The 288,358-nt window shown below is 40.5% G+C and overlaps 4 protein-coding genes and 2 pseudogenes across 9 annotated transcripts; 4 read left to right on the top strand and 2 right to left on the bottom strand.

Moving 5' to 3' along the window:
• Nucleotides 1-20,128: 20,128 nt before the first annotated feature.
• Nucleotides 20,129-49,463, top strand: CUNH1orf100 (chromosome unknown C1orf100 homolog). 3 transcript variants are annotated; one of them, XM_032862890.1, is made up of 6 exons: nucleotides 20,132-20,212; nucleotides 21,384-21,456; nucleotides 29,507-29,575; nucleotides 35,003-35,098; nucleotides 41,559-41,731; nucleotides 49,295-49,463. In XM_032862890.1, the coding sequence occupies exons 3-6, from the start codon at nucleotides 29,520-29,522 to the stop codon at nucleotides 49,384-49,386; spliced, it is 417 nt and encodes a 138-aa protein (XP_032718781.1). In that variant the 5' UTR covers nucleotides 20,132-20,212; nucleotides 21,384-21,456; nucleotides 29,507-29,519; the 3' UTR covers nucleotides 49,387-49,463. The 3 variants fall into 3 exon arrangements, with proteins under 3 accessions (XP_032718783.1, XP_032718781.1, XP_032718782.1); XM_032862891.1 differs by having other exon boundaries at nucleotides 20,171-20,212; nucleotides 21,387-21,456; XM_032862892.1 differs by lacking the exon at nucleotides 21,384-21,456 and having other exon boundaries at nucleotides 20,129-20,212.
• A 5,477-nt stretch (nucleotides 49,464-54,940) lies between these two features.
• ADSS2 (adenylosuccinate synthase 2) lies at nucleotides 54,941-89,952 on the bottom strand. 2 transcript variants are annotated; one of them, XM_032862888.1, is made up of 13 exons: nucleotides 89,514-89,949; nucleotides 77,849-77,951; nucleotides 77,004-77,072; nucleotides 75,124-75,174; nucleotides 67,868-67,934; nucleotides 67,492-67,599; nucleotides 66,229-66,310; nucleotides 64,036-64,162; nucleotides 62,621-62,775; nucleotides 60,623-60,747; nucleotides 59,510-59,607; nucleotides 57,031-57,180; nucleotides 54,941-55,733 (listed from the first exon to the last, which is right to left on the bottom strand). In XM_032862888.1, exons 1-13 carry the CDS (start codon nucleotides 89,694-89,696, stop codon nucleotides 55,681-55,683), a joined length of 1,371 nt encoding a protein of 456 aa, XP_032718779.1. In that variant the 5' UTR covers nucleotides 89,697-89,949; the 3' UTR covers nucleotides 54,941-55,680. The 2 variants fall into 2 exon arrangements, with proteins under 2 accessions (XP_032718779.1, XP_032718778.1); XM_032862887.1 differs by lacking the exon at nucleotides 54,941-55,733 and adding an exon at nucleotides 56,178-56,738 and having other exon boundaries at nucleotides 89,514-89,952.
• Nucleotides 89,953-91,492: 1,540 nt separating this feature from the next.
• CATSPERE (catsper channel auxiliary subunit epsilon) lies at nucleotides 91,493-236,730 on the top strand. Of its 2 annotated transcripts, XM_032862885.1 has the most exons (22): nucleotides 91,493-91,565; nucleotides 93,330-93,378; nucleotides 111,248-111,321; nucleotides 111,619-111,688; nucleotides 114,060-114,130; nucleotides 127,138-127,162; nucleotides 135,934-136,011; nucleotides 168,029-168,135; nucleotides 173,683-174,175; nucleotides 182,001-182,475; nucleotides 189,350-189,792; nucleotides 203,743-203,801; nucleotides 206,288-206,363; nucleotides 208,042-208,094; nucleotides 210,354-210,404; nucleotides 210,791-210,824; nucleotides 210,893-210,972; nucleotides 218,720-218,819; nucleotides 225,304-225,390; nucleotides 226,707-226,864; nucleotides 230,843-230,896; nucleotides 236,564-236,730. In XM_032862885.1, the coding sequence occupies exons 1-22, from the start codon at nucleotides 91,501-91,503 to the stop codon at nucleotides 236,715-236,717; spliced, it is 2,856 nt and encodes a 951-aa protein (XP_032718776.1). In that variant the 5' UTR covers nucleotides 91,493-91,500; the 3' UTR covers nucleotides 236,718-236,730. The 2 variants fall into 2 exon arrangements, with proteins under 2 accessions (XP_032718776.1, XP_032718777.1); XM_032862886.1 differs by lacking the exons at nucleotides 226,707-226,864; nucleotides 230,843-230,896; nucleotides 236,564-236,730 and adding an exon at nucleotides 225,644-225,709.
• On the bottom strand, nucleotides 153,783-161,133 carry LOC116870637 (annotated as a pseudogene).
• On the top strand, nucleotides 165,966-166,088 carry LOC116870896 (annotated as a pseudogene).
• Nucleotides 236,731-247,221: 10,491 nt separating the features above from the next.
• DESI2 (desumoylating isopeptidase 2) lies at nucleotides 247,222-287,204 on the top strand. Of its 2 annotated transcripts, none has more exons than XM_032862883.1 (5): nucleotides 247,222-247,446; nucleotides 275,601-275,673; nucleotides 278,178-278,271; nucleotides 280,268-280,409; nucleotides 286,407-287,204. In XM_032862883.1, the coding sequence occupies exons 1-5, from the start codon at nucleotides 247,405-247,407 to the stop codon at nucleotides 286,638-286,640; spliced, it is 585 nt and encodes a 194-aa protein (XP_032718774.1). In that variant the 5' UTR covers nucleotides 247,222-247,404; the 3' UTR covers nucleotides 286,641-287,204. The 2 variants fall into 2 exon arrangements, with proteins under 2 accessions (XP_032718774.1, XP_032718775.1); XM_032862884.1 differs by lacking the exon at nucleotides 247,222-247,446 and adding an exon at nucleotides 247,966-248,055.
• The last annotated feature ends 1,154 nt before the right edge of the window (nucleotides 287,205-288,358 follow it).

Here is a 288,358-nt window from a genome sequence, read left to right as displayed (position 1 = left end):
CCCTCTCTATGCACCCCTGTTTCCTGCAAACAGTGACCCTGGGCAAGTCATTCCTACAGTAGGGTTTCCTGGATTCCACATCTGAAGCTGAGAATTGTTTATAAAATGAAACTCTTTTCAAAATGTATGTATTTGAGAGACAGAGAGAGGGAGAGCATGAGCAAGAGGGGTAGAGAGGAGAAGGATAGAGAATGTCAAGCAGACTCCATGCTGAGTGTGAAGCCTGACATAGGGCTTGATCTCACGGCTCTGAGATCATGACCTGAGCCAAAACCAAGGTCAGATGCTTAACTCACTGCACCAGCCAGGTGCCCCTAAAATAAAACTCTTAATGGGGAGCCTGAGTGGTGCAGACGGTTAAGTGTCTGACCCTGGTTTTGGCTCAGGTCATAAGATTGAGCTCTGCGTTGGGCTCCACACTCAGCACAGAGTCAGCTTGAAAGATTTTCTCTCTTCCTCCCTCTTCCTTTGCCTCTCACCCCACTTGTTTTCTCTCTCTCTCTCTCTCTCTTTCAATCTCTCAAATAAATAAATAAAGTCTTAAAAAATAAACTTTCAACATTCCAAGTGAAGGATGGATTAACTTTTTGCAAATATGGAAAACCTGTGATAGCCTGGCCAGGCCCAGTTTTTCTGCTTGACGGATGAGGGTCACACCAGTTTCCAAGCATCCCCTCTCCCAGGGCACAACCCTCCACGGCACCCCAGCCCCGGAGGCCTGGTGTAGTGGGGAGTGCCGGTCCCCAGAGGCAGGGAGAGACCTCTGAGTCAGCGAAGTCCCCTTGCCTCTGGAAAGGGTAGCGTTTCCTTGGACACTTTCTCATAGCCCAAGAAGCAACGTGGAGCCGGGAGACAAGCACCGGAAAGGACAAGACTGCTCTCGTGAGCACTAGCCTTGGCCAGGTGGGTTTTCCTTGGCATTTCTGGACTCAGACCTTCAGCAGCTGAAGGCCTCCAGGACGTACCCCTGGAACAGCTTCCGGCAGCGGAGCTCTACCACTACATTAAAATGTTCTGTTACATCGCTATGAATAATTAACTGGGGGACCTTTCTGCAAGCACAGCATGTGACACTGCAGGATAAGGCAGAGCGGGATTAAAGGAGAGGAGAGGTGACAATCTGTGTTGCTGGATGCCTCTAAGTCATTCTTCAATTTTGAAATTCACAGGGGTGGAATCAGATGGCTGATAGGATAACGTCAGCCGCCTGCCTCATTCAGCCGGCTCGGTGAGCTACGAGTCAGGAGAGTTCCCACTAAAAATCTGTTTTCTCTCCAGAAATCGGAAGCCCTGGCATCACTGGACCCATTGTCCCATGACAGCTCAGCTGTTTAAAGCTGATGGCAGCTGCCCCCTCGTGGGGCTTGAACACCCTCCGGTCCCTGCCGCACGTCCCCGTCGCCGGCCCGTCACCACGCCGCTCACGTGAGTACACCCACCTGACTCCTCGCTGCAAGGCAGCTAAGCTTTCCGACCCCTGGGTCGAAGATTCCTTAGCTCTTACAATGTTTTAAATTATTTTTCTGAAGAGTAAATAAATCTATTCTCATTTTTATTTTTTTATTTTAATCCCAGTATACGATGGGATATTATTCAGCCATTAAAAAGAACGAAATCCTTCGCTCTTTGTAAACTTGCTTCTCTTTCCAGCCTCTTCCCTCATAATGGGCAAAGGTGGTTTTCCTGTCCTGAGAATCTCATAAATTATTTTTATGAGACACCATACATAGAACCCGGACAAGGCTCACCAACCTTCCTATGAGGTGTGAAAAAGTAAAAGACCAAGCGTCCAGAGAAATGATATTTGGTTCTAGGTCTTCCTGCTGCTTATTTTGTGACGACTGTATGCGTGGCCATCAGCCCCATGCCTCCACGGGAAGGTGCTTGGTTACGGGCTCTGAATGGATGAACACACCTTACCAAGGTCTCGGGCAGTGTCCGCACGTAACCCGATGGTTTCCAAGCTTCCTCCAGCTCTGCTCTCTGTGACTCTGTAAGGGCAAGAGTGGTTTTCTGGTGACTTTATGTGCTGGAATGACAGGGTGACAGGCAAAGACTGGAAAGCCTGCCTGACGTTCATTCCAGTTGCCTAGAGCCTGTAAACACTCGTTGCTTCTGTGCTAAGTCTGGATACACAGAGTAACAAGGTTCAGGGTCCGTTCTGGGCAATCTCCTGGGGTTGGGGAATAAGAAAACCGGTGATTAACACAACCCCCAAGCCCATACCTCTTGCGTACTTGTGCCAACATCACTGTGTGTTTGTGTTTGTTTGTTTGTTTTGTCTTCTGCCCTTCCCTCTGGGAAACTACTAGCATCTCTGAGACAGAGCATTGCCGTCCCCTGGCTGAGAGCTTCTGCTTGCGGTTCAGAGAATGGAGCCTCTATAATGATGTTAGTTACAAACCAGAGAAGCTAAAATGCTCATCCCTCTGGGAGAGGCAACCCGGACCTCAGATTGCATTAGGAGCTGAATGCTTAACAGCAGCTCATTTCCTGGAAGCTGACTTCACTTGGGGGAGTGGAGAGGAGGCAGGGGAAACGGCACAGCTCAAAAGCCCAGGCAGGCCAGGAAAGGGAGACTCCTGTCTATAATGCACGGGTTATCAGGCAAATCTCAGGTGGTGGTCAGCTCTTGTCAAAGAACTCAACAGGCATCAACCTTACTTTTCCGTAATTTTATCCCTAAGCTGATCTACTGCATTGAAAAGAGATCACCATTTAATGAGAAGGCAGAAGATGGTCCGGAATGAACCAACCTGGGGGGTGGAGCGGCGTGGGGGGAGGAGTCGGGCACGCCCTCGCTCGGCAATCGCTTTGGGGCTGTCCTAACCTCTCTGCTCACGCACTGGGCGCAGACTGAAATGTAGGGGTCTTGCCCAAAGCCTAGCCCCAGGGCCATGCAGCTGGTCTTCTGATATCCACCAGCTCCTGCTCTGCCCCACAGCTCAGCAGCCCTATAGCTATGCCATTTATGTCCCGCACAAACCCTGGGACTCATTCTGATCTGAATGAAGCGTGAGGGCTTTAACATTCTTGAACACAGCTCTCTGGGACTCAAGGTGAAGTGTATGGTACTTGTGGTCTGGTCCCTGGCAACGTTAACTGGGTATTGCTTTGTTCTAAGACTAAATCTCCAGGGGCGCCTGGGTGGCTCAGTGGATTAAGCTGCTGCCTTCAGCTCAGGTCATGATCCCAGAGTCCTGGGATCGAGCCCCACATCGGGTTCTCTGCTCTGTGAGGAGCCTGCTTCCTCCTCTCTCTCTGCCTGCCTCTTGCCAACTTGTGATCTCTGTCTGTCAAATAAATAAATAAAATAAATCTTAAAAAAAAAAAAAAAAAGACTGAATTTCCATTCTCAACCGACGGTCCCTTTCTCATTATGGGCCCCTGGGTTTTTCCATTTTCCGGTAACACCCCAGAAACCCCTTCCCTCCACCCCTATCCATGCCTCTGGGATCCAGGCCCTCCCACCAGACTCCTTCTCCTTCTTTTTTTCTTTTTAAGATTTATTTATTTATTTGAGAGAGAGAGAGAGAGAGAGCGCACACAGATTGGGGGAGGGGCAGAGGGAGTGGGAGAAGCAGACTCCCTGCTGAGTATAGAACCCGATGTGGGGGTCAATCCTACAACCCTAAGATCATGACCTGAGCTGAAATCAAGTCAGATGCCCAACCGACGGAGCCCCCCGGCGCCCCCTCCCAGCCACCTCCTGCTGAAGAGCCGGGATGGCTGGCATTTGCTGAGTGGCTTCCACGCGCTCCCAGTGGGGCTGACCCTTTGGCATGTTGGCCCTCTATGTCCCCACAGCGCGTGTGTGAGGCAGATCCAGGCCCCAGTGCGGAGAGGAAGAACAGGGAGGATACTGAGGCTCAGAGGCAAGAGGCCATTTCCCGAGACCACCCAGCCGGGAAGCGGAGGAGCAGAGGTCTGGAGCATGGTCAGCTCGGTTTAAGGGCTTCTTGTTCTTATCTCTCCACCCTGGGGACTGTCAGGGACCGAAGCACAGCTCCAAACAGCTGAATCTGGCCCCCCCACCTGCCCGCCACCCTCCTGGAGCCCAGCAACTTCCAAGCGCTGCTCAGCCTAGATCTGCCGCAGCTCAGTCCTGTCCTCTTATTAGGGGTCCCTCGCTATGAAGACTTGACCCCATGTTGCCAACAGGCTTTGGGGGAGAAAAAAACAAACAAACAAACTCTGGAGCCCCTTCGGCGTCAAGTGGACTCGTTCACTTCATAGCTTGCTGTGTGACCCTGAGCAAGTTTCTGAGCTTCTCTGAGCCTCACTTTCTTAGAATAAAGGGTGATGACAAAGCCTCACCCCAGAGGGGGTTGTACAGATGCACATCTGGCTACCTTTAAAACCTGGAATTGAAAAGCTATTTCTCTGTCCAAGCATCCGAACTCCTTATTTAAAACTTTGTTTTAAAGCTGAATGTAGGGGCGCCTGGGTGGCTCAGTCGGTTAAGCATCTGCCTTCAGCTCAAGTCATGATCCCAGGGACCTGGGATTGAACCCCACATCGGGCTCCCTGCTCCACGGGGAGTCTGCTTCTCCCTCTCCCTCTGCTCTTCTCCCCTGCCCCACCCCCGCTCATGGGCGCATGTGCACATGTGCTCTCTCTCTCTCAAATAAATAAATAAAATCTTAAAAAATAAAATAAAGCTGAGCATAAAAAACAAAACAGAACTGAGATGACACTTGAAATATCCCAGATGCTGTTGCAACTGAAATCAGGACACTGCGTGGCCCACAGAAGAGGGTGTAACAATGTCACTTGGGCATTTGTTAAGAACGTCGCCAACAGGCAACAAAGGCAGAGGAAAATCACGGGTTCCAGGCACACGTCTAGTAGCAACGCCTCTTTCCAGGAGGGGCCTCAGCAACCACTGCTGACAGTTTTCTTCAGGCTCCATCAATGTTTGCCGTTGTTTAAAGACACACATTAATTTGAAGTCTCCTCCCATTCTCTCTGTAAATTACAGCATTCAGATGAAGTGGCAGCTGCTGTAATTAAGACACAGTTAATTGCCTATCTCCTTAATTGCAATGATAGGATTTTGACAGTTTGGTAAATAAGAATTGTTTGGTTTCCTCTGGCAACTTCAGCCTTGGCTTCCCTCACAAACGCTGAGTCACCCAATTCCGGGACAAAGGGCTGTGGCTGCAGGAGAAGGGCGGGGAGGAAGCAGGTTCACCTGCGTCCCGGTCACCTGAGGCGGGAAACCACAAAAGCAGGAAGCGTGGATCATGGTGGCACAGGAGGAAACACACACAGGTCAGGAGCTACCGAGCGCCAACCCTGCTTCTGAGTCCACGTCTTCCCCCAGGGCACAAAGGATGCTTCAGAGTGGCCAAGAGGGACGGTGGGTCAAAGCCAGATCTTTGGGGTCACGTGGCCTGGGGCTCAGAGCCTCCTGTACCTTTTCCGCATGTTCTCGAATGCTTCCTGGTCTCGTTGGCTTCTGCCAAATGGATTTCGCAGTCGCTGCTTCATAACATTTCGAGAATTAAGAAAAATTGTCTTGTCAAGAGCCTCAGCAACACATCAGGCTCGTGATGAGTGGCCAGCAAATGCAGCCACACAGCAGGCGTGACGCTGGCTCCAAAGCAGACGTCAAGGAATGTGCTTGCAGTTTTTCTTTTCCGTAAGCTAAATCTGGACCAGAGTCTACCTTTCAGGTTCCCATCCCTGGCATTCCTCTCGGGTCTTGCCACCTTCCAAAAACACTGATTCAAGTAGCCGGAGTCCAAGCGATTAGCATCAGAAAAACTGGACCTAATTTTCAAAGCCTCTAGGAGGCAAGGGGATGCCGTGTTCTATGGCGCTGCAGAGACACAGGAGAGAAAGAAAACAGGTTTCCACGATGAAACCCTACAAACGCTCATATCCCACCCTGATCATTAGTAGCACTCAAAGCGTGACTGTTAGCTCTGATCGCACTGTGACAACTCTATTATTGGTCAGTCCTTGCTGCCTAGAGGCCACACTAAAAAGGGTCTTAGTGACAATGACATCTGGCTCTTTCTTGGGGCCACTGGTTTTGTACTCAAGCTCCTGTCCTCCCAGAAGCATGAAGAGAAGGAAACATTGGTATACGAGACGTAACACTGTTTCAACGAACAAATGGATGGAAGGAAGTGAATGGGGGGAAGATCTCCATTTAATAATAAGTGCGGGGCACCTGGGCGCTCAGTTGGGTAGGCAGCTGCCTTTGGCTCAGGTCATGATCCCAGAGTCCTAGGATCGAGTCCCGCATCCGGCTCCCTGCTCAGCAGGGAGCCTTATTCTCCTCTCCCTCTGCCGGCTGCTCTGCTACTTGTGCTCTCTATCTTTCTGTCAAATAAATTAAAATCTTTGATTTAAAAAAAAACTATAAAAGTAAGAGTGACTGTAAGAAAGGTGCCTCTTGTCGTGCTCAGCACAAATACGGCTTCAGCTCTGGAGAGGGGGGCTTAAACAAGATCGGAGCTCCCAGTGCTTTCATCTAAACAAAGTCCAAAGGAAGGCAGTCAGGGGTGTTCTGGGGGCTTCCCCATCCTGAGGAAGCCAGCCTTCTTCAAGCTTACTCTTCCATCCTCCTAAATGCATGGCTTCCATTGCATGGTCGCAAGCTGCTCCAGTCCCAGCGTCTTAGCTGCATTCTTAGGTCAAGAGAAGCCCTGAGTTAGGAACCAGAGCTCAGCTATCTAGTGAGTGAGTGATTTTTTTATAGGTGCCGGGACAGAAACAACTGTTATAGCCACTGATGCCCGATGAGATGTTACCACGTGCCAGGCACCGTGCTACATGTTTTATATGGTTTGGTTCTCTCTTCTCCACAGCAAAACCTGTGCTCTAGATAATAATAATGTTATTATTGCCACACGTCAACCAATGGAGACATTAGAGACTAGAGATTAAGAAATAACAAATGGGGGCACCTGGGTGGCTCAGTGGGTTAAAGCCTCTGCCTTCGGCTCAGGTCATGATCCCAGGGTCCTGGGACCAAGCCCCGAATTGGGCTCTCTGCTCAGCAGGGAGCCTGCTTCCTCCTCTGTCTCTCTGCCTGCCTATCTGCCTACTTGTGATCTCTGTCAAATAAATAAATAAAATCTTTTTTAAAAAAAAGAAAGAAAGAAAGAACAAATGGAGGGGCACCTATGTGGCTCAGTCAGTTAGGCATCTGGCTCTTGGTTTTGGCCCAGATCATGATCTCAGGGTTGTGAGATCAAGCCCGGTGTTGGGCTCTACACAGCATGGAGTCTGCCTGGGATTCTTTCCCTCTTCCTCTCCCTCCCCCTGCTCGCATGCTCCCCCTCTCTCCCTCAAATAAATAAATAAATAAAATCTTTTAAAAAGAAAGAAAGAACCAATGGAACTGGGAAAGCAGCAGAGAGAGAATTTGACCCCAGGTCTTAGCGAGAGCAAATTTCTTGCTCTTAACTAACTTACTAACTTAAGCTGTTTCTCACAAAGAAGGGATGATACACACGGGTCCTAAAACATCAGGTGTAATGGGCGGACACACAGGTAAACAGGACATAGTGACCAGGTATGTGCAAGTCAGGTGGGTGAGGCAGGCTGTCTAGATGAGGACTGAATGGAGATCAGCTAGTCCTGCAAAGGGAGAAGGACGTGTTCTAGATCCAGAAAACTAGATCCAGCACACAGAATGGCATAGCCATCGCGGATTGCGAAGTGGAAGCTGGGCTCCAGATGTTATCTTCTCAGTCAGGAGGAAATGAAGGGATCAGTGAGGAAAGTGCTTCGTTTATCATGAAGAAGATAGCCTTCTATGACCGCCCCCACAGCAGATGTTTTACTGTGTGTCATTGGCCAGAACCAAGTCAAGACCACTGAGAGACACAAGGAAGGACAGAAAAGCCACAGGTGGCTGAGATCGGCCATGAATCGTCCACTGGGGCTGGACCCTTGCAACTGGAACCAAACTGGGGTTGTGTCAGCAAAAGGAGGGGCAGGGGTATGGTGGTGGGAGGCAACCAATAGGCTCAGCCCAACACTTTAGCACCAAAGCAGAGGGTGAAGTGAGAGCAGCCCCATGAGACTAACGAGGGAAGGACAGAAATTACTTAGTGAGGTGTTAGGATTGAAGCCTGAGGGAGAAGGCTTTTTAGGTAATTCCCAAACATATGGCTAGGCTGACTGAAATGTCGGCGATTTAATTAATCACTGGAAGGCACTGAGATGCATTGTCTCAGTTCTGGCTGCCCTAACACAGTTCCACAGGTGAGGGGGCTTCGACAACAGAAATTTATTTCTCACACTACTGGAGGCTGGGAAGTCCAAGATCAAGGTGCTGTCTGATTCAGTTCCTGGCCAGAGACTTTTTCTTGGTTTGAGGTGGCTGCCTTTTCACTGCGTCCCCATATGTGGAGAGAGAGGGAGCTCTCTCGCTTTCTTATTCTCCTTTAAGGGCACTAAATCCATCATGGGGACCCCACCTTCATGACCAATCTAACCCTAATTTCCTCCCAAAGTCCCCATCTTCAAACACCATCACACTGGGCATTGGGGCTTCAATACATGAACTTTAGGGTGACAAAAACTCCATCCACAACATGCAAAAAATGATTTTGTGACCTAGAAGAGATTCAATTGCTTTGGGATTCTTCAGGGACTTTCTTACCTCTTGGTTCATTGGGAGGGACAAACAAAGCAAGTAAAACTGTTTTACATCAGCCTCCCTATAATAGTCTATTGTCATAATCACTTAAATAGAAAGCATTTGGAGGGGCGCCTGGGTGGCTCAGTCGCTAAGCGTCTGCCTTCTGCTCATGTCATGATCCTAGGGACCTGGGATCAAACCCCGCATCTGGCTCCCTGCTCGGTGGGAAGCCTGTTTCTCCCTCTTCCACTTCCCCTGCTTGTATTGTATTCTCTCTCTCGATGTCTCTGTCTCTCTGTCTCTCTGTCAAATAAATAAATAAAATCTTTTAAAAAGAAAGAAAGCAGTTGGAGTGGCTACCTGATCCTATTTCCCCAGTAGCTACATTATTGATATGTGACCCCAAGCCTTGATGGACAGGCTGTGTCATTTTCATATCAGTTTCAATGCCACAGGGCACCAGGACATCCTGTGTCTCTAGAATCCCAGGACCTGCCCTGGAACCTGCTTCCTGAGGTTTGGTGATTCTCATCATTCCTCCACTCTAACAGCCTTCCAAGAAATTAATTCTTTTCATCAAGTTAATAGTAATCACGTATTACTTAACATATATTACTTAACTTCTAACAATAGAACTTAAAACCAAAAGAATTTTATCCACCTTGGTCAGGTTTTTTTTAATCGCTTTATAACGTGTGATTGACATACACCTTGGTTAAGTCATTCAAAGCATATTAATATGCCACAATCTCTCATATGTGGTATTCTTGCCAAAAATGTCTACTTAGCATCTAATCATGAAGAAATGAGGAGAAAAAATGAAATTAACACATAGACTGTGAGACATGTTATATGTCAGCTAGTGGGGACTCATAAAGCAAGTCATTATCATTGGAATACCAACCAAGTCACTGTTAGGGATTAGAAGGGGCCAACGTAATTACCAGACTTTGATTGGCTCCTGGATCATTTAAAATAATCAACTTTACAAAAACACTTTGGGCTCAATTTGGACTGTGTATGAACGGTGTTATATAGCATTAGTGTTACTTCTGTTCAGTGGGACAATATGCTGGGGTTGGGTGACAAATATTCCAATTCTCCAGAGACAAGCTAAAATATCTAGGGTTAGATGTCATGATGTCTACCTTCAGATGATTCAGAAAAAAGTATATAGATAACATGACAACATATGGAAACCCGCAAAACATGGTGGAAGGTACATGGATGTTCTCTGCATTATTCCTGCAACTTTTCTGTGAGTTTGAAAATGTTCTAAATGAAAGAGGGGAAGTTCCCAATGTGCAAAGTGTCTTACAGGACAGATTTATGTCAATGAGGCAGAGTGACACACCTATTCTACCTAGTTCTTGATGCTGGTCCTGACCTATATAATTATAATTAACTTTTGCTAACTATCGGAGGGCTGCCACAGGCATAATCTCAAAATCCTGATGGGAATGAGCCTCACGTGGTAGCTTTTAGTGTCCTACTTTATAGCCAGAGTACAGAGTCGACCGGCAGAGCGCCGTCCTGGTCTGTGTCTGACCTTGCGCCACCTTGGTTTTCCTCCTTCGCTCGGGGCCAGCGCAGGAAGGAGTACCTGGAAGGTCCAGCTGAAACATTATGGAGCATTTGGCTGACAAGGGAAACTTTAATTTTAATTTAATTTTAATTATTTTAATTTTAATTTTAATTTCGTTATTTTTAAATATTGAAGTCCAGGTGCTATACATTGTTACATCAGTTTCTTGTGTACAACATAGCGACTGGACAATTCCATACATGACCCTATCCTCACCACAATCATTGTAGTCACCATCTGTCGCTATACAACATTATTATGATATTATCGGCTATATGCTGTATGTGGTACTTTTCATCTCTGTGACTCATTTGTTTTATAACTGAGAGTGTATAACCCTTAATCCTTTTTTTAACTCATGAAAATTGTTAGAGGCATATTGTGTTAGAGAGCTCTGAAATTTTTCGATTTTTTTTTAATCTGTGTATAGTTGACACACAATGTTACATTAGTTTCAGGTGTATGACACAGTGATCTGATGAGTGTCTACCTTACATTGCCAAGTGTAGCTGCCATCTGTCACAACAGAATGCTATTACAAGACCATTGACTACATTCCCTATGTTGTACCCTTCATACCCATGACTTGTTTACTCCCTGACTAAAAGCCTGTATCTCCCTCGCCCCTTCATCCATTTTGCCCATCCCCCACCTCCTTCCCTTCTGACAACCAACAATTTGTTCTCCATATTTATAGGTCTGATTCTGCTTTTTGTTTGTTTATTTGTTTCTTTTGTCTTTTAGAATCCACATATGAATGAAATCATATGGTATTTCTCTTTCTCTGTCTGACTTATTTCATTTGATATCAGACTCTCCAGGTCCATCCATGTTGTTACAAATGGCCAGAACTCATTCTTTTTTATGGCTGAGTGCTATTCCATTGTAGATATATACCACATCTTCTTTATCCATTCATGTGTAGATGGACACTTGGGTTGCTTCCATATCTTAGCTATTGTAAATAATACTGCCATAAACATTGGGATGCATATGTCTTTTCAAATTAGTGTCTTCATTTTCTCTGGGTAAATATCCACTAGTAGAATTACTGGACCATATGGAGATACTATTTGTAATTTTTAAAAAGATTTTATTTATTTATTTATTTATTTATTTATTTGAGAGAAAGAACAGAGCAGGGGAAGGGACAAGCAGACTCCAAGCTGAGAGCAGTGTCTGACACCGGGCTCAATTCCATGACCTGAGATCATGACCTGAGCCAAAATCAAGAGTCAGAGTGCCCCTCTATTTTTAATTTTTTGAGGAACCTCCAATACTGTTTTCCCCAATAGCTACACCAGTTTGTATTCCCACCAACAGTGCACAAGGGCTTCTTTTTTTCCACATCCTCTCCCACACTTACTTCTTATCTTTTCTCTTCTAGATATTCTCACAGGTATGAGGTGATGTCTCATTGTGCTTCAGGTTGATATTTCCCTGATGATTAGTGTGGAATTTTGAATTTTTAAAGAAGATTTCAGGACACCAGAAACTTGAGAATAATTTCTGAATCACTGCAAAGAAACATTTTCTTTGTCCTGCATCTTCTTTTAAGCCCTCTTCTACCGGAAGAGTATCTAATGGTCATGCCTCATCCCTTCCCCAGCGTTTGACTGGAGGCAAAAGGAGCATAGAGAGCTTGTGGTTCTTCTAAAGGGAGAGGAATTTTGCCTTTGGGTGCATTCCTTAGACAGAGCTTTCCGGGCAACACTCTCTGAGGCAGAAATTGCCTGAGGAAGTTTGTTACTGTGTGCTCAAGGAGCAATACTTACAGGATCTGACAAGTGGACAAGCTGAATGCTGAACGGTGACCTAGTTGCCACAGAGGCCCCAGCCAATGCTTTAAGGCTAGAATGGAACTTCAGAAATGTCCCAAACTGGGGCCAGGAGGCTAGACTTCCAAACCCCATATTAACCACTCACTGGACATGGGTTGCCCCAGAAAGGGTGTGGTAATCTTCACAGAGGCCACTCTTTTTAGTTGAAAGACATTCTTAGGGGAGGAACTGACCTATGACCTTTCAGAAAGCAATAGTTTCAGTTGGGACACTAGAACCTCAACCCTAAATGGGGATCCAGGAGATGTAATCTGCCTCAACTGAGCTAAGATCCAGCCAGACCAGTGTTATTGTCATGTCTACTCTTCTTGATCTAAAAGAGTTTCTCATCCTTTCTTTATCTTTCTTAAACTTCATCATTTTTAAAAAGAGTTCAGGCCAGTTATTTTGGAGAATACATAAGCTTGTCTCTCTTACCTTATGATTAGGGTTCAGGTCATATGCTTTTGACTCACTGTCTTTCCTCTCAACAGATTCTGCACTTCCCCACATGTGATGTTGTTACCTGGTCTCATTAATCTCATGGCCAGAAGGGGAGAAGAGGGTAGGTTCTGATGGCAAGGGGCGGGGGAGCTCTGCATTTTCTCCTCACCATCAAGGAAAGGAGGAACAACAACCCTTAATAGAGAGGAGTGGGCCACCTCCACGGGCCCAGAGAATTTAAACAAGTCTTGAGTTTTCAAGGTCCTGAAGTGTAATGACCTCTTTTTCCTTATCCCAAAACTTAGGTTGCCACTCCTTTTTCAACCATGACCTTGACATTTTCATAGCAAAGTTTTGGGATTGCTCTCTGGGACCCTGCTACCCTTAGATTTCAGAACTGATCCTGAGTCTCACCTGTTTCTACCCTCCTGCTAGAGCAAATCAGTCTCTCCATAAGCTGTGAAGGGGGTATTCTGCTTTCACATTTTGCCTAATTCATGGTTAATCACCCCGAGACGTTCACTGTCTTACTGCAAAATATATAGGTACTCATCAAGAGCCATCCAATTTCATTGCCTTATAATTACTTATAATTACTCTGACCTCTCAAATGCCTAAGAGACTGCACCTGCCAGAGTGTTCTATCCTACTCAAATCCTATCCTTTTGTACAGTAAGGAAAGTCTTTTCTTTTTTTAAAGATTTTATTTATTTATTTGACAGAGAGAGAGATCACAAGTAGGCAGAGAGGCAGGCAGAGAGAGAGAGAGGGAAGCAGGATCCCCACTGAGCAGAAATCCCGATGTGGGGCTCAATCCCAGGGCCCTGAGATCATGACCTGAGACAAAGGCAGAGGCTTAACCCCCTAAGCCACCCAGGTGCCCCAATAAGGAAAGTCTTAACAACTGCTCCACCACAGAAAGCCTGGGGCCATCCTTGTTCTACTTACCACCAGTGTAGAGGTCCTCACCCATAGCCTGCCAGTGGGCAATGCAATTTCGATACTCAGTTCAAGGTCAGCTTTCTTGAGCTAACTCTTTCAAATCAGGTTCACTGGCGGGGGGTGGTGGGCGGGGGAGACCTCTGAGACAGAGAATTTCATGGAAGTGACTTATTGGGGAATAGTCTCAGGAACTATCCCTGTAATAGAGCAAAAGGAACAGGATTAGGTAGAGGGAGAAAATGAGAAAATGAACTCAGACACTACAGTATGACCTCAGCCAGCTGATTCCACAGGGACCATTGGAGCTGGGACAGCCCTACAGAATTGTCCAAACTGAGGCCAGGGGACTGGGCCTTTGTGTCCTCCTGCTGACCGGTCCTTGGAGGCAGGCTGCCTACAAGTGGGAGCCTTAAGCACAGAAGACAGTTTCCTTTGGCCAAAGGCAATCCTTGGAGAAGGATTTAACTTGAGTTATCAAGAGGCAACACACACTCTAAGCAGGTATGGAAACGCTTCAGTCTTGAAGGAGAGAATGTGGATGGGACACCACATTCTCCACCACACGGATCATTACCCTTTTTGTAGTTAAAGAGCTCATCACCCATCTGAAAGTCACCTTCAGACCAGAGAAGTAGAGGAGGCCAGCAAAGTCAGCAGAGGAATGGCCAGGAAACCTGTCATGTAGGGCTGGCTCTGTGTTCAAAAGGAGGGAGGAGAGGGGATGTTTCAGGAAAATAGGTGAGGAATACTCAGCTCACCGTCTCTGTCCTAGAACATAGTGTGGGTCACTCAAAGCCAAGATTTCTTTTGTACCTATCTTCCTGGGAGTCTAAGCGTACCATGGCACCATGTCCCACAATAATTGTAATATAATTAATGAGATCAAATATTAACAGTAGTGTCCCCAGATTGAAGGATTTCAGATTATTCTAATGTTCTTAGCCACATTTTTCTATGCCATCTGAATTATGAGAAATGTATTATTTTAAGAAAATATTTAGATATTCTATGCAGTTGAGGAAGATCTCAGAGCTCTCTGATGTCACCACAGGGAGAAACTTGAGCCTAAGTGGGGAGAGGATGATGCCCAAACAGTGAGCTAACAGTGATCCTGGGAAAGAGTTCCTTAAAGAATATGCTTCTAAATTTGAAAATAAGATTTGGGTATAATAAGAAATGTGATGATTGCTTCCCTGGATAGTAGTCAGAATAACCTTGAAAATTTGACCTTTTGAGACAATCAAATGACAATATGATGTGGTGGAATGATAAATAGCTTTATGACCAAATTTTAGAGGAGGATCCCACTAATCCTCTTCTAACCAGAAGAAATAGTTTGATATTTACAAAACCCAGGGGGGAAATGGAGGACATTTAAAAGCTGAAGAGAGAATAAAGGATTATATACTAGAGGTCACTGAGCTTGGCATGAGCTTGAAGAAATTCATATCAATTAGCATCTTCATGCACAAAAAGTCCTTATTTTTAGAGGGATTTACAGTGACCTAAAATCCATGCAACCTCTTCTACTGTGTAGATTACTCATATTTTTTAGTCAAATGTTTGTAAACTTACTTGATTTGTATATATATATATATATATATATATATATATATATATGTCATAAAACTACTTATTATTTCCTTCCTTCTGCTGGTTTGGGATTTTTGCCCTTTTTCTAGCTCCTTTAGGTGTAAGATTAGGTTGTGTATTTGGGATTTTTCTTGCTTCCTGAGATTAGCCTGTATTGCTATAAACTTCCCTCTTAGAACAGCTTTTGCTCCTTCCCAAAGATTTTGGAGCATTGGGTTTTCATTTTTATTTGTCTCCATGAATTTTTTTTATTTCTTCTTGGATTTCTTGGTTGACCCATTCATTGTTTACTAACATATTATTTAACCTTTGTGTATTTATGCTCTTTCAAGATTTTTTCTTGTGGTCCATTTCTAGTTTCATAGCATGGTGGTCAGAAAAGATGTATGATATGACTGCGATCTTTTTGAATTTGTTAAGACTGGTTTTTGTGGCCCAATATGTGATCTATTCTGGTAAAGGTACCATGTGCCTTTGAAAAGAATGTGCATTCTGCTGCTTTAGGATGGAACATTATGAATATATGTGTTAAGTCAATCTGGTCCAGTGTGTCATTCAAAGGCACTGTTTCCTTGTGGATTTTCTGTTCTGATTATCTGTCCACTGATGCACGTGTAGTGTTCAAGTCCCCTACTATTATTGTATTACTATCAATTAATTTCTTTATATTTGCTATCAGCTGTTTTATGTATTTGGGTGCTACTGTGTTGGGTGCATAAATATTTACAATTGTTATGTCTTCTTGTAGGATTTTCTCCTTAATGATTATATAGTGTCCTTCCTTGTCTCTTACTGTAGTCTTAAATTTAAAGTCTACTTTGTCTGTTACCCTGGCTTTCATTTCATTTCCATTTACCTGATAAATACTTGTCCATCCTTTCTTTCAATCTTTAGGTCTAAAATGAGTCTCTTGTAGACAGCATATAGACGGGTCTTGTTTTTTATCCATTCTGTCTCCCTACATCTTTTGATTGGAGTATTTAGTCTGTTTACATTCAAAGTAATTATTGATAGGTATGTACCTATTATAATTTTGTTACTTGTTTTATCGTTGTTTCTATTGATTTTTTTTTTTTATCCTTTCATGTCTTTCTCTTTTTCCTGGCTTTGTGGCTTTCTTTAGTGATATATGTGGATTTCTTTCTCTTCATACTTTGCATATCTATTACTGGTTTTTGATTTGTGGTTACCGTAAGATTTGTATATAATGAATATATAGCAGTCTTCTGTATATAGCAGTCTATATTAAGTTGATGAATACTTAAGTTTGAACCCATCCTTTACTCCTCTCCCCTCACCCCACATTTTATGTATTAGTGTCATACTTTACGTCCTCTTATTTTATGAATCCCTTGACTGATTATTATAGATTATTTATTTTTACTGCTTTTGTGCTTCCTACTATTCTTACTCTTAATTATGGTATTTCCTTTCCACTCAGAGAGTCCCCTTTAACTTTTTTTTTTTTTAGATTTTATTTATTTATTTGACAGAGAAAGACACAAAGAGAGAGGGGGAACACAGCAGAGAGAGTGACAGAGGGAGAAGCAGGCTTCTCGCCAAGCAGGGAACCTGATGCAGTGCTCAATCTCAGGACCCTGGGATCATGACCTGAGTTCAAGGCAGATGCTTAAGAACTGAGCCACCCAGGCACCCCCCATTTAACTGTTTTTATAGGGTTGGTTTAGTGGTATGAATTCCTCTAACTTTTGTTTGTCTGGGAGGCTCATCATCACTCCTTCTATTCTATCCTTGCTGGATAGAATATTCTTGGCTACAAGTTATACATTTAATATATCATGCTACTCTTTTTGGCCTGCAAAGTTGAAAAATCCACTGATAGCCTTATGGGTTTTCCCCTGTATGTAACTGTTTTCTCTGGGCACTTTAAAAATTCTTTCTTTATCACTACTTTTTGCTATTTTAATTACTGTGTGTCTTGGTGTGGATCTCCTTTTGTTGATTTTGTTAAGGGATCTCTATGCCTCCTGTATCTGAATTTCTATTTCCTTCCCCAGATTAGAGAAATTTTCAGGTATTATTTCTTCAAATAAATATTCTGTCCCCTTTCTCTTCTTCTTCTGAAATCCCTATCATGCGAATATTATTACCATGGATAGAGTTACTGAGTTTCCTAAGTCTATTCTCATTTTGCATAATTACTTTTTCTCTCACCTGCTCAGCTTAATTATTTTCCATTACTCTGTCCTCTAGGTTGCTGATTTGTTCTTCTGTTTCTAGTCTGCCATTTATTCTGCCTAGTATACTTTAATTTCCATTACTGTGTTCTTCATCTCTGGTTATTGGTTTGTCTTTTTTTTAAATCTCTTTGTTGAGGGTCTCACTGATGTTCTCCAGTGTTTTCTCAAATCCAATATCCTAATGACCAGTGCTATAAATTCTCTATCGGGCATGTTATTTATCTCAGTTTTGTTCAGATCTCTTGCTGTGATTTTTGTCCTGTTCTTTCATTTGGGACATATTTCTCTGTCTCCTCATTTTGTCTAACTCTCTGTGTCTGTTTCTATGTGTGAGGAAAGTCAGCTCTTGAAAGTAGTGGGCCGAGTGAGCAACTTTAACAAGGTGGAGCTGGTCCTTTGCCAGAAGGAATGTGTCTCCTGTGCCAAGGTGGGTCCAGCTGGTACAATCTGGAAAGTGTGCATAGGTGCAGCACACAGTTTTAACAAGGTGTGTGCATAGCCATGGGAGATGACAGGTCACTGCCACAGAGATCAAGGCCCTGCAAAGTGTGTGATCAGGAAAAGTACTGAAAGGTTTGCATGGGTCTTCTGGGGGAGGGGAGCTACAGTTAAGGGACTAAGACAAACCCAGGGGGAGGCAGTGAGGCACAGTGTAAGCAAATTAGGTAGTGAATGCCGGCTCCCCACTGGTTCCTGCAGGTGGAATTGCTCTGTGATTAATAAATAAGTCTTCCTCCCCTATGCACCAGGCAATTTTCAAACTGTTGCTGTTTCTAAGCTGTGACTTTAGGGGCTGTTTGTCATGCTGTCTCTTTAAGGGTAGGGACTGTTTCCAACCACCCTCCAGGCTCTCCCAGACCAGAACCTACTGATTTTTAAAGTTCCAGGATTTAAGTCCCTCTAGGTGAAAGAACTCCAGAAATTTGGTCCTTTTAGTTTTCAAAGCCAACTGCTGTGGGGATTTGTCTCCACCATGTGGGCTCCAGGCTGCAAAGGTCAGTTTCTCTTCCCTGTCTGAGACTGCAGCTCCCTCCCTCCTGCTGAGGACCATGGTCTATTTAGCTCCCTGCTGGGACTCTACCCTTCCTACCCTCTTCAATGTGGCCTCTTCTCTCCATTTAGTTGTTGACTTTGTTCCACTAATCTTCAGGTCATTTTCTGGGTTATTTACACTGATGTGATTGTTATCTAGTTGTATCCATGGAACAAGGTAAACTTAGGGTCCTATTACTCCACCATTTTCCCTAACTCAGCTATCTCTTTTTTTTTTTTTTAAGATTTTATTTATTTATTTGAGAGAGAGAGAGAGCAAGAGCAAGAGAGCAAGAGAGAATGAGTGGGAGGAAGAGCAGAGGGAGAAGCAGACTCCCCGCTTAGCAAGGAGCCTGATGTGGGACTCAATCGCAGGACCCTGGGATTAGGACATGGGCTGAAGACAGACACTTAACCGACTGAGCCATCCAGGAGTCCCTCAGCTATCTAACTCTTAATGTCAATCTGTTCATATATTCAGAATGATGTCTAAACTGACATTCACTAATCTTGGACACCAATAATTTTTGACTTGGGAGATCTCTGTTCATTTTTTAACTTTTTCTTTGCATTTTTTTTTGTATTGCCAGATATATTTCCATGAATAACATGAGGACATTTTGTTTGTTTGTTTGTTTCCTTCATGGAGTACATGGATTATTATTCTTAGAATTAAAAATTAACATATTTTAATGAAAATATAATTCAACTTGGGCTTCAGTGTCAGACAAGGCTAAATTCAAATCCTGGATTTATTACAGCCTGGCTGTGTGACTTCAAGCAAGTCCCCTAGCCTCTCTTAGCCTTCATGGAAAATGGAGATATTTACCTTTAACAGCCATGATTGGGGTTTGAGATGGTCTCAAACAGTTAACACAGTGCCTGGCAATAGAAGGTGCTTACCCAACAAATGAGAACCATGTATCATTTCTATTAGTGTAATCCCAGTGTGTTGCTTCTGTTTGTATCTTTAAATTTTCCCTACTTGTCTACTTTCAACAAAGCGCTTTGTCACCAAGAATTTGGTATTAAACAACTATCGTGTCTGTTCCATGTGAGCGAGGCTGCCAGTGGGAGCCCCAGTCTAGTCCCTAGGCTAGGGTACATATGCTCTCTCCTATGTACATTCTAAAATTGTATGGGCTAGTTGCAAACACTATTTCCTAGTTGCAAACACTATTCAACTGAGAGGTGTTTCTGTATCCAGGCCAGCCTACTGCAGAGAACACTGGGGTTTTATGTTGTTTCATGTGTTTTTATTTTTGGTAAAGATTGGTTTGAATGAGCACACTTGTCATTCTGTTCTTCTGAGGTTATGACTTGCTGTTAGTAGTGTTACAATTATGACTTGCACGTAGTAGTGTTACTGTGACGTTCCATGGATTGTAAACAATTACATTCCATGGATTGTAAATAATTGTAAACTGTATTTGTAAACAATTAAAATCTTCCTCTGGCGGCTTCCTTCCTGGATGGAGCTTAGTCTAGTCTCAGACTCATTTGTCCCCTGTGTGCCCTACTTCCTCAATTCTAGCTTGCAGAGGGCGTTACTTCCCAATACAACACCACCCAGATCTTTAACCTTATGTTGTCCTTGGAATAATCTTTACAGAAAAGAAAGTTCTAGTGCTTAAACAGTCTGGGTTATATACCCACATGGTTTTCTTTTCCATACTGATTTTTCACCCTTTCTTCCTTGTGCAGCTAGGCTCTCATGGAGACCAAAGCATCCCTACTTTTTATAGGGCTGAGACCTGAAAAGCATCACCTAGTAAAATTTTCGGTCCCACAGTGCATCACAATACCGTTTGAATTTTCTATCCCACAGTGCATCACAATAACCTTTGAATGATGTAAAGGGATCAAGTCCTATAACTCTGCAGTGTGCCTTTGCAGGATATCCAATACAAGGAGGCAGCTGAAATAACCACTGTCCTCAGAAGACTGTCTTTAAGAACAAAGAGGGTTCTACACACTGCAGCCCAAGCAGGTAACAACAGTCTGGTCATTACCACCCAAACGTCTCTCCTCTCACTTAGTGGTTGCATTACTAAATAGCTGGTTGAATTTTGGATGTTCTGGAGATAACAGCTCACAATTAAAGAAACTCTGTGGCAAAGCATTTTGAAAAGCCAAGAAATCTTTCAGAAAGGGAATATGCATACCTCTCAGCTTCAAATTATTGAGCAGATTTAGCTCAACATTTTTTTTCTTAGAAATGAGGTCTTTAACTCATGTTATAAACTGTTTATCCTCAGGGGTAAGTGGGTGGCTCAGTCAGTTAAGCATCCAACTCTTAATTTCAGCTCAGGTCATGATCTCGGGGTCCTGGGATTAAACACTGTGTTGGGCTCTGCTCAGCAGGGTGTTTCTTTCTCTCTCTACCCCTCCCCATGCCTGCTTTTTCTCTCTCAAATAAATAAAATCTTTTTTTAATAAAATCTTTTGAAAAAAAAAAAGAAATGAGGTCTTTAGGGGTACCTGGGTGGCTCAGTCGGTTAAGCATCTGACCACTCTGGAACCCAGAGAAGAGGGCTTCTAGGCGATGGCACTAGGGGATGGATATCCCCAGGGGGCCAACTCCCCCCAATACCTTGCTTACCTGTATCACACCTCCAAGGTAAGGAGGCCCCCAGGACTCTGGGGTTATGAAGTACATCTAGAAAACCAATTGTTGTGGCTTATATACCAGTTTAAATGCCTCTCCCTATTTCTTGTCTTTTCCCCAAATTACCAATAAATAACAGAATCTTGGGACCCTGTCCAATAGCCTGCCTCTTCCCCTTCTTTGGACAGATTAATTAAATGATAAAACTTGCTAGTTATTTAATTGAGGTTCACAAGCTGACTAACCTTACCAGGCAGTTACTACTGGTTCCATTCACTACCATACTGGGAGGACCTAACCTCTGACGTAACAAATAATATTTTTAGCTCTTTTCTACCATAAAAATTGATGCCAACTTAAAATTTTAAACCTCAGAAAGCCGATCTCCATGAGGAAAGCGTATCACATGCTTCATATCAGGGAAAATGTTCAGGTGAGACATCTGTTCTTGGAGCCTTTTCCTTTAAAATTATGAAAGAGGGGGTTGGGAGTGGGGGTGGGGACACGGCCATTCAACTTCTGGAAAGGTAACTTGTCAAGGATTCTGTTTCAGCAGCTATGAGCTTTGATTGCGTATCAACTTGTGCAACACTGTGATTAATATCTGACTTCAATTCTTCCACCAGGTAAGTAACATAAGAGCAGGACCACATGTCTCTTGCTAAATGCTTTTTCCCTTACGCCTGGTGCAGTGCCAAGCAAAGGTAGTTGATCAATCAGTATCTGTTGAGTGAATCAATGAATCAGTGGCACTGTAGCAGAAGGTGAAGGGTATTGGAGTCAGACAGATTTGTGGGTTTTTGCTTGTTTACTGGCTGTGTAACCTTCAACATGAAATTTAACTTCTTCTGGATATTCAGGACTCCTGTGAGGACTGAGTGAAGTAGTGTGCGTGCCAACAGTTGGGGGGATAACGAGCATTCCCTCAGAATGAGGTCTCTTCCATCCCTTTTCAACAGAGGGTGGTTGATCTTTTTCAAAATTGTTTTGGCTACTTTAGTTCCCTTGCATTTCCAAATAAACTTTATAATAAACTGGTCTATATCTACAAAAACTCCTGCTGGCAAGTTTGACCAGATAAACCAGATCAGTGTGGAGAGATTGTCATCTTTGTGCTGTCAAGTCTCCCAAACCATGACCATAGTGTATCTCTCAGATCATCTTTGATTTCTTCCATCAACATTTTTTAGCCTTCAGCATCCGGCAGCTGTACACGTCTTGTTAGACTGGTGAATAATGTTTCTCTCTTTTTTAGCTACTGTAAATATTTGTGTTTTTTTTTTTAATTTTAGTTATTTATGTGAGAGAGAGAAGTTGGGGTGAGGGCGAGGAGCAGAAGGAAAGGGACAAGCAGACTCTGTGTTATGTGAGGAGCCCCATGTGGGGTTCAGTCTCATGACCCTGAGATCATGACCTGAGCCTAAACCAAAAGTAGAACATTCAACTAACTGAGCCACCCAGGTGCCCCAATAATTGCGTTTTAAATTTTGGTTCCAATCCTTTATTTACAGTATAGAAATGTAAGGCAGCGGGGTGGCTCAGTTGGTTAAGGGTCTTTGGCTCAGATCATGATCCCAGGGTCCTGGGTTCGAGCCCCTCTTCAGGCTCCCTGCTCAGCAGGAAGCCCGCTTCTCCCTCTCCCTGCCCTCAACTCATGCTCTCTCTCTCTCTCTCTCAAATAAATAAATAAAATCTTTTTAAAAAGTAAAGTATAGAAATGCAATTATATGTGTTGATCTTGTATCCTATGATCTTGTTAAAAACAGTTATTTGTTTTAAGAGTTTGTTTGTAGGCTCCTTGGGATTTTCTAAGAGTTTGTAGGCTTCTTGGGATTTTCTACATAGACAATTATATCATTTGTAAATAGGGACAATTTTCTTCCTTTCCATCTATATGCCTTATATTTCCCACTCCAGACTTATTGCTCTGTGTAGGAATGGTGAGAGAGACATTCTTGCTTTGTTGCTGATTTTTAGGAAGAAATCAGTCTTTCACTGTTAAGTATGATGTTAGCTATACATTTCTATAGATATTTCTTACTAGGTTGAAAACATTCCCTCATGGCTGGCTGAGAAATTTTACCATAAATTTTTATCACGGGTTTTTAATCAGATTTTTGACTGTTATTCTATTTTACAGAATTCTGATGTAATCCAGGAAATATTCTATAATTTCCAAAAGTTGCTGAGAAAGTTGACAAGATAAATCTTTTTTTAAATTTTTTTTTATTTATTTGACACAAAGAGAGAGAGACAGATCATGTAGGCAAAGAGGCAGGCAGAGAGATAGGGGGAAGCAGGCTCAATCCCAGGACCCTGAGATCATGACCTGAGCCGAAGGCAGAGACTTAACCCACTGAGTCACCCAAGTTCCCTGACAAGATAAATCTTATATCTTTGTTTCTGAAGTCAGTATCTTGACTATTAAGGCTGAGGAAGTTTCTTGCAATGTATATCTCATACTCGTTTACCTTAGTTTAATTGCTTCTTTTCAGTTGGACTTTTGGCTAAGATCAAGTGCGTTACCTTAGTTCACCTCCTGAACTTCAGCATAATAAAAAATTCAATTGTTAAACTTTAATTTCTGTGTCCTGGGAGTCTAACCATAATGGTTTATGGGCCAGTGTTAATTAATTGGAAGTGGTTAAAATTCTCCTAAATAGGAGCTATGCCCAAATTTTATCTCATTCTTACAAATGTATCTTAAGAAATAAATTCCATAGAATCAAATACAGTTATGCTAGCATGACCAAAATATCCAACATTACAGCTGGGTTTCATAAATTATGGTATATTCAGTTACTCAATAAACATTTATGAAATGCCCACCATATGTCAGTTATTATCTTTGGCCCCTAGGGATACAGCTATGAGAACAAAAGACACTTTCCTGCCTTCTTGGAGCTTACTTTCCAGTGGGGGGACAGACATAAATAAGGTACATAAATAAACATGCAATATGGCAGATACTGATGAGTGTTTTGGAAACAAAGCATAGAGCATGGATAAGAAGTTCGGGCATGGGAGTGGAATAGGGTACTAGTTTAAATAAAGTGAAAGGTGGACCTCACCAACCAATATAAAGGAACATTAAATATTAGAATTAAGTACACTCTGTAGCAACGTGGTAAACTTTTCATATCTTATCAAAAAAAGGATATTAAATAGGATGTCTGCTGGGGTCAAGAATTTAAGTATTTGCATATATATGTAATATAAAAAATGAAAACAGTTGTTTGTGGATAATTTTAATATTATTTTACAGCATTGTTTACTCTGAGCATAATTATGTTTTCAATTTAAAACAAGAAAAACATTTGGGTGCTTGGGTGGCTCAGTTGGTTAAGCATCTGACTCTTGGTTTCTGCTTGGGTCATGATTTCAGGGTCATGAGGCTGAGCCCTGGGTCGGGCTTCACGGGAAGCAGGGAGTCTTCCTAAGAGTCACTCTTGCTGCCCCTCCCCCTCTCTCAAATAAATAAATCTTAAAAAAAAAAATGAGAAAAGTCTGTAAGGTTCCCTAAGGCTAATTTGAAGTTGAATGAAATGTGTGAGGAGGATACAGAGAGAACTCACGTTTGCTCTGGAAAAATTTGATTTGGGGTACAGCTGAGAAAGAAGCTTCTACTGAAGCGACTAATTAAAATTACATAGATTTTTTTCGTTACGTTGTTCAGGGTGCCGAGAACAGTGGTTGTGCAGGGTTGGCTGTGAGCATGGAAATGATGGCAAGTTTAACATGTGTTCATAATTATCTCATTCAGCTTTGGCATGCAAACCTATTTTTTAAGATTGACTAAAATAAAATGTACTGACATGTCTTCCTGCAGACGACATTTTCCTCTGCGTTCAAGAGATGACAACTAATCACACAAGATGTGACTTGGTATCTATGTGGTAGCCCAGTTTCCTAAAGATGCAGAAAGACAGGTTACAACCATTGCCAGACAACGTCTTCCGAAGATTCCGGGAGCTTATGCTTAGACTCCATGCGGGCTGTTCATGTGTTCTTCTGAAAATGTTTTTGTGGCATGGCCAAAGCATGGCAGCCCGGGCCTGGCTTATTCCCTCTGGTGTTGATTCAGAATTTCTAGGCACTGAGCAATCACTCTATCGTGAATGGCAGGCGCAGTGTTGTCTTCATGAGGCACAAATGTCCTGAATATCTTGCATTCTTCTCTCCAGCATGTCACTTCTCATGAAGGAAAAGCCCAGCAGTCACAAAGCTTTCCGAGTTTAGGCAAGAGCTCGATGGTATTTACTCAAATTTTCTCTTCTGTTCTTTCTTCCCTTTTTATTTTTTTCCTAATAATCACACAAGGGCTAAAAGAAAAAAAAAAAAAACATTATCTAATGAACAGTTTCCATTGGATAGCCAAATAGTCTGTGACAATGTAATCTGGCTTGAAAATGTTCTAGTTGCTTGAAAAACACACTCAGAGGTGACAGAACGCAGCTAGCTGGCCTGTGGGCAATGCGTTGACTGGTGTTGACTAGAGTAGGGGAGAGGGAGGCCCCATACACTGTTTTCTCTCCCAGGGAAACCTGTCTCCCTCCCGGTTACTGCCTCCTGGGGGCTGTCCCGGTTTTGTTTTCGCTGGTGGTCGGGGTGTCCTGGGGTTGTTCAATATAGCTTAAGAATACTCTCAAGATAACTGTCTCTGGAACCAAATGGGTTCCCATCCTGATTCCTCAGTGACCTTGTACAAGTTACTCTACTTCTCAAGCCTTCAGGTTTCTTGTCAGTAATGTAGTGGGACCACTTCACAGGGTTTCTGGAAGGCTCAGAGAAGTTAGTTAATTCATATCACCTGACACATAATATATGCCCGTAGGTAGAAACTCAAATTTCTGTTTTCTCAAAGTTGCTGTTTTGGTTACAGAACATACACACGCATTATTGCTCACTTGACCCTCCAGAGAGGTATTGTAATCAACAGTGTACAGAGCGAGGGGCCTTCGTCTGTTCCAGCTGCCATAACAAATTACTGTAGAATGAGTGGTTTCTAAACATCAGAAATTTATTTCTCACAATTCTGGAGGCTGGAAGTCCAAGTTCAAAGCGCCCCTGTGGTCAGGTTCTGGTGAGAGCCCTCTGCTGGACTGCAGGCTGCCAACTTCCTGTGGGCTCCCCACGTGACAGGAAGAGGGCGGAGCTCTCTGGGGTCTCTTTCCTAAGAGCACTAGCTCTGTTCATGGGGGATCCACCCCCAATACTTTCCAAGAGCTCCGCCCTCAAGTACCACGGCTTTGGGTTCAGGGTATAACATGTGAATGTGAGGGGCCCAGAGGTAGGGTGTGAGACTCCTTTCAGTGTTCTCCTGCTACACTGTTCTTCGCCATGTTTATGCAAATAGAGGCCCAGCTGTCTCTATACACATATAATATGAACACAGTACAAAATTTATAAGATGCACAAAAGGTAAACCATAAAAGAGTAAGGCTTTGTCCCTCCTCTGTCCACCAGGCATTCCCTTTGTTTCCCCAGTCTTGACTTTTTCTCAAGTGAATATTTATTTTTTTAATGAATTAATTAATTTTTTTATTATGTTAGTCATCATACAGTACATCCTTAGTTTTTTTTGTTTGTTTGTTTTTTGGTTTTTTTGTGTGTTTTTTTTTAAGATTTTTAATTTATTTGTTGGACAGACAGAGATCACAACTAGGCAGAGAGGAGGAAGCAGGTTCCCCACTGAGCAGAGAGCCCGATGCAGGGCTCAATCCCAGGACCCCGGGATCATGACCTGAGCCAAAGGCAGAGGCTTTAAACCACTGAGCCACCCAGGCGCCCCACATCCTTAGTTTTTGATGTAGTGTTTCATGATTCATTGTGTGTAACACCTGGTGCTCCATGCAATCTCCTCCTCTGATTCCCCCCCTTCATTTTCCCCTTCCTTCTCCTAACGTCCTCCATGTTATTCCTTATGTTCCACAAGTAAGTGAAACCATATGATAATTGACTTTCTCTGCTTGACTTTATTCACTTAGCATAACTCCTCCAGTTTCATCCCTGTTGATAAAAATGTTGGTTATCATCCTTTCTGATAGCTGAGTAATATTCCATTGTATATATGGACCACATCTTCTGTATCCATTCATCTATTGAAGGGCATCTCGGCTCCTTCCACAGTTTGGCTATTGTGAACATTGCTGCTATGAACATGGGGTGCATATGGCCCTTGTTTTCAATACATCTGTATCTTTGGGTTAAATGCCCAGTAGTGTAATTGCTGGTTCATAGTGTAGCTCTATTTTCAACTTTTTGAGGAACCTCTGCACTGTTTTCCAAAGTGGCTGTATCAACTTGCATTCCCACCAACAGTGTAAGAGGGTTCCTCTTCCCCCACAACCTCCCCAACATTTATTGTTTCTCGCCTTGTCAATTTTTGCTATTCTAACTGGTGTAAAGTGGTATCTCAGTGTGGTTTTGATTTGAGTCTCCCTGATGGCTAATGATGATGAACATTTTTTCATATGTCTGTTAGCCATTTGTACATCTTCTCTGGAGAAGTGTCTATTCATGTCTTCGCCTATTTTTTTTTACTTATTTGTTTTTTGGGTGTTGAGTTTGAGAAGTTCTTTATAGGTCTTGGATATCAGCCCTTTATCTGTAGTGTCATTTGCAAATATCTTCTCCCATTCTGTGTGTTGCCTCTTTGTTTTGTTGACTGTTTCCTTTGCTGTGCAGAAGCTTTTTATTTTGATTAAGTCCCTGAAGTTCATTTGCATTTTTGTTTCCCTTGCCTTTGGAGACATGTCTTGAAAGAATTTGCTATGGCTGGGGTTGAAGATGTTACTGCCTATGATCTCCTCTAGGATTTTTATGTATTTTTGTCTCACATTGAGGTCTTTCATCCATTTAGAGTTTATCTTTGTGAATGGTGTAAGAGAATGGTCAAGTTTCAGTCTTCTGTATATAGCTGTCCAATTTTCCCAGCACCATTTGTTGAAGAGACTATGTTTTTTCCATTGGATATTTTTTCCTGCTTTATCAAAGACTACTTGACCATAGAGTTGAAGGTCCATATATGGGCTCTCTACTCTATTCCATTGGTCTATGTGTCTGTTTTTGTGCCAGTACCATGCTGCCTTGGTGATCACAGCTTTGTAATATAGCTTGAAATCAGGCAACGCGATGCCCCCAGCTTTGTTTTTCTTTTTCAACATTTCCTTGGTGATTTGGGGTCTTTTCTGGTTCCATACAAATTTTAGGATTGTTTGTTCCAGAACTTTGAAAAATGCCATTGGTATTTTGTTTGGAATGGCGTTGGAAGTATAGATTGTTCTGGGCAGCATAGACATTTTAACGATGTTTATTCTTCTGATCCATGAGCATGGAATGTTTCCATATTTTTGTCTCTCCTTAAATTTCTTTTGTAAGTGTTCTGTAGTTTTTAGAGTATAGATCCTTCACCTCTTTGTTTAGCTTTATTCCAAGGTATCTTATGGTTTTTGGTGCTATTGTAAATGGAATCGATTCTCTAATTTCTCCTTCTACAGTTAAACATTGTTAGTGTATAGGAAAGTACCTGATTTCTGTGCATTGATTCTGTAACCTGTCACATTTCAAATGAATATTTAGATGGAGTAGTCTTCTGTGGCAAGTCTTCTTCTCCAGTAGGTGACCAATGCAATATGAATTTGAGCCTAGAAACAATATGTATTGTATGTTCACATCTGGGAAACACAAAAAGTTTGATGTAGAGGATGAGCCACTTACAAAACCACTGAAGGGACAATGAGAAGCAAACTCTGGGGAAGGCCTTCGAGAAGCTTCTAGAACACCTCCACAAAACTGACCCATCGTGGAAGCAGCTACCTGGGCCCTACTCAGGAAGCTGCTTCCAGAACCTCCTCCCAAAGCCGCCACCACTGCAGCACCCGCTCCACACTCCCAAAGATGGACAGCAGGGTTCAGCCACTGCCTTCAATACACTTGCCTCTTGACACCCAATGCTGGAGAAACTCACCATACCACAGCTTCCCAGCCTTGCCTGCCAGTAGAAAAGTTCCAAGCAGCAGTTAGTGGCCTTGGTCTTGTTTCCACCTACTGAGTCTCAGTCCAGTCTGTGGGGTGGGAGGAGTCTAATTCCTACCCAGAGCTCTAGGTGCCAGGGATTCTGGGTGTGAAACACAGAGCCTGCAAGCTTATGTAGTAGGAAGGCACCCTAATCAGGGTGAGAACCAGCTCAGTGGTTTCTGGTTTTATTTTACATTTTTTAAAAGATTTATTTACTTATTTTAAAGAGAGAGCAAGGGGAGGGGCAGAGGGAGAGGGAGACAAGCAGACTTCCTGCTGGGTGAGGAGCCTGATGTGGGGCTCTGTCTCATGACCCTGAGAACATGACCTGAGACAAAATCAAGTGTCGGACCTTTAACCATCTGAGCCACCCAGGTGCCCCAGTAGTTTCTATTTAAAAAAAAAAAAAAAAAAAACTGTATGTATTGGCTTATGTTTTTCACCTTTTTTTTTTTTGTCCTTTTTTTGCAAAAGCCATGGTTAGTCTATCCACTCCTCAGTTTTCTTACTGTTATTTCTTTCAAGACAGACTTGGTGGCACTAGACAGCTCCTGCGTGGAAATGGATGGTGTGTAGAGTGTGTTCACATAATATGATATGTAGTATGTAGTGTGTATGGATTTGCAATATCGACCTTCACTCTGTAATATTTTTTAGATTCCCATCCATCATGGCTGCCATCCGGCTTCGAGAATTTATTGACCGCCGCCCAGTGATCCCACCCAGGTAATGTCCTTGCAGACAGAGATGCCATCCAGAGCTGCCCTGGGGCAGTCGGACACCTGGGGAGCCAACTTGCTCACCTGCTGCTCTCTGATTGACAGCTGCTCCCAGAGGTTCCAGTGACATTTCTTTGGGCTTGGGGAAAGTTAAAAAAAAAAAAATCCCACACTCATGGTAAAATCCAAGCAAACAGGCAACTTCGAACTCCCCGAAGAGGGAAGGATATTGGTTTTTGCTTGGAAAGCCCACATTTTAGTGGGGGGCCCTTTACTCTGCTTGGAATCAAACAGACTCCTTCATCCTTCTGCCATATGGGGGGGGGGTTGCACAGATTGAAACTAAGTAGGATTTTTATGCCTTCTCCCGATTCATAGATGGGCCAAGACTAACAAGTCCTAGATGTGTTTTACTGTGCTAAATTCATTGCTGAGAGATAGTGGATAATAATCTATAGATCCTAACCTCGCCTTCCCTTCACCACTGGCCATGGGGTCTGCAAAGGGTTAGAAGCTATGAAATTCAGGCAGGAACTCTCCCATAGCAAGTGACTTCGGGGTCAGCCTCTTTGGCTTCGTGGTTTCAAGTAAGCCTCATGTTTGTTTTCGTATCTAGTTATTTTTAACAATGTTTAGTCAACAAAGATAAGTCCTTCTGCTTCCAGAAATTACTGAAGTAGGGGCAGCGAAAGGATGCTTTGTTCCTAGATACTATGAGTCCTCTTCGGAGAAGCTCCAGACTACCCTTAACCTACATGAGGAAGAACTGGAGGGAGACAGGGATGGGTTCCCGTATTTCCCAGTTTCTGCCTCCCCACAAGCCCTTGGTCTTTCTGAGTGTGTTTGAGGCCTGTCTTGTCCACTGTCGGGTTATTTAACTGTGGGTCATCCTGGGCAAAATGGAAACAAACCTCCACCAGGTACTGCTGCCCGGAGTTCTGTGGAACTAAGTCAGAGTCACTGGGCCTGGCCTAAGCCAACCTGTGGGGAGTCTGGGGGACGCAGTGCAGGAGGCAGGGGGTCCATGAAGTCCTAAGCGGGGGCTGGATTCTGTTCTCTGTGCTCATCCATCAGAGCCCCACAAGGAGGCAGGCTGCTTGAACTAGGCTGGGGTCCCAGCCTCCCCACCGTACTCATGGTGGAGCTGGTCCTCCTGGACTTGACGCCATTGATCTCTGCAACAGTAGGGGGGGGTCCAACCCTACTGTTCCTCAGGTACCACTGAGGAACCCTTCATGAGGTTCCTCAGTGGTACCTCTGGAATGTTCTCTCCCACACTCAGCTGCCTCTCCCCATCACCCACAGCCAACTGCCCACTCCTGTCCTCCTCCCTCCCCGTCCTCCAGAGGGCGCGCCATGAAATGTAATTTGGATCAAAGCCCTCCGTTGCAGGCAACCCTCCAGGCACTGCATGTGGCATAAAATCTAAACTCTGCTGGGGCCTATAGGGCCCTCCATGAACTGGCCCTGCCCCCACTTCAGCCTCCTCCCTCCTACTGTCTTTCCTTTGTTCCCCCAAGAGGCCCGCCTTGCTCACACCCAGCGCATATTCGCTCATTTCATCTTCACAACGACTGTGAGGTATAGAGGAGAAACTGAGGCATGGAGTACTTAAGTGACTGTCCCAATCCTTGAGATAGGATTTGAAGCCACGGGTCTGGCCCCAACATCTGTGCTCTTGATGCCTGCACTTGGCTGCATGTCCAGGGAGGTGGCTGGGGTGGGCTCATTTGCCCCCCTCCGCCCACCACTGTCACCTCTGCGGAGCCGACGGCCACAAGCAGTAGTTCCTCAGTGCGCATTTGTTGAAAAAAAAAAAATGAACATGAATCAGTGAGTATCTTGTCACAGATTTGTGGCTTGGCATCCTGCTGACTGGCAGACGCTGTGGAAGGCACGGACCTCCTCCTTCCTCTCAGACAACATCGGGTCCCTCCCTACATGCCCAAACCTTGGCTCCTCGTGAGGGAAAATGGAATCACACACTGGCAGGGGCACCTGATAAAATTAAATATTCAAGGGCTCACACAGCTCCCTTAAGAATTGTATCAGATGCAAATGTGACTTGCTGTCACCCCCAGGCGACAGGCCCCCCTCAGGCAGGGCTGAGGGCCAGGTTGGTCTACAAAGCACAGGATGCTCCCAAAACGATTGCTTCGTGTGGAGGAAGCACAGTGCAGTGTGGAAGAGAAAAGATAGCAAATTTCTGTCAAACATAAGATGGATTTTTAAAACACCACCTGAAGTGGTGTCTGGGAGACCCAGAGGCAGCTGTTCCTTCCCAGAGCCATGACAGCACCTACCACAGATCACCAAGGATGTTCACATTGTCTGGTTGACTCATGGAGTCATTCCAAAGGGGTGATGGTGCCCCACACTTTACTGACAGGGAACCTGAGGGTCCCCTCTTCCTTGAGGGGATAACGAGTCTGGGAGATGGCAGAGCGGGCATGGTGTTGTCCCATCCTCTGTGCTGACTTGCTCATGTCCTCTCTAAGTGACTCATTCCCCTGAGCCTGTTCCTGGCCCAGCGCTTACTCATTGTGTGTGATGAGTTAGTGCCTGAGTGTGGTTTCCCTACCAGATCGTGAACTCTTGGGTAGAAGACAGTATTTATCATCACTGTGTCCCTAGCACCTGGCCCATGGCGGCCACAGTAGGGCCTTCAATGGGGAATTGTCTCACTGAATGGAAGGCCGCGTCCATCAGGGCCACACTATTCCTTCTCCTCTTCCTGTGGTGCACGACCTCTACTTCCTGTCTGCCCGTGAGAGAACCCCAGAGTTCCTATAGAAATAGCACTGAACTCTTCTGGAAAAAAAGCCATCCTGTGTACACGGAGATGACTCTGGATGCCCCATGGAATTCAGCGAATGGGGTTTGATCCATGGCTCTGACGTTTACCAGGCAGGTGGTGTTCGGAGAGCCCATTTGACCTTTCTGAGCCTCAATCTTCTGTTCTGTAACAGGGTGTTCATAATATTTACCTGGCAACGTGACTGGGAATTAGATGAGATCCCCTTCCTAAAGCCTGAGGCTCAACACAGATATAACAGAGGACAGCAGAGTCACTTAGGAGCATGGGCCACCTCAGGCCTTGGGGCCAGGTTCTTGAGGGATGAACACTCTTGGCTTCTCCTGTACGTACTGAATTTTGTCCATGGATAAGCCCAGATTTCTGCTCTGGCCACATGCACCCGCCCAGGGGACAGGTTGGCTCTTGCCTAGACGGAACATGTCCCCTGAAAGAGCCAAGCTGTCAGACTGCTGAACAATGTGTGGGGGAATCAGACAAAGCAGGACTCCTGCTCCCACACGAGAAGGAAAGACCTTCCTACAACTTGTTCAGGAATCTTGAGAGCCAAGTTAACGGATGGGCCTAAGCAGAGCCCGGCACGTCCCTCAGCCAGGTCCTCTCCCAAGCCTCTCAGGAGAGGCCAGCTACGGTGAGGCCTCTGGGAACACGGGCTGGCAGGCCAGGGTGGGCATTGCCCCTCATTAACCTCCTGCCAGGGAGCTTTCTCCTGTTGGAGCTGAAGTTAGTCACACGGGGTGCTTGGAAAGTCTACCCAAAGAGTTGGAGGCAAAAGCCGCCCTTTATTCCCCAAACCATTCTGCTTCTCCACCCAGCCCTACTTCCCTCCGGCACCCGCTCACACACTTTCCCTTCCTTTCTCGACTCCTGGGCCAAAACCCACCAAGAGAGATTCCGAGGGACGGTGAGCAGGGCTTATTACTCAGTGCTGGCAAAGAAAGGCTTCTCCATTCTCAAAACAGCTTTGGCAGACTACGTTCAAGGAGCAGGGCTTAGGTGACTCACCTGTATACAGCAGGCATTGGTTATATGCATGCTAGGGAAGAACCCATGGTCAAGACTCAGCCTACTGGAAATGGCACAGCAACTGTGAGAAACCAGTGTGGCTTTGGAACCCCACCTGGGTTCTTAACAAACCATAACACGGCTCTAGGGTCATCTCTCCAAGGTAGTGCTTCAGAAATGGGATGGTGCCCAAGAAAGTCCCTCTCCCAGGCGCTCAGAAATGTCATTTTTTCCGTGTTATTGTGCCAGTTCCTCCCGCTCTGTATGACTAAATCCCTGCTGTTATGTACTCTTCGGGGCTCAGTCACATCATCCCAGCCACGGGGCAGGTCCGGACAGCCTGTGATTTTCTGAAAATCAGAGCTCCCCGAGGTCCTGTTTGCCGAGACAGACAGACCCACCCTGTTCACAGTGCTTGCCTTTCATACTTTCTAGACAGCGAGGTTCCCACCGGCCCCCACACACTCCACACGGATCCCAACCCTGGCCACGTCTTGGCTTCTAAAATTCACCTCACCTAGAATCTCTTCTCCATCCTATTTGCCTACCCCCACTTCCCTCCACACAGCTCAGGTTTTCTCCGGTAGTCAGTGACTACCATTGCCTCTTGGCCAGTCTCTATACCTCTCGTCCGAGGGTCCTCCACTTTGTGGTCCACGCTGCCACTGGAAAAGATCTTTCTAGAATAAAAATGTCCCTAAGCCTTTCATCTTCTTAAAAATGCTACCAAGATTCCATGTCACCTACAAGAGTGGTTCTCAACCTCTCAAGACACAAATCTCCCTCTATTTATAACAAATATCTTGTAATGTTCCTCCTGCTCTTCTGAAATAAAATCTGCAAATAACATAATCCAACTACATGCAATTCTTAAATAACTACATAATGCAGGGACTATAATCTATGAGGAAAAGTAATTGTTTATAAAATAAGATGTCCTTCAAAAGGTGAGGTCTGGGTACCACCGCACCCTCACCGCGCCTCACCGCACCTCATCTCGCCTTGTCTGCCCCCAGTTCTGGGGGTTCAGCTATCCGCCCTGTCTCACCTTCACGCCCAGAAATACTTCCTACCCCCTTTTGTGCCTCAAAACTTCCTCAAAACCCAACCCTCCCCAGCAGGGCTAGGCTTCCTCCTCCAGCCCAAAGCGCCCTATGCATTAAGCCTGTTCATTTCTTGCATCATACACTTAATCATCACAGTTTAAAAAACAAAAACAAAACACTCGTGAAAGTTTGTAAATCTACACAAAGTAGAAAAAAAATCAGCATAAGGAACACCCATTTATCCATTTTCACATTGCAACAATTATCAGCATTTGCCCCCCTGGTTTTATATGGCTTCTTGTTTCTTTTTCTCATATTTTGAAACTAATACCTGACAAGACAAATATTTCCTTATGAAACTTGAGAACCAAATCCTGAAAAATGGGTAACAGAAGATACTCCCATCAAGAAAGAAATTCCATGGGTTTCAAGAGCTCCTTGCCAGGAACCAGGGGCAAAGTGCATGGAATTTTTTATCAGACCACAAGTGGCATTCTTCTGTAAAGAACTAATGGTAGTAACTTCTTTTTTATTATTTTTTTAATCCCCCTCTTACTTTCTCTACTAGTATATTCATCACTCATCAGGGAAAGGACGTCCAAGGATATTACCCCGGGCAGCTGGCTAGAGTCCATTTTGACTCTAGTATGAAGAGACACCCCAGGTGAGACACCTTCCCAAATCTTAGTTCTCAAAAGTTTCACTAAACCAAGAAGAATAAATGAAAAAAAAAAATGGGAGTCACAAATTGTAGTCATAATAGTAATAAGAACAGATAATAATAATTGTTATTTAATGGATTCAAAAAATGTGGGGGGGACCTGGGTGGCTCAGTGGGTTAAAGCCTCTGCCTTCAGCTCAGGTCGTGATCCCGGGGTCCTGGGATTGAGCCCCACATCGGGCTCTCTGCTCGGCAGGGAGCCTGCTTCCCCCTCTCTCTGTCTCTGCCTACCTCTCTGCCTACTTGTGATCTCTGTCTGTGAAATAAATAAATAAAATCTTAAAAAAAAAAATGTGGAAGGAGCTACACCCAACTGTTAACAATGGCTTTTTCTGAATGGTAAGAGGGCAGTATTTGATTTTATTTTTTATCTTTTTCTCCATTTTCCAGATTTTCTCTAATGAACATGTGTTACTTTATAATCAGCAATAAATATAGAATGTTATGAAATCATCAAAGAAATTTAAGAAACATCATGAGTTCAGAGTTTCACTTTGTTCAAAAAACTTACCCTTCCTGAGACTCAGTTTCTCTCTCAGTAAAATTGTGAATTTGGCCTAAATGGTTTCTGCCTTTCCAGATGCAATTTTTAACAAGAAGAAAAGGAAAAAATAAAAAACAGTCACTTCGATATTATTTTCTAGTTTGGAGAGGCTAGAAACCATAGTAGTTAGGAGCCACAATTTGAGTTAACTTTTGAAATGGTTGATCGTGGGCAACCTTCTCTCTAAATCCTTCTCTGGAGTCAGTTACCTTATCTGTTAGGTAAAATAATTGGTGTAAAATTCCAGAACACAGTAAGCATTCGAAATATGATTGCTATAATTTTGAGTTCATTGTCTAATATATTTTACAAATTTCTTCTCTTAATCGCCTTTACTATAGTCAACTCTAGATTAGCCTCCATGTAAGGAAAAGGGAGCCATGCCATCTATTAAGCAGCACAGAGTCTTAACTTAATAGAAGATCAAACTAGAAGTAGCATTAGAGGTCATTCTGATCCAGTTAAGTGAATAAGATTTAGCCCAGAGAAGTGCCATGTCTTGTACCCGAGGTACAGTTGGTTGGTATGAAAGCTGGTACTTGGAACTATGCACGTTTTCTGATTTTCAGTTCAGGGCTTTGTGTTCTAATTTAAATACACAATAGACTAAACTCTTGTCGAGGGTGGCCCCACCACCAGGGCACTCTCCCCATGGGTTCTGTGGGCTGTGATGACACCCCTGACTCCAATACCCAGTACCTGAATGTCAGTCCTCACCATAGGATGGCTCAGGCAAAGGGAACCTTGACTCTACTTCTACTTGACTCTGACGAGACTAGTGCCCGCCCAAGACCAGCCTTAAGGGGGAAACTGAGTGCACATACCACTCAGTGACTTTAGTAAGCTTCTAGTTAAAAAGAAGGAAAAGACAAGCCCCTAAGCAATTTCCACTCCTCCCATCAAAACAAAACAAAGCAATAAAACAAACAAACAAACAAAAAAAAAAAACGGGAAATAATGCAGTTCTTGGGACAAGTCCTATCTTCAGTTTTTGTGGTTGTAGTTTAATTTGATAGGCGTCTCGTGGCTTACCTTCCCCAGATATATTCCTCTACCAACTTAGTGTTTCCAGTATTAGAATCGCATCCTTTGAATGAAAGTCTTATCTTCAGGACACTGATGTATTACTTGAAAATGGCGACTCTTCTGGTTCCATAGAAACACCCAAGGTGAAGGCAGAGTGGGCTGCCAGTCCAGCAGGACAATCACCAAGATGTGGTTCCGAAGCCAGGCACAGAAGTGACCAGACATCCAGGATGGTTACACAGAACCCAACCTCACAAAGGACTGACCTGTTGGTCAGGCAACTGATGTTTGATCGTTGCGGGGGTGTGGGGCATGCCTTTGTAGGGAAAGGAGTGTTCCTGTCCACCATTTAGGGTAGCCACTTTACAAGCCCCAGTGCCTGTTAAGCATAAAATAAGAGCAAGTAGAGGTGGGCAGGAATTCTCGATGTTTCTCCAAGGTGATGAACCATGGAGCCCCTTCCACCCACCAGATACCCCTCCACCCCCACTCCCCACCCCCAAGCAGTACCACACCCAAACCGTAACATTCTCGCCCTTGCTTTTCCTGAACTTTGGACAGAACCTATCCATTTCTGCTAACCACTCATTGAAGAAGGCCCATTATAATCAAGTTTTTAACCCAAATATGGAATCACAATACATTATGATTATATAGTTTCAGTCACCTGGTTTAAATGTGATTAATCGGGGCGCCTGGGGGGTGCAGTGGGTTAAGCCTCTGCCTTCAGCTTAGGTCATGGTCTCAGGGTCCTGGGATTGAGCCCCATATTGGGCTCCCTGCTCAGCAGGGAGCCTGCTTCCTTCTCTCTCTCTGCCTGCCTCTCTGCCTACTTGTGATCTCTGTCAAATAAATAAATAAAATCTTTAAAAAAATTAAAAAAAATAAATGTGATTAATCATGGTGATCCCATCAAGTAAGACTACATCCTACTAATAGATGATTGGGTTTAGATGTTCCTAAATCTCACCCAACATCTGATATTTTTCACACCTAGAGCTGCTCATTTCATATAATTTATAGTTCAAAAATAATTTATAGTTCAAAAATACCCATGTTGGGGTAACTGGCTGGCTCAGTGGGTAGAACGTGTGACTCTCAGTCTCTGGGTCGTGAGTTCAAGCCCCACATTAGGAGTAGAAATTACTAAAAAAAAAAAAAAAAAGGAAAATAAAAGAAAATTTAAAGATATGCATGTTTATTACAACATTCAGAAAACATTAATAAAAAAAAGAATTGAAATTACCCTTAGTGTCACACTCAGAGATAATCATGCAGAATATTCCAGCTCTACATAAAATGGAATGAGTAGTATTTTTTCAAAGATTTTATTTATTTGAAACTCTTTTTATTTATTATGAACTTTTAAGACCTACTGTCTTAGCACCTCCCAAATATACGATACAGTATTATTAATTATAATCACCATACAGTACATTATATTTCCAGAACTTACTTTCTGGAAGTTTATCCCTTTGACCTCCTTCACCCTTTTTACCCCATCCCCCAGCTCTGCCTCTGGCAACCACCATTCTGTTCTCTTTTTCTATGCATTTGTTTTTTTTTATATTCCACATTTAAGTGAGATCATATAGTACTTGTCTTTCTCTATTTGACATTTCACTTGGCACAATGTCCTCGAGGTCCATCCCTGTTGCAGCAAATGGTAGGTTTTCCTTCTTTTCGTGGCTGAACAGTATTCCGTTTTATGCGCATACACAACATCTCCATCCATTCGTCAGTGACCACTTCGATTGTTTCTGTGTCTTGGCCTTTGCAAATAACACCACAATGAACGTGGGGGTGCAGCTATCTCTTTGAGACAGGAATTTCATTTTTTTTCTGATAAACATCCAGAAGTGGAATTGCTGGATCATATGATAGTCCTATTTTTCATGTTTTGAGGGACCCACATACTGTTTTCCACAGGGCTGCATCAGTTTGCATTCCTGCCAACAGTGCACAAGGGTTCCTTTTCTTTTTTTTTTTGCCAACACTTCTTATCTCTTGCCATTTTGATAACAGCTATTCTAACAGTTGTGAGCTGATAGCTCGCTGTGGTTTCCATTTGCATTTCCCTGATAATTAGTGACTTGGAGCCCTCTTCATGAACCTGTTTGCCCTCTGTACATCCTCTTTGGAAAAACAATGTCTATTCAGATTCTCTGCCCATTTTTTAATCATTTTGTATTTTTGCTATTGAGTTGAAGGAGTTATTGAGGTATTTGGATATAAAGTCCTTATCAGATCTATGATTGGCAAATATTTTCTGCCATTCTGCAGGTTGCCTTTTTATTTTGTTGGCTTCCTTTACTGTGCAATAAAAGCTTTTTAATTTGATGTAGTCCCATTTGTTTTTGTTTTTGTTGCCTTTCCTTTTGGTGTCAAATCCAAAAAAAAAAAAAAAAATCCTTGCCAAGATTGATGTTAAGGAATTTACTCCCTATGTTTTCTTCTAAGAGTTTTGTGGTTTTAGGTCTTACCTTCATGTCTTTAACCTATTTTGAGTTGATTTTCGTGTATGTTATAAAATAGCTTTATGTGTTGCATGTGGCTTTCCAGTTTCACAACACTACTTATTGAAGAAACTATCCTTTCCCCATTGTATACTTTTGGTTCCCTTGTCATAAATTAATTGGCTACATAGATGGGGGTTTATTTCTGTGTTCACTGTTTTGTTCTGCTGATCTACGTGTCTATTTTTATTCCAATAGTATACTGTTTTGATTACTGTAGTTCATAATACGAAATCAGGAAGGATGATATCTCCTCTATGTTCTTCTTTCTCAAGATTGCTTTGGCTATTTTGGTCTTTTATGGGTCAAATTTTAGGATTCTTTGTTCTAGTTCTATGAAAAATGTCCAGAATTTTGATGGGGGTTGCATTGAAAATGTAGGTTGCTTTGATAGTATGACCACTTTAGCAATATTAATTCTTCCAATTCATGAGATAAGATAGTCTTATCTTCCCATTTATTTGTGCTTTCTCCCATTTCTTTTATCAATGCCTTACAGTTTTCAGATTACAGTTCTTTCACCTGGTTAAATTTACTCCTAAGTATTTTATTGTTTTGATGCAATTGTAAATGGGATTGTTGCCTTAATTTCTGTCTGATAGTTCCTTGTTAGTGCATAGAAATGCAATAAATTTTTGTATATTGATTTTGTATCCTGCAACTTTGCTGAATTCCTTTATTTTTTTTTTTTTTGAGATTTTATTTATTTATTTGACAGAGACACAGTGAGAGAGGGAACACAAACAGGGGGAATGGGAGGAGAAGCAGGCTTCCCACAGAGCAGGGAGCCCAACACAGGGCTTGATCCCAGGACCCTGGGTTCATGACCTGAGCTGAAGGCAGATGCTGAACAACTGAGCCACTCAGGAGTCATTACTGAATTCCTTTATTAGTTCTAACAGGTTTTTTTTTGTGGAGTCTGTAGGGTTTTCTGCATACAATGATGTTATTTGCAAATAGAGACAATTTACTTCTTTTTTTCCTATTTGGATACCTTTTATTTCTTTTCCTTGCCTAACTGCTCTGGATGGGACTTCCAAAACTATGTCAAATAAAAGTGGTGAGGGTGAGCATCCTTGTCTTATTTCTGATCTTAGAGGAAAAGCTTACAGCTTTCTACCTTTGAGTATGATGTTAGCTGTGAGCTTTGTCAGATAGGGCCTTTATTACACTGAAATATGTTCCCTTGATACCCACATTGTTGACAGTTTTTTTTAAATCATAAATAGATGTTGAATTTTGTCAAATGTTTTTTTGCATCTATTGAGATGATTGTATAGTTTTTATCCTTCAATTTGTTAATGTGGCGTATTTTGTTGATTGAATTACAGATGCTGAACCATCCTTACAGCCCAGGAATAAATCCCACTTGATCATGGTGTATGATCCTTTTAATGTATTGTTGAATTCAGATTGATAACATTTTGTTGATTGAAACCTTGTTCTTTATAATACTTTTAAGATCATTCACATCCCATATAACTCATCCATTTAAAGTGTTCATTTCAACTGAAACCTTTGTTTAGACCTAATTCTGCATTGCAGACTCTTTCCCATCTCAAAAATTATAATTCTATAGCACCACTTTTAGCGGTGGTAGGGTACTCTTATATATATTGGTATCATTTTCTAAATAATCCCCCTTTTTTTCACATGAAGATTATATCCATTCCTTTATGATCATAAAATACTTTGGTGAGCATTCTAGGAGCTAAGTCTTTGCTGACATTCCTACTTTCTGGAGTTGCTGCGACAAGGTATATGCACATTTTAAGGATATCAATACTCATCACCAAAGTATTCTCCGGGCGCCTGGGTGGCTCAGTTGGTTAACCAAAGTATTCTCCCACAAGTTGCCCGGTGAATGTGTACTCCCAGAAGTGCATGAAGCTATTCCCCCATTATATACTGATTCTTCTTTATTTTTACCTTCAGAGGGTAGTTATCTGAGTGGAGGTACAGGAAAGTTATAACTGATTTCAGTTATACTGAAAAATTACAATGGGAAAGGGCATTGGGGAGATCTGGAGTACAAGAAGTAGCCACGCATGAGCAGACCCTACAGAAGTTTTCATGCAGGCCACCTTCTGTAACGTGTGATTGGGCAGGAGGAAGGATGTTAAAGCAGGGGAGCAGGGAACCAGGATCCCTGAGCCACCCACTGAAAACTGCTGGGCTGACCCTGGAGCTATGGAGTCTTGCCAATGGCATCTTGGTAGCCTCCTGGCCACTTCCAGAGAGTGGATCTCGGCTGATGAGAACATGGAATGCTTTTCTTCTACTGGGTGGTCAGTAAGCTCTTTCTATTTTCATTTAGACCTCTCATAGACTTGACAATCCCACCCCAGAGAAAAAGTCCGATTCAGCCTCAACTAGACCAACAAACTCTCATTCGTTATATTTGTTTCCGAAGATATTCAAAGCCTGCTGAACCATGGTATAAAGAAACCACCTACCAAAGAGACTATTCTCTGCCATTTTACAAGATCGGTAAGTCAGGTCAACTGCTCTTACTCTCTGAGATCAACCTCTCCTCAGATGAGCCTTTCTCGTGGGTTCGCTGCCATCAGCAACCAGTCAAATTGGGGGAAAGCATTCGTGTGTGCCTAGTGCAGGAAGAATTTTGAGACTGAACCAAGGCTGCTTCCTCCTCTCCTCTTTTTTCTAGCTCCCTATGGAATCAAGGATAAAAATGTACAAATGTTCTTGGTAGGAAGCATACTCAAGTGTGACTACGTCTCACTGAGCCCCTTGTTACTCAACAGATTCCTTATTGTGCCCAAACGTATTATTAAGGGAAATTTTTTTCTTTCTTATTCTCCCATTTTAAATGGCTTTATAACAATTATTTGACATTTGAAGACATATTTCAAAAATTTCAAAAATTTCTGTCTATGTTGCAACATGTGTGAGTATGAACAGCCAAGCCCCCACACCACGGGACCCTGGGGTTACACACATGGACACCGATGTAGACATTACCTGTATCCCTGTTGTCATTGATGCTTTGAATTTTAGCAAGTGGGAGGAGTTGCTGCATTGACAGACTTTCTAAATGAGCAAACCTCACAATTTCTGGGGGCTCTTACACTGTGGCAGACACATATTTTGTTCTCCTAAGAGCTTTTAAGGTAAGTGTCATTACTTACCCCATTTTACAATAAAGGAGATCAAGTTGCAGAAACAATTAATTAAGCAGCCCCAGATCACAGCACAGTAGGTGGGAGAAGCAGAATTCATACCAAAGCCATTTGAGATACAGAATTCTGTGCTTGACCCTTAAGCAATACTACCTTTGTCACAGCTGAGAGTCATTTGCATTGCTATTTATTTAATAATTTTCTTTCTTTTTGCTTGAACAAGAACAAGGAAACGCATAGAAGGACAGCAGGGGTGGTGGCTGGGGTGAGAAGGATAGCCCCTTCCTTCTGCTCTCTCCTTTGAAGGGCGGCGGCCTAGATGGAGTGCTAGGCCAGAGATGGGGCTCAGGTCCCAAGGGAACCAGGAATCACAGCAACCAGGAAGACGGGAAGCAGATGGAACCAGGCATTCTCCAGACAGTGGAGCCACGGAGAGGGGGCAGTAGAGGAAGCCGGATGGGGCGGAAATGGGCAGGAGGCATCTGGCATGAGAGGTTACCAGCAGTGAAAAGCTGGGGTCTGGGAGGGGAGAGGATTGGAGGCTGAGAAAGGAGCTGAGAGGAGAGGGAGCTGGTAGCTAAGATAAGCTCATTTAGGGAAGGAGGTGCCAGGAGGGAGTGAGGGATGGTGGAAGTGAGGATTCCCCAGGAGGCCCCGGGAGGGCTGTATTAAAGACTGTTGGGGTGGGTGGGAATGCATGTTAGGGGCTGAAGGGTGAGGCCTGGGGGGAACAGAAGCCTCCAGGAACTGAGCAGCTGGAAAGAATTGGTGGTCAGGAGGTGTCAGTGGGGCTCCTGTCCCCACAGAACTGGCTAAGCAGCTTGCCCTTTCAAGACTGACTGAGTAGGAAATCGTCTTCCCTCCCACGTGGGAATTTGGGTGGGCCTTGAGTTACCAAAACGATAGTAAACAGGACCTTCTTTACAACTGCTCTGCTATGAGGGACTCCAGTTAGACGGACATAGAAGGTTTTCTCCCGTGCTTGTTTTAGACAATTCCTAATTCTTTCCAAACCTACAGCCCCAGGTGAGTGTTTAGCAAAGGGGTTTGATATTTACCATCTCCTGTGTCCCTAGCACCATGCTGGGTGCCTGGGGAGGAGGTGAACACAAGTCCACGCTCCGACCTCAGAGACGGGAAGTTCCCAGTCTGATCGGGAAGATGAAGAAACCATCAGCCTATCACTGAATGATTGAGAAGCAGCTAGCAGAGTAGGAAGATGGGTCTAGAACATGAGGCCATGGGGACACAAGCTGGGCCCTGCTGGAAGAGGTCTGAGGCAGAGAAGTGGTACTGCAGACAGGGACCCTGCAGCTAGAGGGGTGAGCCTTGTGGAGGGTGGGGGAGCAGGGAGCATGCCAGGCGTGAGGACGCTGGCCGGTCTGGGCCAGGCAGGAGGAAGTGGGGGATCCCATGCGGTTGGCAGATTAGGACAGAATGGCTGGAACTGAAGAGGAGTTCAAGGAGGGAGTCTGGAAAGTTTCATCTGAACAATCAGAGCCATCTTGGGACCTGTCAAGGGAGAGCCCAGGTGGCCTCAGAGGCTGTTGGTGGGTCGGCCTGCTCAGGATGGGTTGGAGAAGGCACGACTACGTTGGCAGTCAGGCAGGATGGAGCTGTGGAAGCGTGGGCAGGACTCGGGCCTTAGGGGCCGCTGGCCTGCACATTCTAGCTCTGCAGTGTTGAGCAAGACACTCAGCTCCTCTGAACTTGCCTGTGCCTGTGTAGAGTGGAGATTCAATGTCTAAATTTTAGGATAAATTGTTACTATTTAAAGTATCTGTCCTGTGCCCAGAACTGTACTAAGTGGGATACACACGTGTGTCCACACTCGTGGTTGCCATGAGTCCTAACAGCCACTGTGAAAGGAGGTATTATTATTTACTGCCTGTAGCAGAAGAGAAAACTGAGTCTTAGAGACTTCAGGAAACTTCCTCAAGCTGGTAAGTCGTCAATCCAGGTCATCCAGATTTGTTGCACTCCCAACCCTTGCTCTTGAATTGAACTGAGGAGGCTTCGTGGGAAATGGGAAGAAGACTCATGTGGTGTAGGAGCTGGAGTGGGAAAGGTGGTATTAAGAGAGAATTCATGAGAGAGGAGAGAGAAATTAAAGCTCATTGCTTTCCACGTCTGGCAGAATTGTCGGTGCCTCTGATGGAAAGAACCGTTTTTGGCAGAAGTGTCAAGTTGGCATCCATAGACAACTGGAATAAGGCGCTGGAAAGCATAGGCAGAAAACTTAAGATAGGAACAGGGTCAAACAGTCCCCTCCCCTGGGAGGTCTGAGGCCTAACCCATTCAAGAGGTAATTTATGTTGAAATATTCATGGCTCCAGTCACTGAACTACGGATTGAGTGCACATTAGTCATCTTTCCTGGAGTAATGTAGCATTCCAAGGCCTAGTGACTTAGAAGATGAATGATGATGATTTCTATCTTTTAGCTGGGCAGTTCGGGCTCAGGTTTCTCAAGGGGTCAGCCAGAGGTCAGTGAGCCCTCGATCATCTGAAGGCTTGACTGGGGCCGGAGGATCCGTGTCCAGGGTGGCTCATTCACATGGCCATCACTCATACGCTGGCTGGCGATGGGGTTCTCGGTGCCTTTCCGAGTGGGGTCCCCACAGGGGTGCCATGGGTCCTGCCCTGGAACAGCCAGTGAAGGGGGAAATTGCAATGCCTTTTATGACCTAGGCTCAGAAGTCACACACTATCACTTCTGAGGTGTCCTACCAGTCGCACACAGCCAGCCCTAAGGCAGTGTGCAAGGAGATGATATAAGGCACGGATGCCAGGGGGTGAGAATTCCTGGGATCCATCTTGGAAGCCAGCAACCGTAAGATGATTCGCTCATTGGCACCCATTATGAAGTAGCCACTGTATGTCTGGTGGGGGTTGATGAGATACCTGCTCCCAAGCAGCTGACATTCTTTGGAGAGGGGGTGAGGTACAGAGCATAACCAAGGACATTTTTTAAAAATTATAGACTGGGGGCGCCTGGGTGGCTCAGTCGTCAAGCATCTGCCTTTGGCTCAGGTCATGATCCCAGGGTCCTGAGATCAAGCCCCACATTGGGCTCCCTGCTTTGCAGGGGCCTGCTTCTCCTTCTCCCACTCCCTCTGCTTTGTCCCTTCTCTAGCTGTGTCTCTCTCTGTCAAATAAATAAATAAAAATCTTTAAAAAAAATTATAGACTGTAGTAGGGCTGTAAGGGAAATAAGCAGGGTGATAAGTGCGGCTAAGGGAAGTTACTTTTAATAGTGCAGTCAGGGAAAAAAAAACCTCTATACGGTTTTAGCTGAGCCCTGGAAAATAGCAATGAGTCACATGAAGAGCATTTAAAGGAGCAGTAAGCGTGAAAGCTTGAAAGCAGGAAAGGCCTCAATGTGTTTGAGGAACAGAAAGGAGACAGCAGAGCTGGCGTGTAGTCAGTGAGGGTATTCATGGTAAGATGCCCAGGTTCCAGTCCAAGCCCAAAGGGAAGATCTGAACGGGTTTCGAAGAGAGGAGGGCCCTGTCGTTTGTATTTTTAAAAGATCACCCTGGCTGCTGCTAAGACCCTGTTTGGAGATGAACAGGAGGCAGGGCAGGCAGACCAGTGAGGGAACCGTTTACTAGTTTAGAACAGAGATGATGGCAGCTTGGAGCAGCAGGGAAGATGAAAAAGAATGAATGGATTCCAGAGATATTTTGGAGGTGACATCAGTGGGGCTTGGTGATAGATCTGCTGTCGAGAGCACTTTGATTCATTCATCTGTGTTCTTTCAGTAAATAATTTGAGAGCCTACTTGGATGCCAGGCATTGTGCAAGGTTTTGGCAATACCACATCAAGCAAAAATAGACACAAAGTTTCTATGTTCAGGAAGCTTCAGTGGGAACGAGGAGAGAAATAAGCATACAATTTCACCTGCCATACATGCTAGGAAGCAGAGTTTAGGTGATGGCGTAGGAGCACTTAACAAGTCAGAAAGGGACAACAAGAAGTCTCTGAGGAAATGATGAGCTAGAAGTTCACCAGGCAAGGAGTCTGGGAAGAGCTTCCCGGCGAGCAGGGCATGTGCAAAAGCCCTGTGGTAGGGGCGTGACATGTTTGAGGAACTAAAAAAAAAGTACCAAAGAAATAGACGAAAGCACAGAAGTCAGGAAGGGTGGAGCCGGCTGAGGCTCGAACAAGGAGAGGTTTACAGGTCATTTTCAGCTGTGACACCTCTAGGCTAAGATTAATGGGAAACCAGCAAAAAGTTTGGAAGGAGGACAGAGGTGACATGATTAAAAACACATTTTGAGAAGATGGCTCTAACTGTGGAGAAGGAAAAGGAGGCAGGCTGGGGAGTCGGGTGAGTCAGGAGGCCATGGCAACGGTTAGGCTAAATGTTTTTAACCTCAGTGACATCACTTTTCGCAATCCCAACCCCCAGGACAGAACCAGACCGTTCAAACCTGGATCTCCCACTGGGAGAGGGCGGCATCAATACCTTAAAATCTTGCCAGATTAATCCCACCATGCAGCCAAGTTTAGGAAGCAGTGGTTTGGCGGCTGATGATAGCTGGGAACAGTGGAGAATTGGATGGATTTGCCAGATACTTGGTTGGCCATTGTTTTGTAAACAACAGTCAGGCAGGCAAGACCCGGGAGAGAGGAGTCATAAATCTGAGCGCTGAGAGCGAACACAGCACGGGCTCAGTCAAGCATTTGTTCGAATCAAGAGGCTGACTCCTTGAAGGAGTCTTTTGGGGGAAGGGCTCCTCACAGAGTAAGATGGATGGTAAGTTGTGTATCAGGATGGTGGGTTTTTTCCTCTTGACCATCTGACCAGTCCTTGTGATCAGATTTTAAAGGCAGGGCTTAGGACTGATTCGCATTTCATGGTCAGTTATTTCTTTTTGGGAATTGGTGAGAAACAGATTAAATAGAGATCGTGATAGATCACAGTTATTACGCAAGAAGTTCTTCTTCAGTAAAAAATTCCTCCTCAGGGCATAGGGGCTCATTCATTTCTTTAGGGAATATTTAGGCAACACAGACTATGGGCAAGACACAGTGTAAGAAATGAAGACTTTGTCCTCAGAGAACTTGAGCTTGGGAGGATTAGGATGGCCCCTCAGACAAAAATTGCCCTTGTATTCCTCACCCTGGCACCAAATACTTAAAAGAACTCATTCTGCAAAAATAAAATATATGTTCTCAATAGCAGTGTGACCCTTAGATTCTCTGAACTTCCGTTCTCTCATCCGCAAAAGGATAAAAATAGTATCTACCTAAGAGAACTGAGATATCCATGTGAAGACTTTAGCGTTCTGCATGTAACATTTATAACCCTTCACAAAAAAGTTAGCCATTATATTATTACTGACCAAAGAATCAGCACGTGCCAAAAAACAAAAACAAAAACAAAAAACCCAAGGCAATGGAATTGTCTCTTATATAGGGATTAAGTTCTAAAACCAAAGCCTAAGGTAATAATCACATAGAATCAAAGTTATCCTTGAAAATCTCTTAAATTGTTCAAAGTGAAAATATTAAATGATATTAAATTATTAAAGTAGCTGGAGTAAATGGGATTCAGTAAGTTGGTTAAATTTTCTCTATAGTTCTCAATTAATTATTCATTTTGTTTTTCGATGATGACTTTCAAAGACGTCACCCCCACAATTCCACATGAACAATAATTTCACTTTATCAAATGGTAAGGAAATCCCAAAAATCATTTCACACATCCTTTCCATAGTATTCCCCACCCCAAATTTGCATAGCATTTTTCAGGCTTGATAGCATCTACTGTCTGTGGGCATGGAGATTTAGAAGGAATTCCCCACAAAAGTCTGTTGAATTTACCTCGTTAAATGAATGGGTCATTCGGCTCCATGGCAACTCTGACCAAGGATCACTGAGGCTGGTGAATGGGATTCCTCACACTCCTAAGCCACTTAGATATATTTCCCTGAAACACAGTGAAACCCTCCAGAAGGTCAGAGTTGCTATGTTAACCCCACCGTAAGCCTCGGGAAGTCACATGGTTACTTACTACAGACAGGTACACACTTTACTAACTTCGATTTAAGAAATCCTTCCAGGGATGGCATTTCTGGTCATACTCCAGGGTTCAATGAAATGTTATCTATTCTTAATATCACATGTGATCTATTCTTAATATCAAGAATGTTTGGGTCTTTCCATGCTATTGACATACTGTGGCCGGTGGAAGAGAGCAGGGAAAAGATCAGGGACTTTGGGGCCAGATAATCCTGGGTTGGGTCCCCTCACAATCCTGTGAACTTGGCCAAGTTCATTAATCTTTCTTAGATGGTGAAACTATGGGCGGGTCTGTGAGGATTACTGTGGATATTAACGTAAGTAAAACACCGAACACAGTGACAGCACTACACATAATATATTTGGTATGGTATGATTGAAACGCTCTGCTTTTTGGTTCATCAAGACGATTGACGTATTTAACCCCAGCCCTCCTTGAAAGCTCACCTTTGGACAGCAGAACTGTCTGTGACTGTAGATAAGAAGTTATAAAGTACAAGGGAACTCCAGTGGGTATGACTTTAGGGATGGTAACAACTGAAGTTTGACACAAAAATCATACAAAATGATCCGTTATTAATGTAGGGCTTAAAGGATGTGGGGGTCTAAAATTAGGATGTCCAATGCCAATTTATATGGCTGATTTAATTTTATTTACATTTGGGCTTAATTCAACGGTCTACCTATTGATCAGAGATTAAAACACAGAATTAATCTTTTTTTGAGTTTTAAGTGCTTTTCTCCCCCATCTTTTACGTATTATATTCATTTGTCTTAAATCCACCAAATTATTTTGTTATTGCACAGAATTGTTGTTGACCATATGTTAAAATTTAGGAGTGAATGGTCTTAAAATAAATCATTAATTTGTTTTAAATTTCAGATTGGGACCAGAAATTAGCCACAATTTCATCTAATCCTAGACCACTAAATTCACTGCCAGAGTTCTACTGTTGTGAAGACAGGCTGCTTTGAAAGAAAACCTTTTAAATTAACATAACAATGGCATTTGGACAAAACAACATTCGGAGTTCCTAGTTGACCCCTTTTAGATTAAAGTAATAACAGAACGACTTTTGACTTAAGTGTGTATCCAGATGGCTACAATCCTGAAATATTTACCTGTTGCAAATTCTTTTCAGAATTAGGTGATCAGCCTAGGGCAGGGAATCAAGAGTCAAGTGTAAGAGAACTTGCCATCTGTTCGCACATCAGCCCCAACACCAGTCTCATTGCTGGTGCTGACAAACCATCTTACATATAATCCAGCAGTTATACGGGGGACCGGGTAAGAATATTATTGGCTCAATAACTGCATCACTGACTGTTGGAAAAATAAAAGTAAAAGAAGAACTTGGGGATGTAGCCAAGAAGGAAGACTGCCAACACCACAGACCCTAAAGTTGCTGTGGATGTAGTGACCTATGAGACTGGTAAAAAACAGAAGAATTAATTAAAATTCTTAATTAAAAACAAAAGAATTAAAGTCTATATACAGAGAGTGAATACGCCTATCTGAACAATTGGGCATCAATTCCTCAGGCAAAAAACTAGAGGTTCTTTTCTAAAGAAATGAAGGATCCTGAAGAAAAGAACCCTATATTCTGGCCCCTAGTAACCCCCCAACATACAAGTTGGTTCCCCACTCAACACCCCAAAATGAAGCCTACCAGTTGATAAACTTCCCCCAGGAACACAATTTCTGGTTGTGTTCCATTGCCATGGTCTCAGATGTGAAGAGCTAACCATCACCTGAGAGTTGGAAAAACAACGTAACATGAAAGACAAAGACCAAAATAAAGAGAAGAAATGATGCCGGAGGAAACAATTCAGGGAACGCCAAGGAGCCTAAACAAAGCTAACAGAGTAACATTGTCATCTGACAAAGGATGCCTCAAAATAATGACATCCACTAACATTAACAATCTTTCCAAAGCTCTTGGAAATGAAAAATATGATTGCTAAAATTAAAAATCTGACAGCACTGGAAGAAAAATCTGAATAACTCTTTATGGAATAGAAAGGCAAAGAAGATTTTTGTTGTAAGAGACACAGAAGGGTACCTGGGTGGCTCAGTCTGTTAAGTGTCTGACTCTTGGTTTCCGCTCAGATCATGAGATCAAGCTCCACATCAGGGTCCACACCCAGAGGGAAGTCGGCTTGAGATTCTGACCCCCTTCTCCCTCCCCTCTGCTGCTCCCCCCCTACTCAAGTGCTCTCTCTCTCTTGCTCCCTCTCTCACACAATAAATAATCTTTTTTAAAATAAAAATAAAAAAAATAAGAGACCTAGAACAATAAATTAGGGGGTCCATCATCTGACTAATAAGCATCCTAGAGACAAAACAGAAAAAATAAGAGAAAATCATCAAGGGACCAGAAACTTCTCATATGCAGGGGTTTATGCTGTGGCCTCACACATGAAAACACAGAAAATTAAAATAACCAACTTTCAGTTTCACTGATTTTCTCTGTTGTTTTCTAGTCTCTATTTTGTTTCTCTTCACTCTCATCTTTACTATTTCCTTCCTTTTACTGGTTTTGGGTTTATGTTGCTTTCTTTTTTTGGCACCTTAAGGTGTAAAGTTAGGTTGTTGATGTGAGACCTTTAACTGTCTTCAGTTTCCTGAACTGAACTGCCCATGCTTACAACATCCCATGGTTTTACTGTGTTGTGCCTTCGTTGTCATTCACCTTTTAAGTGTTTCCTGATGCCCTTTGTGATTTCTTCCTTGACTCACTGGTTAAAAGTGTGTTTTTAAATTTCCATTGTTGGGTGTCTGGGTGGCTCAGTGGATTAAAGCCTCTGCCTTCGGCTCAGGTCATGATCCCAGGGTCCCGTGATCGGACCCCGCATTGGGCGCTCTGCTCAGCGGGGAGCCTGCTTCCACCTCTCTCTCTCTGCCTGCCTCTCTGCCTACTTGTGATTTCTGCCTGTCAAATAAATAAATAAAAGCTTAAAAAAAAAAGAATACAGTGTGGTGATTTAGTAAATTTAAACAACTGTGCAACCATCACCATAATCCAATTTTAGAACATTTCCATCACCTCATAAAAATTCTTTGTGCCAGGGGTGCCTGGGTGGCTCAGTCAGTTGTATCTGAATTCAGCTCAGGTCATGATTTCAGAGTCCTGGGACCCAGCCCTCCATTGGGCTCCCTGCTCCGTGGAGTCTGCTTGTTCTTCTGCCCCTCCCCCAGCTTGTGATCTTGCTTTCTCTCTCTCTCTCTCTGTCTCAAATAAAATCTTAAAAAATTCTTTGTGCCCATTTGCAGTCGCTCCCCATTCCCGCCCCCAACCTCACAAATCTACTCTGTCTCAATTAAATTGCCTTTCCTGGACATTTCATGCAAGTGAAATCATGGGATATGCAGTCTTCTGTATCTGGCTGTTTTCATTTAATGTAATGTTATGAAGTCATACCAGGGACTTCATCCCTTTTTTTGCCCATTATATAGATATACTCCCTTTTCTTCATTCATTTGTGCAGCATTTGTAAGTCTGTGTGGACATATCTTTTCATTTCTCTTGGCTAGACACCTAGGAGTGGAGTTTCTAGATCATATTTTACATTTATAATTACTTTTTAGAATAACCTTCTAAAATGCACCAGTTTACACTCCTACCAGCAATGTACAAAGGGTTCCTATTTCTCCATATCCTCATCAATACATGTAAGTGTGTCTTTTTGATTGTAGCCATTCTAATTGTTGTGAAGGGATGTGTTGTTTTAGTTTGCATTTTCCTAATGTGATTAATGATGTTGCTACTTCTTTTCTTGGTCATTTGTATATCTTTGGTGAAGTGTCTATTCAAATATTTTGACCATTTTTGAATTAGGTTATTTTCTTTTTAATTATACCAGATCATTATATATCATTATATATCCTGGATACAAGTTCTTTATAGATACATAGTTTGCAAATATTTTCTCCTTATCTGTGGCTTGCCATTTCATTTTCGTAGAGGTTATCTTTTGAAATATGAAAGTTCTAAATTTTGATCAAGTCCAATTGATTGAGTTTTTCACTTACAGATTGCATTTTCACTATCATCTTTAAGAAGTCTTCTGCCTAACCCAAGGTCATGTATGCTGTCTACAGGTCACTCACTCTATTTATTTATTTATTTAGGTTACTCACTTTAGATAAAAAATTCAAGTAGGTTGAAAATGAAAGAATGGAAAAGATATTCTAATATCATACAAAATAGACTAAGGCAAAAACTGTCACAACAAAGGACTTATGTATTGATAAAGGAGTCATCAAGAGATATTAATAATTATAAATACATATTCACCAAACAATAGGGGCCCCAAATATATGAAGCAAACATTGATGGATTTGAGGGGAGAAATATTTCTGCAATAATAATAGTCTTCTGCTATCATTTTTTAATGTACTTTCCAATGACATGAAATGCCATTTTAAGCCTCTATTATCAAGCTCCCATGTATGTTGCAGCTACCTCTGAAATGCCCAGTCCATTCCCCTTGTGCATTCATTCATTCCCATGACAACATCACTTACTCTGACTACAGGAGCTTAACAGTGTTTTAACACCTGGTGGGGAACAACCTCTTGACACATAACTTTTTTCAAAAATTCTCTTAGGAATTCTTGCACATTCATTTTTCCACCAAAGTTTCAATATAATTTTGTCCAGTTAGACAATCCCCTGGCAATTCGGACTGGAATGGCATTCAACTCACATACTCATTTGTGAAGGACATTCAGCTCTATCAATCCATTAATATATAAAAAATAAATATATTAAAAAGGGCATCTCCCCACTGAAATACCTTGTTCTGCCATTTAGTTCCCTCCTACTGCACTTTAAAATTTCAGTTTTTGTGTGTCCCTGTTATGCCCCCATAATCATATCTATGACATCTTGGCCTTGACCTTTTATCAGGGGAAACATATTTTAGTTATTTGGCAGAGTCCTCCTCCAACTTTTTGCCAACTTTACCTGCCTCACCAGCCCCTCATTCATTTTTTTTTTAGTTGCTCCAACTTTCCAAAATGTTTTCAGCCTCTGGGTCTTTGCCCTTGTTCCTCTGACTACTCACCCTCTTGATCTGTTTGAATCCTGTTTCTGCTAAAGGCCATTTCTGACTCTTTCTGAACTGAGGTTAAGTTCTCCTTCCTAACACCCTGCACTTTCCTATTATGGCGCAGATCGCTTACAAATACATTTGTCTGGCTGCTGCCTTACAATACACCACCGCACCCCCAACACCTAGCAGATTCTAGCAAATACTCTTGTTCAGTAGAGATTACTGTAATACAGTTACCTAGGATTTCAAAGACAACTGTATCTGAAGAGCAGAACCTCTCTCTTAACCAACTTACAGCTCACTTCTAAAGACTGAGAGGCGAGAATCACTCAACCTGGTCAAAATTGAGTAAATGTCTATCAATATCAATAGATTTGCACTTTTTTGATTTAAAAAAAAAAAAGCAGTGACTTGGAGAATCAATGCTTTTTTTCTTCATTTGTTTTTTCTGGTAATCTCTATACCCAATGTGGGGCTCAAACACGACCTGGGACCAAGAGTTGCATGCTCTTCCAACTGAGACATCCAGGTGAAGTCTCAGTTAAGAAGGGTTTTTTGTTTGTTTTTGTTTTTTTCTTTTTTTAAGTTTGTTTATTTGTTTAGTAATCTCTTTGGAGAACGAGTTCTTCACATCTGCCTCTGGACCATTACTAAAATGGTTTCAGTAACACAACACTATCAGCCAAGATGAGAATGTGGACTTAAAAACCCCATTTCAACTCAACCTGATCTGTAGTTCAAGTAGGAAGATAAAGGGTAAGGAGAAATAAAAGCCCATTCAATTTCCATTAGCATAAATAAAAATTATTTATTGTAATATTAAATACGAATTTTACACAAAAGTCATTATTGATTGGCAATGGGCTTGTAAGATCATCTGTACTATCCTTTTTGTTTGTTGAATCCAGCAAGGCTGGCTCTATTTCAGAATTTTCGGAAGTATTAATAAAAATATGTCTAGTGAAGACAAAAGGTATTTACATTCTTTTCTAAGTCTGTTTTGATGTCTCCCCACCCCATCCCCACATACTACAGGAATAAAGCTCTTCTTTTATATACTAGTATTACCAGTACTTCTTTTACTAGAACAAAAACACAATACACAAACCATACTAGAAATATTTGGTTCTTTTTAATCAGCTATTGATGGTATAATAAAATAAATTTAAGTGGCACCTAATTTAAACATTTAAAATAGTTCACTGAAGGATAATCTACAACACAGTAGGTTAAGCCTAATTGTCAAAACAACACCTCTTTTTTCCAAGAAAGAAAAAATAAAGGCATGATCAAAATTATGACTGACAATTTGGGTTCATGTGGACACTTATAGATAATTCTGTAGGCATACTGGCAGGCACAATGTTGAAAATCAATCCACTAGATTTAGAAATAATGGTAAGATTTAAAAAAAAAAAACAGCTATACATTTCAGAGTTAATGCCTGAAATTAAAGAAAAATATCCACCAATTATCACAACGATCTTTTAATGACTAATATTTTTAAACATGAAGATTGTTGTTTTAGGGAACATCTTTCTCTGGACATTTAATTAAATGCCCAATGTATTAAATAATTTACAGTGAAGTAAGTTTTGTGTTCTGTACAAATTAAAGGATACGTGAATATAATCCCCTCCCCCTCCCTCGCCAAAGCTCAAATTTGCAATGGTCTCAGCAGAAAATAAACAGTTAACAAGTTAAACAGAATTTATAGCATTACAAAAGTTTACAGAATCCTCTTTTCATCATTTTTTTCCTAAAGGCAAAGATCACACTGATAAATTGAATGACCAGAATGTAAAAAATATTTGTGCAAAACTGCATTAATTGTTCTTCCCGTTTAGTAGAGATAAAACCTAAGAACGCACAATGACAAGAGTGAAGAAAAACTACACTGAAAGGAATTCTATTTTAGATTTCAAACAACACAGATCATACTATGACTAAACACTGAAAGAAAACGTGGCACCATGAGCAGCAGGAGCAACACATGACTCGGCAATTCTGCCAGCGGAGGCGACTGACACTGGAACATGCCAGAAGTTTCTCTCCACATCAGCCAGCCATCTTCAGGGACTGGAAACAACTCTAGGGTTTAAAACTCACTTTGATGTCTTTCTTCTTGAAATTTGCAGATCATAAATGAAATATTTAATAAAGTCCTTTCCCTCCCTCCTGAAGGAGTGTTTCTTGCGTCACTGGAAATCCTTAAAAGAGCTGAATCATAGACTCTCTGGATTTACCTACCCCGATCCATTTCACTGGTAAGAGAAGAAAGTACAAGAATAGTATCAATTCATTTATAATGTTCAATCCTTGGGATGAAAAGATCCCCACTCTTCTCAGGGTCACTATTTAACTTTCCAGATACCCTTTGCTATCCTTTGCTGTCCTGCTAGAAGACCAGGCTGATTTCTAAACGGAACACACCAGTGCAGGTGTGTGCCTTACCAGTTCCAGTTTTAATCATTGTATTTCCAAGTCTTCAATGCCTAATACTTAGGTTAGCAAAATACTGGCCCAAACCACCAGAGACTTAAAGAACCCTGGATTAAGTCCCTAATTACTAGATAAGATCTAAGCATCTTTGATAAAAGTGGGATGCTAAGAGATGACAGTGTAACTTTTGCATCTCAAAGAAGTAGAAACAGCTAGAAGAGAATACTGTTTGAACTTGCACAGACTGAACCAGTCTATAGGAATCTCTAAATATTATACCACATGGGTTAACCTGCATGGAATTTTATACAGGACATTGTTAAATTCACTCTCACTTGTATTTCAAAAAAATGTTGACTAAGAGCCATAGCAAACATGCTGACTAAGTTGGACATCACGCTGGCTGGGGCAGCTAGCAATCTGGAAAGCAAGACTAGTATTTGAGACAAACCACAATACAAATCAGAATAAGTGCACAATAGATTCTACATAAAGGACACCTTCTACCCACTTTGCTTTTGTCTTTCCAATCTCTACCAGTACAAGTAGAAGAAGAAAGCAATGTGTTAAAAACTTCCATTAACTAGTCACAGCTATAACCTGGTTATGCCTAACTCCCTGGACAACTCCCTGGCCAGCTTGTTTTTTAATAAAGTTTTATTCTTTCCTCTCCTCTTATATTTTTTCAAACTGGATTTCCTATTTTCTGTACCAGTAATTTCCTAATTATTCAAGCAACCCCCCCCAACTCCCAAGGGTAGTTTAATTGCAAATGGAAAAACCACAAACCATTTTTGGTGGAGGTGAAGATACAAAAGGCTTTGTGACTAAGAGGGAGAAAGCAACAAGCATGAATGTCACGGGGTAAAAACCAGTTTGTAGAGAATTAAGACAGAGTCAAAACAGTGTGAGGTAACCTACTGTCTTCAGGCGTACAAAGGATTAAAGAAAGATGACTATATTTACTCTAAGAAATAAGATTATTTTATATTTTCCAGGACACTGATGCAAATCACGAACACTCTACAAAATAATACTGATCTTTCTTTTATTGTATCTCAAAGGTAGACCGTTAAGTTAGAAACAGAAGAAAGACCGTTGTTCATAAAGTACACTTACCTGGAATTTGAAGCTCATCTTCAATAAATCGAACGTAATTTTGTGCATTAACAGGCAGTTCTTTAAACGTCCTTGCATTTGATATGTCTGTGCTCCAACCTGGCAGTGTCTTATACTGAACTTCAACTTTATTTAAGACTTCTTGGTTTGCTGAAAGTTAAAGAGTAAATCTGTTTTTCCATGGTGGAATGCTGCCTGTTGCCAAACAGCTTTTTGCTATGTCAAAGGTTCATGATCTCTTATGAAAATCCTTGGAGCCAGAGGAGTTCTGGAATGCAGTTTCCCAGAGTGCAGGAAGGTCAGAAAGGACACTGACCACCTGAGGCAACGTTTTCATAATCCAACACAGTCCAGCAGCGACGACAGGCTAATTCACTCAAAGCAGAGAGATTATCAGTTCTAACAGCAACTCAAGTTTTGCTGTCAAAGGACCTTGGTGCCAAACTTTAAACTTTCCATTTTTAGAGCTTTTTAGATACCCCACCGTGGATTAGAGATTATGGACCTGCATCCAGGTGGCAACCTCACAGAAAGGAGACTTGCAAACGTGCTCTCATCTGGGAGATCTACTGATTTTGTGATTGTACAAAGCTGACCTGGAAATTTTCTTTATTATCTCGCCTAACCATTTTCTCTGTATCTCCTAACAGGAACGGAAAATGTACGAAAAGTAAGAACAGTTTAACGAGGGCTGTCACAGAGGATGCTGTGGGGATTCTGTCCAGGCTTCCCACGTTGGGACTGAGACACTCATTCCCCCGCCCGTGGAAGCACTGCCCACGGAGGACTTGCACTCAGAAACTGCCCCCCGCTGAAGGGAGCTGCCTCCTTGGAACAGCCCAAATCCCACGACTGGTCAATGTGGACAACAGGCGGCACAAAACCACAGGTTCTGAGAAAAAGAAAACTCCCAAGCAAGTCCTGAAACTACACAACTCTCTACCCAGGGACAATTTCCCGGCCCCTGGAAGCCACGACACCAGTCAGTGGAGAACAGTGGCCCCACTGAGCTGAGAAGGCGGATAATCAGGTTTCAGGGAAGCTGAAGTGGCGAGAGGCATCACGGTCAAGTGTCAGAGGAGGGGGCTATACAGGGAGCTCCCACCCCTCCGAAGTCCATGTGAGAGTCCCAAAGCTAACGTTCAACTTCACACGGGAGGGACCCAGGGGATCACCGGAAGGCTTACCAGATGTTAGCTGTCACACAGTTGAGGGGACAGGTTCTAGAGGTCAAGCAGTGCTAAGAGAAGGGAAGGGACGGGATACACTGGAGCTCCAGCACTGCCCGACTAGAGCGATCTCTTTACACCTTGGTAACTCTCCTGGCGTCCAGCTGGGAGAGCAGAAAGGCTGCTCCTTAAAATTTAAAAAACCATGTTCACGAGTATAACTGACTACAGACCTTCCATAACAAAGCCTAAAACCAAGCTACCGAGATCCACAGAGGAGACAGAATTTGGAGATTGACCCACACCAGGTTAAAGGTTTGGGAAAAACACCCGGGGCTCTTCATGTAACTATACAGAAAACTGAGCTTATGCAAGTTCAAGATGATCAGCCAGTAATTCAACTGTCCGCTGAAACAAGAACCAACACTCTTTAGAGGAGGATAACAGAATCTGAGTCACTACAACATTAAGCGCATTCAACCAGAAGTCATTGGTCATAGAAACAGTGATCCACAATCAAGGAAAAGAACAGTCAAGAGAAACCAGACTGGAGATGGCCCAAATGTCAGACTAACAGGTAATGATTTTAAATGTGTTTCTAAGAACTTGAGGTGATCCTTGGTTGCCAAGGACTGGTCATCACCATCAAGTCACAAAACCTGTACCAGCCTACCAAGTTTCATTCAAGTGCATATTCCTTTGTTTGGCATATTCCCAGGCTTATAGGGTGACTAAACAAATGAACAGTTCCTACTTCTGGAAGCTGGAAACATTTATGGAACTTCCTGAGTAACTGAAAAAATCTTATAACTAAAGATATGCCTGAAGAAACACAGTGCCTCATGTAGGAAGTCTTCCTACAACCACCCACTTTTTGACATAGGAAATGAGAAAATCATTCCTGTGGCTTCGACAACAGGGTGGGTAAATGTATTAGGAGCCTGCTTACTCTTTTGAGTAGCACTCTTTTCTCCTACCCCACGTTTCTCCAGGAAGAGAAGCATGCCTACATAGAAGTTACTTTCAAAGTAGGGAAGATGAGATTCGGGAACAGCACAGCTGGCTGAGCTCAGAGGGACCATGTTTCTCTTTCCTATTTTGAGTCTGAACACATGCTTACTACTACAATCCAGGATTCAAATGCACAGCAGCTATGAAACAAATGCCAAAAACATGTGAATATACTTGTGCTATCCACAAAGAGGGTATCAACCCCATGGCTCTATACCACAAACTACACAGAACTTCATGAAATGGCTCTAACATGTTCACCTAATAATATTCTTTATATCACAGATGGAAAAAAGTACCTGGGAAATGAGGTATGATTTCACCATCTAACTTGTAAGCAACTCCAACTTTAATTTCCGTAAACATGTCCAAAATATCCAATTTGGTAAGTGCCAACCTAAGTGGAAGGAAAGGCAATGTTCAAACAGCAAACCTCTTCAAAATACATCAAATCTCCCAATAAACTGGCTGGGAAATAGTTTTAAAGGAAAAATCTATACAATTAGAGAAAACAGTAGGTTTGGCATTCTTATCCGCAAATTATTTTTTTATCCTTTATTTGTTATTTGCTGGAAGTTAAGTCAAATTAATACAAACTAGAATACATTTGTTTACATATTTATGTACACGTGTGAACAGCAACTTTTCACCGAGTGATTTCAGGGAGCCAGGCAGGGCGCTATATGCTCTCACTGTATTTCTCACCTAATTTTCCAAACACCCACACGAAGTAGGTAATATTATTATCTAGATTTTGTTTATTTATTTATTTTTAAGATTTTATTTATTTATTTGACAGAGAGAGATCACAAGTAGACAGAGTGGCAGACAGAGAGGAGGAAGCAGGCTCCCTGCCGAGCAGAAAGCCTGATGTGGGGCGCAATCTCAAGGCCATGGGATCATGACCAGAGCCGAAGGCAGAGGCTTTAACCCACTGAGTCACCCAGGCGCCCCAATTATTATCTGGATTTTAAAGATGATGGAAAAGGCACAGAAAGATTCACTTAACCAAAGTCATGGCACAACGCGTGAATCTGAGATTTGAGTTAGACATTAATCATGCCCTAAATGGGTTATATTGCCTCCCCTCCATATAAGCAAAACGCACCATCTACCTACCTACCTACCTACCTATCTCACTTCCCTCTATACCGATATGCACGGGGGAGTAACAGGAATCCTTTTTCCCAACTGTGGATGTGTAGGAAGACAACCTGGGGCCTTTTCCCGTGGGTCCCCTTCCCCTAGATCTTGGTCCACTTGAACCCTGAGCTATGATTTCATCTGGGAGACTAAACAGTGAACTTTTTCTACCAGGGTACTACTTTTCAAGCTTGCACTCCACAAAATGTAACCTGTGGTCATGAACTGTACCTTAGTTCCCTGAAAGAAATGTTTCTAAGAATACTTACGCAGTAAATCCATTAATCATATGAGCATATTTGAGCAAAACCAGGTCCAGCCAGCCACACCTTCTTTTCCTTCCAGTGGTTACCCCAAACTCTCGACCTCTTGTTTGTAATAATTCTCCAATTTCCTAGAAAACAGAAAATAGGACTTTAGGATTATAACACCAATGCTGTAAATCTAGCAGAATTATGCATAAGATCACATAACAAGTCAAAATCTTATAGAGATGACATCTTCCAAAAAATTACTCAGTGGAAGACAGAATTCCATACCGATGATGTGTGAAGTAGGCATTATTTGGAACAGATCCACTTTTGGCTTCAATTTTTACCATTTCTGTAAAACCAGTATTTTTTACGATGTTAGATAACTTCTTAAAATTTAGATTAACATATAAAATGCTGCATATTAGAAACAAGGTTGTTAATTATTTATTAAATTTATTAAAATAGACAAGCCAATTGTTCCAAGAACTGCAGTTCAATGATCCTCCTGAAAATCGTAAGACAAACTGTCAGCTAGTCAGTAGTTCTGGACAGCACAACGCCCTCTCGGAAAGAATGAAGGCTGACGGCAATGCTCAAGATCTAAGCCACAGGGTGGCTGGGTGGCTCAGTCAGTTCAGGGTCTGCTTTTTGCTCAGGTCATGATCTCAGGATCCTGGAATTAAGTCCTACATCGGGCTCTCTGCGCAGCAGGGAGTCCGTTTCTCCCTCTGACTTCCGCTACCCCTGCTGGTGCTGTCTCTCTCTGACAAAAAAATAAAATTCTTAAAAAAAAATAAATAAATAAACTTAAAAAAAAAAAAAAGATCTAAGCCACAGCCATTCCTTACAACCCAATTTTTCACTTATCATCTATCTATTCCCTCATTTACACCTTTCTGATTTCTTGTATTCTGACATCAATCTGTCAGATCTGAATCCCAGCCACGTCCCTCTGTGTGACTTTGCACAAGTGATTTCAGCTCTCCGTGCCTGTTTCCTCTTGTGTAGAAGGGGGACAGTGACACCACCCAGCTCACCTAGGGTTATGAGGTCCAAAGAGCTTCTGAGAATACAATACTTGGACAGTGCCTGGCCCGACGTCACCACTGCAGAGGTGTTGGCTAGGATTAGAGCAAGTCTTGAAGTCACTCTTAGCCCCTGCTCCTAACAAGCTCTTAGTGAAAGGCAGTTCTTATTTATTTATTTATTTTAGATTTTATTTATTTATTTGAGAGAGAAAGAGAGAGAGACCACAAGGAGGCAGAGAGGCAGGCAGAGAGAGAGAGGGGGAAGCAGGCTCCCCACTGAGCAGAGAGCCTGACTCGGGGCTCAATCCCAGGACCCTGAGATCATGACCTGAGCTGAAGGCAGAGGCTTAACCCATTTAACCCAGGTGCCCCCAGTTCTTATTTTTAACCATTTCTTTCCCCTTCACTATCTCAACCTCCCTCATAAACCCACCTTCATGCAGCCTGGCGCTTACAGTTACCTTTAAGTACTCTCTACCCCTTTGTCTTTTGTTGCCAATCAGCTGCCACTTCCGTAGAAAGCACAGGAAGATAAGAAATAAGAGGGAAAAAAGTAGTTTTTATTTTATATTTTAAAGCTTTGTTTATTTGACAGAGAGAGGGAGAAAGAGCACAAGCAGGGGGAACCGCAGAGGGAGAGGGAAAAGCAGGCTCCCCGCTGAGCAAAGAGCCCAACCTGGGGCTGGTTCCCAGGACCCTGGGATCATGACCTGAGCTGAAGGCAGACACTTAACCAACTGAGCCACCCTGTAAGATTTTTTTTATTTATGTTTGTTTGTTTGAGAAGAGAACAAGCGAGAAACAGGGGATCTAAAGCAGATTCCACTCTGAGCACGGAGCCCATGCAGGGCTTGATCCCACAACCACAACATCACAGTCTGAGCCAAAACCAAGAGTCGGACACTAAACCAACCAAGCCACCCAGGAGACACGGAAGTTTTATTTTAAAACTTTCAGAACTGGATCTAGTGAAAAACAGACTTACATTGTCCTGCTCTGTTGGGAAGGCACCAATGCCAACTCGAGTTGTGTAAGCTTTCACGACCCCATACACTTCCCCAACATTTTGCGGGGGCATTCCCAACCCGGTACAGACACCTCCGACCGTACAGTTCGAAGAGGTCACAAAAGGGTAAGTTCCTAAAAAAGAAACAAATATTATACACACACAGATATACATTACTCTGAAACAATTACTGTAAAAAAATATGCATTTGAGTACATTCTAGGTACTGGACAGACTTGACTATAACCGCCCTCTCAAACCTCAGCCTTTAGTCTTGAGCCCTTCTGTCCGGAATGAGAGCAAACCACAGTGGTCAGAGCTATCCCCGCGGCGCTCATTCTGGGAAGGCTCTTCAAGTGTGTGCAGTCAGTTAGCTCTGTATGGCTGGTACTCACCTAATGGATCGCTGAATAATTTCATGCCGAACCCCGGGCGTTATTCTACTATGCAGACTTTTTTAATCTACGTGTTTTTAACATGTTCCTATTGTTTTAAAAATGAATTTATTGTTTTCTTGATACAGATTTTTAAGATACAGCCACAATCTAGAGTGACAGCAGTATACTAAGAATTCGGTGGTATTCATTATCCTAGCTTCTCATCTCTATTAAGGGAATAATCCCAAAAATGACAACAGAAGCGAAGAGGAGTGTACTCCTTCATCCCTAAAGATCCTGTTCCTACTTGAAGTATCCACATCTAACCAGACACTCTGCTTTCTTTCCAGATTCCACAGGCATATTATGGAGTCCAAAAATACATATCTACTGTAATAGAAATAATACTTTTTCTTTAATTGGTTTACTTGAGAGTCAAAAGCCAATGAAATGTCAGTAAGAGCTGAGAACACTGACTTATCCTTTGAGATCATGTTCAGAGAGAAAGGCCAACAACCTAATGGGGCAGTAGCTGGAAGATATTAAAGCCTTAACTTTTTGAAGGTGGAAGAAATGACCTAATCCACTCAGAATCTTAGGCCCAGGGAGTTAAGCAGATTTCCACAGATCTTAGGATACGCATGTTTAATGACAATGTTTATTAGTTCTCAATATTTAAAAAAAGGCTGAATTAAAGATCGTTCCACAGGACTCCTCTAATCATCTTAGTTTCAAGCAAACAGAGCATGAGCCAAACACTGAAATCAGTTTACAGAATCCTAAATCCACTGACCCAAATAGTGATTTCATTTTTCTAATAAACTATAAAATGTAATATATGCATTGTGTATTCTACAATAGTGCTTAAAAAAAAAGATTAGTAGGTGACAAATGTCATCATTCCTAAATATACAAGCTAAAAGCCTTGTTTTAAAACCCGTAAAGGCAAACATTAATTATTTATACCCTAAGTACTTCAGGGCTGGGTTAAGCTCCGGCAAGTCATAGCTCACTTACCAAAATCAATATCTAAGAGTGCTGCATTTGCACCTTCTACCAAGATTTTCTTTGGTGGTCCATGCAGGGCCTCGTAGAGGAAATAAACTCCATCTCTCACCATTGGTTTAATCCTTTCCATATAACCCTATTGACGGAGACAAAAACCAATTTCAGTGTGTGCTAATAAGTTCCCAACATGATCGGTATAAGTAAAACTCGCCAAGTAAAATTCTGTGACAAAGCAAACTTAACTCGTGTAAAGCAGAAGGGGGTTGGTGATGGCACCCACCCTACGGTATATTTGGATTAGCTCTGGTCTCTCGTCTTGATGCTCCAGAACCAGAAGAGACTCCAGCTCAAAATCAGTGGAGAAACAATGAAATTTAAAGGTTCTATGTTAACCACTGCAAGTAATGATGACGGCCTTCCATCCTTCAAGAACCAGCTCTCGGGAAAATAAAAAGAGCTGAGTATACTACATTGTGCTTTTATATTCTGGGAGGTATTTAAAAAACTGCATTTATAATCCATGTAACCAAGAGCTTTGAAACATGCATCCAGGGACTGCCAAAATGTTGGTGTGAGTCACAAGTGACGCGGCCGAGCATGTAAACAGCGGTAACCGTTAATATTCTTTTGCCACAGTATTCCGTCCGTTATAGCAGCATCTCAGCAGCATTACTAGCAGATAATAGCAAATACTATTTTACACATAAGCATTCTAAAACTCTCACAAAACATATTAAAAGTATTAATAATACTGCTTAATTTTTGAATTCAATTAAAAATGTAATATAAACAAGAGTTCCCCAAGGCCCAAAGTATAACTACAATAAAATATAGTTTCAACCATGTTTCCTATTCAGCCAATCTAATATGGAAATTCTACCATCCACTCATGAACTCACTGAACATGTTATATCCATACCACCCCCGTCCCCTCAGCTCTAGCCTCTTGCTTATCATTCCTGGTTTAGACCTTTCGTTATGCCGGAAATGACCATGCCATTCACCATGTCCCCTATTCCTTAAAGTGCTGATTTGATATCTACCACCTATTAAGAATCTCCTTCTCCAACTTTCTTCACAATTATTCATCTGCTTTACATGCACATGAAACATGGATAAAACAGAACCAAAAAGCCATATCCACACTTTAGTGCATAAATATTTCCAAGTTGCCGGTAATAAATTTGAAATATTTGTTGCGTGACAGAATGAAAAGAAGATGGCAGTCTATTCTAAGCAACGAGCAATACACTGAAATCTAAATACCCAACATTCAGATTCTTCCTTGGAGGTCCCCCCTGACCCTGCCACCCCTGCTTAAGGAATTTAGTGAGTAGATATGCTCAAGGTTTACAACCATTCTAGAATGGCATATGAGGTTTATAAATTCCTATTCAGCTCTGGAATTCACGTTCATACCTATTTATAGAAGAGAAGAAGTAATAATCAGATACATAGGGCCCAGCTCGAAACACACCAAACATCAGGGACAAATGTGAAGTGGAAAGGGTAGGAGATTTGCCTACTGACAAACTCAGGCAACACTGACACCTAAAAACAGCCACACATGGACCCAACCTTTGGCCAATCACCTAGTTTGTCTTTTAAGACAAAGAGCTACAGACACCGGCCCCATGGGGCATCCTTCCAGATAGGCCCAGCTAGCTTTACAAGTTATCTCCTGCTGTCTGCCCCTCTGTTGATCTATGCTCCACATTGCTAGGAGGGATTTTTATTTAATACAAATCTAGTCTTTTTTCTGCTCAGAATTACTCAATAGCCTTTCATTAACTCCAGGATACAAAGACAAACTCCCTATCACTGCGTATGTAAGACCAATACAAGACCCGTGAACTCCTACTCTCTGCTCCCTACTCAAACTTTTCTTTCAGTCACATCATGTGAAGTGACTCAAACATGTCCTGTCCTTTTAGGTAGGCCTATATGCTTTTAGACTTAAAGATGACAAGTAATTTGCTTTACTAGTTCTTATCTTCAGTGCTTTACACATACCTGTGTGGCACTTATTATACTATAAATTATTTAACATATAACTTCTCACAGTGTAATTTCCATAAAGGAAATTAACATTCTATGTTCTTAATTCTTATGTTTGCAGGTCCTAATGCAAAGCCTGAATGAATGAAAGGTCTTAGATGCCAATCTGGCAAACAAGTTTTAAAAAGGACATGAAAGCACTACCTTGAGTTTTTGTAATTCGCCTTCAATGTCGATTTCCAGAGTGGGGTATATAGATTTGTACTGGTTAGCCAGAACTTTGAACCTGAGAAACACAGATAAATCAAGACATCAGTTCAACTAAAAATAGTCCAAATAATATCATTCAATTCAAATGGTTTCTGTAGATAAGTGGTTTTAATAACAAATGAATCCCAAACTGAAGCTATATTCTAAGAAAAAAAATCTAAACAGATCAATCACATGAATAATGATACACTCAAAAATAGTATTTTTAATTCAAATTTAGGAATACCAACAACATAATGTGTGTGTGGAAGATGACGTGTGTGGAGGGAAGGGGAAGAACTTAAATCTGTAACAACACTTAAATCTGAATTATATTACACTGTGTGAAAAATAAAAGGGGACGGTCTACACGCTTTTTTTTTTTTTTTTAAAGATTTATTTATTTATTTATTTGACAGAGAGAGAGAGAGAGAGAGAGAGAGAGGTCACAACTGGCAGAGAGGCAGGCAGAGAGAGGGGGGGAAGCAGGCTCCCTGCTGAGCCGAGAGCCCGATGTGGGGCTCGATCCCAGGACCCTGAGATCATGACCCGAGCCGAAGGCAGAGGCTTAACCCGCTGAGCCACCCAGGCGCCCCTACACGATGCTTTTAAAAGAGACAGAGGTAAAGCCTTTGATGCCTAGTGTTATTAAATGCAACCACCAAACTCTCTGTCACTGAGTCACCATAAAGCTTCGATGACGATTAGGTTTCTCATGGAGATTTTTCTAGAGAGTGTCAATGAGGCAATTTCTATTTTTTAAGGTGAGTTTGGTACACAACAGTTCACCAGCACCCAAGAGCCTAATTATGTCTTGGTAGGGGTAAGGTGGGGGGGGGGGGAGTCTCCAGAACTGAAAATCGGAGGATCAAGACTTTAGGATGTGGTAACCCCACCAAAGCATCCCCTGAAATCTGTTTCTCAGCAAACCATTCCAAACCCCAATCCTTAAATATAATTTTGGCTTTGCTTTCTTGGGAGTACTGCTAGGATACCATCATGAGGTTACTTTTCGTGAAGTTTAATTTGAAATTAAGTAATAAAAATAACTTTACAGTCCAAATTAAACCAAAAAAGTCAACCACAACTGATTTTGCATCCTGGAATTGAAAAATTCCAATTTGAAAAATTCCATCCTAGAATACCAATTTGCGTCCTGGATTTGAGAAATTCCAAAAACCCCATTTGCTCTTTCACTCTGAAAACCAAGTTAGTTACCTCTCAGAGAAGCCATCAAAGTCAGAAACCAGATCACACATCCGCAGTCCACTCCGAGCAGCTTTGGAAGAATAAACTGGGCCAATGCCCTTTTTTGTGGTACCCAAGCTTAAAAATAAATCAGAACAAGCTTTGAGTTAGACAAGAAAGATGGAGTTCTTGTGGTCAGATCATCACATCGAATGAAGGTACTTTGACTATTTTCTGTCTTTGCTATTTTCTATAAGTTTAATTTCACAATCCTATTGATTTTCTCTAGAATCTAAACAGGATATTCTAATAATTTTTCTTAAACCTCTGGCCTACAATTTAAACATTAGGGTCTGGATATGCTTAAACTGCACCGAAAATAAAAACAAACAAAAAAAACCCCTACTTTTTTCCTGCTTGTTCTTGTCTCTGTTGCTCCTGGATACCATCAGCGGCTTGATGAAAATCGAATACTGAGGGGAAAAAAAAATCACAATTGTTGTCGAAACAAAGGTAATACAGGAAGAGCAAAACATACTGCATTTTGAATTACTTAAGCTATAAATCCCTTAGCCTAATTTCATCAGGACTAATCAAATGGATGCATTTTATTTTTTTTAAAAGATTTATTTATGGGGGAGGAGACAGAAAGAGAAAGAGAGAGAGGGGGCACGGGCAGGAGGGGCAAAGGGAGAGGGAAAGAGGATCTCAACCAAACTCCACGCTAAGTGTGGAGCCCGACGACCTGAGCTAAAACCAAGAACTGGGACTCAACCAACTGTGACACCTGGTACCCCAAGTGTATGCATTTTAAAAAGCAGCAACAATGGTGGGAGCGAAGGTTTAGTATGCCAACAGGTATACAAATAGGGAAATATGCCCGACTGTTCATTCCTACTAACTGCAACCTATGTTGTGGTTTTAGGAACTGTCAGTAAGAGGGTACCCCACAATTCTATGAAGTTCAGTTTACTAGGATACCCTCTTTCTTCAGCTTCTACCCTCCAGACATCTCTGGCTTATTCTGCCATCTCTCTCTCTCTCTCTCTCTCTCTCACCAGTCTCTCACGAGCTTCCACTGTCTCCAGCAAAACTCTAGCCAACTAATGAGGGTGCATATTTCCACTCCTGGACATCTCGAATTCGTAATTTTTAATGCAACAAAGCCATCTTTCCAAGACACAAATATGATGTCACTACCCCCATGCCTTTAAAAGTCAATGGCTTTCTATTGCTCGAAAGAAAAAGGATAATTTGATGTGGCCTCTGTGCATGGATAGCGCACTCTTTCACCTGGGGCCCCCTTTCTGCCCTTGGGTCACACGGACAATCTTCCGCAGCCGAGGCTACAAGGCATACCCTTCCGCCTGAGTATGCCTTTTCCTGGGCCTGGACACGCAAGCGCACTCACGCCCACATGCTCACTCTCTCTCACCAGTATTTTATGAGTCTTGGGACCATGTCAGTTAGCTTACCAGTTGATTTCCTGAGCCTACAAGTTCTCAAATATTTAACCGACTGAGTAAATAGCGACTTTATGGGACAGGCAGGTCTAGAATTTGGTCTTCAAACTTTTTTTTTTTTAAGATTTTATTTATTTATTTGACAGAAATCACAAGTAGGCAGAGAGGCAAGCGGGGTGGGGGGGGGAAGCAGCCTCCCTGCTGAGCAGAGAGCCCCATGTGGGGCTTGATCCCAGAACCCTGGGAGCATGACCTGAGCCGAAGGCAGAAGCTTTAACCCACTGAGCCACCCAGGTGCCCCTGGTCTTCAAACTTTTAACCAAGGCTTCTTTTGTTTCAAAAAAAAAAAAAAACCTTATGGGAATATAATTTACGTACCATAAAATTCACACACTAAGTACAACTGGATCATTTTTCCATACATTAAACCATGGCTTCTTTTCACTAATGATTGCTACTGTACCCAGTAAGTTGAAATGTATAAATTTTAAACAGAATGACTGATATGAGGTTCCTAGAACTAGTGGTGGCATGTGTAAAAGAATTATTTGGCAGTGTCAGAAAACTAATGTTGTAGTTATAGATGTAGAAACTGGGAAAAAAAAAAAAAAATCAAGATCAGGCCTTAAGCCACTGTCTGATCAACCCTAGCCTCTAGGATTTGATCCTAAAGCCTTTTTGCCCTAAGTTCCCTTTCTGAGACACTGCAGAATTGTCAAGGCAATCATTTCCTCTGCCTGCAAAGTTAATAAGCGCAGACTAATGGGCTTCCCTAGTGGTCTCATGGGGAGTTCTAATACTTCCTACACTAGGTGATCACAATATAGAAACTAGATTTTTATTGTGTGATTTAAAATTATCCTCTAAATCACTGTCTGTCTCAGTGTCACAGAACTGGGTGATATCCTTAAACTACAGTGGCCTATCGTATACCACAAGATATTTACGGGAACGTGCAAAGCAATATTACTTGTAATAACTCAATATTGGAAATGACTCAAAGTTTCATCCATGGTAAAAATGGATAAACTGTCCCATATTCATAAAAGGGGATATACAATTCAGCAATGAAAGTAAGGTACTGCTTCATTTAATAATATGGAGGACTCGAATGGGCACACTGCTGAGTGGAAGTCAGACACAACAGATTACATAAATGTGTAATTTGTATAAAATTCAAACACAAAGGAAACCAATCTATGAGGAGAGAACAGTGGTTACCCTTGGTGAGGGGGACTAGATAATAACTAGGAAAAGTCATCAGAGAAGCTTTTTTTTTTAATGGAGATATATAGACATACAACATTAGTTTCAGGTGCAGAACATAATGACTGGGTATTTGTATATACAGCAAAATGACTGCCACAGTGAGTTTAGTTAACATCCAACACCATAAACAGCCACAGATTTTTTTGTGTGTGTGATGAGAACTTTTTTTTTTGTTTTTCTTAACTAGGCTCCATGTCCAACGTGGGGCTTGAACTCACACCCCTGAGATCAAGACCCAAGATCGAGAGCCGGATACTCTCCTGATTGAGCCACCCAGGTACCCCATGCTGAGAACATCTAAGATCTATTATCTTAGCAACTTTCAAATAATGCCACACGGTATTATTAACTAGAGACGCCATGCTGTCCAGGACATCTCTGTGACATTTTTATCCTGTAACTGGAAGTCTGTAACTTCTGACCACCCTCGCCCGTTTTGCACACCCCTACCAACTGCCTGTCTCTGGCAGTTACCAATGTGTTCTTCCTGTCTTTGAGTCTGTGGGGTTTTGGGGTTTTCTTGCTCAGAACTGCCCGGACTATTCCACTTCTTTGTAGTTCCATACAAGTTTTACGATTGCTTGTTCTACTTCTGTGAAAAATACCACTGTAATTTTGAGAGAGATTGCACTAATCTGTAGATTGCTCCGGGTAATATGGACATTTTAACAATATTAATTCTTCCAGTCCCTGGGCACAGAGTATTTTTCCATTTATTTGTGTCTGACTTAATTTCTTTCATCACTGTCTTAAAGCTGTCAGTGTATAGGTCTGTCACATGCTTGACTAGCAGAGTAGCTTTTTCAGGCACGATAAAGGTTCTGTATAACAAGGTAGTCAGTGGTGAAAGGGGTAAAATACTGTGCACTTACTGGGCATTTTGCTGTATTGTGTGCTATGTTAAAATGTTTACTTATTTCTAACAATAGCTATCATATACAATAGGAATTAGTTTACTGTCATGTTCCTAATTTAGTATATACCTTATAGCCTTCCTTTCTCATCTACTTTTGAGGGGCCAAAATAGTTCTTAAGAAGTTGTTTCATTAAATTCCGACCTTGCTAGTCAGTTAGGACAAAAACTGAGATGTTGGAGGAGACCATTTCTTTTGAAAGAAAAGACATTTTATATTTAAGTATCTGCTTTATCTTCTATGTTCAAATGAGTTACAAAGGCACATGGCAAATCACAAGTAAATGGTTGATGGAAAGCAGGTAAACCATATTTTTCAGAAGTTAATTTAGTACCTTGCCACAGAGCTAATGGTTTTTAGGTTTTTCTAGGCCCCAGGGAGCTATTAGGGAAATCAACATAATTACTTTCATAAAGCTCCGTTGTGGCATGGAGCCTTAATACCTCCACCAACACTGTTTTTGAGAGAACAGTTTTTGTGTGAAGTTGCGTTGAATATCTCTTCCATTTTCTATACTGAGGACAAAAAATGCTGCCTTGGGGACTCAGTTTAATTTTTATAAAAGATGATTATGCATGTTCAATAGGTAAATTTCATTAACACCATCTTTTTTTGTTATTATCATTAAGTTTTATTAACACTATTAATGTTACACCGTACGAATGTGTCCAGTGTGAGCCTCAGTACCCAGAGTATCCACTTTGCTGACGTCTCCTATCTCCTCAGGTCTTCTTTCCTCGAAGTGTTTTTTGGTTTTTGTTCTTTAAATTGTGGTCACTTAACGTGAGATCTACCCCCTGAGCAGATTTTTAAGTGACAATACAGCACTGTTATCAACAGTCTCGGTGTTGTACTACGTGTCTCTGGAGCCTATTCATCGGTCATCCCCTTCAGCAGATGCTGTGAACGTCATCTCCATAGTGAAATGTCCCCAGCCACTTTATCTCAAGTTATAGATCCCCACCCGCCTCCTAGAGACTGCCAGATGGTCCATGGGGCTCCCTTCTCTCCTTGGAACTCATCGCTACGTGCCATGGCACATTATCACATGTTCATCTCATTTATTATGTCTCCCCCTACTATAAGTTCCATTAGGAATTTTCATTGGTCTTTTCTGGATCCTTGGTGCCCACCACCGTACCAGGCACCACACCAGGTCTTTCATCAGGGAGTTGCTGAGTCAAAGGACAGACCCCCCAACAACTTGCATTTCAAATGTTTAAAAAAATTTGAAGTCTCAGCCACTTCTCGGGTCTCTTTCCCTCAACAAGGATCTCTTACACCACAAATTTTGTTATGCATTTCAATGAGACAGGGCACAATTATAATAGTTTCTTGTGTAATTGCTAAAGTATGGTAATTGTAAAGAACAGGCCAACAATGGACTCCTTCTTAGATTTCTCTGTAAGGAAACTGGCTGTTCAAAGCAAAACTATTAAGAACACATTATAGAGTTTATTATGATGCGGACATGAAATGTAGGACAATAATGACACAAGGGACTGGAAGAGGGAAACTGAAACATTTTCTTATAAAAATCTTGGGTTATGGGGCACCTGGGTGGCTCAGTGGGTTAAACCTCTGTCTTCAGCTCAGGTCATGATCTCATCAGAGTCCTGGGATCGAGCCCTGCAAGCCCTGCTTGGGGGGGGGGGTGTCTCTGCTCAGCGGGGAGCCTGCTTCACCACCCCCTTGCCCCGCCTCTACCTGCCTCTCTGCCTACTTGTGATCTCTCTCTGTCAAACGAATAAATAAAATCTTAAAAAAAAAAACCTTGGGTTAAATGTTATTATTTTAAGGTGGATAATGATCACTTAAAGTTGTATATTATCCCAGAACAACTACCCAAATTCACAAAACAGGAGGTGTAAACTAATAGTGCAGATAATATTTAAAATGTTAAATCTAAAAGAAATCAGCAAAAAGAACAAAGACAAACAAAATGAACAAACAGAAAAAAGATATAAATACAATCATACTGATAATTAACTATATTAAAAATAAATGATTTAAACACTTCAATTAAAAGCAACATTGTCACAATGAATAAAAGGCAAGGCTTAACTATATTTAGACTATAATAAATGTCCTGTCAATATAAAGATATAGATAGATTAAAGATTATTAGATTGAAAAAGACCATGCAAATACTAATCTCAAGAAAGCTCTGCTGGCTGGGGTGCCTGGGTGGCTCAGTTGCCTAAGCGACTGCCTTCGGCTCAGGTCATGGTCCTAGAGCCCTGGGATCAAGTCCCACATCAGGCTCCCAGCTCCACAGGGAGTCTGCTTCTCACTCTGACCTTCTCGAACCCTCTCATGTTCTCTCTCACTCTCTCTTTCTCAAATGAATAAATAAAATCTTAAAAAAAAAAAAAAAAAAGCTCTGCTGGCTATATTAATATTGAAGTAAGCTTTGATATTAAGGAGTATTAAAGAATAAGGAATATTACCATAGAAAAGGAGGACATTTCATCATGATGAAAGAGTTAACTCATCAAAAATGTAAATTTAAATACACATGCAATCTACCTGAGCTTCAAAGCAGACAAAGCAAAAATTGACAAAAACTGAAAAGAAAAATAGACAAGTCCTCAATTCTTGTTGGAGGTTTCAACATGCCTCTTTCTAGGTGACTGACAGCAAGCAGGAAAAAAATCAGCTAGGACACAGAACAACTCTACTCAAAAGAACACGTATTCTAAGTGCATGTAGAACACTAACCAAAACAGACCCTGTGCTGGGCCAGAAAACAAGTTTCAACAAATTTAAAAAGATGGAGATCATACATAAAGTATATTCTCTGTCTGCAACAGAATTAGAAATAAGAGAAATCAGAAAAATCATCCAATATTTAGAAATTTAAACATTTCTCAATAATTCATAGGTCAAACAGAAATCACAAAAACAATACCAAGTATTTTCTACTGAATGGAAATAAACATACAAAATGTCAGTATCTTTGCAATGCAGCTAAGGCAGTGTGCAGCTTTAAATGCTTATATAAAGAAAAGAAAGGTCCAAAGTCAATGATCTAGTAAGCTTCTGAAGAGGCTAGAAAAAGTGAGTAAAACATTTCAGTCCAGCACAGTTTACTTCAAAGAAGCTATTTTCTTGCATTACTGAGGCTACGCACAGACTTCCAGCCCCTGACTGTTATCTGGAGGCACGGGTACTTAAAAACTTTGATGGGCTCCTCTTTTTTTGCTGTTTTTTAAATACAGGCAGGCTCCGTGCCCAGGGTGGAGCCCAAGGCGGGGCTTGAACTCAGGACCCTGAGATGGAGACCTGAGCTGAGGTCAAGAGTCAGACCCTTCAGACTGAGCCACCCAGGTATCCCTACTGGCGCTGCTCTTAAATGGGGGTCAAGGCTAAAACCAGAGTAGCCACTGCCTCAGGGGACACCCGTGCTTAAATACAACAGAAGAGTTTGTACCAGTCCAGTCTCTCTTTCCGGGTTATTGTCTCGATAATTAACAATTCCATCACCTCAGATAGGAGAGTAATAGGGAAACAAACTTCAAATTTGTTAGTGGGGCTGAAATTACCTTGAGAATCCAGTTTGCTCTAACTAATCATGGAGGAGAAGGCTACTCTGAATAAAGTCTGGACCATTGAAAAAGCTGCATTATTACATTTAAGACACAAAGAGTTCACTCAATAATTTGCCAGAGAGCATACCTGCTTTTACATAATTAATGTGCAAATAAATATTTTGATGCAGTGTATTTTATACCAGAATTAGAGATGTCTTGTGAAATCCTGCTTTTATGACTCATTTGGTTAGCTAATTCTTTCTTCAGAAATTGGTAAAACTGAGCCTAGTTAAGGACTAGGCTTAACAAAAGACCAAAAAAGAAAAAAAGGAAAAAATTACTAAGATTTCATGTCTTTGGAGCCCAACTATATAATCCATCCTATTTAGCCTTCACTAAAATTAAAGAAAAATTGGCTGCTAAATGCTACCATGTGACAAGTTTCTGACAATAAGACAGTTAAATGTGTTATGTGCCCCTTACCAATATGAGCTCTGTCAGATATGATAAGCCTTTTTTCCCAGCCTTCCAGACCTAGAGAGAAGGAGAAAAAAGATACAATGTATTAAACACTTTGTATAATATCTCATTTCTTTAGAAATACAATGTTTAAAAGTGTTTTTCACAGAAGTAATCACTTACACATCTTGTCTTCTGTATAGGAAACACGTTAAACAAAAATTTTCTCACCTGTCATATATTATATCTACACTCATTCACTTATTCTGTCTTTTTAAGTATTTTATTCTAAACAGCTCCAAATGTAAGCCAACCAAATCCACATAATATACTTCAAAGAATCCAAAAGCAAATCGGAGGAAAAGGTCATTACTGTTAGAGGCAGGGGAGGGGTAATTAGCTGCAGACCAGGAAAGGGTTTTCCCAAAAGACAATTATAAATAGGTGGGATTAAATAATAAAATGTTCTCACTAATTCCTCCAAAGCACTATCAACCACCGACCTTACTACAATGACTTATAACACGATATACACATCTCTCCATTTAGCTGTGAATGCCTGAGAGCAGGGACCATGAATTTTCATAGCATGGGGCCTATCATCCCATAACTGTTCGAAGAACTACTGCTGAATGAATAAATGAATCTAAATGGATATGTTTCTTTAAAGACAGTGCCTTAGTGAGCTACATGCATTCTAAGAATAAGCTGCGAGGCTCTAAACATTTTCAAAGCTAGTATCTAGATAGTAAAACTTCGCTGTTAATTTTGATAATATCCAAAGATGTGTCTCGAAAAGGATTCTTTATAAAGAGGAAGTGCTGAAAGTGAAACGGGAATATTAAGCCTCCCCCTCTATAGCTGTTTTTGACATGTGAGTACGTATTCTAAAGTTAGCTTCAGGCATATTATACAGAAAATATTACAAAGAGAGTAAAGCGGATTCAGCTGGTAAGACAGGCCAAAAGGAAAAAGAAAGGAGGGCAAAATTTTTAAAGGGGATTTAGGAGAACAGAGGGCAACATGGGAACCAGCTGACCAAATTCAAAAGTAGCCAACGACACCTAAGTAAAAAATGCAGAGAGGACAACAGAGATGGTAGGAGGGCAGGCAGGATTCCGTGAAGTCAGATTTAGTTGCTAGGAACACTTGAGGTTGGGTTGTTGCTTTTAAACCTGAACAATGAACTTTCACAACATAATGAAACTGAGTATTTTAAATAGGAGCCAAGCTAAAGGGAAACAATGCTTTTCCTCAACTGCGTATTATTTGCATGACCAAATTACCCACAAAACCCTAGCAAGGCAGCCAAAGTGAATGTAAACAGCCTTCCAAAAACCCAAAAGAGATTACTAGGAAGGGCAGGAAATTAAGCCTTAAAACACATTTTTTTTTTGAGAAGCCGGAAGTAAATACCTGTCACAGAAGAAGCATCTCCTTCATTTGGAAGGAGGGAGGTAAACAACCCACTTTTATCCCTGGGCTCTATAACCAACAGAAACAAGACTGACTGACCCGGTGTGCAAAGGGGACCTCACTGGTTTCCTGACTCAGGAAGTTAATGTTTGGTTTGGGAGATGGGGACACCGACTTGAGCACAAATGACCAAAAGAACTCAGGAATCTCTGAGTCTCACCGCCGGTGGACAGTAATCCCAGCAGCCTACAGACACTCTGCGGATGACCCAGGTGTAAAAAGTCCAGGCTTACACAATGACCATAATGTGTGTGTCTTTTGTTTAAAATACTGATTAAAATGAATACAATTTAACTGAAAAAGCTGCCCCACAGTAACCAGCAATTTTAAAGTATAAGACAAAATGTTAACTTTGTCTGACGTGAGATCCCAGAGCAATTTCCAAAAAACAAACTAGTCCCTAGGCAAAGTGGTCATTCTTTCCATACCTTTTCCTTTTTGGACATTTTTCTCTGCTTCCTCAAATAATCCGGGAAGATGAATGACCACACCATTTCCTAAAGGAAAGCAAACAAATCCCAACCTTGAATATCTATACTTACAATACAGACATCTACGATAACCCTTACCTAGAATAGTGTAAAAATGTAAAAATAGTGTAAAAATGAAGACTTTGACAAATGGGACATCTGATCAAGGGAGTTACCACAGAAATGATTCCAGTTTTAAACAGTAGTGTAATGTAAATACATAATACATAGAATATAAAACACTAATATTACATTCAGTATAATTTGAAATTTCTTTAAAACAAAGTAAAACTGATTTTTTGAAAGAACCAAGTTGCGTCGTTCTAGGCAAATGGAACAAAGTTACAGCAGACACTAAATCAAGGCCTTTCAAATTAGGGAATCATATCCTATTAGTGATGAGAAAGTTAATTTAGTGGGTTAAAAGTGATTAGCATTTTTAAAGATTAAAAACTAGAAGACTGCAGATTGCATCATGTTATAAGGGTTCAGAATCAATCCACAAAACACCCCTTATATTGCTCACTGTGCATCAGTGTTTGGAAAGTTAACCTGATGATCTAGTTTATAAAATTAAGATTGCCAATGACAGTTAAACACAAACTATTCCAAAAAGTATTAGCGTTAAAAGAAAGAGTTGTAAAATAGCCAGTTAGGTATATTCCAGAAGGTACCAAGGTGAAGACTAACAAGGGATCAATGAATCATTTGAGTAGTGAGAGATGAAATCAGCTCAGATAATGAAAAATGAACACAATTATCAACTGAGGGGGGACCCCAAGTGGTTTGGTTCATACACTTACCAATGAATGCAGTAACATTTGGGTTAATTATTCCACTGGGTAGAAGATGAAAATCATATTCCACAGAATCTACAACAACTGTATGGCCGGCATTATTTCCTCCCTGAAAGTACAAGACGGGAAAATTGAACCTGACAATAAATATGACGAGTAACATATCTCCAAAGTGAATTAATCATTTCTTCCTAAAATGTCAATATAACTTGAGAAAACCCAAGTATGTATCTCCCACAAATATATACTCTTCAGAGGCTTCACGTTATTTTGGCTACCCTCTCTTCTTTCCCCATCACAGTACCCTGGAGTGGTTTCTTTCCTGACAGGAACTAGGAAACTGGGGAATTCAGGTTTCTGGAACGTCGACAGACATACACCCTCTTAAAAGAAAAACATGTGAAAAAAGTACGGGGAACAATATTTTGTTCTTGGCACTCTCTAGGACATGGAGCAATCTAATTAAAAATCCATGATATTTTATCTAAACGTAGAAAAATCCCTAAATTAGGGGCACCTGGGTGGCTCAGTGGGTTGGGCCTCTGCCTTCATAATCTCAGGGTCATAATCTCAAGGTTCTGGATCGAGCCCCACATGGGGCTCTGTGCTCGGAGGGGAGCCTGCTTCCCCCTCTTTCTCTGCCTGTCTCTCTGCCTACTTGTGATCTCTGTCAAATAAATAAATAAAGTCTTAAAAAAGTAAAGAAAAGAAAAATCCCTAAATTAGAAAAAAGGACTCTAACCAGTTACCCTAAATTGATGTAAACATTTACGTAATTCCCATCGTATTCAGAGTATCAAGCAGCTCTATGACCTGAAATGTGTATTTATCAACTGGGAAATTTTCCAAGGAACTTTCTCAAATATTAGCTACCCTGAGACTCTAATTTTTAAATTTATGAGTCAATCCTGTGAGTCTGTTTGGTACCAATCCCTGAATCCACTCATTTCTGGATAAAATAATATACTGGGTCAAGGTATCCCTAAGCGGAGAAACATACTATAAACCCACAGTGAAACTTCCTGAAGCTCAGGCCTAAAATGGTCAAGAAGAAGCAAGATATGAAGTCGGGTTCTAAAAATCAGGTGCACAGCAAGATGGATCAAGTGACCAGATAATTTTTCTATTTTTAAGTTTAAAAAACACAGAAGAAAAACCGATTATATGCCTAAACTTCTGTACTTTGATAGTAACAAAAAGTTTAAAGCAAACAAACTAGGAATATATTTGCAACAAATAAAAACCTTAACATCCTGGCTGGACTTTAAAAAAAATTCCAATCGAAACTATGTCCATTGAGAATGACTGGTTTAACTTTATCCTGTGGCTATTTTTGACAAGATGAATGTTATTTACTTTTTACCAAATCATCACCAATCAGGAATTCACCAAAAAAAAAAAAAAAAAGAAAAAAAGAAAAAGAAAAGAAAAGCCAGAAAACAGGTCCTGCAAAGGGAAAAAAAAATCCTCTAAAAAGTAAAGGCCTATTTAGACTTTGTTTTGCAGAGATACAAAGCAAAGAATTCCTTAATTAAAGACTAGTGTATGTCAGGTGTGAAAAAGACTGCAGTGGGGACCTGAAGTCTGGAAAACAATGGGGGGATGGCAAGCAATACCTCCTTGCCTCAATACACCAACAGGGCCAGTGACTATTTCCTTCCTATTTATTTTTTAATACGAAATATCTGCATATAATACAAAAGGCACAGACGGGACACACAGAGAAGTCTTCCTCATGCTCCTCTCCCCACCCGTCCTACCCGGCTCTAGGCCAGCCAGCTGCCACCAGTTTTTGGTGTCCTTTCCAAGGGAATTTTGCATAAGCGAACAGGTATTTGCATGTTGTTTTATTCCACACATACAAGTGGCAGCAAACTACATACTCCTGGGCAGCTTGTTTTTATTAAGCAAATCTGGGCACACATTCCTCACCCTGCAGCCAAAGCATCTCCTCCTTTTAACAGCGACACTGTCCTGCTACTCATAAGGACCCGGAATTTATTTACCTGGTCCCACCAAAGAGGCAGCCCGGTTGTTTGCAACCTTTTGTCGTTATAAACAATGTCACAGTACACTTCCTGGTGCACACTTTATTATTACTTCACACTTGTGCAAGCTTATCACCAATTCTGATAGACTCCCAAGATAAAAATAACTCAGGACAATTCTTACTTGGTTTTTGTTGTTGTTGTTGTTTTTTAAGATTTTATTTATTTATTTGACAGAGACAGAGATCACAAGTAGGCAGAGAGAGGAAGGAAAGCAGGCTCCCTGCTGAGCAGAGAGCCCGATGCAGGGCTCGATCCCAGGACCCTGAGATCATGACCTGAGCTGAAGGCAGAGGCTTTAACCCACTGAGCCACTCACGCGCCCCCTTACTTGGTTTTTAAAGAGTATCTTTTACTCTATCCCTCCTACCAATATTAGCCTTTTTATCAGGACTTTTTATGATTTAGGAAACCTCCCACAAACTTTCAGGAAAAATCTTTTCAGAATATGAAGCTCATTAAAATTTCTTGAGATCCTATGAAGATGCTAAATTCTAAATTGTTATAAATCACTAAATCTAATAAATTTTTACTAAATTGCTAAAGCATTAGTAATTTTCCACAAGAAAACCAGTAAAGATTATTTCAGCAAAATCATTTTATTTTATTTTTTTGTCATTTTGTTATATTTTGTTATTTTATTGTTTCCATCATTTGCTTAAGATAAAAAAAAAACCACACCATAACTTTTGAGAAGACCTTTGAAGTAAGTCTCCCTAATTTACACAAAATTATTTTTATAGAGATACCAACATATATCTTTTGCTGAAACTATTATTAACTCAGTGGTGCCAAATTATGATCTTATTGTGTAACAAAACCCTACTTGGATAATATTTTACCGAGATAGGCTGCACTGGTGGCAGTAACCGTAATAAAGACATGTTTCTTTCTGTGACGCAGGTGGTTGTGAACTGTGCCATCGTGATAGATGATGTTAGGGGGATAAACTGCCTTAATCTGTAAATTCTTCCAAGTTTACAGGTGGTGGTTTGGGCTGGAAAAGTTCACTGCAAAAGGCTTGAATCACTTTACTGAACTGCTGAGCTCACTCCAACATTAACCCACCCCTTCAATAACCAATGTCCTATAAGGCTTACTATCTGATTAAAATCTCATTTAAATTCTATTTTGTTGAGCAAGAAAATATGGTTAAATATACCCAGAATAACGCTAGATTATCCTATTAAGGAGCTAGGGGAGAAAAATGTAAGTGTGCTTCTTAGTATAGCTGGTCATTAGTGCCCTAAGGGGAAATGGGGGCATGACAGCTTCTAATCTTAAAACACACAACTGTAGAAACAAGATTCTCAAGGTGAAAAAAAAAAAAAGATTCTCAAGGTGAACAGTGAAGGAGCTACTAAGGAGATTCTTAACAAGGCAATCCATACATGAATTAAGTTTAGGATACAGCCATGTTTTACAAAATGCAACAGATGAAGCTTCAAATTTGAAGTGTCTATTTGGATGCTAACATAAAATATTTATATTTTATATGTGGAAGATACAAAATTCACCTTGGGAGCTCAGGCATTTGTCTCCGAACATAGATTATACTGGTCCAAGGAGAGGTCACATGCGTTAGCAAACAGCAAAACAAGGTTTCGACAGGAACACCATTGCCAACCACCGCCTCACCCACCCACCCAAACCCTCCAGGGAATTACAAGGGCAGAGTCTGAACCTGGTTCCACATCTGTGATCACACGGCCTCTCCCATGAGCAAGCAACTCTATGAGCGGGTGCCAGAATAAGCAGCAAGAACGCATATATTTAATCAGGTTTAATAATTTCTTGTAAGTAGCACTGGGGAGGCCAGATAACTATATAAATTTAAGACATAAAATATTTTCTTGCCTACTTTTAACAGGAACATACCATTTGCTTTTCAATGCAAAATTTCTGCAAAACAAACTTGATAAATTATCCCTAATTTATATAGTACTAATCATGTGTTCAGGTTATCAGTTAATATAAATAACTACCTCGTGCTGTTTTGCTAAATACCCATAACTCATGATCCCAGTCACTCATGTAGCATTTAACACTTAATTATCAAAGTTGTATGTTTTATATTATGTAACTAAAAACACAGAATATTGTGGACTAGCAATTAATGTTGTTTTCCAGATCAATCAGATCAATAGAGAAAAGGTTTTTTAACTATTTAAAATTTTTAATATTTTTATTTGAAATATAACTTCTCAAACCCCAAGAAACAAAAGACCAGCATGAACCCAAAGTGACTCCATATTACATGGCAACTTTCTTTAAAGAAAAACACAAGTTTATAATGTCTTACTGATGACTGAATACCAAGAATAAATGCAAATTCATTGTATTAAAGAATAAATATAGAAAAAAAAAATTCCAATCAGGTCTCACCATCACAAAACATCCCCTAATTTGGTATTTATTTTACTCATTTTCTTTGACTATTACTGTTACATCAGGATTAAATGTAAAAAAAAATTATTAAATAAGCTTTTTAATGACCAAGAAAAAAATGTCCCCATTGACAAATTAGAAGATGATGAAGGGGTGAAAAAAGAAAAAAAAAAAGAAGAAGAAGAAACTAAAATTCCATGTTCTCAAAGCTTAAAAAAAAAAAAGTCAAAGTTTCTGACATATACGTTTTCATTTTTTTAAACCACTACTGAGATAGTTCATTTTCATTGTTTTATAGTTAAAATAATAAAAACCTATTTAATTCCAAACATTCTTCCCTCAAGAAAAACCCTAGGTCAAACAGTTAAGACTATTAGCAGACAATTCACAAATAATAACCCAAAACTAATATCTCCTCCTTCCGTATTTTCCCATCTGAAATTAACCCTAGGTCAGCCACACCTTTTGTGTGTTCAGTCCCTTTTCTTTCCCTTCCTCCCTCCTAAACCCCTTATTCTGCAAATCATAGTAATCATTCCCTCTGGCCACAGTAATTGATCCAGACCTGGAAACTTGATCTAACCTAAGCCTGAGACAAGCTCCTCTCCTCTAGGAATTTGATTTTGAGAGGAAGGAGGGCAGTTAGTTTAGTGACGCTTGGCATTTAGTGACATCGTGCATTGAGGGGCAGGGGCAGGGAGGCTGCCAGTTCTGGCTGCTGAGATCCCAGGAGCTGCCTTTACCTAAGGCTGCTCTGAGGACTGGCCACCCAGCTCCTGCCTCAAACAAATCCCCATTTTGCTTAAGATGGTCTCTCTCCAATGCTTGCAAACAAAAGAATCCAAATGATTCACAACACAAACTAACTGCGACATAATATGTATACAGCTGGCTCTCTAAAGTTCACATCTTGGCCTGGTGATAAACTGAATATAAAAAATGATTAACTTCCAAATCTTAATAGTTATGTAGTCCAGAACAAAACTCTCAAACACTACAGGGATGATATAATGGTATTTAGTTATTTTGTAACTGTTCTCAGCTGTGTACTTAGCAATTTGGTTTTAAGCTTAAGAAAGATGGTTTTCTTTCCATGGCTTGAGGAACCTCTGGTTCTGAGGGAACCAGAAGCTGTCAAGCCGAACTCTAGAATAAAAGTTTGGATCAGGAAATGCTGATATGTGCAAGTTTCTAATTGAGAAGCTCCAAGGTCCAGGGGAGATTTAAAAAAAAAAAAAAAAAAAAAAAAAAGAAAGAAAAGTTTGGAAGGGAATGAAATGACATTGGTCTGCAAAAGTAACTACTTACCAAAAAAACCCAACAACAAAAAAAGTGACTCCTGCTTGTTAACTCAAGTTTGCTATTAGGTCTTCCTTTACCCCAAACTATGCTGCCTGCCCCGCCCCAATTTCCTGCTGTGATCCAGGAGTTAAAGAAATTGGGGGCCTCGGACCATTGTTGGAGGTTGTAACCCTGCAGGAGGCCTCCCCTGGACCTTGGAGCCTCGGACCCCACGCCTCAGAGCTATTCCAGCCACCAAAACAAGGGTCCCCATTTCTGGCCTAGAGTCTTTAAGCATCTTAGAAACCTAACAATCTTTTGAGACAATGCTTATTACCTTGCTGGTTTCTTGGTAAAGAGCTGTGTCTGTCTTTCTAGGTGAAACATTTCACTATTCATCAAAACTAAAACACTTGTTAATCCACAGCAATAAAGTAATTATAAACAAGGATGTCTGTTCTTTTTCTTTTTTTTTTTAATATTTTATTTATTTATCTGAGAGAGCCAGAGAGAGACAGAACAAGCAGCGGGGAGTGGAGAGGGGTGCCTGCAGCAGGCCAGGGAGTCAGAGGACCCTCATGACTGAGCCGAAGGCAGATTCTTAACCAACTGAGCCACTCGCATGCCCTAAGGTTGACTATACTTTATGAAAAGTTGTATAATAGCAATTAGCTTACGATTTCAAAGTAGAACAGGTTAAGTTACCCCCAGTAAGCTGAACAATTAAACTATTCAACAGTAACCAGATACACTAGATAGGAAGAGAAAACATATACAGGGTATCTGAATTTCTTTTTTGCAAAGACATCCAAGCACACTTCTCGGTTATCTTTTAAGGCTTTAAGATACCCACTTTACATTATTACAGTTAACTTCCAGTTTCATACACAGATAAATACACATGATGAAAAGCTTTGGAGGTTCTTAGGTCCAAATCAAGAAGCTTTTAGACTCTAGGTACCTAAATCTAATATACATACTTACTAAACCAGGGTCCCGGAAGGGAAGATCATACACGCAACCAAAAAATGCATAAACCAATGATGTGTGATGCAGCTCTTTGTAAATGCGTGATTAAAAACTCATCTAATCATTATATTTATAAAAACATTTTCTTAAAAACACACTGGAATTAAACAGCAGATTTCAAGTAGAAAAAAAAATTCTCATAAATAAAACATTTCCTTTAAAAAGGTTTTAAAAAGCTTAATACCAAAAAAACCCATTTTTAAAAGACAAAATCCCATTTTTAAAAGAATTCTATTATACTGAATTAAATATAATTAAAAGTTCAGTGCAAAAAACCAACCCATATTGGAGCCAAAGTAGCCCTGGGAACGGTCTACTATTTACTCTTCTCAGTTGCTGTTTGCCAGGCAAACTAAATACCTCAAAGTCCCTTTTTCCACTGGTAAAAGTATTCTAATAGTTACCAAGCTTCACTTATTGGTATGTAGCTCATCGACAGGGATCTTTAGTGTCAAAATATAACAGTCCCCAAAAAGATAATAGAGTTAAATTTGTATCCAGTTATAGTAAACTATTACCTATTTTTCAATTTACCATTTCACCCTAGATTTGTTCTGGGCCACAGTCTGTTCTAAAGATAACTTAAACTTAAAATTACCCAACTAACTTGACCCAGTCCCACCAAAATTAAAGAAAAAAAAAATTGATCAGATACCACTAAGATGACATCATTATTTAAAAATTTATGCCTCAAAAGAAAATATATTTTTAAAGAATTATATATCATATATACTGTTATATACTACTGTACTATTACATACAAATGAGAGGATTTATAGATCATGTATATCAATAGAATAGGCTTAAATAGTGAACAACTTGGGATATCCTCATTAAACTTTCAGATCTACTGCCCTCAGCAGACAAAAACTACTTACTAGAATTACATGGCATTCGACTATGCTGAATTACATACAAATATCAGTTATCTATTTTCAAGCAGATACAAGAGATAAGACTTTAGTATAATCTATTAAAGCCTTTGAACATAATGGCACAATATAGTAAGTATTACTTAAAATACTAAGTAATAAGTATTAATTTAATAAATTCTGGGGGTTCCACCTTAAAATCATGCCATCACTCAGTTAACTTGTCCAAGGAGATGTCAAAATAATCTACAGGAAAGAGTTAAGCTACTGGTTTCAAAAAAAGTTCTAGAGGTGATCCAGTCACCTAATAAGTATTTGTTGAGTATTTACTTCCTCTCTGCCTCACAGAGCACTTGATGCTATGGAAAAAGACAACAACAAAGAATTAAGTCCTCTTTTTGAGAAAACTTCTAGCAGGGAAAACGCGTATACCACACATTGGTATACAATTATGTATTTGGGAAATACTATGAACCAAAACAAAACAAAAACAAACAAACAAACAAACCAAAAACTCATAGTCAGGGGCACAGAAAATAGCAATTATTTTAAACCTGGAAGGATGACTTACCTTAAACCCTAATTCTCTACCATCTTCCAAATTATAGGAAGTGATTTGGGAGGTAATTTTAGCTATATAAAGTCAAGGCATTACATAACACTTTAGTTATCCCTTTTAAATTATCTCTCAATTTTTCTGATTATTCCAAGGAGAAAGTCTCAGTTTGCTGTTGTTAGGTCTTTTACACTTTTCTTTCTTTCTTTCTTTCTTTCTTTCTTTCTTTCTTTCTTTCTTTTTGGACTTAGCTGGTTTCAGAGCCTTCTATGAATGCCAGCATCTAGCCACAAGTTAACATTTTTTTTCATTGTATTTACTACACAGCAAGCTTTTCATATATATAACAAGTGACAGAATAGACTTTCCCTTTATAATTAATTTCAGTTAATATTTTCTCTTTATATTAACTTTTAAACCTGGGGGGGGGGGAACACCAAGAAATGAAATATTGTCCTGGCTATTCCCAATCACAGGCAACTTCCAAGACTACCATGTTTGCTTTCCAGGTGAACACTAAGTAAGCCCTCGCTTAAGAAGCAGTAGAAAGTGCAACAGTTAAAATCTCTGTAGTTTCTACTCAACAAAATAAAGAAAATAAACTATAACAGTTTACTTTGGAGGATCTGGAGGGGAGGGGGAGACAGCAAGAGACTTTCTAACAAGCCTACTTTTAAGCTGCCAGAAAGGGGCTTTCCTCTGCCCATACCTTAACTCTTTGAAAAACCTGTACCAGTATCCTTCTCCACCCGACCTTGGCAATACCTGCTTATGTAGCAGTCGTCCAGTAGACTGTAAGTTACTTGTGGGCACAATCCCTGCATTTTAAACTTCTTAACTCTGGGGCCAAGCAGTTCCGTAAGACTATCACCTGTAGATCCTCATTATGTGATTGCTGGATAAATGAACTAGGCCTGGAGTCCTACACTTCTTTGTCTTGAAAGACATCAGTTTAAAATTAAGATGTTTCTAGTGATTGTCCTTTGATGCAAGTTCTATACACATATTTATGGATCTAGAGAATTTACCAAATTATAAATAACTGCATAAAAATCCTGAATCTGAAATATAGGCCTTAAGTGCACTGATGATGAAAATGCCACTATCTTTGCATCTACTCTTTCCAAAAGGCATTTGATATATTAAAATATTCATTTAAGTACAATGTCAGTTTTTCTTTTAAAAACTTTATTTTGGAAAAAATTTCTTATGATTCTATTGTTAAACTATGGATACATTATATGTATACCACTGCTCAAGAAAGAATGTGTATAAAATTTGAGTTTGGGGCATAAATATGACCAAAAATACATATTAAACTCCAACAAAGTAACTGTTTTCAGTATACACAAAATTTAAAATGATCAAACAAGGCAATTCAAGCTTAAAATACCTTCTCTAATGTTGACTTACCCCAGAGTTCTACACACACTAAGAATTTCAACATTCGGTAGTCTTCAGTTTTATAAGCCAGGAGAACTTCATTACGAAGTCAGCTTGCTAGAGTTGGCCAATTAATATAAAGTTAACCAAAGTGAATCATAAGAGATACGCTTCAATCTATTCATTCTGTGTCTACTTTCACTAACAAAACTAGTAAGAATCCTTCTAATGATGAGTTCTTAAAAGGCACCAGCATATGAAGATTTTAGAATTATATAAAGTTTGCAGGAAGTTGAAGTTTACAGGAGAGGAAAGTCGGCCTAACAGGTTTGCTCAAACGTTCCTCCTCTATCTTCAGTTAACAGTTTAAAGCCAAACTTGGCTCCTTCTCAATGACTTCTCTCTAGGCTTTCCAAGGGCATCAGATGGGATTGGTCCATGACCTTCTTCAAGAGGACATTCATGATAACATTGTAACATCTCTTCCATTCTACAAACTAATTCCACTATTTTTCAAAGAAACATTACAATTGAGGATCTTTTAGAACAAATGCTACTTATTATTACATTTCCCAAACCTTCTTACAATCCATAATGTAACTCAGACTAAGTATTACTATTTCCAGAAAAGGAAGAGCTCCGGAACAACATGGAAGGGGACAAACAGGCCCAGTCTCTCTCCCTTTTTTTCCCAACAAGAGTTAGGTATTCTCATACTTCTTTCCCTACAGCATGGCCAGATCTGATTTTAAGACAAAAGCAGGGTGAAAACTGACTTGCAGAGCAACTTCTTAGGCAATGTTGGGCAGGACTTCAATGGAAACAAGCTTAGAAGTAAGATACTAAATCAGGTAAGTACATCCCCAGAGAGGGGGAGGGATAGAGATTCAAAGGTGGGGAGAGGTGGTGGGGTGCCAGTGGTAATACTAAGAGGCAACACCTATCTCAGCTAAGAAATGGGCAGGGAGTTTCTGCATGCAAAAAACAAGACAAATCAGAATCTCTGTATTTAGCTTTCTCTGTGCGTGTGATTACCTTTGTTCCTGCGTGCTCAGAATGATAATCAGTTTCAGGTGAAGGCTTTCAATCCAGCGGGCCTACTAACTTGTTAGAACATATACAGCATGGCATCCTCATTGTGCCATGTTCATGAAGAAGAAACCCTGTCGCGAGGTAAACAGCAGCTCGTTTCAGACATATTACAATTTGTTTTGAAAGTGGTTATTGCTCAACTAGCTCGAATTTTGAAATTGGTAATAGCTATCTAAGAGCCTTTACAAAAGCGTAGCCTAGAGGCTGCTTCAAAGCAAGCGACAAATAGGAAGAAAGCTTACACTGAAAACCACGTGTCTCCCGGTAGGAAGTACATTACCAATCCATTTCCCGAAAGTTCACTTTCCATGTGAGCGTAACAATGTAAATATTTCTAAACACCAGATCTGACATCCACGTAGTTACTTGTCTCACTCGCAAAAGAGCTGGGATTCTCTCCTCTGGGACCAACGAGTAAAAATCATCTACCCTTAATATCAACACGCGGGATACGGAGTCAAAAACCCGGGCCATTAACCGTCCAAAGGCGGGGATGGGTTCTCATGTCAACAAAGTGGACCGGAGGCGGCAAAGGTCTGAACACCGGGGGCCTGCAGGTGGGGGAATGGCGAGTGGCTTTTCGGGCGCGTCGGAACAATCCAGTCCCACTTGGTCTCGCTGGGTGGGTGGGCGATGGGGGTGGGGGCTCGCGGCCGCGAGGGGTCTCCGCCCGGAGTCGGGAGCAGGCCTCTGGCTGCAGCTCCTCCAACTCAGACCGTATCCCACCCCCACCCCGGCCCCAAGCTCGGGGCTGGGCACTGGCCCCCAGACGGAAAATTGCTACTCCCCAGGCATCGCGCATCTCTCAGGGACTCCGGGTCCACCCTGGTTTCCTCCAGCGCCACCGCAACCCTCAGCCCAAGACCTCAGGTCAGGGGTCTCTGACCTCCCGCCATTTCTCCACGTCGCCGCAGCTCCGAGCGGGAGAGAACCTCAAGGTGACACCTTCTTTGGGACGATGGATCCGGGTTCCGCGCCCGCGCCCTCGGGCCCGGCTTCCCGTCACAGCCCGGTCGCCTCACCTGGCAGCGGCACACGATGTCGGCGTCCTGCGCCAGCAGATCCACCACCTTCCCTTTGCCTTCGTCGCCCCACTGCGCGCCCAGCACCACCGTCACCCGGTTCCCCCCGGGCCGCGCCCAGGGGCGGCCACAGTCGCCGTTGGGCAGGGAGGATGCCGCCGGGTTGGTCTCGGCGAACGCCATGGCTCCAGTGACGCGAGGAGAGCCCCAAAGAGACGCGGGGGACGACGAGTGCGCGAACTGAACTGCTCTGCGGCCGCCAGCCACATGCGGAGGAAGAAGGAGCCAGAGGCCGGCCCCGCCCCCGCCCCCGCCCCCGCCGGGCCACCACCCTCCAGCCAGGCCCCGCCCCGCTCTCCGCCACAGCCCACTCAAGGGGCGACCATGACTGCCCCGCGCAGGCCGGCAGCCGCAGCACCGCCCGCAGGAAGAGGCCCAGGTGGCGGCAACCGCCGCCACCCGGGACCGAGGCCACGCCCCTTCCGCAGCCTGGCGCACCACCCCAGAGCGAGCCCCGCGAGCGGAAGGGGGCAGGGGCGGGGCCTCCAGCGCGCTTCGCCTCGACGCCCCGCCTACCTGCCCTTCTCCCGCTTTTCAAACCCGAGAGGCGCGGAGGTGCGTGCTCGAGCGTCGCACTACAACTCCCGGCATGCAACGCCCTGGGCCGAGGCGACGTTTTCTGGTGCCATGCTGTTTGTCGTCTCCAGGTCACCCTCTCTGAAGGCGTTTTCAAATTATTTTTTGACGACTTGTTTTTATTAAGGGTAGGGGTACTGTGTGCGAAGCACAAAGGGTGGAATTCCAAAATACAAATGGGATGGAATGGAAACGTACAGATACAGAATTGGGAACGAAAGTTCTACAAGTAAGAACAGAGAGGGGACGGGGATCGAAAAGGGTGTATTCCAAAGTAGAGCAATAGAGGACCCTAGAACTGAAAATCTAGGGCTCAAGTAAAGTCCGAACCTTTCTATTTTACACATTAGTAACAGAGGCTCAGAGAGGAGGAGGTTAATAGTGATGTATAGTTTGTACCAAATCCTGTGATGCACTTCGCTCTTTTAAATCCCACAACCATGTAAGTAGTACTATCTTACCCTTATTTTACAGGATTTAAAAGTGGGAATAGTCACATTAAATTCAGTGTCTACTACATACACATCATATACACACAATCACGCTCTCTAACGGCCCCTAGGGCGTATTGTTGTATGACACCAGTTTTACTCAATGATTCGTTGTCGGTGAACATTGAGGACCCACTACAAACTATGCAGGTTCTGGGCCCTGAGGACATAAAGAGGAGTAAAGGTAGAGTTGCAGCACTCAAGGACTCCGATTATTTGGTCTACCCACAAATAAACAGATAAATTATAACACTATGTGACAATTTTGGTATTTGTTTATTTTGGCTTCACCACAAGATTACAAATTCCTTCGTAAACCAGAAAGCTGTCCTATTTCTTTGTACCCAAGTGTGCAAGGTGGTGTTGGACCTAAAGGAGGTGCTCAGTAAGTACACGTTACTGTTCCCATCCGTTGAACTTATTAACCATTTATGGAACGCCTCATCTTGAAAAGCACGAACCAGATTACGTTGTTATCGCAGTATTGATATACGGTCACAACGAAAATTTGGGCTAAGATACCGTAACTTAAAAGCTTCACCTTCGTTCAGTCAGGGATTTTCCGAAGTGGTTTTGCTGTCTCACTCCAAAACAGCACGGTTTCTGCCTTTCCTCAAGACTGGTTTATATTTTCGACTCCGACCAACGGCGACGTTCCTAGCAAACCAGGTAGAGGCGCGCGCGCTGGCACGCATGCGCACACGCAGTCGCCTTCGCGGGCGGGCACAGCCGAGCCCGCCCCGCCCCGGGGCGCGCGCGGACCCCAGCGCCTCCTCCGCGGGTCCGGCGGCGCCCCCCGAGAGCGCGCGAGGCCAGGGCGGGCGCGGCCTGGGCGGTTGGGCGGAGGCTATTCGGCCGCCATGTCAGCCCAGGGAGTGGCGGTGCTGCTGTCGTGGCTGAGCTGCTACGGCTGGGCCGTGTGGAGGTAGACAGACGCCAGTGGCGCCCCGGAGCACTGGGCGGGGGTCGCCCCTGGGGCCCCGCCCCCGGGGACCACCACCCGGAGCCCCGGCTCCCGGCGCCCAGTAGTGGCGCCGCCCCGCCGCCCCTCCCGAGAGTTTCGGCTGGATGAGGACGGAGAATGACGAGCAGTGTTAGGGCTTTGCTCCTCCAGGGTCTGGGTAACTTCGTGGGACAGCTGAACCCCCAAACTCCTTTTCTGCCGCGGCAACCTTGTTTTGCCGGAGAGGAGCAAATGAGAGCCCCAAAGTCGCCCCTGGGGAGCGGAGGCGGGGGGCGAGGCCACTTCTCAAGGATAACTAGGTAGTTGATGGTCTATGTGAAGCGGGTGTAGGAGTGATTGGTGAAAAGTGCTTTATAAAATGTAAGCACTGTGCAGATGGAAGGGGATGTAATTCCTGCAGAAGGACTGAGAGTTGAGTCTGAGATCTGATTTAGGGAGTGAAAGCTTTACAAGTTCTGAGAAATCCTCAGTGCAAGTGTGATTTTTGTTCAGTGTTCAGTAACTGCTGGACTGGGAAGTGTATCAAAATATTTTAGATTTTCAACGGGTTAAAATACAGATAATTAACCCGAAAAATAATATTGTGAACATTCCATTCAATGGAGGTCTTGCTATGACTAATTAGTACTCTCTAACATTAAGATGTAAAAATTCCGACAATTCATTAAACTATTACAGAAATTTCAGAGGGAAGGGATCCAGGGCGCCTCATTGGACAGATGGTTGGGGGCATCGAAGAGAGTAAGAGTAGCCTTAGGGTAAGTGAAGTGGTGAGAAAAAGAAAAAAGACAGCATTCTGACAGAACTTTGTAAGCTTCTGTTTTCTCCTCTATAAAGTGAAGAAAATAAAACCTGTCTCATGGGATTCTTGTGAGACTTGAATGCGAAAATACATTTAACTCCCATCACGTGCCTGGCAAACAATGGATCGATGTGGATAAGGGATATTATTAAGGATGGCCTGTGAATTTGGGGACTTCAAAACTTTATACTGTACACCAGAGGTCACCAAACTTTCTGTAAGGGCCAAGTAGTAAATACTTCAGGCTTTTCAGCTGATACAATCCGTGTTTAACTACCCAACTCTGCCACGCGCACCCCAACAGTAGTAAACCAATGGATGTGGCCGTGTGTCAATGAAAATGTATTTACAAAAAAGGTGGAATTTGGCCTTGGCTTGCCAACCCCTCGTATAGCTTCATAACTGAAGAGAACGCTAAATTTCTTTCCCTTCCCTAAATTTTCAATGAGAGTTTAATGAAGACAAAGATATTATTGTTTATCATGGTAGTCACAGGCTCCTTGAATTTTATATCTTAATAAGGTGTTCTTTTAAAATTTCTTAAATTTCATGTAATGTTTTTTTTATTGTTAGCTTCTTTGGGGGAGAGGATGGAGAATTCAAGGTAGATGTCTTATTTAAATAATTCTTTCTTCCCAACATCTAAGAGACATTTACCTAAATTTTCTCCTAAGAGTATTAATGTTTTAACATTTCTTATCCCAATGGAGTTGCTTTTCTTCAATGATCTAGGTAGGACTGTGATTAGTTCTTTCTCCTTATGAATCCAAATCCATTTTCCAGCTCTATTTATTGAACACCACCTCTGTCCTATACAAAATTTCCCTACCTACTTATGTCTACTTCTGGGCTTACTATAGAATCCCTCTTATTTGGAGAAGAAATTATTTTTAATGTTTGTATTTGCCCTTTTTCCTCCACAGGTATTCCACTAACAGCCCAAACTACCTCATTTTTAGTACCAGAAGTACTGTAAGTGTATTTTTTTTCAAACTATAGTTTATTTATATTTATATCTATATAATTTATATTTATTTTTATATAATATAATAAATAATTTGTATTATTTATATAATTATATTTATAAGAATAAATATATTATTTATTAGATATTTATTTATACTACTATTTTGTACCTTAAAGCAGTATTTTATACTCAGTTGTATAGCACAGTTATACATTTTTATTTCATTTCCTTTGTCTCATTTATCATCCTAATATAAACCCCCTTGCCAATAAATGTCCTTAAATATATATGTAGCAAATATAAGTGGTACGGTTTTGAGCTTTTTGTGATTTAATATTGACAGGTAGGGTGGCCATACACTATATTGTGTAAACTGTTGAAAATGAAAGATAGTGCTATTAATATTTACACTGAGACAACAGATATGGATTGCAACTGCCTTGACAAACTGGGATGAATGGCCACTGAAGCCGTAGACTTCATTCTCTATATTACTTTTTTTTTCAATACTTTGTTTACTTCATTTCTTCTTAATGCTGCCTGCCACACACTAGTATGTATGTGATTTATTTTATTTGTACAGCTCTCCCCACTCCCCAGTGATGGACACATGGCTTTTTTTTTTTAAATTTTATTTATTTGACAGAGAGAGATCACAAGTAGGCAGAGAGGCAAGCAGAGAGAGAGAGAGAGGAGGAAGCAGGCTCCCTGCCGAGCAGAGAGCCGGATGCGGGACTCGATCCCAGAACCCTGAGATACGACCTGAGCTGAAGGCAGAGGCTTTAACCCACTGAGCCACCCAGGCGCCCCGGACACATGGCTTTCTATCTCCACAAACAACACTCTGATGAATGCCCTTTTAGATGTTCTTTTATGGGTCTGCGCAATAATTTTTCAACTATAGTTGCTGGGACATAGGGAGAGCGAACACCTGATTAACTAAATTCTCCATGATTGTCCTTGAATGGCAGTCAGAGTTTCTACTTTCACCTAGTGCACATCTTCACCAAAGTTTGATATTACTGAATTTTCTTTTCTTTTCTTTTTCTTTTTTTTAAACCAATTTTGTTACTATGTGTAATAGTTTATTGCTGTTGTTATTTTCAACTCTCTGGTGACAAGTGGTTTTGAGCATCTCTTCCCATATTTATGCAGTCTTCTGAGTTGCCTGGTCATACCTTTTGTCCATTTTCTATTTAATTTTGTGCCCTTTTCTTGTTAATTTACAGAGTGCTGTATACATTCCACCCTCTATATTAATTAAATGTTGGTTTTAAATGTTTTATTTTCTTCTCTCTCATCTACTCATCTAACCATTAATGTTGTCTGTGGATATTTTATTTTTTAAGAAAAAGCTCACTTTTGTTAAGCCAAACCACCCCCCCTACACACACATATACACACACACACACGCTTTTTGACCTCATACTTTCTACTTTTTTAGAGTCTTATGAAAAATCTTTTCCTGCCCAGAGTTATGAAGATATTTATCCTATCTATTCATTTATATGCATTATATCTTGACCTTTCAAATATAGGTTATAAATCCATCTGGAATCCACTTGTATATAATCTAGAGTATGTATTCACATTATTTTCTTCACATAATGAGCCACCACCTATTAAACAACTTAGTGTTTTTCTATTATTTTTCTGGCATTATCTTTTTTTCCATATATAGTTGTATCAATTTCCGAGCTCTCTTCTTTCCTATGGGTAGCGTTGACTGATCCTCTATCGTTTCATGTAGCTGCAGTGCTGCCTACTCTTCCTTTGAATTAACAAATCATAATATATGCATCATTTTACTCTAGATAGCAATTAGATTGTTTCCATTTTTAGTCTTTTTAGTCTGCTGTGATTAGTGGAGTACTAGACATGGTAGCCTACTATCAACATTTTTATGCCCATCTTCTGCTTTATGTATGTGTGTGTGTGTATATATATATATATATATATATATATATATATATGCATTTCTGCTAGGAGTAGAATTGGTTAGTTGTAGGGTATTATGCATGTGTTCAGCTGTAGTCAATAGTGCCAAAAGATTTTATAAAATAATTGTATCAGTTTACACTTATATTCTATGTTTATATATATCATTGTATTTACACTATTCAGAATCGGGCAGAGGAAAACTATGTTTTCTTTTACAGTGTCATTTGTTTTTAAATTCATTGCTATCCATTTCTTATTAAAGCTGTACTTACCAGTTAAATTGTTGTCATTTGTAGTTAGTTTATTTAATATCATTTATTTATGTATTTCATCTTTGTTTCTTGAACAGCTTTGTTGTATAATTGACCATTTTATTAGTCATTTTAAAAATCTCCTTTTTTCTAAGTAATCTCTACACCTAACATGGGGCTCAAATTCACAACCCTGAGATCAAGAGTCACATGCTCCATCAACTGAGCCAGCCAGGCACCCCCTAAAAATCTTTTTTGATCTCTGATGTTCCTTTATCATTTTTACAGAGGTGATAGAAATGTGTCATGTTTAATTGATAATTAGTAAACAAAACAATGGAGTTATGTCATTACAGAAATGAAAATTGGGAGCCAGAGTCTGATTTTCAACAAAGGAAGTAGACAAAATGTAAATGAGTAGATGGTAAAACCGTGGCTTTGCAGGTTGCTTACAGGTGATATTCAAAGAAAGAAAGAAAATATTGAATGTACAGAAGATACTTTAGGGATTAAATAGTTCATAATTCTTAATGGAAAGCATTTTAAAATAATTTTTTCTACCTATTTGCTTTTCTGGAGCTTTGGCATGAGGCCCAGGATTTGGATTTGACACACCATCCAGGAACCTATGAAGGTGCTCTCAGGGAACATAAACTGGTGGAAGCCATCTCTGTACTTTCCCTCTGCCTCACTACAGCTTGCCAGTATCTCCCAGAAAGGAACTTACACATTTGTCTAGAACCTGGTGCTGCCCACGGGATACCTCCAGAATGCCTGGCTCTGGTGACCATTGCTTACATTTGTAGTCCCATAGGACTGTATTTATTTGTATACTTTAAAAGCTGCTGCTTGAGTGTTTAGCTTCCAGCCACCATGAATCTAGGTGCTGGCTGAGATCCTCCCTTTGGAACAATGACTGGACTTGGCACATCCTCATATACTGGGAGTTATTAAAAACAAAATAGACTGCTTGGAAAATCACAAAGTTTTGAAAGAGCAAAGAGCTAGGGCAAGGTTAAATGATAAGACTCATCTTTTACACAAGGCCACTCCTCCAAGACTAAGAGATGTGATTATTTTATTTAATGCATAACAATGTACACAAGAGAGTCAAGGAAATAGAAGAAACAGAGGAATATGTTCCAAACAAGAGACTTAGATAAAAGCTCAGAAAAAAACCTCAGTGAAATGGAGATAAATAATTTACCTAAAAAAGAGTTCAAAGTAAGGGTCATAAAGATGCTCACAGAACTCAGGAGAAGAATGGATGAATATGGTAAGAACTTCAACCAAGAGATACAAAATATAAGAAGATACCAAATAGAAGTCACAGAGCTGAAGGACACAGTAACTGAACTGAAAAGTACACAGGGTTCAACATCAGACTAGACCAGGAAAGGATCTGTGAACGTGAAGACAGAGCAGTGGAATTCACCTAAACAGAGCAGTAAAAAGAAAAAAGAATGCAGAAAAAGCTAAACATATTTTAAGGCATTTATAGAAGAACATCAAATGGGCTAACATTTACATTATAGGGTCCCAAAAGGAGAACAGTGAAAGGAGCAGAAAATTTTTTAAGAAATACTGAAAACTTCCCTAACCTGGGAAAGGAAACAGACATCTAGATCCAGGAAGCCCAGAGAGTTCCAAATAAGAACCCAAATTATTTAAATTATAATTTAAATGTCAAAAGTTAAGCACAGGGATGCCTGGGTGGCTCAGTTGGTTGAGCAGCTGCCTTCGGCTGAGGTCATGATCCCAGGGTTCTGGGATCCAGCCCCACATGGGCTCCTTGCTCAGCAGGGAGCTTGCTTCTCCCTCTGCCTCTGCCTGCCACTCTGTCTGCCTGTGCTCACTCCCTCTGACAAATAAATAAATAAAATCTTAAAAAAAAAAAAAAAAGTTAAGCACATGGAGGTTTCTTAAAAAGCAGCAATGCCATAATTCATCAGTTGAAAAAAAAAAAGCGCTATCTGCAAAGTGAAACACAATAACATGAGGTATGGCTCTACTTATTGCCATTTTGTTAGCTGTATTCTGGCTGGTCTGTAATTTTCTATGTGTTTTTCTTCTTCTCTGCTCTCTTCCTTTGTGATTTGATGACTTTATTTTGTGGTATGCTTAGATTCTTTATCTTTTTTGTATCCACTATAAGTTTTTGCTTTGTGGTTATTGTGAGGCTTACATACAAAAAATTATAACAAGTCTATTTTCAGTAGATAATAACTTGTTTGATCACAGTCTAAAGCTCTAAACTTTTACTCACCCTTTGCACATTTTTTTTAAATTTTATTTATTCATTTGCCACATAGAGATACCACAAGTAGGCACAGAGGCAGGCAGAGAGAGAGGCGGAAGCAGGCTCGCTGCTGAGCAGAGAGCCTGATGCGGGGCTCAATCCCAGGACCCTGAGATCATAGACCTGAGCCAAAGGCAGAGACTTAACCCACTGATCCACCCAGGTGCCCCTGCACATTGTTTTTAATGTCACATTTTATACCTTTTTTATCTTATGCATCCTTTAACAATTATTGAAGTGATATTTTTACTTTGGTCTCTTAACTCTCACACTAGTTTTATAACTAATTAACCCATTACCTTTACTATATATCTTTTAAGAGAAATTTATTATTTCATGTTTTCTTACTACTAATTAGCACCCACCTAACTTTTTTTTCAGCATGAAGTCACTTTTGAATTTCTTGTAAGGCCATTTTAGTGATGATAAACTCCTTTAGCTTTTGTTAATCTGGAAAATTCTATTTCTCCTTCAATTCTGTAGGAAAGCTTTGCTGCACAGAGTATTCTTATATGGAAGTTTTTTCTCTCAGCACTTTGAATATCTTGTGCCACTCCTTTCCGGCCTGCAATATTTCTACTGAAAAATCTACTGGATAGCTAATGCCTGAAAAAACAAATTGAGAGAGAAATCAAACAATAAGTTGAGACAAATGAAAATGGAAACACAACATACCTCAATGAAATATTAGCAAACTGCATACAACAATATATTAAACAATCAGGTGGGCTTTATTTGGGAGTGCAAGGGTGGTTCAATATCTGTAAATCAATCAGCATCATAAACCACCTCAACAAAATGAGGGAAAAAATATACGATTGTCTCAGTAGATGCAGAAAAAGTATTTGACAAGATTCTAAATCCATTCACAATAAAAATTCTCAACAAAATGGTATTAGAGGAAACATACCTCCACATAATAAAGGCTTTATAGGAAAAACCCACAGCTACCATCATACTCAATGGTGAAAAACCAAGAGCTTTCCCTCCAAGGTTAGGTCCAAGGTAAAGAACAAGACAAGAATGTCTCCTCTCATCAGTTTTATTCAACATACTGGAAGTCCTAGCCACGGCAATCAGACAAGGAATAGAAATAAGGTGCATGTTTATTAGTAAAGAAGTTAAACTGTCACTATTTGCAGACCACATTACACTTTACATAGAAAATCCTAAAGACCTCACAAAAAACTACTAGAAGTAATAAACCAATTCAGTAAGGTTACAGGATACAAAATTAATAAACAGAAATCTGTACTATTTCTATACACTAACAATGAAGTTGCAGAAAGAGAAATTTGAAAAACAACACCATTTACAATCACATCAAAAATAGTAAAATACCTAATGATAAACTTAACCAAAGAGGTGAAAGACCTGAACTCCAAACAAAAATTATAAGACACTGATGAAAGACATTGAAAATAACACAGATGGAAAGATACTTAATACTCATGGATTGAAAGAACTAATTGTCAAAATGTCTATATTACCCAAAGCAATCTGCAGATTCAATGCAATCCCTATCAAAATGCCAACAGCCTTTTTCACAAAACTAGAACAAATAATACTAAAATTTGTATGTGGCCCCAAATAGCCAAAGCAATCCTGAGAAAGAAAAGTAAAGCTGAAGGTTCCACAGTTTCAGATTTCAAAATATACTACAAAGCTATAGTAATCAAAATAGAATGATACTGGTACAAAAATAAATGCATAGATCAATGGAACAGAATGGAGATCCCAGAAATAAACTCACATTTATATGGTCAATTAGTGTATGACAAGGGATGCTAGAATATACAATGGGGGAAAGATAGTCTTTCCAATAAATTGTGTTGGGAAAACTGGACAGCTACATGAAAAGGAATGAAACTGGACTACTTTCTAACAACATTAAAAAAAACAAACAAACAAACAAAACCCAAAACCTAAAAGTGGATTAATTACCTAAACATGAGATCTGAAATGAGAAAAATCCTAGAAGAGAACATAGGCAGTAATATCTGTGACATTGACCATAGCAATGCTTTCTAGATATGTCTTCTAAGGCAAAGAAAAAAAAAAGCTATTGTTAAACTATTGATAAACTGTTGGGACTACATCAAAATAAAAAGCTTTTGCACAATGAAGGAAACTACAAAACTAAAAGACAGCCTATGGAATGGGAAAAGATATTTGCAAATGACATATCTGATAAGGGGTTAATATCCAAAATATATAAAGAACTTACACAACACCAAAAAAACCCACAAATAATCTGGTTTAAAATGGTCAGAGCAGCTAAAGACATTTTTCTGAAGAAGACATGCAGAAACCCAACAGAAACATGAAAAGATGCTCACCATTACTGATCATCAGGGAAATACAAATCAATATCACAATGAGATATCAATTCAAGCTATTAAAATGGCCAAAATCAAGAAGACAAGAAACAAGTGTTGATAAGGATGCGGTGAAAAAGAAACCCTTATTTGTTGTTGGTGGGAATATGAATTGATACATACACTGTGGAAAAGAGTATGGAGGTTCCTCAAAAAATTAAAAATACAGATACCATTTGATCCAATAATTCCACTACTGATTATTTACAAAGAAAATGAAAACACTAACTCAAAAAGATGCATGCACTTCTGTGTTTATTGCAGCATTATTTACAGTAGCCAAGACATAGTAGCAACCTAAGTTTCCATCAATAGATGAAGTGATACACACATGCACACACACACATACACAGGAGTATTACACAGCTATAAGAAAGGATGAGATTGTGCCATTTGAGACAACATGATGGACCTAGAGGATATTTATGCTAAGTGAAATAAGTCAGACTGAGACGGACGAATACCATATGACTCCACTCCAAATGGAATCTAAAAAATGTGAATAAACAAAGAGAGCTACCCCAGACATATTATTTCATCCATAAATATTTTAGTATGTGTATTTAAAATGCTAAGATTCTTAAATTTTATTTTATTATTTTTATTTCCTTAAGCAAGCTCTGCACCCAATGTGGGGTTCAAACTCATGATTCCAGAATGCTCTACTGACGGAGCCAGCCAGGCGCCCCTAAGCAGGAGAAGCCAGTTAGAAAGGATACATACACACGATTCTATTAATATGAAATGTCCTGAATAAACAAATGTATAAGAAAGTGATTGCCTGGAGCAATAGTATAGGGTAGTGAACCCCAAAGAATGCAGGGTTTTTTCATGGAATGAGAGTTTCTGATGCTCCACATCGTCAGCAGTCTTTAGTAATTGTCAGTGTTTTGAATTTTCACCATTCTAATAAGTGTGTGCTGCTATATCACACACACTGTTTTAATTTGCAGTTCCCTAATGACATATGAGATAGAGCAACTTTTCATGTGCTGTTATCTCTGTATCTTCTTTGCTGAGGTTCCTGTTTGGATCCTTTGTCCATTTAAAAATTGGTTTTGTTTTCTTATTGTTGAGATTTAAGAGGTTTGGGGTTTTTTTTTTGTTTGATTGTTTTTAATTTTGGGTACTAAGTTTTATCAGATAAAGTAGTTTTGCAAATATTTCCTCCCAGACTATGGACTATGGCTTCCCTTTTCATTCTCTTAACAGTGACTTTTTTCATTTTAATGAAGCCCAAGTTATCAAATTTTTCTTCCGTAGATCATGCCTTTGGTGTTGTATCTAAAAAGTCATTGCTGAACTGAAGGTCACCTAGGTTTTCTCCCATACTTTAGTCTTTTTGGTCAACACTTAATGAGCTTATTCTCCTTTTCTTTATTATTTTCCTTCTTCCAACAAAATTTTTAGATGCATTATTTCTATTTTGTCAAAATGTATATAACACCTATAAGTCTTTAACCTTTACTGTCATGTCTTAATGTTTTATCTACAATCAGATATATTAATGCTCACCACCAATCCTTTTTCCAGTTTTTTCAGTTTTGCCAGTTTATACTGTATTCTGGTACAGTTGTTGATAAAGTTTCTATAATGGCCAGATAGTATATATTTTAGACTTTGTGAATCAAATGATTTCTGTTACAATAATTAACTCTGCCACTGTAACTTGAAAGCAGCCACGGACACTAAATAATAAAATTGAATGTGGCTGTATTCTCATAAAACTTTGTTTACAAAAACAGGTGATGAGCTGGATTTGGTACACAGGCCATAGTTTGCTGCCCCTTGCTCTAGTAAATTCCTCAGAAAGGGCTCCTAGATATAGTATTTCCTGACTTTTTTTTGAGATTTACTTATTTTAGAGAGAGAAGATGCAAGGACATTTATGGGTGTCATATAGGGGTGCAGAGGTAGGAGAGAATATTCAAGCAAACTCCTTGCTGAGTGCAGAGTCCAAAATGGAACTCAATTCCAGGACCCTGAGGTCATAACCTGAGCTGAAATCAAGAATCGAATGCTGAACTGACTGAGTCACCCAGATGCCCCTTCTGAATTCTTTTTAAAAAACATTTTTTGGGGGGCGCCTGGGTGGCTCCGTGGGTTAAAGCTTCTGCCTTCGGCTCAGGTCATGGTCCCACGGTCCTGGGATCGAGCCCCGCATTGGGCTCTCTGCTCAGCAGGGAGCCTGCTTCCTCCTCTCTCTCTGCCTGCCTCTCTGCCTACTTGTGATCTCTGTCTGTCAAATAAATAAAGTCTTAAAAAAAAACTTTTTTTTCTGTGACTTTAATACTTAAAGGAGAGCTTGGTTGGGCATAAAATCTTTGGTTCATATTTTAATTCCTTGTTTACCTTATTTCATTCCTGGTTACCTTCCTTGTCACCTTGCTATATATGTTGCTTTAAAGAATTCTGATGTTCTTGTATCTTATTTGATGGTTTTTTGTTTTGTTGTGTGTGTGTGTGTGTGTGTGTGTGTGTGTGGAGAGGCCTGAGGACTTTCCTTTACCTTTAAAGCCTAATGTTCTCTCGGGTAAGTTTCAGAGCTGACTTTTAAAGGTTATTTTTTCCAGTAGCAGTGATCTCTTTCTTTCTCTCTCTCTCTCTCTCTCTATATATATATATATATATAGATCTCTCTCTCTCTCTCTCTCTATATATATATATATATAGATCTATATATATATATATATATAGAAGAAAAGAGAGAGAAAGTAATTGAATATATATATATATATATAATATCTATATATAGATAGAGAGAGATCTATAGATATATATATATATATTCAGATCTATTTTTATTTCTGGAGAGCTTTTTTAGTTACAGATTTAAATATTAGTTCTGTTGTTTTGTTTTTCAACTTTGGGGAACTCCAATTATACAAGAGTTGGATTTTGTCTGCTTTCCATTTCAATTACTTTCTCTCTCTCTCTCTCTCTCTCTCTCTCTTTTTTCTTCTTATTCCACTTATAGTCTCTTGGTTATTTTTCTGCCTTTCTTCAATGCCTTTTGTTTAGTTTTTATTCACATATAATTTCCCACCAGTATCTTTTAATTTAGTCTGCATTTCCTTTATCATCATAGTTCATGTCCTGGTTTAGTCAACTCTTATTTCTATCTGTGGTTCATTTTCTGTTCCTAGCTTATGAATTTATCTTATTCTAATTCTGTTATACAGTGTTATATTAGTTTGAGGTGTATGCTATAGTGATGCATCTAATTTATGAATTTATAATTCAAGATTTTTCTTTCTCTTATCACCAAATGCTTGTTTGAGGTTATTTAATTCAGTTTAGGATGTTTGCAGTTTTCTTCTGTGTTTGGTTTTTTGAAGGGACTTTTAGTAACTGAAATGTTTTTATTTTTATTTTCTATTATAGTAGCTCTGTATAAAGTCTGATGATATCTTTGAATTTTATGGACAATTAGCCAGCTTGGGTTGGTTGGAAGATACCTAGTTGGGGCACCTGGATGGCTCAGTCCAAATCTGATTTCAGCTCAGACCATGATCTTAAGGTCCTGAGATCGAGCCCTGAGTTGGGCTCCATGCTGGGTATGGAACTGCTTAAGATTCTCTCTCCCTCATCCTCTGTTCTTCCCACATCCCCCCACAATCATTCCTAGTTAAACCTAACTTTCCTCTCTTATTCTAGCAAAGTGCAGTTTCTTTATTTGATAGCTTTTTATTGGGAGTGTTGTATTTCCCTGGATGTTTTGTTTGGTTTTGTTTTTTGACTTGTCCTATCCTAAATTTCCCCTCTTGATTCTCCTTCCCTTCACCACTCACTCTCTGAAGGGTGTCTCCCTTTCCTGAGTCTTCTCTGCAGAAGTGACATCTTTCCAATGGTCCCATCTCAAGTCTCATATGCCTTTGGTTCTTGTCCTCATAGTCAGTGCTCTCATCTTCTAGGAGTCTTTTTCTATTATATTTTTGCACCTAAGGAGTGCTTTTTCTCCCTGTGGGTGATTTTCATTCAGTCCTACCTTTTCATTTCCTGCCTTTACCCTGTAGTTTTTCAGAAGACCCCTCGCTCTCCACAAAGAATTATGATAGGATCTTGAGTGAGAGTTCTGCTAAAGATAGTTGATTTTTTACTTACAGGTTTCTTGAAATTTGCGGTGTGCTTTGTCTTCTAGGTATGTTATGATGTACAACTTTCTGGGTTTTATTTGTTGATCTGTGCTGTTTTTTTAGAAATGTGTGGAGCTAGTAACTTATGTGGCCATCCTTACCTGGGCTAACCATAATCCTCCCACCACTCATGTTTTGATACACTGTTAGACTGCAGTATTTAACAGCTATATCCCTTTTATACTCACTATGCAGATCTTGTTCCACAAAAAAAAAAAAAAAATTAAGATTTTATTTATTTGACAGAAAGGGATCAGAAGTAGGCAGAGAGGCAGGCAGAGAAAGAGGTGGAAGAGGCTCCCTGCTGAGCAGAGAACCTGATGCGGGGCTCGATCCCAGGACCCTGGGATCATGACCTGAGCTGAAGGCAGAGGCTTTAACCTACTGAGCCATCCAGGTGCCCCAGCATGAGTAGGGGGGAGAGGGAGAGGGAGTAGCAGACACCCCATTGAGCAGAGAGCCTGATGCAGGACTTGATCCTAGGACCGTAGGATCATGACATGAGCCGCAGGCAGACTGGGGGTGCCACCCAGGCACCCCCTTCACAAAAAAATTCTTATGTAATATTTAGCATCATCTTTATGTTGATATCTCTGCAGTCATTTTGGTGGTCTGAAGCTCTTCTAGTGAATTCCTCAGGAAGGGCTCATAGGAGTAACAGTTTCTGAATTATTTTGTGGTCATAAGAGTTTATCTGTAGGTTTTATATCTAAAAGTTGGTTATCTGGATATAAAAATTATTGGCTTCTGTTCTACTTTCCTTTTTTTTACATATTTACTTATTTATTTGAGAGAAGAGAGTATGAGTGGGTAGTGGGGCAGAGGGAGAGAATCTTAAGCAGCTTCCCTGCTGAGCACAGAGCCCAATGCAGGGGTCAATCTCATGACTCTGTGATCATGACCTGAGCTGAAATCAAGATTTGGACCCTTAACTGACTGAGCCATCCAGGTGCCCTGTGTTCTGTTTCCTTCTGTATATGTTACTTTGTTGTCTCTGACAAAAAAAAATGTTTCCAAAAAGTCTGCTGGAAATATGATTGTCTTTCCTTTCTGAATAACATGTGTTTTGCTATTCTTGTTGTTTTGGTAAAGATCCCCAAAGTGATTTTCTCTTTAAGACCAATGCTTTTTTTTTTTTTTTAAGATTTTTATTTATTTATTTGACAGAGATCACAAGTAGACAGAGAGGCAGACGGCGGGGTGGGGGGCGGTTTGGGAAGCAGGCTCCCCGCCAAGCAGAGAGCCTGACGTGGGGCCGGATCCCAGGACCCCGAGATCATGACCCGAGCCAAAGGCAGAGGCCCAACCCACTGAGCCACCCAGGCGCCCCCCCCCCCAATGCTTTTATTAATATAGCTCCTGGTTGCTTTTATTTTTTTAATTATTCTTAATTTTTTTCCTAGGTATGAGCTGTCCCTTTTCAATATGTTGTTTCAGATTATTTTAGTTCACATGCTAGTCTCAAATTATAGTTAATGTTGAAAAACACTTTAGTTTTCTTCTTCAGTATCTCCAACTATACATATATTGAATTTTCTTTGCCTATCTTTTATATTTGTCACTTACTCCTGAATTACTTTCTATTTCTTTTATTCTTAGAAACCTATATCTCTCAAAGCCTTATCTATTGTTTAATCACAATTGTGGTTTTTCTAATTTGGTTTATTTCTGAAATGACTTTTTCTTTTGTTTCTATATTTTTCCCAATGTAGAAGTCAGCTTACAAGTTTCAAACTCTGATTCATATTGTTCTTTCATAACTTCTGTCATTCTATGATTTACTTTTCCTCATTTTAAAATACCAGATGTATCAGCCAGTGTTCTCACAGAGAAACAGAACCAATAGAACTTGTACATAAGATTTATTTTAGGAAATTGGCTCACGTGATTGTGGGAACAGAAGACTCTGAAATCTTAAGGTCAGGCCAGCAGGCTGGAAATTCAGGCGAGGGTTAATGCTGCAGTCTTGAAGCAGAATTTCTTCTCCAGGAAACCTCAGTTTTTTTCTGAATGTCTCCAACTGATGGAATAGGCCTCATCAACATTATCAAAGACATTCTCTTTTACTTAAAGTCAACTGATTGTAGATGTAAACCACATCTATAAAATATCCTCACTGCAAAACCCATGTTAGATTAAATAACTGGGTGCTGTAATCTAACCAAGTTGATACGTAAGACTAACCCTCATATTAAGTTGTAGCTTTCACTTATTTATTGGGTATGTTCTTACAGAGATGTTATTTTGCTTTGTATTTTCTTTTTCTTATAACAACTGTGTGAAATTAGACTGTAATCCTTTTTCTGTTGCTTTTTTTTTTTTTTAACATGAAATTGATTTACCTGACCTTTAAGGTGGGGTGGGTCAAAATAACTTTTTTAACTTCATAGTTTTAGAGTTACCTCTTCTGTTGTTTTGTAAAGTGTCCAAAAATAAGGCTAATACTTTTGAGATCTCCAGATTCTGTTTCCCTCTCTCATTAATCAGTAGTTTTTCTTTCCTTTGTCTTTATTGTCCTTTTCCAGCTCAACTGGGATTCTTTTCCCTTCATTACACATCCTTGTCCTGGAAGCTATCTTTAGATCCTTGGTTTTGGTGTTCATAGATCCTAGCTTCTTCTGCCCCTTCAAATATTATCATGGACCTCTTGGACTTAGAAACTGAGAAGTACAACAACCCCTCTGGTTAGAGTTGCTATATTCCAGTTGTCCTGTCTTGGTTTCCAGTGAATACCTATCACTGATTTCAATGTTCTTCTCTTCTGAGTGAAAGGTCCCCCAATAATGTGTCCGTGATTAAAGGAGCGAGACTGATACAAAGCGAAGGTCAAGCAAAGCTTTATTTAACACCAAGCATCAAGAATCAAACCGAATGTTCTGGGCCGTGCCTCTTACAGAGAGGGCGACCTCTCTCTGCTTCACAGACTAGCTTTTAAGGGTAAAGGCCATGTGGTTGGGCCTGGCCACGCACAGGTGGCCAATGAAATCGTAACACACAGAGAAAGCTGCACAGTCATGTTAGGTCACACATAAATGACCAATTGAATTACAATTCACCCTAGTAGATATTTGAACCAGCCTATCACCTTGGTTAGAATTGGCGCCCAAAAGGTGCCCAAAGGGCAGGGCCCATACTTCTTGGTAACTAGGGAGACAGTATGCACTCCCGCACTGATCAGAGGTCTCCACCTGGCCTGACCCACCCTTGTATTTGGGCTTTGTTACCTGGGACTGGTTTCCGGGACTTGTTTTTAAGTAAGTCCCCTGGGGGAAGGGGGGCAGGGACAGTTTAAGTTTTAAACAAAAAAGTTATTGTTTAACTGGATGGAAGCACTCTGGCTAAATAGGTCCTTACACTGAGGTCTACCATATTTGCTTTCTTTTGTTGTCTTATGCTGATATCATGTGAGTCTGGTTGTTTTAGCTAGCTTGTTCCAACCCACTTATACTTTGGGATTTTGAGGAATACTTTGTCACTAAGTTTTATTGTTGACATTATCCGGTGTTATTGTTTTTTCTTGGTACTATCCTAATTGTCTTCTCTGTGCCTACAAGGAAATTTGAGTAGATTGAAAAACTACATCACCACTAACCCTTCCCAATTCATTTTCTTTTGCAAATGCCTCCTTTTGCATCCTTTCTTTTACTTTTTTGGTTTTCTCTGTTGTTATTTTATTAGCATCTTTACTGAGAACCAAGTTCATTCACTTTCAAACTACCTTATTTCTTTTGTATATATTTAAGGCTATCAATTTCATTTTAGGGATTATTTATACTATATACTACAACTTTTGAAAACATTGAATGCTTTTATTCTTTAGTTATAAATATTTTGTAATTTCCACTGTGATTTCTCCTTTACTTCATGAATCATTTGGAAGTAAAGTTTAGGTTTTGTTTTCTTTTTTTCCTTTAAGAATTACAAATATCTTAGGAATTTCTTCTGGCTAACTTTATGAGAAATTCTAATTTTATTTCATTAATATCAAAGACATAGTATGTGTGATGATAATTCTTTGAGATTCGCTAAGACTTCTGTAAATATGATCAATTTTGCTAAATGTTCTATGTGAGATTGGAAAGAATATATTTTATTTTATATTGGCTAACTTTATAGGTTTATGTATAGGTTTATCTTTAGCTTGGAAAAGTGTGTCAAAAATCTACCACTGTATTTGTGGCTTTTAAATTTTTTCCTGGTACTTCTATCATGCTTTATATCAATACTTTATATAATGTATATGTTCAATGTAATCCCTATCAAAATACCAACAGCATTTTTCACAAAATAGGAATAAATAATACCAAAATTTGTATGAAGCCACAAAAGACCCCAAATAGCCAAAGCAATATTGAGAAAGGACAAAGCTGGGGGTATCACAACCCCCAGTTTTGAGATAAACTACAAAGCTATAGTAATGAAAATAGTATGGTACTGGCACAAAAATATACACACAGATCAATGGAAGAGTAGAAAGTCCAGAAATAAACCAATGAATATATTGTCAATTAGTCTATGACAAAGGATGCTAGAATATACAATAGGGAAAGACAGTCTTTTCAATAAAAAGTATTGGGGAAATGAGACAGCTTCATGTAAAAGAATGAAATTGAATTACTTTCTTATACCATATACAAAAATAAACTCAAAATGGACTAAAGACCTAAACTTGAGACCTGAAACCATAAAAATCCTAGATGAGAGCACAGGCAGTAATTTCTCTGACATTAGCCTTAACATTTTTCTAGATGTCTCCTATGCAAGGAAAACAAAAGCAAAAACAAACTATTGGAACAATATCAGAAAAAAAACCTTCATAGCAAAGAAAACCACCAATAGAACAAAAAGACAACTTACTGAATGGGAGATGTTATTTGCAAGAGACGTATAGGATATAGGGTTAATATCTGAAATATATAAAGAACTTATACAACTCAACACTGAAAAATCCCCCAAATAATCCAGTTAAAAAATAGGCAAAGGACATACAGATGGCCAACAGAGACATGAAAAGATGTTCAACATTACTAATCATCAGTGCAAATTGAAATCACAGTGAGAATATCACCACACAACTATCAGAAGGGCTAGAATCAAAACCATAATAAATAACAAGTGTTAGTGAGGATGTGGAGAAAAAAGAACTTTTGTGCACCGTTGGTGGGAATGCAAACTGATGTAGCCACTGTGGAGAAACAGTATGGAGGTAACTTTAAAAATTAAAAATAGAGGGGCACTTGGGAAGCTAAGTTAGTTAAGCACTCGGCTCTTGGTTTCAGCTCAGTTCATGATCTCAGGGTCACAGGATCAAGCCCCACACAGAGCTCCATGCTCAGCGTGGAGTCTGCTTAAGATTCTCTCCCTCTGCCCCTCCCCCTTCTCAAGATGTCTCTTACTCTCTCTCTCAAATAAATCTAAAAAATTTAAAAATAGAAATACCACATGATCCAGTAATTCCAGTACTGGGTATTTACCCAAAGAAAATGAAAACACTAATTCAAAAAGGCGTGTGCACACCTATGTTTATTGCTATGTTATTGACAATAACTAGATACAGAAGCAACCTAAGTATCTATCAATAGATGAATGGATGAGGAAGATTGCTTATCAAAAGATGAATGGTTAAGAAACACACACACACACACACACACCAGAATATTACACAGCCATATCAAAGGATGAGATCATGCTATTTGAAACAACATGGGGGACTGAGAGGGTATATTAAGTGAAATAAATCATACTGAGAAAGACAAATACCATATGATTTCACTCATAAATGGAATCTTAAAAAACAACAATGACAACAACAAATGAATAAAAGGCAGAATCAGACCTATAAATGCAGAGAACAAACTGATCATCTCCAGAGGGAAGGGTGATGGGTTGGGCAAAATGGGTGGATGAGAGTGGGAGGTATAGTTGTGTGTCATCTATACTCAAAAGAATTGTTTTGCTTTATATATTTCAGGGTTATGTTATATCTTCTGGTGATTTTTTCCTTTTTTTCTTCTTATACATTGTCATTAATCCTATAATTTAAATTTATGACAGAGCTGGTATTATAATCCCCATTTTACCTCTAAAAAAACTGAAGCAGTATTTACAGATGTATATCTACATGAAATGACTACATGTGTTTGTGCACATAATTGTTACTATAAATGTGAAGTTGGGTTCCAACCCTGGCTTAAGAAGAGGACCAGGGGAACCTGGGTGGCTCAGTCAGTTGTGTCTGACTCTTGATCTCAGCTCAGGGTTGTGACTTCAGGCCCCATGTCGGGCTCCACGCTAGGCTCAGAGACTCCTTTAAAAAAAAGAGAGAGAGAGAGAACCAATGTTAAGACTAAGACTGATGATGTTAGAAATTGGATCAGTATCCTTCAAAAGGGGAAAGAAAGAACTTATAAATCAAAGAATGTGGAAACAGAAAAAAAATAAGGAATAAGGAAATAGGGAAAATGTGACTGATGGAAGTTACCGGGTGAGTCAATGATATGCGAAGAGTAGGACCTCAAAATTTACCATGACTTGTTTTTAATGAAAGGATCTTGTCTCACTCATTTTTCTTTATCCTCAGAATCTACTGGAGTGCCAGTCACCTGCTGGATACTTGATAGATTATTTCTGACATAAAATAAAATAAGAATCATAGTTTTGGTGGGGGGGAGACATCTGAAGCATCTTGGAAAAGTTGTTACTTTTCCTTTGTCACATTACTTTATAAAATTGTAAAGGAATCAAATTTTAGTTATTCTTTTTTTTTTTTAAATAGTAAGGACCCAGGAAATTGAGCCCTCCATCAGAGCATTGAGATAAAAATTTTGGAGAAGACTTTTTTGTTTGAACTATTTTATCTTCTTTTTTAGATTAAGTTAGAGTATGAAGGAACATTATTTTCTGAGTGGAGTGTGCCAGCAACTTGTTCTGTGAAAAATAAAAGGTAAGATTTTTGCTGTGAATGTCAACATAATGCATGCATTTACACATAAAAACATATTCATATACTGTGGATGTTCAGATTTAAGGCTATGATTGAACGTAAATTTCTTCCCATTACATAAATGTGTAAAGAAAGACAAAAATCTCTTCGAAAAGTAAAAGTAAAATATTGCTATATTTTTTATTTTTCTTATTAACATACAACTGATGTTTTTAGGCTTAAAAAGCAATAGGGGAATTTTTACTAATCTTGTATGTATCTATGCTTATATATCTCCCTGTTCTTTTTAAATACTAGCTCCCCCAAGACAGAACTGCGTTGTTCTTCTCCTGGTGTTCAGACTATAAGACCACTTGTTATTGGCCCAGTAAGTTGATTTTAAAGACAGGTTATTAAATCTTGCATAAGTATCTCTGTTACATTTTATTTTCCTTACTTTGAGCTTTCAACCTGTTTTAAATAGTAGAAGTGTTAAGTATAAATAAGAGGTATTTTTAAATTATTGTTAATACGACAATTTTCAGGTATATCTCATAGCAGATTGTAAGTTAGGAAATGATGGGTGCTTGTGTGGCTCTGTTGGCTAGCCCTCTGCCTTTGGCTCAGGTCATGATCCCAGGGTCCTGGGATCAAGCCCCATGTCGGGGGGGCGGGGGGGGGGGTCCCAGCTCAGTGGGGAGTCTGCTTCTCCCTCTCCCTTTCCCTCTGTGTGCTCTCTCAAATAAATAAATAAATATTTAAAAATTCAGTTATAAAATGATATGTGATTTTTATCTTAGCCTTTTCACCAAGTATGTTAAAGCCCCAGTTACCATCTTAATGATAATAGTACTCCCCACCTAGTGAGTCTCATGTTATATACTTTTGTGACAATTCTCTGGATTAAAAAGCCATCTTTGTCAAGTTTGTTTTTACGATATTTTCTTCAATTCAAGAAAGCATATGTGAATGCAAATACATGAGAGTGATGTTGAATCCTCTCTCGTTACAGAAAAGGAAAGAGTTAAGCATTAAAAACATTGGCTCTCTGCTAATTAGTAACAGGTACTGGCCATGCACCTCATAGGTGATATTCCCACAAAAGTGTGCCCAAAGCCATCGCTGGAGAGACTCCATGTGACAAATCTTTTCTTTATTTGGGGGCTTGTGCCTTCTTTTTAATGAATAATCTTTATTTTCAGATAATAGGTAGAGTGCTATGGGAGAGGCCAGATGAATATTAATTCATTTTTTCAAAACTTGTAGACTGAAAAATAGTTGAATTTGGCTTTTGAGTTTATGAATATTCACCAGGTTCATGGACAAAATTCCCAAACAAGTAAAGGCTTACTCCTTTTGCTTCTGTCGTATGTTGGAAGCCCAAATGTGAAATGTTATATAGAAATTTTGTACAGACAAACATACATATATAAGAATATCTTTGCCATTTATGTATGGTCCCATCAGATCTTACAACCTTTAAGGATGTACATGTGACTTTTGAAATACTCTCAAAAGCACTCAGATACAACAATCAAAATTGTCTCCAGTGCCCCTGGTAAGCAAAATCATCTCTGATTCAGAACCATTAAACAAGAAAATTAATTGAATTGTGTTTTCAGTGAGCAAGACTGTCTAGGAAAACTCACTATTTTCCTTCACACACTCACAGAGAGCACTTCTGTTACCAGATGTGGTGTGAGGGTTGGTTTCCATACGGACTATTTCTGACACCAGCGGAGTATCCTACAAGTCAGAGTTCTGGCATTTTCTGCATGGAGTAACTTCACATCCTACCAGTCAAGGGCTCAGTCCCACAAGACTGCCCCACTTCACATGCCAATTGCAAGTTCCAGTTTGTCACCTGACTGACTGGCTATAAACCGAGGTTCCCACAACCTTATCTTCAGGTTCAATAATGTGCTAGAACAGCACACGGAGCTCAGGGAAAAATTTACCAGTTATAATAATAAATAAATAATAAATATTATAAATATAAATATAATAAACCATTGACTGGTTATAATAATAAAAGATATGATAAAGGATACAAATGAACAGCCAGAAAGGAGGTGCCTAAGGCAAGGTCTGGAAAGGCCTTGAAGCACAGGAGTTTCTGGCCCATGGAGTTGGGCTGTGTCAACCTGCCAGTGGACGTGTTTACCAACCTGGAAGCACTCTGATTTTTATGGGGGCTTCATTCCATAAGCATGATCAATGATTAACTCATTTTCTAGTTCCTCTCCCCTCTCCAGAGGGTGGGAGGTTGAACTAAAAGTTCCAAGCTTCTAATGATGGTGTGGCCTTCATAGGGACCAGTTCCCATCCAGAAGCCCACCCAGGGTTGCCTCATTAGAACAATAGAAAGCTCTATGTCAGACCCTCCTGTCATTCGGGAGATTATAAGAACTGTAGGACCTATGCGTCAGGCACCGGAGTCAAAGACTGAATATTAGCAGGAACTGGGTGAAAAGACACATATATACATGTTTCATTATTTCACAAAGACAAATATAACAGAAACAATACGCTAAATTTGTCACTCATGATAGCAAATTCTTAATTACAAAGAGTAGCTAAAGAATAGAACTAGTATTATATGAATATTCATTAGTTCCATTCTGAAATTTGTTCATTATACTTCCTCTGATCTTAGATATTTAATTTAGTTCCTCTGTGACTCCCATGCCTGTATCCAAATGTGTATTTATTTTAAAGTTACATTTATATATCTTAGTTTATTTTCCATTTTCTTTGAGGATTCAGAAGAAGAACGCAATTTGTCTGTGGACAGTTCCCATATATGTTTCCTGTGGTATTTTAAAGTTATGTAAGTAATGTAATGTAATACTGAATACAAAGCTTTTTAAGAGTATTTAGCTTTGCGTGTCTGGATGGCTCAGTCAGTTAAGCGTCTGCCTTCATCATGATCCTAGGGTCCTGGGATTGAATGCCGAGTTGGGCTCCCTGCTCAATAGGGAGTCTGCTTCTCCCCCTGCCCTTCCCCCTGCTCGTGCTCTCTCTCTCTCTCTCAGTCTCTGTCTCAAATAAATAAAATTTTTTTTTAAAAGAGTGTTTAGCTTTAACTTTGAATTAACCACAAATGGATTATCTGCATTATTATTTTCATATAAGCTTTTCATTCACCAATCAAGATATCCTCAAATAAGATGCCAAACTACTGTTGGGGAATAAACATTAAAAGTAACAGTAGAAACCACCATTTGAACATTACAATTCTAATGTTCAGACTTTATGTAAATTATCTCTTTCAATTTTCATAACAAACACACGACTGTAAGTATTATTATTGTTATTTTATAAACGAGGAAAAGTGAGCTTGGATAGGTTAAATAATTTGTATAAAAATATACAGCTACTAAAAGATAGCACTGGGATTTGACTCTGGTTTTTAGGCTACCGGGCTCTTCGATTTTCATTATATACATCCTGTTCCAAAAGGATGCTCTTTGTTTTGGATAGTTTCTCAAACCCATTTTAACATGAGAGTGAGTGAACATAACTAAAAAGGGAAAACTGGCACAAGGGAAGATAATTAACTGCATTACAAAATTGTTTGACAACTTAAAAGCATCTGTGAATCCAAATATTTTTCACTGTCAAAGTCAAGGCAATATCCTGTATAGAACAATATCCTGTATAAAATACAAACAACTGTCTTACGTGTCCCGGCTCTCCAGAAGACTGTGATGTGTCTATTTCTTTTTGTCTACCCAACTTTCTTTCCTTTGGGAGAACCATCCCTCCCCTATCCTGTGATAAATTAATTTCGTGTGATTTATATGGTACTAACTCCACACACTCACGTTTCCGGGGCCACAGTGATTCGGTGAGGATTGACACATGACCCAGGCAGAATCAGTCAGGATACTCGTGTCTTCAAGAAAGCATAGTTGTTGCTGATGGTTGTCTTGGTTCACATGGTCCCTTAAAGTCAGGTAGCTCTGCAGTTTCTATGCACTTTTTGGATCCACATCCTGATAACTAGAATTTAGCAGGTTGGTCCAGGGGTACACAGTTAGCCATTCCTCTCCGAATTACTTCCACCTTCCCAGAGTCTTACCAAGAAGCAAGGGCTAGGTCTCTGCTATTCCTGAAACTGGCAGACTTCTGTCCTTGTTGTGGGTTTCAGAAATGCCAATTACTAGCTTTCTCCTATGGATTTTGAAACAACTGGGATATAGACAATGGAAAATGTGGAGATAAAAATTCCTGGTACAGCTGAACTGGAGAATAGAGCCTGCTTTTCTGGCCAAATGGGCTATTTTCTGCTTCCCCCAGGTAGGGACCATGGGGACCATCAGAAAAGAGAATCTGCCCCAAAAAAAAAAAAAAAAAAAAAAAAAGCATTTATAGCCAGTTTCCCACATCTCCAATCTCACACATACTGAGTCCCAAGAGCTGGTGAAAGAGATAAGCCTCCAGATTACCCTGATCTGGTTATGGATTGTGAAAGCAAAATCCAAAGCCAAGAAGCGAGAACTCAGTGGGAGCTAAGTGTTTTCCTATTACATAGGTGGTAGAAATGTTCATAGTCTGTCGCCTGTAAAAATACCATTTAAAGAATAAAATGAAACTAGTACCCAGGTAGTCATCACACAAGTCAAGAAATAGAACATGATGGGAACCCTAAAATCTGTTACTTAGAAATGCAGAGGGGCACCTGGGTGGCATAGTGGGTTAAAGCCTCTGCCTTTGGCTCGGGTCATGATCCCAGGGTCCTGGGATCGAGCCCCATCGTGTTCTCTGCTCAGCAGGGAGCCTGCTTCCTCCTCTCTCTCTGTCTGCCTCTCTGACTACTTGTGATCTCTGTCTGTCAAATAAATAAATAAAATCTGAAAGAAAGAAAGAGAAAGAAAGAAAGAAAGAAAGAAAGAAAGAAAGAAAGAAAGAAAGAAAGAAAAGAAAAGAAAAGAAAGAAATGCAGAATCTGGGACTTCATTCCCAAGCTCCTAAATCATTATGTGCATTTTACCAAGATCCAATAGACATTGTATGTACATTACTGCTTAGGACGTACCACTCTAATGCACATAAATGAAAGTTTCTCTAGGATATAGACCTACAGGTAGAACTGACTAAAAGTAGGATATGCATTCGCTCAGCTTTACTAGTTAGTGCCCAATTTCTTTTTGAAAAGATAGTTCTAATCTATCCTCCACCAGCTGTGGATAGAAGTTGCCATTGTGCCATTTTCTCACCAACTCTTAATACAATCTGACTTTTTAATTTGTCAGTCTGGTAGGTGTGAAATTATGCCATTGTGCTTTTTTGCATTTCCCTGATAACTATCGAGCATATTTTCAGTTATTCATGAGGAATTTTTCTTCCCTTTCTGTTAAATGAACATTTTTACCCATTTTTGAGTTATTTTTATGTTTCATAATAATTTATAAGATTTCATTGCATTATAATTACTAGGACATTATCTATACATTTCAACATGTATCTTGAAATAATTTTATCCTAGTTTATGCAACTTTTCACTTCTTATGACTCTACTGATAATTAATATCCTTCCTGTTGTAGAATTTATCAACTCTTAACCTTAATGTGTTTGTGAATTTTTAAATCAATTTAAGAAATCTTTTCCTCCAAGTTTGTAAAAATAGACTTCTACGTTGTTTTCTGAAAGTTCTTAATCCATCTGGAATTAGTTTTTTGCATATGCTTTGAAATAGGGATCCAATTTTATGTTTTTGTCATGAATAATTGATTCTACCAGACCCAGTTATTGAATAAGGTATTTACCAGTAATGCCTACTTTGTCATAGATCAGTTTTCTATGAATGCAGGTTTCTTCCCAGCTGGCTATGCTACTTAAATCAATACTACATTATCTTTATTACTATGGTTTCATTTGCAAATCTTGGTAAGAGGCAGTGCAAGTACCGGACTCTGAATCTAACTCTTGACCTTCTTCAGGCATCTCTTAGCTATGTACTGGGCCCATTTTAACTGCCTGTGAATTTTTAGAATTGGTTTGTCAAATTCCACAAAAACTTTAGTAGGGATTTTTATAATTTGTCTAAATATTTTAATCAATTTGAAGAGTCTTTCAACTCAAGAATAATATATAACTTCCATTTATTTAGGTCTTTTTACATGTCTGCTAATAAAATTTTATAGTTTTTCATGTAAGTGCCTGGACATCTTTATTAGACTTATTCCAAGATGCTTTATAATTTTGTTGCTATTATACTCAATTTTTTATTTAAAGTTGCATTTTCTAACCAGACCTTCCTGTTATATAGAACACAACTTACTTTTGAATATTAATTTTTGTATTACACAGCCTTGCTAAATTCTTATATTAATTCTAATAATTTATTTATATATTCTCTTAGAATTTTTACAAATCACATCACCTACAAATAATGATGGTTTTGTTTATCCCTTTCCAATAACTATGCTTTTTCTTTCTTTCTTCTTAAAAATATTCTATTTATTTATTTGACAGAGAAAGACACAGCAAGAGAGGGAACACAGGAGAGGGAGTGGGAGAGGGAGAAACAGGGTTCCCACTGAGCAGGGAGACTGATGCGGGGCTCAATCCTAGGACCCTGGGATCAAGACCTGAGCTGAAGGCTGACGCCTAACGACTGAGGCACCCAGGTGCCCCTGATTTTTGTTATTTCTATTTTTCTGCTAACTTTGGGCTGTTTGTTCTAACCATTCTGACAGATGTGAGGCAATATCTCATTGTGACTTTGATTTGCATTTCCCTGATGATTAATGGTGTTGGACATCTTTTCATGTCTCCATTGGCCATCCATATGTCTTTTTTGGAAATATATCTATTTGGGTCCTCTGCTCATTTTTTAATGGGATTATTTGGATTTTTATGGTGTTGAGTTGTTTAATATTTTGGATATTACTGTTTGTATTGCTTTGTATATTTTGGTTATTACTGTTACTGGACATATCATTTGCAGATATCTTCTATTATTCAGTAGGCTGCCTTCTTATTTTGTTGATGGTTTCCTTTGCTGTGTCAAAGCTTTTTACTTTGATGTAATCTCAATAGTTTTATTTTTGCTTTTGTTTCCCTCAACTAAGGAGATATATCTATGAAAATGTTTTACTGCTGATAAGAAAGAAATTACTACCTGTGTTTTCTTTTAGGAGTTTTATGGTTTCAAGTCTCACATTTAGGTCTTTAATCCATTCTGAGTTTATTTTTGTGCATGGTATAAGAAAGTGGTCCAGTTTCATTCCTTTACCTGTAGCTGTCTGGTTTTCCCAGCACTATTTGTTGAAGAGATTATCCTTTCTGCATTGTATATTTTAGCATCCTTTGTCAAAAATAATTGACCATAAAAGCATGGGTTTATTTCTAGGCTTTCTGTTCTGTACTATTGCTCTGTGTGTCTATTTTTGTGCCAGTACCATACTGTATTGATTACTACAGCTTTGTAGTATATCTTGAAATCTAGAATTGTGGTACCTCCCACTTTGCTCTTCTATCTCAAGACTGCTTTACCTATTTGGAGTCTTTTGCAGTTCCACACAAATTTTAGGATTGTTTGTTCTAGTTCTGTGGAAAACATTGTTGGTATTTTGATGGTGATTCCACTAAATCTGTAGATTGCTTTGGGTAGTGTAGACATTTTAACAATATTGGTTCTCCCAATCCATGAATATGGACTACCTTTCCATGTATTTGTGTCCTCTTCAATCTCTTTCAATAGTGTTTTACAGTTTTCAGAGCATAGGTCTTTCCCCTCCTTGGTTAAGTTTATTCCTAGATATTTTATTATTTTTGGTTGTAATTATAAATGGGATTATTTTCTTAATTTTTCTTTCTGCTGTCTCATTATTATTGTTTAGAAATGCAACGGATTTCTGTATATTAATTTTGTATCCTGAAACTTTACTGAATTCATTTATTAGGTCTAGTACTTTTTGGTGGAGTCTTTAGGGTTTACTATATGTAGTGTCATATCATCTGGAAATATTGACAGTTTTACTTCTTCTTTGCTGATTTGTATGCCTTTGATCTCTTTTTCTTGTCTGATTGTTGTGCCCAGAACTTCTAGTACTCTGTTGAATAAAAGCAATGAGAGTGGACATCCTTGTCTTGTTCCTGACCTTGGAGGGAAAGCTTTCAGTTTTTCACCATTGAGTATGACGTTAGCTATGGGTTTGTCATAAAGGGCCTTTATTATGCTGAGGTATGTTCCCTCTAAATCTACTTTGTTGAGAGTTTTTATCATAAATGAATGTTATCCTTTGTCAAATGCTTTTTCTGCATCAGTTGAGATGATGATATGGTTTTTATCATTTCTCTTATTAATGTGATATGTAATGTTGATTGATTTGTGACTACTGAACCACCCTTGCATCCCAGGATAAATTCTACTTGATCGTGGTGAATAATTTTTTAAATGTATTATTGGATTTGTTAGTTGAGAATTTTTACATCTGTGAGCAGAGATATTGGCCTGTAGTTCTCTTTTGTCTTTATCTGCTTTGGTATCAGGGCAGTGCTGGCCTCGAATGCATTTGGACACTTTTCTTCCTCTTCTAATTTTTGGAGTAGTTTGAGAAAAATAGCTATTACTTCTTTAAATGTTTGGTAGAATTAACCGTGAAGTACCGTGAATTTACTGTGAAGCTATCTGTCCTGGACTTTTGTCTTTTGGGAGTTTTTTTTATTATAGATTCAATTTCAGTGTAGTAATTGGTCTGTTGAAATTGTCTATTTCTTCTTGATTCAGTTTTGGAAAGGTTATGTTTTTAGGAATTTAACCATTCTAGGTTGTCCAATTTGTTGGCATATAATTTTTCATAAATTCTCTTATAATTCTTTGTATTTCTTTGATACTGGTTGTTAATTCTCTTCCTATATTTCTGATTTTCAGTTCTCTCTCTCTCTCTCTCTCCTTCTCTCTCCCTCTGTGTATGTGTGTCTGTCTCTTCTTTTGACGACTCCAACTAAAGGCTTATCAATTTGGTTGATTTGTTCAAGGAACCAGCTCCTGGTTTTATTGATCTATTCTATTGGTTTTTTAGTCTTGATTTTATTTATTTCTGCTTTAATCTTAACATTTTCTTTCTTTTACTGGCTTTGTGCTTTGTATTTCTTTTTCTAGGTCCTTTAGGTGTAAGGTTAGCATGTTTATTCGGCATCTTTCTTATTGTTTTGAGTTAGGTCTGTTAGAACAGATTTTGCTTCATCCCAAAGATTTTGGACCATTGTATTTTCATTTTTATTTGTCTCCTTATATTTTTTAATTTCCTCTTTGATTTCTTTATTGAAACATTTATTGTTCAGTAGTATATTATTTAGCTTCCATGTATTTGTGTCCTTTCTGGATTTTTTTCTTGTGATTCATTTCTAGTTTCATACATACCACTGTGATCAGGAAAAACGCACGATATTATTTCAGTCTTTTTGAATTTATTGGGACTTGATTTGCTGTTTAATATGTGATCTATTTTGTAAAATGTGCAATAGGCTCTTGAAAAGAATGGGTATTCTGCTGTTTTGGAATGGAATGTTCTGAACATCTGCTAGATCCATCTGGTTTAATGTGTCATTCAAAGCCATTGTTTTCTTGTTGCTTTTCTGTCTCTGTGATCTACCCATGGATGTAAGTGAGGTATCAAGGTCTCCTTCTGTCCCTGTGTTACTGTCAGTTTCTTCCTTTATGTCTGTTAATAGTTGCTTTCTGTACTTAGGTGCTCTCATATTGGGTGCATAAATATTAACAATTGTTATATCCTCTTTTTGCATTGTATCCTCTATCATGATGCCATGTCCTTCTTTCTCTCTTGTTAGTCTTTGTTTTTTCTTTTTTAAGATTTTACTTATTTATTTGACACAAAGAAAGAGATTGAGCAAGTACAAACAGAGGGAGCAGCAGGCAGAGGGAGAGGGAGAAGCAAACTCCCTGCCAAGCAGAGACCCCAACTCGGGGATTGATCCCAGGAAACTGGGATCGTGGCGTGAGCCAAAGGGAGACACTTAACTGACTGAGCCACCCAGGCGCCCCTTGTTAGTCTTTGTTTTAAAGTCTATTTTGTTTGATGTAAGTACCGCCACCTCAGCTTTCTTTTTCCATTTGCATGATAAATGTTTTTCCATCCCTTCACTTTCAGTCTGCATGTGTCTAGACGTCTAAAGTGAATCTACTGTAGGCAGCATATAGATGCATCTTACCTTTTTATCTTTTCAGTCCCCCTATGTCTTTTGACACCCATGATTGGAGCACTTACTTTTTTTTTTTTTTTTTTTTTTTTTACATTTAAAGTGACTATTGATATGTGTGTACTTACTGCCAGCTTGTTACTTATTTTATGGTAGTTTTTGTAGTTCCTCTTGGTTCCTTCCTTTTTCTTTTGCTCAATCCCCCTGTTGTTTGATGGCTTTCTTTAGCAATGTGCTTGGATCCCATTCTCTTCATTTACTATGTGTCTATTAAAGGTTTTTGATTTGTGGTTGCCACCATTAGGTTCGCCATTACCAGGCACTTCAGGGATGTCTCCTGTGTGGGTCATGTGTGCCCTACTGTTGTGGCTGAGCCACATTTGCCTTCAGTCCATTCAGCTGCATTGGCCCACTTTTGCCTTTTGTGGGTGTACCCAGCGGGACTTAGGCCCTATGCTATCCCTTGTCCCTTAGGACCAATCTGGAGCCACTGTGGGCTTGCAGTTTGGTAGTTTCGGAAGTCAGAGTGGATGCCTGCCCTTAGCTGTGGTCTCACCAACCTACAGGACACCCCCCCTGCCTTGTCCCGAGAGGCCTTCATTGGTGGGTGGATCTGGCAGTTAGACCAGCTGCCTGCCTCCTTTCCATTTGCTAGGGCTGCTCCCTCACGAGCCTGCAGGGTGCTCTCCCTGCCTGTCCCTTGGGAGGCTCTTGTTGGTGGGTGAACTTGACAATGAGACTCAAAGTTTGCCCCCAGTCTTTTTGCGGGTGCTGCAGTCACACTGAACTGCAGGGCTCTCTTCCTGTGCTGCCCCTGAGAGTGTTTTGTCGGTAAGCGGAGGCACAGTCAGAATGGATGCCTTCCCCCAGTACGTGTGCTGGCGACGCGGTGACGGTGACCGGCAGGGCACTCCTTCTACACTGCCAACTACAAGGTTCAGCTGGGACTATGGGAATGTGTGTGTGGGGGCGGGGGGTTAATCTTCCTCTCTCCCCAAGAGTGGAGTCACTTTGGAAAGCCACTTGTCCCTGCCAAGACTGCTTTTGCAAGGTTTGTTGGGGCAGGAGCCGCTTTGAAGGGACGCCAAGTGGGGTGGGTGGGATGGGGTGGAGACTCCGAAGAGCGTGGAGACAGAGCACGCAGTGTTAGCGACATATGTGGATTGTGTGCGGTGGTGCAGTGGTGGGGGGGGGCAGGGAAATGGTGCCTACCAGCTCCTTTGTTCTTGGAGAAGTCTCCTGAAGATCCTCGCTGCCCCTCCAGCACACATTCGGAGGTTAGCAAATAAATCTACACCTCAGTAAATAAATCTACCATATACCTCAGGCCCTTTCCAAACTGCTGCTTCTAGGTTGTATCGTGGCTGGGTTATTTATTATGCTGGCTCTTTAAGGGTGGGGATTCCCTTTCCTATTGCCCTCTGACTCTCCTGGAGCTAAGCCTCCTGATTTTTACAATATTCAGAGGTAAGCCCTGCTGATTATAAAAATTCATGAAATTGAGCCCCACTGGTTTTTAGAGCCAAATGTCATGGGTCCTCGTCTTCCCAGTTTGGGTGCCCCATACCTGGGGTGCCCGGTGTGGAGTCGGATGCTCTTGCTTCTCCATGCTTGTGGTCCCTCCTGTTTGTGGTTAATCTCTCCAAAGTGTTTGGCTCCCAGCTACGTTTCTGCCCCTCCTACCCTTTCAATGTGGCCTCCCCTCTGTGATTAACTGTGGAATATATGTTCTGCCAGTCTTTTCTATGTTAGTTGCACTCATGTGGCTGTTATCTCAGTGTGTCTGTGGGATGTAGTGAGCTCGGGATCCTCTGACTCTGCCATCTTCCCAGAACTCTACATCTCTTTATGTTGTGTATCCGTTATCAGATTTTTGTAGCTAGAACTATTTTTGATAATTTTATCCTTTAACCTTTGTACTAACGGTAAGTGACTAACACACCACCTTGTTAAGATTTTAACTTATTCTGAATCTCACTATATACTTAACTTTAGTAGTGTGTTATATATTTTCATAGTTTCTTTTTACTTCTTAGAGGTGTTTTATTTCAGCTTGGAGAACTCCTTTCAGTATTTCTTATAAGGCAAGTCTAGTGGTGCTAAACCCCCTCAACTTTTATTTGTTTGGGAAAGTCTTTATCTTGCCTTCATTTCTGAAGGGCAGATTCACTGGGCAAGTGTTTTTGGTTAGCAGTTTTTCCTTTTAGCACTTTGAATATATCATCTCCTACTTTCCTGACACGTAAAGTTTCTGCTGAGAAATGCACTATTCAACTAAGGGGCATTCCTTTGTATGAGAGGATTTTGGTTTTTCTCCTGATCCTTTAAATTCTGTTTTTGTCTTTGGTTTTAGACAGTTTTATTATAATGGTTGTGGAGACCAAAATTTTGATTAAAATTTTGGGGTGACAGCCTTATGAACTTGAATATCAAATCTTTTCCTACTTTTGAGAAGTTGTCAGCCATTTTATCTTCAGGTTTCTTCTCTTCCTTTCTGAGACCCCAGTGATGCATAGATTGTCTCTTAATGGTACCCCATAAGTCTCACAGGCTTTGGTCATTCATTTTTATTATTATTATTATTTTATTTTCTGAACTGGGTTATTGCAAATAATCTGCCTTTGAGTTCACTGATTCTTTCTTCTGTTTGGTCCAGTCTACTGTGGGGCTCTTGTAAATCCTTCAGTGTAGTCAGTGTATTCCTTAGATCCAAAATTTCTGGGTTTGGTTTGGTTTTGTTTTGTTTTATGTTTTCTATTTTTGAACTTCTCATTTTGTTCTTCTACTGTTTTTCTGATTCCATTAAATTGTTGATCTTTGTTCTCTTGTACCTCTCTGGACATCTTTAGACCTGTTATTTTTAATTCCTTTTTAGGGTACTTATATCCATTTTGGGGATCCATTACTGGAATTTATTGTGTTCCTTTGGTGGTGTCAGGATAACCTGATTCTTGATGTTCCCTTTAGCCTTACATAAGTATCTACATATTTGAAGAAGCAGTCACCTCTTCCAAACTTTGGGAGACTGATTTTGCTAAGGAAAACCTTCACCCTGGGATAGAGCATATTATGACCCCAGGTCTCATGAGGTAAGGCACGACAGGGGCATGCGGCATCTTTAGGTTCTGGGAGACATGATGTCTCATTAGCTCAGACCAGTGGGGTCCATAGCATCAGCAACTGTGTGGTAGTTGGTGAGTGTGGTGTAGTCTCCATAGTCACTGCAAGAGCTGGTAGGATTCTTAGCAGCAACTCCAGCTCCAGGGACTAGGGGCCAGAACAGGAAGTGCTAGGGGCCCAAGCCAGTGGTGTGCACGTACTCAGATGTGAGGGCCTACTGTAGTTTTTTGTGTACTGGCAGGGGTCAGTTTCAGACATGCACATCGTGTTGAGGGCAAGGGCCAGGTGAATGCTGGCATGCTAGCAGCTGTAGGAGCCCTAACCATCCATGTGCTCTCCCGTGGCTGTGGTGTCTCACCACAGATGCTGGCACAGTAGTGGAGGCCAGTGAGAGGAGACAGGGCCAGGTCTGGGCTCACAAACAGCATTGAAAGCCTTGACCATTGGGATGCATTCCAACAGCTGCAGGGCTTACCACAGACATGCTCACGGTAGCAGAACAAGTAATGGAAGTCAGGCTGGGGGGCCTATAGGTGCACATTTGGAGAAGCTAGCCCCAGGCACCCACAAGGGGTGGGGTTCGACGCTGCCTCTTGCACTAGCACAGCTGCAGAGGCAGGGGCTAGCTGCCTGTGTGGAGCCCATTCTCTGGCACAGGTGAGGCGAAGGGAATGGGAAGGGACACAAGCAGCTGGGATCTGCAAATGCAAAAACCTGTGGGTTAAAAGCCAGTGAAATCCACAGGGGTCCATGGTGGCTGTACTGATCACTGGTTTCTTCTGTGGGGAAAGTTGCCAGGTCCTCTGTAAAGAGCAAGTCACCGGGAACCCTGGTCGCTGATACTGGGTGGCCCCTGCCCTTCTTCCTTGTTCCTAGTCATGTCTATACATCTCAGCTCTGTTAGTCCCTGGGTGGGTGAAACCAAAGCAGGTCCTTCATGCAATACCCAGAAAGACTGGAGAAGCTGGTCCCTCTCCCTTTCCTGGGGAGGGGAACTCTCTGGCCAGTGAGTTACCTCTTGGCGCTGAGCAGTGTCAGGTTGGTGGATGGGGGGATAGGGACAAAATGAAGCTTTCTTTCTTCCTTTTTTTTTTGAGGTTGTTCTCAGGTTTTTGTTCCACTATGTTGAAGTTTCTTTAGTTGACTCTTAAGCACTCCAGAACTCTTTGTAGATAGCTGTCTAATTCTTGATTTTGTGGGGGACAGAGGCTGGCTTCTCCTACTGCACCATCTTGGTGACATCAGCTTCTCCTATTTCTATAATGATCCCTTCCCAGTTTCTTTCTTTGGCTTTTTATAATCTCTCCTTACCTTAAATGTCAGCACCACTCAGGTTTCTTTCCTTGGCCCCTTCTCACTTTACACTTAAGTGTGTGCACCAACTCAAGAAAGCCAAGCAAATGATAAAAGATCCAACAGAAAGTTGCTTATCTTCCATGGGAATCAGGTTATTACTTTAATGTCAGCTGATACTATCACTCTACAAGGTTACTTTTACTTTTACAATAATAATTTAGTCTTAATATGAAATAAGGCCTTTCTCATATCAGTACAGTTATCCTTTTGCCTTTAAATATTCCTTTACAGATAGGTAATTCAGTGATACACTTCTGTTCTTACTTCCTGCACCTCTGACAAGTAGCATAACACAGGGCAGACATACCAGCCCTGGAGCTATGGAGCTTTTTGATCAACTTAATACCTTGTAAACTCAGCACATTTGCCTTTGTAGATTTATAATACTTATTTTCATTTTTTTCTAAAATCAGATTGAACATATGAAATATTGTTTTCTTTATATGGTCTCAGACACTCACCTCATCCATATTTACTGATTCCCAAAATATCTTCATTTGTTTTATATATAATAATGTCCTGGGCACTGTGCATCAATTAGCCAATAAAAGGACATAGTCCTGAAGCATTGACTTCTAGAGATTATATGATTAAAAAAATAGATATCTTTAACCCACTGAGCCACCCAGGCGCCCCTAGATATCTTTAAATGAAAAAAAAATCACCTTCTAAAAAACATGTAACTTAACATACAAATCAATGTCCCTTTCAGAACATTTATAGTGCAAGGCTGATTAATAAAGGATTTGCATTGCAAATTAATGAATTTGTATTTGCCATAAGTTACAGCATGTAAACACTATAGTTTTTCTTTTTTTCTTTTTTTTTATTTCTTTTCAGCGTAACAGAATTTATTGTTTTTGCAACACTACAGGTTTTCTTAGGCAAAATGATCATGTCACATTTTTAAAGATTTATACTCATGCGACTGGCTATATGAACTCGTAGTATTGTTAAGACAGCATGCAGATTCAAGCCTCTCAGCCCTTTGACATGTGAGAACCAATAGTTATGTTTAATTATAGATATATGTAGCTTTTTAAACATTTAATATTTAATTGTTTATCTGTAATAGAATGTAAGGAAGATATTGAAGGACTTAGAAACATGTATATTGAAATTGGAATATTCAAACTAATATTTAGTGTGCTGTTTACTAAAATATGATTCCTCTTTTTCCCCAACAGAAATTTCTTCCACAATTTAACCCAGGTAAAACATTTTTTAAAAATTTTATATATCCTTCATATATCACTACTATATTATTTCCTTCTAATCATTTATGTTTCCCACAAGGAGAATTTTCCAAACTAATTTTCAACAAAAGAAGCTTAGAGTGCAGTGATACTTCAGATATGGTTTGAGGACCCCTAGAGCTCCACAGACCTTTTCAGGAGATTCATGAGGTCTACCCTTTTCCACCTACATATCTGTGTGAGGATAGATTTTCTCCATATGCTTCCACCAAAACAACATATACCAACAGCTTGAATTGGGAACACAGATGATAATTCAGCTGTCTTCTATCAAATATAAAACCATTTTTCTAATTTTTTTGTTTTGTAAAATAGTTATTTTTCATAAAAATATATATCATGTTAACATTTATGGGTTTATTTTGGCTTTTAAAATAAGCACCTTCCAATCTTCTCAGTTTTAATTTGTACCTGGTAACATGGTAAATACTGATAGATCTAACCCACATAAAACAAAAGCTCTGTGAGACTCTCAATAATTTTTAAGGGTCTTGAGATTGAAAAGTTCTAATATCTGATCTGGAGACTCTTACCCATAGGAAACAAACTGAGGGTTGTTGGAAGGGAGGTGGGTAGGAGGATGGGGTAATTGCATGATGGGCATTAAGAATGTGATGTGGGTATGATGAGGGTGATGTGATGAGCACTAAGTGCTATACACAACTGATTAATTATTAAACTCTACATGTGAAACTAATGATGTACTCTATGTTGGCTAATTGAATTTAAGTTAAAAAAAAAATCTGGTCCAAGGGTGGAAGCTGGCAGTGGAGTAGGAGGACCCTAGGCTTGTCTCTTTCCATAAGTACAACTAGATACTATCAAATTATCCTAAATACACCAGAACTTGACCTGAAGACTGGCAGAATAAACTCTACAACTACAGGTAGAGAAGTCACACTGAAGAAGTTAGGAAGCACAGAGATGCAGTTTGGGAGAGAAACAGATCATGGCCACTGTGGAAGGGAGGGAAGGGTGAGAGCTAAACCAGCACACAGGGGGAGCACACGGGAGAAATGAATCCCATACCAGTTGGCTTGGAAAGTAAGGAGGGCTGAATATTGTGAGTTCTTGCAACCAGCAGGAATTAAAGCCTAGAGTTTTAAAGGCCAGTGAACTTGACTGGGATACAGCCCAGAGAGTACTGCACTGTGCTTGGGAAGAAGCCAGACAACTAGCCGACACACAGCATGGAAACAGTGATGAAGGAGCACCTGCAGCACACACTGGGAAGGTGTCAGTCCCAGAGAGGCAGCACTCATGGAGAGACACCTCTGGGAACAAAGGAATTGGCCGAAACCATTTCCCTATCCTGACCCTCAGTTTAAGCACAGGGCTACCTGCAGGAACCAGTGCAGTGCCAACACTTGCTAACTTACTTGTGTTTATAAAACCCTAACCCCCACACGCACTCCAGTGAAACCACCCATCTGAAACATGCTCGCCCAGTCCCAGTGCAGCAGGCCATCTCCCAGAAGACTGCCCAAACCCCTGCTCACACTGTACTTCCCACTGTGGGAGTTTTGCCAAGCCTCTGTTCTGCCAGCAGTGGCAACAAGTCTCATTTCACAAACAGACCAAAGCACACCTAGTTAAAACATGCCACATTAAGTCCAGGGACCAAATACTGCCTGCAACAGGCAAAGAGAGACTCTGCAGAAAACTGGCCTGAAGGATAAAGCAGCCAGAATGAAATAGCAGAGTACATGTAGCACATATTGGAGACACTCCCAGAAGTGCCAGGCCCTGGGGAACAAGGGACATTACATGGCAGAGCACTACAGGACCTCTTCTTCTTAAGGCCATTACCATCAAGAATAGGAGACATAGCTAATGTTTATAACACAGAGAAACAGACTTAGAGATATAGACTAAGTGAGAAGACAGAGAAATTTATCCCAAATGAAAGAACAGGACAATGCCACAGCCAGAGAGCTAAGTGAAGCAGACATAAGTAACATGCTTTGGTAGAAAATGTAAAGCATTGATCTTAAGAATACCTCAAAAGAGTAGAAGACATGAGTGAGACCTTTAGCACAGAGATAAGGAAAAACATAGAAGAGAGAGAGAGCGTGATAAAATGAGAAACATACTTCATGGAATGAACAGAGGTTAGAAGAAGCAGAGGAATGAATTAGTAACCCAGAAGACAGAATGATGGAAAGTAATCAAGGTGAACATAAGAGATAAAAAAGAATTAAGCAAAACAAGAATAGAGTTAAGGAACTCAGTGACTCAATAAAACATAGTAACATTCATATAATAGGAGTCCCAGGAGAAGAGAGAAAATGGATTAGAAAATTTATTTGGAGAAATAATAGCTGAAACTTCCCTAATCTGCAGAAGGAAACAGATATCCATTTCCGGGAGACACAGAGAACCCCCATCAAAATCAACAAAAGCAGACACACACCAATACATATTGTAATTGAACTGGCAAAATATAGTGATAAAGAAAAAAATTTTAAAGCATCAAGACAAAAAAAGACAGTAACTTACCAGGGAAAACCCATAAGGCTAGCAGGAAATTTTTCAGCAGAAACGTTCCAAGCCAGAAGGAAGTCAAGTGGCAATGGGAAAAATCTGCAGCTGGGAATACTCTTATCCAGCAAGGTTATCTTTCAGAAAAGGAGAAGAGATAGTTTCCCAGACAAACAAAAACTAAAGGAGTTCATGACCACTAAACCAGCACTGCAAGAAATATTAAAGAGGACACTTTGAATGGAAAGGAAAGACCAAAAGTGACAGTATAAAGATAGGAATCACAAAACCAGTAAAAATGAATATTTCAGTAAAAAAAATTCAAGGAATTCACAAAATTGAAGTATGTGAAATATAACAACATATATCTAAAATGTGGGGAGGAGGAGAGTAATGAATGGGTTCAAACTTTAATGACCATGAACTTAACATAGACTCTTACATGAAGAAGAGGTTATATATAAACCTAGTGGAAACCACAAATCAAAAACCACTAATAAATTTACAAAGAATAAATAGAAAGAAATCTATACATGCCACTAAAAAAAAAATCAGCAAATCATGAAAAAGGGAAAGGAAAGGATCAGAGAAAATCTTCAGAAACAATCACAAAGCAGATAATAAAATGATAATATCTATCAATAATTATTTTGAATGTAAAGGGACTAAACGCTTAATGCAAAGATGTAGGGGTGACAGAATATGTAAAAAACCAACACCCACCTACACGCTGCCTACAAAAGACTCAATAAAAGTACCAATACTTATATTGGACAAAATAGACTTTAACCAAAGAGTGTAACAAGAGACAAAGAAGGACACTACATTTTAATAAAGAGGACAAGCCAACAAGAAAATATTACAATTATAAATATGTATACATCCAACACAGAAGCATCCAGTTAATAACAAACATAAAGGAACTAATTGATAATACATTAATATTAATAGTAGGAGACTTTAACACCCCACTTACATCAATGGACAGATCATGTAAACAGAAAATCAACAAGGAAACAATGGCTTTGCATGATACGTTGGGCCAGATGGACCTAACAGATATATTGAAAGCATTCCATTCTAAAATAGTGATTGAAAATTTACTATAAAGACAGTAAAATAATAATAACTATCATAATAAGTAAACCTCCTGGTATAATGAAGCCTCCATAAAACCCCAGAGGACAGGGTTCAGAGGGCTTCCTAGTTGGTGATCACATGGATAGTCAGCAAGAGTGAACACCAAGAGAGGGCATGGAAACTCCTCACCCTTTTCCCATGCCTTGCCCTCTGCATCTTTTCCATCTTGCTGTTCTTAAGCTACATCCTTTTATAAAAGCCAGTAATCTATGAATTTCTCTTCAACTTCTGGATCATCCCTGACTCCTGCATCCAGGGAAATGTTGAGGACTCTTGACCAAGAGCCTGAATGAGTAAGGAATTCCCCAAAGAGAAGCTAAAGACAAGGTCGTTGCTTTGGCTTCCTGATTCTTCCCTCAGCCTGAACTGGGAAGTAATTCACGAGGGAGAAGTGAAAACAGCACCTTATCTCTGGCTTCCTGTTTTTTATTTCCTTGCACTCCAGTATGTGGTTTCTGAGAGTGAGGAAGTAGAAGCTGACAAAACTATTGTCTGAGTTACAGCCTCAGAGCCATTTCCCTGAAGCACACAGAAGTGACCTGGCAACACTTCAAGGTTTCAGCCACAGGCCCTGCCATGGAAGCACGACACAGGATACTGATTCCCCTGCCTCTTGCTGTTATTCCCATCCCAGGGAGTTGTGTCTGCTGCCCTCTGCCCAGCCACCCAGCAGGTGCCTCAACAACAAAGTCCCTGGGCAGACACAGGCCCGCAACATGCATTTATATACATAATTTTTTAATTAACATAGTTTAAATAGTACTTTTGTCCTAGCGTGTGCAAAATAAATAAATAAACCTTCCAATAGCAGATCAAGATAGTTGAATGAGTCCATGTGTCCATGTGTACTCTTATCCCAAATCCAGCTGATGTTATAGAATTTCTTATTAAAGCTATAACTGGAACAGTGAAAAAAAAGCAAGAGAGTGTTTATTATTGGATAATTTTAATATAGGAAATAGAGAGAAAATTCTAGAAGTAGAATACATATTACAGACCCAAATAATACAGAATAACCTCCATCTCACTCAAAACAAAGAAATGCCTTTAGAAAATATGTGTGGAGAATGCCAGTCTACACATTTACATCAACATAGGTGCATTTGTGTCAGAAATAATTAAGGAATCTAAAGCCAGAGTTATAACATTGACTTTGGAACTATGAGTGTTAGAAGATAAGCCCTAGATAGGGGTGATGTTTTATTGTATGTATGGGGATAGAAAATGAAGGCCTCTAACCTATGAGAGAAGGAGGAGCTGAAACTAGTCTCCCTACATTTCGCTAGGGTTTATAAAATATCTGTAAAGTGTGAAAGAGTAAAGTTCCACTCACAGGCTTAGAGTAATTCCAAAGAAATGATATATCCTCTGAGGGCTATAAATGCATTAGGAGTTAGCTACATGAAGTGTCACGTGGATGTTCAAGTTTAGTAGCCCAAGAGTCTGAAGAACATAAAGCCAAGTAATAAACACAAAATGCAAGCAGTGAAATACATAGGGTCCAGGCAGAGGTGACTGCAAAACTCATTTCCATAACCCAGAGCATATAAGATTCTCATAGAAGACAGTCCCTCTGAAAATAACCTCAAAGTAAAAGGTATAAACCAGGGTGCCTGGGTGGCTCAGTGGGTTGGGCCTCTGCCTTTGGCTGGGGTCATAATCTCAGGGTCCTGGGATCGGGTCCCATGTCAGACTCTGCTCAGCGGGGAGCCTGTTTCCCTTCCTCTCCCTCTGCCTGTCTCTCTGCCTACTTGTGATCTCTCTCTGTTGAATAAATAAATAAAATCTTTTTTTTTTAAAAAGGGTATAAACCACAAAAACAGTCTGGAATAGACACATAAAAATCGAGAAAGTTCATACTATTGAAAGCTAGAAATGAGAACCATCTGAAAGACTACTGAATCCTAAATAAGCATTGACAATCAAAACTTTTCAGTAATGATTTTTTTAAACAAAATAAAATGAAAAAGCTAGCCAACAAAACAGTGGAAAATGAAGGGGGATTTGGGTTTAAATTTGTTTAAGGTCCTTATAAGCATTCAGGATAGGGATACTGGATTAACTTTAGCCTACATTAAATATACATGTAAAAATGTAAGATTGTCCATTAAAGTAATAGAAATAATTATGTAATTTCTAAAAAGTAGAGTTCTGGAAGAAGAAATTTTAAAACACTAATAATTTAATAGAAGGTAATGAAACATGAAATAAAGAAAAATTAAAACATAGAATATAGAGCCCTAAAGATAAGATTTTTTAAATCATTTAAATTAAATTAGTAATCAAAATTGTGATTGGATTAAAAGTTACACAGTTAAAGAGTAACACAAAATTTGGAAAGAAAAGGATGCAAACAGGTTAATACTATCAAAACTGGGGTGATGATATGAATGTCAAATAAAAGATAGGTGAAGCCCCAAAACTTTAAAAGGCATAAAGAGGGAAACTATTTCATGACAACAGAAAAATCTATGAAGAGGAAAATAATATCATCTGTACTTAACAATATAGTCTCACCTGATCATAAAGAAGATAGAAATTTCCCTCAATTCATTTCCTGCATCTAACTCTACTTTAAAACAAAAGGCAGGCAAAGAGAAAGTTAGGAAGGGAGGGAGGGAAGGAAGTGTAGACCAATATCCTTGTGTATATAGGTGCAAAAATTCTACACAAATATTAGCAAATAGAATCCAGCAATATATTAAAAGAATGCATTGAAAAAGGCCAGTATCTTCCAGAATGCAACATTGATTCAATACCAAGAAAGCAGAAGACAATATCCATTCCATCAACACAATAAAGAAGGAAATAAATGATCACATAGTAAATTTAAAAAATGAATAGGAATTCCCAATGAAAACACCAATCAAATCAGGAACTGGACAGATGTGCTCAGTATCATCATTATTATTTAACATTGTCTTGAACATAATAGTGTAAGTAATAAGACAAGATGTACAATATTACAAATTTATACTGGCAATAAAGAGTATAAAATACTTATGAATAAATTTAACAAGAAAGACACAGAATCTGTAGCAAGAGCCACTCTCAAATTTTGTTGAATGAGGGACACTGGGTGATGTATGGAACTATTGAATTACTATATTGTACACCTAGAGAATATTATTCAGGCCTTATAAGAGTTGACACTGGAGAATTTCAGTGATGTATATATTTGCATAAGAAAAAGAGCATGTGGGAAGTGTGTATAATATGATCCAGTTTTGTTTTTAAAACTCTTAAAATGTCTCTTTTAAAAAAATACATAAATGTAAATACCTCTTTTTAAAAAAGAGTAAATATGTATACATGTCTGCAAACACATAGTGTGGAGAAAAATATGAAGGATACATACTACTTGTTTAAATCAAGTTACATAGATTGAGAGAGTCTTAATAGGTGAAGAAAATATAAGGAGAAATAAAACCCTGCTATAAAAACCATGGGAGGAGGGAAGGAAAGAAAGAAGGGAGGGAAGGCAGAATTACATAGGGACAATACAGAATTAAGGCAAACAGGTGAAATAGGATAAATAGGAATGTCCTATAGCAATAAAAGGAATGAAATCTTCATATATGCGTATGTGTGTGTGTATATATCCACATAGCCAAAACATAGATCCAGATATAAAACATACAGATGTACAAGTTCTTAACATAAAGAACTTCCACAAATTAATAAATAAAAGACTAACAACCCAATAGAAAAATGGAAAATAGGTAAAGGAAATGAACAAATAGTTCACAAGACAGGAAATACAAGTGGAATTTGAACACATGGAAAGATGCTCAAACATTTCTATAATAAGGGAGATGCAGGTTAAAACTGTACCAAAGCACCATTTCTCACCCATCAGACCGGCAAATTATAAACGTGACAACACATGATGCTGAGAAGGCTGTGAGGAAGGAAGAAATCTCATACATTGCTGATGTGACATGTATTAGAGGAGTTGCTTCAAGAACAATTTAGCAGTATCTATGAAAATTACAAATGCATATGCCTCAACAGTTACACTTTAAGGTCCCAGGTACAAAATAATACATATACAAAGTTGCTCATTATGGCATTGATTATAATGGCAAAGGACTGAGAATGAATGTTTATTAGTAGGTTACTATTTAATTATGATTCCTCCATAATTTGGAATAATAAGCAGTGGGAAAGGTAATGAGAATATGTAAAGATCTCTAAGATAAAATTTTAAGTGAAGAATATAATGTTTGAAAACATGTGTTTAGCATACTTACATTTTTTTTTAAAAGATTTTATTTGTTTATTTGACAGAGAGAGAGAGAGATCACAAGTAGGCAGAGCAGCAGGCAAAGATAGAGGGGAAAGCAGACTCCCTGCTAAGCAGAGAGCCCGATGTGGGGCTCGATCCCAGGACCCTGAGATCATGACCTGAGCCAAAGGCAGAGGCTTAACCATTGAGCCACCCAGGTGCCCCGCATACTTACATTTATATAAAAAATAACATCTGAATTAGTCATGCACAAAAATTTTACAGAAATATAAATAAGGAAACTTACTAATAGTAGGTCCTTGTTGGGTGCAGTGGGCTTGTGGGGATTGAGTGATGGAGTACAGAATGGGAGAGAAAATTTCAACTTAAGTTTTAATTTGTTTTTAACTATGTGAATAAATTGTCTATTCAAGAAAAAATTTAAGAAGAAAGAAAAAAATTAGATCTACATCTATTGAAATGACCATGGCATATAAGTAACAAAAGCAAGTTAGAAATAACATGCATTGTGTGATTTCATTTTTGTAAAAAGTGCAGGGCTGAGGAGTTGCTGTGTCTAATTATGATTGTAGAGAAAGAGATTTATACACATTCATACAGAGTTTTAACATTGGTTACCTCAGGAGTATAGACAGATCTTAACTCTTCCTTCATAGGTCTTTGGTTTGTTCCACTTGTTAAACACACACACACACACACACACGCACACACACACACACAGATCACTTTTGATATTTTTAATGGGATAATCACAATTTTTTAAATAAATAAAAACATTTTTGTGGTTGTGTTTTGCCACAACTAAAAATGAAATCTGTCCAAAATGTAGGGAAACACAAACGCTTTTTATTTTGTAGGTTATTGTTATATGGATATATGATCCAGAAAATGCAGACCCTGAAGAGTTGCTATGGACGGCCCAGGAACCGTCACTAGTAGGTGGAAACATTATTATTATCATAAATTTTAAAATATGCTATCCTTCGAATAATCTATTCTAAGCATTCCAGAACTAACTACATGCATCTTAATTGTCCAGTATCCTTCGCCATCGTAGAGATTTTGAGCCTAATGCTCAATCTCCGCAATTACGAATCTTTCTCTTGAATTCTATCGAGCATTGTCCGTAATTCCTGCGAACTGCATTATTCATGAAGATGCTAACATTCAAAGTGCTTTAAAGATGTTCCTTGTGCATCTATCTTAAAATCATCCTTCAAAAATCTGTCCAGTCGGTTAGTGAATCCTTTACCACTTGGAGACCAGTGAATTTCCTAAAGGTGCAGCACAGCGGATAAATATGGATGATTTTCAATTTATGGTGGATTGCCTTGTGGTTTTTCAACTTTACCATAGCAGTGATAAGCATTCTATAGAAACTCTACCCTGAGCTTGGGTCTTTTCCCCAGGCTAGCGGGCTAGCAATATGTGGTATGATACCAGCACACGACGCTGGGTGGCGGCAGTCATCACAGGAGTAAACCATCAGTACACTCAAACTGTTCTGAACCCATACTACCATTGTTTTCACTTTCAGTACAGTATTCAATGGTTTCCATGAGATATTTAACACTTTATCAAAAACAGACCTTGTGTTAGATGATTTTGCCCAACTGTAGGCTAAATGTAGGTGTTTTGAGCCCATTAAAGGTTGGCTAGGCTAAGCTATGATGTTGGTACATAAGGCACATTGAATGCCTTGTTGACTTACGATATTTTCCATTGACAATGGGCTTATCAGGACATATTCCATCATAATTCAAAGAAAATCTATAAGTTCTTTCTCTGATTTGTTACAAATTTACCTCTTTCGAGACTTGAGTTCTGTCTTCTGCTACAATTAAAGTGTATTGAAGAGAAATATAAAATGAGTGGTTTTAATCTCATGTGATACTATGTCTTAATGAGTCAAGATCTGGTTTTTGAATAGCATGTTACATGCCTCTTGGTAATGAAATTCACAAGAGATGGACTGATAAATCAGAATGACAATCTATCAATTAATTGTTTTATTTGGCAAATGGCTTTAGAGGGCATACAATTAATCAGTTGTAATTAAATACTTTAAGCATTACTGTTACTTAATTTCTAATCCTTTTAAGTGAAAATATGTGCATTTTAATGTTATTTCATCCATGCATACCTAATACTTCGCTTTTGGAAAATTTCATGTTTATTCACGACCATGTCATTCCCATAAAACCTTTCTATGGCTCTTAGTTACCAACAGCAGACTTTTGGCTCTTAAGACACTTGTGGCACACAAAGCCCTGGAATATTCTGTCTCTGCTACTCTTCTCTGGCCTCAGCTCTCCACATGTCCTACCTCTAGCAACAGCACTCTGCTGTTTCCCTGCACACACCTGCTGTTCCATGGCTCTGAGTCTTTGCTGATGCTGTTCCCTCTATGGTAACTGCTCATTCCCTATGTTCATTTTCTCATGTTTTCTGTCTCAATTCAGATATCACTGTGTCTAGGATGCTTGCCTTGACCAAATCAGGATTTTTTCATATGAGTATTTTGAGGGCATTATTTTAATGCTACAGTTTTGGTAAATCATCAACAAAACAGCTCTGGCAAAATAAATGTAAATTGTCTGTTCGTGTTTTTATCAGCCAATATGTAATGCGACTGATGGGCACTCAAATCAGCGTTCCACCTTTCCTCTTCGTTCTCTTCCTGAACCACCTCTGACCTTAAACTCTAAATATTCCCTCATCTTTAACTCATTCCTGTGTTTTATTCTCTCTTTGGACCTCAACCCATCCCTGTCTCTCATTAACTTCCTCTATGAGACTTACCCTGTGCCCAACACCCACACCAGAGAAAAGAGGACCAACCGTGGGGTACAGCTCGGGGTAGGGTACAGAATAACTTACTTGTACAATTTGGTTTAAAAAATATTCGAAAGTTCAGGGTTTTATTTTGAGGTTTTTTTCTTTACCATTTAACTGTAAATTATATCATAAAGAAAAAACATAAAATTTTAGTATACACCTTAATGAATAACTATAATTAGTCATATAACCACTATCAAGAAGTAAAACACTAATAGTAGTACAGAGGGTCCCCTTATGTGCCACCTTCGTGGACATAATTTCTCCCTCCACCTTAGTACCTGATGAGTATAATTCCTGTATCCTTCTAAAGGTAACCATTATTCTGAATTTTATGGTAATAATTCCTCTGCTTTTATTTTTAGTTTTCCTCATGATTCTTAAACAATGAGGTTTAGTGGGTTTTAGGTTTGTGTTTATTTTTCTACTTTATATAAATGGAATCATGTTTTATATACATTGTGCATATTCCTTTTGGGTGGTCTACTTTATATAGGATTTATTTGTGTTGTAATGTACCTATAGTTTATTCATTTTTGTTCCTGTATGATATTTCATCATTTCAACCTACTATACATTTTTTATCCATTCTGCCATTGATGAATTTTGGGTTGGTTTATGTTTTGTTTTGTTTGTAATGAGTGTCGGTTTCTTTTTTGTTCAGCTTTAAAAAAATTTTTTTTAAGATTGTATGTATTTATTTGACACACAGAGAAAGATCACAAGTAGGCAGAGAGGCAGGCAGAGAGAGAGAGGGAAGCTGGCTCCCCGCTGAGCAGAGAGCCTGAGCAGGGCTCGATCCCAGGACCCTGAGATCATGACCTGAGCCGAAGGCAGAGGTTTGACCCACTGAGCCACCCAGGTGCCCCTTGCTCAGCTTTACTGAGATGCAAATGATATATAATATTGTATAACTTTATCAACTTACGGTGTACACTGCTGATCTGATACACTTACATACTGTGAAATGATTACCACAGTAGCATTTTTTAACCTTTATCACCTCACATAATTACTTGTTTTCTTTTTCTTTTTTTTCTCTTCTGTGGCAGGGTTATTTAAGATTTAAGATTTACTCTCTTATCAATTTCCAAGTATTTAATATTGTGTCATTAACTATACTCATCATGCCATACATTAAATTCCCAGAATTTATTCATCTTATAACTGGAAGTTTGTGCCTTTGACCACCATGTCCCCATTCTGCTCACCCCCTCACACCCCGCAATTCCCATTCTACTCTCCTTCTGTGAGTTCAGCTTCTTTTAGAGTCCACATATAAGCACATCATACAGTATTTGTCTTTCTCTGTCAGGCTTATTTCATTTAGCGTAATGCCCTCAAGTTCATCCATGTTGTTGCAAATGGAGACATTTCCTTCTTTTTTATGGTCAAATAATATTCCACTGTGTATTGATGCCATAACTTCTTTATCCCTTCATCCTCCAATAGACAGGTTGCTTCTATATCTTGGCTATTGGAAATAATGCTGCAATAAACATAGGGGTGCATGGATTTTTTGGATTACTGTTTCCATGTTCTTTGGATAAATACCAAGTAGTGGAATTATTGCATCATTCAGTATTTCTAGTTTTAATTTTTGGAGGAAGCTCCATACTGTTTTCCACAGTGGCTGCAGTAGTGGACGTTTATATTCTACCAACAGTGCATGAGGCTCCTCTTTCTCCACGTCCTCACCAACACTTGTTAATCTTATCTTTTTTATTTTAACCATTCTAACAGGTGTAAGGCGAGGCATCTTTTCATGGCTCTCTGAACGTCTTCTTTGGGAAAAAGTCTATTCATATCTTCTGCCCATTTTTAAATTGGATTGCTAGTTTTTGTTTGTTTTTTTTTTTTTTTTTTTTTGCTATTGAGGTCATGTGAGTTTTTCTATATTTTGGATATTACCCCCTTAAGAGATACATGATTTGCAGATATTTTCTCCCACTCTGTAGGATGCCTTTCGCTTCGGTTTTTTTTTTTTTCCATTTTGAATTCCTTTACTGTGCACATATGATTTTTATTCTTTGCTCTCTTGTAGTTAACTATACTGATTGATTTTTGGAAAGTTGAACCAGCCTTACATACCTAGAATGAATCCCAGTTGGCCATAGTATATAATTCTTTTTGTATATTGTTGGTTTCTATTTGCTATTGTATTTCCATTTAGTTCAGATTTTTAAAAATTTTTACATTTCTTTTGAGACTTCTTCCCTGACCCATGTGTTATTTAAAAGCATGTCAATTTTCAAATACTTGGGGATTGTTCAATTACATTTCTGTACTGACTTGCAGTTTAATTCTGTTATACTCTGACAACATATTTTCTATGATTTCTATTCTTCTTTAAAATTTGTTTAATTCTACTATAGGTAATGAATGGTGTTATATTAGTTTCATCTCTACAATACAGTGCAATAATTCTATATATCACTCAGTGCTTATCATGACAAGGGCACTTCTTAAACCCCATCACCTGTTTCACCCATCCTCCCACCCACCTCCCCTCTGATCATCACAAGTTTGCTCTCTATATTTAAGAGTCTGATTTTTTGTATCTTTTTTTCTTAGATCATTTGTTTTCTTAAATTCCACATATGAGCGAAATCATGCTAAGTGAAATAAGTCAGAGACTTATTATTTAATAATAAATATTAAAAATAATAAGACTTTAAAAAAATAAGTCTCTGACTTATTTCACTTAGCATTATACTTTCTAGGCCCATCCATGTTATCATCAATGGCAAGATTTCACTTCATTTTTACAGCTGAGTGGTAGTCCAGTGTATATATATCTCACAGCTTCTTTATCCATTCATCTATCAATGGACACCTGGGCTGCTTCCATATTTTGGCTGTTGTAAATAATGCTGCGATAAATATAGTGGTGCATATATCTTTTCAAATTAGTACTTTTGTTTTCTTTGGGTAAATACCCAGTAGTGAAATTACTGGATCACATAGTAATTCTATCTTTAATTTTTAAAGAAACCTCCATTCCATTTTCCACAGTGGCTACATCAGTTTGCATTCCCACCAACCATCCACCAGAGATTCTTTTTCTCCACATCCTCACCACCACTTGTTTCTTTGGTGTTAGCCATTCTGACAGGTGTGAGGTGCTATTTAACTGTGGTTTTGATTTTCATTTCTCTGATGATTAGTGATGTTAAAGATCTTTCCATGTGTCTGTTGGCCATCGGTTATGTCTTCTATGCAGAAATATCTGTTTATGTCTTTTTCCCATTTTTTAACTCAATTGTTTGATTTATCTTTGGTATTGAGTTGTGTAAATTCTTTATATATTTTGGATACTAAACCCTTTTTTAGATATATCATTTCCATTCAGAGGACTGTCTTTGTTTTGTTGATTGTTTCCTTTGCTGTGCAGAAGCTTTTTATTTTGATGTAGTCCCAATAGTTTATTTTTGTTCTTCTTTCCCTTGTCTCAGGAGATGTATCTAGAAAAATTTGCTATGGCTGAGGTCAGAGATATTACTGCCTGTGTTCTCCCCTAGGATTTTGATGGACACCTGTCTCCATTTGGGTCTTTAATCCATTTTGAGTTTATTTTTGTATACAGTGTAAGAAAGTGGTCCAGTTTTATTCTTTTGCATATTGCTGTTCAGTTTTCCAACACAATTTGTTGAAGAGACTGTCTTTCTCCCATTGTATATTCTTGCCTCCTTTGTCATAGATTAATTGATCATATAATTGTGGGTTTATTTCTGAGCTCTCTATTCTATTCCATTGAACTAGTATGTCTATTTTTGTGCTAGTACCATACTGTTTTGATAACTACAACTTGTAATATACCTTGAAATCTGGAATTGTGATACCTCCAGCTTTGTTCTTTCTCAAGATTGCTTGGCTATTTGGGGTATTTTGTGGGCCCATACAAATTTTAGAATTATTTGTTCTAGCTCTGTGAAAAATGTTGTTGGTATTTTGATAGGGATTGCATTAAATCTATAGATTGTTTTGGGTAGTATAGACATTTTAACAATATTTCTTCTTCTAATCCATGAGCATGGAGTATCTTCCCAATCATTTGTGTCATCTTCAATCTCTTCCATCAGTGTTTTACAGTTTTCAGAGCACAGGTCTTTCACCTCCTTGGTTACGTTTATTCCTAGGTATTTTATTATTTTTGGTGAAGTTGTAAATGGGATTGTTATCTTAATTTCTCTTTCTGTAATTTCTTTATTAGTGTATAAAAATCCAACAGACTTCTGCATATTAATTTTGTATCCTGAACCCTTACTGAATTCACTTATCAGGTCTACTAGGTTTTGGTGGAGTCTTCAGGGTTTTCTTTTCCTTTCTTTTTTTAATTAAGTAGGCTTCTTGCCCAGCAGGGATCCCAGTGTGGGGCTTGGACTCACAAAACTGAGATTGAGACCTGCACCAAGATCAAAAGCCAGACACCTAACCAACTGAGTCACCTATATCCCCTTTAGGGTTTTCTCTATATAGTATCATGTCACCTGCAAACAGTGAAAATTTTACTTCTTCCTTATCAATTTGGGTGCCTTTTCTTTTTCTTGTCTGATTGCTGTGACTAAGACCTCCAGTACTATGTTCAAAGAAAGTGGCAAGAAAGGACATCCTTGCCTTGTTCCTGACCTTAGGGGAAAAGCTCTCAGTTCTTCCCTGTTAAGGTTGTGTCAGCTGTGGATTTTTCCTGTATAGCCTTTATTATGTTGAGGTACGTTCCCTCTAAACCTACTTTGTTAAGGGTTTTTATCATGAATGGCTCTTGTAATTTGTCAAATGCTTTTTTCCTGCATTTACTGAGATGATCGCTTGGTTTTTATCCTTTCTCTTGTTGATGTGATGTATCACGTTGGTTGATTTATGAATATAGAACCACCCTTACATCCCAGGAATAAATCCCACTTGATCTGGGTGAATGATTTTTTTAAATGTAGTGTTGGATTTGGTTAGCTAATATTTTGTTAAAGATTTTGCATCTGTGTTCATCAGAGATATTGGCCAGTAATTCTCTTTTGTTATAGTGTCTTCATTCAGTTTTGGTATCAGGGTAATGCTAGCCTCTTAGAATGAATTTGAAAGTTTTCCTTCCTTTTTTATTTTTTGAATAGTTTGAGAAGAAAACATACTAACTCTTCTTTAAGTGTTCACTAGAGTTCAGCTGTGAAGCTATCTGTTCCTGGACTTTTGTTTGTTGGGAGTTTTTTTAAATTTTTGATTCAATTTCATTGATGGTAATCAATCTGTTCAAATTTTCTATTTCTTCCTGATTCAGTTTGGGAGGTTACATGTTTCTAGGAATTCTTTCTAGGTTGTCCAATTTGTTGGCATATAATTTTTCATAATAGTCTCTTATATTCCTTTGTATTTCTGAAGTATCGGTTGTTATTTCTTCTCTTCTCTTTCCAGATTTTTTCTGTTATTGATGTCTAGTTTCATAGTGCTGTGGCTGGAAAAGATGCATGGTATGACTTTAATATTTTTTAATTTGTTGAGACTTGTTTTGTGGCCTAACATATGACCTACTCTAGAGAATGTTCCATGTGCTCTGGAAAAGAATGTGTATTCTACTGTTTTAGGATAGAATATTCTGAATATACTTATTAAAGCCATCTTGTTTAATGTATCATTCAAAGTTACTGTTTCCTTGTTAAGTATCTAATGATCTATCCATTGCTGTAAGCGGGGTATTAAAGTCCCCTACTATTGTTGTGTTAATGCCAATTTCTTCCTTTAATGTTGCTTTATGTAATTAGGTACTCCCATGTTGGGTACATAAAATATTACAATTATTATATCCTCTTGTTGGATTCTTTCTTTTATCATTATGTCATGTCCTTCTTTGTCTCTTGTTATATAGTCTTTGTTTTAAAGGCTATTTTGTCCAATATAATATTGTTACCCTGACTTTCTTTTCACTTCCATTTGCATGATAAATGCTTTTCATCCCTTCATTTTCAATCTGCATGTGTCTTTAGGTCTGATATGAATATCTTGTAGGTAGCATATAGAAGAGTCTTTTTTTTTTTTTTAAAGAAAAGCCACTTTCGCTTCCCTTTTTTTTTTTAAGATTTTTTAATTAATTAATTTATTTGACAGACAGGGATCACAAGTGGGCGGAGAGGCAGGCAGAGAGAGAGGGGGGAAGCAGGCTCCCCGCTGAGCAAAGAGTGTGATGCGGGGCTTGATCCCAGGATCCTGGGATCATGACCTGAGCCAAAGGCAGAGGCTTTAACCACCGAGCCACCCGGGTGCCCCAGGAGTCTTGCTTTTTTATCCATTTCATCACCCTGTGTCTTTTGGTTGGAATATTTAGTCCATTTACATTCACAGTAATTATTGATACATATGTATTTATTGTCATTTTGTTACCTGTTTTATGATCATTTTTGTAGTTCTCTGTTTCTTTTTTTCTCTTGCTATCTTCTTTCATGGTTTGCCAACTATTTTAGTGATATACTTGGATTCCTTTTCTTTATTTTGTGCATATCAATTACTGTGTTTTTAAATTTATGGTTACCATTAGGTTTATGAATATAACAGTCTGTATTACTCTGATGGCCACTCAAGTTCAAATCTATTCCAAAGGCACTAAATTTTTATTCCTCTCCCCTCCACATTTTAGGTATATAGCATCATACTTCATATCCTTTCATTTTGCAAACCACCTTATTTTTATAGACCTACTTAATCGTACTACTTTTGTGCTCCTTGCCTTTTTTTACTCCTGCTTATGTTCTTTCTTTTCCCCTCAAAGAACCCCCTTTAACATTTTTTTAAAGGCTGGTTTCGTGGTAATGAACTCCTTTAACTTTTATTTGTCTAGGAAATTGTTTCTCTCTCCTTATATTCTGAATGAGAGCTTTGCTGCATAGAGTATTCTTGGTGGCTGGGTTGTTGTGTTTGTTTTTGTTTTTGTTTTTTTCTTCTTTTCTTTCAGCATTTTGAATATGTCATGCCACTCTCTTCTGGCCTGCAAAGTTTCTGCTGAATAATCTGCTGATAGCCTTTGTGGTTTCCCTTGTATATAACTATTTTCTCTCACTGCTTTTAAAATTATCTGAAACTACTTTTTCTTATTTTAATTACTATGTGCCTTTGTGAGGACGTCCTTCACTTGATTTTGTTGAGAGCTCTCTGTGCCTCCTGGATCTGGATTTCTGTTTCCTTACCCAGATTGAGGAAGTTTTCAGCTATTATTTCTTCACATAAATTTTCTGCCTTATTTTCTCTCTCTTCTCCTTCACAGATCCCTATAATGTGAATATTGTTATACTTGATGGTGTTGTGGAGTTCCCTTAATCTATTCTCATTCTTTATTAATCTTTTTTTCTCCTATTCAGTGTGATTGTTTCCCATTACTCTGTCCCCCCAGTCATTGATATATTCTTCTGCTTCCTCTATTACTCATTTCCTCTAGTGTATTTTTATTATTATATTATTATTTTTAAATTTCTTTTCAGTGTTCCAGAATTCATTGTTTATGCATCACACCCAGTGCTCCATGCAATACGTGCCCTCCATAATACCCACCACCAGGCTCACCCACCTTCCCACCCCACCCCCGCCCCTTCAAAACCCTCAGATTGTTTATCAGAGTCCATAGTCTCTCATGGTTCATCTCCCCCTCCAATTTCCCTCAACTCCTTTCTCCTCCCATCTCCCCATGTCCTCCATGTTATTTCTTATGCTCCACAAATAAGCGAAACCATATGAAATTGACTCTCTCTGCTTGACTTATTTCACTTAGCATAATCTCTTCCAGTCCTGTCCATGTTGATACAAAAGTTGGGTATTCATCCTTTCTGATGGAAGCATAATACTCCATAGGGTATATGGCCCTCTGGTGTATTTTTAATTTCAGTTATTGAGTGCTTCATCTCTGATTGGTTCATTTTTATGTTTTGTATCTTTTTGGTGAGAGTCTTGCTGAGATTCTCCACTCTTTTCTCAAGTCCAGTGAATATCTTTATGACCATCACTTTACATTCTCTATCAGGCATATTACTTATGTATGTTTCACTTAACTCTATTGTGATTTTGTCCTTTTGTTTGGGGTATATTCCTCTGTCTTCTTATTTTATACAATTCTCTGTATGTTTCTATATGTTAGGAAAGTCAGCTATGTCTCCGACTCTTGCAAGTAGTGGCTTTATAAAGAAAGGGTCCTCTGATGCCCTATAGTGCAGTGTTTCCTGTTCACCACAACCTGGCACTTCAGAGGTGTCTTCCATGTGTGTTGCATGTGTCCTACTGTTGTGGCTGAGCCACATTTGCCTTTAGTCTAGTCATCTGCAATGGCTCTCCTTGCCTGTTGTGAACAGGTTTAGGTCTCTATGTTTTTATGGGCCAGTCTGGGACCACCCTGGGCTTCAGTTAGGTCAGACCAGGCATTGACCGAGCTGCAGTTGAACCAAACTGCAGGACACTCTTCCTGTGTGTCCCCTGGGAATCTTTCATTGGCAGGTGGGGTCTGCAGTTAGACCAGTTTTCTGCTCCCAGACCAAGTTGGGGCCACAGGTCAAGAGTCACTTGGAGTGGTACTGGCCCAGCAGGGCTGCTTACACAATGCCACACTTATGTCACTGCTTTGGATGTACTCTTATGAAGCCAGTTTGGAGGGGGCAAATTCTGAGGAGAAGTCTGGGGTGGATGCCAGGAAGATCCCTGCTGGTCTGCTGTGGAAGGGGACTTGCAGCCACCAAGGAAAACTGCCAAGCTCAGGCTGGAGAGGGGGTAGGTTGGCAGAAGAGTTCAGGGCATGGGGTCTACAGTGTTAGTAAGGTTTGCTGAGGTCCACTGTGGGAGGATGCTTGGCACTGATTTGGAGAGCTGCTGAGGCTGGGTTGCAGGAGGACATGGTCGCAGAGCACACTGTTGGCAAGCTATTGGAGAGTGTTGATGCTGCACTGGTTCCTGCAGGTGTCCATGTATCTAAGCTGGGGGGCAGGGGAGGGAAATAGTGCCCACCAGCTTTTTTATTCTTGGAGAAGTTTCCCTGCCCCTCCAGCACATGTTGGGAGATTAGTAACCAAATCTCCCTCCCATATACCCATGCTTTTTTCAAACCACTGCTTCTATGCTGTATCTTAGCAGGGCTGTTGTGCTGTCTCTTTAATGGCCAGGACTCAGTTTCCTTTTGCTATTCCAGAGTCCAGCTACTGTTTTTCTTTTTCTTTTTTTTTTCTTTAAGATTTTATTTATTTATTTTTAAAGATTTTATTTATTTGACAGAGAGAGATCACAAGTAGGCAGAGAGGTAAGCAGAGAGAGAGAGAGGAGAAGCAGGCTCCCTGCCGAGCAGAGAGCCCCTGTTTTTCTTTTTTAAAGATTTTATTTATTTATTTGATAGAGATTACAAGTAGTCAGAGAGGCAGGCAGGGAGAGAAGAGGAAGCAGGCTACCTGCTGAGCAGAGAGCCCGATGTGAGGCTCGATCCCAGGACCCTGAGATCATGACCTGAGCCGAAAGCAGCGGCTTTAACCCACTGAGCCACCCAGGCGCCCCCCAGCCACCTTTTTTTTAAAGTTCCAGGTGTTAGGCTGCTTGGGTGGCTCAGTTGGTTAAGTGACTGCCTTCAGCTCAGGTCATGATCCTGGAGTCCAAGGATGAAATCCCACATCGGGCTCCCTGCTCAGCAGGGAGTCTGCTTCTCTCTCTGACCCTCCCCCCTTTCATGCTCTCCCTATCTCATTTTCTCTCTCTCTCGAATAAATAAAATCTTTTTTTAAAAAAATGTTCCAGGAGTTGGGACGCCTGGTGGCTCAGTTGGTTAAGCAGCTGCCTTCAGCTCAGGTCATGATCCCAGCGTCCTGGGATCAAGTCTCACATCGGGCTCCTTTCTCAGCAGGGAGCCTGCTTCTCTCTCTGTCTCTGCCTGTGCTCACGCTCTCTCTCTCTCTCTGACAAATAAATAAATAAAATCTTAAAAATAAATAAATAAAAATAAATAAATAAATAAATGTTCCAGGAGTTAAGCCTCACTGATTATAAGAACTTAAGAAGTTAAGCCCCTCTGGTTTTCAAAGCCAAATGTTATGGTTGGGATTCATCTTCCCATTGTAGGCCCCTGTGCCTGGGGTGCCCAGTGTGGAGTGTGCTCCTCTCTCTTCTTCTTGCTTGAAGTAGCCCTCCCTCCTGCAAATAGTCTCACAGGTCAACTTGGTTCCCGACCATGTCTCTGCTTTCTACCCTCCTTGATGTGCCCTCTTCTCTATGTTTCGCTGTAAAGAATCTGTTCTGCCAGCTTCACATCATTTTCTGAGTTTAGGATCCTCCTACTCCACCATCTTCCCCAGAAGTCTACAATTTCTATTAAATTTGTTTATGTTTTATAAGTGTTTTGTGGCCCAGAATGTGGTTTATCTTGGTGAATGTTCCATGTGATCTTGATAAGAATATGTGTTCTACTGTTGTAGGATTGAATATTCTATATAAGACAATTAGATTAAGTTGTTGATAGTGTTAAGTGGATATTTTTGTTGATTTTCAGCCTGATTGATCTATCAGCTACTGATGGGGGGGGTGGCATTTAAGTTTCTGACTATAATAGTAGATTCTCTTATTTCTCCTGGCAGTTGTCAGTTTTTGCCTTGATGTGCTGTTGTTAGATGCATTCATGTTTAGGATTGTTATGTTCTCTTGGAAAATTAACCTCTTTATTTTTATATTCTGCCCTCTTTGTCACTAATAAAATTCTGTGCTGAAGTTGGCCTTGTCTGAAATTTTATAGTCCTCCAGTTTTCTTTTCATTAGTTTTAGCTTAGTATACTTTTTTCTCTATTTCTTTACTTTTAAACTGAGGTTTATGTTTAAAACATGTTTCTTAAGGACAACATATAGTTGCATTTTTTTTAATTCACCTTTTTTATTTTTATTTTTTAAATTCTTTTAAAATGATTTTTATTTTTTTGACTTCTTTAAAATTAACATATACTATATTACTAGTTTCAGAGGTAGAATTTAGTGATTCATCAGTGCATACAACACCCAGTGCTCATTACTTCAAGTGCCCTCTTTCATGCCCATCACCCAGTTACTCCATTCCCCGACCCACCTCCCCTCCAGCAACCCTCAGTTTGTTTCCTATACTTAAGAGTCTGTTATGTTTTGTCATCCTTTCTGTTTTCATCTTATTTTACTTTCACTTCCCTTCTCCTGTGTTCATCGGTTTTGCTTTTTAAATTCCACATATGAGTGAAATCATGTTTGTAATTCTCTGGCTTATTTCACTTAGCATATAGTTGCGTCTTATTGGGATTTTTCCAAAAATTCATTCTGGCAATCTCTGCTTTTAAATTGATCCATTTAGACCATTAACATTTAAGCTGATTATTGATTTATTTGGCTTAATATCAACCATGTTTATAATTGTTTTCTATTCATTGCCAGATGCTTCTTTTTCTGACTTTTTGGTTTTAATTGAGCATTGTATAGGATTCCATTTATTTCCTCTCTTAGTGTATCGGTTATATTTCCTCAAAAAAAATTTTAGTGATTGCCCTGGAGTTTCTGGAGTTTACAATGTACATTTTAACTAATCCAAATCTATTTTCCAATAACACTATTCCACTCAACTCTAATTTAGGTTCCTTATAACAAAGTATTCTCAATTCCACCCTCTTGTATCCTGTTACATTGCTATCGTTCATTTAATTATCCACGTGGCACTGTAGTCCAATACTTTGTTACTATTACTAATTTAAACAATTATTTTTTGGATGAACTCAAGAATAGTGACAGCTTGATGGGTACAGGGTTTTCTTTCGAGTTGATGAAACCATTTTGGAACTAGAAAAAGATAGTTGTTGCACATCATGAAGGAACTAAAAACCACTGAATCATAAACTTTAATGTGGTTAATCATATGTTAATTTTACCTCAATACAATATAAGAAGAAATTGTTTTCTTTTATCTTTGTTTGCTCCTTTTCTAATGCTCTTCTTTTTTTATGTAAATCCAAGTTTCTTACATTTATCATTCTCCTTCTGTCTGAAGAAAATATTTTAACATTTCTTGCAGGACGGTTCTGGTGGTGAGGAATTCCCTTGGTTTTTGTTTTCTGAGAAAGTTTTTTTTTTTCTTTTTTAAAGATTTTATTTATTCACTTGAGAGAGAGAACAAAAAGTGGGGGAGGCAGAGGGAGAAGTGGACTCCCATCTGAACAAGGAGCCTGATGTGCGGCTTGATCCCAGGACCCTGGGATCATGACCTGAGCCAAAGGCAGGCACTCAACCAACTGAGCCACCCAGGCACCCCATCTGAGAAAGTTTTTATGTCTCTATCACTCTTGAAGGATAATTTTGCTGGACATAGAATTCTAGATTGGTGGATTTTTTTTCTTTCAACTCTTTAAATATTTCACTCAACTCTCTTCTTGTATGTATGCCTCTGACAAGAGGTCTCTTAATGATTATTCTTCTTGATCAATAGGTATGGTGCTTTGTTTCCCCTCCAGCATTTTTCAAAGATTTCGTTTTTGCCTTTAGTTTTCTGCAGCTAGACTATGGTATGCTTTGGAGTAGTTTTTTTACATTTAGTATTCATGCTGTTCCCTGAGCTTCTGGATCTTTGTTTTGGTGTCTGTTATTAATTTTGAAAATTCTTGGCCATTATTACCTCAAATATTTATTTTGCTCCATTCTCTCTTCTCCTGGCATTCTAGTTGTTTATGTGTTACATCTTTTGAAATTATCTAACAGTTCTTGGAAGTTCTGTCCTTTTTTTTTTTTTTAACTTTGTATTTCAGTTTGGGAATTTTCTTTTGACCTACCTTCAAGCCCACTAATTCCCTCCTCAGCTCTGGTGAATTCACTGATGAGCCCATCAAAAGCATTCTTCATTTCTATTACATTGTTTTATTCCTAGCATTTCCTTGACTCTTTCTTAGAATTTCTACTTTTCTGCTTATATTACCCATCTGTTCTTCCATATTTTCTAATTTTTTCTATTAGAGCCCTTAATATATTAATCACAGTTATTATAAATTAGCTATCTGGTAATTCTAATATGTGTATCATTTCTGATTCTAGTTCTGAAGTTTACTTTCTCTCCAGACTTTGTTTCTGCTTGCCTTTTGGCATTGCAATTTTGTTGGTTATTGTTGAAAGTCATATATGTTAAATTGGGTAATGGGAACTGAGGTTAAATAGGCCACTTGTATGTGGATTTATATTAATCTGGCCAGTAATTGGGCGTGGTTTGGTGTTTGCTGTAACTATAGGCGCCAGAAGCTTTATATTGCTTTAAGGTTTTGTTTTTGTCTCCCCTTTTGACTTTAGACATGCCTAAGTTCCTCGCTTCAGAGATTGTTTATGTCTTACAGTTCTTTAAGCTACAATCCACTATACTGTGGATAGTGGATACTATACTGAAGCCTTTTTGATGTAGTAAGGTATGAGCAAGGGAAGCTTTGTACAATCTCCCACTTAAATGTCAGTCTTTTAGTGGGCCTGCATCTCTGGTATGTGATCTCCAGAAATGTTTATTCCTGTATAGCTTCCTCCCCCAAACCCCCTTAACTGATTGAGACTGAAAGTCTAGAGGAGATAGGAGTGAAAGGAGTAACCTCCCCTATAATTCTGGGACAGGGATCTGGTACAGACTTTCTCCCTGAAGAGCAGGCCTTTGTTGTGGAAAAGGCTCTGGGTCTATTTCACAAAGATGACATTTCCTCTCCCTCTGCCAAAGCCATGAGGGGATCTTTCTCTAGTTTTCATGGTGAGATCTGGTGGAGTTTCCCCTAAAACTGTAACCCTAAGGACTTTCTCGACCTCACACTCAGCTTCCTGCAATTTGTCAAAATTACCATTTAAGTGTTCCTTACCACCAGTTTATGGCTCCAGTAGCTTCTTCTCCATGTAAACAGATTCTCAACTATGACTTCCTGGATTCACCTGTCTCTACAGACCTTGGGATGGTAGTTTGCCCTGCAAACTCAGTTCCCTGGATGGGCTCAAGAAAAGTCATTGATTTTTAATTTGTCCAGCTTCTCCTTGTTGTAGTAATAGGAGTGACACCTTCTAAGCTCTTTACATGACAGAGCTAAAACTCTGTACAATATATTTTAATTCCATTCATTCTTCAATTCATGTCATGCACCTTCAGTTTCTACAACCAAGAACTTCCATACATGGTTGTACAACTTGATCAGGATAGTCGCTGTGGTGACTCTACTTTTAATCCACTGAATTGTGGAACCAAAGTCCATCTCCATGTCATGAAATCTAATGGGCACTTTTCACAACTTGGCAGAATTTAACATGTTTAACCACTTCTTTTTTCTTTGAAATACTCTCCTCTAATGGCTTCTCTAGCACCAAAACATGTTGGTTTCCCTCCTAATTTACATGTTACCCTTTGCCATCTCCTTTATTTTCTCCTCTTCCTTCACTAATCTTTTTTTTTAAGATTTTATTTATTTATTTGACAGAGAGAGATCACAAGTAGACACAGAGGCAGGCAGAGAGAGAGAGGGAAGCAGGCTCCCTACTGAGCAGAGAGCCTGATGCGGGACTTGATGCCAGGACCCTGAGATCATGACCTGAGCCAAAGGCAGCGGCTTAACCCACTGAGCCACCCAGGCGCCCTTCCTTCACTAATCTTTAAATGATTCTTTGCATTTGCTCCTCAGGTGATCTTACTTAGACCCAAATGTTTTAGATGTTATACAATAATGAGTTACAAATTCATACCTCCAGCAAGAATTTTCCCCTTACTTTTCCAAATCACAAATTCAACGGACCACTGGCATTCCTGTTTAGAGGTCTTATAAGCAGATTCTATGAGTGTGGATAAAGTTTCTCCAGTTTCCCTATAAATCTGTTCTTCCCACAGGAGTCACCATAACAGTACATGACACCATTATCCTCCCAGTTTCCCCCCCTTTTTAATAAAGATTTTATTTATTTGTCAGAGAGAGAGAGAGCACAAGCAGAGGGAACAGCAGGCAGAGCAGGCAAGGGAGAAGCAGACTCCTGGCTGAGCAAGGAGCCTCATATGGGACTGAATCCCAGGACACTGGGATCATGACCTCAGCTGAGGGCAGATGCTTAACCAACTGAGCCACCCAGGAGTCCCGCCTCCTAGTTTCTCAAGGAAAAGCTCCGTAACTAATCTCAATGACCTCACTCTATCCCCACCCTACAATCCATTTTCCATATGACAGTAGATAGTTTTGAAATATATTATGTCAAGTTTCCAATTTCAGACTAGATGGGGTAAATGCATTTCATTTTACTTCTGCCACTATTCATAATGAAAGAAAAACCCTAGACAAAATACATCTCACCCACAAAAATACTGAAAGACACAGAAAGGAAAGTAGATGGGACTAGGGACCTTGAGATTCTAAGAGAGCCCTACCCACGAGTTCCCTGAATTTTTCCTTGTCTCCTCTATACTCTGGCAAGCACAGAAGAAGACAAGCCCCAAGAAAGGCCTGAGTTCTTTATCCAGAAGACCAGAAAGATTTTATTTTTATTTACCATTTTATTTACCATTTACCTTCTGGTGGCCCAGAAGGAGACGTTTTTAACACACCTGTGTATTCTTGCACCACCCACCACACAAAAAAAGAGCTGCTCCCATTCCCCATTATAATAGGTGCTGCAGCAGTGGAGCCGTTGGCCAGAACCCTGTTTTCCTCCCACATCCTGCAGTAATGAGGAACCTTCCCTCCCCTGTGGAACCTAAAGGTGGAAGTCTGACTCTCACCCCTCTCCAGTAAGGAGGAAGCGCCCTCCATTCATAACGTCCATCCCCTCCCTGCAGTGCCAAAGAGGCCCAGCTAATTACCACTTCTTTTCATGCATAAAACACACACACACACACACACACACACACACACACACACACACAGGAGGCAGCGCCTCATCCTGCAGCACCTGTAGGTGGAACTCGGACTTCAACCTCTGCCTTCCGATAACAATGTGGGACCCCTCCTCCGCAGAGCCTGTGGATGGAATTCCCAGTCAGCCCCACCCTGTAATAAGGAAGTGATGAAGCAGTGAGGCAGTACCCCTTCCCTGTGGTGCCTGTAGGCAGGACTCTGACCAACCTCTGCCCTGTAATAACAAGGAAACACAACTTCCCCTCCCCAGTTGGTGCTGTGGGTCTATTGGGGGGGGAGTCCTTTATTCCTATTAACACAAAAGTAGGACAAAATAGCCCTGCAGTAGCTCTATAAATTAAATTGACATTTGAACCACAATCCACAAAAGGGATCTAGGACCTGCATTCTGATCCTAAACAGATTAACTACTGGATAACGTGAAAGATTTAAATAGGAATTAGAATCTTATTATATAATACTTAAAATAGTCAGGAGATACAATCCAAAAATTACTCATCAGACCAAGAAAAAGGAAAGTCTCAATTGAAAAAAGATAGATATCATATGACACAAATGTCATGTGATTAGAACAAACAGGGAAGTAAAAGAAACATTTCTAAACTGTAGCCAAACCTTAAAAGATGTAAGTTATTTTAATAGCAAGAAGATATCATGTACATTTGTGTTTAATCTCTTTGGGTTTTTATTTCCAGTATTAATCATTGTCTCAGGATTTCTTTCTCTAATAATGACTTAGTGCTGTAAATATTTGTTTACAGATTCATTTTCTTCCTATTGGTTTCTTGTGGAAAAATCACTCTAATAGTAAACACAGGTTTTAAACTTTTTTAATGAAAGTATTTTGTTGTTCAGAATTCAGTGGTGTCTTCTGAATTTTAAGAGATAGCTAGTAAGATTTGCTAATTAAAAATAAGTATAGGGGCGCCTGTGTGGCTCAGTGGGTTAAAGTCTCTGCCTTTGGCTCGGGTCATGATCTCAGGGTTCTGGGATCGAGTCCCGCATGGGGGGGGGGTCTCTGCTCAGCAGGGAGCCTGCTTCCTCCTCTCTCTCTCTCTCTCTCTCTCTCTGCCTGCCTCTCTGCCTACTTGTGATCTCTGTCTGTCAAATAAATAAAAATCTTTAAAAAAAATAAAATAAAATAAAAATAAGTATATATCTTACTATTAGATAGCATTTAATTTTATGTAATTAAGTATTAAATATGTAATTATATAAAATTAAATAAATTAATAGAAATCTATATTTATAAATAAACAAAATTAAATAAATCTAATTAAAATGTATTTAAATGCTTTAATATACATGTATGTACAATTTATATTAATTGCAATCTTAAATACTTAGTGTCTTTTAGCTTCAGAGGTGAAATCTCTTAGAAACTTATATGTATGGAGAAAAAATACCCAAAACATAGAAATAAGGCATGTTCTTTCAGTGTCATATTGGAGAACTGTCTAACAGGCTCACCCAGGATCCCGTAGATATTTAAAAGAAGGTACTTTTTTAAAAGATTGTGTAAAATAAACATAAACTTTTATCATTTTAATAACTATATTAAGTGTACAGTTCAGTGGCATTAAGTACATTCCTAGGGTTGTGCTTCTGTCTCTAAGGATTTGACAATTCTAAGTACCTTATATAAGTGGAATCATACAGTGTTTGTCTTTTTGTGACCGACTGACTTCACTTAGCGTAAAATAGTCAAGATTCACCCATGTTGTAGCATGTGTCAGAATTTCCCTTCTTTTCTTTTTTTTTTTAAAGATTTTATGTATTTATTTGACAGAGATCACAAGTAGGCAGAGAGGCAGGCAGAGAAAGAGAGGGGGAAGCAGGCTCCCCACCCAGCAGAGAGCCCGATGCGAGGCCCGAACCCAGGACCCTAGGATCATGACCTGAGCTGAAGGCAGAGGCTTTAACCCACTGAGCCACCCAGGCACCCCAGAATTTCCCTTCTTTTTAAGGCTAAATATTATTCCATTGTATGCATAACAAAGGAAACAACAAAACTAAAAGACAGTCTATTGAATGGGAGAAGATATTTGCAAATAACATATCTGATAAGGGGTTAGTATCCAAAACGTATAAAGAACTTTCAAAACTCAATACCAAAAAACCCCAAGTAATCCAATTAAAAAAAAATGGGCAGAAGATATAAACAGACATTTCTCCAAAGAAAACATACAGATGGCCCTCAGACACATGAAAAAATGCTCAATATCACTCATCATCAGGGAAACGCAAATCAAAACCACAATGAGATATCACCTTATACATGTTGGAACGGCTAAAATAAACAACCCAAGAAACAAGTGTTCGTGAGTATGTGGAGAAAAAGAAACCCTAGTGCACTATTGGTGAGAATGCAAACTGTGGGAGACAGTAGGCAGCGTCCTCAAAAAATTAAAAACGGAACTACCCTAGGATCCAGCAATCACACTACTCAAAGAATACAAAAACAGTATTCAAAGAGATACATGCACTCCTATTTTTACTGCAGCATTATTTACAATAGCCAAAGTACAGAAGCGACCCAAGTGTCCATCGACTGATGAATCTATCAGTGGGCACTTGGGTTGCTTCCGTATCTTGGCTATTGTGAATAATGGTGCAGCGAGTGTACCTGCGTGGCTCAGTCGTTATGCATCTGCCTTCCCCTCGGGTCATGATCCCAGGGTCTTGGGATCAAGTCCTGCATGGGGCTGCTTGCTCAGTGGGGAGTCTGATTCTCCCTCTCCCTCTGCCCCTCCTCCTGCTTGTGCTCTCTTGCTCGCTTTCTCTCAAATAGAAAATACATAAAAATCTTTTAAAAAGTAATGGTGCAGTGAACATAAGAAGGCAGATATCTCTTTGATATTCTGTTTACATTTCTACTGGATACATGCCCAGAAGTGGGATTACCAGATTATATGGTAATTCTATTTTTAATTTTTTGAGGAACATACATACTGGTTTGCGTAATGGCTATCCCCGTTTATAGTCCTACCAATAGTGCACAAGGATTTCCTTTTCTCCAAGGAAATTTCCTTTTCTCCTGCCAACCCTTCTTATCTTTTTATCTTTTTGATGATAGCCATTTTAGCAGGTGAGAGGTGGTACTGTGATTTTGTGGTTGATTTGTATCTCCGTGATGATTAGCGATGTTTAACGCCTATCATATACCTGTTAGGGCCATTTATATGTCTCCTTTGAGAACTGTTTATTCAGATTCTTTGCCCATTTTTTTATTAGGGTTAATTTTTTCTTGCTTTCGAATTGTTTGAGCTCCTTATACATTATGGGTATTAAACGCGTATCAGCTATCTGGCTTACAAATATATTCTCTCATTTAGTAGGTTGCCTTTTCACTCTGTTGATTGTTTCCCTTGATGGTCGGAAGCTTTTTAGTTTCATGCAACCTGATTTGTCTACTTTTATTTTGTTGCCTGAGTTTTTTATGTCATATCCAAAAAAGCCATTGCCCAGACGAATGTCAAGAAGCATTTCCCATATGTTTTCTTCTAGTAGTTTTATGGTTTTACGTCTAAGTCTTTAGTTCATTTTGAGTGGATTTTTAAAATATGATGCAAGATAAACATTCAATTTATTCATCTGCATGAGGACATCCAGGTTTTCCAACACATTTGTTGAACAAATTTACCCTTTCACTATGTACATTCTTGGCACTCTTGTCAAAAATCATTTGACCTTAAAGGCATGGATTTATCTCTGGGCTCTTTATTTCATTCTCCTGGTCTATAGATCTGTTTTTATGGCATTATTATACTGTTCTGATTACTATAGTTCTGTAATAAATATTGAAATCAGGAGATACCATGCTTCCAGCTTTGTTCTTTTTTTTTTTTTTTTAAGATTTATTTATTTATTTTAGAGACTAAGAGAGTGCCTGAGCAGTGGGAGGGGCAAAGGGATGGAGAGGGGAAGCAGACTTACCACTGAGTGAGGAGCCCAATGTGGGGCTTGATCTCAGGACTCTTGAGATCATGACCTGAGCCGAAACCAAGAGTTAGATGCCTAACGGACAGAGCCACCCAAATAGCATTTGCTATTTGGGGTCTTTTGTGGTTCTATACAAATTTTTGGATTGTTTTTTCTAATTATGTCAAATGGCATTGGGATTTTGATAGAGAATGAATTCCATCTATAAAGCACCTGGATTAGTAAAGACATTTTGGCAATATTAATTCTTTCAATCCATGAATATGAAATATCTTTACATTTATCCATGTTTTCTTTAATTTTCCTCACCAGTGCTTTTACAATTTTTAATATAGAAACCTTTCACATCTTCGGTTGATTCCTAAGTCTTTCATTTTTTTGTTGTTGCTATTGTAAATGAGATTATATTCCTTATTTTCTTTTCACATGGTTTATTGTGACTAGAAATATGACTGATTATTGAATGTTGATTTTTTTAAAAATTCTGCAACTTCACTAAAATTACTTCGCTAGTTCTAACAGGGCCTTTGTTGTTAATTCTTTAGGGTGTCCTACATATATGATCATGTCATCTGCAAACACAGATAATTTTACTTCTTCGTTTCTGCTTTGGATGACTTTTACTTCTTTCTCTTGTCTAACTGTTATGGCTAGGACTTTTAGTACAATGTTGAGTAAAAGTGGTAAGATTGGGCATCCTGACCTTATACTGGATCTTGGAGGAAAAGCTTTCAGTTTTTCCCCTTTGGTTTTCATGCTAGCTGTGGAGACTATATACACAATCCTTTATTGTGTTGAGGTAATTTCCTACTGTACCTATTTTGTTGAGACTTTTTATCATGAATGAATGTTGATTTTTTTAAATGTTTCTTATGTATCTATTGACATGATCATGTGTTTTTAATCTTTCATCCTATTAATGTTGTTTAATCACATTGATTTATTTGCATATGTTGCATATGTTGCAACTTCTTGCATGAATCTTGGATGAATCCTATGTGGTCATGGTGTGTAATCTTTTTAATGTTCTGTCAAATTTGGTTTGCTCGTGTTTTTGTTTTTGTTTTTTAAGATTTTATTTATTTATTTGACAGACAGAGTTCACAAGTAGGCAGAGAGTCAAGCAGAGAGAGAGGGGGAAGCAGGCTCCCTGCTGAGCACAGAGCCCGATGCAGGGCTCGATCTCAGGACCCTGAGATCATGACCTGAGCCGAAGGCAGCAGCTTAATCCACTGAGCCACCCAGGTGCCCCAGTTTGCTAGTGTTTTATTAAGGAGTTTTGCATCTATGTTTATGAGATATATTGGCCTGTAGTTTTATTTTCTTCTGGTGTCTTTGTCTGGTTTTGGTACCAGTCAGGATGGCCTCATAAAACGAGTTTGGAAGTGTTCTCTCTTTTAGATTTTGAAAGAATTGAAGAAGGATTTGTATTAATTTTTTTTTGAATGTTTGATAGAATTCACCCGTGAATCCTTCTATCTGTTCCTGGGTTTTCTTTTTTGGGGAGATATTTGATTATTGCTTCAATCTCTTTATTTGTTATTGGCCTGTTCAGGCTTTCTCTTCTTGATTCAATGTTACAAGTTGTATGTTTCTAGGAATTTATCTATCCTTTCTGGTTTATCTAATTTGTTAGCACATAGTTGTTTATAATGGTCTTTTATGATTCTTTTTATTTTTGAAGCACCTATTGTAATGCCTCCTTTTTCATTTCTGGTTTTATTTATTTATTTTTTTAAAAGATTTCATTTATTTTTCTGACAGAGAGAGTGATCACAAGTAAGCAGAGAGACAGGCAGAGAGACGGGGGTTGGGGGGAAACAGGCTCCCTGCTGAGCAGAGAGCCTGATGGGGGACTCTATCCCAGGACCCTGAGATCATGACCTGAGCCGAGGCAGAGGCTTAACCCACTGAGCCATTTGGGTGCCCCTCTGGTTTTATTTATTTGAGTCTTTTTTTTTTCTTAGTCTAGTTTAGGATTTGTCCATCTTGTTTATATTTCAAAAGACTAATTCTTAGTTTCATTGATTTTTTTTCCTATTGCTTTTGTGTTCTCTGCTTATTTCTGCTCTGATCTTTATTATTTCTTCCTTCTTCTCACTTTGTGCTTAGTTTGTTCTTTTTCTAGTTCATTGAGGTATAAAGTTAGATTGTTTATTTGAGATTGTTTCTCTTTTTTAATATAGGCATTTATTGCTTCCCTCATAAGTACTGCTTTTGAAACATACCATAAGTTGTGTTTTTGTTTTTCTTGAGATCTTTGTAAACTTCCCTTTTGATTTCTTCCTTGATCCAGTGGTTGTTCAAGAGTATGTTGTTTAGTTTCCCTGTAGGTGTAGGCCCTGAACACTTGGGCCTCCACGTGTTTGTACTGGTTTGAAAATAAAAAAGAGCACCATCCAGAATGTAGTAGTCATTATACATGTTACCTAGACACAGGTATGGAAGTCTGGTGAAAGCTTCCATAACAAAACCAGCTTTTCTGAAAACTTAAGGCAGTCTACTCACTTGTTCTTCCCAACTCTGTCCCTGGATTCCTAAAATTTCTGATGGTTCCCCCACTTGCCACCTGTTTTCCACATAATGATGGAAGGGTAAAAGCAGGGCAAGGATGACCCTGCCTCTAGATGGCTCCTAGACACTTCTGAAATCTTTTAATAAGTCGCAGGCTGATCATATCGGTCCAGCAAATTCAAGCAACTGATGCCACCATACTGGAAGCATTCATTCTGCCATTCATTTATTCCAAGTACTCTGTAGTTCTTCTTCTGAAGCTGCCATATCATACTTTCAGATAGCTCAGTGGCATACATTTCTTCAAAATGAGGGCTCATGATTTTTGTGACTTCTCCATATCCAGCACTGAAATCAAAAAGTCTATGGATTTTCCAGTCTGGATTAGTGTTTAGCACTCTCTTGAACTCATCTGGCATTATGAAGGGCACGTATTGCATGGAGCACTGGGTGTGGTGCATAAACAATGAATTCTGTTACGCTGAAAAGAAATAAATAAAAAATAAAAAATTAAAATTAAAAAACAAAACTCATCTGGTGAAAACACAAACATTGAGCCTCTTCCTAGCAACCCACTGATAGATGTTCTAGACATAAACAGGTTAAAAACAGATGACAAAAAAGAGTGATATAATTGAATAAACAACCAGCCCAATTTCTCAACTCTGTTGTTTAAAATCTGGGTTCCTTGATCAAGGTAACTCTGAAAAAAGACAGCCTGGAATGATTAGCATAACTCCTCTCCATTGTACACATCCTACTGGTAGTTCCCCTTCCTGCCACCTGCTGCCACCATAGTACCCTTGTCACATTCACTTACAGGGAGTGGGTGGTTGTGTTCCACAGAGTCCACATCCTCTGCGCTAGCCATGTGGTTGCAAGGCTCAGGCACATCCAGCCCAGGAGCAGTTTCATTAGGGGCCACCGCTGCTCTTTTGATCACTGCTGGCACCTGGCTGAGGAGGAGAAGGTGCTGACTGGCAGCGTTAGAGCCATTGTTCCCAGCCTGCCCGTCCAGCCCCTCTCCATCACTTCACTTTCAGCCTTTGTGTGTCTTTAAATCTAAAGTGAATCCCTTGTGGACCGCATATTCCTGGATCTTGGTTTGTTGTTGTTTTTATCTGTTCAGACACTCTATGCCTTTTGATTGGGGAATTTAATCCGTTTACATTTAAGAAATTGTTGATAGGTGAGGACTTAATATTACCTTTTGTTAATTGTTTTCTGTCTAATTTGCAGCTGCTTTATTCCTCTCTTTCCCTATTGATGTCTTCCTTTGCTATTTGATGGGGGGGGGGCGGTCATAGTGCTTTGCCAGGATTCTTTTTATCTTTTGTATCTCTACTATAGGTTTTTTCTTTGTGATTACCTTGAGGCTTGCATAAATTATCTTGTAGTTAAAGAGTCTATTTTAAATTGATAGAAGTTCAATTACATATAAAAACTACATTTTTACTATGCCCCATTTGTGTTCCTATTGTCAGAGATTTCTTTACTTCTTTTTGCATTGCATATCCATTAATGATTTTTCTTTTTTATCTTTTAGATTAGCTTTAAAAATAATTTATGCATCATCATTACAATTTTACCTTGTTCTGCATTTGTCTAAATAGTTTTCTATACCAGTGAGATTTATGCCTTCATATTGCTGGGGTCCACATTGGTGAAGACTGCAGGGGTCCTCAGTAGAAAAGGATGTGGAGGTCCATGGTGGTAGTGAGGACTGCTGGGGCCTCCCTGCTCTCCTCCCTCATGGGAAGTTGTAGCCAGCAGAATTCCTCTTGGCATTGAACTGTGCTGGACTGATGGTTAGAGTAATGGAGATTAAGTGCCTCCTGTACTTTTCTGTGGAGCATCTTCAGTTTTTTGCTTCACTGGGTTGCTGAAGTTTTAACACTCTGGAGCTCTCCCAAAGCTATTTTTGCCCATGGAGAGCTATTAAATTGTTATTGTGAGAGAACCTCGTCCTCTGCCATCTTATTGATGTCACTCCTCTTTTGTTAGTTTTGCTTTTTAATTTTTTCCAGTTTTACTGAGATAAAATTGACATACTGTGTTAGTTTAAGGCTTGACATATATATATATATATATATATATATATATATATATATATATGGTGAAGTCATTTCCATAATATGTTGAGTTAACATCCATTATCTCATATAGATACAAAAAAAAAAAAGAAAGAAAAAGCAGAGGAAGGAAGGAAGGAAGGGAGGGTGGGTTTCTTCTTGTGATGAGAATTCTTAAGAATTGATCTCTTAACAAATTTCCTATATACCATACAACAGCATTAATGGTAGTCACCATGATGTATATCACATCCCTAGTACTTATGTATCTTATAAATAAAGTTTGTGTCTTTCCCCACCTTCCTTCAATTCTCCTTCCCCAGCTGCCTGCCTCTGGTAATCATAAATCTGATCTCTTTTTCCATAAATTTGTTTTTTTTTTTTTAAAGTTCCCCATATAAGTGAGATCATCCAGTATTTGTCTTTCTCTGACTTCTTTCACTTAACAGAATTGCCCTCATGTTGTCACAAATGGCAGGATTTCCTTGGGGTTTATTTTATGGCTGAATAATGTTCCACTCTGTATATATAGTATATCACAACTTCTTTGCTTGTTGTTCTGTCACTGGACACAGGTTGTTTCCATATGTTGGCTATTATAAATAATGCTGCTATGAATATGGAGGTGCAGATGTCTTTTGGCTTAGTGTTTTCATTTCCTTTGAATATATTCTCAGAGGTGAAATTGCTAAATCATATGGTCATCCTATTTTTGTTTGTTTGTTTTTATAACCCTCCATACTGTTTTCCATAGTAGCTGTACCATTTGCACAATGTACATGGGTTCCCTTTCTTCCGTATCCAGGTCAGCATTTGTTATCTCTTGTCTTTGATTAAGGCTATCCTAATCGCCAAACCCATCTCATTTTGGGTTGGACTTGCATTTTCCTAATAACTGGTGATGTTGAGCATCTTTTCAAGTACCCATTGGCCATTTTTATGTCTTCTTTGGAAAAATCCCACTTGATCATCATGTATGATCTTTGGTTGGCTAGTAGGTAGTTGAGAATTTTTGCACCTATATTCATCAGAAATACTGGACCATAATTTGTCTTCTAGTAGTGTCCTCTTCTGGCTTTGGTATCAGGGTAATGCTGGCTTTGTAAAATGAGTTTGGGAGCATTTTGTTCTCTTTGAATTTTCAGAAGAGTTTGAGGATAGGCATTAATTCATTAAATTCTTGGCAAAATTTATCAATAAAACCTTTATTTTTAATAATAGTCATCCTAATGGATGTGAAGTTGTATCTCACCATGCTTTGATATTCATTTCCCTAATGATTAGTGACATCGAATATATTTTTATGTGCTTATTGGCTATTTGTATAATCTTCTCTAGATAAATGCTATTCAGGTCCTTTGCCTACTTTTTTTTAAAGATTTTATTTATTTATTTAACAGACAGAGATCACAAGTTGGCAGAGAGGCCGGCAGAGAGAGAGGAGGAAGCAGGCTCCCTACTGAGCAGAGAGCCCGATGTGGGGCTTGATCCCAGGACCCTGAGATCACGACCTGAGCCAAAGGCAGAGGCTTTAACCCACTGAGCCACCCACGTGCCCCCTTTGCCTATTTTTTAATTGGCTTTTGTTGTTGTTGAGTTTTAGAAGTTCCCTATATATTTTATATATTAATCCATTGTATTATATGTGATTTGCAAATATTTTCTTCCATTCTGTGAGTTGCCATTTTATTCTTTAGATAGTGTCTTTTGGTACACAAAAGCTTTAAATTTTGATGAGGTCTCATTTGTCTATTTTTCCTTTAGTTGCCTGTGCCTTTGGAGTCATACCCCAAAAAAAAAATCAATGCCAGAGCACCTGGGTGTATCAGTCAGTTAAGAGTCTGCCTTTGCCTCAGGTCATGATCACAGGGTCCTGGGATCGAGTCCTACAACGGGCTCCTTGCGCAGTGTGAAGCCTGCTTCCCTCTCTGCTTGCCACTCCCCCTGCTTATGCTCTCTTTCTCTCTCTCAAGTAAATAAATAAATAAATATATATATATATCTTTTTTAAAAAATTGATGCCAGATCCAGTGTCACAAAGATTTCTGTCTGTTTTCTTCCAGAGATTTTATAGTTTTATATTTTATGTTTAAAGAATGCACTGTTGATACACCCAAAAGCTTGGATAGATGCTGAGTTGAAAAGTCAATTTTAAGTGTTGCATTCTGTATGATTCCATTTATAGAAGATTTTAGAGGTGACAAAACTGTACTAATTGAAAACAGATAAGTGGTTACCAGAAGTTAGAGTTATCAGGCAGTTGTGACTCTTAAGTGTTTACAGGAGGGAGTTTCTTATTTGTGCCAGAACGGTTCCATAATTTGTATTCTATAACAGTTCTATATTGTGGTAATGGTTACATAAATCTAGACATATGATAAAATTTCACAGAACTATACCAAAAAAGGAAGCACTTTGTAGAAAGAATGATGAAATCTTAGTAAGATTCATACATGAGTTAACAGTGTTTTATCATCAATTTCCTGGGTTTTGACATGCACTAAGATTATATAAGCTATTGTCATTGAGGAAAGCTGACTCACTTCTTGTGAGTCAAACTATTTTTTAAAAAGTAGTTATCATTCTATTTTAAAATGTCTTTTAACATTTGCCCATTGTACTAAGGATAAAATCCAAACTATTTTCCAGGACCGACGATACTTAACATGATGTGGTTCCTGCCTGTCTTTTATCTAAACTTTTCCTGTACTATTTCTCTTTTACTACATTCTGGCCATAATCTTCCTTTCAAGTCCTCAATCATAATAATTTCTCTCCTCCCTCAGACTCTTTGTAACTGTTGTTCATTCTGTCTGGAATGTTCTTCTCATAGCTGTATTGTGTGAACTATACTCTCTTCTGGGTGGTGAGATCTTTTTTCTTCTTTAATCCAGGTTTAGGAGGCAGAGCCTCGAGGCAGTAGTGCAGTTTTGGTCATATCGGTTTGAAGTGTTTGTAAGACAAGCAAAATCATCATTAAAAATCTAGTTGGGGGGGGCACCTGGGTGGCTCAGTTTGTTAAGCGACTGCCTTCGGCTCAGGTGATCCCGCAGTTCTGGGATCGAGTCCCACATCAGGCTCCCTGCTTGGCAGGGAGTCTCCTTCTCCCTCTGACCTCTCTTCTTTCATCTCTCTCTCTCTCTCTCTCTCTCTCTCCCAAATAAATAAATAAAATCTTTTTTTTAAAAAATCTAGTTAGGTACATGGATATGTAGATTTAAAATTTGGATCTGGGTCATACAATTTGAGCATTTATAGGAATTGAATGATACTTGAAGCCACGTGATTAAATGAGATTACCTAGGAAGAGAATGTACTATGAGAATGCTACTGGAAGAGAATCTGGGATCAAGCCTGGGGATCTCTAATAGAGCAAGGAGCAAATGGTAACATGGAAGCCAAGTAAGAGAGTGTTTCAAAGGAGATTAGTCTAATGTATCAAATGCTGCTGAAAAAACATATGAGATAAACATAAAGAATATTAAGTTTCTATAACCATATATTGATGTTATAACTAGAAAAATACTTTTAAAAATAATAATACAGAGTTTGATATCAGCATCATGAAATTTGTTCTGTCGTAGATTACTAACAATAAACTGGCAGAGTCCTTTCAGAAACATTTCGATAGTATGTATCAAGAGTTTTGAAGTGTTCATATGAAGCTTTTGGCCCAGCTTTGCGCAGTGGCAGTATCGTAGCCAATGAGATTTATCTGAGGCGCGATTATTGCTAATTGAAGCTTTTGGCCCAGTAATCATATTCCCAGAATATAATTAAAAGAAATAGTCCTTACTGTGGAAAAGACTGTACATCTGATTATATTTATGGCAGTAATATTCATAATAGTGAAAAAATAAAAAATTACCTCAATGTCCAGTAGGGAAGTGTTCAATCAATGATGATAATTCACCCAATGGACTATCATAGTATCATTAAAAATGATGTTTATATAGACTGCTAGTTCTGTGGATACATAACGGATGCCTACACTTGGTAAATTCTAAGAAATATACCAATAGTGTTTTTCATTTTTATTTATTTTAATAATTTCTATGTGTTAATTTTTGCCATATTTATATATGTATTTTATATTACATATAATATATATTATATATTTAAACATGTTTAAAAACATGTTTTATAGATAAAACATTTTTTCCATAAAACATGTTTTTAAGCTTGTTTGAATGATTATCTTAAATTTTCTTAAACTATCCTTTTTTCTATTATATTTTTGGCATGTGTCACTTATTATGTTTTATTCCTGTCTTATTCTATGCTACATTTATTCCTTTCCTTTGCAGTTATATGAAAGACAGTTGTATTTAAAATTCTGAACAGTGAAAAATTTTTAAATAAAATTTTGAATAGTGAATAATATTTTTAGAAATAAAATTTAAAATATCCATTATTTATTATATACCAGACAAATCTATGCTTCTCTATCAAAATCAATAAATGTGTATTCTTCAGGGAGGCCTTATCTGACCATAGTCACTCTCAAAATTGGGTTAAATCCTATTAGATAACCCCATGGTCCCAATGAATACCCTCTAACTGACATTCATCATAGCGATCTCAAAGGCTCCTTTGTTGATGGTTGACATTTCTAGGAAATTAACTGGAGCATTATTGGAGGATTAGGGCAGAAGGAAGCCATGGAATTTTATTTTATTTATTTTTTATTAAAGAGTTTTATTTATTTATTTTGAGAGAGAGTGTGTGTGTATGAGCAGGGGGAGGGACAGAGGCAGGAGAGAGGGAATAACTAACAAACTGCACACTGAACATGGAACTGGAAGTAGACTGGATCTCAGGACCATGAGACCAGGACCTGAGCCAAAACCAGGAGTCAGAGGCTTCACCAGCTGAGCCCACCAGGTGCCCCAGAAGCTGTGGAATTTAGACTGACCCTCATTATCTGATTTTTTACTCTAGGAATTCCCTATAATGATACCATTGCCTCCATCCCAAAAGTACCTATTGGGAAAAATTCCTGTCAATTCAACTACTCCTTAAATCTCATTAGAAAAAGAGGAGGCTTGTCAGATCTATTGTTAGACAAAGAGAATTTCTGTTAAAGCCTCCAGATGTCATTTGAAACCTACCTTGAAAGATTATGTTGGGGGTGACTGGGTGGCTGTCGATTAAGTGTTAACTTCAGTTCAGGTCGTGATCTCAGAGTCCTGTGATGGAGCCCCATGTGGACCCCGACGTGATTCCCTGCCTGGGGTCTGAGTAGGATCCAAATAGGGCTATACACTCAGTGGGGAGTCTGCTTCTTCCTCTCCCTCTGCCCCTGCCCCTGCTTGTGTTTTTTTTCTCTCTCTCAATAAATAAAATCTTTTTTTAAAGAATGTTGTTTTAAAGTCAAATTCATATAGAAACAATTCTAACAGATTAGTTTTAGAAACTCCATTGCACAGTTCATTGAAATTAAAACATGAGAGCATTTATTTAAAGGTCCCCATAATCTCAATTCATTCGGGAATCTGATTACGTATAGTTTTTTCAACATGTTGGAAATGGTATTACAACTTCTTTATGTTTCATAAAGTTCAATGGGGAGGAAACTATATGGTAAAAAACAAACAAAAAACCCCTGACTCTTGAAAGTCTGGTAAATGTATAAATATAAATAATGTCTTAGCTAACATGTCAAAGTCAATATATCATGACTTAATTTCAGAATAATTTTGTTTATGAAAAGTGAAAAGAGGATTTTTTTTTTACAGAATTCTATAGTACTTACCAAGCAGTTGGCCACTATGGGAGAGAAGCCTGGCATATACACAACTCTGAAGAGAAAAACTTATTTGCCACATGACAAAATGGAGAATGGGTATTTAATTTTAAAATTTCATACATAAATTTTATTTTTTCAATTTAGTATAATAACTATCAAATTTAAAGTAAAAGAAATTTACTCTAAAACCTTAGTGGAATTTCATGTAATATATGTAATTTCCAAGTAGCTTCTTTCATGATGCACCCCCAAAATTGAAATAATCAGAACTAGTTACCAACTTAGAAACTGCCAGTCACACTTCTGGATTATCATTTTACAGCTGATATTAATAGCTAAACTTCAGTCCCAGGGCCTCATTCAGGATGTCACCAAATTCTGGCACTATCTCCAAATGCTTCCTGCCGGTTCCAAAAAAGTGAACCCCAGTGGTGTAACTGATGCCACAATCGCTACCACCATCAGCACACACATATAACACAACAAATCCCACCTGAAAGTAAATCTGTTAATTCAGTAAGTGATTATGGTGTTTAGACAGCCTTTCTTAACCTATTACAGCTAGGCACAGGGCAAGGGGCTTGTATCTACAAAACACAATTTCTGCCCTCAGTGACCTTACCTTAGTTGGGACTTAAGTGGACAGTAAACAAATAGAGGTGAACCCAGGCGAAATGGAAGAGAGGGTGCGCTAATCAAGGCTTGGATGAAAAGGAATCAAGCTGGACTTCCCTAAAGGGGTGACATCTACATTATTGAAAAGAAATGAAAGTTAGCCAATTGGGGGAGCACTCCAAACAGAGAGGGAGCATAGACAAGAGCTTTCAAACAGAGACCTGAGGAAGCAGCCACATTTCAGGTGATGCAAAGTGAAGGGTAACATTCAGAGAGAGAAGATGTTTTAAACAATCCTAATAATCTGGGGCCAAAATTCTTGCTGACTCTGTGAAACTTTGGGACATAGGGAGGTAGGAGAAACCATCATTATAAAAACCAACTAAAGGCTTGTCTGATTTAGTGGGCCGGTGGGAAGGTTACAGGCACCATCTGTTTCTTCTCTATTATTGACTATACGGAGCTTTGTACGATTCACCCCTTTAAAGTGTACAATTCATGGCTTTTAGTGTATTGACATAGTTGTGGAACTATCACCCTTGTTTAATTCTACAACATCTTTATCAACTCAGAGAGAAACCCTATTCTCTCCTCCTCCCAGCCTTTGGTACTACTAATCTATCGATGGATATCCAATTCTGGATATTTCATATTAAGTGAATCATACAATGTATGGTCTTTTGCGACCGGCTTCTTTCAGTTAGCATGTTTTCAGGGTTCATCCATGTTGTGGCATGTATCAGTATTCCATTCCTAAAAAGGAATAAAAATTGCCAAATAATATTCCATTACATGAATATGCCAACTTCTGAAAAATTTCGTTTTGGTTTTGTCCACTTTCAGGCTATTATGAGTAGTGCTGCTGTAAACATTTATTTACAAGTTTTTGTTAGACATAATGTTTTTATTTCTCCTGGGTGTAAACCTAGGATTGAAATTTTGAGTCATATGGTATCTAATTTCATTTCTTTGTTGTCAGAGAAAATATCTGTGCTACTTCAATTCTCTTATATGCATTGAAGTTTGTTTTATGGCCCAACATACAGTCTGTCTTGGGGGATTTTCCCTGCCCACTTGTGAAGAATGTTTAGTCGGCTGTTGTTGGGTGGGGTGTCCTGTAGATGTCTGTTAGGTCTAGTTGCTAGAGAGTGTTGTTAAAGTGTTCTGTCTCTTTGTCGATCTTTTGCTAGTTGTTCTGCCCCATTGTGGAAAGTGGTATATCAAAGTCTGCAACTATTATTGTTGAATTGTCTATTTCCCCCTTCATTCCGTCCATTTTTATTTCATGTATATATCATTTGCCTGTGGTATATAACTCTTTTTACACATTGATGAGTTCCAAAGGTCTGCAACTTTACCCGGAATGTCTTTATCTGGTTTGGGTATTAGGGCCTCTTTCTCTATTGTTCTTCTGTTTTCCATTTACTCATTTCTGTTGCCATTTTTTTCCTTCCATTTCCTTTAGGTTTGTATTGCTTTGCTCTCCAGTTTTCTAAGGTGAAAGATTAGAGCATTGATTTTAGATCTTTCTTCTTTTCTAATATATGCATTTAATGCCATACATTTCCCTCCAAGCCTTGCTTTCAACGCAGCCCTCAAATTTTAGTAAGCTGTATTTTTTTTTCATTTGTTCAAAACATTTTCCATTTTCCTTTTGTTCAAAATATTTTCAAATTGCAGTTGAGATTTCTTTCTTGAAAGCTCCAAATATTTGGGGATTTTTCCAGCTATCTTCCTGTTATTGACTTCTGTTAATTACATTGTATTTTGAAAGTATACTTTGTATACTCTCTGTTTTTTAAAACTTCTTGATATGTGTTTTCTGACCCAGGATACAGTGTGTCTTGGTCAATATTCCATGGGAACTTGAGAAGAATGTGTATTGTGCGGTTGTTGGATGAGATATTCTTTAAATGTCAATTGGATACACTTAATTGATGGTGCTGTTCAGTTCAACTATGTCCTTACTGGCTTTCTGCCTGCTGGATCTGTCAATTACTGAAAGAGGAGTTTTGCATCTCTAACTATACTAGTGGATTTTTCTATTTCTCCTTGTAGTTCCATATTGTTTAAAAAGATATTTGTGGCAAAAGTCGTTTTTACAAAGCACAGGAATGTAAACACAAATGCAAACACAAAATCGGGCCAGTGATTACGTGTAAGCAAGTGGGGATGCAGAGAAGAGAGGCATAGGACATTTCTAAGATATTGGTAACATTCTGACTCTTGATCTAGGTGATTAGTACACAGATGTTCATCTTTGTATTATTCTTTAACCTTTTGTATATATGATACATTAATAATAAAATTATTGAATAAGCGGTATTTTAAAAGAAACACAAAGAAAACATGCATATATAGAGAATATCAGGGGTTCGTTTTCTTTAAATATTGCCTTGGATGCCATAGAATACCATCTACATGATTGACTAATCTGGGTTTAGAAAAGTTTATCCTTATAAAAGATACATTTTGTAGTAAAACGAGAAAGCAAAATAGGAGAGATGGTTCTGGGCAGAACTTAAAAGACAATGGAACAAACAAACAAAGACAATGGAACATAAAGACAGGGGAGAGAGAACAGGCACTCCAAGAGAGAGGAAGAACACAAACAGTTCTGGTAAGCAAACAGGAAGAACACACCTGAAATACAATATGGCAAGTGAAAGTAAATAGGAAAAAATATGGAAATTCCCTGAAAATCATTTGGAATAGCTTGAATTCTTTTTCCTGGATATAATTAAAGGGCCACTGATGTTTCTAAGCAGAACATGACTAAATGAAATTCAGTTTAAAGGAGATAAATTAAAACATGACAGATTAAATGCATTATTTAATTTCTATTCTCTCCCTTTATCTCACTAAGATAGTTGCAATTCTCCAAGGAGAAACGATGGGAAGGGAAGCAAGAACAGGAAGTAGAAAGCAGGGAGAGAAGTGGTGTCTGATAGCAGAGCATGAAATTGTGTTAATTAGGAGCTTGCAGAGGGAATTCTAAAGGGATGGGAACCCTCCGGTGTGCCTTCAGTCTTTTCCTCCAGCTCTGCTCCCTGAATATGGAAACCTAGCATATATCCTCCTAGCAAGATAGAAGAGGATTCTTCTTTGAATTAACATGATCAGACCTACTTAAAATAACTTAAATTTGGAGTCAGAAGGGGAGAAGCACAATGGAGCACTAGAGGAGTGAGAAGTATTCCTAAGAACTGACCCAGAACTTGTTACAACTTCTCTCCTATATATTAAAGGAGAACCAAAGACTACCAGAGAATTGCAAAAAGCTTCTAACATGAACATCAGACACCTAAATCAATAAAGAGAACAATGGAACTCAGAGGAAACAAAAGATAGCAGGAAGCAAAAGAAACGATCCAAAAAAGCATAAATAACATCTTCACAGAAATAGGAGAAGATATTGTATACATTAAAGAAAACTAACATGTTATAAAATGGGAAAGAAGTAAGAAAAGATTTTGCAAAGTGTATAATCACAATGAAAAAAATCAAACACTCGAAATCAAAATGATAGACATGGAAAATTGAAATGCTCAGTATGTTCTGTCCAGGCCTTGAGTGTTGGCTTCTCTCTAGGCCTTGTAGATAAACAGTTCTCCATCCAAACAGAAGAGTCACCAATACCTCATTATAATGTAACTACACATATGGACAAAATGTAAAAAATGGTACTGATGATCACAGAAACTGTACTTGAAACCAATGTTTTAGAGTCAATAGTGTGGCTTGCAAAAAGCAGTAATTGCATCACATTTCATGGTGGCATGGTTTAGGGCACAGAGGTTTGGTAATAACCCTACAGCTACCTAACATGGGTCCCCCAACCTGCCAGGACCGCATCCTGAGTGGGCAGAATGCCATCACCCAAGTATGTGCACAGTGAGGAAAGAGGAAACTCAAGAGACATTTACCAAACATCTAGAGCCTCATGTCTCCTGGATGGCCCTGATAAGAAACTCTCCTTGGAATTTTTCATAACTTCTGAGATACATAGGAGAATTCTTATTTTCACAAATTCCTCTGTATATCCACTCAGTAGATAGACCCAGCTCTGTCAAATTTTAGAATACCAAGAGAAAAAGGGAAGATCCTAAAAACTTATAGAAAGGCAACCCATTAAATAATAACAAGAATCAATGTATCATCTGACTTTTCATTAGGAAACTTTAATACAAAAAGACTGGAGAAAATGCCCTCAGATTTCTGAAGTCTCTGCCTAGCCAATTTATCCAGCAGGTGTGTAAAATATTTTCAGATATTCAGAGTCTCAAAATTTTATGTTCATATGTACTTTCACAGAGAGGTACTGAAGAAAATGCTTTAGCAAAACAAGAAAGAACAAAGCACAGGATCCAGTAAATGGTGGCTTCAGCCCAAAGAGTAATGAAGTGAAGCAAGTACTAGATTATCTCCACATTTACCACATGGAAAATATTGTGGAACACCACATTACCTATTGGAACACTTAAGAAACAACAAATTTTCAAAAGGAAATAATTACTACCTCTGGGAGAATTATTACCTCATGAATATATATGTACATATGAAATGTAATTATAGTAAAATAACTGACAGTAGTAAACAATGTTTACATAGTAAAACAATGTAATGTAATACAGATTAATCTGAACACTGTGATACTGGGAGAAGTCGTGTAAATAGTTACATTTTATGAGAAATATATCTTCATCTGGCATGTAAGAAGCCAATATATAATGTGTAAAATCATATATTGAGAGAAGCATAAGAATATTTGAAAATTTGAAGACACATTGCAGATGAAAGAGCTATAAGAGTCAAGACTGTTTTCCTTTGGGAATAAGAGTGATAAATGATGAGAAATGGGGCAAAGATAGCATTTTAGTGCTATTTGATTTGTTTAACCCAGATATATGTTGATAAAAGTTAAAAAAAAAATTAAATGATAAATGTAATGATGAACAATGTACAAATTGGATGAGAGAAGAGAGAGAGGTCATTTTATTTTTCTATTTTCTATTTTTTTCTTCTTAGGACCTGGCGTATTTTGGTACCAATGACATTAGATGATATGCTAAAGGAGATTAAAGGAAATCAAGTGGCTTTTCAAGATTGCTTTACTGCAGATTTTCTTTTTGTGCTGGCCTTTCCTTTGATGACAGTACCTGAGATTCCTGGATTTTTACCAATCTCTTCACCACGTGGTAGTCAGTTAATGGCAGCCTGGACTGCTTGTGTTCCTTCATTTGTTGTTGTGGTTGCTGATATGGAGACCTTTCAAACAAATGATTCATTCCACAGCTGGACCAGAGTCAGAGTGCCTCCAAACATTTTGACTGACGATGAAAGGCACAATGTATCTGATGTGAGCCTATCACGGGATGGAATATTTTTTCTAATAAATGGCGTTCTTTACGTAAAAAGTTTTGCTGAGTTCAAAAGGCTGGGAGTAAGTGAAAATCTTCCTGATAGTGGAATTATTGGTATTACAACAAGAAAATGGTGTTGGATCAACTATTTATTAAAGGTTAGTAAAAGATTATATATATGTATATTACACTTACACATTTAGATTTATTTACTATATTATTTAATTCAGTGAAATATGAGACTACACTATACAGCTTTCTTGCAGAGTTATTTTATTTATGGTTGTAAATAAGTCCATCTTCCTTACCTAACATTTTAGAGGCATCTTTATAGAGATACACTTCTAACAAAAGAAATAAAATAAATCTTATGTATTATTATGCAGTCATTTAGCCATATTATGAGAGTTTTGTTTAACCTTGATGTGGGCAAAAGGTCCAAAAAAATATTTTCCCCAAAAAGTCTATGTACTCTCAAAAAATGAATTAACTCCTCTTTTTGACAATATAGGGAATAAGATATCCTAAAGTTTGTTCCACTATAAAACACTTAAAATGTTGTGTAAAAATTTTAAACTTTTTAAAAAGCAAATAGCTATACCTGTATGGAAATAGGAGAAATCCTGAGAGGAATGGGGTGGTCCGAGATCACTAACCGAGAGGCATAAGCCAATTCCCAAATCTCAGCTGCTGTAAGCTCATGTGCTGATCTTATATATTTAGACCTCTGTTACTTAGACACAAGCCCTCGGGCCTGAGCAAGGTAGGGCATCTGATAATCATTTTTTCATAAAACAAGAATCTTCAAAAACTTTCCCAACATAATTAAATCTATCCCAGCGTTAACTCTTAGAAAGAGAGAAAGTCTGTCTTTAGAATTTGTGATGAGAAATCAACCCACATGGACTCTGGGGCCCAGATTCCCAGGACCTGTGTAGTTTAAAAAACATTAAGGCTATTACCAAGCAGAATTAAACATCATAATTTCTGGAGAAATAAACCCTCAAGTCGGGCTTTGAAAATTTCCCACAGATAACATTCTGACAAAATTGAGCTCACAGTAAAAAACGACAAAACACACAAAGAAACATTAGATGCTGTGAGAGCCAGCAGAAACAATAAGGAGAAGAATCATTCCTACAAAGCCATCAGGTATTGGAGTTGGCAAAATACAAAATATCTTTAATAGATTTAAATAAATGGAAAACATAGGGAAAAATGAATCTACCAAATGGCCAGGCAGTTAGTAAAACCAAAAGCAAGAAAGCCATTACTATAAAATTTAGGGTAGTGGTTATCCTGGAAAGGAAAAACATAGTGACTGGGAGAGAGCATGGGTGACAGTTGGGAGTTCTGATAATATTCCATTTCTAAATCTCCACGGTCATTACACAGACTTTGCTTTGCACAACTCTTCCAGCAGTGTATTTTTCTATTCAGTCCATTTTCTGTATGTGGATTGTATTTCAAAAGTTTTAATATGTAAAAATAAATGTTAAAATATTACATTTTATGTAATAAGCTTAGGTAAAATAATGAAATTGAAATTAAAATTCAATGGACAACTTAAATTGAAAATTAGATGAGAAGAAATTAAACAAAATAAAAAACTGAGAGAAAAAGAAATAGAAAACAAGAAAAAAAGAACAAGAGAAAAGAGAATGGAAAAGAAAAGATCCAACATACATCTAATCAACATTCCAAAATGAAAGACTAGAGAGATGGGAAAGAACTGAGAATTTTTCAGACTTCAAGAAAGATATCAATCCTCAGTCCAAAAATACTAATAAATTCCAACTGATATGTTAAAAAATAAAACTGCCTTAACACAAAATAATCAAATTGCATGGTCACAAGTTGCATGGCAGTCAAAGACTAGCAAGATATTGAAAGTATCCAGATAAGAAAGACAAATTACAAGCAAGGCAACAAAGTAATTAGGACAGGTGGAAGCCAGAAGATAAGAAAATACTCAAATAACTGAAATCAAATTATTGTCAATCTAAAATTATACACATTCGATGAAACAATTGTGAAGAAAAAGAATGTTTGAAACTATTTTAAAGAACAAAAACCAGATATTTTAGAGTATAAATAGAATAACTGCATTGAAAACTTATTAGATATCATCAATAGCAAAATGGAGATGACATGACATAGGAAATAGTCAATAAAACTGAAGTGTTAAAATTTCAATGGAAATTTTCCAATCTAAACAATAGAAAAAAACTGTCAAAACTGAACCAAGTCTGGGGCACCTGGTGGGTGCAATTGGTCAAGTGTCCAGCTCTTGGTTTCAGTTCAGGTCTGATCTCAGGGGTCATGAGATCGGGCCCCATGTCAGGCTCTGTGCTCAGCATGGCATCTGCTTGAGACTCTCTCCCTCTCCTGCTCTCTCGCTTTCTAAAAGAAATAAATAAATCTCAAAAAAAAAAACACACAAGTTTTAGAGACCTGTGGGATGATACCAAAATGTCTAGCATTCATGTCATTGAAGTTTCAAGAAGGAGAGGAGAAAGAGTATCATTTAGAAAAAAATATTAGAATAATTAATGGTTAGAAACATTCCATATTTGGCAAAAGATATAAACTTATAGGGTCATGAAACTCCGCAAACTCCAAACAAGATAATTGCAAAGAAATTCATAAACTACTGAAAACCAAAGGAGGAAGAATAGAAAGCACCCAGAGAAAAATGACATATCCTGTACAGGAGAACAATGATTCAAGTGATGGCAGATTTCTCATCAGGAGCCATAGATGACAGAAGGTGATGAAGTAATATTAAATGCTGAAAGAGAAGAAACATTAACCTAGAGACAAAAATATCTTTTAGGAATTAAGGAGAAAAATAAAGACATTTTTAGATGAAAGAAAACTCAAGAGAATTTGTTACCAGCAGACCTCTTCTAATAAATGCCTAAGAAGCTTTCAGGTGGAAAGGAAATGGAAAATTTAAAAAGTCAGAAATTAATAAAGAACAATAAAGAAATGGTACTTATATGGGTAATACATAAGTTCCTTATCCTATCTTATTTCCTTAAGATAGGTATGACAGCAAATATGTATAAAAGCAAAACTTAAAACATAAATATTTTCTGGTGGGGCTTTTAATGTATCTTGATATATAGGACAATTACAACATAAATGAGGAAGGCAAAAGGAACCTATGGAGTAGTGAGGTTTCTTTATTCCACTTAAAATATTAAAGTATTAATTCTAAGTAGGTTGTGAAAAGTAGGGACATAAATTGTAAGCCCTAGGGCAGCCACTAAAAAAGTAAATGATCAATATATAAATTAAAATGGAATACTGGGGCGCCTGGGTGGCTCAGTGGGTTAAAACCTCTGCCTTTGGCTCAGGTCATGATCCCAGGGTCCTGGAATCGAGCCCCACATCGGGCTCTCTGCTCACCAGGGAGCCTGCTTCCCCCTCTCTCTCTGCCTGACTCTGCTTATTTGTGATTTCTGTCTGTCAAATAAATAAATAAAATCTTTTAAAAAAAATAAAAATAAAATGGAATACTGGAATACTATGGAATACTGGAATACTAAAATATATATATATATTAAAAATTTTATTTATTTGTCTGAGAAAGAGAGAGGGCATGAACAGAGGGAACAGCAGACAGAGGGAGAGGGAGAAGCAGGCTCCCCACTGAGTAGGGACCACTTTGTGGGGCTCAATCCCAAGACCCTGAAATCATGATGCAAGCCAAAGGCAGATGCTTAACTGACTGAGCCACCCATGCTCCCCCTAAAAATATTTTTTTCAAATAATCCAAAAGAAAGCAGAAAAGCCAAAAAAAAAAAAAAAAAAGGCAGAAGGCAAAAAAAAAACCACCAGGACAAAAACAGAGGATACAAAGTAAACAATAAAATGGTAGAGCTATATAGAAACATATAAATAATTTCATTAAATTTAAATGGCCAGAGCACTAATTAAAAGATATCAGTTGCCAAATTGGATTTTTTTTTCTTTTAAGATTTGATGTTCCAGTTAGTTGCAGGCACCTGGATAGCTCAGTTAGTTGGGCATCCAATTCTTGATCTTGGCTCGATCTCAGGGTCCTGAGTTCCAGACCCAGTGGTGTATGGAGCCTTCTTCATTGGTGAGAAGACTCTATACCGTTAGGATGTCTATGCTTGAGAAATTCAGCACACATTGTAACAATCCCAGTGGACAGCCTTTATTCATGTCATCGTTCTCTTATATGCAGTAGAAATTGAGAAGCTGATTCTAAAAGTCATATGGAAATTCAAGGTAGAACCAAAAAATTACAGATATCTAAAAATAAATGCCACTAAAAGTGTATAAGATCTTGGTTGAGATCAAAATAAAATATCAAAAATATTAATGAAAATCTGAGTAAGTAGCTAGCTCTATCATGTTCATGGATTAGAATACAGAATATTAAGAGTGTTTCAGTACTTCCCAGATTTATCTATAGATTTGATGCCAGTTGAATTAAAATTGCAATGTTACTTTGTGGCACTCAACACACTGATTCTAAAATATGTATATGAGAGAGTAAAGAGCTGAGGGTTGGAAGGGGATGGAATAGCCAAGTGTTTCTTCTCTCACATATCAAACTTTATTATAAGGCTATAGTAATTAAGACATAAAATACTGAAAGCAGATTTTTTCATTTAGTTTCATATCTCACCAGCTTTTGGTGTGTTCAGTCTTCTACTGTCTGATCTCTTTCAGAGGGTAGACACTAGCTCTCTTATGTTTCATGCTTGTATGGTGTATCATTGTTTTTGATCCTTTTACTATCATTCATGCTGTGGCTTTCTATTTCTTAAAAACTGCAGAGCCTGGCTTCTTCTCCAGTGTGACAACCTGTGCCCTAACGTTATAGTCTTCAGTCCACTGAGATTTAACATAACTATTGCTATGGTTGGAGTTAGGTCTACATTTTGGCATTTGTTTTCTATCAACCTCACTTGTTTTTTTGCTTCTCTTTTCTTGTCTTCTGAATGGATCCTGTATTTTTCAGTATCTCTGTGTCTTCTACTGTATTGATTCTTTTTCATTCAAAACTATTTGTTAGTGGTTACACTTGGCTATCCAATAATTTTTAATTTATCAGAGCCTAATTTCAAATATATACTTTACAACAGTGTTAAGAAACTAATAACTGTATGATTTCATTTATACCCATTTTTACCCTTTATACTCTCATCTCATATTTTACTTCTAAATATGCTATAAATCTCAAAATGCAATGTTTTAATTTTTTTTAACTTTATTTTATTTTTTCAGTGTTCCAAGATTCATTATCAAAATACATTGTTAATAATTTTGCTTTAAAAAGTTAAAAGTTTTGCTTTTGTCATATGGGGTACCTGTGTGATATAGTCAGTTAAATGTTAGACTCTTGCTTTTGGCTCATAATCTCAGGTTCATGAGATCAAGCCCCGAGTCAGGTTCCCCACTCAACATGGAATCTGCTTGAGATTCTCTCACCCTTTGCCCCTACCCTTCCTGTTCATGCTCTCCCTCTCTCAAATAAATAAATAAATAAATCTTTTTAAAAATGCCAATTGTCATAAAGATATATAGGTATATAAATATCAACTGATAACAAAATAAGTCTTTTACATCTATATTCTCCTGGGTATGCTTTATTTCTGTTTGCGTATCCAGAGTTCTTCCTGAACTCATTTCCATTCAGCCTGAAGAATGTCTTTGAATTTTCTTGTATAACAAGTTCTGTCAGCATTTGTCTGTATAAAAGTGTCTTTATTTTTTCCCTTCATTTTTGAAGAACATTTTTCACTGAATACAGAACTATAGGATGACGGCTGGTTTTTGTTGTTTATAGAGTAATTTATAAAAACATCATTCCGTTATCTTATGGCCTCTAACCATTTGGGGTAAGAAATGAGCCATTTTTCATGCCATTGTTCTCATATATACCCTGTGTCTTTCTATCTGTAGCTGCTTTCAGAATTTGCTCCTTATCTTTGGTTTTCAGCACTTTTATTATTGATTAGGTATGATTTCCTTTGTATGTATCCTGTTTGTGGTTCAAGGGAACTTCTTCGATTTCTGGGGTAATGTCATTCGTTAATTTAGTGGTATTTTTGGACAGTATCTCTTCAAATATTTCTTCTGCACAATTCTGTTTTTCCTTTACTTCTAGAAGTTTAAAAACACATATATGATACTGTTTAATATTGTCCCACAGATCTCGGACAATCTATTCATTTTTTTTTACCCTACTTCTTTGTATTTCAGTTTGTATATTAAACTGTCTTCAAGTTATCTACTTGGCTTTTCCCACTTACTCTTGAATCCATTGAATAATTTTTAATATAATTTTATATATAATTTAAAAAATTTTTTTATATCTAGCATTTTCACTTCTTTTTTATCATTAACATATCTCAGCTGAAATTCCCCATCTCTGCCCTCATGTTGCCCATCTTTTCCACTAGGTCCTTCAGCATTTTTATGAGTTGTTTTGTCTTTAGCCATGCTTGGGCTCTTAGCACTGACAAGATTCCAGAGATCTCTTCCTACTTTACAACTGGCCACCACCTTTCCAAACCTAGGGAGCGCTGTCTTGTCTCTACAGCCTAGTTGCCAGCGTTTTGATCACTAAGGGATTCTTCCCTCCCTCATCTTGGTCCAGATTTTTATGCTTTGGGAGATGTATCTCTCTCTCTCTTGCTTCCCTGTCCCAAGTCATAGCTGGGAGACTGCTTTACACTGGGAAAAGGCCGGCCATGGGTCAGAGGGAGAGTGTCCCCCAGCTCTCTTACCTGCTCCCAGCCTATGGTAGCTGAGAATCCAGAATGCAGATGGATTTCTCCCAATTTGGCTGCCTGGCTGCCAGCCCCCTCCCTATCTTCAGAGGATTACTGCTTTATATCTGGGAGAGGCCTGAATGCCTGAGAGGGATCTATCAGCTCCCCTACCTTGTCCCAAAATATTTGGCTTACTTCACACAAGCACTAAGTGAAGATCTATGCGAAAGTTTGTGGGTGGGTAAAAACTCATTCCTTGGAATTCCCATCTGTCATATTTATGATGGACTCCCATCCCTCTGCCAAGAAGAAGAATAACTATGGGTCTTTTCTATGAAGGGCTCATTTTGTTTCTAATATATTTCCTCTTCAAGGATTGTCTCACACTGATTTAAAGCAACTAGGTCTAAACATTAAATTGAATCTTCATTTGATAAAATGGTTTTTTCCTGAAATGACTCTTCACCAAATGGTCTGTTTCTTTGGTTACCAGTTTGATATCTGTCTACAGCCTGTCTGAGTATATTTAATACTAAATATTTGGGTATTACATAAACTTAAGGAGACAAGATGTGTCCAAGAGACTCCTTTTGGTCATCATGAACGTAGAGGTTACATGTTAAGTAAAAATCTCTAAGAATTAGAAACAGTTGGGAAGGAGAGACAGGGAAGAAGGGTTCTTGGCTCTCTAAATGAAATTAGGCCCACTGAATTTCAGACATAGCAGCCTCTCAGGGGCCTTCCTCTCTAACAACCTGTGTTCATGAAAAGGTGGTATTGGTCTGTCTAAGGTTTTTAGTTCTGTCTTCTCTTTATCTCATATCCAAGGAAACTGTAATTCCAAAAATAACTTAATGTTTGAAGTGTCTTTATATCTTGACAGTAATGAACATGGAAGGGACACTCATGGCCAAAGTAGATAAACACATAAGAAAAGAGAAAGCTGATACTCTCTGAGGGTCAATTTAAAAGTGAATTCAGATGAATTATTTCTTCAGATAGAAACAATATATCAAAGAATAAAATTACTGAAATAATTTATTTTTATGAATACATATGATACATTTCTATGTAATATATTTCAATGCCTGGAGTAGTATTCAGAAATACCCTAAATGCTAAACCTTAATAGACACTACATTTTAAATATAGCAAATTAAAAGATCAGACTTGTTAGGACTATCACTAAAACCATAAATCTTATAACATTTTCAATTTTTTATAGGGTAAAACAAGAAGTAGAGTGGCAACCTGGACAAAAAATGAAGTTTATCTTGGATATGATTTTCTTAAATTTGTCAAAATAATGACTACTGAAAAACTGAAAAATTTTCTAAATATACCATCAGCTGCTACGCTGACTATACACAATGTCGAGTATCCAGGACACCCTTTGGAACTTGCCTTATTTTTAAGTTACTGCACTACCTGTACGGTCAACAAAACGATTTACTTGGTAATATACAACGAAGATACAGAAGACTGTGTGAACCAAAACTTTGTGTTAGATGTCCCTATTGACAGTTTTTTAACTCCACATTTTATATTCACAGCACTGCCAGGTTTAGTACTCTGGGACAAATATAGGATCTACTATTTTTATCACAATTTCACAGAGACTGGAGTTTTACAAACACCTACAGAATTTGGAAATTTGTCCAGATTAGCACATAACAGCATTATTCATGATATTTTCATAGGTGAGGCATTCTCATTCTGCAAAAATTATTCTAGATTTTATGGTAGACCTCTTCCTCATGAAGGTGTAACAATCACAAATGCACTCGTATACAATGCTTTTGGTAGGTAAAGGTGTACTTTTACCACCTAAAAATGGATATCCTAAGTTCTACCAAGGTTAACTATGATCTCACATAGAGAAACGGCAAACTCAAGTTTTGGGTCTTTCCCATAGATTCATTTTGATCATTCAGCAGATACGAACCAAGCAGTCCACACAGGCATTTTCAGCGTAAGACGTGATATGGTGCTGTCTAGGGTTCCCTAGGGCTACCACAACTGGGTAGCTTCAAACAACAGAAATTTATTGTCTCAGCTTTGGAGACTAAATGTCCCCATTCAAAGTGTGAGCAATGCCACATTCCCTCTGAAACCTGAAGGGAGGCTCGTCCATTGCTTCTTCCTAACCTCTGGTGGCTTGCTGCCAAACCTTGCCATTCCCGGGCTTACAGCTACCTCATTCCAACCTCTGCCTTCATCACGACATAGCTTTCTCCCTGTGTCCTCACATGCTATCTTGTTGCAAGGACACAGGGCCCACCCTACTCCGGTGGGACCTCATCTTAACTAATCACCTCTGTAATGATCCTATTCAAATGAGGTCACATTCTGAAGTAGTACTGGGAATTAGAATGTCAACATCTTTCATGAGGGGACACAATTCAACCTATAGTAGGTGTTGTAGAGTTGAACGGACCCATATTCGCCTCCATGGGCAAGTCATTGAATGTTTGCAAGTCTCATTTCCTAATCTGGAATGTAGGGTGGCTGTGTTGATTGGATAAGGGCTTGTAAAATGCTTAGAATAAAACTGGACACATGATAAACCTTCAGCTAACAGTAGTAATTCTGAATCTTACTGTTCCCAAGATAGTATACTAAACATTATAGGCAATGCAAAGAAATAGGAAGTTCCATCCTCAAAAAGTCTGGTTAGGAGATAAACCTAACCATGGAATTTAAAGGAAATGTTGCTGTAAACTGTAATGTCTGTCTTTAAAAAAAAATTATTATTAATTAGAAAGAGAGCATGAACAGGGGGAGGAGGAGAGGGAGAGGGACAAGCAGACTCCACACTGAGCCCACAGCCCAACTCAGGGCTCAGTCCCACAACCCTGGGATCATGACCTGAGCTGAAATCAAGAGTCAGACACTCATCCAACTGAGCCACCTGGCGCCCCTTGTAATGTCTTTCTTGATGCCTATCACCTGGCAACTCCCAAACAGTTGATTCTTATGTTCCCCTTTACAACAAAACTCTTAAAAATATTGCCTAGTTTCACTTCTTCGTCTTTCCTCCCTTTCTCATGAAGCCACACGAATCAAATATTCCATGGGAAGTGCTCTTGTCAAGGTTCTTAACAACCTGCACTTTGCTAACCCAATGGCCGGTTTTCAGCCATCCTCCATGAGCCGGCATTGTCAGCACGGCAAGATTCCTTTTTTTTTTTCCCCAAAGACTATTTATTTGACAGAGAGGGAGAGAACACAAGCTGGGGGAGCAGCAGGCAGAGAAAGAGGGAGAAACAGGTTCTCCACTGAGCAGAGAGCCCAACCTGGGGCTTGATCCCAGGACCCTGGGATCATGACCTGAGCCGAAGGCAGACACATAACCAACTGAGCCACCCAGGCTCCCCTAGCAGGGTCTGATTCTTGAAATACATTTTTTCACCTGACTTCTGGGGCATCGCTTTTTTTGCCTCTCCTGCTACTTCACTCTCTACTCCTCTGCAGCCTCTTTTTCTTGATCCCTCATCTTCCTGATTCCCAAATGGAGAAGCATGTCAGGGTCTAGTTTCCAGACATCTCTCAGAGATGTTTCCATGCATTCTGCCCTCCAGCCATGACTCCTAGCAACATGGTTAATGCTATGACAGAGCCAATATCAGGAGCTAGAGAGGCACACAGATTGAGGACCTCACCCATTCTGGGGGATGGGGGGGTACAGAAGGCTTCCTTGTGGAAGTGCCGTCTAAGCTGAGGCCTGCTGAATGGGTAGAGGTTAGTTAGGCAGTGAAGACAACAGTGGGGACAGGGTGCCCAACAACCCAGAGACAGAGACAACAGGGTACATACAGTTCAGGCCTTGAAAGACAATTCAATGCTGACACAGAGTTCTCCTGAGAGAAAAAGGAGAAATCTCTGCTGGAGAAATCAAGATCAGGTTACAAGATTTACACAAGCCATGTGAAGAAATTGGACCTTCTCCTAAGGCCCGTATAGGGAGTTCTAAAGAGTTTTGAGCAAAAGAGAAGCAGAATCATATTTGTGTTTTATTAAAAGGCCGTTGACCACAGTAATAAGGAGATAAAGTTAGAATAATCAACGGGGGATACTTTTAGAAGAAACTTAAAGGTTGAATGTTATACTGAGAGCCATTTAGAAATGCTGAAATAAAAACTCTAAACTATAAGCATATGAACTATGAATTTAAAAAGCCCTCAGCCTGTAACATTTCCATTTCTCAAACAACCCACTATTTAAATGTTGCCATGAGATGGGGCGCCTGGGTGGCTTAGTGGGTTAAAACCTCTGCCTTTGGCTCTGGTCATGATCCCAGGGTCCTGGGATCGAGCCCCGCATCGGGCTCTCTGCTCAGTGGGAAGCCTGCTTCCCCCACTCTCTCTACCTGCCTCTCTGCCTACTTAAGATCTGTCTGTCAAATAAATAAATAAAATCTTTAAAAGTTGCCGTGAGGGCGCCTGGCTGGCTCAGTTGATGGAGCATGGGACTCTTGATCTCGAGGCCGTGAGTTCGAGCCCCACACTGGGTATAGAGATCCCTTAAAAATAAGATCTTAAGGGGCACCTAGGTGACTCAGTTGGTTAGGCCTCTGCCTTCGGCTCAGGTCATGATCCCAGGGTCCTGGGATCAAGCCCCACGTCGGGTTCTCTGCTCAGCGGGGAGCCTGCTTCCTCCCCTCTCTCTCTGCCTGCTTATGATCTCTCTCTCTCTCTCTCTCTGTGTCAAATAAATACATAAAGTATTTTTTTAAATAAGATCTTAAAAAAAGTTGCTGTGATTTTATCAGGACTTCTGAAAGAGCAAATTCAAAATATAATAGGCCATATTTTCAAAACATCTAATACATACAAAAATGATGCCATTTTTAGCTGCTGCATTGTGTTCCGTGGTTTCTCTACACTATCATCTAAACTAATAGGAGTGTAAACAGATATTTAGACAGCTATCAGGCTTCAGTTCTTTTGCTATCACGAATAGTGCTGCAGAGAATGTGCTTCTATGTATATTTTTGTACATTTGTACAGGTATCCTTTAATATAAATTATCAGATGTAGAATTCATGAATCAGTAATTTAAATATTTTAAAAATTAATAAATCCTTTCCAGTGGCCCTCCAGCAAAAGTTGTAACAGTCTAAGTTTCTCCAAAAGTATTGGAAAATGTATATTTTCATATACTATATTTGATATTTACCTAGTACAGAAAAATGGGTAATTCTCATTTTATCACACATTTCATAACAAGAGGTTATATCTAGTCTCTTCCTATTTTTATTGGCCATACTCTTGTACAAATTGTCAGGTCATACTGTGAAGTTTTTTGTTTTGTTTTGTTTTGATAAAGAAAAGGAGAGAGCAAGCCCGGGACAGGGGAGGGGCAGAGGGACAGGGAGAATCTGAAGCAGGCTCCATGTGCAACACAGAGCCTGACATGACATGGGGCTCGATCTCATGACCCTGATATCATGACCCAATCCAAAATCAAGAGTCGGATGCTTACCAAGTGAGCCACCCAGATGTCTCGCTTATTAAAACATTACTAAGTGAACATTGGATTAAATGTGAAGATGAAAATTAGGAATTATTTTAAAAACGAGATTAAAAACACTGTATATAAAGGTTTGTGGATGCAGCTAAAGCCACAGCGAGAAAAACATATAGCCTTATGGGGTTTTTTGTTTTGTTTTTTAAAAGATTTTATTTATTTATTTGACAGAGAGAGTGAGATGACAAGTAGGCAGAGCTGCAGGCAGAGAGAGAGAGAGAGGAGGAAGCAGGCTCCCTGCTGAGCAGAGAGCCCCACACGGAGCTCGATCCCAGGACCCTGAGATCATGACCTGAGCCAAAGGCAGACGCTTAACCCACTGAGCCACCCAGGTGCCCCACCCTTATGTTTATTAGTAGTTTTAAATGCTTAGGAAACAAGACTGAGAATAAATGAACTAATCATTTACCGTAAGAAGCAGGCAACAGACACCAAAGTTGCAAAAAGAAAGCTCAAGTGAATAATCAAGAATGACAAAAGCAGAAATTAAGGAATTAAATAGAAAGTAGATCTGATAAACAAGTTAAGGGTTCCTTTCAAAGGAAAAGAAAACAAAAGCAAAATACTCAATTTCGACTGAGGTCATGATCTCGGGACCCTGGGGTCCAGCCCTGCATCAGGCTCCCTGCTCAGTGGGAGTCTGCATGCCCTCCTCTCTCTCTGCCCCTCACCCCCCCCCCATGCTGACTCTCTTTCTCAAATAAATAAATTAATTTTTAAAAATAACATTTTAATGAGCAGCATGAAAGAAAGAAGAGAGAGAGCTGGAAAGCACAGAGGAGGGACATGTAATCCAGATTTATGAGATTAGGAAAGGCTAAATAGAGGAAACGCCTTCCAAACTAAGAACAGGAAGAGGGTACATACTAGAAATATTAGATCAACGGTCAGGATGGGGGGTGAAGTAGACAAGACCCGGAGGCAGGAGACAGCATGCCAAGTTTGTGGAACTGAAATTTGTTGTGTCTGACTACGTCGTATGTGAGCCCAAAAGTGGCAACAGGCAAGGCTCGCTGCACATCGCCACATGACCTGGACATTATCTAAAATCCAAGAGCAGTATATATTTTATTGTTTTGTGAGGCTACACATTTTGTGTGTCATCACACTGTGTTTGTATCCTGCACCTACTTTCCTCACTCAACATCCCGGTGGATTTTGTTGGGTCATCCACCTGCATTTTTCTCTCCTTCTACCTGCTGAAATTTCTAGAAACACAACACACAAGGCACAGCAGGCCCAGAATTGGGTAAGCCTGGAAGGAGTTATTGCCGAAAGCAAAAAAAAAAAAAAAAAAATTAAATTTATAAAGTAAGTTATATGAGGAAAAGTAGCTTGTCACCACGGTGCCCATAGGACCTCGGCACCGCAGCTCACCTGCGCACAGCCGCAGAGTTTGCCAAGTTAGCCACACGTCAGCACTGGCTCTCCATGCCCCCAGTGTGGGGCCTCAGCAGTAAGGGCATCTCCCCCTTGCCGTTATACTAAAACACTCTGACAAATATTCCGAGCTGCACATTCACCTTACCAATCAATGCAACAATTTCACCAGCATTTCTCATATTGTTGCTTTCCTACTGACGACATTATCACTACATGAGAGCTTAAGGTTATAAGGATGTGTATGTGGACAGCGATGTCTTTTTTAAAGTATTCTGGTCCTGAAAACAATTGACATTGCTGATTAGGAGTTTTACTAGAATGTAATTTATAATAATTTGTGAAAATGCCACTTATGCATTCAAATTTCAAATGTAAGTTGCATAAGCACAGTACACTCTGGGCTTCTCACTCTACGAGTTGACCTTGCTCCCTCTAGCCAGTCCCTTTAAAGTGTTGTTGTTGTTGTTGTTGTTGTTGTTGTTTTAAATTAGGAAAGTATACCCCTAGAAACCATCCACGGAGAATGTCATGTCTGGAAAGAAAGCCATGAAATCAACTAGTCCAACTGTTCATTTTACCGATACAGCTACTAGAATCAAAGATTTTAAGAGACTTATTGTCTATGAACCTCTGTGACTTAGGCATAATACTCTGTTAAGAGAAGGAAGTTGGTTATTATTTACAGAGTGAACCTGAAGATGTATCAGCACACACACACGCACACACACACAGCCCCATTTCTTTATCCCAATAGTGTCAGTCTGTTACAGCTTCTATAACAAAATATCACGGGCTATGTGGCTTAAACAATAGAAATGTATGTTCTCACAGTTCTGCAGCATAGAAGTCCAAGATCAAGGTGGTATCAAGGTTGGTTTCTGACAAGGACCCTCTTCCTTGCTTGGAGACATGGGCCACCTTCTTACTGTGTCCTCACATGGCCTTTCCCCTGCCTGCATGCACAGAAAGGTCTTATGTCTTCCTCCTCTGACAAGAATATCAGTCATATTGGACTAGGGCTTTATGACCTAGTTTAAACTCCCATTACCTCCTGAAAGACATTATCATGAAATACAGTCACAATGCAAGCTGGGGTTTCAACCTACCCATTTTGGGGGCATGGGGGAAGACAAAATTCCATCCATAGCAAAATGTTTCCTAATAATACTATTCCTGCATGCCCATGCTCATTATTATTTAGTGCACTAATACCAGCTTTTTTGTGTAAGTGATGTCATATATAAAGTGATGTCATAAATATAAGAAGAAATGTATCCAGGAAAAGAATCACTGTACTATGAAGTAGAAGCTTTCCAGCATCACATAAAGTTGCAGGTTTGCACCTACACACTCTAATTTTTCTCAAAACAGATAAATCCTTCATTACTATAAAAGAAATAATTCTGGTTAGAAGTGCATGGATTTGGGGCGCCTGGGTGGCTCAGTGGGTTAAGCCTCTGCCTTCGGCTCAGGTCATGATCTCAGGGTCCTGGGACCGAGCCCTGCATTGGGCTCTCTGCTCAGCAGAGAGCCTGCTTCCCTCTCTCTCTCTGCCTACTTGTGAGCTCTCTCTCTGTGTCAAATAAACAAAATCTTTAAAAATAAAAAAGCGCATGGATTTATGGTTACTTAGAATAACAAACTTTTCTCCTTCTTTTCCAGATTATTATGGAAATATTTTGGCAAAAATGGAAAATAACATCATGTTTTATTTCAAGATCAATATTAAAGATGCAGTAAAACTACACTCATGGACAAATAGCACAGTTAAGTCATTAATTCTATTGAGTACATCTACTCAAATATATTTCATATATGTTTTTGAAAATGCCACCGTACAGTCACAGGAATATCCTTTAAAACTGGAAACACAAAGTGTGAATTTCTATATACAAGAAAACTGCCCCTACATGGCATTTCATAATAATGTTTTTAGTGTTTTTCACTTTTTGGACAAGGGACAGAACCTGTCCTTTTGGGCTCAAATAGTCTATACAGAAAATCTTGGTCTGTATATTATTGTGGAATCATATGGCCCAAATATATTACAAGAAATACAGAAAGTTCACTATGAAGTCGCCCTAGGATACTGTACTAAAACCACGGTAAGTTAATATTTTAAAATCTATTCATTTGATTGTAAAAAATGTAAAATTAAAATATATTTTTATCCTATCATGAAAAATATAGTATCTGACATCATCAGTGACATTTGAGGACGTTTTCTGATTACAAACACTTATCTTTAGTTTTATGTCATTTTGACTCGTGTTGCAGTAATTTCTGTTAGCAGATTGTGGTAAACAGTGTTTAATTTGAAAAAAAATTGAAAATTTCTTCATCTTTTATAAATGTGTGTGTGTGTGTGTGTGTGTGTGTGTGTGTACTCCTGCTCAGGCTTTTTTTCTCTTTCAAATAAGCAAATAAAAAAATATATATGAATTTATGTATTTATGTATATGTATTTATACATATGTATATGTATATTTTAAAAAACAGATTTTCCTATATAACACTGCCCCAAAACCTGACGGCTTCAAACAGCACCCAATTCTGTTTGTCAATCATTTGGGTGGTGAATACTTGGGCGATAGTGTTGGTTTCATCTGTCTGGGTTCATTCATGAGGTGGTGGTCATCTGGTAGCTTGTCTGGGACAAGGTGAATTAGGACAGCCTTGATCACACATCAAGCGGTTGGTGCACGCACTGGTTTGTGTGAACAAGGCACCTCAGCTGAGCACTTGTCTCTGATCCATGTGGCCTATATTGTCCAGGCCAGAGCAGGCTTTTCACCAAGAGTCTCAGGGAAGTATTCCAAGATAACGTGAGCAGATTCCTGTGGACCTCTTGAGGCCTACACTTGGCCACATTCTATTCGTCAAAGCAATTCACAAGGCCAGCCTAGGTAACAGGATGAAGAAATACAGTCCACCCCTTGACAGGAGAACAGCAGACTTACCCTGTGAAGAGAGGTGCCTACAGGAATGGGAAGAAGTACCGCAGCTAACTTTCAGATGATGCAACACAGCTAGGTGCAAATGTACTTTAGATATTATTTTGTATACTAGTTTCCAATGAACACTATAGCATAAATGTTTCACATGTTACTACAATTTCTTCCCGAACACTGTATATTCTACTTCCCATCTTCTCTTTCTGCACTCAGCTTTCTTTAGCATTTACAGTAGTGGGCATCTTAACAGAGGCAATGGAATGAAATGTTCAGTTAATTCCAAAGTCGGTTAAAGCAGAGAATCATTAAAAATGAAAATGATATGAATGAAATGTTATACTTTAACTTAAATAAATGAAGGTATATTCATGAGTCAACCTTTTAATATAGGATCACAGACTTTTCTTTGCAATAAGTCAACTTACTGGAGCATCTCCTCTCCTTTCTTGCATAACCTTATTCATAATGCATTATCTCTTAAGTTCCCACCTCTATTTCTTTAAAAGGGGAGAGGGCGCCTGGGTGGCTCAGCCGGTTAAGCATCTGCCTTCAGCTCAGGTCATGATCCCAGAGTCCTGCAATCAAGCCCCATATCAGGCTCCATGCTCAGTGGAGAGTCTGTTTCTCCCTCTCCTTCTGCTTCTCCCCAGACTCCTGCTCAGGCTTTTTTTTTTTTTTTCTCTTTCAAATAAGCAAATAAAATCTTCAAAAAAATAAAAGTAGAGGAGGGGGAATAATTAATGACACTGACAAAGCCATCAAAATTCTAGAATTTTTTTCACTTTTTCCAATCTCTTACTGTTACCTTGCTCATACCTAATTCATCAATTTCTTCAGGGACTTGCTTTATTAAAATTTTCCAAAGCAATCTGTACTGTCATTTGCTTTGGATCATTTTGTTCTCGGGGAAACAGTAATGCTCCTTTCCTTTTATACTCAATTTCATCAGCCCATAATATTTAATTCCACAACTACAATAATAACGCAATCTGGGATAAACAGATTTAGAAACACAGAGAGCTGACTTAGATTTGCATAATATATGGATAGATCTTAAAACATTGTTAGGTGGAAAACAGTATCAAATAAGAAACTGAGATCCATCATATAGTAACATTTACAAAAATTGTGAACACCTATACATAAATCACAAGCAACGAAAAAAAGCATTATTCATTTTACACAGACACAATACCCAAGGACAGTTATCAGACAATATGACATCATCAAGTATAATGACATCATGCTTGCTTAATAAACATTATGGGGATCTGCACATGGGGGAAGAGGGAAGGGGAAGAGGAGGGGAAGGGAATAAGGGCAGGAGATACAGGGAAAAACTAAAACATAATAAATAAAATAAGACTGGATTGATCATGTTTCAAGAAACAAGGAGGGTATTTAATTCACTTTTCTGAGAGGTACCTCCTTCTCCCAGAACAAGAACAGAAAAGATTTACACCCTCCTTCAACCCAGGAAAGTTTTCTTTGATTACCTAGCCACAATATCTGCATAAGCTCTCATTAGTTTTCTTTCCAAGAATGTGCTGTATAATGTACTTTTGCCCATTTGCAATTCAGAACTTCAAAATACAGCTACCAGTCAAAATATACAAATAACAGTCATGACAAGTGCTCTCCTTAATGCCCATAACCTGTTTCCCCCATCCCCCCACCTCCTCCTCTCTGATAACTATCAGTGTATTCTCTAGAGTTAAGAGTTTGTTTTTTGGTTTGTCTCTCTCTCTCTCTCTCTTTTCCTCTTTGCTCATCCGTTTTATTTACTAAATTCCACATATGAATGAAATCATATAATATTTGTCTTTCTCTGACTCATTTTGCTTAGCATTATACTCTCTAGTTCCAAAAATGTCATTGCAAATGGTAAGATTTCATTCTTTTCTATGGCTGGATAATATTCCATTACACACACACACACACACACACACACACACAGTGCAGCCACTGTGATGGAGTTTCCTCAAAAAGTTAAAAACAGAAATACCCTATGATCTAGTAATTGCACTTCTGGGTATTTACCCAAAACACACAAAAACACTAATTCAAAGGGATTAGCAAGTTTTTTCATCTTTCTGTGCCTTAGTACTTTCATCTAAGTAATGATGATAATAAGAACAATATAGTATATGTAATAGAATATTTAATTAATATGTAATTATGTCTATGTGTTACCATAATGTATTGTTTTCTATATTAACCACTATATAGTAATAAAATAATTATTATCGTAATATTTACTTCATAAGGTTTTTAGGATTAAATGAGTTTAACTACATAAAGAACTTACAGGTGCCTCTGGCCCGTAGCCAACACTAGGTTTACTTGTTGCTACTACAGCTATAATCACCACTGTTGCTGCGACTACTACTGTTCCTGTTACTACCACCACATTTCATCAACCCTAGCGCACTTTTTTTTTAGCATCTATGAAATCAGGATGAGTCTTACATCCTGTGGCATCTTAGAGCCAATGAATTACAGTAGTAATGTGATAACCTTGCTTATTTTGTGCAGATTGAGTCAATACGACTTCACAGACTAATCATTGTGTGTCCTAGCTAGTAGGGTTGTCAAGTATCCTAGCTCATTACTCAATTTAGGGGAAACAAAACAAAACAAAACAAAACCTGAATATAACACCTATATACAAAAGTGGATAACTTTAATTTTGAAAAGGTTTTAGTGCTACTAGCTGGTTTCATAGTGATATTTACACGAAATTTTAGTTTTGAAATTTTAAAAATGATTTGAACATCTTGATTGACATAGTCCTTTTTTTAATTGAGGTATATTTTTTATAATTGAATAGAACATTATATTCATTTCAGACATGGAACATAATGATTTGGTGTTTGTATATGTTGTGAAATAATCACCACAAAAGCCTACTTAACCTCCATCACTACACGTAGTTACACATTTTTTTCTTATGATAAGAACTTTTAGTGTTTATTCTCTTAGCAACTTTTAAGTGTATAATACAGTATTATTAATTGTAGTCACCATGCTGTACCTTACATTTCCATGGCTTGTTTTGTAAGTGTGAGTTTGTACCTTTTGAGTACCTTCATTCTTTGTTCGCACCCACCACTCCCACCTCTAGTAACGATCAAATTGGTCTCTGTACCTTTGAGTTGCGGGGGAGGGGTCCGTTGGTGGGGAGAGTGTTTCAGCTCCACATGTAAGTGAGATCATACAATATTTATCTTTCTGTGTCTGGCTCATTTCACTTAGGATCATGCCTTCAAGATTCACCCACGTTGTTGTAAATAGGCAGGATTTCCATGTTCTTTTTTTGTTTTTTTAGATTTATATATTTATTTTGAGAGAGAAAGATTTCCTGTTCTTTATGACTGAATAATATTCCATGGTGTGTATACAGAAGAGAGAGAGAAACATAGATTGTTTTCATGTCTTGGCTACTGTAAATAATGCTGCAGGGGACATGGGGGTGCAGATATCTTTTTGAGTTAATGTTTTTACTACCTTTGGGTATATTCCCAGAAGTGGAATTACTGGCTCATATGGTAGTTCTGTTTTTAGTCTTCTGAGGGTCCTCCATACTGTTTTCTATAGTGGCCTCACCAACTTACATTCCCACCAAGAGAGCACAAGATTCTCTTTTCTCCACATCCTCACCAACATTTGTTATCTCTTATGTTTTTTGATCATGGCCATTCTAGCAGGGGTGAGGTGATATTGTGCTCTTGATTTACATTTTCTTGATAATTAGTGATATCACAGACCTGTTGGTCATCTATATATATGTCTTCTTAGGAATAAATATATATTCAGAACCCTTGCCCATTTTTTAATCAGATTGTTTTCTCACTGTTGAATTATTCAAGTTCCTTGCATATTGTGGATATTAACCCTTTACCAGGTGTGTGACTTGGAACTACTTTCTCTCATTGTTTCTTTTGCCATGCAAAAGCGTTTTATAGTTCGATGTAGTCCCACTTGTTTATTTTTGCTCTTGTTGCCCTTGCTTTTGGTGTCAAATCCAAAAAAATTATTGCCAAAACTGATGTCAGGGAGCTTACTGCCTGTCTTCTTCTAGGAGTTATACAGTTTCAGATCTTATGTTCAAGTCTTTAATCTCCTTTTGAGTCGATTTTTGTGTATGGTGTGGGGTAGGGGACCAATTTCATTATTTTGCATGAGGTTATTCAGTTTTCCCATTTATTGAAGATTATCCTCCCCATTGTATATAATTAACTCCTTTGTCATAAATTAACTGACTGTATACACATGGGCTTCATTCTGAGCTCTGTTCTGTACAGTTATGTGTTTGTTGTTATGCCAATACTATACTGTTTTGCTTATAAAGCTTTGTAATACGGTTTGAAATCAGGTAGGATGATGCCGCTAGCTTTGTCCTTCTTAGATTGTTTTGGCTATCCTGGTTCTTTTGTGATTCCATATAAATTTTAGAATTCTTTGTTTCCATGAAAAATGCCATTGGCATTTTGATACAGAATGTCTTGAATCTATATATTGCTTTGGGTAGTGTGGACATTTTACCAATATCAATTCTTCAAATCCACCATTACATAATATCTTTCCATTTATTTGTCTCTTCTTCAGTTGCTTTCATGAATGTCTTAAGTTTTTAATATACAGGTCTTTCACCTTCTTGGTGACATTTATTCTGAGGTATTTTATTCTTTTTGATGCACAAGGTGAGGTTGCTTTTTTAGTTTCTCCTTCTGATAGTTTATTATTACTGCATAGAAGCACAACAGATTGTTGTATATTGATTTTGTATTCTGTAACTTTACTGAATTAATTTATTAGTTCTAACAGTTTTTTGGTAGAATAGGGTTTTTTTGGTTTTGTATATATAGACCATGTCATCTGCAAGCAGAGACAGTTTTACCTTATGTTCCAATTTGTATGTCTTTTATTTCTTCTTCTTGTCTAATTTCTCTGGGTGGGATTTCCAGTATTGTGTTGAACAAAAGTAATGAGAGTAGGCACCTTTGTCTTGTTCCTGATCTGAGAGGAAAAGCTTTCAGCTTTTCTCTATTGAGTATTGATATTAGCTACAGACTTGACATACTTAACCTTTACTATGTTCCCTCTATGCCCACTTTGTGGAGAGTTCTTATTATAAATGGATGTTGCATTTTGTCATATGCTTTTTCTGCATCTTCTGAAATGACCATTTGATTTTTATCCTTCATTTTGTTGATGTGATGTACCACACTGAGTGATTTGGAAATGTCGAGCCATCCTTGCATCCTTGGAATAAATCCTACTTGATTGTGGTGTTTTCTTCTTTTACAGTATTGTTGAATTCAGATTCCTAAGTTTTGTTGAGAATTTTTGCATCTACCTCCATGGAGGATCATGGCCTTTAATTTTATTTTCTTTGTGGCATCCTTGTCTGGTTTTAGTATCAGGCTAATGCTGGCATTATAAAATGAGTTTGGAAGTGCTCCCTTTTTTACTTTTTGGAAGAGTTTGAGGATTGGTATTAATTATTTTTTCAGTGTTTTGTATAATTCACCAGTGAAGCCATCTGGTCTTGCACTTCTGTTTGTTGGGAGGTTTTTGATTACAGATTCCATCTCCTTATTAGTATTCAGTCTGTTCAGATTTTCTATTTCTTCGGCAATTCAGTCTTGGTAGGTTATATGTTTCTTGATATTTATCCATTTCTTCTAGGTTGGCCAGTTTGTGGGCATTTACTTTTCTCTTATGATATTTCATTTTTCAGTGGTATCAGTTGTAACATCTATTTCTGATTTCATTTTTTTTTGTTCCTTTTTTTAATTGGGAGTCAGGCTAGGCTTATCAATTTTGTTTATCTTTTCAAAAACCAGCTCTTATTTCATTGATCTCTTCTGTTGTCCTTTTAGTCTCTATTTCATTTATTTCCTCTTGGATCTTTGTTATTTCCTTCCTTTTACTGAATTTAGGATTTATTTATTCCTCTAGTTTTTTGAGATGTAAAGTTAGGTTGTTTATTTGATTCTTTCTTGTTTCTTGATGTAGGCATTTCTCACTATAAGGTTCCTTCTTAAAACTGCTTTTGCTGCATCCCATATATCTGAGAATGTTGTATTTCTGTTTTTACTTGTCTCAAGGTATTTTTATTTCTTTTTTTATTTCTTCATTTCTTGTTCAGTAACATATTGTTTAATCTTCACCTATTTGTGAATTTTCCAGTTTTCCTCTTGTGATTGATTTCTAGTTTCACATCATTGTAGTTAGAAGAGATGCTTGATTTGATTTTAATTTTCAAGTATATTAAGACTTGTTTTATGGCCTAACATGTGATGTCTCCTTGAGAATGTACTGTGTGCACTTGAGGGAAATGGGTATTTTGTTGCTTTTGGATGGAAAGTTCTGGATATGTCTATTAGGTCAATCTCATCTACTCTGTTTCTTAAGATTAATGTTTCCTTATTGATTTTCTCTTTGGATGATGTATCCATTGATGAAAGCGGGGTACTAAGGTCTCCTACTATTATTGTATCACTATCTATTTTTCCCTTTAGCTCTGTTAATATTTGCTTTATATATTCAGGTCCTCCTTTGTTGGGTGCATAATATTATATCCTCATGTTGGATTGCCCCTTTGTCATTAGGTAATAACCTTATGTCTTTTATTACAGTGTTTGTTTTAAAGTCTATCTTGTTAGATGTAAGAGTAGCTACCCCAGCTTTCATCTGATTTCCATTTGCATGGGTTATCATTTTCCACCCCTTTACTTTCTGTCTCTGTGCATCCTTACATCTGACAAGTCTCTTGTAGGCAACACACAGATGGGTCTTGTTCTTTATCCATTCAGCCATCTTATGTCTTTTTACTAGAGAATTCAGTCTATAATTACTTAAAGTGATTACTGATAGATATGTACTTATTGTCAGTTTGTTGATGTTTTCAGTTATTTTTATTACTTTTTTTGTCTTTAAGTTTCATACTAGCTTTATAAGTGATTAATCTACATTTACAATATTAAATAATTCTTAATTTCACTATTTTTTCATCTTACCAATTGGATTTATACTTTCATATGTTTTCCTGTTACTAGTATTTCATTTCAACTTTAAAAGTCCCTTTAACATTCCTTATAAGGTTGGCTTAGTGATGATGAACTCCTTTAGCTTTTGCTTCTTTGGAAAACTGTTCTCTATCTTTCAATTCTGAAGGACAACTTTGCCAGGGATAGTATTCTTGGATGGCAGTTTTTTCTTTTAGTACTTTGAATACATTGTGCTGCTCTTCTATGGCAGCAATGTTTCTGCCAAAAAATCTGCTTATTGTCTTATGGGGGTTCCCTTGTACACAAATTGTTTTTTTCTTAGTGCTTTTAAGAGCTTCTTCTGTCTTTAACTTTTGATATTTTGATTATAAGGTGTCTTGATGTGGGTGTCTTTGGATTCATTATATTTAAAACTCTGGGCTTTCTGGATCTGGATGTCTGTTTCCTTCCCCAGATGAGGGAAGTGTTTGGTCATTCTTGGAATAAGTTTACTGCCCCTTTTTCTCTCTCTTTTCTTTCTGCAACCCCTATGATGCAAATATTGATCTGCTTGATGTTGTCCCATAAATCCCTTAAGCTCTTCACACTTTTGCATTCTTTTTTCCTTTTGCTATTCTTACTGGGTGAGTTCTACTGCCCTGTCTTCAAGTTCTCTATTATATTTTTCAGTTCAGTTATTGCATTTTTCAACTCTGTGACTGCCATTGGATACTTTCTTGTATTTTCTGTCTTTGTTGAAATTTCCACTTGGTTCATCCATTCTTCTCCTGAGCTTGGTGAGAATCATTATGACCATAATTTTAATCTCCTTATCAGGTAAATCATTTATCTCCATTTCATTAAGGTGTTTTATCTGAAGTTTTATCTTGTTCTTTCATTTAGAGCATATTCTTCTGCTTCTTTATTTTTTTCTTGGATCTCTGTGTTGGTTTCTATGTAGTAGACAAAACAATCATCTCTCCCAGTCTCATGTAGGAGATGAACCTTATCATCCAACGCGGCCCTCTCAAATCTTTGTGATTATCCAATCAGCCTACTTTATTCTTAGTGGCTCCCAGTATTTGATGGTGTGCCAAGACCTGTCAGCATCTCGAAGGGGAATATCTCAGTTAGCACCTAGATGCAGGCTGATTGGAAGCCAGACCCTGATGCAGCAGCTTTTAAAGTATACAAACACACCTCTTTCTGGGGAGACTGGGAGATGCACATTTTTGTCTGCTCCCTCAATGTTGAGCCCTGGATTAATAGCCAGGTAAGAGGTGCTCTTCGCTTACTACCATCCTGTTGAACCCATGAGCACCAGCCCTGCCATCCATCAGAGCCAGGCTATCAAGGAACATGTTCTTTGGGTGACAGACACAAAAGCTTGGGAGCCAAACACGTATATAATCTCCTTTCTCAGAGATACCAGTAATCTGAGACAAGGCAGAGGAAAAGCCCAATGATGGTATACTGCCTAGCCTCTCTGATCTCTACAGAGGATTGTAGTAAGCCCCTAAATGTGTGTGAAACTAGAAGCCTACCCCTTAGGCCACAGCCATAAAAATAAGCTAATAGACCTCTTGCACAGAAAGACTTGGGGTGCGTTTCAGTCTACTATTACTGCACTGCACCCTGTGGGGGGTGGGTAATCAGTTAAGAACTGTTTCTCTTTTGTAACAGTTCTGTGGTTCCAATCATAAGCCCCTCTGGTCCCCAATGCCAGGAAATCCAGGTGTGTCTCCTGGGCAGCAGCCACAAAAATTAGGGCACCAGGTGTGTGCACAAGCTGCTTTTAGAGAAATAACAGTGACCCAGAAAAAAGCAGAGGAAGACTGCAAAAATACTCTTCCCCTCTGAGGTCTCTGGAGAGAATTAGAGTTGGCTCTTAGATATTGCTTTAATTAGAAGCCTGCCCCTCAGGCCACATCTATGAAACTAAGCTACTAGGTGTCTTTCACAGAAAGACTGGGTATTTGAGTCTGTTGCCTCTGCTGTGCCTTGGGGTTATAGTCAGCTAAGACTTCCTCCTATGTCCATTACATCCACTATCAGACTCACAAGCACAAGCCCCACTGGCCACCAGAGCCAGGCGATCTCGAGATTCCTCTGCAAAGAAATCCTTTGCAGCCACAAAGATCAGGGCGCTAGACCGGTGTAGAAGCTCCTTTCTGGGAGATGCAAGAGGCCAGAGTGAGGTAGAGGGAGAGAACAAATATGGCACCACTTACCTCCCCCTTCGGAGCATTTTAGTAGGTTCCTCCCTAGATGTGTTTAATTCAATGCCTGATAAGCGTATAAGCCTCTCTCCCCGAAAGCCTGGCCACTTCTCAGTCAGGGGCTTTGTATTGGGCCCTAGGATGGATAAGTCCGCCGAGGAGAGCCTTCTAAGAACTGTTTCTCAGCCTGGCCACTTCTCAGTCAGGGGTTTTGTATTCGGCCCTAGGATGGATAAGTCCACCGAGGAGAGCCTTCTAAGAACTGTTTCTCAGTTCGAAATAGCCTTCTGGGTCTTGTGGAGGCAAGTCCCATTGGCTTTCAAAGCTAGATGTTTGGGGAGCTTGTCTCTCAGATAAGGTCTTAAAAGGTGCCATGCCACATGGGTTCAATCCTTCACTCCTCACGGCGGGGAGACCTCAGGAATTTGAGTTACCTCCCAACTGTGGGTTACCATGCTGGGGTTGGAGTCGGTGGTGAGGCTATGTCTTAGCCTCTCCTACCTATTTCTACATGGTTGTTTTTGTTTTGTTTTGTTTCATTTCGTTTCTTTTTTCTCACTCCCCTAATGTGTAGGCATTGCTCAGCTGGTTTGGGGGTTTCTTTTGGAGAACATCGTTCTACATGTAGCTGTCAATTTGGTGTGTCCGTGGGAGGAGGTGATTTCAGGATCCTCCGACATCACCATCTTGAATCAGAACGCTGCCTATTCCTTTTCTTAATGGTGACTTTTAATAAGTAGAATTTTTTAATTTTGATAAAGATTTTTTGTTTATGGCTATTGCTTTTTGTGTCAAAAGATATCTTTTCCTGTCCCTAAGTCACGAAAATGTTCTTCCGTGATGTCATCTCAAAGTTGGAGGTTTTAGTATTTATGCCAATAATTGGTATAGTCAGACCTTAATTCTTGCCCAACTAATGTGTGTGTTATTTTTTTATTATTCTCTTCTTTTTAATGAGGTTAAACAATTTTCCACGTGTTTATTGGCTACGTGGATTCCCACTTCTGTGCAACTCAAGTTTTGTCACTTTTTTTATAGGGTTGTGTGCCTTTTCTTAACTGAATTTTTTGGCATCTCATAGACTACCTTTTTGTTTTATTTTTGTATAATTGGCATAAAATAAATTGCATATAATACACCCATGAAATTACAACCACAATCAAGATAATGTCCATGTCCACCCCTCAAAGTTTCTTCATGCTCCTTTGTCAACCATCCCTCCTTCAATTCCCCATTACTAGGCAACCACTAATCTGCTTCCTATCACTATACATTAGTTTGTTTTTCTAGAATTTTATACAAATGGAAACATACAGTATGCACTCTGTTCTATCTGTCTTCTTTCACTCAGCATAATCATTTAGAATTATTTCCTTTTGATGAATGAATTCCTGTATCACTATGAAATGACCCCTTTTCCTCTAGTGATAATTTTTTGCCCTAAAATCTACTTTGTGTGATATTTATAGAACCACCTCAACCTTCTTTAGAATAATGTTAGCACAATGTATCTTCTTTTCTTTTAATATTTAATATTCTTTTAATATCAACCATCTGTGTCTTTAAGGTTTTTTTAAATTAGATTTTATTCATTCAATCTGAACATTTTTACCTTCTCATTGGGTGCATTCATGTAATTTTTTTTTTATATGGCTGAGTTTAAGTCTACCATTTGACCATTTGTTTTCTATTTGTCCCTTCTGGTTTAAAAAAAAATTGTTTTAACTACCCACATGAGGATCGATCTCAGCACCCTGAGATCATAACGTGAGCTGAAACTGAGAGTCAGATGCTCAACTGACTGTGCCACCCCGCGACCCATTTGTGAAAGTATTCATAAGAATTCCCTGATGTCGAATAAGAATACATCCTGATCTTTAGATGACCTGTGTTCACCACAGTCAGGGGCACATCTGGGGACACTACTTCCTTGAACTTCTTTAAATCCCCTGAGTCTTCCAGGCAAACAATTATGGGATATAATGCCATACAAGAACCTACTCATGGCCACCAATTGTTAGAACAAACACTTCTTGCTTTTTCTGATCACCTAGTTACTGACGTCACTGAAGGGTTAAGGAGGGCAGAGATTTAATCCTGATTTACTCTTAACCCTGAGAATATAGTCTTCTGATAACTCAGGTTAATGTAGGGAGGATATCCAATGTGATTCTCTATCTTGAATTACACCTCTCCTGACTAGATTGACAGATACCTTTAGGCTGAAAGAAGACTCTGGGCTCTGGTGCTCTGCTTTATTCTCAAGGTTCCTAATTTCCCTGTCTTCGGGTTAATAGTTCCCACTCTCTTGTTAGTTGTTTGGTGCTTTCAAGGTGACTCTTAAAAGGCTGCGGTTTGTAGGTTTTGTGATATGTTTATTTTGTTTTGGTTTTATTTTATTTATATTCATTTGATGAACATATAGTGTATTATTAGTTTCAGAGGCAGAGTTCAGTGATTCATCTGTTGTATTTAACACTCAGTGCTCATATGTTTGATTTTAAGAGCAAAAGTTTGTCCACAGAACCTACCTGCTGCTCCTAGAAATGAAAGTCTCCAAATCATTTCTTAACTATTTATGATGAAATAATTATGAAACAGATGATTACATCCACAAAATATATTTTTTAAATAGTTCCTCTGGGTAAATATTTTCAGTGATTATAATCCAAAATAATACACATACATGTTGGTTGAGTTACAGACCCAAGTTTGAGCACCACTTAAGTGACAATTGATAAGCAAAACTTAGAGAATATGCTTACATTTCACAAAAGAAAAATTTAAAAATCTTCAAGCCTAATTACATGCAGGAACACCTTTATAAAGTTATTTTAATGATTACATATGAAGAAAAAGTATGGTGTACAATAGAACACAAGTGGAAACTTGACAATTAGCTCCTTTCCTTGAACATGAACTAGATTTACTTTTGATGTAATAACCTCCACAGCCTTCAAATTTTTATCATGAAAGATTGTATATTTTGTGTCATACCATTTAGCATCGAACATATGAATAAATAAACCTTGTCTCAGAAGTAAGATTTTTTGCAAAGGTTGGTTTAGAGGTACAAGGTCTCTTCTAATCACACCAGATTAGCCAGAACCAAATTATCTCTCTGAAGATAACCATATCTATCTATCTATCACCTATCTCTCTATCTACTAACAAAGAACTACCACCAAAAAGATAATTTAGGGGTTATAAGGACTATAGTTACCATGCTTTAAGAATGTAACTACAGTTAGCATGCTTTATAAGAGGCTTATAATTTTTTGCCCCTAATATCACACATATTCTGTAAATGGCTTTACCCTGAAAAGATAGAAACCTTCTGGGATGCTGAAACTTGAGATAAAACATGCCCTAGATGGAAGAAAATCACAAGGAACACATACAAAAAGGCAAATGAGTTTTTTTTTAATTATTCAAAAATAAGAGAAGAAGGTTCAGGCAAATAATTCCTCATAGTCTCAAAAATTACTGACAACATTATATCTTTAATTATTTAAAAACCTCAAAGAAAAAATGAAAAGGTCCAGAGACAATGGGATCAGGAAATGGGAGTGCGCTGGCTACACAGCAGGACATAAATGAAAATAGAAATATTGCAATGACAGAAGTAAGTGAAGAGGGAAAGAGAAGCAATGTAAATAAAAGGGCTTCCTAAGATACAATTAGAAGAGAAAATAAGAAAAATGTAACAAATGAAATCTAATATGTCCATAATTGGAGTTTCTGAGATAGAAAAGAAAAGAAGTTGAAAAAAGTGCTAAATACATTCTTTTTCTTACCTAAAGAAAGGTTTAAGTCTGTCCTGAAAGTATTCATTGTCACCATTCCCAGTTTCCATGTTTTACACAAATGCTCATTTTCTTTTCCAGACAGTCACATTTTTTCAGAATGTAAATTATGAGGCTGTAGATGACTACTTCAAGTTGCAGTAAGTATGACTTTTAAAAGAACCTGTTCAATGCGAAATGTGCTATTGAGATGATTGATTTGTAGGTATTCTTTTACTTTCATGGCCTCATGACATTTTAAATATCTAGATTTCAGATTTCTTTTAAGTGTTTGGTTAGATGTGAAATTATTATTCTGTATAAAAATGTAAAATGCTCCTTGTAATTACATGAAACGTATCTGGAGGTTTCCATTTGTCCAACTGAAGATGCAGAAAATGGGCTATTTCTTTTTTTATTTAAAAATCAATTAATTAACATATAGTGTATTAATTTCAGAGGTAGAGTTTAGTGATTCATCAGTTGCTTATGATATCCAGTGGGCCCAATCCATCAAGTGAAAAATGGGCTATTTCTTAATTCATTAATTTTCAAGCATGTGCTCATTCGTTCCCATCCCAAAGTCTTTGCATACTATCCTTGGGCAGACTAGAACTCTAATATAAGTAGGTATTTAACTATGAGTAGAATCAGAGAAAACATCATCTTTGACTCTTGGAATAGGTAGCATATGAGCACGTCATTTCTGGAGGAAACAACTGACCTGGAATTGTGTCTTGAGGCATTTCTATGGCCATCATTATGTCCTGACTCGATAGATTTCTGGAAAAATAACACTGTTTTGCTAGGAAAAAGTCCATTTTTCCTTAGTCTGCTGCTCCCCCAAGTGAGCTTGAGCTCTATGCCAAGCACTTTGTAGGTGCTCAAAACACATGGTGAACAAGTAAGAAGAAATCCTGTCATCATGGGCCATATCTCTAGTGAGAGAAGACAAAGAACAAGTAACCAAATAAATGAACAAGGTAATTCCAAGTAGTTATATGTGCAGTTAAGAAAATAAAACAGGAGGGCACCTGAACAGCTCCGTCAGTTGAGTGTCCAACTCTTGATCTCAGCTCAGGTCATGATCTCAGGGTCACGGCATCGAGCCCCATGTCAGACTACACACTCAGCAGGGAGTCTGCTTGGGATTCTCTCCCTCTCCCTCTGCCACTCCCCCAACTCTCTTTCTCTCTTTAAAATAAATAAATCGATCTTTAAAAAAAGAAAGAAAATACAACAGAATAAAGTGGTAGAGTCACTCTCTGGTCAGGAAGGGGAAGAGAGGAAAGGCTGCTCTACAGACTGTAGCCAAGGGAGGCTCAATTCATCCCCAGCCCCTCACCAACACTTTTCTCTCGATGCTTCTAATGTTATGGGTTCCTTGGGGTATTTTTGGTTTTGTGGATATTTACTCAGAATTCTGTTGCTGTTGAATACACATCAGATTGTCCAAAATACTTCAGGTCAGTCCAAGACTTGACAAAAAATACAAAAAGCTTTGAAGTCAGCTGTGATGGGGAAAAAAAAACCTTCCTATAAGAAAACTTGTGTAGAAAATTGTAGATGCAATATTTACTATAGTGTCCTTCATAGACCTAGACTATGTTCCTGTATTTATCAAATCAAAGTTTCCAACACACTGGAAAACAAACCACAATTGGCATAATTATAAGATGCTTCCTGATTTCAAGGTTGTTAAATGAGAAAAAATATGTATCTTAGAATTGATGAAATATGATACAGTGATTTAAAAATATAAAATGTGCTATTTGTATCCTCATTTATTATACTTTATACCTAATATATGACAGATAAATAAATATTAAAATGTGATGAATGTTGGAAGAAAAAGAACATTTGTTTGTGGTTTGTTTTTCCCCAGTTTTTTTCAAAAAGTAAAAACCTTAGCAGTTTTACTGATACTCCAATCTCAGCTCAGGAGTACTGATACTCTTGATCTCAGCTCAGGTCATGATGTCAGGGTCATGAGATCAGGTCCCATGTCTGGCTCCACACTCAGCAGGAAGCCTCCATAAAACTTTCACAACTTCTTCAGCGATTTCAACCTCTCCCATTTTGTCCGGGCACAAAACAATTCTTAGGCACTTCAGAACTTAGAGATTCGACCTTGCTTTTGCTTCCACTCAGATCATAATAAACAGCATAATGTGGCTCAGAAAACTAATCTCATAACTTATTCTTTATGGTTCCAAAAGGGTCATGGATAGGAGGAAAAGATCCACAGAGGCTAGAGAAAGAACAAATAATGCAGCTGTGCCCTTCTGAGGTCATCGGAAAGCTGGACCAGATGTCAGTCGCACAGCCTCCTCCTCCACGGAGGGTGTTAATGAAACGGGGCAGAGGCGGGGGGTGGAAATGTTGATGGACGCTCATCTCTGTTTCCCATTGGGCCGACCCTACCCTAGCCCGCCGGGCAGTAAGAGTGACTTCAGGGAGTGACCACAGTGCCTTAGCAGAAGTGGAGAATAGTCACCCCCACGGCCCCCTCCCAGACTTCTAGAATTCCTCCTGGGCGCCAGTCATCCAGTGTCCATGGGACGGTCCATGGGCTCCACGGGAAGGCAGGCATGGTGCCTGCCTCCCTTGGGATTCTCTAAGCACCTGCACGTGCCATTTCTCCTAGAGACGAGAACACGGGCCTTCGGCTTGTGCAGTTTCGGCCTAGTGAGTATGCAAGAGCGTGTCCAACCGCCCAAAAGGTAAGTGACAGAAGTGGATCAACACCATTACCTCAATAAAGCCGCAGGTGGTGGGCGAGAAAACCCCCACCAGCCCGCCATACAGGAGCCCCCCCACCCCCCCAGGGAAGTGTGTGTCTATGTCTCGGGGGGGGGGGGCATTATTTCACTTTGGAGACAGACCACACAGTTCTGTCTTCCAAGGGCTTACCAGTGAAAGTGAGGTGTAGAAACTCATGCAAAAGCAGAAAATGATTAGTTTCAGGAGATACAACTGTATAAAGGAAAACTGAAATGAATGGGAACTCAAGTGGGATATGGTTTGTCAGAGAAGATGGCTTTTTAAAACTTTTTAAAAAGGTTTTAAAGCTAAAATTTATTGTGTGCCTACTGTGTGTCTTTGCTTCAGCCTCTTTGTAGGTAATGGGAGTTACAAGGATGAAAAGACGGGCTCTTCCTTAGGGGCAAACCGAAGCTAGTCTAAGGGTGTATGACACACAGTTATGAGAGAGCACAGAGAGCGCAGAAGAGTGGGCAAACCGGGGAGGGGCAGGGTGAGGCGTCAATTGTTGGAGAGTAAGTGGAAGGTGAGCAGGCTGATACCAAGGGCATTCCAGGAAGACACGTTTACAAAAGCAGAGCCCCATGAAACAGCCAGTCCCCAGAAAGCCTTAGTGATTCCTTCCAGCAGGAATTTTCCCAGGGAGCGATGACACCACCCCAACACATTATCAACTGGCATTTCTGTGTCGAGGACCAATCCTAGACGTGGTTGCTGGGTTTTGTCAGCTGGGCCCCAGAAGAGAAGGGATCAAGTGGTGGTGGGTCTTGACGGAAAGATTTGAGGACCTCAGTCAACCAAGGGTGTCACATGACTAGATTAGTGAAGACAAAGGGCAGGCCCATGCTTCGGAACACTTTGAAGGGAAAACCAAAGATCTGGTCATGAAGGGACACCAAGGACTGTGGGTAGAGTTGCTGACAGAACAAATCAGATCCTGTGTCTTAGATCGAGTGCCTTTCCAGTGAAGGCTGAGAGGTCTGGGTTTAGCAGGTTTAACTCTTTAAATCCATCAAGCTTGTCTGGACAGGGTTCTCTATCCCCACCCTCCTGATCCCCACATCCTTCTTCAGGGTTAGGGAGTATTAGAGGTTCTTTCAGATTCACTTTGTGGAGAAATGCAACCTACAGCACATGTTTGAGACTGAAAGCAAGTGTCTAGATCCCACTTAGCAAGCCTGGGGGGTGTCTAGCCCTGCGGTGGGTAATCGTCCCGGAGCCAGATGGGAATAGAAATAAGCATCCTAGTCAGGGAGGGGCCCGGTCTCTGGTCGGAAAGAAGTCAGTGAAGAGCCAGATGATCGCGCATGAGTCAGGGACAGGCTGGAAGAACAGAGTTGATGATCCCGGTTACAGCCGAGCTGGCGAAAGAGGAGATGCGGTTAGTTCCTGAAATACCGATGTGGAAAAGCAGAGAACTAACCTCCCAGCCTTGTGAGCAACAGAGCAACACGAAGCAAAGGCAGGAAAAATGTGATCAAAACGAAAGAGTAAAACAGCACCAAAGAGTGTAACAAAACCCTACTTTGGAAAGGTGATTATTTCAAATCTAAAGTGTAATCACTTTTCGCTGTAGGGACATTTTCGCTCATGCGAATTGTAACCACACGTCTCACCACTTAAATTCCTCCATTTTAGGTGTTCCAAATAGCTGTTGGCTGTGATTCCAGTAAATACATTGTTGTTAAAGGGCAAGTATATTTGCATTTGACCTGTCTTACTCTTTGCCTTTTCAAACAAATGGTGAACTGCACGGCGATTGCCGGTGGCACCATCAGCCTGATGACTGGCTTGTTCACGATGAAACCCGAAAACTGAGCTGACTTGGGCTTCCAGAAACTGAACTGACAGTTTGTCCAAACCCGATTTGTTTGAACTTTGGGCCAAGTCAAACCTTCCATCTGAATCATACCAACGGGGAAAAAGGATTAACCTCTTTCCCTGTGGCCAGCGTTTTTCTCCACCTTCCCTTTCAACCATCCTGTTTCCATCCATCACCATTGCCTCTCTCGCTCTCCAGGCTAGCCCTCATTCCCCGAGAAACGAGAGGCAGAAACACTTATGTCTCCTTTGCCTCCTCCTCAAACCAGTTACAATGTCATTTCTGCCACAGAATTGCTTACATCCACATCAGAAAAACCTGCACCATTACCCGTGGGAAGTTTTTTTAGAGCAAACGTCACAGAAGCTCCAGGGTTTCTTCCAGAGAAGCCCGAGGTGTGACTTGTCTTGCTTTTACCGGGGTTCACGATGAAGCACACTGATTTCTGTCATCCACTGGCCACCGCGGGCTCGCTCCTCTATGGGGGACAATCGAGGTCCGTGTGCACAATCCGTTCAGTGGAGATGAAATGGGTCCTTAAGACCGCGACGTACCTAATAGACTCCTCTCCCGTGGTCAGGAGTGGTGGTGAGCGGGGAGTGGAGACTCTTCTCCGAATCGATTTATGGAATGACTTGCTCTCATCCGAAACAAATATCTACTCACCCGCTATCCTAATAATCTTTTGAGTACGCAGTTGGAACCATCAGTTGCTAGACTGACAATCAAGTTTTCCCATTTCAGTCAGCAAGGGAGGTGCATTTCCCACAACTCCTTTTCCAGGACGCACAAAGGCTAACTGATCTATGCAGCACATGGCGTCCTGCTTCTGGAATGGTCTGTGGACCAGCACTGGCATCGCTGGGAGTTTCTTGGAAATTCAGGTTCTTGGGCCTTGTCCCATACCCACTGAGCGAGAATGGCTATTTTAACTAAATATCCCGGAGATGAGCAAGGGCATTAAAATTTGAGAATAACTGCTCTATGCAACATTACCAGAATCAGTTCCCAGGACCACCACGTGCGGTACCACGATCTCAGTCTATTTCTGGGCGGGTCTAGATGGCAATCGTCAAAGGCGGGCTGTTCATCAGCCCCACCCGGAGAACATGTTTGACAAACACAGATTTCAGAACCTTACTCCAGGCTTCTTAATCGATGACCCACTGTTCTGGAACCCTAAAAATGGCCCTAAGTTGAATTCAAGTTGGGGTGGGCCTGAGGTTTTCACAGTCATGAAAGGAGGCCTATGGAGTCCAAGGTTCCTGTGACAGGAGAGATATTCACCTTGGAGGACATCTCATGGGGTCTATATTGAGCTTCAGGGTAGGAAATGGTGTAGGCTTCCAATATCTATCTAAACATGGTGGTGACCAAGGTTCCTTCTGAGTTACAGTGGAAGCAGCCAGCAAAAATGGTCAAATAAATAATTTACTGAAGACATCATTTTCTAGACCATGATAGCCTATGTTTGCCTGACCACTAACCAGAAATTAGGTGCATCCTTAAAGTAGCTCCTTACCTGCACAACTGCGTCCCCAGCAGCAATTAGAAATTGGTGGGGGTTTTTAATTATGGGGAATAAAAATAGCCCGAAGAAATTTATCTTCATTTTGATGGATTTTCACTGAATTTTTCACATGTATCAAATACAAATAAATCAGTATGTTTCAAATTCCGGTGGCCTCAGAAATACTGATTTTTTAAAAATATAAATGCTAGGGCCATTGTGCACCTGGGTGGCTCAGTTGGTTAAGGTTCTGACTCTCGATTTTGGCTCAGGTCATGATCTCAGGGTGGTAAGATCAAGCCCTGCATGGGGCTCTCTTCTGGGCATGGAGCCTGCTTGAGATTCTGTCTCTCCCTCTCCCTCTGCTCCTCTCCCTCCTCCCTGTGCATGCACTCTCTCTCTCTCTCTAAAATAAATAAATAAAACCTTTAAAAAAAAAGAAAGAAAGAAAGAAAGAAAAGAAATGCTAAGGCCACACATTAACCCCGGGATTCTAGTTCAGTAAGTGATGATTCTGTGATACTCTCAAGTTTGAGAATCATGGAGTTAAATGATTATATGTTTATGCAAGTGTATAAGGAATGATATTACAACTTTATCATGTTTTGTTTTTTGTAGGTTTAATAAAAAAGACTGTCTTCAGCATGATTTCTTTTACATTATTGAAAAGTAAGAAATATTTTTAAATAAGCACTGTTCTACATTATTAGTACAAATAATTTAGAATCAGTATTTATTCCTATTAACATCAATCTTTTCTAATATATATGTTCATTGCTACAAATTTACCTCTAGGCACTGCTTTTGCTGCATCTCACAAATTTTGATAAGTTGTGTTTTCATTTCCATTTAGTTCAAAATCTTTTTGAATTTCTCTTAAGATCTCTTCTTCAATACATGTATTATTTAGAAGTGTGTATTTAACCCCCACACAACTGGAGAGTATTTTGTAATCAATTTTTGTGATACCTCCTTACTGAACAAAGTAATGCTTTTAATTTATAAGTTTTAAAAGAGGAAAGAAAAATAAGTAATGAAAAATGTCTTTCCTACAGGTCGTATCTGAGGAATCAGCCATCTAAAAACTTGGTAAGAAAAGCATAATTTTATCCATCAGCCAAATATAGAAAATAACTAAAGCATTTTTCCTTTTCTAGAGAGTAAAATATAATTGGAAAAAATATGGCTGCCCACTGAGACTTGATTTCGGAGAAATGTTTCACCCTTTGATTGAATTGTAAGTATATCCTCACTAAAATTTTTAACTTACTTTGTAAGTTTCAAGATGAAAGTATGAAAACAATGCTAATTAATCGTGCACTTAATAACAAATACTTTTGAGCACTTGATATATGCATCTCTAAGTTTTCCGTACTAGTTATACAAAGTTGGACTACCATGGTGCCTGCATGTGGAGGGAGGTTATCATTTCACTGCTGAGACAAGGCCGGTAGGACAGCTGAGGCTCTTCTCAGTGATGCAGGTGGTCTCTTGTCCGTTGCTTTATTCTCTCTAATCTCTCCCCAAGCTCCTACCAGCACCTCTGCCTGTTTGACAGGAACTACCTTCCCCAGGTGACGTATGACTTTTCTTTCCATGGACCAACAATAACTTAAAGCTTGCAAGGAACGAAACTACATGACTAATAGGGATGGTACAATGGGGAGATTTCAAAAATGTTATCTGTAACTTAATTCTTATAAATAATATTTTGTAATAATAGGATAAAATGCTCTGAGGAAGACTTTTCCAAATAATTTTCTATTATTTTGTCTTCATCTTTAATTTTATTCTTGATTTATGATTACAAAAGTTACACTGTTTGTTACTAAATTTAAAATACAGAAGAATAGGAGACAAATGACCCATTTTCTAAATTTGTTTGCTATTATAAACAAAATGGTGGTGGGTATTCCCTTCTGTACACGTTTGGACACACTCCAGATATGCCATTAGGAAAAATTACTGGAAGCAAAATTTCTATGTAAAAAACATCAAAACTTTGGTCAAGGCTTCCAGCTTTTGGGGCTTTCTAAGGCTAGAAACAACTTCTGAGATCTCTCAAAGTGGGTAGGGGTGACGTAAGGATTCAGGTGTTCCATTTTTTTTTTTTTAACATCTTAATTTAATTTTATTTTTTTCAGTGTTCCAAGACAGGTGCTTCAATTTAGTTTTGCTATGGGGGCTTTCCCTGTTGGGACCCAGAAGGTCTTTACCGTCACATCCTGCCTGCCATTCCTCACCCATGCCACTTTGAGGATTCTGTGCTGTGCCCTCGACATCACTGTCCTACAGGCCCTCTGTCCTAGGTCCTCTGGGCTGTCAGTCTGGTCAGGCTGATCAGCTGTCTTCTGCAGTTCTGATCCTCTTCTAGACATCCAGTGGTGCCACTACTTTTCCTGGTAACCCTAGACACTCCTTCCTCCACTGAGGCCTCATTTTTTTCCCTTTGTTTTGTTTTAAGTATTTATTTTAATTCCAGTGAGCTGACACACAGCGTTAAATTAGTTTCAGGTGTATAATATAGTAATTCAGTAGTTCCATACTTCAGCCTGTGCTCATCACAACAGGCGCACTCCTTAATCCCCCATCACCTCTTTCCCCCATCACCCCACCCACCCCTTCTGATAACCATCAGATGGTACTCTATATTTAAGAGAGTGTTTCTGGATTTGTCTCTCTCTCCATTTTTTTCCCCTTTGCTCTTTTGTTTTGTTTCTTAAATTCCACATGTGAGTGAAATCATATGGCATTTGTCTCTCTCAGACTGATTTATTTCACTTAACATTATACTCTCTAGCTCCGTCCCTGTCATTACAAATAACAAGATTTCATTCTTTTTTACAGTTGAATAAAAATGTTCTAGTATACAAATATAATGGAATATTACACACACACACACACACACACACCCCCCACATCTTTATCCATTCATAAATCAATGAATACTTGGGTGGGCTCCATATCTTGGCTGTTATAAATAACGCCACTATGAACATCGGGGTGCATGTATCCCTTTGAATTAGTGTTCTTGTATTCTTTGGGTAAATGCCCAGTAGTGAAATTGTGGGATCGTAAGCTACTTCTATTTTTAACTTTTTAGGAAACCCCATATTTTTTTCCACAGTGGCTGCTCCAGTTTTCATTCCCACCAACAGTGCGTAAGGATTCCTTTTTCTCCACATCCTCACCAACACCTGTTATTTCTTATGTTGTTGACTTCAGTCATTCTGACAGGTGTGAGGTGGTCTCTCATTGTAGTTTTGATTTGCGTTTCCCTGATGATGAGTGATGTTGAGCATCTTTTCATGTGTCTGTTGGCCATCTGGATGTCTTCTTTAGAAAAATGTCTATTCATGTCTACTGCCCATTTCCTAACTGGATTATTGGTTTGGGGGGTGTTGAGTTTTATAAGTTCTTTATGTCTTGGATACTAACCCTTTATCAGATACGTCATTTGCAAATATCTTCTCCCATTCCACAGGTTGCATTTTAGCCTTGTTCATTGTTTCTTTCACTGTGTAGAAGCATTTTATTTTGACAGTGTCCCAGTAGTTTATTTTTGCTTTTGTTTCCCTTGCTTCAGGAGACATATCTAGAAAAAATTTGGTACAGCCTGTGGCAGAGACATTACTGTCTGTGCTCTCTTCTAGGATTTTATGGTTTTCATGCCTCACAGTTGGGTCTTTCATCCATTTTGAGTTTATTTTGTGTCTGGTGGAAGAACGTGGTTCAGTTTCATTCTTTTGCATGTTGTGCGAGATTGTCCTTTTCCCATCCATTCTGATGCCCTGTGTCAGTATTTAGTCCATTTACATTCAAAGCAATTATTGGTGGATATGTATTTATTGCCATTTTGTTACTTGTGTGGTTCTTTCTGAAGATTTTTCTCTGGTCTTGTCTTTCTCTCTTGCATGTTTCATTGATTTTCCTTAGTGATGTATTTGGATTTCTTTCTCTTTATTCTTCTCATGTTTATTAGTGGTTTTTGATATATGTTTACCATTGGGTTTGCGTATAACCTCTTCTGCATGTAGCAGTGTGTATGAAGTTCAGGGTCATTCTTTTCTCCTCTTCTCCCCATGTTTTAGGCATATGTTATTATATTTTATATCCTTTTTTGTGAGTTCCTTGACCGATTTTTTTACAGAAATATTCATTTCTATTGCATTGATGTTTCCTACCTCTCTTCTTCTCTGTATTAATTGTGGAGTTGGTCCCTCCTCCGGCCTTTACACTGCTCTCTGGTTTAACTAGGGACTGGCCAAGTTGAAAACATGGGACAGGTGAGCTCAGAGTCCTCCTACAGACCATCTTCCCAGGCTCCTTGTTTGCTTTGTTTTTGTTCTGTGCAGTGTCTTAATCCTCCAAGGATAAATAATCTTAATGTTCTCTCCCAGAGAAGTGTATTCTTCTCTTCAACTCATTATTATTAAACACCTCTGAACCTTTTACTGTGTGAGGCCCTGGGAATTCAAAGATAAACAAGACAGGATTTCCTCTCTCAAGGGCTTAAGAGTCTGATGAATTAGATAAACATATTAGCTGACACGGAATAATAAAAAGGAAACTCAAAAGAATCCAACCCAGCTACAGAAGGGAGAGGGGCTTTGGGAAATGTTTCCAGAAAACTTACATTTGATCTGAGTCACGTAGTCTTAAAGGATAATAAATATTTAGCGGAAGGCAGAGGGGGGAGAAGAAAAGCGGGGAAGGTGACAATGAGCTCCACTGGGCGAGGCTTTCACGCCAAAGTGATGGTTTGAGGAAGAAGATGTCTAGTGCTCTTGGGGCATAAAGAAAGGCACAAAGTGTCAGGACAAGAGAAATTAGCTCAGTGGAGTCCGGATCACAGAAGATTTCCTGTCCATACCATGGTAGAGCGGCATGGTCAAATATTTGCCTTAGCTAGTCCTCTCCAGGAGAAGGGAGGAGACGAACTTCAGAGAAACAAGTCTAAATAGCACAAGACAGGTAGTAAACTGTCTTGGTGGCCCATGGAGGAAAAACACAAACGATCAAAATGGCAGCACAGACAAAGAACAGGAATCATTTATGAGAAAAATTAGTGATTATAATAGGCAGGGGCTTGGATAGATAATTAATAGATGAGAAGAGACAATGGGGAAAATGAGATGAGTCCTAGTGACTTTAGTGAAAAGAGACCTTCCACAACCTCCACCACCTTATCTGTACCCACGAGCTCCGTCTGTCTTCCTATCATCAGAGGTGAACATATGTGTATCTAAGGCCTTTCTCTCCATCTGTGAACTGGATCCCCACCCGCTTTCCTACTTAAGAACCCTGCTCCCGAACCTCCGCCCACCTTTTCCCCACATCATTGGTTTTCCCCCCTGTCCTGGATCATCAGAGAAATCTGCAGTTCTTTCCCTCACTGAAAACAAAAACAGGAAAAAAAAAAAAACAACACCTCTGTTGACTCCCACTACCTGTGCAGCTGCTATCCTCACGGTCACCAACTCTCCTCTTCCTCTTCCCCCATCCCTCCCAGTCAGGCTTTTACCCCACCACATCCCCACACCCATTGCTCAGTCCTCGGGACTCACCCTGGTTGATCTCGTTAACCAGAATTACACAGCTGATCATTCCTTTGTACCTGAAATATTTTCTTCATTTGGCTTCCAGGATGTCACACGCTCCTACTTTTCCTGCTACCTCATGGTATCTTACCATAAACCCAGTGAAAAAGACAGGTGGCTGACATGTTTGTTTATGGCCTCTTTAAGGATAGTCTTTTAATGGGGGTGAAACAGACATAATGAAACAGAGCAAATTAGGTGGGTACATTGTAGCCAATGCAATGCTGCTCAGCCCTTAAAATGAATGAAGTAAGATGCTTGTAAAAGGGAATCAGCCAAGAAGTTCAGGTCGGTTAGGGAAGGAGGGGCAGTCGGGGGAGCCTCTGCTGAGGAAAACAGACACCAAGAGACAGGAAACTTCTGTGGATCCATCTCAAAACCTAATATTGAGTGGGGAAAAAAGGCTGCCCAAAGATCCTTGCAGTGTAATATTCTGTATGTATATTTGTAAACTCAGAAAACAATACTATACACGATTTATAGATATGTTTATGGATAAGTAAAGTATAACACCTGGATGGAAATGATATGTAACAGTTTTCACATTTTCCTCTGTGTCTTTCTGCATATTTGAACTATTTCCTAATTAGAATTAAATTAGCTATAGGAGCCAGGCCTGTGAAGAAACCTAGGGCAGTAGGATCAAAGGGCCAGGTGGCAATGTTAAAAGAAGAATTCATCCTCTGAAACTTGGGAGGGAGGTGGAGCGTAAAACTAAAGGTAGGAAGTGACTGGTTTCGAAACAGGAGTGCGGGAGTTGAGGGAAGTCATGTCTGACAGCTTCAGTTTACTCACATGAAACAGAAAGGGCACACTGGGAGCACCGAGGGGTTGAGGAGAAGCTTTGAGGAGGGTGTCAGGGTCACTGAGGGTAATATGAGAAGGGCTGGCCACGGACCAATAGAAAGATTATCAGAGGACACTAAAGGCACAGTTGACTTAAAGCAGCCGGTGGCGCATATTTGAATTTCTCAAGTAGCCTGTGCAGGAGGCCTAGTGTGACAGCCAAGGGTGGGGTGAGATGTTGGAGGCAGGGCGAGAGCCACTGAGTGAAGCCAGGATTGGGGCGGGGAGGGAACGGCCTGGAGGAGGAAAGCAGAGGGAGGCAGGACTGGAAGTCTGGTGAGGTCAAGGGGCGGGTGAGAGGCTGTGGGGGAGGGGGAGGGGTCAGAGACCTGCAACAACACTTGGGGCCATGTGGCAGTGTGTCCTTCTCGGGGCAACTTAGTCTCTGCTACCAGAAGCCACTTGATGAGGCAAGTTGCTTCCAATTCTCCTGGGATCAATAACCGAGCTGCTATTACAGCATCACAAAACAGAAAGTAAGAGACACGGTCGGTTCACTGGGTTGAGGGTCACACGGGACTGAAAGCCTATGTGTCCGATGGATCAACAGCAGAAATGTCACAAAGGAAAAGTTATAAAGTAGAGGGAAGTTAGTTGCCCACTAGTGACATTTTTTAATTTCTCAGGTTTCACTGGTGTCCTATCCTACTAATGAACATTAATAAAAATAAGTTATGCTTACCCGGGCAAGTACTTTTGTCCCATATTCTCCATGAATCAGTTAAGTATTACCAAAGATCATTTATAAACCCCGGCAGTACGGGTCCTGTAATTTATCCTTATGGCTACTAGATGGCACTATAGGCTTATTGCTTTTGCGCGTGGTCACCAATATCCGCTCCCAGTTCAATGAAGATTGTTTTAAAATGTAATAAATAAAACATATGACTTTACAACTAGTTCTTAATAATTCAAGAATCTGATGGCTTTTGGAAGATGCAGTAAGAAAAAAATGCTACACCTTCCAAAGCTCCCCGAATGAGAGCTTTGCTAAAGCCTGACCCAAGTCCCGGAAACTGCAGACACAACCGAGTGTGTCACACACGTGTGCATTGTCCTGTGGGAGGAACTTTAACTAGAGTTTAGAGTTCTCTAGGACCTTCCTCCTGTGCCAAGAAAGACGTCGACTACCATGACTCTAACCCCTAGTTACTCACACCTGAGTTCATGTCTTTATGATTTCTAAAAATGAATTAAGATGCAAGTAAAATAGCTTCTCAGATGTGTACAGATGTCCTGCCCAATTTGTGAATGGGACAAGAGCAGTGTTTTTTTTAATTTTTAATTTTTTATTAACATATAATGTATTATTAGCCCCAGGGGTGCAGGTCTGTGAGTCATCAGGCCTTTATAAGCAGGAATGGATGGTGCCAAGTTGTAGCCCATGCATAGAGCTAGGTAGAGCGACCACGGTATCCGGCAGAGATGTGGCTGAGAGTAAGGAAACACCATGGTCAGGGACCCGTGATCTGGTGGATAGACACGGAGATGGGAAGCAAGAGAACATGGCAGACCCTGGGGCAACAGTCCAAAAGTCAGAGTCCAGGAGCAAGTGCCTGGGACCAAAGTCCTAAGTGAAATTTCCATCCACAGTGGGGGTGGGGACAATCCCACTCAGAAAAACGGGCAATGACGGTCGGAGAAAGAAGAGAGGACAGTGTCCGAAACAGTTGAAAGCTCTGTTAATGCACAGGTGTAACTTTACCACTAAGTGAACTTTAGCTTGGTCTCAAGCCCCTATTTTCATAGGGTTGCAAGAAAAAAAAAAAAAAAGATCTTAATCTGAAGTAGCATCTTTTTTGAAACGCACTGAGTTTGGGGTAAGAACTCTAAGCTCAATGGGGCTTCTGTGTCCAGCGCTGCCATCCGGTGAGTGGGCACCCTGTCTGGGTAGGACTGTCTGCGGGGGGGGTCTGCTGTGGGTCAAAGTCATGACAAGCTCTCTGGCCTGGGCTGCGTGTGACTGTGGCTCCCAGGAGCTGGTGACCCCTTCTGCTTCTCGGGACCCCACCTCAGCTCTCCCTGCTGCTGCCAACCCCTTGACACTGAGCCCCGTCTTCTGGCCGGGTCCGACCACCCCCATCCCAGGAGTTCTGGAGCATCTCCGCTCTCATCACAGCGATCCCATGGCAGGCAACAGTCACCCAATGCATACTTGTTGATTAAATGACCCCAGGGTTCCCTCGCGGTACCCTTCCTCCTTCCTCAGTCCTTTCTCCCTGCCGACTCGGCTACCCTCGCCCCCCTCAACACACGGTTCCTGTCAAAGTGAACAGCATTTACGCTTCCAAATGTGAAAAAGGCAAACATATCCTGCTTTACTCCTAGGAGGTTGATTTCGAGAGCTGAAGGAAGCCTATACAATAGGTACTGGGATGGCTCCACAGAGAAGTGACAATACTGAGGTTTTGAGAACTTTAAGTTACTCCACTGGGGTCGCAGCGCTGTTCAGAGAAGCCCGTCAGACTGGAGGGCTGCAGCTCTCAAGCTCTCTCTTCTGCTCTAATGGATTGTTGTTGTGTCCGCTGTCTCGCTCAGACACAATGGCAATGGCTACATCGAAGACGTGGAAGTAAACTTCATCGTGTGGGAAATACACGGCAGGAACGACTACAGCTTTAATAACACCATGAAGAAGGTACGGCGTCTTTGAATTGGAGTAGAGCTTAGCACGCAGTGACACCTGCCGATCTATTTTCCATCTGTATATAAATTATGTAAGGAAAGTAGAACTGACTGCATGTGGGTAGAAAAAAAATAGGACCTGTGTATTATATCTTGTGGCTACCGAAATTCATTTACAACAAAAGAAGCCTTATGAAACAGGTCATATGAAACAGACGTAAAGGGATCAGAAAAAGATAATAATGTTTATAGTAGGGTGATGCAATCCTAGGTGAGTGTTTTCTTTTGTCTCCACAGTGTAGTCAGTGTTCGATTATTTATGGCTCTGCCTGTGGCTCTCGCACATTCATCTGGCGGGTGCTACATTAAAGACACGCGCTCTAGGCTTCCTCTCACTTGACTTCCTTGCGTCATTTGACCCACTGACCTTGGCTTCACTTGTCCCCACACTCCTCTTCTGACTGGTCGATCTCAGCCTCCCTGCTGACAACCCTTTCCACTTTGCAGGCCATGGCAAAAAGGCCTCACCACCTCCCACCCCCAGACTCCACTCCTGACCATCATGACCAAGCGTCTCCACAAACAGCATATGGATTCTGACTTTTCCCCAGAAATCTCGTGCTCAAAGTCAGAGATTAGACATAGCTCCTTCCAAAAGAGCTTTCTCATCGATCAGAGACCTTAATTCTCCAAGAAGGAGACCCCACCCAGGTAGTGGCCAAGAGACAACGAGTTCCACCTGCTACCTGCTCCGGGCTCCTGCAAGAACCATCTTTCGGTGCTGGGGTCAAACAAATCCATCCCACCACATTCCTCCTACACTTGTCCAGCCCCCGAAGTGTGAGTCCTTCTGGCCTACTCTGTCCTCACAATCTCATCCCTAAACTCTTCTGTCCGTCTTGCACCTGGGCCCAGATTCCCATTATTCTCCACCTTCTCAAACTCTTCTAATACACCTTAGGGCTAAATGACCCTAGATACTTCTTCAGGAGACATTCCTCAAAAAATATAATTTCCCCTGTTTTTCTCTCAGATCAAGGGTACTCTTGACGGGCTATGGAATCAAACCACTCCCTAACCCACACTATCGTTTCCAGATCAGTATCTCCTCACCCTAATCACAGTGTCCCTTGTTTGAGACCCCTGTCATCCAGATGGCGTGGACCCCATCTCCCCCTGTCGCTGTCACATACTGAGAACTTGAATGGGTTCTCTTCCTGCCCTGAAAGCAATTACAGTTAAGTCCTGTGAGTTTTTGCTGGGAAGAAGCTTTCTGAACAGGAAGGACCCTTTCTGGTCCCATTTGCAGCTACGTGGGCCATGTGACCGGCTCTTATGCTGTGGAATGAGCAGAAGCGAGAGGTGTCCCTTCCACGATGAGGTGCTGGAGAAGGGCTCCCACGAGCCCCTGAGCTCCTTAGCTTCCTCCATAGCAGTCGATCCCAGTGACAGTTGGAGATGGAGAGATGCAAGCTGGATGAGAGGAGTCCGGTGAGGGGACTCTTCGAAGTGCCACAAGACAGAGAAGCCCGATCCTCCACTGTGAGGAGCGCCACCCATAGAGACCATCCCCCCCCGGGGCATCGGCACTGGACTATGTGTGAGCAGGAATTCAACTGTGATGTGTGAGGGCCCTGAGGAGTGGGGTTTGCTGCGCAACAGAGGCTGCCTCAACCAACACAGCTCCCCCCGTTTTAATTACATTTAAATGCAAACACTCCAGTCTATGGCCTCAACCCCCAATTCTCTAGCTCTGTGGGTGTTCTTCCCACTAACTCTCACCCTTGCTTTTCTTTACACTGTCTAGACATCCACCAGATAGAGCCCTCTGCCCTCTCCCTCTCTGCCATCCCATGTTTCCTCTCCTTTTCCCATCTAACTTGAGCTCTGTGGGTCTGTCCTCCAGCCACCATCTCGCCCATATCTCCAAGTCATCTTCCCCAGTGTTGTTCCTATGCACCCGATGGCCACTTTAAACATCAATCATTCAGCCTCATCCATGCCTCTGTCCGAGCTGCCAATCACTTCTAGAAAAAAAAAAACCAAAATTACAGTAACTGGAATTAGGGACTCAACTATTAGGAGTGAAGGCTGAAAACAGAATTGGTCAGCTGGAAGAGGGGTCAGAAGGAAATGCCTAGAACTATGCATAGGGAGGTAAGCTGATTGAAAATATAGATAAGAACATAATGGAGATTTACTGCCTAGCTCTAAGGAATGGGGTCCTAGAAAGAAAAGAGAGAGTGTTAGCCAAAAGCAATATTTTCCCAAAAGGCAAAAGACATCGAGGCACAGAAAAAGTAATCTTCATCCAGAAATGCTACTATGAACATTTTAAAATGAAAAACAAAGAGAAAATCCTTAAAGGTAGCCAAAATAAAAAAAGAAATTTACTCTCGAGAGAGTAGCAATAAGACTTAAGGCTGATTTCTCTATAGAAATAATGCAAACTAGAAAACTTTGAACAAAAATATCTCCCCCCCCCTTTTTTAGGGGGGGGAAGAGCAAAGGGAGAGGGAGAGAGAGAATCTGAAGCAATCTCAATGCCCAGAATGGAGCCCAACACAGGACTTGATCTCACAATGCTGGGATCATGACCTGAGCCAAGATCAAGAGTCAGTTGCTTAACCCCCTGAGCCACCCAGGTGTCCTTGAACAAAAATATCTTTAAATTACTGAAAGAAAATAAATTCCAAATCCAAAATTCTATATGCAATGAAAATAGCCCTTTAAAAATAAAAATGAACAGTAGAGAATGCTTTAAAAGACACATGAAATTAGAAGAAGAAAAATTTTAAAGTGAAAAGAAACAATGGGATAAAAAGGATTTAAGAAAAAAGTGACAAATACTGAAGATAGGCAAAGAAGATCCAATAGATGGGTAAATGGACACCCTGAAAAAGAAAACCAGATGGGCGCCTGGGTCATTAAGCATCTGCTTTCAACTCAGGTCATGATGGCAGGGTCCTGGGATAGAGCCCTGCATCGGGCTCCCTGCTTAATGGGAAACCTGCTTCTCCCTCTCCCACCCCACCTGCTTGTGTTCCCTCTTACTGTCTCTCTTTCTGTGTCAAATAAATAAATAAAATCTTTTAAAAGAAGGAAAAAAAAAGAAAACCAGAATAAAGGAACAAAACTGATGCTAATCTTTCAAGAAAACATCTCTACCCCACCCCAAGCAAAAAAAGTCTTGAAGCTTCATATTGAAAGAGCATAGCATATACTCAAAATATCAAATCAGAACAGCCAACCCAAGTGGACTTATAGGCAAAAAAAAAAAAAAAAGCAATTTACATATAAGGAAAATAAAATTAAATTATAATTTTTATAGCAATGCTTTATACCAGGAAAAAAAATGGAGTAAAATATTTAAGATACTCAAAGAAAATAAACACAAACCAAGGATTTTATATTCAGTGAAACTGATGACTCTAGAAAAGGCACAAACTACTATTAACATGTCAAACGCTCAGATGATATTGTTCCCAGGAGCCCTTCCTGAGTAACTTACTATATAATGAATTTCAAACCACCAAAATCACTAAAGAGATATCAACATAAGGACTAGAGGAAAGCATTATGTAGTATGGAGTTACTTGCAAAGTGAGGGTTAAAAGGGAAAAAGGATAATATACAATGGACGTATTCTCTGACAATAAAGATATAACACAACCATAAAATATGCTAGGAGAATATGAGAGCATATGCTGGGGAAAAATATAACTTTTCAGAAATCGTGATCGTGGGGGGTAATATTTATATGAGTTATTCTGATCTTGTGAGGTGTGTAATGTGAGATATTCTAATACTGTCATTCTTCAAGTGCTGTTGAAGTAAAAGCGAGGAGATGCATATGTAGTATAGAAGTTAGACAAAACATCCTGAATTTGAACAGGACTCAATGTAAACTCATGAGGTATTAGAAACTCATATGATCTGGATATAAATATGTAACTGTCTTGTTCAGAGAGAACGAGATAAATTTTTCCTACACTGCCCATTAAAATCCCTAGAAACACAACTGCTCAGTACCCACATGGCTGTCTTGAAATATCATTTCCCACTAAAAGTAACTGGGGATTCTTAGATAAGTAGCTGATTCCAAGCCTGGGGGAGGAAACAAACATGATGAACTTGGGACAGTTTGACGTACCCAATAGCAAGGAGTTATCAAAGACTGCTAGGGTCATGTCGAAAGCAATCAGAAGTCAACTTGAAGAGGTTGGCTAAAGATGGGACAATTAGAGCTTCCTTACAGATAGTTATTACAATATTGCTCAAACCCATTAAATATGTTAAACCTATGAGTTCATAATGAATTTTTCAAAAAGGTCACCTTTGGAGAATAATAGGAAATCAACTCCTTATTTTAAAAAGTGGCAAATAAAGGGAAAGACACCAATATTTATCCTACCGTCCCCAAATGAACTATACTAGTGAGTAAAGAAATAATAGAGAAGGGAAACTATCTCTTTATAGCATGTTTCTAGTTGACAAATGGAAAAAAAAAAAAGAGAGAAAGAGAATATCACCATTTTAAGCCCACATAATAGAGGTTACTATGAATAAATTTATATTAACCAATTTTGACAACAAAGAAATGGATAAAACAGACAGTTGCCTTAGAAAACACAATTTACCAAAGTTCCTGATATTCTAAGAAAGAAAGAGACATCTCTAATCCCAAAACAGACATCTCTAATCCCAAATGCCTTTCCTGATGAAGTCTACCAAACATTAAAAGAAAATTTTCCTTCAGTTTTCTAAAAACTCTTCCAGAGTATTAGGGTGGGGAAAGTACTTCCCAGTTCACTTTGTGAATCCAGGAGGGCCTGATGAGGACCTTAAAAGAAACGGGCATTATGAGCCGATCACACCATGACCACAGACACAAAGCACCTAACCAAAACACTAGCAAATCAAACTCAGCGGTGTTTCTAAAAATCACACATCTAGACAAGTTTTGTTTATCTCCTAACTGGAGAGTTGGAATATCACTTGAAAATCAAAGAAATCTTCTCTAGTGACAGAATAAAGAATGGGCATGGGTTATTATAATAGTTGAAAAGTCATTTAATTAAAAAATTATTCATACATAACATTATTTTTAAAATAAATCTTGGAATTCTCAGGGTCATGAGTTTAAGCCCCACATTGGGCATGGAGCCTACTTAAAAAAATGAATAACCCAAAAATAAATCTTGGAAAATTATAAGTATATGGTAACTACCTTAACCTAATAAAATGTAAATACAAAAAAAAAAAAAAAAGCCTTAGAAAACATCTTACCGGGGCACCTGTGTGGCTCAGTTGGTTAAGCATCTGCCTTCAGCTCAGGTCATGATCTCGGGGTCCTGGGATCGAGACCCACATCGGGCTCCCTGCTCAGCAGGGAGTCTGCTTCTCCCTCTCCCTCTACCTGCTACTCCGCCTACTTGTGCTCTCTTTCTCTGTCAAATAAATAAATAAAAATTCTTTTTTAAAAATGATTTTATTTACTTACTTGAGAGAGAGAGAGAGAAAGGGAGTGAGAGGGAGAGAGAAAGAGAAAGTGCACAAGGTGGGTTGGGGGACAGAGAAGCAGGCTCTCCACCAAGCAGAGAGCCCAACATGGGGCTTGTTCCCAGGACCCTGGGATCATGACCTGAGCCAAAGGCAGACGTTTAACCTCCTGAGCCACCCAGGTGCCCCTAAATAAAAATTCTGAAAGAAAGAAAGAAAGAAAGAAAGAAAGAAAGAAAGAAAGAAAGAAAGAAAGAAAGAAAGAAAGAAAGAAAGAAAGGAAGAAAGAAAGAAAGGAAGGAAGGAAGAAAGGAAGGAAGAGAAAGAAAGAAAAGAAAACATCTTGGTGGTGAAAATTTGAAAGCTTTCTCTCTGAAGTCAGGAGTGAAACAAGTGTGCCAGTTATCACCATTTCTATACAACATTGTTCCTGATCTCTGTAATAAGACAAATAAACAGTAACAATAAAAGTATGAGGATTGGCAAGGAAGCGAGAAGATGGTCAAATTCACAATTAACATGACTTTATGTGAAACACTCAAAATTAGTGAGTTTAAGAAGTTCTTTCGTGCAAGGTCAATACACAAACTTCAGTTGTTCCCCTGTATAGCAACAAACATTTAAATAATGAAAAGAATTAAATATATATTGTTCAATGACATTAAATATGCTAAATACTTATGAATAAATTTATATACAAACATATGTGTATATAATTTTTAATACATTTTTATTTCAACTCCAACTAATGTACAGTGCCCTACTCTCAGGTGTACAATACAGTGATTCCACACTTCCACACATCACCTGGGGCTCATCCCAAGTGCCCTCCTTCACCCCCATCACCTACCTAACCCATCCACCCACCCACCTCCATTCCAGCAACCATCAGTTTGTCCTCTGTAGTTAAGAGTCTCTTTCTAGGTTTGTCTCTGTTCACTTTCCTCCTTCCCTCATTTGCTTCTTAAATTCCTATATGTACGATTTTTTGACAGAGTGGTTGTTTAAATGAAGCCCAGACATGGAAGTCAATGACGAAGCTTAACCAGAACCTTCCACTTGAAGAAGCCTGGGGACCTGAGGTAAGGAAAATAACCCAGCAAATTTCATTTATAATAACTAATTTGGCATTTCAGGATTAACCAAAGTTTGATGGAAACATTTTGGATTTAAATTTGTTTTTGCAAATCAAATCCAACTTTTCTATTGGGTTAATATTGTGATTTCAGTAATGTATCATCTTAATTTCTGTTTAATATTCCATGGCTCCTGAGTTACTAACAATTTTTTTCTTTTTCTTTTTCTTTTTTTTTTGCTGAAAATCTGTGTTTGTAGATTTATTAAATGACTGACAAACATGCTAAAACATTGAGAGTGAGTCTTTCTAAAGAACACCTGAACTATCAATTCTTGTACAACTGAAAGATCATGGGGCGCCTGGGTGGCTCAGTCAGTTAGGCGTCTGCCTTCAGCTTAGGTCATGATCCCAGGGTCCTGGGATCGAGCCCCACATTGGGCTCTCTGCTCAGCGGAGAACCTGTTTCTCCCTCTCCTTCTATATTCCCTCCCCCATGCTCTCTCGCTCTCACTCTACCTCAAATAAATAAAATCTTTAAACAAAACAAAAACAACTGAAATATCATATCTGAATGCTAACTATCAGTCCTATACTGCTTTCAATTTTTTTCAATCACACTTTCTTGAATTGAAATTAGTTTATGTTATTTGGAGAACCAAATCATATCTCATAAATAAAAGTGACCTATATGGTACCTGGGTCCATAAAAATCTAAACCCTACAATGGGAATGTTACTTTGCTTCTACATCAGAATCTATTCATGTCAAGACAGATACATACAAATGATTGTATTATCCTCTGTAGTCGCAGCTCCAAACATCCCACTTTCCATCCACCATGTCCTATCCTTCCAGCACCATAACCCTAGAACCTTTACTCTAACAATCCTTCAAACAATCCTTCAACCTCAAAATGACCCAACCACCCTCAACCCTGACCCCAGGTTCTCTTCTTGCTCTTTATGCTGCTTAAATTCCATGGTCAATAATTTTATCACTCTATTAACGTGTACCCTCAATTCCTCCCTTCTTCTCACTTCTTTAGACTTGTGTGGCTAAATCACAACCCTAGTTAAATCCCAACTATCTGCCTTGGCAGCTGACTCTGGTCAAAGGAATACATACACACGCGGATTTGTTTCACCTTCTTTTCATGATTAAAACAGTCCTGCAATACTGCCCAACAAACATAAGTATATTTCTCCAGCTCATTCCCATTTCCCCCCTAGCTACTGCATACTTTCTCCTCTCCCCTATAATCTCCAACACCTCTTCCCCTAGAGAAGGACCTTAAGGTTTTTATCTTTGTTTCCTATTCAGAACTATAAACACTGTTTTTCTTATGCTATTGGAAAACCAGGAGACTTAAATCAACCATATGAGATAATCAACAAGTCTAACTATAACCATTTAATTTGGCCTGGGGACCATTCTGGAATGTATGTGTTTCGTGTGAAGATCCTGGATCCAAACTATAGGTGAATATAAATGTTTTATTGTAATAGTTTTAGCATTTATTTAAAGGGATAATGATACGGTTGAATATAATTTCTATTTTACAAAGCCCAATAAATGATTTACACTAAAACATGGCAACATCACAGAAGGCAAGAGGGAAGACCATAGCTAGTAGGAAAAATAAAAATGCCATAGAGTCTGGGGTCACCACTACAAGAAGAGTTTCACAAAATGCTAAATCAAAAAGTTATGTATACCCTCATGTTGATAACATTATTTAAAATAGCCAAGACATGGAAGCAACCTAAGTGTCCATTAATGACTGAGTGATAAAGAGAACATGGTATATATAAATATACAATGAAGCATTATTCAGATATAAATAAAGAAGGAAATCCTCTACCTCAAGAAAGAAGAAAAATCTCAAACAACTCAATTTTACACCTCATAGAACTAGAAAAAGAGCAAAGCCCAGAGTTAGTAAAAGGAAGGAAATCACAAATATCAGAGAGGAAATAAATCAAATAGAGAGTAAAAAGATGACAGCAAAGATCAAGTAGACTAAGAGTTGGTTTTTAAAAAGATAAATAAAGTAGACAAAATTTTAGCTAACCTCAACAAGAAAAAAAGAGAGAGAGTACTCAAATCAGAAATGAAAGAGAAGTTACAACTGATACCAAAGAAATATATAGGCTCATAAGAGACTGTTATGAACAATCATACAGCAACAAATTAGACAACCTAGAAAAAAATGGGTAAATTCTTAGAAATGTAGAACTTACCAAGACTGAATCATGAAAAAATGGAAAATGTGATCAGACTGATGACTAGTGAGGAGAGTGAATCAATAAGAAAAAACCTCTCAACTAACAGAAGTCCAAGACCAGATGGCTTTACTGGTAGATTCTACCAAACATTTAAAGAAAAATATCTATCCTTCTCAAACTCTTCCAAAAAATATAAGAGGAAGGAAAATTTATAAACTCATTCTGTGAGGCCAACATTACTAATACCGAAGCCAGACAAGGATACCACCAGAAAAGAAAATTACAAGTCAATATCCTTGATGAACATACATACAAAAATCCTCAATGAAATATCAGCTGACTGAATTCAACAATAATTAAAAGGAATCATATACAATGATAAAGTGGGATTTATTCTAGGGATGCAAGGATGATTTGACATCTGCAAATTAATCAATGTGATATGCCACATTAACAAAATGAAGGATAAAAATTGTATGATCATCTCAGTAGATGCAGAAAAGCATTTGACAAAATGCAACATTCATTTATTATAAAATTCTCAATAAAGTAGGTGTAGTAGGAACATACCTCAACATAATCAAGGCCGTAGGACAAACCCACAGCTAACATCATACTCAGTGGTGAAAAGCTGAAAGTCTTTTGTCTAAGATCAGGAACAAAGATGAGAAACAAAGGTGCCCACTTTTATTTTTATTCCACATAGAGTTGGAAGTCCTATCCAGAGCAATTGTAGAAGATTCCAATGAATGGAAAGACATTCAGTGTTGGGAGAACAAATACTGTTAAAATGTCCATACTACCCAAAGCAATCTATAGATTCAATGCAATCTCTATCAAAATTCCAATGGTAGGGACGCCCGGGTGGCTCAGTTGGTTGGGCGGCTGCCTTTGGCTCAGGTCATGATCCCAGCGTCCTGGGATCGAGTACCACATCAGGCTCCTTGCCCGATACATAAATAAAATCTTAAAAAAAAATTCCAATGGTATTCTTCACAGAATTAGAACAACCCTAACATTTGTATGGAATGACAGAAAGAAACAAAACCAAATAGCCAAAGCCATCTTGAGAAAGAAGAAGAAAGCTAGAGACATCACATTCCCTTATTTCAAATTATACTATGAAGTTTTGGTAATCAAAATAATATGGCCCCAGCATAAAAACAGATACATACATTAATGGAACAGAACAGAGGGGCCAAAAATAAACCGAGGCATATGTAGTCAATTTATTACAAAGGAGCCAAGAATATATAATGGGGAAAGGACAACCTCTTCAATAAGTGGTATTGGGAAAACTGGACAGCCACACACAAAAAAAATGAAACTAGACCACTATCTCACAGCATACACAAAAATTAACTCAAAATGGATTAAAGACTTGAATGTAAGAGCCTATGCCATCAAGCTCCTGGAAGAAAACATAGATAGTAAACTCCTTGATTTCAGTCTTGGCCATGATTTGTTTGGACTTGACACCAAAAGCAAAGGCACCTAGAATGAGAATAAACAAGTGAGACTACATCACATGAAAAAGTTTCTGCACAGCCAAGGAAACCATCAACAAAATGAAAAGGCAACCTGTGGAAATCACACATCCAATAAAGAGTTACTATACAAAATATACAAAGAACTCATACAATACAATACAATACAATACAATACAATACAATACAATACAATACAATACAAAAACAAACAATCCAATTAAAACATAGATTGAAGATCTGAATAGACATTTTTCCAAGACAGACAGATGGCCAATGGGTATCTGAAATGGTATTCAACATCACTCATCATCAGGGAAATGAAAGTCAAAAACTCAGTGAGATATCCCCTCACACCTGTCAGAAGGGCCTGTCTCAAAAAGACAAGAGATAACAAGTGTTGGCAAGGATGTGGAAAAAAGGGAATCCTGTGCACTCTTGGTGGGAATGGAAATTGGCACAGCCACTATGGAAAACACTATGGAATTTCCTCAAAAAGCTAAAAATAGAATACCATACGATCTAATGATTCCTCCCCTAAGTATTTATCCAAGAAAATGAAAACCCTAACTTGAAAAGATGCGCCCTCCTGCTCATTGTGGAATTATCTACAGTAGCCAAGACATGGAAATAATGCATGTCTCTGTCAATGGTTGAATGGATAAAGAAAATGTGATAGATGATAGATAATGATAGAGTAGATAGATATATAGATATATTCCTAGATACATGTCTATTTCTATATATATAGTGGAATATTATTAAGCTATAAAAAAGAAAGGAAATCTTGCCATTTGCTACAACATGGATGGACCCTGAAGGCATTATTCTAGAGTCTACTTTGGTTTGAATCCTACTCTTGCCACTGGTAGATATGTCATCTTAAGTGAATCTCTTAGTATCTGCGCTTCTTCTTTATTTGTAAAATGAGTCTGTAACACTGATCTTATAGTATTCTGAGGATTAAATGAAAGTACCCAGGTAAAAATCCCTAATTTTGCTCAGTCAAGGTAATTTCCTTTCTTCTCTTTTCTCCCACATGAAGATGGGTGAAATGCTATCATGAATGTTTATTTAGCTCTGTCCTGTCTCATTCCAAGCAGTCTGCTGAATCGTGAGAGATAGTAACTTTAGAAATAATCACACAGTGCCCTGTATCAAGCTCTGAACATCCTTAGCTTCCTGAGTCAGCCTACAGCAGGTGAACACCACAGGCTCTTTGGGCAGAAAAACCTGAATTCAAATCCCAGCTCTGCTGACAACTGCAAACTTTTGCAAGTAGCTTAACCTGCCTGAGCCTCTGTTTCTTTCCAAAAGAAACGGTAGCTATGAGGATTAGGCAGATAACTCACGTAGGGCATTTGGTCCACCGCCTGGTACACAGCAAATGCTCGTTTAGTATTCATTCTCAACAAGTACTAATGCTCAGTAAAACATTATGACTATTATTAACATTATGCTTATGGTCACCTTGGGACCCACTATCAAAACGATGTCAAGATGTTAGGAGGGCAGTGAGGGTGCACTGACAAGCTGAGAGAAATCGTGCCGCAAGCAGCCCGAGTCACACGTTTGGAAAAATCACCACAGCTGTGATGTAAATGCATCCCTTCTCTCCAGTATTGAGGAAGTGACACCTTCATTAAGATTATCTATGAGTCAATCATTACCATAAAGATTTGGAGGGAGGCTTTTCATATATTGCATGTAATTTAATCGTTAATATTATTTGTCTCATTTACAGTTTCTGTAACCTAACAGCTATATTTGCGATAGAGACCTTCGGAATGATTCCCAGGTAATGCCTTCTGCCTAATCAGGCTCTAGCAAGGGAAGCTGTAAAAGACAGGGGTGGCAGCCAGGACAGGAAAAGCACGTCTCCCCCATTTCCCTGGGACCCTACTACTTCTGCCTCTTATGTTGACGTTCTCAAATTGTATGTATCAATTATCCCAGGGACACAGCAGGAAGGAATTTCTGAGAATTGTTGCTGCAGCTGGGGTCCCATTTTGTCCCATCCCCTCAGCAGCCACGGTTTTCCCATCAAACACGTCCTTGAACCCCACCTAAAGGACAGATCATGGGCTGCGGCGGGGGGCTGGGAGGAGACGGTGGCTGGTTGAGTCAGCCCTCACCCACCGGCCTTACCATTCTGATGTAACCAGAGACAGGTAGAAAGGCACATTCCCGGACTCCAGTCTCCTTGGAGAGCAAAGTCTTGATGCTAACACTGGGATCGCACATGGCTTTGCTTCTTCTCTGTCCTGGGCCTAGTTTTTTTGCTTTCATTCTTTCGTAAAATATTAATAAAAAATGGAAGACAAACAATGAAGTTACTCCTGGCCCTCCTCTAAATATTACTGACTCCTTGACGTTTTGTGCCAATGGAAGATTAATAGTGTAAATAACCCACAAATGAGATAAGCCACCCGTTGTTTCTAAGTGACTTTGGGAAACATCTATGGCCTTTGGCAGTGACTTCTCTTCCTCATTAGATTATTATGTTTAGATGAATATTAAGAACATAAGTGCACCCAAGTACCCACTGTCAGAAGGGGGCACTCGTGTGTTGGAGAGGAGAGACAACGGTGAAGGAGGAGTTCACCTCTTTGCTCACCTCCCTGGAGCTGGATCCCAGCAGCCAGGGGAAATGGTGCAGCTGAGGAGGTCAGCCCTAGGTTAGTGTCTGCAGCTTAGTCTCTGTTACACCTGAGCCCCGGAAGTGGGAGCGGAGGCAGAGCAGAGGCCAGCGGGCGGTGACCATTTTCCGAGTAAGAAAGCCTTTCTCATAAGCAAACATTGGCTGGAGATCAGGCTGTAGGAGGCAAAGATCTTGGCACTTACTTGTCTTCTGGAGGATTCAACCACTTCCCCCAATTTTCCACTGCGTCCTTTGGAGTTGTTACCTTTTAGACAGCAAACTCCCCTAAATCCTCAACTGTCCTCTGAGCTCCCCCTCTATGTCCCTCCCCCACCACCCAGGACCACTGCTTCACCTTCAGCCCTCTAGAGTGATGGCTGTTTACTTTCCAACGACCCCCCCACCAGGTGCCTCGGGACGCCACTACCACTTCCAGACCATTATTTATCCCAGGTCTTCTAAAACAAAACCAAAAAACAAACAAGCAAAAACCATTTTTTAAACACACACCCTTTTTTACTTACTATTTCCTTACATTTCCAAGTGTATTACTTCAATAACACCTGCTGCTACTTCCTTACCCACTCTGGGATTTGCGCCCCCACAAATCTGGCAAGCCCCCAACTACCTGCTTTTTCTGATTACACCTGAGCAGCCAAGGATTGGTGAAGAAAGTTACACAACAGGACAGATTAATCACCAACTTCATACAGGTCACCCAACACCACCTGAGAATCTTAGTACCTTTCTCTGGTCAACCAGTATCTCCACTCGCTGTAACTACCTCTGACCTCATTGAATCCGCTTCCTCCTTGGACCATCTTTCCTTAACAAACATCAGCTGAGCTTGTTTCCACCATTACAAAGAACTTAGAAGACCGCAGGCAGGGACACACCTGATTCCTGATTCCTGGTTTCAAACACGCCTACTAACACCTATGTCCATTCTCTCCTTTTTCCATACTGTTCAAATTAAAGACATTTTATTCCTCCCCTTTAAGTATAATTCTTCCACAGGTTCTTTGAAACCTCTTACCACTTTCTAAGGAAACTTCCAAATCGATTATTTCTTCTCTCTTTTATATGTTCCGCTTTCCCCCTCAACTAGATCCTCCCCATAGGCTTTTAATCACCCTCAAGTTTTTAATTTAAATGTAAGTAAAACCTCAAACTCTATCCCTCTCCAGCTGCCACTCTCTCTCCCCCATCCTTTGCGAGACAAACTTGTCAAAAGGCTTGTCTACAGAGTCTCCTTTTCCCTATGTTCTATCCCCATTTCTCCTAAACCACCCAATCTGCTTTCTGTCTAATTACTCCACCAATGACCTCTCCAGGTTGGTTTTTGAATTAAAGAACCACCTTTCCCAGTCTTGAAGGACTGGTCTCAGGTAGGAGATGAACCTTATTCTTCAGCCTGGCCCTAGCTGTTTGCTGTGTATCAAATCTTTGATTGTCCAAGATGCCTTTTTGGTTCCCAAGACCTGTAAGCGTCCCAAAGAAGAAGACCTCCATCAGCACCTAGATGCAGGCTGGTTGCAAGCTGGACCCTCAGGCAGCAGCTTTTAAAGAATGCAAGAAGGCCTCTTTCATGGAAAGACTGGGAGCTGGGCATTTTAGTACACTGTCTCTGTGCTGAGGGGTGCGAGGGGGGATATAGCCACTGCAAGTCCTCTGGACCCCTTTTGTCTGCTATAACCCTGTGGGTCTCATAGACACAAGCCCAGGTGGCTTTCAGAGCTAAGTGTTTGGGGACCTGTCCCTCCAGTGGAACTTTCATAAATTGGGACTCAATGTTGAGCCCAAACTCTTTGCTCCAGGGAGAAGCTGAAAGCTCAGAGTCCTGTCCTGGTCTTACGTTGCTGTGCTGGGTTTAGGATTTATGGTGAGACTGTGTCCTAGTCTCTTCTACCCATTCTGATGTGGCTATATTTTTTTCTCACACAATGTGTAGATGTTGCCCTTATCTGTTTCTGGATTTCTTTTGGAGGGAACTGTCCCTTAGGAAGCCATGGCATGGGTGTGACCATGGAAGGAGGTGAGTTCAGGAGCCTCCTAGGTCACCATCTCGAACTGGAGCTGGCCTAACCACAACCTGATAGATATTTGCCAGTCCTCATCTCATTTCACGCTTCATTGGTGTTGACTTTCCCTTTGACCGCTATATTACTTTACAGGTTTTCCTAAACTTCTATAGCCATGCTTTCTCAAGTAAAGAGAGCCTTGACCTCCTTTACTGGCCAGTAAATGATTTCCCTCAGGGCTCAGCCCTGGTCTTGTGAGCTTCTCCCTTTGGCAAGATCATCCACACTTGTGGCTTCAGTAAGCATCTATGTACGCATGACTTCCTAATCATAACTCTGGTCCGTCCAGAGCCCTGCATCCCACCGTCTATTAACCTCTTCTCTTAAGTGGCTCACAGACTGGTCAAACTGGACATGCCCCAAAATGATCTCATGATCTTATCACCCACTCCCTTGCCCCATTATTTGTCCCACTCTAAAAGGGGTCCAACAGGGTAATTGTATACAGTTGTCATTGTGAAGCTTCAAGAGAATCCATTCGCATGGGCTACAATATGACTGGTGCCTTCTAGAGATGAATAGTGTGGCAACCCTGTTTTCCAGAGTTCCTTCTCTTGGGAAAGAGCACATTGAAATGTGCAAGCCAAATACCTATGAGTCAAAAATGAAAATAAGAACCCCCCCAAAAGACAAAAAAACCCTAGAGTTGTGTTCATTTCTGTTTCCCCCAGCTCATCCAAACAGTCACTAGCTCCCATTCATTTAATCTCCTGAATTGTCCTCAAATGAATCTACTTCTTACCAACCCCATCACCACCACTCCAATCCAAGCTACCGTTGTCTCAGATGGGAACTACCACAATAGACACCTGACAGATCTGATCTCCCCTCATTCATTTCTATTTTCTTCTGGTTCATTTTCTTCACTGAAGCCAAAGTGATCTTCTCAAATGCTATTTTATAACTTGAAACACTTACGTTTCTTTCCTTAAAATGGTAACTCCTCAACATGGCCTACAAGACCTTCAATGAATCAGGCTACCGCCTACTTCTCTAATCTGGACTTGCATTATATTCCTCTCATCATCTTTGCTCTAGACCCACCAACCTCTCAGTCCCCGACCTTCACCATATTCTGTCCCATAGCAGGAACTTTGCACATTCTGTTTCTTCTATGTGGCAACTCTTCCTTCCCCTCTTTGTCTACTTAACCTCACCAACTGCATTTCCATTTAATTCTTCAAATTTTAGGATAATTATCTTTTCCTCCATGGAGGCATTTCTTGACCCTATCACCAGGTTAAATCCGGCTATAGTAAGCCTTCATTGCATTGTATATCTACTTAGTTCTTATCACAAGTGCAATTTTATATTTCTCTTCTCATCATTGATTAACAATAATGTCCCCACTAAAATGTAAGTTCTCTAAGGAGATGGGGACCATGTCTGTTATTACTTATCATTGTCTTTCCACGCACTACCCCAATACCTGGCTCATATCAGATGATTTGTCGAGTTAATAATTAACTTCCAAGAAGGAAACCATTCACAGGAGCCAGATTAAGCTTGTATCCACATAGGAGGAAGGTCAGAGTAAGAGGACTAGAACCCAGGGAAACCATAACACTGCAAATAAATGAGTAGGGCCTAAAAAGGAACTAAAAACTGAAGTCAGATACCAGGGCAGGACACCAAAGAGAAAGTAGCACAGTGTTTGGCCCAAGTGGTAAATCCACTCCGGTGGGAGGCAGCTATTGCAGAGTCCCAGGTGAAGGGAGAGATGTCTGGCACCCAGCTGAAAGTAGCATCTAGTAAGTGGTATACACATATGCACACGCATGCACACACACACACACACCTGATTGACCCTCCGGTGCCTCCAGTTAATGTGCCCCACAGTAAACCAGCTGTATTTACATGCCCTCGCTAAAGTGTTCTTCCTTTTGAATTTCCTCCATCAGTGAATGGTGACAACATCCTCATAGTCACCGCATGCCAACACCTGGGAGACATCCTTTACTCTCAAACCCCACATCTCAACAATCTCCAAGATCAATTCAGTCTAACTTCCAAATCTGTCTTAGATCTATCTTCTTCTCTCCACTTCCTCAGCCACAAATGAAGTCCTTCAACACACTTGCATTATTAAAAACTTCAAAACTGGGTGTCTCCCTCCACAATCATACTTCCCCATTCCTCCATTCTTCCCTCTACGTTCAGAATCATCCTTCCCAAATCCACACCCTGTAGCTTCATAAAAGCTGTCTCTCTCACCTCTAACCACCAGTCATTCCTCATCTCTACTACTCTGCCTACCACCTGAGCTCTTATCATACTGAACTAGTTTTAGTTCCAGAATGTCTGGGTGATTTTCAGGTTTCCCCATGCCTCCACAACTTTGCATAGCCATCTCCCTCAGCCTAAAACTCTATGCCCACCGTTTCTTCATCTACTTCCAGGCATTTTTATCTAGAGAACCCATTCTAAAGCTCCAAGTCCTACTCCTATCCAGCTAACTCCGCTAATCAGTTCAAAGTTCTCCTCCACTGAAGGCCTTCCTTAATGTCTGGCCCCCATGAATTTTACATTTCTTTCTCTCACTCTATTAATCATACTGTCTATTCTCCTCCATAGCCAACCTCTAACACTAAGGCAAACATCCTGAGGGTAGATAAGATGTCTTATTAATCTTTGTTTTCTGTCAGTGGCATAGGAACTAGCCGTTCAAAAATTGTTTGATTACATAAATTAAGAACCAAAGTGAGTGATGACTTCTATTGACTTTTTTTTTCTCTTCTTTCAGTCCAAGTGGCTACCTGGTTGCTGCCTTCCTCTTTATCCTGATGCTACTGTTCTTCAGTATTCTAGTTTTGAGCTATTTCCATTATATGAGGATTTATAAACAATATCTTTATGAGCCAATTAAAAGATATGATAGAAAACAAAAGGATAATTAGGAAAAATGAAAGTTTGTTTAGTATGGATATATATATATGTATATATGTAGAGTGTATATATATATATATATATATATACACACACACACACTTATATTACAAGTGTGTGTGTGATTAAGAAATGCTAAAGATAAGCACATAGTAGGTATAAACAAATTCAAGCTCTAAAAATGTCCTTAAATTACCCCAAGACAAACATTCTTATATCTACTATGTGTTATTAATTTTAAGGTGTTTACCCTTACCCTAAGGTTCTCCATATACTCTTATGTGACTTTTTAAAAAATTAAAATAAAACTAAATTTGCCTATTAAAATCCTTCCTAAGAATGAAAGTAAATTTTTGGAAGTGTGTAAATATGTCAAATACTTTTTTTTTTTTAGCTTGGGGGAGGGGCAGAAGAAGGGGGAAGGAGGAAGCAGACTCCTCGCTGAGAGCGGAGCCTAACTTAGGGCTAAATCTCACAGCCCTGAGATCATTACCTGAGCCGAAATGAAGAGTTGGACACTTAACCGACTGAAACACCCAGGAGCCCCTCAAATATTTATTTGCGTGAAACTTTTCATATGAAATCTCATATGGCTGTAGTTTATGTATAAAAGTCTTAATGTGTCCTAGATAATCTCTCTTAAATGTATTTCAGAAGTTTTTCTAGTGGTAGATTCACACATGAAGTGTACAGCTTATTGAGAATGAGAAGCTGCTGCTCTAAGTTTTAAGTTTTAGAATATGATTTTCATGTTCAGCATAAGCTTAATTTATCCAAATGTTACCACAGCTTTCAAACAATTAGTGTTTGTAATAGAGTTCAACTAGAGAAGCAGAACTTGTGGGAGGGGTGTGTGTGTGTGTGTGTGTGTGCGCACATGCGCATGCGTGTGTGTAAAGAGATTTACGAGAACTGGCTTGTGTGACTGTGGAAGCTAGCTAAACAAGTCTGAAATCTACAGCACAGACATCAAGAATAGAAGATCGCAAAAGATAAAAAGAGCAAGATGGAACTCCACGGGCACAGATCAAAGCTGCTATCCGTAATTAGAATTTCTTATTTTACCAAAATCAAGAACAAGACAGGGATACCTGCTATTCATCACTGTGTTGTAAGTTCCGACATTACAAGAGGAAAACAAAATGAAATGACCATTATAAATACTGTGGGAAAGGAGATTTTTTAAAAAATCCTCTCTTTCAATAACAAGATAATATGCCTAGGAAACCCAAAATTAGTAACAAGAATTATTAGGTTAAGATAACCTGATTTGCTCAATATGAGATAGATATTTAAAAATTAATACCTTTTCTAGGCGTCTGCCTTCCACTCAAGTCATGATCTCAGGATCCTGGTCAAGTCCAGCGGCCTCCCTGTTCAGCAGGAAGTCTGCTCTGCCCATGAGCGCACACTCTCTCTCTCAAACAAATAAATAAACAAAATACCTGTTTTCTCTATAATGTTATATAACAGCAATAGAAAAAATAAAAAGTAATTTACTCATTGTAATGACAAATTATACAGAATTAAATGTAAAAGGTGTATGACATACATGAAAACAATCTTCAAAATCTTTATTGAAGGAGGTGAGACAAAATCTGATAAAAATAATTAATAGGGGAAAAAAAGAAGCAAAACTACCCAATAGAAATGAGAGCAAAGAATATAGTCACTTTACAGTGGGGTATCCCACGTAGCCGATAAACATATTTAAAGCAACTATTTTTTAGTGTTTACTATGTGCCAGGAATTGTTCTAATAACTTACCTAACCCTTTTTAACAAGGCCTCGAGATGGGAGTGTTATTTCCCAATACAGAGATGAGGAAACTGGCAAAAAAGGTAAGTAATGTTTGTAAGGTCCCACAGCTGGTAAGAGATGGAGCTGGAATTCACACTCGGACAGGTGGAGTCCAGATCCGGGGCTCATGCCCCCAGGATGCTGGAGCTCGCCCGCCGTTGGGAAGATACAAACCAAAGTTACAGTGAGGCTTGCATTCCTCACCTGAGGGCACAAACTCGGAAGGTTAATACTCTTGGGAAAGAAGGAGGGTCAGAGATGGAAAGGAAATTCCCTTTAAAAAAAATTTTTTTATTTATTTGAGAAAGAGTGCAGGGGTGGGGGGCAGGGCAGAAGGGGAGGGAGAGAGAATCCCCAGTCAACTCCGTGTTAATTGTGGAGCCTAATGTGGGGCTGATTCCACGACCCTGAGATCATGACCTGAGCCCAAACCAAGAGTCAGATGCTCAACCGACGGAGCCACCCAGGCGCCCCAGGAAGGAAATTCTCTTGCACTTCAGAAGGAAAAGCGAATTATTTCAACTTTTTTGGAAAGCAATCCGGTAAGATCTATTAAAAATATACATGCTCTTGGACCCAGAAATTCCACTCTTAGGGATCTATTTATGGGATGAGATGGGATGGGGAGGACCTATATATATATATATATATATATATATATATATATATAAATGCTGTATCATTGGTTGTTATGAAAAAAACTCTACCAAAAAAAAAAAAAGAATGCTTATCAATAGGTGAATAGTTGAGTAAATGATTGTACATTGGCCCTACAGATCAATCTGTACCAGTTGATTTAAAAGATTTTCCACAAGGTTTTGTTCAATGAGAAGAGCAAGCCACAGAGTATTTACAGCACGAGCTTATCATACGAACCAAAGAAAAGCCCTGTGCATGAGAGCGTGAAGAAACGTACGGAAAGATGCATATCATTTCGTTGACATTGTGTGCATGCGCACGCGTGTGTCACCGTGGGAGGGGGAGTGGGGGTATATGCAGAGGCGAAGTGATGAACCGAACCCTTAAAACTATGAAGAGGGAAACAAAACAGGAACGGCACGTGAAATTTGCTCCTAATTGCAAAACCGGGTATCTGCACAAAGAGAAACGAAAGGGCCATAGGCACCCAATTTAAAATGACCTAATTCCAGGTGGTATTTGCTTTCTTACTACTGTTTCCTGCCACATTGAACTTACACTATTTTTCTGAAAGATTTTATTTATTTGAGAGAGAGCACAAGAGAGAGAGCCCAAGCAGAGGAAGCAGCAGGCAGAAGAAGCAGGCTCCCCGCTGAGCAGGGAGCCCGATGCGATGCCAGACTCAACCCCAGGACCCTGGGCATCTGATGATTGTCCCAACCTGCCACAACTTCCTATTTCCTTTCATTTGAGTCCCTCCTCTAATAAAATCACTGCGCAGTTAATCCCACGTTGGTGACTGTTTCTCAGAGGACCTGGAGTAACGCAGTGGTGACACGAGTGGCCTGAGGAAACGGAGTCAGAGGGTATTTGAGACTGATGCTGCACCCAGCGGGCCGGGACAGCACCATCCTGACGGGTATGCGGCGCCCCGGGAGTTTCTGGCTCAAGCTGGTGGTTCAGTTGCTAAAGTTCTCGCTGGTAGTGGCCTGGGGAAGTGTCCCAGTGGAGGGGAGTGCTAGCGGGTGCAGTGAATGCAGCAAGTGTTTGAAAAACACGGGCTGACAAAGACAGCAAAGTCTGCGAGTTACTGCTAAGTTACGTGGCTTTTCTTAAGACTTTATTTATTTGAGAGAGAGTGAGCAAGAGAATGAGCAGGGGGACGGGGGCTGGGGGCAGAGGGAGAGGGAAAAACTCCCCGCTGAGCAAGGAGCCTGATGCCTGGCTCTATCCCTGCACCCTGGGATCCTGACCTGAGCCCAAAGCAGACGCTTAATGACTGAGCCACCCAGGCACCCTAAATTATGTATTTTTTAAATCGAAATATAATTGACATGTAATATTGTATGATTGTATAAATGTTAGATGTACAATGTGTTGTTCTGATACATTTATATGCTGCAGTTACCTTTATGGCATTAGCTAACACCTCGGTCATGTCACATAATTATCATCTCACTTTTTTGCGATGGCAAAATTAGGATCTGATCTCTCAGCAACTGTGGAGTTTATAACTCAGGATCGTTGATTATAATGGTGATGCTGTGCGATAGCTCATCTCCTAGCCCCTGCCCCATTCCCCCAGCCCTCTGCGTCTGGTAACCCCCATTCTACTCTCTGTTTTTATGAATTTGTCTTCTTAGGATACCACATATAAGTGAGATCCTGCAGTATTTGTCTTTCTCTGTCTGGCTTTATTTCATTTAGCATAATGTCCTCAAGCTCCATGCATGTTCTTGCAAATAGCAAGCTATCTTTTCTCATGGCTGAATAATATTCCATTATGTATATATATGTATACATTATCATTTTTATCCCTTCATCCCTCAATACTTCGGTTGTTTCCATATCTTGGCTACTGTAAATTATGTTTCAATAAACATGGGAAAATGCCTATTTCTTCCAAATCGTATTTTCATTTCCTTTGGCAATAGACCCAGAATGGAACTGCTGGATCACGAGACCATTTTATTTTTAATTTTTTGAGCAACTTCCATATTGTTTTCCCTAGTGGCTGAACAAATTTGCATTCCCACCAGCAGTGCTCAAGGGGTCCCTTTTCTCCCCAACCTCGCCTTTTATTGCTTGACAACCTGCAGAAGTTCGGTGAGAGACAGAGTCCCAGCAGTTGAAGGCTAAGCGTGAGAACCACAGCGTCTCCGCAGTGACTTATATAAAGAGATCATTATCACCAGTAGCAGGATGAAAGACATGATTGAAGACCTTCAATCCCAGGGCTCTAGAGATGTTTGAACCCTTGACCAAGGCAGATCTGTGACACAGAGGTCAAGGTGCTCATGGGACAAACTGGGGTCCTGAAAACTGGAACAAGGTCGGCTGGATGGATGTCTTTCCACACCTGTCCCTCCCCATGCCCACCTTCTGGGCACAGACATTGCCTATCCGTCTCTAGTAAGAGCCACCACTTCTTCTGGTCTGGAGGATGCTGCGGAAGCCACTCCCTCGCTAGAGAACATGTGCCCCCCACCCTGATGCTCTCGGTTAAATCCTAGCCTAACCCAGCTGGTGACATGTTACACCTGATAAGGGAGGAAGAAGGACAAAAACCTGCGTGTCCGCCCAGGGCCAGAGCAGTACACCTGAGATTGGATTCCAAGGGTTCTTTAAAACTGGATAAGCAAATTTTTGCTGACTTGCAGGCACTTTCTCAGGATATGGGATTTAACTAACACCCTAGCAAGGACCCTGAGGGATGGGGCAAACTTCCTTCTGGCTCTTAGAAACCTGGAAAAAAATGGCAGCCAACTCTCAGCAAGTAGAAAAGCCTGAGTGTCCTGGCAGGTGGTAGAGGAAGGAATAAAGCAGCTCAGGGAGGTGACGGGCTGGAATGGAGGCATTGCATGAGGTCCAGAGGACACACTATTTCTCAAAGATGATGGGATGGGAGGACCACCAGCATCACTGAAACCCCCAGTGGTGGCGGCCACTGCAGCCAGGGATGAGGGCAAGGGAGGCAGTCAGAGACAGGGTTTATTAACACTCATGGGAAGGATGAGGCCTCAAAGTGAGAGAGGCTTGGTGAAGGCACTTTACTTCTAGAAGCTGGGAGACCAAAATTACCGTGAAAGACAAGGAGTGGTCAAGGGGACCTGACGTGGAGGGAACTGTGGTCAGTAGAATATGCTGGCGTTGGTGGCAAAATTGTCAGACAGCCAACAAGGCTCTTGATTATATCTATTAAAGGAGGAAAAATAGAGGTGGTGGTTAAGGGTAATTGTCCCAATAAAAAGTCACAGTCCCTTGCTCCTGTCCCCAGACCTGAGCAGATTACCAAATCTGGAATCTGCCAGTTCCCAAGGAAGAAGGACCCTACAACACTGTGGCGAGTCTATATGATGACAATTCCCCCCCCCCCCCGCCACATCGCGAGACCTATGGCCATTTACTCAGGTGACCGTACCAGTGAAACAACTAGGCATTTTGAGGACAATTAGATACAGGTCTGAGTTGACACTGATACAAAGAAACCCAAAGTGTCATCAAGCCCCCCTTTACAGGTGGGGACCTTGAAGGGCCACAGGGGCTCACAGCCACCCAGAGGTTCTTTCCCCATCCTCAAGTACATAACTGAAATTAATATATGTGGCAGTTGGAGTAAAGCCTACATTGGACTCCCAGTCTGTGGAGTACGAATGATCATAGTGGGGAAGGTCAAATGCAAACCTTTAAAACTATCTCCTACACATACACCTAGCCATGTTAGAAAATCATTACCATTTTCCAGGGGGGATAGCCAAGATCAGCTTAGACCATTAAGGACCTAAAAAGATGGAGGATTGGTGGTCTCTGTCATGTCTTTACTTAATGACCCAGTTGGCTCATGCAGAAAAGTAAAGTAAAAGTAAAGGAGAATGACTCCTTCAGATTTAGCCAAGTAGGAGCACCAGTTCCAACTGCTAGATGTGTATCTGTGTTAGGGTGGGTTCATTGGAGCTCAGGTATCCCATGTGCAACTATTGATCTGGCAGATGCATTCTTCTCTGGGCACAGACTCTCCCATGAGAAAAGAAGATCAGAAATAATTCATATTCACATGGAAAACAATATTCCATTATCTGCCCATCTTACAGAATGCGCAAGGACACATCCTCATATGGGTTACCAAAATGGCAAGCCAAGTCCTTGCCTGGTCTGGTCACGGAGTCTGGGATGCGATGTTCTTGTGGGACCCAGGCCTTTTTGTACCGATTAAGAATGGAACAGCCCCTAGGGCAGTTGATTGCCCAGACTTTAACAAGAATGAGCTCTATATTTAGTGCCAATATGGAATTAATTCTGGAGACATGGGAAGCACAACATGGATAGGTGAGCTACACTGAACTCTTATCACCTAGCCAGGAACAACTAAATGTCTTGCATAAGGTGATCAAGAGCAGAAGTGCCTACCTGAGCAGCTACTTCAACGACCACTATCAAAGACCGATCAAAGATCGTCGCTTTCCCTGTCACATCCATAAGCTGGTTCAATTATCAATGGCTTAAAAAGCCACTTCATCAGTAAAGACATCTAAGACAAAAAAATACAAGTAGCCTCTGAATTTTTCAACCACATTTCCTCTTCCACTGGTAACTCTGAAATGGAAAACGGACTGTTTCAAGATGAACTCTAGACTCCACCTTTGTAACTTTTGGTGACCAACCGGATCCTCCCGCTATAGCTACGTAAGAAAGCTTGGAAGTGGAGCCTCTGGCCCCGGTCAAGCCTTCAGATGACTGAAACCCTGGGAGAGACCACAAGCCAAAAATATTCACCTAAACATGAATCCAATGTTCTCAGATTCCTGACTTAGAAACTAAGATGTTTTTGCTTGAAGCTGTTATGTTTGGGGGTAATTTGGCACACAACAGGAAATCAGGCACAGCTGGACTCTGTTCCTCTCTACAACAGGGCTCACGGAGCAAGAAATTTAACATTTATTTTTCTCTATAATGCTTTGGAAACTTGAATCTCCCTCCACGTTGCCCAAGGAATCCTTTGTGGGAGGTGATATCAAGGCTCCTACCAGTCTCAAATCTGCCTTTCTGGCTGCGATGAAGGCTGGAACTCTGGTCGCTCTCTCTGGCACCACGTGCCAGAGGGATACTGGCAAGGAGGAGGAACAAGGGCTTCCTGTCCCCACCTTTCCTGTCTGTGTGAACTTAGCCATATTTATTCACCCCAGCAAAGCAGAAGGCTTGAATAGCACTGTTTGATCTCTAACTCAAATTCATAAAAACCTTCCAGGACCGGCATCATAGCGCCCTTGAGAGACACTAAACACAGCTCAATGGGACTCTCCTCCAAGCTTCAAAGCTCTTTAAATTCCAACCTCTTTGTTCCCCAAGACTTGGGGATGACAGCTGCTTCTGGTGCTGATTACCTCTGTGACACCTCAGTGTTCCCTTTTTTGTCTTTTTAGGCCTCCAGTACCCAATTTACATTTATATTACATTTTATAGGAAATGTTTCTTATATTAAATTTTACGTGTTAATGTTTATATTACATTTCCTGTTTATTTTAAAATTTCTCTTGCTAGTTTCTTTAATATTCCTAGAGCAACTCCTGGCAACTACCCCCCAAAAAGCCTCCTTTTTATGCTCAACTACTGTTGTCTCCTTCAATTTAAGTGATAAATTAATGAATATATATACACACACACACACACACACACACACACACACACCAGTGGAAGACATAAAATATCTATATATTTTATGTCTTCCACTGGTTTGTAAGCTGTTTGTAAGCTTCATGAGAGCAGCAGTCTTGTTTTATCACAATATATGAGTGATAAACAGTGGTTGACACATAAAAAGTATTCCTTTAATACTTGCTCAAAATGAATGAATGATGGATAATTTCAGTTTTTGGTGGATCAGTACCTAAATTACACAAGCAACAAGTCATTTCATCATCAGACAGTGAATTCTCGTGTCTGATGAATGTGAAATGATCATGGGACATCCTGTGTGGTAGGCAGAATAATAGCTCCCCAGAGATGTCCCCATCGAATTCTCGAGAACCTTCAAATATATTACCTTACATAGGAATAAAGACATTGCAGATATGATTAGTTAAGGATCCTGAGATGACATTATCCTGCATTATTCAGGTGGGCCAATGTAATCACAAGAGTCCTTCTAAGTGAAAGAGGGTTAAACAGGAGAGTCAGAGAAGATATGATAAAGAGAGGTCAGGGCAATGTGGCCATGAGCCAAAGAATGAGAGCAGCCTCTAGAAGCTGAGAAAGGAAGCAGATTCTCCCCCCTAGAACCTCCAGGAGGAACACAGTCCTTGACTTTTAGCCCAGGGAGACCCATTTTGGACTCCTAACCGGTAGGACTCTAAGAAATTTGTGTTATGTCATTTTAAACCACTAAGCAGGTGATCATTTTAATAACAGAATAGGAAATTAATACCTCTTGTGGAGAAGTCCTATAGGTGCCAGGTTAAACTAGCCTAGTGCTCAAGAGAGACAAGGGGTATGGGGATGGGGGCATCAGACTTTTTGGCTGGCCTGGGACAGCGAAGCTAGGAGCAGATGATTTCACAAAGGGTAAGGCACGTGGGCGGGGTCAGAGGTGAAGTGAACCAGCGGTGTGAACCCTCAGTTGCGCAGCCAAGACTAAGTGAGGTGTTAAGGGATAGAGCCTTTCCCCCACACCTCTAGCTTGTTCAACAGGGTTAGGTGGAGAGGAAGGCCACAGAGGGAAAGGGAAGGGAAGGGAAGCAAAGCAGGAGGATACACCAGAAATTAATTTTAGAAATTTGTCCACATCGCACTTGAGGACAGTCAAATATCACGCACACAGCACCTACCTTCACACAACACTGGCAAATGAATCCTGTTTCCCTAGTATATTTGTTTTTCCCTATTCTACACCTCTCTCTCCAAATTCCCTATATCCCTCGCCTTGCCTCTTACATGTTGCGAAAAATCAAAGCAAATCAGGAGAGAACATCTTCATTCCCCCAACCCTCCAACTGCCTGAATGTTAGCTTTGCTATTCCCCTTTGAGGGGATATTTGTCCAGACGGATATTTGCCATTCAAATCTGTTTAAACCAAACCTCGTCCCCAAGACTTTCCAGCTGCAGCTAATCTAAGATTACGGTCAATCACTTCATCCTATTCTGATTCTCTGCAAAGCACATATCACCCATATTTGTCCTTCCTCCTCTTGTGGACGGTATTCCCCAGGGCCTGCAACACGGCCGGGCACATGGCAGGCACACGACAAATATTTGTTGAATAAATGGAAAAGCAACTACTGTGTCCTAGGGTTATGCCAATCTGTGAGTACTGCACTCTCTTCCCCTGACGGCAAGATAGTTTCATAAAATGTAAGATTTCATATTGAGTACTAACCGGATCGGATGCACATTGTGCCCCTCCCCACCCCACTCCCACCCGCACCCCCAGCAACCTGCCTTCCTCTATTTCCCCACCGTTCCACGTGCAAAAAAAAAAAAAAAAAGCAGCACGGAGGGTTTGAAAAACAGGGTTGTCACTATGGTCTTTTGCCACATTCAGCTGGCTTCCACGGAATCAATGCGACAGAAACTAACAGTGGCACCGACGAAAAGGGGTTGAAGGTAGAGGACTTCACCTGCCGCCAAGGGCGCACGGCAGAGGACCGGCGCGGATCCCAAGCACTGCATGCTGGGAGCTGTAGTCTCCCGGGGAGGTCCGGTGCAGTAAGGAGCGGGAGGGGGCGGGGCCCGCGGCATGCTGGGAGCCGTAGTCGTGGAGACTCGGCCTCTGCGCTTCCAGCCGCGAGTTGGGGAGTGGGGAAGGGGGGGGGGGTGTTCCTCACTGCATGCCGGGAATTGTAGTATTTCTAGAACCCCGCTCCCGCAGTGTGAGAGGCGCCATTTTAGGTCCCGAGGTGCGGCCGCGCGGAGCCAGAGCGCAGGCGGGCTCAGCCCCGGCGCCGGGCCGGCCCCGCCCCCGGGGCGCCTGGCGCCCGCCCCCCGCCCCGCTCAGGCCCCGCCTTTCCCCACGTGTCCGCTGCCGAGGGGAGGCGCCTGAGCCGGAGCGGGCCCGCCAGCGGTCCGGCCCCGTCGGCGCAGAGGGTCCTGTCGGCGGCGCCCGGGAGCGGCCCGGCTCCCCGATGCTCCCGCGCCGGCTGCCGCGGGCCGGGCTGTGCGCGTAGTGCCCGGCTCCGGCCCCCTGAAGTGCCCGCGGGGTTGGGAGCGGCCTCGGCCCCGCGGAGACGGAGCGGCTGGAGGACGAGGCGGCGGCCGCGGGGAGGAGGATGGGGGCTAACCAGTTAGTGGTGCTCAACGTGTACGACATGGTGAGTGCGGCCCAGGCCGGCAGCCTCCGGCCGCTCGGCGCGGGGCTCGGACCCCCGGCCCCCGGCCCCTGCGCTTCCTGCCTCGCGTCTCCGCCTCCAGCTTAGTTCTCGGGGTGGGGGAGGGGAGCAGGAGGCTGTTGGAATCCTCGCGCACGTCGGCGGGCGGGCAGCGCTGCCCGGTCCGCCCGAGGGCTCCCGCCCGGGCTCGGGGCGCCTGGAGCCCCGGCGGTGGCCCCTGCGCGGCCCGGAGCCCGCGCCGGGCCCGACCCCCCGGGCGGCGGATCGGCGTCCTTCGGGCGAGGCTTCCGTCGGGGGGTCCGACCGCCCTCTCCTGCCGCCCGGACGCCGGGCCGCCCCGTCCCCGAGCACCTCTTCCTGCCCCGGGTCCTCAGGAACTCCCAAGCCCTTCCAGGTCCCGAAAGTCCCATCTGTCGGTGCCGGTGCTAGAGTCTCGTCCAAGGTGAACGGGAGCCAGCACCCCTTTGCCTCCAGGGCAACCTCGTTAACGCGAACGAGGCTCCAGTTTAGCAAGCCCAGCTGAATTCTGTGGGGGTCCTGGTGGGGCTCCTGCGCTGGCCTCTGAAGACCACTCGCCAGGTGATGCAACAGGTACCTGACGTGACCGCAAGAGAGGGAAGGGGAGAGCTTCTGTGTGAGGTCACCTAACTTTGCAGGACGGCCAGCCCACGGAACCGAGTCCCAGCACGGCTTTGTTAGAGTCGCAGCTGAAGTTCCCGGTAGGGGATGGTCGTGGCAGTTAAGATGCGAGCTTGGGTTTGTTTGCTTTCGCTTGATGCGTTTTTGCTTTGTGAGAGAGTCGCCTCTGCCTTCGAGGTGCGAAACCTCTTGGCAGAGGAAGAAGTCCTCATCAGTTTTGTTGGCTTAAAGGCGCGGAAGAGCTGAGGTGCTAGAAGTCAGAAGTCGTGGTTCTCACTCGCAGATCTGAACTTTTCATTCCCTGGCCCTGGGTCTGCATTTCTGAATTTACCCTGTCCCCTCGTGGGTAGAGAGGCGCTCCGTGTCCTAATCTGGGAATTATGTCAGGATGGGCTAGACGCTGCTGGGAACTTGAGGTGAGGTCTCCGTTGACGTGGGTTCTGGGTTCGGAGGTGGAAGGAGGTGGGTTGACGGGCTGAGGGAAATGAGACATGCAGAAAAAATTAGGGGCGAACTGGAGGGCCTAGAACAGCAGGGCACTTGGTAAGGTCTTTGGCCTAGGTCACGGGTTAGAAATCATTCTCTAGATGTTAACTTCTTATGGTACTGGATGCCTTTATTGTTCAAGAGTTTTTACTGCCTTTTTACTGTTTCATTGCCTGTCTCCACCCCCGTGGTGTGCATTTGGTTTCTTGTTTATTCACGAAGACTATTACAAAGTATCTCACAGCATATTTTCTTTTGAGAGCGCAGTATGTGTTTTTCTTCTGGGTCATTCGACCCCTTTATAAATTAGGATATGCAATGGCCAGAGGGTCGTAGACTAAAATCTGAAAGTAGAGGTAGAGATAAGTTTGCCTTTTTAAAATAAAAGTGCCAGTGCATTCTTTGGCAGGTAATGGGCTTCCTTACACTTAGGGACTCTCTGAATCACAAGAAGCATTGCTGATTGTGGTGACTGTAGGAAAAGCTAGAGATGATACTGGTGTTCTGGGTCCCGGAATGAGGTTATTCACATATGCCTAGTTTACGGGCACACGTAAACCAGTATATTTCAAAGGGAAGAGTGTTCTGAAAGATATTAAAAATATTAACATGTCTTTTAATAAAGATCGTATTCCTTATATCACTTTTGTAAAGTAGGTACTTACAGAGGAGGCAGGTAGAGAAAGGGGTAAATTCAACCTGCCCAGATAACTAAAAATAGGATCTAGAATTTCTAGACTGCAGTCTGATTCATTATCTCCTCTACTGAATAATTTCTGTGTTTATTTCTTATCCATTGCTTTTTCCTAGCAATAGGAGAAGGAGCATATGAGTGTCTGTCAGCGTGGCAAATAATTGAATTATTAGACTTCTAACAAACTTGCCCTTGCATGTTCTCTGGAGGGCTTTCAGGCTGTGGCTGTTTCGTGTCACTAATTCGGCAGCCTGCAATTATTATGACCTTGGAAAAGTCACAAAAATGATTGAATTATCCTTTTTCCTTTGAGGAATTGAGACTCTCATAGAGGAGGTACAACAGTAGTAACAATTCAGAACAAAGTAGCATGATTTTGATCGTGGAATGGCAGAAGAGGATGTGAAGGAGGAGACCACATGTGGGTTGTAGAATTAGGGATTGCCGAGGGGTACAGGACCTCCACAGGCAGAGAACAGTCAGCAGGAACAGTGGCGGGAGGAGAGCGCAGGTGGGACTGGGAAACAGCTGGTCCCCTATAACAGTGTAGCCTGCGTGAAAGAGACAAATGGACAGTTTGATTAGAACTTTATTCGTTTGGGGCTGGGACAAGGGCTGAGGGGGGGCTGGTCTCTGAACCGGGGGAATCATCTAAAGTTTTCATGGTAGGAAGCAGGGTGATCAGAGTTAGTTTTTGAATGAAGACCAGTGTGTTGAGGTAGAAGATCATATCTTTCAAACTGCTCTTTCTCAAGTTGTCTTGGTTTTGAAACGGTTCTGCTTGATGTCAAGGTCAAATCTCTTTTATCTTTGATTGTACTGCTCATGCATCATAGGTGCCTTTGATGGGGACCGCTCTTGTCTGTGCAGGCCGCGTCTAGCAGAGTCCATCCAGACTAGACTTTGCAAACATCAAAATCAACCCCTGTTTTTCACTCATAATCAGTTTATAGGGACCCTTTGCCTTGTATCCTTGTGGCTCTCTGGGAGACCGTCACCTGCCCCAGCTTGGACTGCATTTTTCCTGTTCCCTAGATGGGGAATCGCTGATCATTTCTCTTCTTCCAGAACTGCTGCATGTAAGAAAGAAATCGTATCAGGGTCACCTGTATTAACTTCTTCTCATGGAGGGATAGGATAATCCTTAAAAGGTTACTTAATCTTACACAGTGCAGCTAAATTATTGCTTGCTGCTTTCTCAGTGATTATGTTCCTCTTTGTACTTTGGGGTAGTCTGCTACCAATAAAACATGGCCTGGGTTATTTCTGGGTCCTGGAATGAGGTTATTCACATGTTCCTAGTTTACGGGCACACGTAAAGCAGGTGATTCAGCTGGGGGTCAGGGGCCGGGCCAGTGTCTGGTGTAGGCTGTCTCCCACGATTGTTTCATTTGCCAGAGACCCCGAATTTGTGCCATTTCGGATCATCTTGGCCACTAATGAAGTTTTACAAAATAACATGCAGTAGCACGATAATACTTTTAGATTCATTCAGTAAGCTGCTTCCTGTTTTCAAATAGTATTTGTACATCTTCAGAGCCTTAATAGGGAAAAAAAAAAAAAAGCACTAAGACTCTTCAAATAAGGAAGTTTGGGTCCGTATTTCTTTTGACCATCCCGCTTCCATCTGAGTCCTCCAAGAGCATGTGAGGGCACACGTGTGTGACCTGACTTCGCATGCATCTGTGCGTCTAATTCAGACTTTTTAAATGAGTTCCAGACACATCTACATGCACCCTTCACCTAAATCACCTTCCCAGCTCAGACGTCACCCTTTACTCGACCCAACACTGCCCACCCCCAATCTTGGATTATAATTTTGTCTTGATGACCTTCTGCTTGGTTTTCCAAGCCAGAATGCTGGGAGTAAAAGCACTGCTGCTTCTGTATTATGAGCCGTCAGAGTCCAGTCCCCAGGCCCCGCCGCTCATAGTCTGGTTGATTCTGTCTGAAAGCAGTAGCTTGACCATCAGTAGCTTAAGCTGGAAGGATACTCCTCTTGACTCCAGAGATAAATGATCCCGGGTTAGTTCAGCAGCTCAGCTGGGGGGCACCAAGGACTGAGACTTTCCATCCTTCGTGCTGCTGTCTGTCCCTCTGTCTGTCCCTTCCCTGTTGGCTTTTGTTCTGGTTTGTCCCCTCCTACTTGGGAAATGACCATCCCGGCACCAAATAGAACGTCCTCCAGCAGGGTGTGAAGAAAGACAGAGGCGAGTAGAGCCTTTTTCTCCTTTTCACAGAAAATGCTTTGCCAGAGCCACCCTCCCCTCCTAAGGAATGGTCTGGAATGGGCTCACCTGTGGCTGTCGAAGCCGAGAGAGGGGCTAGCTGGCTTTCCTGGCCCGCCTGGTGAGCTGCGGCAAGGAAGGCAGGGAGCTGGAAATGGCAGTTAGCTGGAAGCCTGTGATGTCTGTCACATATTTTACCTTCTGAGTATTCCTTAAATTGGGGACCTTATGCTCATTTCCACTGTTGCATCTTAAGTTCAGGTCCTCGTTATCTCTGTTCATATAATAGCCTTCTCCTGGTTGCGGTCTCTGGTCTTCATTTGAATCTCTCTCCTCTTCTGTTACCAAAGCAGTCTCCTGACATGTGAATGATTGTGCCATTCCTCGGCTTCACATTCACCTGCGAGGTAGAGGCTAATGCCCTTTATGATGTGACCCCTACCTGACTATTAGGGGCCGACCTCCTACTGGTCCCCCACTGGTTCCCACCCCAGCATAGACGCTTTATGCTCACATGATGGGATTGTCCAGTTATGTGAACAGGCTGTACTGTAGTAGTTCATGCCGCAGTATCTTTACTCCTGTTGGTCTCACCTGGAATGTTCTGTCCAGTGGCCATCTCCCACTCCTCCTGCCTGTAGCTTGGCCCATAGTCACCAGACTCGAGTGAACGCCTGTGCCCTCTTTGTACTTTCCACGTACCTTACAACAGACGTGTTATAGTTCCCTGCTTCCCGCTAGACCAGGTTCCTTGACAGCAGTGTCTAGAACAGGATCTGTCATGAGAACGTGTTCCATAAACATTTACCAAGTGGATGGGATTTCCAGTAGGCGGTTTTATTAGGAATGGTGCCAGTACTGAGAAATGGCTCAGAAAGGCCTTCAGATATCCCTTCTCTTTGGGCCCGATACCTATTTCAGCATTTGTCCCCCTACTTTTACTTAATGTATTTCTGGATTTTAGCTTTTGATCAAACGAGGGGATGGGGAGCGCGGGAAGAGGATGGGAAAATCATCAGATATTCTTCGACAAAGTTTTCTATTTTTTTAAACACTGTGGGCCTAGACTGAGGAAATGGGTGTTAATCGGGTTATTTTGTGAGGTGGGGGGTGTGGCACTCCTTGAGAGGCCCTGCTCGCCTCCGCGTTCCTTCCCGCGCTGCCGCCTGCAGACACTCTGCTTGATGCAGTGACGGTCATTTGACAACTAAGAGGGACAAACCAAAAACACGTAGTCCCTCCTTGAAACATAATCTTTCTGAAAACATTGTCAGAATCATAACGTGGAGTAACCAGTTAACGGGAGCTCGTCCTCATTTCCTCGGAGCTGACATTCCTCTGCTGCCTCAGCCGGCTTGACCGGGGACCCGTGAGTCCCTGAGTCTAGCCGAGGGAATGACAGCCCTAAATCTGCCCCCCACATTACCCGTGGCATTCTCTTTTCTTTGTCCCCATTTAGTAGAGATGAGAAAAGAATTCAGTCTCTCTAGGTGTTTGTTTTCTATTGCTGCAGTAACAAATTGCCCTGATTTTAGCAGTTTAGAACAGGGTACATGGGGTGTGCCTTGTGTGGGCCACAAGTGCAGGCGGGCCCAGCTGGCTCCTCTGCTTGGGCTCTCACAAGCCTGAGATCCCTGAAGTCACCAGCAGCTGGCGCGGTGCAGGGGCAGACCCACCGCCAGGCCCATCCAGAGGGTTTCCAAAACTGAGTTGCTTGTGGTTGTAGGGTCGCGGGCCCAGTCCTTGCTGGCTGCAGCGGGGAGCCCTTCTCAGCTGCTTAAAGCCTCTTGCCTGCCCGGTCTTCAAACCAGCAGCGGTGCCTGGAGTCCGCCCTCTCACCTCCCATGTCTCTGACTTCCCTTCTACTGCGTCTCTTCTACCTCCATCCAGAGAGACTTCTCCGCTTCTAATAGCTCATGTCATTAAAGGGGACCCATGAGGATATGCCAGGGTAATAAGCTCCCTGTCTTCAGGTGTCTTGGGCTTGCATGTCTGCAAAGACCCTTTGCCATGATTCACAGTGACCGATTCACAAGTTCTGGAAACGAGGGTATAGACCCCTCGCGGAGTCATTTTCCATTATCACACCATCTAGGAACAGTATTCTGTAAACCCAGAAATACCTTTTAGCAGTCCTTTGACTCGGCATGGAATGAGCATTAACTCAATAACTTCAAGTGGAAGACTTGAAGTATTGAAAAAATAAAGCGTGGAGGGTGCCCAACTGGCCCCGTCAGAGGAGTGTGTGACTACCTGGACTTGGGATCGAGAGTTCGAGCCCCGTGTGGGGTATAGGAATTACCTAAATAAGTAGAGTTTAAAAATAAAGCATGGAAACCTTTTGTGAGTGGCATGTTGCTGACTGCAGACCCTTCAAACCGTGGTGGTGTTTGGTCTGTCCGCCCTGATGTCACATCTGTGCTCAAGTTCTCAGAATAGAATTCAGTGAAACTTGTAAATTAAATACTATTAAATACCAAGGAGAGCCGACTATTGTAGGTGAATTCTTCCATTAAATAGATGTTCTTTTAAAACAGGACATAACCTTTACTTTTCATTTATTGACTGATTTTCTACAAGATTGCTTACATTCCAAAGCAGCAACTTCGTTCCAAGTCTCACCCAGTTGGTGAATAGAATGTAAAGGGAGGACGGCCAAAATAAATCATTGTATACTATAAGAAAGGCAGAAAAATAATAGAGGGAGATGAGACACATGAAAATAACTTGTAAGTTTCGGTTAATCTGAAATGGACATGGGTTATATGACTGTGACTGGCCTCCCAAAACAATAACTTAAAAGCTGATTAACCCCCCCATCATTTGAAATGAAAGTCTTTGCTCACTAAATTAGGATGGCATCCTTGTCGTAACACTAAGTTCTTGCCCGTACAGAATTGGTGAATCTTGTTCCTACACTATTTTTATTATAATTTCATGGCATATCTTTGTATATGGCTGGGCCAGTTTCCTTTCATTCTTTTTCCCGAGTTTTTTTTAGCTGTTACTCATTTCCTTTTCTAGGCTCTCTGAAAAATTCCATACATTGTCACTTCGTTGTTGTCGTTGTTTTACTTGTGTTAAAATACACCTAGAAGTTACCGCCTTGACCGCTGGTGGCCGTATAGTTCAGTAGCGTAATTCACGGTGCTGTGCAGCCAGTCTCCGGGGCGTTTTCATCCTGCGAAACCTGAAAACTCTGTATTCATGGAACTCCGCGCCCCCCACCCCCGACACAGCCATTCTACTTTGTGTCTATGAATTTGGCTAGATACCTCGAAGAAGGGAAATCCAGTAGTGCTCGTCTCTTCATAGCTGACTGACTTCCCTTCATGTCGCTTCCCCAAGGTTTATCCGTGTTGTAGCACGTGCCGGTGTTCCCTTCCTTTTCACGGCTGAATGATGTTTCACTGTATGCATGTGTACCCACCCCGTTGTTTATCCGTTCATGTGTCAGCGGACATCGGAGTTGCTCCCACCTTTTGGCGAATGGGAGTAATCGTGCTGTGGACGTAAGTGTGCAAAGATCTGCTCACGTCCCTGCTTTCAGTTCTTGTGGGTGTACGCCCCGCAGTCTGTAGATTGTTGTTGTTGCTTTTATCGGAATCACACTGGTTCTTGTGCAGTTTAAAGTAACTTGGGAAGAACTGACATCTTTCCTGTTTTCATATTCTTTTCTTCCCCAATGACAAAAATGGGTTTGTTTGGGTTTTTCTCGCTCTTTGAAATTTTTAATCCAGAAAATGCAAATAGTTAATAAATGCAAATCGCTAAATAGGTTCATTCCAAACCCATCTATGTGAGCCATCTATTAAGAGAATAAACTGAAAAAGTAAGTAAAATATTCTAGATCGTTTCCCCATAAACATCTTTGCCACAGACATCTTTGCTGCCAACATTTCTGCCGCAAAAGTAATTGACTAAGGCAATTTGCAAAAAAAAAAAAAAAATCACAAAATATAAAAGAGGTACTTTCATTTGAAAGGACATAATCATGAAAAATGAGTAACAAAATTAAAAGACTTTATTGCAAAATACAACATATTTGAATGCATTTAAAATGCGTGTAGACTCATGGCAATATTGTGCAAACAACTGATTTGATCTTGTGGATTGTACCAGGCACTTGTCTTCGAAGTCTTCAGTTTGTAGCGGTACACTTCACTTTTCTTTTCTTTCCTTTTCTCTTTTCTTTTCTTTTTTCTTTTCTCTTTTCTTCTCTTTTCTTTTCTTTTTTTTGGCCTGTTGACTCATCTTACTCAGCATCACAATTTTGCTTCTTTCACTAAAGTTTCTTCCTGCATTAAGAGAGGTATCAGTTGCCAGATACCAGGATGCACATGTGGAACTGAGCCTTGCGTGGCATTGTACAAGCCTCCTGCACTGCTGGTTTTTTGTCTTGGCGTGTTGTCATGTGTTCGTTGACAGACATTCCAAAGTTCTCTGGGAAGCGTGGAAGACCGCCAGTGCTGTGATGCGTTTGTGACTGAGCTTTGTTCTCACGGTAACTGTGATGTTCTCATGTGCTAGCACAGTACAGTATGCAGTCTGGCTTTACACTCTGTATTTCACACTTCCAGTAGGTTCCATCACCGTATTTTTTATCAAGTCAATATATATAGTTGTTACCAGCCACTATTTGAAGAGCGCCACGTCTACGTGTCAGTGTAGAGATCGCTAGCTAAGATTTATCAAACCTAAAAATAGGAGCTTTGTTAATGGAGAAATAATTGACAACTAGCTTCGGTACGTTAACCCTGCCCAGGGCACACCATGCGTCCTTGGAGAAATGAAGCCAGATTGTCATAAGATGCATGTAGCAAAACTACGAGCCGTGAGTGAAAAATAATACAGTATATTAAATGGCATTAGGGCTAAACAGGAAAATAAACAGAGGAGGGGTAGGAGAGTGTAGGTGAGGATGGTGTAGTTTAATTTCTGCTCCAGTTTCCAATAGAGTGGTCCAGAAAGACCTCACCAAGAAGACATTCCTGAAATGTGAAGGGGTACACCACGTGGCTGTGTAGGGAGAGAATGTTCCAGGCAGAGGGTATGCAAGTACAAAGGGTAATAAGTCAGGCCACGTGCCTTCTAAGTAAATTGTACAGCAAGAAGCAAGAGAGATTTTGAGGGGAATTTCTGATGTTCTCAGGTTCATGAGGATCATTGAAAATAGAGCAGGTGATACCAAAGAAAGAGCACCCCAAGATGGGGATAGTTTCCACAGAGCTGAAGAGCAACATTGCCTTATTGAAAATTACAACAGGAGATTGAAAACTAAGGAGAAAATAGCAAGATTAAGAAAATCTGTGAGAACTCTGAGTAGAAGGGTCAATGTTAGGCTCTAAAAGGATCGAGTGCCAGGCAGAATTTGCTAAAAGTTAGGAACATTTGTGTAGTTTGAGAAACAAAACAGGTGAACACAGGGGAAGGGAAGGGAAGGGAAAATAAGATAAAGACGGGAAGACAAACTCTTAAGAGACTCTTAACTGTAGGAAACAAACAGCGTTGCTGGAGGGGAAGGGGGTGAGGGGATGGGTAACTAGGTGATGGGCATTAAGGAGGGCACTTGATGGAATGAGCACTGGGTGTTCTATGCAACTAATAAATCACTAAACTCTATCCCTAAAACTGATAATACACGTATGATAACTAAATTGAATGTAAATTTAAAAAAAATGTTTAAGTCAAAAAAAGGAACATTCAACCAAAGCCTCGTTTAACTTTTAAATGTTAAGGATAAAGTAGAAGGTCCTACAAATACACACAGGCAAAAAAGTTACTCCAGTGGATAAAATCAAGCTAACTTTTTTTCATGACACCAAAGCCTAAATAAAATGGAGCCTTATCTACAGAGGGAAAGGGCAAACATTTCTGTCTGAATGCTGTGGCTTCTTAAGTTGTCACTCGTGCAAAAGGACCTAGAGAGTATCAGGCACGTTTTGGGAAGCTGAAAATGACCCAGACCTTGAGAATGGAGTGATGACAGGGTGAAAGAAAAGCCTGTGGGCTCCACTTCTCATTTAGCAATGCTATCTCCTATATATATATATATACACACATATATATATATGTGTGTATATATATATGTATATATATGTATATATATATATATATAATATAATATATAATTATATTATCTATAATGCTATGTATGGTTCCAGTGCCAGTGTCCAGAATTGCTCTTCACAGAGAACATGATGTTAAGAGGATTAAGTCCCAGATTATATTGCCCAAATCTTTGGTGAGAGGGAGGAGGTAAGTCAGCAGATGCAATTGGTCTGGGTTGGTATTGGAAAATTGTATGTGTACAGTTTTTTTCATATAAACATAAGTATTGTTGGGGTAAAGTTACATTGAGAGGCAAAACAGCAGAAAGAACACAGTTCATACAGTGTAAGAGAGAAAACAAAAAGAAGAATGTGGAATGAAGACAAGTAGGACCAAATACAGACATCATGAAGTGACCGTAAATACAGTAAACCCCCTCATAAGTTTTTTAAGCATATTTGCCTTCCAGAAATTTCAAATTGCATGTGGTCAAAACTGTTGTTGTTTTAGGACCTTTCTGGTTTCTGCCAGCCCTGGAGAGGCTTTCCCTGGTCTAAAATTACAGAAATAGGCTCCGTGTTTATTCCCAAGTGGAAAGCCAATTATCCCAACACCGTTGATTGAATGATCCGTGGTTCCCTATGCTAACTGGAGGCACATACCACAGTCATCCTAAACTAAGTTATCATGGATCTAGGAGTCTAACTTCTTGACTTTCTGGGCTAGCTATGTATTTAGCTGCCTCTTCCTGTCCCATTACCAGATGTGTAACTAGTATTCCAGCACGTTTTGATACTGGTGATGGAAGACTCTTTTTCTCTCTTTTGGAATTTTATGTTTCTCACACGTTAATTTTTCAAGTAAAATTTAAAATCAGTTTGTCAAAAAAAAAAACTCACTGAAATTTTAAGTGCAATGACATTAAAATCACGAATGATTTTGGGGTTAGCAATGCTAACCCCAGGTGTTAGAATATCAAGTCTCCCCATAATATAAGGACTAAGCTTGAGTGATTACAACATGCGAGCCCTTGCCCCATATTATTATCCCTTTTTAAGATGATGACACAGGTTTACCCGAAGAACCTGCTCAGAATCACGCCGTAAGTGGTGGCGCACAGTCTGGAACCACGAGCTCTGACAGTGAAGTCTGTGCCCTTAACCACCACATTACATTTCTCCTCCTCCTCCCATCCCTGGAAGGTGCTATTTCTCTATTTGTCCTAATCTCACTGCCTCTCCCACCCCTCTGCCAAACTAACTTCCACTCTGTGTTTTCTGGAACTCATGAGTGGGCAGTAGGAAAAAAAAAAACAACCCTATATCTGTGATTATTTCTAGGATGGTTAATTTTATGTGTCAACTTGACGAGGCCAAGCTAGTCCCCAGGTTTTAGTCCAACATTAGTCTAGATGGTGCTGTGAAGGCATCTTTCAGATGCAATTAGCATTTTTTAAAAGTTTTTATTTAAATTCTAGTTTGTTAACGTGTAGTATAATATTGATTTCAGAAGTAGAATTTAGTGATTCATCACTTACATGTAATACCCAGTGCTAATCACAACAGATGGCCTCCTTAGTCCCCATCACCCATTAGCCCATCCCCCCCATCACCCCTCCAGCAACCCTCAGTTTGTTCTCTGTAGTTAAGAGTCTCTTCATTTAAGTCAGTAGACTTTGAATAAAGCAGATTATCTTCCATGTTGTGGATGGGCCTCATCCAATCAGTTGAAGGCCCCAAGAAAATACTGAGGTCCCCTAAGAAGGAAGGAATTCGGCCTCCAGAGGAGCTGCCACATCAACTCTTACTGGGTCTCCAGCTGGCCCTGCCAACTTTATGCTTGGCACCCCCGGAAGTCGTTTGAGCCAGTGCCTTAAAATAATCACTCCCTTACTACACCCTCATCAGAGTTAGATTCTGTAGTCTGCCATCATGGTGTGCTCCGCCCTACCTCCTGTTCTCAGAGTGGGAGTCACCACGTCCCATCTGAGGTCAGACCTCCCACTGTGTCCTAGATCCCAGCCCTGCACTGCACTCCGGTGCAAGGACTTCTCGCTCTGAAATTGGCCTTCCAGTTGGTATGCGCATATGCTGCAATAGGTGCCCGTCCTCCTTTTGGAACTGAGTAGAGTTCCTTCCACATTATCCCCACTGGCCATCCACCATTGTGTACCATGCCCTCCAGCCCGAGGGTGTCTTTTTGATCAACTTCTTTAGAAATGTGTCACTTCCAGAAGGCTAGCAAGGAAGCAAGCGAGAGCTGTGGGGTGTGAGGTCCCTTCATCCATTCCAGTTGCTGTCTTCTGTGGGTATAAACAGTAATTCAGCAGTACACCTGTTGAAGTTCCTTACTCTGGCATGAGCTTGAGGGCAGAGACAGGGTCTTACTCTTTATTCCCAGAACTTGGTACTTTGTAATTACGTTTAAAAGGTGTGTTGGGTTCCCCTAGGACCTGTCATCCTGAAACGGTTCCTTTCTCCACTGTGTCATCTCGCTCGCAGCTGCTGCTCCCCTCGAGGGACCTGCTGCTCTGCGGTCCTGACGGACCTCCCTAGCCTGTCAGGTGGCACATGAGAGCCCCAGACACCTGCACTGGTTCAAAACAAGAGTATCGATGTGACAAAGAGCCACGATTGAGGCTTGGGACAGCCAGCCCTCCTTGGTCAGGCCTGCCATCTGCCGTCTGGAATCTGTTTTCCTAAGTAGTGTGTGCAATGCTTTGTCTTCGTGGCGCAGTCTGGAATTCGTCAGCCTGCATGAATTTGCATCCCGCCTCCTGCTTTTTAACTGCGTGACCTAGGAAAGTTTCCTGCTAAACAGAGGCTTCCTTGCTGGAACGGAAATCATAGGGTATCAAGTCCATAGGGTTGTACGATCCTGAGGCAACTTAAATGAAATGCACAGAATGGGACATGGCCCATGATAAGCTCCAGAAAGTGTTAGCAGTGTGTTAGTGTAGTTGTTGCCAGATTATGGGAGCGAAATGAGCTGTCTGTATGCTTTGCACAGTCACGACACCTGAGTAACCCGATCTGTGGAGTTTCCTCAGTGGATCAACAGGAGTGTTCTCCTTCAGGGAACAAAGTGCTACCCAAGCTGAGGCATTAGAAGCAGGCTGTTGGATGTTTGACATTTGCTCTAAAATCTCCATCGTAGTGTATGCGTGACACTTGGGTTAATTACATGAAGCATTTTTTCCCCTCTTGAGTGTTGGCTTTGACAGCTGATCTATAGCCTTTCGGCCAGATGAACTTAGGGGAACTATTTCTAAGCCTTTAAACATTGATGGAAATTGTGAAAATAAACAACTCGGCCTGAGACTGGTTTGTGTACCATAGCCTAGTTATAATTTCTAGCTCATTGTCCAGCAAAAAGTTAAAGGAACCACCAGATAAAGAATTTTACACATTAGCTGTTTCCTCCGGTTCTCAGTATAACCTGTCGCGCGTACTCTCGTTTCCTAAATGGTATAAAAAGAGTGGTCCACTTGGAGTACGGTTGCAATGCTCTTTTTCGAAAAGACCATATCTTCTAGATTTTTCCCTCCCCTTTCAGATGTGAAAGTCAGCTCCCAGAATAGTTCTCTACGTTACTAAATTAGCGACCGGGTGGACACATTATATGGCATTTAGGCAAAGACTGGGTCTGTGGTGGTGCCAGAGGGGTCACCGTAACTTCACACTTCAGGAAAAATGATGACTTAGTAGTCATGGTCTCCATCTTACTGTGAGGTTGTTCAGGAAGCTTCAAGATCATGTAAAGAAAAGCAAGAGCATGTGAGACTCTCTGCTGGAGGTAGAGCCCTGTGGTAGGAAAACGGTAGGTGGAAACTGTGAAACCCAGGCTCCATTTGCATTTCAGCGCCTCGTCATGTGACTGTGGCCAAGTGGCTTGCCAGAACGTCCCTAAAGTAATTTATGTTTTTTACATGCACTCTTGTCATTATGGAAGACAGAGTAAGTGAAAGTATGTTGTAGGATAATATTCAAAAAGTGAGTTTTTAATTTACTATATATATATATACATATTTCTGTTTAAACACTAAGTTGTGACTGTTTTCCTTCTTAATGAATTCCTTACGGACAAGGACTGTGAGTTAATCATCCTTGTATCCCCGGCGCCCAGCAGTCCCTGACACGTAGGAGGGGTGCCCGCATGTTATTAAATCAGACTTGTCTGACTCGCTTTATTTATAGCTTTGCTGTAAGCAAACATTTTAAATGAGATTTAAACTGAGGTGCAGTTTAGGGGGGACCCTTCTAGAACGGTGGCTCTCAATTTTATCCTGGACTCACTCAGAAATACATTTTACATAATGCAATTATACACAGGTAACAGAGACCACATGTTCAGGAAACAACCTTGCTCTGGATCTTGTCCTCTGATTAGTTCTGTTCCATTATATTTCATTCATTTTTTTCATCCATTATATTTCATTCATATATATCATTCGTAAGGCTGGTAACAACATCCCGAAAAAATTTTGGGATCCTCTAACAGGTTGCAGCCTACAGTTGAAGACACCTGTCTAGAACGCAAGCTCCATGAAAACAAGAACTCCGTGTTTGTTTGCTTCATTGCCAGTGCTTGACACGTAGTAGGTGTTCAATAAATATTGCTTGAGTGCGTAAAAGAATGGAGGTGCTCTTTTCCATGGGCCACAGTTAAAAAGAAGGTAAAGGGAGAACATGACAAACTCCTTGCTGCAATGCTTCGATTCATCAAGCTTTCGAGTGGTCTACTAGGTCTTAGGCAGCATAAAGGATCCAGAATTCAAGAAGGCTCAGTCTCAGGCCGCGTTCAGTTTAGAGCCCAGTCCAGGGGGATGACCAGGTAGACGTAAGCCATACAAGAAGTTTTCAGATTTTTCTGAAATATCTGACACCAGCCATAGATACAACCAAAGCCAACGCCTGATAGGGAGGTTTTACCAAGAACTTGGTTTTCTGCTGCAGATGTGGTATCAGGACCCAGTACCTCGCCCATCGATTTCTCATCACCAGAAGAGTCTAACTGTAGGTTCTGTAAAATAGGCTTAGTCTGAAATACATTCAAAGGGCATTTGGTTCACCAGCGATTTGACTTTTAAAAATCAATTCTCCTTTAAATAACTTACCAATTCAATGATCCTGTGTCTAGTTTGTGGTGGGTCCTAAAATGGGGTCCTATGAGAAGCACGATGATTTGTTTTCAAAATTGGAGGAGGAAACCTTAGCTTCGTACGAAATACAGAGCACCGTGTTTTCGTTGGTTTTCTGTTAACGCGCACGTGTGTAGGTGTGTGTACTCACCCTCGGGAGCCCAGGGCAGTGCTTAGGAGCTTTTGAGTCTCGAAGGACAGTCCTTAGGAAGGCCAGCTGTGGGCTCACCTTAAAATTTATCAAAACTGGGACTCAGGAATAAAAGAGGGTGAACAGTTACACAGAAACACATGTGAACTGGGACCGTCCCAGGCAATTGGGAAGCTCCCGTGCCCGAACTTTAGTGCACATGTGTATGTTTGATCACATTGTCTCAAGAAGGGAATAAACTTGACAGCACATTTACAAACCTTGAAACACTATTAACTAAAAAATACTGGCAAACCTTTTGTAATCAGGAGAGATCACTTCCAGAGATTGTGGCTTAATACCCAACGTTATCAACAACTTACACATAATGTATAATGAAAATGTTTTTGTTACATAAAGTTTTGTCCCCCCCAAGACCTACAAAGTGAGTGATGTGCTTATTTTAGATAATATTCTCTGGTAATGAAAAGATTGGACATTTTCTTAAAAACAGGAATGGAGTAGGGTCTCCGTGTGGTGCCATCTTTCATACAGCCTCAACACAAATTAACAGATAGCCCCGGATGCATATGGATTCATCTGGAAAAGATACTAGACTGTCTCCGCTCGTTTAGTGAGTTTTTATTGACTCAGTGTTACGATTAGCTCGATGCTAAGGCTCTATAGATAGCATTTTAATATGATTTACTATTAAATAGCATTTGCTGTAAAATTATCTGGGACTCAACCCAGTGGTGCCAAAAAGACCTCCTGAGCTGATTCCACAGTGTGAACAACGAGGACAGTTTTCCATGAGTCTGCCCTCTAGTAATTACCCCACAGCCTCCACTGCTCACCGTTTATTTTTAATTCTTAACTCTGTAATTGAAATGCCTTGTCTTTTCCCTAAGCACCTTTTTGTGGGAAGTAAGTAAAACATTTGCTTTAATCCATATGAACACTGGCTCTAGGATTTTTAGGGGAAATGGTCGCACTTCATACTGCGATCGGTTTAAGGGAGTCAGGCCCAGGACCTAAGTGGTTATATTAAGTGTTTTAAGTTCCAGACTAGAAAGATGGCATTTTATTGTCATTGCTGCTTTCAAACAGGAAATTTAAAATCTTATTAAGTTGATAAGGCAAATCACTGACTGAAATGAAGTTTGATGGAAGTTCTCTACCAGAAGAATAATGTAACATTTTAATATAGGACTATAATATGCCGCAATGAAGTCACTTCTGTAAACACTGCTTTAAAGTAATAAATGGAAATACCAAGGCCAGCTTTTGCATTAAGGCAAAATCGAGTTCAAAAGTAATTATAGTTTATTTATGCCTTTGTTGCCTTCCCACATATTTCAAGATAATTTTTCTCTGAAGTGTGTTCTTTTACTTTATGTTAATACTTAAGATGCTTTGAAAAGCCTTGTAAACTCGAGTGGCAGGGTTTGGTGTCAAAAGAGGTTAAGTGTGGGTTAGTGATCCTTCCCTGTTTACTGAGGGAGTGCAAGGCCTTAAGGTCCTTGTGCCACAGTCAGCTCCTCAGTGCCTTGCTCTGGCTCGAGAAGCTGTCGTCCTGCCACCTCGCTGAACAGAGACCTTTTACTCAAATCAGTTCTTCTCAAGAACATAAATAATTGCTTGCCGGAGTCTTAAAGTAGAATCCAATTAATTCTGCCATTGTTTGCCATTCAGTTTAATGAGTCACTGCTCTTGATCATTTGACATCAACTTCCAGAGAATTAAAAGAGAGCCAGAGCTAACCTGCTTATTTACATGTGCATTCCCACTATGTGAAACAGAAGTATTAGGGAAGGATCGTGTAGGTCGGTAAATGTATGTATTTGCTACTCGTAACACGGCTACCACAGGCCAGACAAGTGTTCTAAGTCTGTATATATTCAGTTAATTCTGAAGTAGTCCCCTGGGGTAGAGGCTGTGTCTCATCCCCATTTCATAATGGGGTTATGCAGGTTGTACAGCTGGCAAAGAGTGAAGCTGGAAGTTGAACCCAGGCATGCTGGCTCCAGGACCTGAATTGGAATCAGACACTTTCTGAGACCGATCGGGTTCCTTAAGCAGGCGTGTGTGCATGTACAAGAAGAAACCAAGGCAAAGCGCTCCAGTCCCCCGACCCTCGGCCGGCTGTCTTGTCCACTGTAATTGACCTGCTTTAGCTCCGGTGAGTTGTCATACTTGGATCAGCCTTTTTTTTTTATCGGAGCCATGATCTCGGGAGGAAAGTTGAATATAATAGAAGCCGGATCCTTGTGATCTAACCCGGAACAGAGGAACACTGTGGGCTTCCCTGTTAGACGCCAAGGGAAAGAGCCTTGGAGTAAGCAGACCTAATGACAGCCTCTTGTACATGATTTAGGTGGGCAGTTCCGCAGCCGTGTCGTGGTGACTCTGCTGTTGGGTCGTGGTTTGAGAGCAGATTTTGTGGTAGCACCCGGCAGGTTTACTGTTTTCCTTCAGTGTGTTAGGAGGGACTTGAGAGCAATCAAACAGTAAGTTAACTTTCAAATGAAGACAGCCGATTTCTCCTGGAAGCCGCTGAGGGACTCCCTTTCTCAGCACGGGGTAAACTTGGATATCCAGGCACCTGCAGTGGACCTGCCCCTGAGGTTCCGTGTCACACAGCCTGGTCTCTGGTGGCCGGCCCTGTTGTCATGCCCTAGAGCTCTAGGAGCCACAGTTCTCGAACTAACCCCCAGATTGCTAGTCGACCTCTTAGGCTTGTACCAAGCTCCAGGAATGGGAGCGGGCTGCTCCAGCTCAAGCGAAAGGCCTTGGGGTAACACCGTTCTGCATTACCCCATTTCTCCCAAGTGTGTCATTGTAGACTCTGGCATCTGCTCCTGTTCAGGCAACAAAATCAGCGAAGACGTTATCCAGCAACAATTCACAGAAGTCGCACTACCATCCAGTCGCGTCTAATTGAGCAGCTTGCTCTGTTTGTTTGTTTTGCGTGCGCGCGTGTTCTTGGCTGGGATTTCATGTTGCAGATTTAGGGTTTTTTTTTCCTCTTAGAAGAGTCCGTGTTTGACGGCGTTCTGCAAAAGCAGGAATTCCCACATGGGCTCGAGAAGCCCTGTTGAGCTTTGTAGGGAGATTTTCACTGCAGAGATGCCACGTGAAACATGTCCACGGCAGTAAATACTTTCCCAAAGTAAAGCCAAGGAATGGCAAGCGTTGGAGAAGCGCTGAGAAGCACCACGGTTCATTTAAACCACCTTGAGCTCCGATCGGATGGCCGGATGGCCGTTAAACCGGCGGGGAAGTCTGACAACTGAGACCACTCAGTAAAAGGCTTAGCTTCTCCAGAGGGTGTTGTTTGTTTCCAGTTACCTGATCGAATCCCCACTTAAAACAGGCATCATCCCTGCTGTCTGCAAAGCCTGGGCGGGACTTTGAGGCCAAAAGACTCGCGGAGGCGAGGCACGCTGACCTTGAATTAAGTGCCCCCCAGCTTCCACCAGCAGCCTGGCCAGTTTTTCAAGATCCGAGCCTTTCAGGCGTGTGCTCTAATAATAGAGCAAGGAAGCCCGAACAGGAGCAGAAACATTTGGAGGGTGTCTCTCTCTATGACCGTGTTCCCTGGAAGGCTTTACCATCTTTTCTTCTGAATTCATTCAGGGGGAAAAAAAAATCACACCAAAGGAAAAAGCATCGAATCTGCTTCATAGCGTAAATTCTGAAAGTTTTGGCAGGAACATGCTGCTGTTCATCTGTGCATTCTGGTAGCTGACCAGAATACATCTGTTTAGAGTTGGTTTTTTCTGTTCTTGGTGTGTTGTTTGTTTATAGCCTGCTTTCTACATGTTTTGGAAAGCAGCTGTCTGGACCTAGGAATGCAGTCTGTAATTTGAGAAGTCACCCATTTAAAGGTTTTTGACTGGGGATAAGAGTTCAAGAACTAATTGGACCATCTTTTCTGTTATTATAAAATGTTTTAAGGTCACTAATATATTTTTAACTGGTGTTTGTTTGTTTGTTTGTTTTTGGTCAAAAGTCCCACATTCATAATTGTTTGTTTTCTTTCACTCCTAGTAAAGTTTGTATTAGACCATTTGTTAGACTAAGAACAGGGAAATGGGAACTTTTTTCCTCATGAATTTCTCGGTTTTCATTTTGTTAACATAGGGAAAACTTCCCTATAATGCCATCTTTCCTTCCCTCCCCTCCCAAGAAGCTAAGTGTGTATTGTATTTAAAGGAAAACTTATCCTTGGGGGACACGTTATTTATAGAACCGTTTGCGTTTAAGTTTGCCAACTATAAAATAATAGGCTTTCTGCCATTTGACACGAGTTAGTACATCCTTTATGTCTATTCCTAGCCTTTTTAAAACGGGTTTTTAATCCACATACCATACAGTTCACCCTGTGTACAATTCAGTGGACATGTGAACTCATGTGTTCTTTACTCTGAGAAAAGTATTTACTACTGTGGACACATTTCCACATGTGTTCCCTGAGTTCTGCAACCATCATATCAGACCATGTTAGAAATTTGTCTTCACCCTAAAAAAATAAACCCCATCCTGTTAACAATTACTTCCATTTCCCTGCAAACCTCCCCTTTGTAGATAACCACTAATAATACTGTTTTTTAAATTTACCTATTCTGGGCATTTCATGGAAACGAAATCCTACAGTAGGTGGTCTTTTCTGACCTAGCATGATGCTTTCAAGGGCTATTCATGTCATTGCATGCGTCAGTGCTCCATTGCTTTTGTCGAGAAATATTACATTGTGTAGAAACACCACACCCTGTTCACTCATCAGTTGACGATCATTTAAGGTGTTCCCATTGGTTGGCTTTTAGAAATAATACTGCTGGGAAGGTTTTAATCATTTTCAGATGCAGAGCTATATTCTTTTGTTCAAGTTATCCCTAAATATTTTTTAATTTAACTATAAATGGAATTTTCTTTTTTTTTATTTTTTAATTTTTTTATTAACATATAATGTATTATTAGCCCCAGGGGTACAGATCTGTGAATCGCCAGGTTTACACACTTCACAGCACTCACCATAGCGCATACCTTCCCCAGTGTAAATGGAATTTTCTTAATTTCATCTCTGTATTGTTCATTGCTGGTACAGAGAAATGCAGTTGATGTTTTATGTATTCATCCTGTACCCTGCAGTCTTGATGAACTTGTTTATTCGTTCTTAATAGGTCATTAGTGAACTTCCAGTAATTTTCTATATGCAGGAGTACACCATCTGCAAGTAGAGATCATTTTACTTCTTCTTTTCCAATCTGGGTGTCTTTTGTTTCTTATTCTTCTCTAATTGACTGGGCTGGAAATTCCAGTACAGGATCTTTGGAACGGGCAAGAGTAGACATCGTTATTTTGTTTCTGATCCAAAAGGGAAAGAAGGCATTGTATCTTTCACCATTAAGTATGACTTTACACTTGATCTTAGCCAAAAGTCCAGACTATGGGTTTTCATAGATGCCCTTTATCAGACTGAGGAAGTTTCCTCATATTCCTAGTCTGTTGAGTGTTTATATCATGAAAGAGTGTTGGATTTTGTCAAGTGCTTGTCTGCATCTAAGGAGATGATCCTGTGGATCTTGTCCTTTATTCTGTTGGTATGGTATATTACCAATATGGTATATTACATGAATTGATTTTTTTTAATATTAAACCTACCTTCCATTCCTGGAATAGATCTCACTTGCTTTTTATATGTTGCTGGATTCAATTTTCTAGTATTTTGTTGAGGATCTTTGAGTCTATATTCATAAGAGATGTTGGTCTTTAGTTTTTCTCATGATGTCTGTCTGGTTTTGGTGTCAAATTATTGGGAAATGTTCCCTTCTGTCTTTTGGAGTAGTTTGTGAAGGATTGGTACTGGTTATTGTTTAAATATTTGGTGGAAGGGCACCTGGGTGGCTCAGTCAGTTAAGCATGACTCTTAATTTCAGCTCTGGTCATGATCTCAGGGCTGTGGGATCCAGCCCCACATCGGGCTCTGCGCTTGGTGGGGAGTCGGCTTCTCTCTCTCCTTCTCTCTCTCTCCCCCCTCCCACCCCCTCCCCCACTATGCCTCTCTTCCCTCTCATGCACGTACTCTCTCCCCCTCTAAAATAAATAATATTTTAAAAATTAAATGTTGGGTGGAATTCACCAAAATCATTTGGTCACAGTCTTTTATTTGGGGATGGTTTAAATTACTAATCTGTTCTCTTTCATTCTCATTGATTATCGACCAATTCAGATTTTTTTATTTCTTCTTGAGTCAGTTCTGGCAGTTTGTGTCTTTTCAGGAATTTGTTCATTCCGTCTGTTATCTAATTATTGGTATATGGTTGTTCGTAGTATTTCTTATAATCCTTTTTTTTTTCTGTAAGGTCTGTAAAGCTGTCTGTTCATAGATTTATAACTGATAAATAGTTACCTTAATCTCACAAAGAAATTAACTCTAAATTTGGGCGCTTTCTAGGGATGGAAAGTACAAAGAAAGGTGATAATCAAAGGACTGTTGAGCTCTTCGTTGTTACCGCTGACAGTGAATATGTAACATCACCATTGATTCCTGCCTGGCCCGGAATATTAAGACAAAACCTTTGCTGGGGGAATAAAATGATGTTAGGAGAAGTAGGCTTCTGCTGTCTAATACTACCCAAAGGAATCTCTCTGGGTAAAGATAGCCTTTCCTTAGCAACTTCTAAGTTTCCTAAAACCTTGAACAAAACATTTGACCTGATTGTCCAATTTTGCATCCGAGAGTGGAAGTAGATGCTGACGCTTGAAAAGCTACCGAGTATTCATTTTTCACTGTAGTACATCAGCACTTCACGAGAAATCTTATATAGATCAGGTCTTATTATAGTGAATTCCAAAGGACCAGCCAAATTTCTGGATAGTACATTTCTCTCTCGTTTTTAAGTTTCTCTAATTTTACAGATTTTCCATCTTAAAAAATGTGTCACAACATACCCTTTCTTTTTTAGAATGTAAAATCTTGAATACAGGGAGATTTCAGACTCTAAAGTAGTAGCGTACATACCCAGGCAACTGAAAGGAGTTCTAAGCATGGGAGAGATCATGATCTTTATTCGTGGAAGGGCAGAAAAGGAAAGATTCCTGAGGTCAGGATCCCCACTCTGGCAAATGCATTCCCATTGTCACCCTGGCCAAAAGTCACTGCTTATGTATGATTTTTAGTTTCATGAAAACCTTTCTGTCTCCTGAGAAAATATTTAGATTCCCATTGTAGAAATTTATTATAAAAGCACTTTTGGAAAACTAGTGTGCAACTAAAAGATAAATTGTTAAAATTAAGTGCTATTAGACATTAAATGAAGAAAAATGCTCAGTTTACTAAGAGTTTAAAACCATTTGATTATTGTAGACAAACCATTTTGGATGATTTTCTTTTTGGAAAAGATGGATTCTTTTTGGAAAACATTCTATATTTTGGAAGAGAAGCTCACACTATAAAAAGAGAAAAGGTCACCTTTAAATGAGAGCTGTCTGCCTTCAGAACAAAAGCTGTCGGTGCTGTTGTTAAGGAAATCAGCAGTATACAGACCAAATTATTGGTTGCAAACAGTATAAACAATGGAATTTTTCAAACGGAAAAGACCGTTTAAGTCGAAGAGAAGTTGGCTGCCAAGGAAACCACTGACTAGAAAGAAACTAGCAAAATTTTTATGCAGACTAGCATGATCACCTTGTGGGATTTTTTGCTTCCTCTTCTGAAAAGGGAGAGAAAGTAGGAGTATAGCAAGAAACATAGAAAAGCATCTCTTCTGCTGTAAGGAGATGAGAACTAGATCATTCTCCTCAGTTCCCCCTAACTTTTTATTTTGAAAATGTTAATGACTTAAAAAACAAAACAAAAAGCTTGGGACGGTTGGGTGACTCAGTCAGTTAATCGGCTGCCTTGGGCTCAGTTCATGATCTACTGGGATCCACTCCCGCATCGGCTCTCTGCTCAGCAGGGGGTCTGCTTCTCCTGCCTGCTCTACCTGTAGCTCCCCCGCTTATGCTCTCTCTGAAATAAATAAAAATAAATAAAATCTTTAAAAAAAAAATTGAAAGAAGAGTACAATGTGTGTACTCTTCTGCTAGATTCACCAGTTTTTAACTATATTTGCTTTCTCGTACCCTCTCCTACGCACACAGTCACTTTCACACCCATGCAGAAAATGTCACAAATGTTACAGCATTTCATCTCTAAATACTTCAACATGTATTTCCTAATAAGACATTCTCTGCCTAACCACAGTACTGTTATCACACCCAGGAAATTTTCCATTACTGTTTCCCCTAATAATGTCTTAGGGAGAGGGGGATTTAAAACAAGATAATAGTCAAGGTTCCTTCATTGCATTTAGTTGTCATAATTTTTTTCATCTTCTTTAAAGAATAGCCACCATTCTTTTGACTTTTATGTCACTATTTCTTTAAGAGACCAGGTTACTTTTCTTATAGAAAGCCCCACAGTCCAGTTACTGATTTTTTTTCTTATGATTATATTCTTTTAAACATATCTGACAAAACTAACAAAGGAAATGTTGTGGCCTTTCTGTTTTATCACATCAGGAGGTACATAACATCAGTTTGTCCAGCTGTCAGTGATACTGTGTTTAATCATCTATATAAAGTGATAGTCACCATATTTTTTTCATATTTTCATAGATACTTTTTTTGGGGCGCCTGGGTGACTCAGTGGGTTAAACCTCTGCCTTCGGCTTGGGTCATGATCTCAGGGTCCTGGGATCGAGCCCCACATGGGGCTCTCTGCTCAGCAGGGAGCCTGCTTCCCCCTCTCTCTCTGCCTGCCTCTCTGCCTACTTGTAGTCTCTCTCTCTCTCTCTGTCAAATAAATAAATACAATTTTTTTAAAAGATACCTTTTTTTCCTTATAATATAGAGAAATGTGGGGTTCAGTACTTTGAGACCAAGTGAACATTGTTCTCCTTTTTCTCCAAGATCAGGAACAAAACCAGGATGCCCCCCTTACCACTTTTACTCAACATCATGTTGGGATTCCTGGCCATAGCAATTACGCAAGAAAAAGAAATAAAAGGTATGCAAATTGGAGAGGAAGAAGCAAAACTGTCACTACTTATGGATGACATGATACCATATATGGAAAACTCCACCTGTTTTAAAACTGTTAGAATTCAGTCCAGTTGCTGGATACAAAATTAATATATAAAAATCAGTTTATAATACACTAATGAAGTATTAGAAAGAAAAATCAAGAGAACATCCCATTTACAATAGCATCAAAAAGAATAAAGTACCCAGGAATAAATTTAACCAAAGAGGTAAAAGACCTGTACACTCGAAACTATAATACACTCGTGAAAAAAATTGGAGAAATAGCAAGATTTTGTCCTCAAAGACGGAAAGAATTAATAACATTAAGATGTCCATACTACCCAAAGTAATCTACAGATTCAGTGCAATCCATATTAAAATTCCAGTGACATTGTCCACAGACCTAGAAATAATTCTAAAATCTGTATGAAACCACAAAAGACCCTGAACAGCCAAACCAATCTTGAGAAAGAAGGAGAAAACCAGAGATACCACTCTCCCTTATTTCAAACTATACTACAAAGCTACAGTAATCAAACAGTATGGTATTGGCACAAAGACACATACATCATTAGAACTGAATAGAGCTCACAGACTTAAACCCATGTATTTTTGGTCAGTTGATTTACAACAAAGGATAGGGAAAGGACAATCTCTTTAACAAATGGTGTTGAGAAAACTGGACAGCTCCATGCAAACGAATAAAACTGGACCACTGTCTTATACCAGATACAAAATCAACTCAAAATGGGTTAAAGGCTTGATTGTAAGACCTCAAATTACAAAACTCCTCAAAGAAAACATAGGCAGTGATAAGCTCCTTGATACTGGTCTTAATGTTTTTTTTGATCTGACTTCCAAGTTATAAAGTAAATAAGTCGTTGGGTTGTATTGTACCATGCAGGAATATAGTCCGTAGCATAGTATTAACATTGTAAGGTGATAGATGGGAACTAGACTTATAATGGTGACCATTTCACAATGTATGTAGATATCAAATCTCTGTATTCTACACCTGAAACCAATATTATACTGTATGTCAGTTATACCTCAATAAATGTAATTTTTTTTTCAAATATTTCAGATAAAAGTGAAAGTAGTCCTTTCTACTGCTCTACTCCCTCCCCTGCTATGTCTGCACCCCTTTCCCAAACTGTTAACAGTTTGGTCTATATCCTTCAAACTTTCTTTTGCTGTAGTCAGTGTAGTAAAATACTACAGTTTTGTAGTACGTTTCCATTTTAGCACAAAATATACACAAAGGACATATTTATTTATCTATTTTGCAAATATGCGATCACATGACAGATAAGGGATCATAATTGGTGTTTTACCTTATATGTCTTAGGGATCTTTTTATGTCCATATGTGTCGAGTTATACATAGCTACTCTTTTAGTAGCTATATGATAGTTCATAATACAGATTTACCATAATTTATTTAACCATTCCATTACCAATATCTGTGTTGTTTCTCGGTTTTCAGTATTATAGACAACAGTTAATATCCCAGAAAATGTCTTTGCATATGTTCAAGTATTTCTGTAGATAAGATGCCCAAGAAGTATAATGGTTGATTAACTGTTACTGATTCACACTTCGGCGGGAGCTTCCTCACACCCTTACCAACATCAGCAATATTTAGCAATATTTTTTATATTTGCCAGTCTGATGGACTAAAAAAAAGAATGGTAGCTTATTGTTTTCATTAGTATTTTTCTGTTTACTAGTGAGAATGTTAGTTCATGTTTGTTAGCCACTAATTTCTTCCATGATTGCTCACTTGTCTATGGGTTTGTTCATTTTAAGATTTTTATTTATTTGAGAGAGAGACAGAGATAGAGCACCTGAGTGGGGAGGGAAGGGAAAAGCAGGCTCCCCAGAGATCAAGGAGCCTGATGTGGGGCTCAATCCCAGGACCCCAGGATCATGACTTGAGCCGAAGGCAGACGCTTAACTGACTGAGCCACCGGGCGCCCCATAGAAGTTATTTTAATGGAGCTTTTGTGTATGGTATCCCTTGCTGTCTGAATTTTTGCTGCCTAAACTGTAGAATTAAGTAGATTTGATAAAGTCTTGAGAAATCCCTTTCTGTATGTACCCTCACTACAATACCCAAAATCAAATCAATTCAGATAATATCCCTAACTTGCCATCCAAATTCAGGCTGTCCTAAATCAGGAACCAAATAGAATCTGATAGAGAGCGAGACATACTATCATTCTCATCTTTTCTCCTTGTGCGTTGTTCATCCTTTGATGTTGTGCATGTGGTTTTACACAATAAGAAATTTGAAGTTTTTGTTGAATATCTGTGGTTTTCCTGTAAAAATTCTAGGTTTTGCTTTACTTAGGTCATCTTTTCCCATCTAAGAATTTTTTTTATCTATTTTCTTCTCTATGATTATTTTTAGACACACCAGAATTTTTAGATACATGAAACGTATTTTTATGCATGAGTTTTGTCAACACCTTTTTAATAGTTTAAACTTTAACATTGTTCCTAAACACCATCCTGATCAGATACCAGATTCTTACACGTGCAAGGATCTGTTCTAAAGCAGCACCGTCCTGTGAATGAGTGTATTGATATTTAGATGAGAAAGTTCCTTGTTCTCTTTCAAATATTTCTTGATTATTGCTTAATTTTTCTTCCAGGTACATTTAAGACAGAATAAATTGACTTTATCCATTTATGCTTCCTCCAGCAATGTATGCAAACATGCACTTCCCAAAGTCTGGAAGAAACTGGCTAGGGATCTGGAATCAAGGCTAAGACTTGAATAAACCCAGAAACATTAAAGCCAAATTACCTATCCTCTAATCTAGAAGAAGCTTGCTGGGTTTGTAACACTGTTAAGTGTTGCCTAAGTGTTTGTTTAATGAGCTGTTGATTCATTTACTGCCTTCTTCTAGGTAAACCCTCTCCAGTCCTCCTGGCACCCCTCCACGTTCACCCCCAGATACTCACATCGTGATGCTTGGTGCACCCTCTTTACCCTTCTAGACATTTCTCCCCATTCCCTTCCACTCTACCACACCCCCTACATTTTCTACCTGGGGAAACCTCATTTGTTCCTAAAAACCCAATTGAGATACCGCCTTTTCTGGGAGTGTTTACTGCATGTCACTGGTAAGATTGTGGTAGCCTTTGTGCCTCATATTATTTGTTCCTTGTATTATCGTTATCAAACTTTGAGCTGAATCAGGGCATACATGCCATATATATGTCTTATATGTCTTTTTCAAACGTTTTTGAAAAAATACTATAGCCCAGTCCTCGGGGAGCTCACCAGAGAATGAAAGGGAAGGCTTAAGATAGAAAAAAAATAGATATGAAAGCATATGCTATGTGTGTTTTTTTTTTTTTTTAAATCACAGGAGAGCTTTTATATCCATTTTTTCCCCCAACCTGACCAGGTTTAGACTGTATGGTTTATGCTCTAAGCCTTTACAACTTGAGGCAGTCATTTTGACCCAGGGAGGCATTCCACACATGGGATGTCTTACAAGCAGAAGCTCAGAGATAGGACCAAATGAGCCATTATTGTTGAGTTTGGGGGCCAGAAGGAAAAATACTAAGAAATGAAGCCAGAAGGGCCTAACTGTTCCATGAAGGATGTGAGGCAGTAGTTTCCTATCATGGGGAGTTAAGTGGTAAGTGGACAGATATTCTGAATCTCTTCTTTTTTTCCTAGTACTGGATGAACGAATACACCTCGTCCATTGGAATTGGCGTTTTTCATTCGGGCATTGAAGTATATGGCAGAGGTATGTGTACACACAGTCTAAGTAGACTTTCTGAAGCTTGTTTTCTTTTAAAGGACTTGCAGTTCATGTCTGTAGCGCTTCCTGTTTTTTTCAGCTGCTTCCATACATTACTGTGGAAAGGAGAAGAAAATCTCTCCACATTCGTTTACACTGTATTTTGAGAAAATGCCCAAAGTTGAATGTATTTGGGGAGAAAGTACGTGACCGTACATTCATGTAGTTATCTTTTATTCCAAATACAGGGTCTTAAAAGATATTTGCCTTTTTGGGATGGTCTTACCATGACAATCTTGTGCCAATGATACTGGAGTTCCTAAGAAAACCTGCACGTTGAAAACCAGTCATTACGGTTGGAGAGGAGTTGGTGCTAGAGTGTCAAACTTGAAATAACCAATTTCCTGAGGGAATTTCAGTATTAAATGTGTTTTTATAGACTTGCAAGTGTGTCATTTCAAAGTTTAAAAATATCAGAGAGCAAATCCTACCCTTGATTACATCTAGCTTTTTGCTCAGGAATGATGGCCTTTGTCATTAACTCAGCCCTTTTAGTCTTCTTGGTCCTTTGTCAAATATGACAGGAGCCACTCAAGCCAAGCAGCTCGTTATCAACAGCTTTTTCCTTGGTTCTGATTCCCACTGTTGGTGCAGGGTAATTTCCTCCAGACCGAGCCATGAGTGGTAACGGTCTGCATAACGCAGAGCACATTGCCAGTTCCAGCAGGGCTGTAAGACCGTATTATTTGCATCATAAACTCACCCTGTAGCAGAAACGTCTTTTATTTGCCTCAGCCAGGCGGTCTCTGTACCAGACCCACAAGAACACGTGATGGCAGCCTGCCCGGAGCCACCCGTGGAGGTTGCAGACCAGCTTGCGCGAACACGAGAAAAAGGCTCATGTACCCCAGTGTGTCGGGGGCATTGATACTGTCCCCTCCTGACGCTCCACATTAGCTGCCCCTGGCTGCGGCGTAGCATAGAAAATGTTTGCTATGGAGATCCACCCCGTGAGCTCCATCTTACTGGAAAGGCTGCATCTGCCAAGTAATCCTCCCCTGCCCGAAGGGTTAGCGGTCAGATTGTTGCTGTGGGCCGCATCGTCGGCTGTGGGTTTATTTCCCGTTTGATTTGGCTTCTACCAAAGTTGTGTGTGTTGCTTTTTAACTGAATTTCTGTGGTGTGTTCCAGTCTTTTAAGTGCCATCCATTTCTGAGCCACATGACCATGCCTCTGTGACATAGAGAAGGACATGGGACAATTGGCACTTGCTCCGTTTTGCAAACAAAGAAGCCCAAGCTCAGCTCTACTGAAAGTCCCGCTGCTGATCAGTAGAACGGGGACTTGAACCCGAGTGTTCTTGCCTACTAGTCAGTACCCTCGCACCTGTCTAATCACTGCTCCCCTCCGTAAAGGGATTTAGGAATAATTAGAAATGTGGTCCAAGCATGTTCAGGGAGGCTCGGCCAAGCTAAGGTCAATATCTTGCTGAAAGCGGAATTATACTTCTGGAATAAATGGCTGACGACTTTTCTTACTGGAATTGAAGTAAAAAAAAAAAAAAAAAAATCCAAACATTACCTTTCCACGTTTGACGTGGTTATCTACAGTGTTTTATAAAATCCCGTCGTTAAGATCATTTTTGACTGTTTCAAAATTGAATGCCAGGCACTTTATTTCTTATCCACGTCCTTGCTTTTTCTCTGGAAGGTCTGGATCAAAAGGAAACTTGGTGTCTGCCTTGTTCGTTGACCTTTCACAATTATATTTAGTAAATGGTAAGCAAAGAGATTCATTTAAACCTTTGTGATTTTGAAAATAAGTCCACCACGATCTCCTCCCAGGAATTTTAGTTCCTTCCTTATCTGAAAGCACTGTCTGCTTCTGTTCTGGGTCAGAGCTGATTTCTCATGAGCCTGTAGCACGCGCCGTCCCCTCCTGGCTCAGAGATGTGCTATGGAGAGTGTGTGTGTAGGTGTATGTGTCAATGTGGCAACTTCTTTTTTTCTTGAATGAGGGGAATGGAATTCAGTTTTTCAGGCTTGCTAATGTTTCACTCTTACTCAAAGGTAAACCAACAGTCTTCAACCCAGGAGCTGTGCAAAATCATTGTTATTAGACAGCTTTTCCGGTAAAGTGCGAGTTTAACATTTTACCGCTTTAATTTAGAAAAAGACACACACGGAACGGGCCACCCACTTGGTTGGGCACAGGCACTAGGCAGAGAGACCACCTTCCCCTGTGGTAGTCACTCTGCTCTCACCAGCGTACACGAGATACATGGACAAATCAGGATCACCTCTAAGTGTCTTTCGTTAGTGGTTTCAGGCCTTTTGAATCAACTGTTGCGTACGAGTAACAGCGGAATGAGATGTTTGTGAAAGTATTGATAACCTGCAAAATATTTAGATGGTATCATTATTATCTTCATCATTTATTAAAGCTAATACAGCATTTCTGATTAAGTTTTGTGTGATAAATACTAAAAATCATGAGTTTTCTCTTTTCAGAATTTGCTTATGGTGGCCATCCTTACCCCTTTTCTGGAATATTTGAAATTTCCCCAGGAAATGCTTCTGAACTAGGAGAAACATTTAAATTTAAGTAAGTAGGGAGGATAATTTTTATTATGCTATCTTAGGTGCCAAAGCGTGTTTACAAGCATACAGAATTCATTCTGGAGACGAAAATCTAGGAAGTTAAAATGTTTCTTTAACGGTGTTGTAGTTGCTGACGGTTTAAAACCGAATCTATCTGAAGTTGTATAAAGATGGGACTCGGCCCTATGAAATGCCTGACGTAACCTAGTCTGTTACTTGTGTTCAGGACCCACGTAAGTTCCCTTGTGTACTTTGAAGACATTCTTACCTGGTAGGACTTGGGTTCTGCTTTAGAAGACATTTGTATGTAGCAATGGTTTCGCCTCGACCTCCCATGCGGGGGGAGAGGGAAGACAGTTACAGGTGTCTGTATGGTTCAGGTGGTAGCTACCCTTGTGGGGCTGTTGACTCTGCGTACACCTGAAACTAATGTGACATTGGGTGTCAAATACAGTTTATTTTAAACTCAAATGAAGTTTAAAATTTAAAAAAAAAATACATGAAGAGAAAAGAAATGGTGGGCAGGATTTTTTTTTTTTTTTTTCCTGTTTAAGAGAGAGTGAAAGAGTGCAAGCAGGGACAGAGAGGGGCAAAGGGACAGAGAATCCCAAGCAGGCTCCTCACTCACTGTGGAGCCTGACACAGGACTCGATCTCACAACCTGAGCTGAAATCAAGAGTCAGGACCCTTAACCGACTGGACTACCCAGGTGCCCCATTCAGTAGGATTTTTTTTTTAATCTTTTCGTTTTTCCCAATGAAAGGGACACTGTTTATACATTTGAAATAACTAAACAGTTGGTTGGCTGAGAAACTATTAGTAAGGTGTGTGTATATCACATGTTTGGATACACCAGAATACTCTGGAGCCTTAAGAGTAGTCAGCAGCACTGAGAATTTGAATGCTTGATGATCCAATTTCCATTTTTTAATGAAGGTTTGTATTTGAAGAGCTATTTAGAACCTTAGGTTCAAGGAGCTTTAAAGAAACTTTTGGGCCTGTGACCGTTAATTTGCCAAGTAAAAAGTGGTGAAATGAGCTTGTAACCTTGAAATTCAGGATAGGACTCCACTTTTTTTTTTAAGATTTTTATTTATTCATTTGACAGAGAGAGCACAAGCAGGGGGAGGTGCAGTGGGAGAGGGAGAAGCAGGCTCCCCGCTGAGCAGGGAGCCCGATGCAGGACTCAGTCCCAGGACCCTGGGATCATGACCTGAGCCAAAAGCAGATGCTTAACAACTGAGCCCCCCCAGGCGCCTCAGGGGCTACACATTTTTATCACTATGAAGTTCATCGGTTTTCTTGGCTGGTCACAGATTGGCTGTAATGCCATCGTTAGGTTTCCCTTTTAACAGGACTACTGATAAAAGGGTTTTCTAAGTATTTTCAGTTTTCTTGGATTCCTAACTTGTATGTGACTAAAATTCTGCTTTCTATTGCATAACGTCTGTTGCAAGTCCAGGGTAGCTGGGAGTCAGGTGCAGGGCAGTTATTTTTTAATTGGTGGGGTTGGTTGATTGGTTGGTTTTAATTCCTCTCACGGTGGCACAGAAGCAGATGACATAAAAGACAATTTCTGAACGTGACTGTGGCCAGCCCTTTGGTGGCTGGCATAATTGAGCGGGAAAATTTGCGACATGGATCTGGTTCTCTGATAACCTGATGGCATACACAGGCTTTGGAAAATAACGTGTTGCCGCATTTTTAATACACGACACACTGCTCCATCAAGAAAATGACCAGGTTTGAGTCTGTATGATTCAGAAGTAGTGCACCTCGGAGTTTATTGTAGGAAAGTCGAAACTCCACAGAACTTTTGAAAAGTATCCCATTGACCTTGTAGTTGTGTTTGTTGTGGCTTTGTTAGGCCAGTCACAGTATTCCTGGGAATAAGCCAGTCCTTAAACGTGCTCTTTAGAAATCCTTAAGAAATACTTAATACTTTAGAAATACTTAAGACTCACACGATCGTGTTTCTTTCCTCCTCCTTTTTCTTCAAGAGAAGCTGTAGTGTTAGGGAGCACGGACTTCCTGGAGGACGACATCGAGAAGATCGTGGAGGAGCTGGGCAAGGAGTACAAGGGCAACGCCTACCACCTCATGCACAAGAACTGCAATCACTTCTCCTCGGCGCTGTCGGAGGTGAGTGCCGCTTTCTCCGCAGATCCTTTGAGCAAAAAACGGCCCCGGCGTCCTCACAGTCCGCTTTCGCAGCCACGTGTGTGTCTCCTGTAAGCACAGGCCTTTGTGTCGGGGGAGCGTGGCGCCCCGTGTCCTGTAGGAATGAATGAGCTCCCCGAGGTCCGCGGCTTCCGAGTGGGCGCAGTTTCCGACCGTGCTCCCGACCACGACGCGGCCGCGGGGAGAGGGCGCACCGATGACCCACGATCGATCGTCTCCTCGGCTCCCGATTCATTTTCTTACAGCCTGGAGCTTGCTCTTGAAAGAAAGCAATGCCTGAGCGACGTTTCTCCCCCCAGCTCTGAAAATTGTTCATAAGTCGTTCGTGTTGCCACTCTGGAAATTTCGTTCCGCCAGCTTACACACGGGCACGCACTTGCCTTGGGAGTTTTTGAGTCCCAAGTGGGAGATCGGAGCTAGCTCAGAATCGTAGGGCCTGACACAGGAAACGGAGGGAAGAAATCACAAGATTCGGAAATAAGGTCGAGCAGATTAACGGGCACTCAAAGAGCTTCCCAGTTCGCCGACTCTGGGCGGCCAGAGGCAGGGGCAGCGCCAGGCCCCGCTGGACCCGGGCAGAACAAATGGAGCCGCTGCCTCGGTGGCCTGTGCATGGGTGCCCAGCTCCCCAGCCCTCTCCCCTGCCCTCGCAGCTGCCACAGCTCGGCTCTCGGACAGGCCCCTGGTTGGGGACGCTGTGCTGCTTGGAGGATGCGTCTCGCGCCCGCCGCACGGAGGGTCCCGCCACGGTGCACAGAGTCGGTGTCTTCACGTTCGCGTGACCCCCGACGGTTTGCCCAGGTGTGGAAGCCGGAGGGGCAGCACCAGTCTTGTAGACACGCTGACACCGTCGAGGTGACCTGGTTGCCTTTCGGGAACGAGAGAAGGTGGTTCAGATCCTTCTTGACCCTGCTTGTCCCCTCATCCGGGAACCCATAGGGATCCGTAAATGTTAGAATTGGCAGAGACAGTAGCAAGCACCCAGTCCAGTCGCCTCATGTGACACGGCCGCTGTGCCCTCATCTGGGGTCTGGAGGAGCCGCTAGGCTGTCATCTGTTGTCACAGGGGAAGCAGCCTACACGATCGGGAACGGTCGATCCGGCTCCAGGAGACCCGGCGTCTGGATCCCCCAGCTGTTTCCGCCAGGCTGCAGACATCAGGGGGACCACGTGTGGCCCAGGTGATGCCCGGATCTGTCCTCTCCTCCCGGCAAGAAGAGAAAAACCCCCCAAATCCCCAAAGTTGAGTTTGGGGGCGGCCGAAAGTGCTAAACTTTTTGTGTTGCTCTCTCCTCCTCGTGGGAGGGAATGTGGTTAAAAGGTTTCCAGGCCTGAGCCAAGTAGGAAGGGGAGCAGGGGGGACACCACACTGACTCTCTCACTGCTGCCCGCATCCCTGCTCCCCCCCTCACCCTGTCCCAGCTGGGATCTCCCCGGGTGGCTGTCACCTCTAAGTGACTGCTGGGAGACTGTGAGGGAGATGACATAAGAGAGACCATTTCCAGGGGGGACTTCAAAGTATTAAAAAGCAGTTTTTAGATACTAATGAGCTCTTGTAAAATCAGATGTAAAATCGAGGCTGCTGACTATCCGGCCTGATGTGCGCATTTTGTAGCAGGTTTTAAGAAAAGGGTTTAGGGAATACTCACATGTTGCTTGAAGTTGGAAACACAGCTTCCTGGCCTCCAGGCATCTCAACCTCACTCCGGCCAGAAGAAATGCCCCGGCCTTTTTTTTTTTTTTTTTTTTTTTAAATCCTGAACTCACAATCGTAATTGGCTGAGCTTGACTCATAGACTGAAACCCGGTGCCGTCTGCCACCCTCCCTGCTACACTGAGAGGTGGAGGCTCAGGGAACGGGACTTGTCCCTGGGAACCATTGCAGGTCAGGACACTGTCCTCGGACCCCTACACCATGAAAGTTAGGGACGCTTACCGGCCGGCCTGGCTTCCTTGCAGGTGCCCCTGGGAAGGGCTTTTTCCTGCTGGGACTGGGCATGTTGAGTTGCTCATCGGCTCCGCGTTTCCAATACGGGGAATGATTGGATCTGTAACCGGTGATTCTTGCCAAAACTGCAAGTGGTGGGAAAACCCGTCACCAGAACTGTGAGCCCCTGCTGCTCCCGTACCCCCCCTTCCCCGGGGTGCTTCAGGGCGGCTCCGGCCACGACTGGTGCAGTTGGGGGCTGGCAGCCAGACCGCCCTCCTCCCGCAGACACAGGCCCATCTTCTCTAGGCTGTTCTCTAGGGATTTTATCCTGACGAATCCCTAAACATCATATGGCTGTCCAGTTCAGGTACATAAAGATATTTCCAGTAAGAACTCTTTGTCCCTCCTGTGCACATCCTTCTCAGATCAGAAAAGGGGCTGGATGAGAGCAGGGACAATTTTAAAAAGTAAAGTTAGGATTGCTGAACGGCACACACTGATTTCGTAACAACAAACAGAAACCCCAAACCACAGCCCCTCAGGAGGAGAGAAGGGGAGCGGCCATAATAACCTTTCTTTTTCAATACTGCGCCTTCCCTTGTCCTAAAGAAAAACACTGCGCTCGGCCTCTCTGAGCCGCTGCGAGGACTTGGAGTCCCACCGGGCTGCCGCCCTGTTCCTACACCTGCCGCAAACGACGCCGCACGCGGCTTCCACGCCCATGAAGCCCACGACCTGGCATCGCGGACAAACGGCTGTTTGGATCCGACCGTCTCTAGGCAGACCCTCCGAAACCAAGATTCAGCCGGTTTTCCAGGCGCAATCGGAAACCCTTGGGCAGAAGCCCTGTCTTCTCGAGCGTTTGGTGGCTGGAGCACAAGAGCGCAGACCGGGCTGCTTCTCCCCAGCAGACCTTTGTTTCTCACCATTCTGGAGGCCGGGGGTCCAAGGTCAAGGCTCTGGCAGATTTGGTGACTGGTGAGGTCTGTGTCGTGGGTCACAGGCACGAGAGGTGAGGGGGCACTCAGATCCCTGGTTGGCGCACTAATCTGTGCCCCAGGGCCGAGCCTCCCAGAGGCCCCTCTTCCATGCACGATGGTGGATGATGGCAGCAGCTTAGAGGGGACAGTAATCTTCGGTCTAGAGCGGGGCCCTTGGTGCTCACTCCCAGAGACAGGGGTTTTACTTTTGGTGTGTGTTCCCTGTCATGACATTGCCTCAGCCCCGAAAACCTCTCAGGCCGACTTCGGGTTACTGGCCAGAGTCTCTCAGGTCCTGAATGATGCGTCCGACCTGGTAAAGATGGTTCGTACCAAAACTGAAGGTGGGCACCACCCGGCTTTCTAAAATGAACCTTGATGCTTAGTGGGATTTGTTCTAACTGGCTTAAGGCCAGGAACTGAAAGGGTATAACCGAAATCAATACTTCAGGTTCAACGAAAGGGAGAGAGAAGTTCTCCGTCTCGTAAGAGAAACGCTGTGAACAGACTGGACGACCCAAGAAAAGACGGACAAATTCCTAGAAATGCTATTTTCTGAAGCTGAATTATAAGGAATAGAAAATCTGGCTAGACCTGTTACTACTAAGGAGATTGCATCAAAAACCTCCCAGCAGACCAAAGTCTAAGACCAGACAGCTTGACTGATGAATTCTACCGAACTTCATTCAAGGATTTAATACCTAATCTCCAACTTTTCCCCAAAAAAGAAAGAGGAGGGAACACTTCCACACTCCTTTTATGAGGCCAGCAACACCCCGATACCAAAACCGGACAAGGACACCACAAGAAAGGAAAATCACAGGCCAACATCCTGGATGAACAGAGATGCAGAAACCCTCAATAGGACATAGCAAGCCGGAGCCAACACTACATTAGGAGGATTCTACACCAGGATCGGGTGGGACTTTTCCCAGGGACGCAAAGGTGGTTCCACATTTGCAGATCAGTGTGATACGCCACCTTAAAGTGAAAAATAAAAATCATGATCATCTCAGTAGGTCCAGAAAAGCATTTGACAAAATTCAACATCTGCTTACGATAATTTTCTCTCGAAGTGGGTAGAGCGGGAACTACCTCACCACAATAAAGGCCGAAGGCGACAGGCCCACAGTGCCCGTCCTACACGGTGGGGCAAGATCCAGAGGAAGACAGGGGCAGCCCCCTGCCGTTCCACGCGGCGCTGTACCAGCTCTCCCTGGGCGTCTGTCTCTTCGCCCCTAGCGAGTGTGTGTCGTGGGCAGGATTTCTACAAGGGGAATTACTGGTTGAAGTAATTTCGCTCCGTAAGCCACCACCCACCCTAAGAAGTGTGTTTTACATCTGGACGCAGCAGGTACACGCGCGTACGTGTAATGCATTTAGTGTCACAACTGGCCCTCCTCTCTTTCAAACTTCGAGTCACGATGCTGAATGACTCACGGATGGACTCGAAGTGTCGAGACGTTGGCTTGGCAGAGGACCAGCATGCTTCTGAGAGGGTGGGGGGTGGGGGACTGGCCACAGACTGGACTCCGCCACGGAGAACTCAGCCCACGGGTGTGGCCGTGTCTCAGCACGATCCACCTACCAGAGCAGGAGGCTGTCGTTCTCCATACCACGTTTTCAGCTGGTCAGGCCACACCACCGGGCCTTGGGAGGAAGGTAGCTCATCGGGACTTGGGAAGTAGTTCGGAGGAAGGGAATAGTCCGCGGTGGCTGTCGCTAACCGCACAGTGCCCGCCACACCTCCGCGCTTCCCCTGCAGCTGTGCGGGTGCCCCTCCCCGGCGCATCTCAGCTCTAAAGTACAACATAAACTTGTCTGCCGGGGTTTCTGATGTAGAGAGACGGGAGTGGCACCATGTACGGTGACCCCTCGGCTGTCCCCCATATCAAGTTCACAGACACATTTCTCATGTATCTGTTTTCTAAAGATTCTATTTGAAAGAGCACGAGCAGAGGCGCATAGGGAGAGGGAGAAGCAGACTCAGTCCCCACTGAGCTGGGAGTCTGACATGGGGCTCGGTCCGAGGACCCCGAGATCATGACCCGTGCTGAAGGCAGCCGCGTCACTAACCGAGCCACCCAGGCGCCCTCCCAAATAACTTGAAGTACTGTCTCTCCGTGCTGCCTGGCGGGTGATCGAATTTGGTCACAACGATGCCACCACTTCCCTAAGTGAGACTTGCCCTGTGGTTAAGTCAGAGACGTCGTATGTAAGGGAAATGTAATGTTTGTCAGGTAAGGCTACCCCTTTAGAGAGAGAAAAATACCTTGCTTAATTACAGGTCCTGGTTTGTTTATATTTTAGTGATTTTTGGACTATGATACTTTGACACCTTTTCCAGAGTCACCAACTAAGATAAGATGTCCGGATCCTAGCCTGTGACTGTGACGTGACTAGAGGCGAAACCGCCAGGGGGACGGGCAGGGGAACGGGGGCAAGGGCTCAGTCAGCCCAGCATTGCCTGTGGACAGGCAAGAGCATTAAGAAAGAGTAAAGTTCGCTGTGGAAGACCCGATTCTCGTTCTCTGAGATAGGTGGCCAATGGCTTTTGGCTCCGGAGTCCTCTAAGGACAGGGTCAGGGCAGGAAGTGGGCAGACAGCCACACACCATCAGCCAGAGGGACCCTCCTGGCCCCATGTCTGCCCCTGCCACCCCCAGCGGAGTCTGCGGACAAAAGGCAGCTGGGCATTCTGGCCTCGTCCTGGGCATGGCCTCGCTCCTGCCCCGGACTCCCGAAGCCAGGGCTGCGTCTGGGGAGATGGGCTTTCTCAGCTGATGCGAGTGCCTGGGGAGAAGTGGGACAGGGACAGAAGTCCACGGAGTAGATAGAGATGCAGAAAGTGAGCTCCTCGAACAAGGCTCCGCAGAAAGGGGGGGGATGGGGCTGCCGGGAGGGCCCAGGCTCCCAAGGCAGGTGCCATGTGTCCCCGGAGGCCCGGGTGCAAGGTTTCCAGGGCACCCCCTGCCTCCCCTGCTCCCTGGCACTGGGCCAGGCCCACGACATCCTTCTCACGTAACCCGACACCCTTTGTCATCCACAGATCCTCTGTGGGAAAGAGATCCCTCGCTGGATCAACCGACTGGCCTACTTCAGCTCCTGCATTCCCTTCCTACAGAGTTGCCTCCCCAAGGAGTGGCTCACGCCTGCGGCTCTGCAGTCCAGCGTCAGCCAGGAGCTGCAGGACGAACTGGAGGAGGCTGAGGACGCCGCCGCGTCCGCCTCCGTGGCCAGCGCTGCGGCCGGCCCCAGGCCCGGGCGCCACACCAAACTCTAAGCGTCTCCAAAGCCCCCCCCAGAGCTGTCTCGGACAGGGGACGGTCAGCTAGAGAAAAGTACAAGAGCACGCGTCCTCTGGACATTCTGTATGCAAAGATGGCTCCCCCCCCAATCCCAGTTTTTCAGCTCAGGATTATATTTGTAATCAAAAGAATCACTCGGCGCAGGAGGGAGAACTTTGTATGAAGCTGCCCTCTGGTTTTTTTTACCCACTTGTAAATTCGGATTTCCTTCTGTTTTATACGAGCTCTGTTCAGTTATGTTTACAGTATTTTGTATCGCTGTTTACAAATCGTGCATGGACTCCTGCCACCGTGGAAGAAGGAAGCATTCGCGGCCCCAGCGGGCGAGGCGGGCCAGCTCTGTGGCCTCCCAACATCGGCCAGAGCTGTGGCGGGGCCCCCAGGCACGCAACAGGTCCTGGAGCAGCCAGAGTCACCGTCCCCTGCTTACGAATGGTCTTTTAGGTTCGTGTTTGGTTTTGTCCATGTTCGGGACGCAGAGGGGAAGGAGAACCCGGGGCTGAGGGCGGTGGCTCACAGCCCCGCAAGGGAGCGCGGTCCCCAGGTCCCCCCAGATCCAGGCCAGGGAGGTGGGGGGGCAAGGGGGGTGTCCTTGCATCCCAAATACTGGTCCAGCTCAGCAGGTGGGCCCCTTCCTGTGTCCGTCCGGCTCAGACACCTCTGATTCTGTCGTTAAGGTCGTTTTCGTTGAAGATACCCCTGCTGGGCACTGAGGAGTATTTTTGCACACGTGCTGGGGGCCTCACCTTCATTTTTGTATATCCACTACCCTCCCCGCCCCGGGCTGCGATGATAGGGTGGGAAGGTCCAAGCGACAGCCTTCTGAGTAGCCGTATGAGGTGACATGCAGCTGCTTTCTTACTGGTCGGGCCGCCTGTTACATGAGACCTTGAGAACCGGGGGCTGAAGTAACACTGTCCAGCGAGCGACTCCGCCGTCCCGCCGTCTTACCTACCATTCCCGACCGAGCGTGTCGGAGGCCGCGGCTCGTGATGGGAGTCGCGTCCCCTCATCACAGGAAACCGAGTCTCGTTGACTTTTTGTTGGAAGATACTCGTGTGTCTTAAAAGTCATCTTTTTCTGTTCTCTCAGATGTGTGTCTTACAGAACCTGCTCTGAGGGAGAACTTGGCCGCTGCGGACGAGTCCTTCATTAGCAAGGACTCCGTGTGCACAGGCTACTTCCCGTTTGACCCCTGGACGTAAGAGCCAAGTCATTACGTGTCAGATTCAATTTTTCTGCCTTAAGAATGAATGTCCTACATAGAATATTGGATGCGGCATAGAAGTTAATCCAAGGCAGTGACTTCAGCTCTATCGAGACGGTTAGTTTCAAAGGCACCTCCGCTCGCGCAAACTTCTCGATCGGGTTGTTTGCTAGAGCGCTTTGTGAAGATCCGTACCTTTCAGTAAAGGACATTTTTAACTTTTCCATCAGCTGATTTTGATTCATTTTTATCAACTGAAGCACACGCCGTTCCTAGGGAAACCAAACCTTGGGTTAGAAGCTTTGACCTGAGGAAAATGAAGCCACTTAACCTAATTTACGCTTCTGACTGTTCCGTGTCTGGAGAGGAAAGCCTCGGCCATTCTACCCTCGGTTCTTGAGAGGGTGCAGAGCTCTCGTTTCAGAGACGCGGCCAAAGGAGGGAAGGAGTATGTGGTCTTTGTGAGAAGTGGACTCGGTTCAGGCC

Source organism: Lontra canadensis, unplaced genomic scaffold (genome assembly GCF_010015895.1).
Source record: "Lontra canadensis isolate GAN:19392208 unplaced genomic scaffold, GSC_riverotter_1.0 scaffold24, whole genome shotgun sequence".
NCBI lineage: Eukaryota > Metazoa > Chordata > Mammalia > Carnivora > Mustelidae > Lontra > Lontra canadensis.
This window is presented reverse-complemented; position numbering and strand designations above follow the sequence as displayed.

Coding starts and splice junctions, on each gene's coding strand:
- CUNH1orf100 (XM_032862892.1), top strand. CDS start 29,520: ATGGCTGCCATCCGGCTTCGAGAATTTATTGACCGCCGCCCAGTGATC. Junction 35,099..41,558: donor AGTATGAAGAGACACCCCAG/GTGAGACACCTT, acceptor ATTTTCATTTAG/ACCTCTCATAGACTTGACAA. Junction 41,732..49,294: donor TCTGCCATTTTACAAGATCG/GTAAGTCAGGTC, acceptor TTTAAATTTCAG/ATTGGGACCAGAAATTAGCC.
- ADSS2 (XM_032862887.1), bottom strand. CDS start 89,696: ATGGCGTTCGCCGAGACCAACCCGGCGGCATCCTCCCTGCCCAACGGC. Junction 66,311..67,491: donor TTTGATGGCTTCTCTGAGAG/GTAACTAACTTG, acceptor TGTGTTTCTCAG/GTTCAAAGTTCTGGCTAACC. Junction 60,748..62,620: donor TCCCAACAGAGCAGGACAAT/GTAAGTCTGTTT, acceptor TCTGTTTTCTAG/GAAATTGGAGAATTATTACA.
- CATSPERE (XM_032862885.1), top strand. CDS start 91,501: ATGTCAGCCCAGGGAGTGGCGGTGCTGCTGTCGTGGCTGAGCTGCTAC. Junction 111,322..111,618: donor TGTTCTGTGAAAAATAAAAG/GTAAGATTTTTG, acceptor TTTAAATACTAG/CTCCCCCAAGACAGAACTGC. Junction 127,163..135,933: donor TCTTCCACAATTTAACCCAG/GTAAAACATTTT, acceptor TTTATTTTGTAG/GTTATTGTTATATGGATATA.
- DESI2 (XM_032862883.1), top strand. CDS start 247,405: ATGGGGGCTAACCAGTTAGTGGTGCTCAACGTGTACGACATG. Junction 247,447..275,600: donor TGCTCAACGTGTACGACATG/GTGAGTGCGGCC, acceptor TTTTTTTCCTAG/TACTGGATGAACGAATACAC. Junction 280,410..286,406: donor TCTCCTCGGCGCTGTCGGAG/GTGAGTGCCGCT, acceptor TGTCATCCACAG/ATCCTCTGTGGGAAAGAGAT.